We start from the raw sequence: 277,986 nt of genomic DNA, 5'->3' as shown, positions 1-277,986 counted from the left end.
GAAATCAATGTTGTTAAGATAACGATAGTAATGTAAAACTTATGGTAGTAACTAAAAATATTATTAAGTCTTGTGAACACAGTATACACGTTTTATATGTCTTCTAACAGGGATTGATTTTTGACATATAAAACTTTAATTACTGGTGATGTGTTGATGGGAGTAATTCTTCTTGTAAAATTGCTGGCATTGGAACAATTACAATTAAGATGTTTGAAAGAATTGTTAGAACTTTAACTATTGTCAGACATGTTCCTGACCTTATGAGAAATCTTATTTCATTGAGTATGTTGATCCAATTTGCTCATATTAATTAAGTTTTGATGATTAACAAAAATATTTTTATGATATATATAAATATTTTTTTACTCATGCAAAAAGTAAATTTATTTTAAATTAAAAGAGAATTATTTTTAGACATATTTTCTTATTTTAATCATTTATGTCTCAAAAGCTTATATTTGACTTTTCAAATTTTGAATTAAAGGAGAATTATTTTTAGACATGTTTTCTCTTACTCATACAAAAAGTAAATTTATTTTGAATTAAAATAGATTGTTTTTAGACATATTTTCTTGTTTTAATCATTTATGTCTCAAAAACTTATATTTGAATTTTTAAATATTGATTTCTCATGCAAAAAGTAAATTTATTTTGAATTAAAGGTGAAACATGTTTTCTTATTGTTTGAGAAACCCTAACATTTTTTGAATTTCAAACTTCATATTAACCCTTTCTTTAGTGGTTAAAATGCTTATAAATACCCCACCAAACTCATTTTTTTGAGCATTCAAGTACTTTCATTATATATCCAAAGCACTCGAAAGCTCTCAAACGCTCTCAAACAAAGTATCAAAGCAATCCAAGTCTCTCGAAATATTATTGCACATCCATCAAAGAGCCACAAGGCAAGAGGAGAAAAGTTCTTTAAGTCTTCTATGACAAATCCGAACTTCTCCATTTGAGGTTACAAATTTATTTATTTATTTAAATATTATTACCTTGTATAATTTGTTCTTAATTTCTTATTTGTGTCCAAGTATGGACAAATTATTTGTAACATTTAAATTACTATTGTGGATTGTATAGGTTTCCTAGAACCATTAAAATCTAGGTGAATCTAGTTTCCAATGTAAGTTAGGAAGAAAATATTGGTGTAGTAGTTGTCTAGAATCTATTGTAATCTAGGTGTGTATCTAGTTTCCAATGTGAGATAGTGTGGAAACCTTGATGAAATGATTTTAGTGGAACTCAAATGTAGTTAAACCTTGGGAAAGTGGACTAGGTGTGTGTGAAGACATCAAATCACTATAAATTATGTTGCGCCTCATTATATTTGTTTTTGTTATATTTTGTGGGTTACATTTATTATTAATCTCAAATATAATTTATTATATTTATGAAATATATATTTTTCAATAAAATCATTAATCAAAAATATTTATTAAATTTGAGAAAAATTTTAATCACTCAATTCACCTCTCTTCTTGAGTGGCCATGCCTTAAGAGACCAACAGGGTACTCTTAATTTAAATGGGTACAAATTCATTGATGAAGGTGGAGTCATTAATATCAGTAAAAGTGCTCTTGTTATGATGAAATGTAAAAAGCAATATGGTAGCTAGATTATATATTCTGCAGGGTTTTACAGTTACAGATGTTGCTGGTAATACTACTTCTTCTTTGTTAGATTTGTTGCTCATGCATCTTAAACATATGAGTAAAATAGGTATGCTTGAATTAAGCAAAAGAGGACTTCTAGAATGACAGAATATTGAAAAACTGGAGTTATGTGAGCAAGTAAAAAAGAGTCAAATTTAATAAAGGTATTCACAATACAAAATGGACACTAGATTATGTCCATTATGATCTCTAGGGTCTTACCAAATACCCTCTAAACGTGGTGTCAGTATATGTTGACTTTTATTGATGAATTTTTTAGTAAAGTTTGGGTATTCTTCTTGAAACAAAAGACTAATGTTTTTGCTACCTTCAAACAATGAAAGAGTATGATTAAAAAAGCAAACTAAAAGGCAGATTAAGCATATGGGCACTGATAATGATTTAGAATTTTGTTCAAATAAATTTAATGATTTATGTAGGAAATAAGAAATTCTAAAGCATTTAATATCTAGATACACTATAGTAAAATGGTATAGCCAAGTAGGTGAACAGAATCTTGATAGAAAATGTATGTTATATGTTGTTTAATTTTGGTTTACCTAAGTCATTTTGGGTTGAGGCTACAAACATGACATATTTTTTGGTTACTCAATCTCACTCCTTTGTTATTGATAAGAAAACTCCAAAAGAGGTATGATCTGGTGCTCCTGAAAATCATTTTAATTTAAAAAAATTTGGATGTCTTGTATTTTCTCACGTTGATGATGAAAAATTAGAATGAAGGTTTAAACAAATATGTGTCTTCCTTGATTATAAATCTAGCATTAAAGGCTATAAGTTACAAGATCCAGAAGCATCTAAAGTTGTAATTAGCATAAATGTTATTTTTGATGAAATTGTTATATTTTGTGATTTCGTTAAAAAAAAAAAAAAAAAAGATTCTAACCTTACAAGTTAATAGAGTTTTGACATTCAAGTAGAGCTTATAGGTCAACAAAGTTCTGGCGTTCAGGTGGAATTTGAAACTAATAATAATCATACATCTAAGTATTCGTCTCAAATTAAGTCAAACCCCAAGTTAAACCCAAAAGAAAATACTGATCCATCACAATATTATATATATTGCAAAAGACAAAATTAGAAGAAATATCAAATAAATCCCTTCAAAACTATGTTGAAGCTGATCTTGTTGCCTATACTTTGAGTGTAGCTAAAGAAATCCATTGCAATGAGCGTTGTGTAGATTTGGTTGGTATTCTCCGTTGTGTGGATTTGGTTGGTATTCATTGGAGAGATTATTAATTCTCTGTGATTTTGCTGAAATAAAATATTGTAGATAATTCTATATTTAAATTGTGTGTTAAGGTGAAGATTATGATAATTATGACTCAAAATTCAAATTCATCTATGATTGAGACTTTTAATTTGACTGTGATTAAGATTTCTATTTTGATTGTGATATGGATTCATCTCCAATTGAAGACTTATCTTTATAGCTCATATTATGATCAAAATATAATTTCTTGTATACATCTGCAAATGAATGTTTAGGTTTATAAATAGATATTCAATATCTTGAAATTATTATATTAATATCATCATAGTGATATTTTATTCTTTTTTACTACGTTTTTTTTATTTAGATTTTTTATGTTAAAATTCTATGTTTATTTGTGTGTTTGATCGTTTGATTGTGGTTTATTTTCAATCCAAAATCCTAACACTAGTTTTGATCTATATGTAGGTTCTCGTTTGTGATTTATTGTGATTTTCATTGTTTCTTTTCTTCTTATGTTTGTTAATTGAGGTCCGAATGTGGTAGAGTATGTATATTTATTATTAGAAAGACATCTTGTTCATTTGTGTACATTTACTCAATTTTATGTAGCTTTTAGTAGTAATTGTCACCCAAGCATAAATGGCATTAGGGGTGTGCACAATGTGGTTTGGCCAGTTTAGGCAATTTTTAATACGTCAAATCGTGCAGTCTGGTTTGGTGTGCGAAAATCACACCAGATCGTACCACAAAATACGATGCGATCTGGTGCAGTTTCTCATTTCTGGTGCTTAAGATTTTCTATTTCTGCGGTTTGTGATCTTTAGTTCCCTCTTATTTGTCACTTCTTTCACAATGTTATACATATTTTGCATAAAAATCAAAATATTTATTAACAATTATATATTATCTAAGTTATTCCCAAGTTCCAATCTAAGCAACAATATTAAGAGATTTAGAGCATCAATGGAGGGAGTTTCAATCCAAGAAATCAATACGTAAGAAAGGTTGTTAAATAAAATTGGGGACTTTGGATTTGAACCTATCCAGAAAACCAAGAGTGAGTGATTTTTCGATTAGGATTAAGGGTGAAACGAGGGCCCTAAAATGCAGTCAAAATCAAATCAATACGAAATGAATAAAAGATAAGAGAAACATGGCTCAAGAAGTTACCCTTCAGCTCATCTAAGAGCCCAAACCTCTCGAGATCTGCCACTATGGAAGGCGTTTCCGATGAAGCATTGATGAGAGACGACAAACGATCTGGTCGATGTGCTTCGAGGCCTCATTGGACCGCTTGGACCCTTCGAGATGATGTCGAAGAACTAGAGAGTAGAGACTAGAGACTGGAAGAAAAGGGTTGGGGGAAGATGTCGTCAGTCTTAGCGTATTAAGCGCTTTCGATCACAACCGGAGAAGTAGCAGAGGAGTTGCTATGGTGGGGGTTGGGTAGAAAGGAAGAATTAGATTAGGGTTCCAATGTTCTACCCTTTTATATATTTTATAATTTATTTTATAATTTTGTTATTAGTACATTGCTCAAGCTATTCGATTTTTAATTGATCGAGAAATCCTCAAACTCGCACGATTTAAGGATTTCTCAAATTATGCCGAACTACTCCCCCAAAAAAACTACACAGTGCGATATGGTGAACACCCCTAGATGGCATAAGGTATAATTATTTCGTCATTCATACTCTTCTATGGAGCCCTTGACTTGAGCTCAATGCTCACAACATGCCTCGGGGTTGTGGTTAGATTTGAGAGTGCTTTCATTATCTTTTTCTTTATAATTATTATTTTTATTTTAAGTTAAAAAAATATCATAAATAAATACATTGAAACCTAAAAAAAGCAAACACATTGAGATAAGTTCAAGCCAGCTAACCCAAAAATTTAAAGAAGAGAACACTAGAGCCAACAAATCTAACCTAACAAAGCACTAAACATATATATTATCAAGGGAGCATAAAATAATAAAGAAAATGCTATTGGTAGCTCTTGAACTACACCATTGGACTACACAATGCATGTAAAATGACAAAAAATACTCTACATCTAAAGCGGTGAGACGAGGTAGTGAGACACATGACTAAACTATCCCTCACCAAAGCAGTGAGGTAAAGTGGTGAGACGAGGCAGTGAGGCATATGATTAAACTATCCTTCACTAAGGCGGTGAGACAAAGTGACGAGACGCAATGAGTATTTTTGTCATTTTACATGCATTGTGTAGTCCAAGTTGTAGCCCTTAATGTATCAATAGCATGGTCCAAACAATAAAGAGCCAAAGACAAAAACAAACCCTAACTCTCCTGCAACAACAAAAACCAACAAGAAACTACACAACAACAAAACAAATTAAATTAGGCCAAAACCCTAACTAGAAATGTTGTAATGAGAGAAACCAACTAAACTTAACACTCCTGGCAACCCTAAAATAAGAGATAAAACATAAACTCCAAGACTAAAAGTCGAAGCATAAACATCGCTAAAAACTAGATAGGAACTAGATAAAGCTTCAGGAACAAGAATTGGGGCACTCGCTGCTCTAGGAGTACACTTTTAGAGGTTACTTTGAATCACCATCGTTGAGACGTTACTTTCTCTAGCTCGCATATCTTTTTAATTATTTCCCATAACCTAGTGTTGCCCTAAGCCCCTCTTTCCCCAAGCCTTTATTTTCCCCTTTTTTTACATCTCAGTTCTTCTCCTCTTCCATCCCTAAACCCCACTCTTTCTCAAACTTCCCCCATCCAATTTCTCCCTAAACTCCCCTCTAGTATTTTTTTTTTTTTAGTTATTTCTTTGTTGGTTATGTAGCTCTCTATATATAGCTTCTCCCCCAGTGGCCTTTGGGAAAGCGTTTCAGGTGGATTGGATTCCTTTGTACCCTTCAAACTTCGGCCATTCTCGTTTACTTGTTTTGTTGCTTTGTTGGTCGTCTGTTGTATGAGTTTGGCCTCCCTTCTCTATGTTGGTTTGATGGGTCATTGGCATTAATTAATTTTAATATTAACAAAAAATAATAATAACCAAGACACAAATATATATATATATATATTCTCACAAAAAAAAAAAAAAAACCTTCTCAAAAACCACTTTTTCAAATTCAAACTTCAAAATAATGAGAAACAGATGCCATATAAAATTAGGATGTGTGAGGGGAGTAGACAAAGCTCAATTATTTGTTTAACCAGCTGGTTGACACCATATGTATGTACCTACAGAATTACAATCCTAGATCTTTTAAATTACTGCATTTAGTAAAACTTGATTCATAAAGATTCAATTTTTCAATAATTTGATTCATAACTTTCATTTCCATCTGTTCCTATTTTATTGGTTTTGTTCTAAACTGATTTTTTTTTTTTGGTTGGGGATATTTTTGCAGACCAATCATACATATTCCACAAAATTTTAATATACATATATTATATTTCATCAACAGAGCAGCTTCCGTACGATTAGATTCCACAAATTTCTTCATCAACAGAGCAGCTTCCGTATGATTAGATTCCACAAATTTCTGACCTGACTGCCGTTATGCTTGGCCACGTTCAAACCAATGGCACAGAATCGATATATATATTATTCATTCATCGGTTATATATTATTATTATTCATTGATTCATCTCTCTCTGTAACACTGACTGAATTGACTGAAAGCAACGATCAAGCAGTACCTGAGAGTGAGACCATTGGTCACGCCAACTCGGAAAGGGCGCCGCGATAAGACTTGTGGCTGTGAAATTTCTAGCAGGAAAGTTAAGTCCCCGTCTTACTTGTGGCTGTGGAATTAGCCGTGAATGATAAAGCATGCATGCAGTGCTCAGCTTTACAATCTCTCTCTCTCTCTAGAGAGCTCTAGAGTACTCAGCTTTACAATCTCTCTCTCTCTAGAGAGCTCTAGAGAGAGAGAGATTGTAAAGCTGAGTACTAGAGAGAGAGAGAGAGAGAGAACTTTCTCGGAAAAGAGCGTCGTCATCACATATAACTTTCTCGTAAGAATATTCTCTCGGAAAGATGGGGGGTTGTGGGAGGGATATAACTTTCCCACTCACTTACAGACAGACTTTGAATCTGGGTGGGGGTTGTCATCACGTATACATTTCTCGGTAAAGATGTATGAACTCTGCACCAACTTTCTTTCTTTTTCTTTCGGAGAGTTTGATAATAGAGAATATATATAACACCAAGTGGGGACCTGGCGGTTGGCTGTAGTGTCTGCTTTGCATAAATTTGGTCCATCGGGTAAGGGTTGGGGCATCCCGAAGCATTCCCAATATAGTAACTGGTAGCTTTGTGGGTAAGCCAACTAGACCCTCTATATGTCGAAGTCAAAGATAAAAATTATTAATGTACTGAGCCAGCCATCAACTCTTTGATGCCTTCTTTTACACTCTTAACAAAAGCATAAACATAATCATGCATGTTCATGCCTCTCTCTTCACACAATTAATCAATCAATCAATCAGTCATCTTCTGTCAAGATTCCCATCCCTCCTCCAAAATAAAAAAAAAACATATTATTCTCATAACAATTAATATTATCAATCTTTTTTAAAAAAAATATGTTGTGTTGCTCGCATCAGGGTGTCAAGTTAGCAGTGAGGATCACGCCCACCCTCTCATATTTGCCCCAGTGCGGACAAATGTGTTGGGCAACATAATATTTTTCTCTTTTTAAGATAGAGTTTATATTTTATTTTAAATTTTATTAATGAGTTAAAATGTACATTATTCTTCTGTATTCTAACATTATTTATATATATATATAATATCAAATGAAATGTATTTATTAAGCATTTTTAACTCATAAATTAAACAAAAGTGCTTATTCATAACAACTGCACATGTTTCCTTGGGGGCACAATGTAGAAAAACCCTACAGTACTTGTATTAGATATATTTCAATTATGCGTACACTTAATTAGTTAAGATGTATTAACTAAAATATATTAAATACATCTTGTCGTGCGTTGTTATTATTATTATTATTATTATTATTTGCGAGGGTGAATTCTGCTAAAAAGTGTCAAATTACCTTTTGTGAATAAGAAATGACAATGACAATAATATAGATTATTATATGTATCTACAAAAAGTTTAGAGAACAGAAAAAAAAAAAAAAAAAAACCGTCCTCAAAAGATATTAGCCCTTTATTTTGTCCTCTCAACACATACGTTGAGGATTTTTTTTTTTTTTTTTAATTATGCTAAAAAATGTCCTTTAATTATCAAAAGATATTAATGTAAAAAGAAGAACTCCTTATAAATAACTCATTTGGGCACAAAAAAGCGTTCTCAAAAGATAAAAGTATTTCATGATTTTTTATGATGTTTGGATAAAAGTAAAAAAAAAAAAAAAAGCTAATAAGCTGATTTATCCTCAATTTTGAGTCATTTTTTCAATTTCATTACATTTTAAGAATTATTTTAATTTGATCCTCATACTTTAATATTAATGTTAATTTTATCTTCAATTGACACATCAATAAAATGATCTCATTTTACCTTACTCTTGCTACAAATCATAAAAGTAAAACGATGTCATTTTGTTGATGTGTCAATTACGTCACCTCAACGACCACGTTAACAGGATCACATGCCAGATCGATCGAGAATAAAATTGACATCAATATTAAAATACGAGGAATAAATTAAAATAATTCTTGAAATAAAATAAAATTGCAAAAATGGGCATAAGGTGAGAATAAATCAAGGTATTAACCCTAAAATAAAAAATGTAAAAATGATGGGGGCGTGACAATAGAGTGCGGAATCCTCTACTTAAATATATTTAAATTTATTTAATAAATTGTTGTCATAATGCTTTGATAAACTAACTAAAAATGAATTAGTGGAACGCGTAGGATATACATATGGAGGGGGAGAGAGAGAACTTCGTTTTACTTTTTATCTATGTATGTATCTATGTAGTTAGTTTTTTTTTTTTTCTTCGGTTAACGCATCATTACGAGTGCTCTTGTTGTTTGGTCTCACGATATCAGCAAGAGATGTAAATTAGATGACTCAGGGGTCAGTTCGATCCCTAGCCCCGCTACAAATGTGAGGACAAGAAACAATTTCAATTTTCAAGATCTCTCTAACTGTTAAAGTTCTCTCCCGAGTAGAGTTTGAACACTAAGCATGATGATCCAAACAATAATACTTCCGAATGTATTTCCTTTATCAGCAAGAACTATGCACTAGGGGCATCTATGTAGTGAAGTTCAATAGAGGAGTGATGGTGACTATTCGGTGGTGGAAAAGCCAAGCCCATAAGAATTATTCTTTTTTTCCACCATGACAAACACAAACCCTAGCTAGCTACTTCACCACTGACGACGTCCTACCTCCATATTCTCCCCCATCTAATTCTAATTCTAATTCTAATTCTTATTCTCATTCTCTCTCTCTCTCTCTCTCTCATCTCTATTCATATGACTTCTTTCTCTTTTTCATTCCAAAATTATAAATTATATATATATTATTTTTATTTCTATTTATATATATTTAAGTTTTGATGCTTAAAAATTTATTCTTTTGTTCACGTCAATGCAGACATGCTGGGGGGGGGGGGGGGGGGGGAGGCCACGCCCTTGACCCCCTCTCATTTTACTTAGATAAATGATATATTATCTAATGTAAATAATATAATATTTTTATTAATGTATAATGATAAAAAAGTTTAAATAAAATAAAAAAAATCAAAGTGAATAAACCTGTACTCCTAGATATGAAGTCATTGGTGAGTGTGAGTGACATGACATATTGACATTCTCTCTTATGGGCGGTGTTGGATGGCAATATAGGCTCCATCTCAAATATTTGTTAATGGGATTTTTATTTTTATTTTTTGTTAAAATAAATTATAAATTATAAATAAATAAAAGTTGAACATGTTACTTGGTGTGAAAAATAGAATATTAGTTTAGGGATAAATAATAAACAATATATAGCTAAATATTAATGCATGCATATGCATATATCCAAAATAAAATATAATAAACAAGTCGAATTACAGGCTATCATTAATAGTAACAATTTTATAAGGTTTAAAATATTAATTCTAACAACACTATCTTACAAGTTAAAAACACCATGATTTATTTATAAGGTTAATTACATCAATAATCATTCAACTTTATATTTTGTTATTATTTAGTTACTAAATTTTAAAATGTTATCTGTTAATCACTAATATTTTAAAACTGTTACTATTTAGTTACTGAACTTTAAAATGTTACCTATTAGTTATCAATATTTCAAAATCGTTTCTTATCCGTCATTCACTAGTTACTAAACTTTAAGTTCACGAGTGACGGATAATAAACAGTTTTGAAATATTAGTGACTAATAAATAATATTTTAAAATTCAGTGACTAAATAGTAACGATTTAAAATATTAGTAACTAATAGATAACATTTTAAAGTTCAGTGACTAAATAGTAACCGAATGTAAAGTTGAGTGATTATTAATGTAAGTAACCCTTCATTTATATAACTATTTTGTAATCATTATGTGACTTGAAAAGAAAAATTGATCCGGATATAAGTGTAAAAATAAGTAAATAGTGGTTATCGATTATCAATATAAGTGTAAAAATAAAACACTAGAATAAAATTTTTTAAAGTGGAACATCAACGCAAAGTGGGGATTCCAAAAGGCTGATGATTATGGGCGTTGACATTGTTATGTCCAACAAATGTAATGTCTTGAGGGCCACAAAAGAAAACAGAACAGAACAGTACAGTAGTGATTCGTGCGATGGATTTTGTTATGCTTACGGAGGATGCTTTCTGTCTGTCTGTCTTCCAAGTAATTTATTTAGTGACCGACACGCCCCCGCCCACACAGATACACCTCTCCCCTCTCATTCATACTTAAAAAACAAAAAGGATAGATGGATAATTTTAAATTTATTTTTAATTTTATATTTTAAACGTCTATTTTAAAATTATTAAAAATATATTCTTTTTGTTATTTTAAAATTTTATTTTTTTAAATAAAAAATTAAAATACATGTTTATTTTAAAATTTTGACAAAATTTATTTTATAATATTTTATTCAATAAATTTGATTAAAAGTAAATTGTAAATATTTATTAATAAATTATAAATTTAATTTATAAAATTTAAAATATAATACAAGAAATAACTAATAATCTAACTGTATATAATGTATTAAAATTATTAAATATTTTTTAAAGTTATTAATTTTATGATAAATTTATTTTTACCTATAAATTAAAATTTGACATTAATTTTGAAATTTAGATTACCGACAACATAAATATTAAAAAAATTATAAATTATAAAATAACAAAATATTAATTTATCATAGACAATTTAGAATTTTAAAAATATCATTGAAAAGAAAAAATAAAAAAAAATCATATTTCATATTCAATTTGGGTGTGGTGGGCAGTGGCGAATCTGGGAGTGGCAAAAGGGTAAAAGGAAAAAACGATCGATAATGACAGGCATGATGGCAAATCTAGGTGTGACAGGCATGGATGGAGGTGGTGGCGGTGGAGTACGTGGAGGGAGGTGGCAAGCGTGGATAGTGGTGGCGACCGAGCTTAAAAAGAAAAATAAGAAAGAAGAAAGGTAGAAAAAAAGGAAGTGTTTTCCATGTTTTGGATTCAGAGTGTGTGTTTTGGTTGAATATAGTCAAAACGTGATTTCAACGTTTTGGATTTTCTGTATAAATTTGTTTTGTGTCTTGTAAAATACATTTTTGAAAATGAATAAGAAAACACATTTTAAGTGTTTTAAAAAATTAAAAATAGAAAATGAACTAAAAACCTTCAATTTCTTAGCTTTTTTTAGACTTGTGTCCGCCTGTGCCTTTGCTCATTTAACCCTTGCGGGGTGTGGAAATGCAAACTTGTATCTCGTGTTGGGTGGGTTAGCTCCCTCACCTCTCTGGATCCCCAAGGGCGCTACCCTCACCACCCTCTCTCTCTGTGCTACAATTCATGGGATCTGCCTCCCAGTTAAGCCTTTTTGGGGGGTTGGCATGCCTACTCCTACAATTCAAGCCCAATCACAGAGATCACAATTACAAAAAAAAAAAAAAAAGGAAAGAAAAAAGCATTGGTGCCAATGTATCAATACTGAGGTGAGATAGATTCGATATCTAAGGGTGCACTGTGTATGTGAGCTCAATAGCAAGGATGGCTTTTGCCTGCAATTAGGATGTTTCTTGCATATTTAGATTTTGTTGTGTGATAGGTAAAAATTCATTAAAATGTTAAAAAAGCTTAAAAATCCAAAATATCTGTTTGAGTTAAAAGACAAATTCTCCATACGTGGGGGGATCCCGCACAAAAGTCGCAAACACAATAAGTCCAACATTTAAAAATCTTTTCAAATATTCCAAGAAAATGATAGATAATTATCTATAGTGAATTTTAATTCTAAAATAATTATGAAATATTTAGATAAGTATTATCTCTAAGAAATTCTATCACTAAAAGGGGCAAGATAAATGTTATCTATAAGATATACAAGTTATCTGTATCCTAATTTTAATAGATTTTAGAATACTAAGATAGATATTAGGCTTGTTTGTTACAGCTTAAAAACTGTAATGTTTAGCTTCTAGCTTCAAAAAATTTAGGTATGTAGTGTTTGTTTTAGTTTTTAGAATTTTATCTTATAACTTCTACTAGCTTTTAGAAAGAGTAGAAGCTGACTTTTTCAAAGTTGGGGTACCCTAGCTTCTACAACTTCTGATTAAACAGTTACATTTTTTTAACAATTTTGCCCCTATTTTTAACAAAGAATTACTCTTTTGTCCACACAATCAAGGGTCTCTCTTCTCCACCACCATCTCCATTTTCAAATCTCTTCTTCTCTCTCGCCATCTCCTTTTTTTTTTCTATAAATAAGAAGGCATTCATTCTTGAAAAAAAAAAACGCCTTTGATACTATTTTAATACAGTCTTTTTCATCATATTCAATGTCTAACTTAAATATCAGAGTGTTTGCGCAGGACCCTTCCTGCGCCATCTAACTATTTTTTTTATTTTTGCAGACTCAACCAGCTTGAACATCAGAGTGTTTGCTCGAGCCTGATCCTTTCCCAGCCAGTTTTAACTTTCTCTAAATACTGTCTAAGCCTGACAAATACAAGTCACTTAGATCGCATCTTAACAGATTTATTTTTCTTTATTTTTACCCCTTTCTATTAATGAAAAAATGGGGAAAATATAAAAATTCTAATCAAAGCTATTATCTTCATTATCTTTAAAATGTAAACATTTGCAACCAAATGGAGCAAGTAATATAATGTTAGAGGGTGTTTGGCTTATCGATTTCGCCACTTATAAGTTACTGTTTTATAAGTTACATATCTTATTTTATTACCTATTTGTTAAAAATCTAAGATTGTATTCTCTTTGTATTTTAATTTTGAGTTTTGTAATTTAAGTATATGTTTTGAGATTTTTAAAATCGTGTTTTTTTTGTCATTCTAAAAAATTGTTTCTTAAAACAAAAAATTAGAAAACGTGTTTACTTTGAATTTTGAAAAAAAATATTTTATAATATTTTATTTAATAAATTTAATTTAAAATTATAAATACTTATTAATAAATTATAAATTTAATTCAAAAAATATAAGATATAATACGAGAGATAACTAATAATCTAACCATATATAATACATTAAAATTATAAAGTATTTTTTTAAATTATTTTTGATTTAACTCAATTATTAATTTCATGATACATTTATTTTTACTTACAAATTAAAATTTCACATTAATTTTGAGATTTAAATTATCTATAACATAAATATTAAAAAAATTATAAATTATAAAATAGTAAAATATTAATTTATTTAAAATTTTAAAAATATAATTGAAAAAAATTAAAAAAAAAAAACCATTTGAGCGTGGAGAAAGACTATGGTAGAGGGAAGAAAGGGCAAAAGAAAGAAGCAAGAAATGGCAAAAGAGTAGAAGGAAGAGATGACCAGCGGAGGCGGATCTGGGCGTGATGGGCGTGGATGGCGAATCTAGAAAAGAGAACGACGAGGTGCGATGGATCTGGAAGAGATAACGGCGTAGGCGAACAACGTGCGATGCGCAGCAATGGACAGTAGTGATGGCAGTGGCAAGCGTTGTGATGGCCAACAAAGAATAGAAAGAGTAGAAGAAAGGGGGATAGTGGCGAAGAAAATGGTGGGGAGGCAGACATAGGCAAATGATGTGCAGCAACGGCGATGGCGATGGCAGGCGCTGCGACGGATAACAAAAAAAAGGAGTTTGGACGGGAGGAGGGCAGTGACAGAGAAAATAGTGGGGGATGGTAGTTGCGGTGTTTGGCTGAGGCTTGAGAGAGAAAAAAGAAGAGGGAGAAAGAGAGAGAAAGATGCAAGATTGGGTAAGGGTGGGGGTGCATTTTCCGTGTTTTGGGTTTTGAGTGTGTTTTCATTGAAAACACTCAAAACAACAAATGGATTTCCTTTACAAATTTTTTTCATGTTTTTAAAAATATATTTTTGAAAATAATAGAAAAAACACGTTTTAAGTATTTTGAAAACTCAAAAGAATAGACCTTAAGAGTTTAAATGCTGCCAAATTTATAAACTTATTTTATCAACTTTTTCAATAAACTGGTCTCTCAATTTTTCCAAATAAGCTCTTGATAACTTATTTCGTTAACCAAATCAATTACGAATTAAACCTCACACAACTCAAATATTTACAATTTTATCCGTTAAAACATTATACTATCATTCACTCCAATCTCCTCCTCTAGTCACCTCTCCTCCATTACCAACTATCATCACCACCACCTCTAACCAAATGATATCATTGTCGCCTTTATATTCTCCTTCCACGTCCATTGTTACCTCTTACTTCTATATTAGCCGCTACCTCCTACCACCTTTGTCACCCATACCCATTGTCATCACCGTCCACCCTTCACTATATACATGCGCGTGTATATATATATATATATATATTTGACATATATATTTTAATGTATATTATATTAATATATTTAACATTTTTAAAAATTAAACCTAAATTTAAACATAAAATATTATATTAATATATTTTTAATAATTATATATAACTTATCAATATCTAATGATAAAAATTTTATTATCTATTTATAATTTATTTTTATTAAAAAATATATTTTTTATATATGTTTATTAAGTTATGATAACTTATATTTTTTTCAAACTAAACATATAATTATATAAATAATAATTTCAAACGAGTCATCAACTTAACTTTACTCAACTTTTAAGCTTTAAACAATTTATAAGTAAAAAAGCTTATAAATCCTAAAAAAAAAAAAGGGTAAGCCAAACAGCCTCTTAGATGCGATGAAGATCAAAACAAAATTCAGGCTAGAGTTCTGCCCCTCTTAGCAGGTGAGAAACCTTCTTCCAAGATGAACAACCTAATACATCCCTAGGTATTAATTACTATTCATCTTATTTCATCAAACATAACTTACAATGTCTTATTAAAGCATATTCAAAAAACAACAACTATGAGTTTGCTGCCTAGCAATAAAGGACATTATCTTCAGGATGCAGCAAAACTCGACAAAACTTGCAACTCTGACGCCACCCAGAACAGCTACAAAACTCGGATTATAACAAAAAACATAAAGGTATTCAGAGACCTGTTTTGAAAGACCAAAACCTTTACTTACAACCATTCAGAGGATGTTTGAGCAGCCTTTCTGAATGGGCTTGATAAGTACCCTCCACTCCATCTTGGTCAACAAGGTTGGACAAGGAATTCAGAGAGAGAGAGAGGCTGTTGAAATTGTATAATTCACAACACTAGGGAAAATTTGTTCCATAGGCACCCGTACAAATATGTTGACTGCTGCAATATCAATTATTACAAAATTATACAAGTTATACCATGCATTATCACATTACAATGATTATGATATAATGTGACAATTGTATGAAATAATTTCTTTATTGAAGCAAATACCCACTACAAAGTCCAACAAGTCTCACTGGAGCCACTTCCCTCTAGGAGGATCCAATGGGAGTTGCTGGATATTATGTCAAGTCTATAGAGCCCATGCTGTCGGACAACTTAAAACACATTTTAAATAAAAGTGTGTTTCCATATTCTTAATGATATTTGGCCAAGATAAAGATTACTTTTATATGACAGAAGTATCTATTTTTCTGCTACGAAAGAGAAGCACTCTGCAGCAGGCCAGGCGATAGAACATCTTAGAAAAACAATTTATACGGAACAGATCCTATTGACAGTAAAAATTTCACAACGCTAAATGGACACTTAATTCTCCACTAGAGGATCACCAACCACCTGAACACAAGATGATTGTCTAATACCACTTATTCTCCACTAGGAAACAACCTGAACACAAGATGATTGTCTAATACCTTTTATTCTCCACTAGAAAACAACCTAAACACAAGATGATTGTCTAATACCACTTATTCTCCACTAGAAAACAACTCAGTATTTGCAACCCACTAAACAGTACTTGGAAGTGACAGACGACATAACACAACATAAATCAAACCACTTAACATTATCCAATAGATTGTTCAGAGTATAGAACGTAAATTTAATTGAATACATTTTGTTTTGTTAGAAGAAAGTTTGAGATAGTGAATCACAAAATGTAATGTCGCCAGCATGAGTGTTAATTTCATTAACTGACAGAATACAATGTCTCACATCCACAAGCACTCATTCTATTAAATAGAACAAGAGATAAGAAGCATGAAGCATAACTCACTTTGGGAATTAATGCAACCGTCTTAATACATGTGAGTAAATGCGTACCAATTCCATGTCTCACTTCTTGACTAATCTTAATACATCACCCACAAGATGTAAAGAACCAGTGACAAGCACCTGATACATGAACCAGAGGAAAAGATAATGGTCTCAGTACAGCAAAAAGGTGGCAACAACTAAAACAAATCTGCAAGAAACTAACATAAAAAAAGTGTTTAACATATTGGCAGCTGGAAGGGGGATTTGTTTTCCAGCTGTAAACATGAAGAGAAGACAAACTTGAAATGTATCTAAACTTATTGACTATACTTTTCTACAGATTCCTCACCCATCAGAAGCATTTATCCAATTAGAAAGCAGCACTTCTATCCAAGTTGAAAGCAGATTATTGTGCTTTCTTGTCAAATCTCCTACTTATCATAGTATGAAAACAACATTGGTTCTACCCATATCATAAAAATGTCCAGTATAAATGGAAGATTTATTCCTTGAACAGGTTCAACCAATTGAAGTGTTGTTCCTCATCAGTGATGTTAATAAAATGGGTGTCCCCAGTGCACAAGGCTCCTCACCTTATAAGGGGCAGGGGAGGTTCATTGTTCATTTTTGTACACAGCCTTACCTTTTCTTTGCAAAAAGACTGTTCCCAAACCTTGAAGCTGTGACCTTTCAGCCACAAAGGAGCAACTTATAATGGTTACCAAGGCTCATCAAAGATGTTGATGTAGTAAAAATATGTGCTTGAGCACAACAGATGTCATCAAAACTCCATTTTATATTCTCAAGACCTGTTGGGATTTCTAGTATTAAAAAATTATATAAATGAATAATAATTTTTAGATTAACATCTCAGATAGGGTTTGAAGTGATTAAAATCATCATACATGCTTTCAAGAATATTGGGCATAAGTGAAATTATGTTTGGAGTACCTCCAAAGAAAACCAAGGAGTTCAACTTGACATATGTTCAATTTTTGGGCCATGAGTTTCTCGTCCAATATCCAATTGAGCCCAACTCTTTCAGAATTGGAAAGAAGACTCAAGGGACAACTTTAACTCTCATGACGATCTTCAAATTCAAGAGTTTCAAGAGTCAAAAATGATGTCAAAATTAGTGTTTCTTGTGAACATGCTCAAGTTTATTTCAAGCCAATCCAAATCCATTTGAACTTGATCCAAATTTGTTTGAATACAACCCATTTGAATACTCTGGAGATCCAGAGAGCTAAATTTTCAGTTTTCTCAAGGTGTTTGAAAGCCTTTTGAATGTTAAGAGTAGCGACTCAACCTGAAATTTTCCTATTTTCTCACGAAAATGTTGTATTTTAAGCTCCAATGCCTTTATATCTGTATAACCATAAATATTTGCATACAAGACTCCATTCTACAAAATGCTCTATAGGCCATGGAGACGAATCATAGAGAAATAATCTTGAGAACTTTTAGTTCAAGTCTCAAAAAGCCTTAAAAACACATAAAGAGTTTGGTGAGAGCATCAAGATCTAAATATTTAGTTTTGTTTTGTTCCTCATTCTAACTTGAGATGTTCATGGTTTGGGGTTTTAATTTAGTTCGTGATATACTGTGACTCAATACTCAAGCAATCACACAAGAGTGTCATGTCACAGACTTGATATGAAACTGGAAGTACTAGGTTAGCAGAAAAGAACATGCAAGCAAGACCTTGGGCACAGCACCTATGGCACAAAAGGGATTTTTAAGAGTCATTGGCTTTGTATTTTCCTTGGATTTTATGCGTCAAAAATCTCATCTCTTTCCCTCATTTCTTGTGGATAATAGAAGTTAAATAATTAGTTAATTAAATCTAACCAATCCATCAACCCAATAATCGAGTTCTTGGTAGAGCAAATCAAAGACAAAACCTTTTGCCTGTTTTCACATAAATAGGCATTCCACTCATAAGCAAAGCATTACCTGAAAACGAACAGATTTATTCTGCCGAACAGTGTCCTGCAGCCATTTCATAGCCAAGGGAAGCGAAGCAAAAACTATGCTGTTCTCACAATTCTCTACATACTTCTTGTTGTCATCTTCACTTTCTTCACAAATGAAGTCCAAATTTCTGGCATCCCCTCCTATCAAGTCAAAATGTAACATACAGCCACATCATGTAAAAGAAATATTAACAAATCATAGCTGCAGCATTAAAGACAACTGAAACCTCATTCCGCAAAATAAAATGGAAGTACATTAAATCCCAAAGCATTGTGCCAAACTTCACCCACGTCCCATTTAAGAAACAAAAATTTGATTAAATCTGAAAGTTCCCATTTTGTTTTGCATGGCCAGCATTCCTGAAAGCCCCTGGTCATGTTTCTTCTTGTTCAGACTTAAAATGCAATCGTCACTTTCTCACATTACCCCTTTTTTAAGTACTGCCAGCCTCAAATTAATTCAAACAAGACACATAGGGCTAATCATATCATGAAATCTCTCTCTCTCTCTGTGACTGGTCAAACAGGACACTTACAAGAATGGGAAAAGTACCTTTTTCACTAGAAATGATGTTCTCCCATACTTTTTGAAGCGTCAATTGCCATGAGAGGTCAACTTGGGTTTCAATTGTTGATGGTAAGGCACCAGAAGACACTTTATTATAGACAGATATGTTTGGCACGAACAGAGCCTTCTTGAAGTGTACTCCTGAAACATCAAACTAATTAGTTGTCAATACCAATTCTACTTTCTTTTATAAAGAGATAGTTTGAATAGCTTTGCAATGTTAGTAGATAGGACCATAAACCATCAACTCTTAACTCCACCTAACAAAGATGTAATCATAGCAGGTTATGCAGTCAAGTCAATTATAACATGACTCTCATAACCAACACCACCCCCTCCCCCCAAAAAAAGGCAACAATTAAAAATGACATTATCCGTAATAAGTTGGCACCGAATAAAGATAAAATGTGCAGGACATGTTGAAAATGGTTTGACTCTGTGACAAGAATACCGATGGATACACTAGCAAGCAGATTGGGTGGAATGGAAGAAGTTTGTAGCAACAGAGCCAGAGGATGACCCAGAAAAAATACTTGGGAGAAGACTCTTAAGCATGATATGGGTTATAATTACCTTATAGAAGATATGGGCATTGATAGAGATAAATGGCAAACTAGAGTTTATAGGGCTGACCCAACAAATGGGGTTATGTCTTGGTACATTGTTGTTGTTCGACTCCGATCATAAATGATAAACTATCAGAGGTACTACACGTGTCAAGCCCTCATTTAAATACAGAAACTATTCATATTGACCACCCAATGGCTAAGGATATGAGCTCACACATTTGCATATAGGACTCCTTAATTTCTAGACTCTAGTTTTACTAGATTTTTTCAGAAGGATGAACTGCCTATGCTGAATGATTTATTTTACATGAAAATGGAATGAGATCCCAAAGAAATCAACAAATACCCAAAATATATGAAAATTAATTTATATCTTGTTGCTCTTGAGGAAACAAGATGAATGCAATGTCTAGAGGCTAAACCACCCATACCAGCCAGTGGGCCTCAGGCATAAGGTAAAAGAGTTTAAAGATGTTACCACCGAAACACTGGTTCATTCATGTCAGGAACCACCATCAAGAATAACTGCACACATTAAGATTGTACTAAATCCAGCCCTCCCAGTGTGCCCCATGAATTGGGGAATGACCATCAGCATTGGTCCTTTGTATTAAATCTAAAGATATATCCCTCTCAAACAACCACCATGATGGCACATAAGCTAGTTACACTATCATGGCAGTTATTTTAACATCTAATCAAAATAAAAAATAAAAAATAAAATTACCATTATTAGAACATGTTGTACCCAGGCGCGGAAGAAGCAACTGTGGGTCCCTTACTGACATACAATTGAACAATAGAATCTGCACATATTTAGAAGTATAGCTTATCATCCAGTACAAAAATTAACCAGCATAATATTGAGAGACCAGATGTCACAAAAAAGATGTTTCGAATACATTCCAAAACTCCAAATGTATTTTCTCATGTGAACAGATATGACTAGAACTTTACAATACCCAAAAAAAAAAAAAAAATTAGCAAAGGCATTGCTAGTTTAGAAGTTGGAATCACAGTAGAGATACTGCATCATAAAGATTTTTCACCACTTTGCAAATGTCAGCAAATACTGAGTGCGATAATGCAAGTAAAATAATTAATCATATTCCACCACTTTGCAAATGTCAGCAAATGCTGAGTGCGATAATGCAAGTAAGGTAATTAATCATATTCCAAAAGTTGAACAAATTCATGTCTCTTATAAGAGGAACACACAAACAGCAACATTGAGCCAGTATCAATTATTCATAACCCTTTATCGTTATGATAGAACCATTTTCCTGGTGATGAAATCTCAAGTAAGGGTCACTAACTCCAAGCACTCATGCATGAAAATTGACATTGCAAGAACAATTACTGTTTTTCATTCGTTTAGCATAGAAAAAATTAACTCCCTTCAGAGCACCAGGTTGGTGAGTGGAGACTCTCTACAATGGACATCATCAAGACATTGACCCCCTGAAAGAGTTGGGTAAAACACTTGGCGACCACACTTTCTCTCCCTCCTTTCTTCTTTTCTTTTCCCGCCTTTTCCCTAAGCTCATTTTCTCCTTTGCTGCTTCCTTTTTTTTATCGGAAATGGTTATGGAATTGGTCTTCCCAGCTTTTACTCTTAAGGTTTCTTCAAAAATAATTATCTAACAAACTCAAAAAGTTTGGTGCTGTCTTACCTGTGTGGAGTACTGCCAAGGAGTTTCATGGTAGTAATTATCTACTGTGTCATGTGAAACACTGGATCTATCATGCCATACATTTCTCAAACTGTGCTGTTGGTTCTCTTCTCTTATGGCAGAACAAAACCATTTTGCACATACTTCCATGCTTTCAGGACTATGGGCTCCATCCAAATAAAACACCAGACACCCTGGGCTTTCAACATCAATCAACCTATCAGAGACAATCTGAGCCCGTCCTTGTAAAGTAGCAGTTGTAAGTCCTTTAAGGAATTGTTCACGCAGAGAACTCTATTCCAAGAAGAAAGAGAAGTATATTGTTGAATAAGCACAATATTTGACAAATCTTAAAACCATGTGGAATGCAAAACTTAATTTCAAAGAAACTTACAGTTGGATCCAAGTAGTTAACTTCAATGTGACTGGTCCTTTGAAGCCAAGTAGAGCATAAAGCAACAGCAAGACCAGCATTAAGATATTGGTGCTCACCATCAAGCCCAAGATGTAGACCACTCAACAAATTCATATCCAATGGAGATGCTATTTGCAGCTGTACCTGTAATAAGCACAATTTGCTGAAATCTCCACTAAAAAATCCAGCATCTCATAATTTTTTCCAATTATTAAAAATCATATGAAGAAAACAATACACAATCAATACTGTATTGAAGTACTTGATTTCCTAATAGAAAAAAACTGAAAGGGTATGCAGCATGTGCAGGGTAGGATATAGCATAACATGGGTGCATGCACATCTTGCCAGAACAAAAATGAAGGGAACTTTAGTGCTTTTAGTTCAAAAATTAGAATTAATGATTGGTCTTTTGTATTCATGATTCTGGCAGTACATATCACAGCTAACACATGGCATAATAGTATTCTCTAAATCTAGTATTGGAATTCTCCATGTGGCTTTAGCAAGCCTCTTATTTAACCTCAAATATCCTAGTTAAGCTTCATAGGTGATTCATGAGCTAGTATCATTTCACCAAGCACCTCTCTCAGTACTCACATGGCCAAGGAGATCGCACATTGTGCTTTCATTGAGCCAAAACTTCAATTCAATAGAGCCCTATCTCATGTTCAGCTCTGGGGAGATAGCCTCTTTGTCTTACTGCTTGTCTTCTTACAGCTACTCCAACTGTCTAGGTATTTACCACAAGCATGACGTCCTTGTAGCTTGGGAACCATAGGGACTACAGATTGGAGGACAAACACCTTGCCCCTGAACCAGCGAGAGTTACAGCTTTACCAAAAAAACAAGTTTGCCAAAGGCTACAGCGACATACATGAGTGCTACAATACCCATTTGTCTTATCTGACAGCCAAGGCAGAGATGCTATTTTCAAGTGCCACCTCTAGTTAAGGTAACATAATAAGCAAGTCATCTCTGGGCATACAGAAGGGACCTTACCCCTCTGGAACACACGAATAACATATTTATATAGTCAGACCAGATTGGTATTCAATCCACCTCTCAGCTAATTTTGCTTTTTCATATCAGCCAGTCACCAAGGTGTCTGGGCTTGTGTAGAGACCAACATCTTCCATTAAGACCCTGAAAAAGCATAAGACTCTCTAACCAAATCACATGAATATTCTGCCTCCTCTCTCTCATGGCCGATTCTCTCCTTTCCCTTTTACAGGAGGTTATCCCCAGCAGCTAATATGATGCCTCAGATTTATTTAGCTCACATATCTATCCTAAACAGCTTTGTGGAAGTTCACCACTATGACTGAAACTTTTTGCAGTTTGACTTATAGCCTGTGCTACCAAGCAAACCCCACATTATTTAAGAAATTAAGTTTAGTTAGCCAAGTTTCTATAATTGTCTCTGATGCGATCACCAATCAAGACTCGGCCCAAGGCCGACCCAACCAAACCGGAACAGTATCACCAAAATAGTAGCGCCAGAACAGTATTTTAATACTTCATATGTTTTAGGATTCTACTTGATTTAGGATTCTACTTCATATTTCTACTTGATTTAGGATTCTATTTCGTGTTTGATTAGAATTTATTTCTATTAGCATTCTAGTTGGATTTTGTTTACAAATATTAGATGGATTTAGATTAGCCAAACACTATAAATATGCTTAGGATCTAGAGTTTGTAATCAAATTTTTCTCAATCAAATTTCAGCAACCTATTTGGATTTTCTTAGCAAAACAGTCTTGTTTCTGCGTCTTCTTGAAAGCCAAGCTTCGGTCATTGAAGTTTACTCTTTCAATGATTTATTTTGGTGTGTTTTTTTCTCACACGCACTACTCGTTGCATTAGGTGGTATCAGAACGGTTCATCAACCAATCAGATGGCCAATTTTGAAGGTAACGGTAGCAACCAGCCTCGTGACGGTGATTAGGGGTTGCCCGCGGTTTGGAGAGCAATCGAAGAACAACGGGAAATAACTCGTACAATGGAGCAGCAATTGGAACGAATCCGCAACCAATTGGGCATTTTACAACGAGTTAAGGATAATCGAAACCAAACTAATGGCGTGAATCAAGTCAGCTATGTTAAACCGGGAAGACCAGCCATTAATCCTATCCTCATTAATCTTAGAAGACCAATGATGGATGATAGCGATGATGAGGATGATCTTGGTCATATGATAGCCAACCCTAGTTGATGCGGTCACCAATCAATACTCGGCCAAAGGCCAACCCAATCAAACCGAAACATTATCACCAAAATAGTAGTGTCATAATGTTATTTTAATATTTCTTAAGTTTTAAAATTCTACTTGATTTAGGATTCTACTTTATATTTCTACTTGATTTAGGATTATATTTCATGTTTCTACTTGATTTAGGATTCTACTTCATGTTTGGTTAGGGTTTTATTTTTATTAGGATTCTAGTTGACTTTTATTTATGATTTATTTCTATTAGAATTCTAGTTGGATTTTATTTACAAATATTATATGGATTTGGATTAGCCAAATACTATAAATATGCCTAACATCTAGAGTTTGTAATCAAGTTTTAATCAATCAAATTTCAGCAACCTATTTGGGTTTTCTTAACAAAACAGTCTTGTTTTTGCGTCTTCTTGAAAGCCAAGTTTCGGCCATTAAAGTTTGTTCTTTCAAGGGTTTATTTTTGTGTGTTTTTTTCCACACTCGCGCTACACGCTGCGTCAGGTGGTATCAGAGCGGTTCATCAACCAATCAGATGGCTGGCCAATCTTGAAGGTAACGGTAGCAACCAGCCTCGTGACGGTGATTGGGGGCTGCCCGCGGTTTGGAGAGCAATCGAAGAACAACGGGAAATAACTCGTACAATGGAGCAGCAATTGGAGCGAATCCGCAACCAATTGGGTATTTTACAACGAGTTAAGGATAATCGGAATCGGACTAATGGCATGAATCAAGCCAGCTATGTTAAACCGGGAAGACCAGTCATTAATCATGTCCTCATTAATCCTAGAAGACCAATGATGGATGATAGCGACAATGAGGATGATCTTGGTCGTATGATAGCCAACCCTAGTGGTAAAGGGGTTAGGAAGAATGCGCAGCAACACAACTATTGGGGAAACAATGAGTATAAACTAAAGAATGGCTTTTCGATGAGTTTGGAGCTTGATTTCGAAGATTATGTTGTCCCAACAACCTCAACGTCTACAAACTCAGGTCTGATTTACACTGCTAACATGACAGAAACTCCAAGGTTATTGACTCATACTGGGGTATTTTTCAGTCCTGAGAGGTCAGGCATTGCTTCGCAACCCAATGATGGTGGCGTTTCTTCTTATCGACTTGCGACTGTAAAGGAGATGGAGGTCATGGTAGCAAATCCTTTTACAGTGTATTCAAGCTCTGGCATGGTTGAATCGAAAGCAACAAGAACATATTCACCTTCGCAATTGCAAAAGCAAGATGGTCACATGGGTCTCTTTGTGGATAGGGGTGTTGGATCTCCTAGGCCAGTTAACTCAACTCCTGCTATACCTGATCAAGTGCTTAGACCAAAGGAGGATTCAAGCATCAATATTTTAAGCGATGGAAAGATTGCTAGTAGTCATGGAATAAACTTTTATTCGAAACAGTTGCAAAAGAATGCTTCTCCTGGCAAGAAAAATCTACAGATGAATTCGGAAGCTGTTGAGGAGTCAAAATCAAGAAAGCTTATGAAAGGAGAAGAACATGTGATAAGATCTACCAGATTAGAGAAGCGTTCAAAATGGAATGTTCAACGTCCTCAATCTAACAGTAATAATACAATGGAGGCAGAGGGCAACAAACATGGCAATGGCTAGTCCCATGCCAACACAAATATGGCTAAGAAGGGGAGGAATGTCTTTGCTCATGTTCCCTTAGCAGAAAAGTTCAAGCGGTTCAGGAAGATGTCAAGCAAAAATTGCACAAATAAGAAATATAAGGCGACAGCTGACAAGCATAGGAAGCACAAGGTATATGAGATTGGAGATGAAGTTATGATCTTTTTGAAGAAGGAACGAATTTCAACAGGAAAGCAGAACAAATTCAAGCCAAAGAAGTATGGTCCTTACAAGATTCTAAATAAGACCAATGATAATGCTTATGTTGTGGATTTGCCTAATCATATGGGTATTTCCAAACATTCAATGTGGCTAATCTCTCTTCGTACTTACCGGATGTGGATTTGTCCAAACAGGATCAAAATTCGAGATCAATTTTTTTCTCAAGTGAAGATGAATGATGCGGTCACCAATCAAGACTCGGCCCAAGGCCGACCCAACCAAACTGGAACATTATCACCAAAATAGTAGTGTCATAATGTTATTTTAATACTTCTTAAGTTTTAGAATTCTACTTGATTTAGGATTCTACTTTATATTTCTACTTGATTTAGGATTCTACTTCATGTTTGGTTAGGGTTTTATTTTTATTAGGATTCTAGTTGAGTTTTATTTAGGATTTATTTCTATTAGAATTCTAATTGAATTTTGTTTACAAATATTAGATGGATTTGGATTAGCCAAATACTATAAATATGCCTAGAATCTAGAGTTTGTAATCAAGTTTTAATCAATCAAATTTCAGCAACCTATTTGGGTTTTCTTAGCAAAACAGTCTTGTTTTTGCGTCTTCTTGAAAGCCAAACTTTGGCCATTGAAGTTTGTTCTTTCAAGAGTTTATTTTGGTGTGTTTTTTTTCACACTTGCACTACACGCTATGTCACTAGTGGTAAAGGGGTTAGAAGGAATGCGCAACAACACAACCATTAGGGAAACGATGAGTATAAACTAAAGAATGGTTTTTCGTTGAGTTTGGAGCTTGATCTCGAACATTATGTTATCCCAGCAACCTCAACGTTTGCAAACTCAAGTCTGATTTATGTTGCTAACATGACAAAAACTCCAAGGTTATTGACTCATATTGGGGTATTTTCCAATCCCGAGGGCTCAGGCATTGCTTTGCTATCCAAGGATGGTGGTGTTTCTTCTGATCGATGTGCGACTATAAAGGAGATGGAGGCCATGGTAGCAAATCCTTCTATAGTTTATTCAAGCTCTGACATGGTTGAATCGAAAGCAATAAGAACATATTCACCTTTGCGATTACAAAAGCAAGATGGTCACAGGGGTCTTTTTATGGATAGGGGTGTTGGATCTCTCAGGCTAGTTAACTCGGGTAATACAACTGCTTTTGGTATTAATTTGAAATTAGATTCCGAAACTAAGAATGATGTAGCAGCTGCTGTTATAGTTGATCAAGTGTTTAGACCAAATGAGGATTCAAACATCAATATTTTAAGTGATGGAGTGATTGCTGGTAGTCATGGAATAAATCTTTACTCGAAACAGTTGCAAAAGAATGCTTCTCCAGGCAAGAAAAATCTACAGATGAATTTGGAAGCTGTTAAGGAGTCAAAATCAAGAAAGTTGATGAAATGAGAAGAACTTGTGATAAAATTTACCAGATTAGAAAAGCACTCAAGATGGAATGTCCAACTTCCTCAATCTAACAGTAATAATATAGTAGAGGCAGATGGCAACAAACATGGCGATGGTTGGACCCATGCCAACAAAGGTAGGGCTAAGAGGGGGAGGAATGTCTTTGCTCATGTTCCCTTAGTAGAAAAGTTCAAGCGATTCAGGAAGATGCCAAGCAAAAGTTGCACAAATAAGAAGAACACGACGACAGCTGACAAGCATAGGAAGCACAAGGAATTTGAGGTTAGAGATGAAGTCATGATATTCTTGAAGAATGAATGGATTCCAATAGGAAAACAGAACAAGCTCAAACTAAAGAAGAATGATCCTTACAAGATTACAAAGAAGATCAATGATAATGCTTATATTGTGGATTTTCCTAATCATATGGGTATTTCCAAACATTCAATGTGGCTAATCTCTTTTTGTACTTACCAAACGTGGATTTGTCCTACCCAGATCAAAATTCGAGGTCAAATTTTTTCTCAAGTGGAGGTGAATGATGCGGTCACCAATCAAGACTCGGTCCAAGGCCGACCCAACCAAACCGGAACAGTATCACCAAAATAGTAGCGCCAGAACAGTATTTTAATACTTCATATGTTTTAGGATTCTACTTGATTTAGGATTCTACTTCATGTTTATACTTGATTTAGGATTCTATTTTGTGTTTGATTAGGATTTATTTCTATTAGGATTCTAGTTGGATTTTGTTTACAAATATTAGATGGATTTGGATTAGCCAAACATTATAAATATGCCTAGGATCTAGAGTTAGTAATCAAGTTTTTCTCAATCAAATTTCAGCAACCTATTTGGGTTTTCTTAGCAAAACAGTCTTGTTTTTGTGTCTTCTTGAAAGCCAAGTTTCTGCCATTGAAGTTTACTCTTTCAAGGATTTATTTTGGTGTGTTTTTTTCACACATGAGCTACACGCTGCGTCAGTCTCCAACACACAAGAGTCATCTAGTCAGTGAGCAATAAATTAACTCAACCAGGCACGGAAATCTCCAAGTCTATTATTCCATTTGCTGAACAAGTGGAGCATTTTCTCGCAGTGATTTGCTCCAAAGCCAGTGAAGTAATCAAGTTAAATAACATAAATTATTTTTAAAAGTTGGATTTACATATTCTGAGGTACTTTAATTACATCCATTATCAGGTTTAAAGTAAACTAATTAATAAATAAATCAGCAACATACATCTAACTGGGAAGCTTTTTCTTGAAGTACGGACATTGCTTCATCAGGTTGGGGCACAGTAAAGGCTGGAACTCCTTGCTGTGTAAGCAATGATCAAGAGCAATGAGAACCTCCAAAAAACAAAGTAACAAAGATAGAGTGAAGAAGAAAACAAACGAGAATAGATTTTCTTTTGGATGTAAGGCACATTTCCTGTTTCAGTACAATAATGCTCTGAGAGAGAGAGAGAGGGTAATTCTCAAAAAAACCTTAAAAATGCCAGCCTTCTCTCCTGCAATTTCTCCAAGAGTATTACCTGTATACAGCATATTGCAAAGACTAAGAGGATTATGTGATAGGGATGACCTCTAAAAGTATCATTAAACTCAAACATAAATCCGGTGGTCATAAAAAATCAATCAGGATTTATCACACAAACAAGCTGTTGCATACCTTATCAATAACCCTTTCTGGGCTTTCTTTTCCTTGTTCACACAATATGAGCAAGATTCTTTACCAAAAAAGAACATAAAAAGAAAAAAAGCAAGAGAAATGATGAATTGTTAACCATCATCTCATCTAAAATCTTAAATTGTTAAATGGAGAGTTGACTTTATCTTTTGTATTATCATGCTTACTCTCAACATGCCCCCTCACGCGTGGCCAAACTTCACTGCATAACTAGTCCAAACACATGCAACAAGCTAAATATTGAGTTAGCAATGAGGTTTGAACTAGGGACCTTTCCTAATCTGATACCATGTTGAATTATTAGCCACCAGCTCATCAAAAAACTTAGGACCTGTTCTCTTTGCTGTTTTCAACCTGTTTTGAGTTTTCAATTTTTCAAAACACTGAAAAGGCATTCTCTTTACGATTTTCAAAAATGCATTTTCGAAAACAAGGAAAAAATTTGTAAAGAAAACCCAAAACAAGATTTTGTTGTTTTGGGCGTTTTCAGTGAAAACTCATTGAAAACACCAAAACACGGAAAACGCACGCAACACCCCCCCCCCCAAATCTCGACCCCCCAACTCCAGATCACTCCTCTCTCTCTCTCTCATCTATTCTCTTCCATTCCTTCTCTTCTTTCTCCTCATTTCTCTTCTCTCCCTCGTCGGCCATCAACTGCCCCCGCCATCTTCGTCACCGCCATGAACCGCCGTCGACTATGCCCGCCACCGCCATCACCATCACCGCCATTGACTACGCCAACCACTGCCCCCGCCGTTTGATCTTGTTGGTCTTCGTCCTCTCTCCTCTGTTCGCTCCTCTCTCCTCTTCCTTCTCTTGTTTGTTTTTGGGTATGTTGGTCGATGGGCGGTGTAGAGTGGCTACCTCAGATCGCCCGAAACCACCGGCCATGGTGGCCGATGGCAACTGGTAGCACGATAGGCAGGTGGGTCGAACGATTAACTTTAGATCTAAGGAAATTTGGCCGTTGGATCTTCTTGATTTTTGGGTATGTTTTCCCCCTTGGCTTGGAGATTCTAATGGTAGGTTCTGATCGTCTGTATCTCCGGCCGGCGGTGGTCGCCGGTGCCGGAGAAGATGCAAGGCGTTGGAGAAGAAGAAAGGAGAAAAAAGAAAAAAAAGAGAAGGAAGAAAAGAAAAAGAAAAAGAAAAAACATAAAAGAAGAGAAAACAAAATTAAAAATTTATTATTAAATTTTAAAAATAAAATTATATATTTATTTAAAATTTTAAAAATGTAATATATCTATATTATAACTAAAAATATAAGATAACATATGTTATATTATTAAGTGTATAATTTAACATAAATTGTTGTTAAGATGTATGTTAGTAATTTATTAATTAAATTTATTATTTTACTTTAATAGTAAAATTTTATTAAAAAGAATTAATTTTATTATTTAATAATTAAATTTATTAAATAAAATATCATAATAACAAAAAAGAAATAGTTTTTCAAAATTTCAAAGTAAACGCGTTTTCCAATTTTTCGTTTTCAGAAATAGTTTTTTAGAATGACAAAAAGAACACGTTTTCAAAAATTTCAAAATAAACACTCAAAACACAAAACTGAAAATGAATTCAAGACTCAAAACTGAAACACAAAGAGAACACCACCTTAAGTTGTTAGATAGAGAGTTAACTTTATTTTTCATATTATTACTTTTACTCTTAACTAGAAAAAAAAAAAAAAAAAAATCTATCCAATGAGCATGGGAAGCAATAGATTCCACAGCTTAGCAAGGTTTCGGAAAAGTTATTTCAATGTCCAAGTCCACAGCCCTCGTAGGGTAATGCTACCTTATAATAGGCCTACCCTCATGACCCAAAATATCAATGATTCTTGCAAAAATACACTGGCATCAAAACAATTTAATGGGTTCTTCAATGCCATATTACACGCTGGGATGAATCAGCAAAAAGGATGCATACACACATGAAAATTCATTAGGCAGTAATCTTAACTTCACAACAGGAGAACAGGTGCCAATCAATAATTGCATTCTAACAAACAAAATTAAAAATGTTAACAAATCAGCCAATGAATCAAAAAACAAAAAGTTCCATGGTTTATGCCGAGATTCTAAATTACATAATAGCCAAAATATAGCATCCCTGACTATCTAGAAAATCACCGGCCAATCTTTGTCATCAAGAGGAAAGTACCATAAGCATGGAAGCTATATGCCTCTGTTTCACTGATGAGATACGTACAACATATTTACCAGAGCTATGTCAAAATCTGAGACAAAGGGCTATCTATGGAGTCATGGGATAGAAATCTAACCGAGAATTTCCATGTGATCATACCCTAAGGAAGATATACCACATACGATTGGCTTCTGTACCTGAAAAGTAAAACAAGCATGTTAGAAATGTCCAGCCAAAACACTGTTCCTTTGCACAAGACAAAACACATTTGATTGATTGTGTGTTTATTTCTCAAGAAAACTGAAACCATAAAAAAAATATCTTTGGGTGAATATTTAGGTTCAAGCATACCACATTTGTAGCATCAAACTTTCCACCTAACCCAACCTCCAAGATAGCAACATCCACCTGTATCTCACCTCAATTAGAATAAGCTGATGAATAAATATTATGCATTTGGTACAATGTGATTCTTATGGGAAAACAAGGGTTAAAGAAGAAGAGAGAAAAGAAGGGGAAGAATATTGTTAAAGCTACCTGTTCCGCAGCAAATATCTTGAAGGCGAGTAAAGCAAGAAAGCGGAAGTAAGTAGGCATTGGTAAATCATCACCGGTATATTCCTGCATTCAAATGGAGCAACCCATTACAGAAGGAAAAAGGAGGGAGGGAATAAAAAAGAAAAGCAAAATAAAGCAAACACCAGATCAATAGAAACTTCTGGGCCCAATAAATGAGCTGTAGCATATAAACTTGTAGTTGATGCATATACATTGACTTTCCATTGTTGTATTTGTACTTTGACAACTATCAAGGGAGAAAGAGCTTGGGAATGTAGGCCAATGACTTGGAAGAAAAGAAGAAAAAGCTTTGGTGAGAAGCATATGCAGAGCAAATAAACAAAGCAGGCCAAGGTATGAAACAATTGGGCAGTAAGGAGCTCTTGCAGCCAATAATTGATGCCCAACTGTTCAACATGATATACAAAGTACTACTCTACCTCATTGACGCAGTCCATATTTGTGCACTTATCCTCCACAAACTATTAACTCTTGCAGCAAAGGCACCCGTTAAAAAGTCAAACAGTAACCAACCCATTATGGATGAGAAGAGGGTAGCAATAAACTACCAAATTATTGACTGCTATCATTAACATATAATTAATTTTATCAAGGTAATTTCCTCACATCTCGACGAAACAATGAACTATTAGCTCCAACTCCTAAGTAATTTCCCAAAATGTTTCGATTGGATTATTAGAATTATCAAGGTAATTCCCAAAAATGTTTCGATTGGATTATTAGTATTATTTCTTGTGTTATTACTAATGAAAGCAAAGAAAATTGTGAGAAAATCATTGGTTCCCATAGCAAATAGTTCTCAATAAAACTCCAAAGGAGATCAGATATGAAATGATGAAATCAGAAGCCCTAATTTCCAATATCAGAGTAAAAATTAAGAAGAAACACATGTTGGCTCAAGGTTGATGGGGACAGAACCATCTGATTAACACCCTTCAGAATCCATTTGTTTCAGTGTTTGCTGGAAAGTCATGGAACTTAATGTGCTAGGTAAAATCAAAATATCAAGTCCCCAAAACATGAAAACATATATTCCCTTGTATTTCTAGTTTTGGATATGGTTATGTAGCTTTGTATTTGTTATATCTAGGGTTGCTGGAACTAATTTTTTGGATAGAAATTCTACCACACTTACTCTCACACACTCACGGATTTGATCTAAGGAACAGATTTAATAGAATCAACAGAAAATAAAATAGAAAACAAAATTAAACCAAACAAGAAACACAAACCACACATCCACAAGAATATCAAGATTATCCTGGTTCATGCCATGTGAATGGCACTACATCCAACCTCTAAGATCCTCCTGAGAGCAGTTTTTATTTCCAGAAAACGATCAGTACAGTAGCGGCCCTTCTCTCCCTTCTATCCCCGAGCGCCCCAATTGTTTTCCCCCAAGATTACAAAGCTAACAACTCTAGCCTTTCTCTCACGCAAAATTATTGACAGAAGTCAATACTAGCTACAGTAATTATTTTCCAACATGCAAAATTATAAGTAGTTGACAAAAACCAAAAAAAAAAGTCTCTAAAATAATGCAAGAAAAGAACAACAGGCTGAATAGTTAGAGCAAATAATTTCAAAAATAAGTATCACGATACAAAATGGATCCAAATGGTCACACCTTCAATCTGGCCCAACACCACCAGAAATATGCAAGAAATTTCTCTTCACCTATGTCTGCACTGAAATGATCAACCGAAGTGAAAGGTTAACAAACAAAATCAATGTGATGTAGCATGATTTTTGCAAACTCATAAGTCGTAACCAAAAGAAAATTAAAAATGTCTGCCCGACATGATTCACGTGTACTTTCTACCACCATAAGGAAGGTACTTGGACCCAAGGGTCTAGGCAGAACATATTGGGAAGCTTACGAAGTTTCAGGAGATAGAACTGTTGGTTTGAGCCATGACTAAGAACAGAACCAATAAGTTAGTTAAACTAACCCTTGGTCCAAGGTAAACATTAGAAAAGTGAACAATGTTTGATCAGCACTCCTACTTATAGAACATCCAAATAGGAGAAAATAACTTATTACCTACCCATCCAGTCGAAATCTTTCTCGGACATCAATCAGATGAGGAGATGTGAAAAGTCCAGTGTGGAAACCACAATTATGTAATATAGACTCGGCAAATGTACATGTCGATCCCTGTTGTGAATCTCAAAATGAAAGAAACATCATATAGCTGCCCATATATGGAATCCACAAGTAGGTTCCTAACTTATTTATTGTGTGTAATTTGTGAAAAAAGGATGATTTTATTTGATGTGACTGCAGTTCTTGATTACACAGAGATGAAATAAAGGATGTTAAAACTAAGGAACCAATGCAATAAGGTTTCCAGCAACACAAGTGCACAAGCAAACAAAGATTTGAAACTGATAAAAAAGAAATACAAACACAACAAAGCAAGGTGAAAGAAATTCGTTACAGATTAATTACTGTTGGAGCACACAACAATCATGCATACTAGTATGTCATGTATTTCCCATCTCTGCCCCAGGTATTAAGTTCACCATGCGACTCTCCAAGTGTCAAGACCATGAGGTGGCACATAAATGTCCACAAGCTCTTCCCTTTGAAAATCAAGCTTACTTGATTTGATTCTCCAAGTGCCATTCCCATGAGGTGACAGATGGACCTCCGCATCTTTCCTGGAAATAGAGAATTGATTGAGCAAGGTAGTGCACTTGATGCCCGTAAGAACATTCACAGCACCTCCTTGGCTCAGCATATGTACAATCGAAGCCTGTGACCCACAGGACGCATCCCCAAACTCTGCATTAGTACTCTCTGTGGCACTCACTCATGGCAAGTATGCTTACAGTTATGGTACCTCCACTGCACTGCTGATGAAACTTCTAAAGAATGAACCTCTTGTCAACAAAGAGCAACCCCCACCTCAGTAAGTCATAAGGGTGAAGCACCTCCACAGCTGAGCATCCCCCACCATGCAAAGGCAAGTTCACCACTCTGTGGCCTCTGCCATGCTGAGTTGTCACTCAAAAGACAATTGTTGATCTCCAACAACCTATCCTAAGGCAGGGTCTAGGTCTCACTCCAGAAGCCAAGTTCACCACCAACGTATTTTCTATTTTGATTATAGAAATTAGCTTTAGATTAGAATTTATCTTGTTATTTTGTTTTGTTTCCATTTTTATTAGATATTTACAAATAAGGCTGATGATGTATTCTTTTAGTCATTCCTTGATTATTGAATACAGTGATGTTGACGTTTGCACAAATTAAGCCTTAAAATCAGAATAAAGGCATTAAAGAAATCGGAAGTTATGTTTTATTTTTTTAAAGCCATTGTAACGGTAACTAACCATGTAACAGTTAGTACCGACTTTTGTTTTTTCTTTTAAATGTCTCGTAATTGCCACATGTGTGTATGCGTTTGATGTGTGATGGGCATGCTTGATGACACAAGAAGGTTTCTAAAAGAGGGTCCAGAACTTTTTTGGGATAAAATCTACAAATACCACAAGTTTTTAGAATAGAACAACAAAATTGAGCCCAAGTACAACTCTGAGGATTTTTTTTTTTTTTTTTTTTTTGGGGGGGGGGGGGGGGGCGCTGATGGGTTAGTAGTATTTCTTCAATATTTTAAATGCTTTCCAGTTATTATGTTCCTAAGCATTACTAAAAATAATTACCAAAATATATTTTTTTGTTATATCTATGCTGTTCATATATTATTATCTAAAAAAAATACTCTATCATGTTCCCTATTTGTATTCACATCATGCTTCTTAGACCTGCAATGTTGGGAACATTGAGATAATAATAACTTGGTTGAGCCCTATATATGGTGATGTATCAGCTGTTTATAGGACTAGATAAAATCCATTAAAATATAAACTCCACCAAACATCTATGATAGAGCCAACTAATCAAGCTAGCAGATATAGAACTTTGCATGACAGAGAGGGGCCACAATGATCTTCGATATACACAATACACATTCCAAGTAAAGGATGAAGACATGTATATAAATAAACTATAACTAAAAGTACAAAAATATAGACCAGGCTTGTATAAAGATGCATGTCCAGATAATAAAGACATAGGAATACAACTTGGAACATCAAAGATTAGCTCATTTTAATATATATATATATATGTATAGTCATCTAGCATGACCTTTGAGATCTTAAAAAATAATAATAAAATTACGTAAAGAGTCTCGTATTCCTTAAAATTTTCTAGCAGATGGAATAACCATCAAAATTTTAAAACAACAACAATGTATCAAGCCTTAACTCCACTTTGTAGGATCTGCTACATAAATTCTAGCTTGCTACTCAATTCTATCAAAACTTTTAAAACCACTCCTCAAAATTGAGCCAGATTTTTCCATATTGTACGTTGTGGTCAATCTTCCAAGCAATCCAATTTGTCATTTTTTTTTTTTTTCTAGTTTTCATGCATCATATTCGTGACTCAGCTAACAGCAAAAGAGTCCTTGAGGTCCCTAGAATTATGGACATCCTTAACGAATTTAATCTTGGAGATTAGTTTGATATATTCAAGACAACATCAACAACAGCATATCAAGCCTTAATCCCACTCTGAGCAATCGGCTGATATATTCAGGAACAATCAGGAAATAAATATAAAATAATTCAAACACGTCCAATGATAATCAATGGAAAACCAACAACAACAGTACTAAGAAATAAGAAACGACCCGAAGTAATAAAAGGAGAAAATGAATATAGCTAGAATCCATTTCTTATGAGAATGAATTCAGTGGGCCGACTCAAAACAAATATGCGGTCACTTTATCCAGAAAAATTGATCGGTAAGCCTCACCTTTCCTTTGGTGCCTGCCACATGAATAAACTTCATTTTCGAAATTGGGTCCTCCAAGTCCAGTATCTACGGTTTCCATAGTTATCAGCTCAAATCAAGCACAAATATGCGGTGACCAGATAAACCAATAATTAACAACGAATCACCTTGATATAATCAAAAAGAAAATCGAAGCGGTCGCCATCGTTGCTCTTGTCGGCGCGACTGCGTTTAGTAATCAGGGACGACAGGGCGTCCAAAGCTTCATCATACGGCGACGCTGCCGGTCTAGGCGACCCATGCTCACCTTCAGCAACATCATAAGCCAACACATGGTTATCTAATTGAAATGGGAATTAAACTTGTTGAACGAGGGCGCAAATTCATAGGGTTCGTGTTGGTGTCTGCAATATCTGGTCGTTTGGATCCCTGATAGGGTTCGGAAAGGAAGATATAGCGAGCAGAAAGTAGAGAGTACCTTCTGCCATGTTGATTCGAGTCGGAAGCTTGAACCGAGCAGCTGATTGTAAACGCTACGAGCCTCCGAGTCCGAGCAGAAAGTAGGATAGGTCAGGATTCAGATGTGTGTATTTGGGTCTTTTTCCTCGAACTCGAAAACACATACCAGCCGGCCCCGCCATTCATTCCATTTACCCACTTCCTCAACTGGACTCGCATCCCATGTCCCTTCCCTTCCGTTTACCCGTGTTTTCCAAGTTAATTAAATCAATCACCCAATCATCTTGCTGCTGAAGTCTGAAGATATAATTACAATCACATCACCAAAAATATCCCCCAACATTGGAGGTACTTACAATATTGCCACTCCACTTACATCGAGTCCACAATAATCTCTCTCTACCCCCGGGGCGGGTGCAATTGCCTCTGCAACCCGTCGTCGACGGGGAAATGAGAGTGACAGACTGACACGTGTAAGGAAATTATTTTTTTTTTAAAAAAAAAAAACCCAAAAGAGATAGGCCGCCACGGCGACAGTGCTTCTCCACGGTAGCATAGGTGGTGCTAAATCTCTCTCATTTTATCTTCATCTGTTAGGTGGCCACTGCAAGCCAAATGTACATTGAAAAAAATTAATTAATAAATAATAATAAACAAATTGACCCAATGACTAATGATTGCGAGAGATTAGGTGGCCACTGCAAGCCACGGCCCAGTAGAGAAGGCCGCAAAGGGCCTCTTAAGGAAGGCACCCTCGTGGAGGAGCCATGGTGGCTGCGAGAGACTTCTATGGAAGGCAACCCCGCGAGCTTATTGAGAGGGGTAGACCCCTGCCCAACTAGGGCCGCCACAGGCTAACAGTGGCCCAGGACCACCGTGCTCTAGCTGCAGCCCAAGGCTAAACCTGGGGAGGGGCTATTTCACCGCTAAAACGTTTTTCCCAAGTACAAGAGGTCCCCATGCAATATACAAACCATGGTGACTTTAATATCCAAAATTCTCTTTTTGGGGGACATTTTTTAATAAATACATGAGGTAAAAAAAAAGTTAAAATATAGGATGCATCTCGCATTTCTATTATTTCTAATATGTTTGTTAAATTTATTTGACTATTTTTGAAAAAATCATCTCGTGACATGTTATCTTAATTTTTCAATATATGCATATTTTTCATTTCTCTCAACATAAGCATATTTTGATTCCCTATATATAAGAAAAATGACGCTTGTATCCTTTAATGTATTTCAAATAATTTAACAAATAATTTGATAAAAAATTTGGAATGTTTTCTAACTTTATCTTGATCATTCCATATCTAAGTTCGAAAATCATTCCGGACTTATCTTGATACTCCTTTATCTTACTCATTTTAACAAACGTTAGCTAAGAGAATAAACGTCATTTGTAATAATTTTAATTTTGAATTATTTTATAATTACTTTATACTTATTTATAAATAAATAAATACTCATTTCATAAAATGTTCGTCTCTAATATTAGTGTTAATTTTATCCTACAGTTTTTAACATTTTTAGTGTCTGATTTAAGTATTTGAATATTTTCATCTTCTGACTATTTTCTTTCTTGTAAATTCATGCGACCAGATGACGATATTTATAATCAAATGAATTCATTATTATATCTTAATAATAACAACGTGGAATGAGGGTAAGAAAGGGATAGAAAAAAAAAAAACAAGATAATAAATAAACATGTCAGTGCCAAAAAACATGGAATAATTTGCTCCAAGGGAAATATATTTTAGATATTTAAAAATTTTAAAAGCGTAATTTTCTTATAATAAGGGCAAAGTGGCATGCAATTAATAAGGTCGAAAATCCTTCAAGGCATTTCTAATAATTTAGGAGATTTTTATTTTTTTAAAAATTATACCAATTGTTGAGTAAAATTTAGCTACAAACTTAATTTTTTATTTTTTTCTCTGTGAATAAATTATAATTTTATTTTTGGTGAGTAAATATATTAAAGAAAATTTATATGATAATGGGCCTGATGAATGGTGACATGATTGAGAAAGCCCAAGTCAACGCATGTGAATATGCTCTTCAAGGGTCCATCATTTTTACTATATTTTTCTCTATTCGATTAAATATCCACCACGCAATCTTACAGCCAATCATACTCACGTATTGTCCATCTCAATTAAAAATATACATTAATATTGCATTCTCGCACTCACGTAATATCTTGACTTTATATTATTTTATTATATTATTATAACTTATTAAATTTTAAAATATAAATTATTTTCACCCATATTACTTGAACATTTCTCAAATTGGACTCTTTTATTTACTATTTAACGATATTTTCTTACCTATATTTTAGATAATTGTTCGTGTGATAAATTATTTTTCTTGGCAACAAAAATTATATAAATATATTTTGTTAGTCTTATAATTTATATTTTGAAGACAAAATAAAATTAATTCTTAAACAAGATTGCCCTTATCAAAAGTTAAAATTGCATTATTGTTCGCTAAATATCTAGTGGTAGATGTATTTACTTCGTTTTATTTTATTATCAATATATTTATGATTGTTTGTTTTTTAGTTTATTAAAATTATTATTTTTTTAATAATATATATAAATATAGGGTAAGTAAGCGATATTTGGAAAAGTTGCAGTATCAGAAGGCAAAATATAAATTAATAATATTATTATATAATTAGAAATTAGTTTTTGAAAAATATAAGTTTAAAATGGTTAAGCCACAGAAATGAAATCATAACAGGCTCCAACAGTCCAAGTGGGTGGGAAGTGGGAACCATTTAAATGATTGGTAACGAGCCAGCGAGCCTGATTGATCGATCATTGATGGGGCAGCCGATTCCAACTCCGTACGGTAGGGTCCGTGCTGTTACACTGCTCTGCTCTGCCACTCGATCCTACCCAAATCATTGGCCACCCGGAACTATCCAAAAAAAAAAAACCTAGATGGACCCGTCAAATGATTAGCGACGGTTGAGCGGTGTTTGGTGGCGTTCGGGAGAGCGGGTGCAGCGGGCGACACGTCATCAAGCCCAACCAGTGGCTGGCTGAGACGTGGATATATATATATATATTAATATATATGCACACCAACGCAATAATTTTAGGAGAGCAATTTTCTTTATTTTTAACAAGGTGACCATCACCCTCACTTATTTTGTGAGGGTAAAAATAACGGAATGACAATCAAAAAGTATTTTGATTTTGATTTTAATATTCTAGAAGAAAAAAAAAAGGAGAGGAAGAGAATTGAGTTTGAGTTTTAAAAAAAGTTTATGGAGTTTGATTTAAAAAAAGTTTATGGAATGACATATTTAATTTTTTTAAGAATATTATTTTTTTATAAAAAAACAAATAATATATCTTTTATGAGTAAATTTTATTATTTTATTAAATTAAAAAAATTAAATTTTAATAAACTACAAAATAGGATAATCTCTTAACGATATTGAATTTTCAACTAAAATATAATGTCTGGTAGATTAAAAAAAGACAAACAACTTACTATAATAAAAATAAATAAAATTATTTTTTTCTTAAAACTCTAAGAAAATTAGTGCAAATCTAGTAAAAAACTATTCATTATTGATTCTCCTATAAAAGGTAACAAAATAAAATATTAAATTGATAGCATTAGAAAGATAAAACTCATAAATAATGAGTACATTTTTATTTCATAAATATGTGTTGAACTATGTTCAGTTTTATATAAAATTAATTTTTATTATCTCTTGAAATACATGAAATACAAAATTATTAATTAAATATCTATAATCAAGTTTATCTAATAAATCATGTTTAATGAATAATATAACTAATCTTTTAAATATTTCTTACGGCATAGTTAGCCTCAAATATGACTCTAACAACTTCAATTTTTGAAAAACACATTTCTATAGAAACTAATAAAACTATAATTATGAACAATATTCTATAAACAATATATGCATTCAAAAAATAATCGACTATTTTGACGTAATAAATAATTTTCATTGGATTTTTTTTTTTTTGAAAAGTTTATCTTTAACACTCTTAATTTTAAAAATAAATATAAACCATCTATATTAGAAAGTCCATCATATTTAATAACATTTTCAATATTCAAACAATACCTTTTTAAAACATTTTCATCAATTGATTTTAATTTCTTGAAATTGTATAGAAATCTATTTTTTTTTCCATATATTCCAAATTGCTCAAACCTATTTTGAAGTGAAAAATGACTTCATGTAAATAAAATAATAAACTCTAAAGGATTAGCAGATTGTATTTTATCATCGTTGACATTTTTATCAAATTATTTTTTTCCTATAAATCACACAATTTTCACAAAATATGGGTTCTATTTCCATTTTATTTGCAAGTTCTTTGGCATAAATCATAGCATATTGGAATCCATTTTCCCTAAAAGTTTCAAAAATATAAAAAATATCTTTTAATTAATCTATAGCAACACCAATATGCATATTCACTCTGAAAGTTCTTACTAGTTGAATTAACCATAAACAAAATATTATACCAAATAGTCATGTCTAACAAAAATTCAAAATTATGTAATTCATACATTACAAGACATTTAGCTTCACTATTTATTTTAGGATTATCATTACTTTCTGTTAATTCAAACAAAACATCTCGTATTTTTTTAGTTTTAAATCTAATGTCGATGTTCGGATTTGGTCAATCGTGATTCGTTTTGTCCGTTCTGATAAATGAATATGAAAAGGGAAAAGAGGAGACGCACCAGAAAGATTTGGAAAGTTTGGTCAACGCTCCGGCAGCCGGCACCTGCAAGCACTTTGACGCCCAAGTAAGTAAGGGAGTAAGCTGAGTATTAGCCAGTCAAAAAGTAAGAGCGTACCTTGGTTCTAAAGAGAGTCAACTAAATATAAGAGGAAGAGATGTCCCCTCCACATGTCTTGTGCTTTTGTAGATGATGGGATTGTATATCGACGCCGGTGAGGTTTCTCAGGTGGCAGCATGGTGTTGACTGGTTCCTCATTAATGTGGATGGGATATGAGGCGGGCACATGAATACACAGTAGAGGCTGCAATAATGTTGTTGCAGTCTGATATAGGGTCAGGATAGGACCGTCATGGGCCAAGAGATGGGCCGAGAGGGAGGCCAGATTGGGCCTGAACTGTCCAACCAGAATGATGTCTAACCCATCATTATTCCGTGATCTTCTCGCTCATGCGAGCTGAATGGCCGGTCTACGAGCCGATTGGTCTTGCAGTCTGCGAGCTGATTGGTCTTGTGGTCTGCGAACTGAGAGCGTTGCTGAGAGCTCGTTTAAAGCTTGCTTGGTCCTGCGATCTGAGCTTGAAGTTATGCGATGTGCGACCTGGAACTGACGACCTCGACTGTAATATCTCGAAAATTAAGAAACAAATAATGATTAATAATTTAGTGTTTGAAGTCATTACGAAATATTTGAGGAATTAAGAGAAAATGTTTAATTTTGTTATTTTGAGAAAATAGGTAAATAAGGTAATTAGTAATTCTTATATTTATGGGGACTATTGGTTAATTGTGAGGTTAAAGAAAATATTAAATTATTTAGAAATTTAAGGAAAAATAATGATTTATGTTGTTTTGAGGAAATAAGAAATTAAATTAATTAGAAGTATTTATGAAAATAATAATAATAATAATAATAATAATAATAATGAATGTGTAAATTATATTAAATGAATGAATTAATATATAGATATATATGTATTTGTATAGGTGCGCAGGGGGCATCAATTCATAAAACTAGAGGCAGCCCAATTATTATATATATATGTATACATGTAATATAGTGTGTGTGTGTGGGGCGTGTGGCGCGCTGGCAACATGTGCTGCCTTTAATTCTTTTCCCAATTTGTGTTTTCCTTATTTTCATGGAAAATGGTCAATCAAAATGGCTTAAATGCGGCTGAAATTGGTTCAAAAGTCAATAGGCTGTGAGAGAATTAAATGAGATTTGATAGTTTAAATGATGGCCATTGGGGTTGGGGAAAAACTTAGTGGCGAAGGTGTTCTGAGGAGTATAAATAGGGATACAAATTTGCTAAAAAAAACTTGGAAAAGAGGGAGTTCGCGAGCAGAGCTTGGAGAAGAGGGAGACCGCGAGCAGCAAAGGGAAAGGAAGGAGAAAAGAATTGGGGAAGCGCACGGTAGCTACGAAATGGAAGTGAAGTGATAAAATTAAGGAGTCTTCGAGGTTATTCGGTATTTAGAATATTTCGGTAAGTGGGTAAAATTTATATAAGTGTTATATGTTTAAATCATAGATTTTATACGGTTAGATTATACAATTTACGCGTTAGAATTAACCGATTTAAGTCACGGTTGTATTATTTGATAGGAAACGTTTTAATTCGCATCGGGAGCACAAGAGAGGCTGAAATCAACCATTTTCAGGCAAGCTCCTAACCCCCTCTTCGCGATATTTATTTCCCTTGAAAGTCTTTGAGGTTTCTTCTACTCTAAACCCTCCCTCACCTTGACTCGGTTCTACGCATAAATAATAATAATCCGCGTAGTAACCATTTTACGACTTTTATTTTATTAATAAGTTTATTGTTAATGGGATAAGCTAAGTAATGATGTCATGGCGTCTTTTATTTCAACCGTCACGGAGCTTCGTATCGCTCCGCTTCCCTTGGGAATGATGCCGAACCTGTTGGGGTTAGGTTCTTAGAGAAATTGGTTATGGTTAGAATTAGGAAAATGTGTTAAAGAGTTTATTATGTATGTTGAGATGACTTTATGTGAATGAAAAGTAATAAGAATGGTATTACGATGTTATGTGGTTATGTACATGAAGAGTTATGAGTTATGGAGAAATGTTATGTAAAGTTAAGCTGGGAAGATATAAAGTTAATAATGTCAGTAAGTGTGTCTAAGGGTATGGGTACAAAGCCACTGACTGTTGATCGTGGGTCGTGGCAGTTGATGGCTGGATGTATGGGCGCCAGTCATCGGTTGTTACGATAAGCGCTAGACGGCCAGAAGAGCTGGTACTCCAGATTCCCGCCTTGGTTTGTGCATTTCATGATGTGTGTGCTACAAAGGGCTGGGTTGCATTCACGTGGGGACATGCTTTGTGTGTGATGGGATGTATGAGCATTTGCATGACCCGGTTGGTCCAAGAGCCAATTTGGGTACCCTAGATGAGCATATGCATTTAGAGCATGTCGCATGTGTGAATTCTTATGTGTGGGCGTAGCAGGGCCTGATGTTTGGTTTATGGGGGCCTTGTCATCACGTTTATGCTACGGAAGCCCTTGCATTTCTTATGTGTTGCATCGCATGGTTCTAATGTTACTGTTATTCTGGACGGGAGTACCGTGCCAGGTGTCGGGAGTACCGACTCATGTGAGCTTCGGCTCGGCTTAGATATTAGCTCGGGGTTGGCCCGAGGGAAGACCAAGATCGCGGAAATATATGATTATGTGATGTATGACATGATGAACACATGAGAATATGATGGGAATCAGGAAAAGTATGTAACAAGTATCAGGAAAAGACAAAAGTTGAATGTCAGGAAAAGCCGACCATGTCAGGAAAAGGCTGGTCTAAGAGAATGATGATATGGTAGCCTATGTTAGGCTACAACAGGTTTGTATGTGGGACCCGGGTGCCAATGTTTGACTTATGTGGGCCCCTGGTTCCTTATGTGCAGTTTATTTTATGTTATGCATGTAGAAGTAAGGTATGTATAGCTCATGACATGGCGTGATTTCATTGACATGAATTGCATGGGGTGTCATGGGAAGAGTCCTATCCTAAACCCGTAACTTTCTTTCTAGAGCTTGCTGAGTCTCGCGACTCATGTTGTTTTACATCATTCCAGGTCAGCATATCCTGAGATCGCAGGTGTGTTCATCGGGGTTTGGGTCCAGACCGTCATGTCATGGTAGCAAGTGCAGAGCTCTCCCAAACCTAGATCCTGGGTGTCATCGTGTCTTAAAAGGGTAATGTTTATGTTTTCAGAGTTTGTCGCATGCCATGTAAGCCTAGGTGGGCCCAAGTGATGAATGGTTTGTAAAGATTATGATGAGATGTTATAATAAAGAAAAATTATGATTTCAAAAAGGGTTATGTGTGTGTTGTAGGCGCGTCATTGTTCGATATCATTTTTATAATGACCCTCTCACGGATCCTCTATCCACGGTAGGGGTTCCGGGAGGCGGGCCGTTACATCGACCATGGGTCTGTTGGGCTTCGGGTGATTGAGTCGGCTTATAGGGTCGAGTCCAGCCCGTTTCATGCGAGCAGAAAATACATATAACAAATTGCATTGACACTTTCAATACGATTTTTCGAGCAAGTTTGTGACAATGATTTGACAATTAAATTAGATATGTTATCCTTTAATATTTTTCACTTTTGGGGTGAATAAGATAATAACAAATATGTGCATTGTAGAAGTCCAAAAAATGATACAACCCTAACACAAAAGGTAGCAACATCATAAATTACTAAATTAAGATTATGACAACCATATGGTATATATTCTCCCTCTTGCTAAATAGACCTTTTTCATAAGTGCCACCCACTTCTAAAAACCCTACAAAGTATTATTCAATTATTATTAGACCAATTAAAATATTCACACACCTTAATAAGAGAGACATTTGTTCTTCGTGACTTAAATCTGGAGTACAATAAAGTATAATAGAAAAATATCTTGTCTATTTATTTTTTTAAATCATATTATTGACTTCATGTGCTAACATTTGTATCAATTCATTTTGGATAGTATGTCCCAAGTAATGATTATGAATTTGACAATTTTGAATACATTAGACATGTTTTTATAATATTGGATTAAAATCGGCTATCATCTCAATAAGACTTTAAAAAATTTCACAAAATACCAATTTTTTTTTAGTTATAGCTTTTACCACAACAATTATTATTTTTAAAACATTTTCCAGTGTTATTTTTCTTTACTAATTATTACTTGCACATTTCTCTCAATTTCGTTACTCTTATAAAATCTCAATTATAAATCAAATCGAGCATTCATATTAAGTGCTCGTTATTTGTTTCATCGTTTTTCAATTTAGTATTAAGATTTTTCCAATCTTTAGTTCATTCATTGCCAAATTGGCTCTCATTAGGTTTTGTACCAAATAGTTTACAACAAAAGCAATAAACTTTATCAAAATTCTTTGAATATATCAACCATCTTCTATCACAAGTTTTCCCATTTGATAGTCTCATCGTATAATAAAAAGTGAATAAATGTCTAAAAGTTTCATCATTCAATAAATTCATCACTTTATCTAATTTGACTTTTTTCGCCTAACAAGTCTCTTAGTTTAATATCAATATTTTCAATCTTCCCATATCATAAATATTAATAGAAGCATGACTCGAGTTATTGTTAAAATCATGAATTTCCACGTTAATTTCATCTTCTTCTATATTTTCTTAATATTATTCACCAACCATATTATTATTACAATTTTCATTATTATAATTCTCTATAGTTTGTTCTGCCATCATTTCATTATCTCATATTTCATTTAAAGTTGTGTGTTCATATGTTTTATTACTTAGACTATTTAGATCTCTCTTATTACTCATGATAAATTTTTCAAGAGCGTTTTTTTTTTTTTAGATTGAATCAAACTATCTATTCTCCTATTTTTCTTAAATTTCTCATACCCTGATGCATATTTTTTATTTGACATATTAACTTGGCGATAAAAATTAAACAATTGAGTAAAAAGACAAGTATAATCTATAAAATCTTATAGGCTCCAAGTATATAGCAATTCAAGATTTTTCAAATATCCAAATTAGATTCTTCAAATAATTTTCCTTAATGATAATCAAATCAATTGAATCCTAACATGAAACAAAATAAAATTTTGAGTGTTAATTGAGTGAAAATCAATTAAATCATAACATTCAATTTTATAGAAGAATATAAATACAAATTGAAATTAAAAAATAAATATGATTAAAGAACTGATGATTATGAAATTAAAAAAATATTGTTTGAATGGTAACTGATAATAAATAAAGAGGGTTGATGACACCATTATACTCTTCAAAAGTTTATAGATTTAAACCACAATAGTATAATAACTATTTTTTAACAAATATAAAATCTTAGATTTAAACCATAATAGACAAAGTTTTTGTAAAATTAAACTTAAATAATTAATTATTTAAATAAAATTTATTTAAAATTGAGTCCAATTCCTGCATACCCATTATTTAAATTTCATATGCACACTCTTCAATAAAAAATGCACACACGTTGATGAATCCAAAAAGGATGACAAGCACAAGTGCACATTAATTAAACTAATAGAATATAATCATGAATCCTCTATAACACATCTCATTGAGTCTTGAGAAAAATATTAGAAAGATTAAGTGCGAAAACTATTCCACTTCCACATGTTAATAACTTTTAGCTTCAGACGTGGCTCAAAGTGGAATCCAACCACTGATTTAATCTCAATAAATAGACAATAAGAATCGAATTTTGACAAACACAAAAGACCCATAAAAGCAAATATATTATGTGACTAAATTGCGCTGCTACAGGTAGACATAGTCACATAGAAAGCAACTTATGGTTATGGAGGTTACTCAGGTCAATAACACAAATGCTAAAGCGAGAGAGTAAGAAGTGAGAAAAATTGGGATGGGAAATTGGGAATAATGAAAAAAGACAATGGAAAAAATTGGGAAGATAAATAGTTGGATTTTATTTTGGTTTTAATTTTTAAATAAAATATTTATTATTAAAAAATACAAATATATATAAATAACGAAAATTTGGGCCTTCCTAAATTGGGGGCTTTAGGCGGCCGCCTATTTCGCTTAATGGTTGGGCCACCTCTGGTAAAAGTACAATTAAGTACAAACACACACAAATTTATACGAGTTCGTTTTTAAGAGTTTATGTTTTTTTTTTTAACAATAATATTTATTTAAAGAGAAAGGACATACACGAGCCGTTAAAATTTATACAATCACTGCAGGACATATTCCCTTGTCAACAACAATACTTTTTTAACAAGTTAAATCCCTCACAAAAATAAATAATGGGTTTGTTTAACCAAAACAATAAACTTTTGTTTTTCTTCAAAAAATTTACAAAATTATGAGGAAGGTTACATATACGAAATAATGGTATAGTTAAAAAGGGTGAGATATTAATGACATTTAATCACAATTATAGGCAAAAAGTTTAGTGAATATAGAAAAATCAAAAAATAAGATTGCGTTCTCTTTGTTGTTTTCAAGTCATTTTTTGTTTTCAATTTTCTAAAATAATGAAAAAGTGTTCTCTTTACTGTTTTTAAAATTGCATTTTTGAAAATAAAAAAAAATAAAGAAAACTCAAAACAACAAGAAGAACAGGAAGTTGTTTTGAGTGTTTTCATCAAAAACAAACTTAAAACTCAAAACACATTTATTTATTTATTTATTCATATTTTATTATTATAATAAAAAAAATATTACAAAATTCATTAACTTTAAAATGTAAATATTTTTTTAATAGTGTATAAATATTAAATATTTTTAATTTACTGAATAATCAAATTTATTGAATAAAATATCATTGAAAAATTATTTTCAAAATTTCAAAGAGAATGCATTTTCTAATTTTATGTTTTGACAAATAAATTTTTAAAATGACAAAGAGAACGCATTTTTAATTTTCTAAAAATAGACTACCAAAATAGAAAACTAAAAATGAATTCAAAATTTAAAACTGAAAATTGAAAAGTAAAGAAAATACAGCCTAATACTTTTGTGTTGGACATATTTTTGTTGACCAAACTTTGACTTAGTTGATTTAACAAACTCTGATAAAATGTTTTGAGATATATTAGGAGACTTTGGTCAACTAAATTGACTTTTTTGAAAGCTAAAATAAAATATTCTGAAAAAGTTTGAGCAACTAAACATTAATTTTGTTGGCTAAATTTGAGTTGTTCACAAAGGACTACATTAAAACTTTGGCCCTTTTAATTTAGTTGGTCAAATTAACATTTATAGTCAATTAAGTACTTAACTCCCTTAGACAAATTTATTCTTTATTACTTAGCCGTCCACATATTCAACCATGACTTTACAAAAAGAGAAAGAGAGTAAGCCACGACCAAATGTTCAATCATGGTTTTACAAAGAGAAAAATAAAGATAAGGATAAAGATAAAGATAAATAAGAGAAAGATAAAAGGAAATGAAAAGACAAGGTGGAGTTAAATGATTATTAAGTAATGCTAATAATTGTTTTAAGGACACTAGTTAAGGTGTAATAAATATATCTCATTTTCAAATAAGATATATTTATTGTATTTTTTGTTAATCTTTAAACAATTTAATTGATTTATGATAAATGTATCATAAAATATTTAACCAACTAATCATGTTGTTGGGATGTTAAAAATAAGATACAATAAATCTTTATCTTAGTATGCTTAAGACAATAATTATAATTATTCATAATTATTTTATCCTTGATTTTTATGGTGGAGGAAGTTGCTATAATTTCTAAGAAGTCGGGAGATTTTTGTATTTTTTGCTAAATTTTATGAATAATGGATGTTTATTTCGTTCTTATATTTATTTACTAAGTTTTATGCAAAATTTAAAATTTACAAATATAAAGTAAATAAAAAACTATTTATAAACTTTAAATTTTGAGAACCTCTACCATATAGTTGAGGTAGAGTTGTTTTATAGCGCCTGACAAGTCTATCAAGCGGCTCACAGAAAAGGGGCAAAAAGACGATTTTGCCCTGACCACTATCCCCCTCGCATCTCCCATGCCATGGCAGTCGCTCGCCTTTCTGTCGCGTCTCGCGCAATCGCTTGGCCTCGTCTCTTTGCTATCGTCGCCTTACCGACAGTTGATGCAGCGACTGTCAGTGAGGCAAGGCGACGATGGTAGAGAGATGAGATTAAACGATTGTAGCGAGACACGACGGAGAGACGATCGACGATCATGACAAGGAAGACGCACAAAGCAAGGAGGAATCTATAAAAAGAAAAGGAGAGAGCACGACATAGGGGCAAAATGATTTTTTTGTTCTTTTTCAATAAATTCGTCCATAAACCTGTCGGCTACCTCAAGGGTTGGCAAGTGAACTAGGAGAGCTCTAGAGCAGAGGAGCAGGGGTTAAACCAAAATGCCGACCCCTCCCAGGAGACACGTGTCGTGAGATAATAATTGGAATCGAAGGCAGGGCGACACGTGGAGGGAGGACGAAGGGGACACGGCAGCTACCAAGCACGCGTGGTGAGGTGTCTGGAACCTGGGGTTGTGGGCGTGGGGGGCGGGGGGTGAGCTTCCAGAAACTTCTGGCCAACTCCTGGCTACCATTCCTCCTCGGATCTACCGGCCAATATTCGTCCACGTGCCCTTCACGCCACGCCAGCATCCTACGTGGCATCGCTCATTCGCCTGCAAATGATTCGGAAGTCGGAACCCCTCTCTCCCCTTTTATGCACTCGCCTCGATTAGGGCACTTTACCCACACTGCAACCTCTCTCTCTCAATTTACAGCTTCTTGCTCTCTCCGAGGAAGATAGAAGCGAGGCGAAATACATCAGATTTTTGTTGTTTGTTGTTACTTGTTACTTTGATTTTACTCGGGAAATCGACATGAATGGGGATGGGGAAGGAGGGGAAGAAGGTGTGAAAATGGAGGTGGAAGAAGCAGTAGCGGGGATAAAGGAGAGGTTGTTAGTGTACATGTGGGGATACCTTCCCGGAGCTCTGCCTCAGCGCTCGCCGCTTCTGTCTCCAGTGGTGGTTAGGCTTCCGCCGTCTGTTGGAGCCGGTTGCTCATGGAAGGATGTTTGCGGCGGCGGATGCGGCTTCGCTATGGCTGTCTCAGGTTGCTTTCTTTTTTACTGGTTTCGTTTCGTCTTCATCTTTGCTTTCTTTTTCTTCGTTTTTTTTTTTTTTTTGGGGGGGGGGGGGGGGACGTTGGGTCTGGACATGGCTTCGATTCAACTAATTTAAACCGATGTTAATTCCTTTCGTTTGAATGTGCTGTGAATGTGGTGAATTTGTTTCTCGAATGTGTTTCTGTTAATGCTTTTTGAGGGGATTCATTTTGCTTTTCGGCTTGTCTAATCTCTGCTTAATGACAGCAGTTTTTTCGCTCATAACTCCACTAAAAGATGATGATTCTTACCGAAAGTTGTGTTCGTTTGGAAATCCAGTCTCTTGAACTTTATTTTCTATTTCCAATGTTGAACTTCTGTGACCGATGACAGTCTAGTTGATTGAATTGTTCTGTTCTTTGTCTAATCTTTTCTTCAATTGAACTAGTGAAGAGCTTTTTTTGAATTTTTATGTGCTTGAGATTTTATTTGTTGAGTTATTTGTTGCTCAAAGATTAAAAACTTATTTATATTCACTGCGGTTACATTTCTTTCCCACTCAGATTTTGGAAAGCTCATTACATGGGGCTCAACAGATGATCTAGGGCAAAGCTACGTTACATCTGGGAAACATGGGGTAAAGCAGTACTTAATATTTTTTTAATTCGAATTAAATATTTTACTCTTTTCCTCCAAAAATTTACCTACATTGTCTTTCCCATTCTTTGTTAAGGAAATACCAGAGCCTTTTCCTCTTCCTACCGAAGCTTCAATAGTAAAAGCTGCAGCTGGGTGGGCACATTGTGTTGCAGTTACAGGTATTGCCGATTTCCATTTTGGAAGAAACTGAACATTTTCGCCCTTGGTTGCCGGGAAAATGGAGGGAAAGAATAAGGTCACAACTTGTATAAATTAACAGGTACAGCATTTTAAGGAAGTACATAGGTTCAACATTTTAAGTTTCCTTTTTCTTCCTTCCTTTTCTCCCACGACCAAATGGAGCATTAATTTTAGGCATTGGTTTAACAAGGTTAACAACCTGTCATTTGTTCCACCTATAGTCTTGAGTAGTTATCGGTTCTCTCCCTCTTTTTCAGTGTGCATCTACGTTTTCCCATTTTGGTTATTTTTTTGTTAAACTGCTCTCCAAGAGTAATGGAGTAAGTACTCTTTGGATCTAAACACAGAGCATGGAGAAGTATACACGTGGGGATGGAAAGAGTGTGTTCCCACTGGAAAGGTGTTTGGAGATACATCAACAGGGGAGAAGGATGTGTACGAAAGACAGAGTTCTTTTTTGACAGAACAAGGTAATTTGGTTTTGCTCCTTCGCAAAGATGAGCATAGAAGTTGCTCTTCAATTGTTGAAGACTAACATGATACAGGTTATATGCACAACAGTGAGTCCCCGCTCTCGGAGTTCGAGATCTTCCAGTGGAACATTGTCTGGAACGGATAGTACAGGTGGAGAAGAAAGTGCAAAGCGTAGGCGTATGTCATCGTCTAAGCAAGCGGCTGAAAGCTCACTGTCTGGTGACGAAACTCTCTCAGCATTGCCATGTCTTGTGGCACTGAACTCAGGAATTAGGATTGCTACAGTTGCTGCTGGTGGACGCCATACTTTAGCATTGTCAGGTGTTCAGTATATCCTCGATCAACTGCTGTCCATAACCATAGCTTTGATGCATGGCTCACTCTGTATAGCAATGTTACATAGATTAGGTGAAGTAAGATACATGATGTGTTCTTTTTTCCCCCTAAGTTTCAGATGTCGGACAGGTGTGGGGTTGGGGCTATGGAGGTGAGGGACAGCTAGGTTTGGGGTCCAGGGTACGGATGGTTTCCTCTCCACATCCTGTGCCTTGCATTGATTCCTCCTCTATTGGAAAAGATAGATCTTCGCCCCTTTTGCGAGGAAGCTTGCGTTCAGAAGGACAAGGTTTTAGAGTTCCAGGAAGCTATGTAAAAGGAATTTCCTGTGGAGGAAGGCATAGCGCAGTAATTACGGGTAAGAATTTGCAAATTGCTTGTTAACTGAGAGAAAGTGAGGTATGACATCTTAGTTTAATGAGAAATAAGCATACTGTGGTTTGAAACTAAGAATGTTGAGGCAAGAATTACATGTTTCCATATGCACTCATGAAAGAAATGTATTATTAATTGTTTGTAATGTCCTTCAGTTGAATGGCAGGTTATGCTCAATGTTATTTGCATTGAAGCTTTATTTTAATATTTTTCTTTTGCCTTATAGATGCTGGAGCATTACTGACTTTTGGCTGGGGTCTATATGGTCAGGTGAGTTTTATCGTGCAAGACACTTTTTCTATGAGCTTTATCTAAATGACTACCTGTAATCTATCAAAAGCCGATATGGTTAAATTAATGGATGTTCATCACTAGTATGGCGAGCCATCTTTTGACATGTTGTGACCTTTCTCTTCAATTGGCTTTGGCATTTTATCCATCTGAATTATGTGGTTCACCTACACATTAAGAACTGTTAACATTACCTTATGCTTTATCAAATAAGTCAGCTCAGGAAATATTCAGAATCTTTGCTTATTGAGTTGACATGCTCAATGTACTTTAGCTATCATTTATTGAAGCTTGCAAATTAATTATATTTTATGGGGTTGGTCTTTTAGATCGATCTGTTCTAATCAAGTTATTTTTTTTCCTTATTCCATAAGTGAACCTTACTTTTCTGCATCAATCTATGTATCAGTAAGAACAACAGTTATAAATATGGACTTACAAATATTGTTGTACATTTCAAATATGATGATTTAAAGAAAATAGCGATTGGAGACACTAGAGATGCATGTAAAAATCATGTCTTTATTACTTGTCATCCTCAAGCATATTATAAAAAATAACAATGATTCAATTCAATTTATACTTTTAAATAAAATTCTATATACAAATGTGGCACTATTTCATCAAGCATGTGCTATTGTCCCGCAAAGAAAAAAAATGTTTGAAGTCAACAATCAATAAATTATAAATTCACAAGTATAAAAAACAAAAAATTAACATCTCTTATTATTGAAAAAACACAAAAAAGAATTTCGATTCAGTTATTGGCAGTGTCATTGGATACATAAAGGGGTGTTGTTTTATACTCATTTTGATGTATTCAATAAGAATGTTTGCTAAGTATTAGATGTGAGTATGATATCACTTTTGGAATGTTCATGCTCAATAGTTTATTACTTAAGTTTGTGTTCCTTGCATCGGGGTGTACCAAAGCTTAAAAAAGCTTAAGGTTTGACTATTCATTATTAATTTATTTAACAATAAACTTAAGGTTCGACTACTCAAGTTTGTGTTCCTTGAACAAGAACAAACTTATGCTTGTCCTCTTTGATGCATTGATCTTGACATCTTTGATGCATTGATCTTGACATCTTGTAATGTATTTGTCGAATAAGATAGAAAAGAGAGATGTTGAACAAGATAGAAAACCCTTCTTTTACGGTAGAACTCTATGTTAGGTCTAGCCTCCATTTGTTGGAATTTATAGTAAGCTGTACAATAATTAAGGCTTAAATTATAGCTAATCACATCTAATCACATGCTTAATTAACTGCTAATTACATAGGGATTGACAGCTAATCTTTGACTGCTAATTCCATGCTAATTGACAGCTATTCCTTGATTTGTGGCAAATCTTCCTTCCTTGATTTATGGCAACTTTTCTTGATTTTTCTATCTTGATTCACGACACTCCCTCTCAAGCTGGTGAATAAACATTGTCCATTCCCAGTTTGGCTATAATCTTATGGAAGACAGGACTAGGGAGTCCTTTGGTTAGAACATCAGCTAGCTGGGATTCACTTGGTATATAGGGAGTACAAATAAGCCCTCTGTCCAGTTTCTCTTTAATAATGTCGGTCAACCTCAATGTGTTTTGTTCGGTCATGCTGTACAAGATTGTGTGCAATGCTGATAGCAGACTTATTATCACAATAAAGTTTCATAGTGCTGTCTCACTTGAGTCTCAAGTCTTCAACAATAATTTTCAACCATAGCAACTCACAGATGCATTGTGCCATTTCCTGAAATTTCGATTCTACACTCGACCTAGCCATAACAATCTACTTTTTACTCCTCCAAGTAACTAGATTTCCTCCCAAGAAAGTGCAATATCCTGTGGTAGACCTCTTATCAATTGTTAAACTTACATAATTTGTATCAATATAGGCCTCTAGGGTAAGTTTAGCTCCTTTTTTGAACAAAATTCCCTTTTCTAGGGTGCCTTTAAGGTAGTGTAGAATTTTATAGACTGCTTGTAGATGAAGCTCATTAGGTTTGTGCACAAACTGACTTACTATGCTCACTACATAGGCTATGTTTGGCCTTGTGTGAGATAGATAAATCAACCTACCAACTAATCTTTGATAGGCTTCTTTCTCGGTATCCTTGTCTCCCTCTACTTCTCCCGGTTTGTGATTAGAATCAATCGGGATGTTGGCTAGTTTGTAAGCTAATTTCCTTGTGTCCCTCAAAAGGTCAAGAGCATACTTGTGTTGAGATATGAATATCCCATGCTTGGATCATGCCATTTTAATACCTAGGAAATATTTTAAATTCCCTAGTTCCTTGATTTCAAATTCCATAGCCAAACATCTCCCAAAGTCCTGTCTATCATTTTCATTGTTCCCTATCACTATAATATCATCAACATAGACAATAAGAGCTGTAACTGAACTTGAACCTGAGTGTTTTATGAACAAAGTGTGGTCCTCTTGGCTTGGTTTATACCCCATGGTTTGCACTACCTTAGAAAATCTCCCGAACCAAGCTCTAGGTGACTGTTTCAGGCCATATATAGTGCCTTCTTGAATTTGTAGACTTTAGTTCCAAGTTTGTTTTCATTGAATCTTGGAGGTATATCCATGTAGATCTCCTCCTCAAGGTCTTCGTGTAAGAAAGCACTCCACATCGAATTGCTGTAGAGGCCAGTTAAAAAATAGCTGTTAGGGACAAAAAAATTCTTACTGTGTTCATTTTGGCTACTAGAGCAAAAGTTTCCTAGTAGTCAATTCCATATGTTTGGATGTATCCCTTAGTTACCAACTGAGTTTTGTACCTTTCAAGTGACTCATCTGCTTTATATTTGACTGTGAAAACCCATTTGCAGCCCACCAGTTTCTTTCCTTTTGGAAAATCCACAATTTTCCAAGTATTGTTCTTCTTTAGGGCCTGCATTTCAACACTCAGAGCATTCTTCCACTTTTTACACTTTAAAGCCTCTGATAATGTGGTAGGAATGGATATTGTATGAATGTTTGCAAGAAAGCTTTTATGAGTTGGAGAGCACCTTTGAAAGGATAAAAAATGAAATAATGGATATAAGGGATATTTTGTACACTCTTGGGTTCCTTTCCTTAGGGCTACGGGCAGGTCTATTTCTGTCCCAGAATCAGTCTTAGAATGTGAGTCGAGAGACCTTACCTTATTTCCAGAATCTGGTTTTGATGATAGGTGCAGCCTTGGTTTAAGTTCTGGATTAGTCCTTTTTGTGTAAATATGTGAGAAATGGTCGTTGGTAATGGTCTATCCCTTTCCAGGGTCATAGGGTTCAAAGAGGTTTGATATAGGAGATTCTAGTTCAGGTTAAGCAGGCTGAGGCTGAGTTTCTGGTGCATGGGTAAGGGCAGGTTCTGTAATTGTATGGGTAAGTTCTATAATTGTATGTTTAGGAGCAGGGTTTTCAGGATTTGTAGCTTTAGGTAAAGGTTTTGGCATGGGATTGGGTGTAGCTTCAGGTTTCTGCACTTCAAGTGGAAAGGAGGTAAGGAGTGGCATAGGCTCATCCTTATCTTCCATAATTGAAGTCTCCCTTTGAAGTTAAGGTTGAGAAAAATAGGATTCATGCTCAACAAAGGTAACATCGATAGTGATTAGAAACTTTTTAGTGGGAGGGTGATAGCATTTGTATCCTTTTTGGTTAAAAGGATTGCCCACAAAGACGCACTTAGCTGCTCGAGGATCCAATTTCCCTCTATTATGGCTGTGAATATGAACAAAAGAAACACACCCAAAGACTCTAGGGCTGAGGGGAGATGTGGAAGAAAGACCCGGATAGAAGTGAGATAACATGGCCATTGGAATTTGAAAATTTAACATGTAGGATGGCAGGCGATTGATGGTGTAAGTTGCTGTAAGGACTGCTTCCCCCCAAAAGTGTTTATGCACATTATGTTGAAACAATAAGGCCCTAGCGGTATCTAGGAGGTGACCGTTTTTCCTTTTTGCAAGGCCATTTTGTTGTGGGGTAGAAACACAAGATGACTCATGAATAATACCCCTTTGATGGAAATAGGTGGAAAGAGTCTAGTTAAAAATAATTCCGAGCATTGTCAGACCTAAACTGTTTGATTTGAGCCCCAAATTGAGTTTGGATCATAGAGAAAATTTTTTGGAGAATGTCACTCGCATTAGATTTAGATTTAAGGAGAAAAATCCATGTAACCCGTGTACAATTATCGATGAATGTGACAAACCAACGTGCACCAGAAATATTTGGAATAGTTGATGGACCCCAAATATCACTATGAATTAAATCAAAAGGAAAAAGGCTTCTATTATTACTAGGAGGAAAAATAGCACGCTGGTGCTTGGCAAGTTCACAAATGTCACAGTGAAATTTGCTAATATCTAGATTTGTAAACAAAGAAGGGAACATAATCTTGAGTGTGGAGAAAGCAGGATGTTCTAGCCTGTAATGATGCAGCCAAATAGTGTCATTGTGGGGCTGATACTGTTCAAAGAGGTAGGTTAGGGGCTGGTTCCATTTGGGAGCAGTTTGTTTCTCAGATTTGTCAAGGTAGTATAATCCATCCCATTCCTTAGTACGCCTAATCATCAATCCCAAGACCTAGTCTTGAAATAAGCAACAAGAAGGTAGAAAAATAACTTTGCAATTGACATTAGAAGACAATTTAGATACTAAAAGGAGATTGATGGACAATTTAGGCACATGAAGGACATTTTTAAGAGTGAGTAGGGCTGATTGTAATTTCTCCTATGCTAGCTACTGTGATTAATGAACCATCAACAGTAGCTATTTTTCTATGGCTAGAACAGGAGCATATGAGTGAAAGGACTGGGAGAAAAGTGCCATATAATTAGTGGTGCCATAATCAATGATCCAGGAATTTGGAGAATAAGTGTTGAAGGCATTTAAAGCATAAGAAATAGGAGATTTACCTGAATTTATCAAGGAGCAATTACCTGAGATAGATGGTTTGTCTAAGATACTTAGGAATTGCCTTAACCTTTCAATCTCCTTCTGGTTGAATTAGTTTTGTTCTTTTGGTTCATGGATCTGTTCTTCCTCGTGTGAAGTGGCTATATTGGCTTGCTCTTGACTCCGATGCAGTTGTCCACCCTTATTTTCCCATTTTTTACTTAGTTGCTTTCTATTTAACTTCCAGCACATCTCCCTAGTATGCCTGGGTTTCTTGCAGAAAGTACACCATAGGTTGTCACGGCTGTCACTCCCTATATGCTTAGGAATTGTCTTACCATTGTCTCCATTCAGTTGGTCTCTCTTGAATCCACAACCTTTTCCATTAGCCATCAATGCTGAAGCCTCGATTGGTTTAGGGTGCAACATTACACCCTTTTTGCTTTCTTCGGCCAATATAATTGAAATAACTACATTAAGTGAAGGTAAATCAGGTTTGCCAAGGATTTGGATTCTTACCTGATCATACTCCCCATTAAGTCCTCCTAGAAAATCATAAGTTGTCTTTCTCTATGAAGGTTTTCAGTGTGGCTACATCATTATTTGTTTTTCATCTCAATAACCCGGTAGTGATCTATTTCTTGCCAAAGTCCTTTTAGGAGATTGGCATATTCTATGAGAGTCTTGTTCCCTTGTTTTGCAACAGTGATTTTGGTCTTCAATTCATAAATCTTGGCTGCATTGTTAACTTTCAAATATGTTTGTTGAATAGACTCCCAAACTTCCTTGGTTGTGGGTAGAAACATACTGGTGTCACTTATTTCAGGTGCCATGGAACGCCGCAGCCATGTAATGATCATGGAATCCTATTCATCCCATGCTGCATAGGCTGGATTTTCCTTTGTTGGTCCAGTCCCCATGATGTGACTTATTTTTCCTTTCCCTTTCAAAATGGTTTGTATAAGTTGAGACCATTTGAGGTAATTTCTTCCGTCCAATCCGTAGGCTGCATGAATCTGTTGCAATTCTCCAGAAGGTAGAATCCCTGGAGGTGCTGTTGTTTTCTCTTTTATCACAAGAGCTAATCTCACTAGTTTGAGTAGACATCTTGATTGAACGGAGAAACAAGGCTAAAGAAAGACTAAGAAAGAGCTACGGATCAGTGGGTGCGGTTGCAGTAATGAAGGCTGGAGGTTAGGAGGATAATTGGCAATGAAGGTCGGAGAAGGGTTGCCCATGGAGAGTTTCTTAAAGCTCTGATATATGTTGAACAAGATAAAAAAGAGAGATGTTGAACAAGATAGAAAAGAGAGAAAACCCTTCTTTTAGGAGTAGAACTCTATGTTAGGTCTAGCCTCCCTCTACTGAAATTTATAGTAAGTTGCACAATAATTAAGGCTAAAATTAAAGCCTAAATTATAGCTAATTACATCTAATCACATGCTTAATTGACTGCTAATTACATAGAGATTGACAGTTAATCTTTGACTGCTAATTACATTCTAATTGACAGCTATTCCTTGATTTGTGGCAAATTTTCCTTCCTTGATTTGTGACAATTTTTCTTGATTTTTCTGCCTTGATTCACGACAGTATTAAACATCCATCCTTCACAAAACTGAACTTGATGTCCACATATAGGGAAGAAGTAGATCTGAGCTTGTTGAATGGATGTTCAATTTCCTCGTGTACCAAATGTTTTGTTTCCAAAAGCAATTCAGCCAAAAAAAAAGAAAAAAGAGATTCCTTTCTTGATTTCATTCCTTAAGAGTACATAATCAGATACTTTTTTTCATACTTTTGACTTCCTCGTCTAGTAAACTTACAAATTTGAACTGGCATTTGGACCCAAAACTTTTAGAAAGGATGACTGGCTCCTTAAAATTTGACCTTTGGGTACTTTAATCATGGAGCCTTCAGTTCCATATTCAACAATAGCATTTTTCTTTAGTTATTTTATGCCATTTTTAGCAGACCTCCGTGTATATCAGCATATTATATAAACAATGAGTATTATGTACTGTTCTATTGATTGAAAAGTCAGATAGCTTTCAAGTTTTTTCGTGTGTGAAATATGATGCTTTGTTACTTAAAACCTTTTAACTGAATGGAAAATAAAACCAGTAATTAGGTATGGAATAATGGAACTAAGAAGCATAATTGATATGTGACAGTTTACTATTTGGTTTGAATTAGAAAAAGGGATTTAATGATGTTGAAAATGAGTTGTGATAAGAATAGAGTTTCAGTGACACGATCCTTCAAATATTGTGCATGTCCTTTCTTGGGACTACTCTTTGCTTTTTGATATGGAAACTGGAAAGCATGCCTTCTCTCCTCTTTCTGGTTTTGTGCATGCAAACAAATACATAGGATTTGCTTATCAAAGCAAAGGTGGATGTATGAAGGATCAAGTTAGAACTTGCCCCAGTTGAACCTTATTTCTTTTTGTTTTGTTTTATTTTCTTTTCTACTAGGGAGGAGTGGAGTTCAAGCATGAGGGGCTCATTTTTGTTTAGGACAATGGGTATAGGCAATTTCATTGCCTTTGTAATTTAATGTATCTAAGTTTTTTTTCCCTTTTTTTCATAAATACATGCTAAATAGCAGTGTCTTTGTGTATATTTATATTTTTCCCCCTTCTTTACTTTTTAGGTTCTTGTGGTTGAGGTTAGATTTTTCTTTTTCTCTTCCTTTGAATTTTTACCTCCTTTATAAAACTATTTATTGAAGGGTATGGCTTAAGAAAATGGTGCAATTTGGAAACCAATAAATGGCTTCCTAGTGCACGTACATTATTTATAACAAAGGATATGTAGTTGTCTTGTTGGCATTCCATTAAAGAACCAGTTGATGTCTTGGTGTTGCATCCGTGTTTCATCACTTTATTTAACATGATAAACATCTTATTTGTGTATATACACATTGCTGGCACTTGAAAGTCTTCATTATATTAACTGATTTTCATCATGGTTGTGTAGGTAAGGTAGAATTGGTGGAGAAAATAAGCACAGTAGATGTTCAAGATGAGCTTCACTCTAAAAGGGATAATGATCTTTTTCTTTTTTCTGCATGACTTTTGCTTCTGCTTTCTATAGTATTTGGTCTAATTGTTGCACAATTTTGAGTTAAAATGGCAAACACAGAACTGTACTGATTACATGTTTCTGGAATAGTGTGGGCAAGGAAGCACAGATGACGAGCTTAGCCCTGCTTGTGTATCTTCCTTACTAGGCATCCAGATTGACGGCGTGGCTGCAGGACTCTGGCATACAGTCTGCGTTTCTGCTGATGGTGATGTTTATACATTTGGTGGGAATCAATTTGGGCAGTTGGGTACAGGCACCGACCAGGCAGAGGTATGTTTTGATATAATATGTATTCTATTTCTACCTTTTTTGTCATATGTGTTATGACAAATGCACTGGCTGTAAATTTAAGGGAGGCTCATGTTTACTTGGGTTTGGCTTTTACCTCAACCCCCAGCAAAGTTTCAGCTGACCAACCTGGTTTCCAAAATAGTATACCCTCATCCAACTGAAATGCCCTACAGCAGGAACTTAGAACAATCAGGGGACTTCTTACAGTCTTGAAGCTGAGAGGTATAATTGACTTAATGAGAATTTGCTTTAACTTTAGTTTTCTTTACTGTCTGTACCAGACTCTGCCCAGGCTTCTTGATGCTCCTGGTTTGGAGAATATGAATGTGAAAGCAGTATCTTGTGGGGCTCGTCACAGTGCTGTTGTGACAGGTATTATATGCACGATCTTTTATAGATATTTAGGTTTCTGCCTGTCTTTGTGGATTGCCTTTCTGTGACATGAAAAGTCATCCATGAGAAAACTAAATCGAAGATCACTCCTTTATAAACAACAAACTAATGGAAGCTAACTCTGCTACTATGATGTTCCCTTTTCTGCTTATACTCTAGATGGCGAGTAATGCATAACAAACTCAAAATTCAGAGATATAAACGTAGTTGGTGATACCAAAATATATACACAATGTATATAAACGAGTAGATGTATGTCTATGAAGTATGGACACTGACAAGGGGACATGAGACACAAGGACACACCAATTTTTTAAAAAAGTAGGACACGACATAGTTGGGATATGATAACTAATATATTAAAATTTTGTATTTCGGCATAATAAATGTTATAATTATATTCTACTCTCATAAATATGCATTTAAAATTTATAAAATTGATAAATCTACTACAAAATAATATAATAAAAATTAAAATATCTTCACAAGACATCAAGTTAAGAGAACTCCAATAGTGCACAATGCACAACATAATAAAGTAATATATATTATGTATCAAGTAATTATCAAGTATCATAAAAGAATCCACTCAAAACAATAGAGGGTCTTGCTAACCAATAGAAAATGTTTACATGTTGCAAGAGTATATATTACATTTAGATGTTGCTACGGGCACTCATTAGCAAAAACCCATCAATTTAATATATTATACATATACAGAAACCAAAGGCTTTGCAACACACGGAGGATGGCTACAGTAGAAACTGAAAGGCCAAAAGTTGCTAAAAAAGCCAGCAAAGTCTATAGCCCAGTTACTGTGTAGTTGCAATGTTGCCCAAAACTCACTTGCAAGAAACTCATCTGACTTCTATTGCTACTTGCCAACATTGCTGTATGTATTGTCAACAGTACAATCCGTCACTATTGCCAGTCGCTCACAGCCCAGTCTGGAGGCTCCAGTTGTCTTGTCTTTGATCAATCCAGTTGAAAATCACAGATAAAGGGGATAGAAGGGTAAAAAGTCTGGAAATTGAAGAATCATGCAGTCTGAAAACTGAAGAGGCATGCAAAATCCAGGTTTAGAAACAAATCATCCTAAATGTATGTCTCTAATGTATCCACCGAGGGGACACGTGTATCCTACACATGCTCCCTCATGTATCCATTTTACAAATATTTAAAACGTGTTAAGACACACCATGTGGGTGTTCCTGACATGTGTTGCTGGGTCTGATATGCCGATGACATTGGTACGACACCCTCCAATCCGTGTCCTTGCTTCATACATATAAGTTATATGCTGTGTTCCTTGTCATGTCGTCCTGTTATGTATAGAAGAGGTCCTGGCCATCAACATTAGGTAGGATAGCTCATTACATGTTTCAAGACGTGGAATCATGTTAGTATACAGCTATTATGCATGATACATGTTAGGAGAACAGGAAAGTTGGAGCTTCTGATCGAGAGTTAAGAAGGAAAACTAGAGGATATCAATTATATCTTAGGGCATCAATCCAGCCTGAATAGGTATTAGATTGATTGAGTTTGTATTATGTTACTAAGTCTTGAGGACTACTGTCACGCAACCAAGGGTAGCTTGGTCAAGGCCCTTAAAATTCTATATTTCATTTATGTATTTTTGCATGCAATTAGGTGTCAGTAGCCGTTAGAAGGTTGTACTATAGTGGGGCCACCTTCTAGAAGGATCCCAACCACTTATATATATGTAAGGGCCATGCCCATAGTAGGCATGCAATGAGAATATTCTGAATTTCTCTCTCTCTCTCTCTCTCTCCCCGATAACCCAAGAATTCCTCCTAGAGTTTTGCCAAATAGCCTTGTCAATGCCTCCGATACTAACAATTGGTATTAAAGCCACCGATCATTGGTTGAAAAACATGGCGGAAAGAACCCGCATAAAGCAGATGGAGTTGAGGTTGGACGTTATTGAAGTTGGTTTGAGGCATAGCCACGAACAAGTGGACGAGAGGCTGGAGACTGTCGAAGTGGGAGTTCGAAATACCCAGGAGGATGTGAGCCGCATTCGAGCTGACGTATTGGAGGTCGAAAGAAACATTAGGGAGGACTTCTCACATCTGAGAGAGGAATTCTCTGGGCTAAGCCAACAGTTGAATGTTGCACTAACCATCTTCTCTAGGCAACCAAATGCCAGCTTGTCGGTGGATTTCCCACCAAGGGCAGTTGCGGTGCCGATCATTCTTGGAGTGAGAGGAAGACAGGAGAGGGAAGAATGGGTGGAGCTTGCAGTAGAAGCAACACTAAGAGGCAATGTGGTTAATCAACCCAATTCTCCCATGCCAAAGCTAGAGATTCTAGTGTTCAAAGGGGAGAAACCAAGGTGGTGGATTAGAAGATGTGAACGCTTCTTCTATCACTATAGGGTGGCGGAGGAGAACAAGGTGAATATGGTGGCTACTTACCTTAACGACGTAGCGGAATCCTGGTTCCAGAGTTGGAGCAGGAGGAGGAATGAGTGGAGGTGGCCGAAGTTTGTGGAGGAATTTTGTGCCCAATTTGGTTAAAGCAGTTTGACAGATGTGGTGGAGTAGTTTAATAAGCTAAAGCAAGAAGGAATGGTGGAAGAATACCAAACTTGCTTTGAGGAGCTCAAATTGACACTTAGTCATGCTCATCCAACCTTAGATGAGCAATACTTTGTATCGAGCTTCCTCAGCGGATTGAATGATGAGCTTAGGTCAATGGTGAAGATGTTGCAGCTAGCTACGATGAGGCAAGCAACGGAGAAGGCCTGGCTACATGAGTTGTCTTTGGAGGCCTTTGTGAAGAAGCACAAGATCTCTCAAAAGGGGTCGGGAGGGTGCTGGCATAGCTCTACAAGAGGAGGGTACAAAGGAAACAACTTGCAAGTGAATAGAGGAGGTTACGCACCAAGAGCTCTAGTCTAGGCCACCCCAGTAAGGTCCCTCACCCTAGACCAAAAAAGGCAAATGGGACTTTGCTTTAGGTGTGGCGAGAAGTACACCCCAGGACACCAGTGCTAGAAACACCTGATGCAAATGGAAGGGGAAGAGGATGAGGAAAAGGACGAAGCAGAAGAGGACTTAAATGAGAATGAGGCAGAGGGTGAGGCCGATGAAGGAGAGGAAGGGGGCCAAATTTCCCTCCATGCTTTGGAAGGGCAGCCCTTGAAGAAGGTGATCGAGATTAACGGAATTATGAGAAGGAAGAGGCTGGTTGTGCTCATCGATAGTGGGAGCACACTTAGTTTCTTGGATGAAAACACAGCCAAGGAACTTGAATGTGTGTTGCACGCCACTATACCCCTATCAGTGATTGTTGCCAACGGCCACATAATGATCAACAAGTATAGATGCCAAGGATTCAGTTGGAGAATGCAGGGGTATGAGTTTTCTGCAGACCTAAGGATTCTATAGCTTGGGGGGTGTCATATAGTGCTGGGGGTTGACTAGATGAGGACTATGAATCCTCTGATATTTGATTTCAATACGTTAGAGGTGACTTTCGAAAAAGGAGGAAGGAGGTTAATGTTGGCCGGTTGCATGGAAGGAGGGGAGTGCATGGCCATTTCAGGGGTCACTTGCAGAAACTATTTGAACAAGAAGAGGAAGCCATAACTCAATTGCACTCGGTGTATGCGGTGGAGGAGGGGTGCAAGAAGCGAGGAAAATTCAGGGAAGAGGATCACCAGTGGTTCAAGATAGAAGCTCTCACTGATTCTTCAAGCGAGGTAACTTAATGATTCCTTACAAACTCTTTTGGTTGAATTTGAGGACTTGTTCGTTGAACCTTCATCTCTGCCCCTAACCGTCCCCTAGAGCACATCGTCCACCTTAAACCTAATACAAAGCCTGTGAATGCCCGTTCTTATAGATACTCTCCTTTCCAAAAGGCAGAGATTAAACGTTTAGTTTAGTTAAGCACATGCTTTCCAAAAACATCATCCAACCAAGTCAAAGCCCTTTTGCATCCCATGTTCTTCTCGTTAAGAAGAAGGATGAGAGTTGGAGATTTTGTGTAGACTATAGGCAGCTTAATTCCCTCACCATTAAAAACAAATTTCCTATCCCAATTATAGACGATTTATTAGATGAATTAAATGGTGTAACTATATTTTCAAAGTTAGACCTCAGATTCGTATACCATTAGATTTGGATGGGCTACTCAAATATACCTAAAACCGCATTCTGTACCCATCAAGGGTTATACGAATTATTGGTTATGCCGTTCCGTCTAACTAATGCTCTTATGACCTTTCAGGCACTAATGAACCATGTTTTTAGTCCCTACCTCAGAAAATTCATTTTAGTCTTCTTCGATGACATCTTGGTATATAGTCCTACCATGGAACAACACCTAACCCATCTCCAAACAACTTTTCAAGTCCTCAGGTCTAACAAGTTGTTTGTAAAGAAATCTAAGTATTCATTTGCTAAAAGAAAGGTGGAATGCTTAGGGCACATAATAATAGGAGAGGGAGTCACTACAAACCCCAAGAAGATCCTGGCAATGATGGAGTGGCCAACACCCAAAACCATCAAGGAGCTCAGGGGATTTTTTGGTTTGATAGGTTACTATAGGAAATTTGTTAAAGGATATGGGGTGATTAGTAAACCTTTGACAGAGTTACTTAAGAAAAACGGATTTGAATGGAGTGAAAGGGTTGAGATAGCCTTCAATGCTCTCAAGGAGGCAATGACCCAAGCACCCATATTAACCCTACCGGATTTCACCAAGCCTTTCATCTTGGAAACGAACCCTTATGACATAGGTGTGGGGGCAGTCCTAGTCCAGGAGGGGAGATCGATTGCTTTCCTCAACCAAGCCTTAGCTCCCAAACACTTGGGACTAAGCATTTATGACAAGGAGTTGATCGCAGTCTTGGCGATATTATTTGGAGGGAAGTCCGTTTATTATCAGAACTGATCATGAGAGCCTCAAGTTCCTAGGAAAGTAGAGGCTACACACTCAACCACAGAGGAAAGGAGTGACAAAGTTGTTGGGATTGGATTATGCACTGCAAAACAGGAAAGGGAAGGAGAATATCGTGGCTGATGCACTGTCAAGAAGGGAGGAAAAGTGGGAGTGCCAAGCAATATTAGTAATAGGTTCCAGATTGGGTCAAGGAGGTGTCTGGTAGTTATGAACAGACACCATGGGCTAGGGACCTGATGACTCAATTGGCGATTGGACCACCGGAACACAAGGATTATACCTCGAAGGTAGGGCTGTTAAGGTACAATGGGAGATTGGTAATTGGGGAGGACAACCAGCTCAGAACAAGGATCCTACAAGCTCTACACTCATCATCCATTGGAGGACACTCCGGCTTGAACGTTACCTACAACAAGGTCAGAAAACTATTTTATTGTCTAGGAATGAAAAATGATGTTACTTCTTTTGTGTTGGGATGTACTATTTGCCAGAAATGCAAGCATGAACAGGTTCCATACCCTAGCTTGCTTCAACCCCTAGAAATATCGAAGCAAGCCTGGCAACAATTCTCAGTGGACTTTGGGGAGGAGCTTCCAAGGTCTGAAGGGAAGAGCACTATCCTAGTGGTGGTGGACAGGCTGACTAAATTCAGCTACTTCTTAATTCTAGCCCACCGCTTTACAACCCAGGAGGTGGCTCAACTATTGTTGGATTCTGTGATTAGGGTGCATGGTGCATGGTCTATCAATGTCCATCACCTCAGATAGGGATAAGGTGTTCACCAACTTCTTCTGGAGGGAACTATTCAAACAATTGGGGGTAGGGCTGCATATGTCTTCAGCATACCACCCTAAGACGAATGGGCAAACTGAATGTATTAACCAATGTCTTGAGACCTACCTTAGGTGTGTATGTTTCTCCAAACCCAAGTGCTGGAACCAATGGCTGCCCCTAGCCTAGTGGTGCTACAATTCTAATTACCATAGCTCCCTCAAAAGGTCCCCTTTTGAGGCGTTATTCGGTTACAAACCCCCACTGATCCCAGCAGTAATGCACTACTCACATGTGGAGTTATCAGTAGACCAGCACCTAAGGCAAAGACAGGAAGCCCTGCAGATCATAAGGAAGGAGTTGATAGTCGCACAAAATATAATGAAACAGATGGCAGATTGAAAAAGAAGCGAGAGGAGTTTTGAGGAAGGGGATATGGTGTATCTGAAGGCGAGAAGATTCCAACAGCAGCTATTCACTGGACAGACCCCATCCAAACTAGGCCCAAAGTATTTTGGGCCTTTTAAAGTGCTGGCCAAGACAGGGAGGGTTGCTTACAGATTGCAACTCCCAGAATGGGTGGGAATCCACCCTGACTTCCATTTGTTGCTATTGAAACGGTCAGTAGGAGCCCATGACTCAGTTAGCTCAAATCTGCCAGTGTTAAGAGGAAGACCTTCCAGAGGAGACAGAACCCTTGGCTGTGCCAGACAAGATGGTACTTCATCATAATTCTGTGCCAATCACGCATGTATTCGTACAGTGGACCAACTGCCACCCGGACAACACTTAATGGGAATACCTTCCGGAGTTGCTCACTCAATTACCCCAAGTAACCAAGGTACTGTAAATTTCTTGTGGACAAGAAATGTTTCTAAGGGGAGGGGTATTGCCACACAACCAAGGGTAGTTTGGTCAAGGCCCTTAAAATTCTATATTTCATTTTTGTATTTTTGCATGCAATTAGGCGTCAGCAGCCGTTAGAAGGTTGTACCATGGTGGGGCCACCTTCTAGATGGACCACAACCGCTTATATATATGTAAGTGCCACGCCGATAGCAAGCATGCAATGAGAATATTCTGTATTTCTTTCTCTCTTCGTTCTGTTATTCTCTCTCTCTCTCTCTCTTTCTCGTCTTTCTTCGATAACCCAAGAATTCCTCTCGGAATTCTGCCAAATAGGCTTGTCAGTGCCTCCGGACTGACAACATCTTTTAAATTTTTATAAACCAGATTAGCTCTCATAAAAAGAAATTTAGGCCATTTGGAGTGTATGCTATCGTAGTTCATGCAGATGGTGGGCAACACAATGCTCATCAATGGATATGAAATTCTATGTTAGGAGCAGTGAGGTTGGTCTGGGAATTCTAGATAATGAACTAATTGATATGACCCCATTTTTTGAAGATGAAAAGTGATGAAAGCTCAAAAAAGGTGCCCAAAACTGAAAAAAGCGCCACATATATCATAATGTTCCACATAGGTTATTGCACAACTGCTTTCAGCCATTTTGCAGTCTGTCTCATAACTTAAATGTAGTCTTTGATTCTGATTTAACAAAATTCAGTTTGCTGCATGTTTTTCTGTCTTGTCACTGACTGATTTTTGCTTCTTGTTTCTTAAAGATGATGGAAAGGTGTTCTCCTGGGGATGGAACAAGTATGGACAGGTATTTTACGAGGAATTGTACAGTAGATTGTATATGATTCAAAGTTGCCAGAATGTTTATTTCCTTACGTTTTTTAGCCGTCACTTATTTTATATTTTCATGACTGAAATTCCAATGAAGGTACCTTGGCACTCGTTAATAACATGTTTTTCATGTGTCAATTTCTTCCAATGACACAGCTTGGCTTGGGAGATATGATAGACCGCAGTGTTCCTTCTCAAGTTCAAATTGAAGGTTGTGTAGCGAAAAATATTGCATGTGGTTGGTGGCATACCCTTCTGTTGGCTGAATCGTCACCGACTTGAGAGCCTTGAACTGGGAATTCCTGATAGAAGTTTTGCTAGGTTACAGTATCTTTGATTGGTATAAGAGCATTTAATTATATGTATATGTACATACAGTAGCTTGTATACGTATGCACATGCAAGTTACCATTCTTTCCTACTAATTGGCTCTACTCTCTGTCTAGTGCTGCAGCTGCTGGTACGAGAAATATGGTTTTGAGTTTGCATAACACAATAATAATCTGAATAATCATTATTAATGGGAAAATTATTGTCCGTCCAACGTCGTATTCTGGACAATTAGGCGTGGTGTAAGCCTGGAGGCCTTAAATTCGTTCTGGGGAATAATTTTTCCATCCCAGATTCCATTGGTTTTTGTAAGGCTCTTCTCTTCTCTTCTCTGCTTTTGCTGTCAGCAAAGCGATGCTCTCTCTGTTTGTTAGAAGGCAAAACAATATAATTCTGTTGAATTCACTGTATTTGTAGGTAGTCTTAGAGATACTGTGGTTTAAAACTTTTTGACTTTGGGTCGTTTGAGCTTTCCTGTGTTTGTAGTTGGAAAAGGTGCATGCCTTATCATGGGGCAATTTCTCGTTAAGCCCCAACATTGAGTCTCTCAATGCACTCGAATGCTTATGTGCAAAGCAACCTTAGAAGGATGACAAAACACAAAGATAGGGGAAATAAAGGAATGGTTAGGGCTTGACACTTGATGAATCCAAAAGCCTTACCCTTGAGCCACAATGTCAAATATAAGGCAACCAAGGCCTAGCAGTTGACATTCTAAACTGCTAGGCAGGTATCTCGGTTGATACCAACCAACCTCTTGAGGTTTGTCTTTAATCAAGACAATGATCTTGTTTGCACAACTGCTTGTGGGGGTGAGTGGCAGTCGTGTTGGCTTGTGGTAGCCTTGACCTTGAGCAGCAACTGCTTGGCATCCCCCTTGTGGCGGGTAATTTTTAGGTTCAAACCTATTTAGGTTCCATCTCTCTCTCTCTCTCCGTTGATTCTCTAGATAGAGAGTTGTCGGAAACTGAAGCTTCCCACACCATCGTTTCCGGCAATGGCGAACAAGTTAGGGGTTCTTTTGCCTCTTTTTTTTTTTTTTTCAATAATTATGTGGTTTTGACATAAAATAGACAACATTAGGTTTAAAGTTGACAGAAAGGTTTGTAGGGCCAATTTTAAAATATATGAAGTGTCATTGAAAAGAAGTGAAATTACAGGAGATAGTGTATTAAATTTACCTTATAAAATATATGAACAATGTTTACAGTAGAATGCAAATATAGAGTAAATTAGGCGTACACAAATATTTGTATAACTACAGCATTTTAATTACAAAAATTAAGAAAATAGTGATAAATTGAAAAATTATGATTTGACATAAAAAAAAAATTCAGTTGAATTTTGTGATATGCATTGTCTCAAATTGTAGATCCTTTTGATGTGCCCATTACGCATTCAACATAGCTGGCTATTTAACCGGGCACGAATGAATGAGTTGATAATTTATAATGCGGCATATATTGTAATGAATGAATAAATCTTTCCTTTTATGATTGCATATATTACTTTTAATATTGTGGAATGTTTATAATCATCTTTTCTGCACATATATTCATCATCATTATCGTAAGTGCCACCTATCCTAATCAAGATAGAACATCACAATATATCAGTTAATATCTAAAAGTTACATTGACTAATACAAATTCATGCAAAAGAACTTTTTTTTGTTAAAATTTTACACCGAAGCAACCCATCTAGCAAGGGAGTGAAGAGATAAAGTTTTAGCACCATCTTTATATAAAAAGTTTAATGGGATAATTGAAAGACAAAAGACAGGAACTATCAGTGCAAATGGCTGGAAAAGGATTTAAGAGATAGAAAATAAAGATTTTAAGCATATCATTAGAGCAGGGAAAGACAGGAATTTTTTAAGTGTTTAGATGCACGATAAATGCAAAATGTCAAACCTAAGTCAGTTGCGCGCAGATGCATTCATCCCACTTCATTCTTCTTCTTCTTCTTCTTCTTCTTCTACTACTACTACTACTTCAAAATTACATCAATTGCAAAGCAATGTCTCTCGCGTTTCATTGCCGGTTGACGGATTCACCCTAGAAACAAAAACAGCAAAATATCTGCTTCAGAAAGATCAAACCCACAGAGCAAAGGTTTACAAACAGAACAGAAGCATATTTATTACCCATCAGCAACTTTGCAGAGGTACTCCCGCTGATCCTCTCTCAGAGGAACATCTGTAAAGTCTGATCACATAAATCAAGCATCAAAAAGACTAGCTGCTAATAAACTTTGGTAAGATATTTCAGATCTTTGTTAAAAGGTACAGCATGCATGCACACGGTCCCTATTAGCATACCCTCCAAATGAAAGTTCTTTTTGGGTAAAAATAAACTGACCTTCCTTCATGTAGGCTAAATTCAGGGGATCTCTTCTCTATTTTCAAAAATTACAATAACCTCCGCTAAGGTTAAAAAATCGAAACAATCTTGTCTCTGCCATTAATTTTTGAAAAATACCCAAAATGCTCTCTCTCTCTCTCTCTGCGCGCGCGGGGGGTAGCCCACAACATTGACTGGTTTGAACCCAGCCATTGCTGGGCAAGGAACCCGGCTAGCGATCCCTCCCTCCCTCCTCTATCTCCCCCATTCTTTAGAAAAAAAAATTAAAAATAAATAAAAGAAAAAGCTGGTGGTGGTGGTCAGCCACCACCATTTTTTTTAATATTTTTGTAATAAGGACTGGAGAGAGAAAGGAGTAAAATAGTCATTTTATCTTTCTTTTTTTCTTAATGATAGGGAAAACTCAATTGTAATTTCTCAAAATAGAGGAGATGTCCCTTGAATTTAGCCTAACCTCACACCAAGTTAGTGTAATTTACCCAATATTTTTATTTGATTTTCATAGGGTGTCATGCTCAAATTGTTCTCTAGATTGGCATTGTTCAACACATACCAAATCAGATACCGCACTAGGAAAGTTCCCACAAGTGGCAAGGAATAGCATCTTAATTATAGGAAGAAATGTTTTGAATAACTTTTCCAAACGTCTTGAGAAGATGTATGTTTCCAAATTAAGACCAAATTGTTCCCAGATGTCTTAAAAAATTATAATGGAATTATTTCATTTCCGTAAAAAACAGCATCTAGGGCAAAAACAAAAGCTTCTTTCTAGATCGTTATCTACATCACTTTCCTCCATCCTACCAAACAACAATAGTTATGCTGATGAGAAAAGGCAACAAAAGAAGACTACTCCTGAGCTTTTTGAATTATTCCACAAAAATGACCAGCTAGAAAACCTGTGTAACAATCTTACATGTTTCCTGATCCCAAAAATGTTCTCTCTTTCAATTAGACATCCATACTAACTAGATTTTTCTTTGAATTTAGTTGTAAAAAACATAGCCTGCCACTTAAAAGTGTAAAAACCTTCCAAGTTGACAAAAACCATAATTTAGGTGTTGTTTCTACTTACCAGCTCCAGTTATAAGTGATCCCCTGAAAGATGTGTTCCCAGTAGCTAATGCTCCTTCCAAGTTAGCATTGGTCAAGTTTGCCTGGTGGAAAAAGGTATCAAGTAGTTATAAGTAAAATAGGAGACTGACTTCTGCATCCAATCTGCTGAGGCATTAATTGTACAGAATTTAGATAGAATAAGATAGGAAACTATTATATATGAAATGGGATGCAACAACCTTACAGAAGACATGTCCATAGATAGCGATAATTGGAAAGCTAGAATTCTTATGGCTGACCTGATCTAGTGGGATCATGGATTTTTTATGATGATTACCGACCCTGCATGGGGGAATATACAGTAGTTTTTTATTATCTCTTTCTTTTTTGCACCATGAAAGATCTCTCTTTTGTTATCTTCACGTCTTTCATAGAGTATGTAACTGAATATAGTGAATAAACATCAGGGTTCAGCAGGCCGGTAAAGGAAATTTATGAGCATGGTTGTGGCGGAAAGAGAGAGAGTGCATCTTCTTTGTTTCTTGTTTAGGGGATGGAGAGGGAATAAGTCTGTGATGGCCTAACATGAGCTGTATCAATTACATATGGGAATTGGTTCAGTTTCATCTCTCGCTAAGCCCCTTCTAATGACAAGATAATGCAGTAAGGCACCCAATGGCATCAGTTCAACGCAGCTTACAAGTAGAGAACTATACAACTACATCCTAATTGCTATGCTGTTGGGTTGTACATATATTCTCTTTTTCTCAAAACTAATTATTGTATCAGATTGAGATCTGCACACTGGAGCAATGCATCAGCTCACATGCCTATTGCTAATGTACAGCATCTCATGGTGATCCTAGTCAGCAATTCCAACAAGTCAAACCCTGTCCATCTCTGATTCTATGTAATTCCAATTAGTTGGACTCCTGCACATCTGGTTAATGTAGGCTATGTGCAATTCATTTACAGAGGTAATTGTCAACAAATTAGATTATAATAGGGCTCAACCCACTGCCTCCAGCTTGCAATGTCCACCACATTTAATTCACATGGTTATAACAGGGATGATTCCTGTTAAGGACAATGCTCAGATACTTAACCGCATGGCATATTATAACGGATATAGTTGCTACCATAAATTCACAGGAAACACATCATATGTCAAATCTTCATATATTGTCTAGAAAACAAGTATATAATGCTGAACAAAACAGAAAAAACAGGTGATTGAAGCAACTTAGGATGAAAACTCAATTAGAGAGGAAAAAAAAGGTTTACTTGATTAAATGAAAAACTGCTTCAATACATTATTGAACTTACAAATGGCATATATATACAAGAATTCTTTTGCAACATCTCCTAAAAAACAGGAAAAACAATTGAATATTTTTAAAGGATAAACTTTATCACTAAAGCTGGAATTATCACTTGTAATCAACTACCACCTTTTTCTTAGGAACCTTATCTCCTTATCAATTTAATCTTTTGTAATCTTTCCTGATCTCCAACCAACCTTATCTCTTAGTCTCATCCAAATTAGAATTTTGATTTCCCAACTCTTATCACTTTTTCTTGATATTCCAGGAAGTCCATAGAAAATGAATTTCATGATATCTTCATAACCTGGACTGAAAATCACCTTTGTCACATTAGCCAAAGAAAAGTCTGCACCTCTAAGATCAGCATCAGAAAGATCAGCTCCTAATCATGCATAAGAAACATAAAGAAAGAAAAATAAGGTTTTTAGTAAAATGAATAAGAACCGTTTTAGAAGAATAGATTGTGAATATGTAAAGAATCTAAGTTTAGGCAAACACACACTGCATTCTTCAACAATATGCACATTATTTATTTATTTATTTGTTTGTTTTTTCTAGATACACTGGCTCTCACATTCTAAAGAAGCCATGCCAAGAATAAATTAGGTAGATAATAGCATGGTCATAAGCAATTTATTAATATTTTTCCACAGAACAAGAGAATGAGAACTATGTACAAATGCCTTAGGAGCTTTTCATCAAGTTCAGTCAAGAACAAATCAGAAGAAATGACTATATAGATAGCCACTACCAACCCACCATTTCTCTTTAACATACATAATGAAGCAGAAGCAAATTTTCCCATAAACCAACTGTACAAAAGAAAAAATAAAGACAGCAACACCACCCCCCCCCCCCCCCCAAAAAAAAAAAAAAAGGGAAAACAAGAAAAAGAATTTCCGGATTCTTTGTGTGCGTGTGTGTTGGTGCCTGTGGTGGGGGGAGGGGGGGGGGGGGGGGGGTGCACTACTGCTTGAAATTGATGCAAACCAAAATTGCTAAAGCTCCATATCTAGTCACTCTATCAATTAGATGCAATATGATCCTTCATTTTCGTAATTGTAATTCTGTTGAAAAAACCAGAGGACATGCTGACTAATTCACTGAATTAAATATTGAAGCACAAAACAATTTTTCACCTTCTATTACATCAGCTACAGGCATATTCTTACAACATGTGTCATCAATAACATATATGTCAGTAAACAGAGTCATAATAGGTCTCCCTTTCTTCTTTTCTCCCACTCTTGTTCTAAAGAAGCATACAAGAGTCCTTCACCCAGGAAAGTCTCAGATAATTCCAAATTCAAAGGTATAATGCCATCTTTTTCCACATTGTTGATGATAAATTCATTGAAAATTCAGTTCAGTTTCTGCTTAGAGTTATTTTAGGTAAAAGAACATACAAGAGTCCTTCCCTCAGGAAAAGCTCACAGACAATTCCAAACTTCCAAGGTAGATACATAATTTTTCTTTCACGTCAATGTTAAGTAGGTTCAAAATTCAATTCAGTTTCTGTTTAAGAGTTATTTTAGGTTTGTTATGTTATTTGGTAGATAGTTCAAGCTACAAACAAGTATATTAAAAAATAAGGTACAAATGATTGGAGCAATAACAACAACAACGAGTACTATGATCATTATTATTATATAGAGTACATATCCATTAGGTTGAGGCATAATGAATCTGCCTGAGGAGGTTTGGCATGAGACTGAAAAGAGGTATATTTTCAAGAGAATAGGGATCCAATACTCAATTATCAATTCATAGACAATCTCCAGCATTTTAGAATTTATTCTCAATAGAACTTAAGCTCTATTTAAACAGCTCCATGCAACAAGAATCAATGATGAAGAACTCTTACAAGTAGTAAAAAACCTGTTAAATCAGCATCGAAGAAGCTAGCACCTAGTAACTTTGCACCTTTGAAATTGGCTTGTCTCAGTATTGACTGAAACAAATTCAACAAAAAGTTAAATAAAAAGGCAAAGAATAAAAGGAAATAAAAACATACATATATCTCAATGAGACATAGAACATGATTACTATAATATTAATGCATAAGAATAGTCTGTTGTTCCCTTCAAATCAAATTATCTACAAGATAAACGTAGAATTAAATATATAACATTTGCATTTTAATTCTTTTCACAATTATCCAAACCATTTAGAATCTATCGGGGTCTTCACTCTTCACATTCTTTCAACCCGAAAAGCTAAAAATTAAAAAAGACTGATAGAATCAAGGATTCAAAAGAATAATTTGAATGTATTCTGTCTTTAATTACAAGACATTGTTGCATAAATACACAAACAATCCTAAAATCAAGTTATAATCACACGAACAATCCTAGAATTACGATTGTCACAGTACAAGGAGGTGGCAGAAGGACTAGAAACACCCACGTCTTCAAGAAGCCAACGAAACCATAAGATTCAAAAGTTGTGTCAGCAAGAACATGATATTCGACTTTAATACTCAAATGAGCAGTGAGAATTTGTTTCTTACTGCACCAAGAAATGAGAGAGTCACCGAGGAAGTAACAATAGCCTGTAGTAGAACGATGATCCATAGGGTCACCAACCCAATCATCATCAGAGTAAGCATGCAGCTCAAGAGATGAAGAGGTAGAGAAGTGAAGCCTATGAAATCAAGTGCCTTTGACATAGCAGAGAATAATAGCGCAGCAACATAATGAACAGAGAGAGGGGCAGTTATAAACTGACTAAAAATGTGAACCGCATAAGCAATGTCAAGGCAGGTAACAGTCAACTAAACTGGACTCCCAACAAGTTGGCAATAAAGGGTGAAATCAACAAGGGGGAGTGTCGTGCAAAGGATAAGGCACACATTAGGGTCTAAAGGAGTGGAAGCAACTTTGCTGTTAGTGAAACCGGCTAGAGAGATCAGATAAGAGGCATATTCAGCTTGAGAGAGAGAATAACTATCTAAATAGAAACAACCTCTAGCCCCAAGAAGTAGCTAAGATGGCCAAGATCTTTCATCTCAAAATGTTTGTAAAGAAAGTGCTTGAGATCACCAATTCCTAAAAGATCATCACCAGTAATAATCATGTCATCAACATACAAAAGGAGGAGAATGATACCATAAGGAGATTTATGAATAAAGAGCACAAAGTCATGAGGACTCAAAGAGAATTCAAAAGCACCAAGCATAGAGCTAAATTTGGAAAACCATAAAGAGCACGACAAAGACGACAAACTTTGGCAGGTGGATGAGAATAACCAGTAGGAGGGTGCATAGATCACCATTTAAGAAGGCATTTTTAACATCCATATGAAAAAGGCTCCATTGATGAGCTGCAACAATAGCTAACAAGATACGGACTGAAGTAAGCCAGACAAAAGGGGCAAACATCTCCATATAATCGATGCCATACTCTTGATTGAAGCCATTTGCAACCAGGCAAGCCTTATAACGCTCCATAGACCCATCAAAACGAGCCTTAATTTTTTAGACTCACTTACAACCAATAGGAGTTTTACCAAGAGGAAGATCAACCAAATCCCAAGTGTGGGTTATCTCCAAGGCATGTAATTCCTCATGCATAGCTTGCTGCCAAAAAGGGTCAGAACTAGCCTCACGATAAGGATGAGACTCATGCAAAGAAAGAATGCAGAAAAACAGTGATAATCAAGAAGATGGGTGGGGCTAGTACCAACTCTGGTAGAGTGACATAAAGGCGAAGATGCAATAGGAATAGAAGGGGAAGAAGAAGAAGATACCTCAGGTGGTAACGTGGGAGCACTAGCAGAAGCAGGAGCAGTAGGAGAGGTCAAGGGAGGATTGCCACTAAGCTTGTACCAGAATCAGAAGAGGGATCATGCAAAGAGATAGGTGAAGGAGTATCAATAAATCAACATCGGGATTTGTGAAGTATGGAGGGGAAGAGAACTTGGATATGGTAAAAAGGAGAAAGATCAAAGAACATCTTATGTTCCCAAAAAGTAACATGGCAAGACACACGAAGCCGGTTGGCTATGGGATCCCAACATTTGTATCCCTTATGTTCAATGCCATATCCAAGAAAACAACATAAACGAGCATGGGGTTCAAGTTTGGTGTGTTCTGGAGGAAGAAGAATGGCAAAGCACACACACCAAAAAAACACGAAGGAGATTATAATTTGGTGCTGAGCCATACAAACATTCATAAAGGGATACATTACCAAGGACAGATGAAGGGACAAGATTGATAGTTGTAGACAACAGTAAGTGTGCCTTCCCCCAAAATCTCTCAGGAAAAGAACTGGATATGTGTAAAGCACAAGTAGAATCAAGAATGTGACAGTGCTTACGTTCAACTCAACCATTCTGTTGGGAAGTGTGAGGACACGAACACCATAGAAGCAGGGGCAGATCCATTCATGAGCTGGCCCGGGGCAGCCCACTATCAGATTTAAATTTTTAGTGTAATTTTTTTATTAACTTAAATCTAAAATAAATTACAGCTCACCCAAAGTTTATGATGTGTAACTCTTCACTCCTAACTATAACTTATTTATAAGTAAAAATTGTAAGTTCAAGATCAAATTCACTTAAATTTTATCATTAATTTCAAATAAACTTAAATAATAACTTCTAATTTGAAGTTTGAATTGGTTGAAAAGTCAAAATAAATTGAAAAAGCAAAATTGAAGTAACATGAGGGGATGGGTGGCCAAGGAGCATCATTGCAATTCATCTCAATCTGGCCTTCCCTTTATCAATCCCATTTCCAAGCGCAAAGATGTGCCTGTGCACCCATCCCCTCACGTCTATTCAATTTTGCTTTTTCAAACTTTGACTTTTCAATTTCAGTTCATCTCAATTTCAATTTTAATTTCAATCAATATTACAGAGAAGTTGTCGATTAATATATTATAATATATTATATAGAAATTGAACCCAATTCACTGTGACTCCCTCATCTTCCTCCTCTTCAATTTGCTACATGTTGTCACTGGCATCTATTTGCATATGTTCCTTCTCAGTCCAACCTACTTGAAAACTACTCCACTTGCCTTCTCTTCAATGGTGCCATTTTCCTCCTCATCCTCCCCTTGTGTGATCTAAGAGGTATGTTTCATGTTTTTTTCATATGATATTTTTTTAAATTTTCTGTATGAATGAATGATTGATAAATGGTGGCTCTAAATTTTTCTTGTTTACCCCTAAACTATCAATTGATTTTGGGTATATATTTCAATATTTGTGATCCCCTCTATTATTATTATTATTATTATTATTATTTTGGAAATAGCCTCTCTATTTTTCTTGTGTTTCCCTAAATTATCAATTGATTTTGTGTATATTTCAATATTTATGAAGTCTTTGGTGATCTTAAGGGAATTGTGTTTAATAGGTTATGAGATTCTTTTGATTTCTTTTTTGGTCAATTGCAATTAGACATAGGTGCCTGTTTGCTATTTTGATTATAATGTGTTCATGAATTACGTTTTTTAGTTACTTGAGGATTTCAATATGTATTTTAAGAATAAAAATTATGTAAGAATGTTTTTCAGAAGTTAACCTTAATTTATATTAAAAAGCACTTATCTTAATCTTGAATTGAATATTTCAATTGTTCGATTATTGAATTGTGCTATTTTTTTGTTTGTGTATCTTAGAATTTAGAATGGAAAAATAACTTTATGCAAAAAAAGGAAAAACATTGTTATCCTTTTTTAGAAAGAGAGATCATCAAACTAGTGAAAGTACTTCAATTTCTAATGGGAAAAATCAATCTAGTGAATCTACACCGATTACTATTGTGCAACTTTTTGGTTACATAAGGATTTTACTACATTAACTTTTTAAAATTTCAGCTTCCCCAACATAAATTCCCGGATGAAGGATACCTTACTGAGTAGTAGAGTTCAAGAGGGTGGTACCACCATATTCCATGGCATTATCAACACAAAAAACTTTGATTTTAGAGAATTGAGTCTAAACCATGGCAACAAAGTTAGAAAAAAATTGAGACAACTCAGAACAAGATTTCATGAGATAAAACCACGTGTAACGTGTATAATCATCAACAAAAATGACAGAATACTGTGATCCACCCATAGAAGGAACAGGTGAAGGCCCCCAAATGCCCGAGTGGACTAAGTCAAAAGGTGCAAGAGAGATAGTCATTCAGGTTTGAAGGGTAAAGCATGATGCTTCGCAAATTGACAAGAAGTGCAATCAAAATGTTCGATTTTGACAGAATCTAATATACCTCAAGAGATTAAAGGGCGTAATTTGGAGAGAGAGAGAGAGAGATGACCAAGGCGGAAATGCCATAAAGCAGAAGACAACAGGGGCACACTGAGGAAAGCACATGGAAGAAATTTGGAGGGAAACAAGCTCAAGCAAGCGACCAATTCTGTGACCTGTCCCAATGACCTATCCAGTCTGAGGATCCTGTACAGAACAACCAGAGGAAAAAAAACGAACATCAAGACCAAGTTCATACAGTTGTTCAACAGAAATAAGATTGAGGGTAAATTGTGGAACATTTAAATTGTCAGATAATGGTAAATGACAATAGAAATAGTGCCAGCGTGAGAAACATGGAATGGTGAACCATCAGCAGTATAAATGACAGGACTAGAAGAAGGAATGAGCTGAGATAGAAAAATACCAGAGTCAGATGATTTGAGCGACAAGAGTCAAAAAAACGAAGAAGTAGATTTACTTGGTCTGGTAGAAAAAGAAGAAGAAGCTATCCCAGATTTAATAAGAAGCTGATATAAAAGAGTTTGAACATTGCGTGTAGAAGCAGAGCAAACTCTTGAAGTAGGGACAGAAGAATGACCAGAGGCTGCAATATGGGTGTTCATAATGATTGTACCGCGGGAAGGAGAAAATTAATGATCCTTGAGAAGCAATTGAAATCTGTTCCTGGCAGTAATGTTCAAAATGAAGTCTTTTTAATAATAACACCAATTGGGACCTTTTGTAATTGATAACAACAGAGCCTTACGAGACATGTGGGAATATTATATTCCATGTCAGCCATCTTGTCACAAGCATCATTGCTTGCATCATGCCATCAATTGTTCCATGGGAAACATAATTAAAGAAAGACCAAATCTGGTACTTCAAAGGCAATGACCAAATTGAGAACTACTCCAACCAGCCCCGGATAAAACAACTAAAAGAAAAAAAAATATAGATCTTAGATGGAACAAGCGGTTGTATGACGGCGAACCAAGTGGACAGCAGTTGAATTTCACAATCCCTAGTCGGTGAAATCTCCAGAAAACACCGGAGAAGTTGGCAGTTTTCATGATTTCTGGTCGGTGGAACCACAGCAAACAGAGAGCTGCAACAGAGGTCCTTAATAGTGGCTAGTTGTGCCTCTGTCCAGCACCGGTGGCGAGAAGACAGCGAACAGATGGGGAAGGAGGGAGGGAGGGAGGGAGGTGGTGGCTTGATGGTCTTCAGCGTTGAGACCAATTTCTGGGGTGGTGAGGCTATGAAGGAACCCTTGAGTGGTAGCCCACTGCCCACTAATCTGAAAAGAAGAGAGATCAGAGAACCTTGTGCGCTGATACCAAGATAGAATCAAGGATTCAAAAGAAATAATTTGAATGTATTCTGTCTTTGATTACAAGAGGTTAGTTGCATACATACACAAACAATCCTAGCATCAGTTCATCTACGTATCAATTACACCACCAGAATTACAACAATGACGCTAATCCAGCTATAATGTGCTAACTGTGCCAACAAAGACAAAGAGAACATTTTTACACATATTCTTGGAAGCACAGAAAGGGCGCACCGTTTTGAAGTCTTGCTTGATCAAGCTCTTGCCGCTGAAATCTTTCCCGGTGAGATCCTGACCCCTAGTGACTTCGGCCCCGTACGGGCCTCCACCCTTGCCACATTACCAAAGCCCATCAATCCTCCAAAGTTCAAAATGGAACAGCAAAGAGGAAATTCAAAAGAAGAAGAAACAGGGTATTCAAGAAAGAAAAGTGGAAATTGATGGGTTACCTTGAATGCGAGCGCAGGATCGACGAAGAAGAGGGAAGAAGAGAGAAGAGCCAGAAAGGCGGCTTTTCCCGCCGATTCGGGCAAGGAGAAGGAAAGGGTTTGAGCAGTGACGAATTGCAGTTGTGGGATCGTACGCTGGAGGGCCTTGCGGAGAGAAAGCGGTGGGTTTGGGTTTGGAGGGAGTTTGAAGCACAAGGAGACGTTGAGAAGCGCCATTGCCTGCCTGAATCAAAACCACCACTCTCTCTCCCTCTCTTGCTGTGACTGCACCTTTCTGGATAACGAAAATGATACCTTCTCAAATTTAATTACAAGGTATATTCATAATTCTAAATTTTGAGTTTTTGGTTTAATTATTTTTTAAATTTTATTTTTATCAAGTTGGTTATTAAATTTTTTTAAAATAATTACGACACCTTTTTCATTACTAATTGTGTTAGTCAAATTTATTTTTAAATTTTAAAATAAATTTTATTTTGTTGTTAAATTAATCTTTTAATTTTTTTTAAAATGGTCAAGATATCAATATTAATTAAACATAATATTGTACAATTCAATTAATTTTAGTTTAATTAACATCATTTATTATAGATGGTGTAGCATAGCCATTTTATAAAAGTTCAGACATCGATTTGATAAAAAAATAAAATCAAGAACTGTTCGATTCAAAGATTTAAATTTTTGTATAATTAATTTATTTACATTATCAATAACAAATAAGTGTTACAATTATTTTGAAAAAGTTTATGGATTAATTTGATAAAAAAAAATAAAAGTTAAAAGAGGTATCTAAATCAAAAGAATTAAAATTTGATAGGTATTTGGACCAAAAAAAAAATAAAGTTAAAGTGATGTTTGATTAATTTATCTTTTAATTATACTTACATTTGTTCTATTATATAAATAGATGTCACATTTTAATGTTATAAAACCTTATTAATAAAGTAAATTTTCAAAATGTCATTTATATAGTTTTTTCAAAAAAAATTGTCGTGAAAACAAAATTTAAACTCATAACCTCTTAACTGTTAGAAATTATGATCTGATCATATATAGCGAAAAAATAAAATTTGATTTTATTGATATCACATTTTTCTAATCTTACGGTTAAATCGAAGACACAAAACGAAAATTACCTTGAAACGAAATCTGATTTCGTAGTCGATAACTCGTCTGAAATCTCTCACGCGTGAGTTGCTGAGTTGGTCACTCGAAACTGTTAAGACTTCAAAAGACTTGGAAGAAAAAGGGATACGAAATTTTTTTCTAAAATTTTCGTTTTTGATTCAACTGATTGATCTATGGATTCTAGGTTTAATGGCCTATTTATAGGTAGAAACCCTAAAATCCAAGTGTTGTTGGATCGAGCTTTAGATACTAGCAAAAAAACTCAATCCAACTTGATAATTAAATAAGTAATCATATTAATTATTTAATTATCTTTATTTATCTAATAAATAATTACACTTATAATTTAGTAATTCAATAATTACTAAATTTGTCATTTTCATTTTAAAACGATTTCTATTTGGGTGAGACTTTCTGGGTTCACAATTAAATTGGTAACAAAAATTAATCAATTATTAATTCTCGTATATCATGAGTGATATTTAGCAATATGTCATGATTACCCAATTTAATGTGAAGCGGATAATGTGAACCTTATACTACGGTGCCCTACAATATAGTCCATCTATCATACTATATTCCGACAAGATATAAGATTACGGTTAGCAGGTCAAATCTCCCGGTCTCGTTGTATGATCAAATCCAATAATCACGCTTGACTAATATGACACAACCTCTATGGAATCAAAATTCTGTCGTCATATTACCTTGGTCAATGATTTATCGTCAAGTGATCACTGGATTGCATAGGATATCCTTCTCATATATCTCGAGGTGATAGATTTTATATCTGATGCACACATACCTCGTGTGTCACTGAACCAGGCATATAGATACGTGCGGTTATCCCTAATTAGGACAACCATATATATATAATATCGCTGATATCATAATCCACCGACACACATATATTCATGTCATCTCAGTCTAAGGACTAATGTAAATCCATAATTAATATTGAATCATTGACCCGTGAGATAAAACTTATGTGATTCAATATTAACAGTCCTATTTAGTGAACTCGTTCCTATAACGAGCACCCATTCGTCTTTTTTCTGTATCTCATACAAAGTGGTATGAGACCCACTAATCTTATTTTTCGGTATTTTATACCGAACAAAGAGGAAGACGATGTGTCGGCCTTTGCGAGTTACTAATTATTCGGATTAGGAACTCTATGATTAGGAACATATTTATAGTATAACGTATTGTGGATTATCCGTCTCGATTATTCTTAACAATTAAGAATGGTATCCACTCCTTATTATACTAAAGAATATTTGTATGTTCAATTCAAACCATATTGCAATTTAAATTAAACACGAAACTTGTCATTAAATAGTGTTTAAAGAATTACAAAATCAAGCCATATTGTGTCATTAGAATTGATCTTAAGGGCTTATATCTAACATTAACATCTAACAAAATAATAAATTTGAAACTAATTCTCAAACTCATATTGACTTAAAATTTGCCTAAAAAAAAAAACCTCAAAAGATAAATTTTAAGTATCAAATACACATTTTTACTTGTATACGCATAACATAAGTTATACCTTTACTATATAATTATATAAAGGATTTGTTTGATGTAGTTTAAATTAAAAAAAAAAATCTCTATATAATTTATTTAAAAAATTACTTCTTCACTTCTAACCACCCCCCCCCCCCCCCAAAAAAAAAAATACTTCCAGACTCAAACTTATAATCTTCAAATTATAATAAACTTAAGGGCGACATTATATTATTATAGTAAAATTTATCTTAATTTAAATTTGGTTAAAAAAAAAACAAAAACTAAAACTAAATTTATAGTGTATAATGTCTCTCATTTGTTTATTTGAAATATTTTACTTTTTACTTTACACACGCATAAAACATAACTCACCCTTATACTTATTTTAAGCAAACACAATATTTTGTGTTTGAAATCTTAAATTTAAAAAAATGTCTTTTATATATTTTACTTAAAAAATTAAAAACACACACACGCACACACAACAAATAAAAAGTTACTTTATCTTTTGACCTTCAAAATATAATGGACTTAATAACAATAAAACTTATATTTATTTAATGTTTAACTAAATAAAAATAAAAATTAAATTGCAATACCAATTATTACTCTTAAAGTGATATTTTATTTTTTCACCTAGACGAATAGGGGTGGAGTCAGAATTTTAATTTAATGGGGCCAATTTAAATATAAAAAATATAATTTTAAAAATAAGATAATAATGATAGTATTAAAATGTAATTGATTTTTTACAATTATTTCTTATGCTTTTTCATACTTTAATAATGTTATATAATGACTTCATTATTAATTTTATTAAATACATCATTTTCAATATATACAACTGTTATATGTATTTTTCGCATGACTCCGCATGGGCTAGACTCGGTCTGATAGACCGGCCCAATCACCCAAGGCCAAGAAGGCCCGGACGACCTCGTCAAGGAAAGCCTAGTCTCCACCAAAAATTCGGAACTCGTAAAGCGAGCATATAGCGAGCTCACGATAATCCCCCAACGAGCTCCAAGCAATCGACTAACGAGCTCCTGAAATATCCTCCAGATCACTGGACCATCCAGGTCGCCAGCTTAAAACCTTCAGCTTGCATGAGCGGCAAAGCTGCTGAGAAGTCAGAGGTAGGGTCCGATCACTTTATCTGTAACAGCCCATGCCCCTCGTAATGAGGATCCCACTCTCGGTCTTGTGAAGGCGATAAGAACTGTTTGTCCCCCATTATACAATCACTGTATTTTTATATGTTATCTGAATTGTAAAAGCCTCTCAGTATAAATGAGAATCAAAGAGACCATGAGGGGCAGGGACGAAAAGAATAATCAGATACCGCCACTCTGAGAGAATAATCAGACGGCGGCTGTGGACTAGGCATCGTTCTGGCCGAACCACGTAAAAGATTCTGGTGTACATGCTTGGAATTCTGGGGGGGGTTTTCCTTCTTCTCGGTATTTTTGGATTGACTCACCGAGGCCCAAAACGAATCACGGTCGGCCGAAATTGAACGTCGACAACAACTAAATTATCATTCATCTATTGATCTTCACAATGTTCATTGCAAAAAGTACTATTCCAACTATAGTAGTAGCCATGGAAAAAAAGAAAATTAGATAGGAATTGAGAAAGAAAGCAAGAAATGGGATAAATTTGAAAATGAAATGGATTAGGACTTAAAAGTTAGTGAAATTGAGCCATTTAGCCTATTTGGGCTAAGATTTAATATAATAATTTTAGATTGATTTTTAGAGTTGAATTTTAATTAAAAATAATATAAAATAAAATAAAAATTTAGATGGCCTCACTTGACTCCATTTTTGTAGATGTACATAATATGCTTTGGTATAAAATTAGGCTTCACGAGTAGAGAATTTGTTGACAAACTTGATTTTTTTTTTGGTAATTGGCCATTTCTTAACAAGTCTAAGCCTAGCAACGTTTTGCTCAACTTGACTTGTCTGTAGTTCTAAAAATGGTTGATTGGTAGAGTTTCTTATAGTCAAGAGGGATTTGTGTCATTTTTTAAAATACAAGGATGATTTGGGCAATTTAGGCAAAAGTTAGGATGGTAGTGAAATTTACTCTATTTTACATTTATGGAAATCTTTTGAAGGAAGACAACAATTATTTGGTTTGAAGGCTCACAAAGCAACAGCAGATACTTTTTCTATTTAAATAAATTTGTTTACATTCATAAACAATACAAATTCTTTTGAATTTATTTTAAAAACACAACCAATTCATTTGAATAATGACAAAAATAAGAAAAAATAATTCATTTTAATTATCTTAATATAATTTATTGGAGTTATTAATGTGAATGAATGTGATTTTATGTTCATATGAATGCTATTAAAATCTATCGAGGAAATGTATAAAATTTTCAAAACCATTTTATTTATTTATTTAAATAATTTTTAAAATTTTGGAAACTTTATGAATTCCTTTAAATTTGTTCAAACAATTTCCTTTAACAAAAATGGGAAAGTAAAATAACACTCCTCTAAATTAGTTTAATGTAATTTAATACATTTAAATTTAATGTGATTTATATTACATTGAAATTTTTTGTTTGTAAATAATGTAATTTAAATTTATTGTAATTTAATTGATATAAATAATCTAGATTGAATTATATATATATATATATGTGTGTGTAGAAAATTATACTAGTTCGAGCTATAATTTTGTAAATAATCTCAAAAGTTTGATTTATATGTGACAAAAAATTTAGAATTCCATCGGCAGCCACGATAAAATCACGTGCGATAAATTTTTATTGCCAATATGAATCGTACACGGCTACTACTCTTTCTATCATCATACATATAACACCTTATTTTCGTCTTATTTTCTGCGAAAGTCTCAAGTTAAACACTCCAAAACTCGAGAACAAAACCCTAGTTCGTATAAAATTTCCTCTTCAACAAAGGTAAAATACTTTCTTCTTCATTGTTTGTCTTGCCTCAAATGCTCAATTAATCATGCATTTTGTTCAATTTGGGTACAAAGTAAGTTGATTTGCATTCTCTAGATGTAATTTGCTTTGGGTAACTTATTTATGGTTTTAAGGGTTTTCAAGTTGAATTTGGGTTTTCTTGTTTTTGGAAATTTTTTGAAGAATTAGAAATGGCAGAGGGGTGGTGGGTCGGGAATGTGGCGATGGACCCGATGCCTTCGTCTTCAATGTCGTCCCTTCAACTTATAAGCACCTATGGTGATGACTACATTAGCGGAAGCAACAACGATCCTAACCCTAAAACCAAAAATGTTGACCCCAAAAATGAAGAAGGACAAGAGAAAGATCAGGATCAGAGCGTGCTTGAAGTTTCTGAACCAACCACTATCGCACGCCGACCTAGAGGCCGACCGCCGAGTTCAAAGAATAAGTCGAAGCCACCAACAATCATCACCAAGGAAATGCCCAACACCCTATTCAGCAGCATACTAGAAATTGGCAATGGCGCTGACATTGTGAAAAGCATTTCCACCTTTGCTGAACGCCGCCACTGTGGAGTGGCAGTGCTCAGTGGTAGTGGCATAATCACTGATGTGACTCTCCAGCAACCAGGTGGTTTTGGTGGAGTGATTGTGCTCCAAGGAAGGTTCGAGATACTGTCTTTATCAGGTGTGTTCTTACCAGTGCCATCACCAGTGAAGGCCAATGGGTTAACGGTGTACTTAGCTAGTGGACAAGGGCAGGTGGTGGGAGGAGTTGTGGCAGGTCCGTTGGTGACATCAGGGCCGGTGATAGTGGTGGCAGGGACTTTCGCAAACGCGGAATATGAGCGACTGCCGATGAAAAAAGATGAGGAAACGATGAAGGTGACTATAGAAACATCTCAAGCTCATGGTTTAGCTTATCAATCCCCATCTTTGCTTGTACACAATGTTCCTGCCAATGTCCTACGCAATGCTCAAATGTCCAATCATCAACCAATGTGGGCTTAACCACCATTGCACTCGAATGCTCAAAGAGAGAACTCTAAAGCCTGGGTAGTTGTGGTGTTTTGCTGAGTATGTAGTTGTGTTTTCTATATATTTGTTTTTGTTATTATAAACTTTATCAAACTTAAGAATATTTTATTTTTATATAAATTTGTCTGTTCTAGTGATAATAGATTTTTGTTTGGTTTGTTAAAAATGGTGTGCTTTAGATCAAATGCTTTTTAAAAATGGTCTGATCGCAGACAAGAGAAAGCTTGACTGAGAAGTCTTGAGTAATTCATTTCTTGACGCTATTGCAAATTGCCTAGTTATAATGGTGGTCCAAATAGAGCTTCTAGTGACACCACGACCATGGGATCCTAGGAAGACACATCAGAGACTCAACCCTCTTCAATACATTAAAGGACAAAGATCATGGCCAAACCTTGTTTATGTATAGGTATTGCTCATTCGATAGTGCTGTTGCCAAAGGGTATGATTTATTGTTTTTGCTCAAGCTCCCATGGCATGGCATATATATGGTTGAGATCAGATCTATAATTTTAGGGCTTTTATACTTATCTTTGTTATTGTTAGTGTCTTGGGATCAGTACTGGTTTGTTGGGCTCTTTTTTGTGTATTTGTTGTTTATGCAACTATCTATGGTTTCTCCCCAAATTGCCTTTGAGAATATGTACAACAACAACAATATATCCAGCCGTTATCCTACTATGTGAGGTTGACTACATGAATTTTAGACTTTTATGTGGGTTACATCGCAACATATAGTTTGTTTAGAATTCATATTTGGATCTGATTAGGTTTTACGCTGGCTGTCGGTTACCTAACGCAACCCTCATCCTTTATCCGATCTTGGGACCGGCAGTGAATAATATCCCCTGACGGAGTAATGATCCTTTGGGAATATGTATCGCGGGATTTTTCCTTGGCATGTGGACATTGCCCTTAACTAGGCTATGGACTAGGTCATTTTTTGTGCCCCCCAACCGGGCCTCCAAGCTACCCCTAGGTAGCTCCATATCCATGCCAAGAATCCTTTGATTGCTTGTTTCACCCAAACCTGTGGTCCCTCAACCATTGAAGCTGCTTCTTTTTATGTATATACTCCGCTCTCTATGTTGGGTTCTCTTTCTATATGGGACTAGTATCCCCGCTTAGTGTTCTAAAATGCAGTTACCTAGGCGTTAGGCGATCGTCGGGCCCAATTGGTGCCTAGCCGCTTGGGTCGTCGCCTAGCTTGGGTCGCGCAGGGTCTGGGCTGATTATCATTCTCTCTCTCTCTCTCGTCATTACTCTCTCTCACCGCTTTCCTGTTCTCTTTCTTTCCCATTTACTCTCTCTCACTGCCAATCTCGTTCTCTCTCTCTCTCTCGCCGTCAATTGGGCCATTCTCTCCCTACCAGTTCTCGCTCTTCTTCCTCCGATACGTATGACCATCTTCTTTCTTGCTACTTGTTGCTTGCAGGCAGGCAACATTTTTCTTAAGTGTCGCCCAGGCACTTAGACCCTCGTCTGCCACCCAAGTAGCGCCTAACACATTTTAAAACACTGCTCCTGCACTTGTTGTTTTTGTTGGTCTCGTGCCTTAGTCTTATTATTAGCAAAAAAAATAAAAAAAATCTTCAACCTGCTGCATTAATCCATTAATTAATCTCTCAAACCTTAATTGCCTTAAAAGAAAGATAGAGAGAGAGTTTCAGGTTTTATTCATCTGCAGCCTGTGTTTGTCATTATATTTTGAGTCCAAATTGAGTTAATGAATGCTTTATTATCTTCATTTCCAATCTAATAAATTCACATTTGCTTCGTAAACATGTATTTAATATATAGATGGAATCATCCGTTTGAAAAAATAAAGAGAAAAAAAAAAAACATTAATATACTAAAAATACCCGAAGAGGTAACAAACATGAATGGGCACTTAGAATTTATGTAATATTTAAAGGTTTTAAACTCGATATACATGTGTATACATTATTATGTTTGCCAAAGAGGAAACCCAAGATGTGCTGCCATTGGAGGACCGACCAATTGCTGCAATCCATGCCTAAAGAAAAAAACAACAGTAGTTTTTTCAAAAAGAGAGATCACTGACAAGAAATCTGTCATTATCATTGTTATTCATGAAGTTGAAAGAAGGATTAGTTATCAAAGCAGATTCAATTTCTTTGTTCTTCTTTTCATTCTCTCGAACGGTGATTGTTTTTCCCTTTTAATGTTTTATAATTAGATAAGTTCTTTTATTTTAATTAAAGAACAGAGTATATAGGCAATGGAGGTAAATCGATTTACCAATAACAAATTTATATATAAATTTCCAAAGATTATATTTAAAATTGAACCCAAATAATTATTTACATATTAAAACTAAACCTAACCACCGTTGCTTAAAAATTAAACTAAATTTACTGAAATCTATTCAAAGATTAAGTTTTAACTAAATGATACCAATAATTATTTAGACTATAAATTATGAAAAACATGAAATTATGAATTGGAGGCATTTGATGTGCATATTTATAGAGGTTTTGAACGTTAATTGAAAATTGGATGGTTCCACCAGTTGTGTATGTGCATGTGGGCAGTAGACTGAATATAGTGTTCATATAAATCTATAGCAATAGCTTCTTCATCTTTATTATCTTCAAATTTTTTATGAATTATTTGAAAAATCATACGGATGGTATTAGAATATGACTGTTGTTGGAATTTTAATTTTAATATATTAAAATTTTAAATTTATTATTATACAATTATTTCAAATAATTTTGTTAAATAATTATATTTAAAAAATATTAGTAAATTGATTTTAAAATATATTAAATATTATTAAAATTTAACATCATAATATTTATTATTAAATTATAAAATAAATAATAAAATTTTATATTTATAAAAATTATAAATAAAATAAAATAAGTAGAATTAAAATTTATCAATAAATAAATAAAATAGGAAGCAAAATACAAGGAAAACAGGTTAGAGTAATAATAATTTTTAAGATAAAATAATAAAGAATAAATTATTTATAATATATAATAAAAAATAAAATAAGGAATGGATTAAAGATGGCGCGAGCATATTAATAATCAACCGTGTGACGTAGGAATTGGATTCAAGTGTCCTGCCAGCCTCCACTAACTTCCCATTCTACTGATAATGGGAAGTGGCATTTGTTAGTGGTGGTGGTGGTGGCAACTATTCGGTTTCGGTAATGGCCACATCTCATTATCAGGTCGCCGTCGGCCACCGCCTGACGTCCCGGCCGTCGGTTGCCAACGGAGGCGGGAGTGGTCCTAAAATCTCCATATCCGGACCAAAGCCTCCCCAATTTTTCAATTTCAGGTCCGGAGGGTCTCATCCATCTTGTCGTATTAGGTAATCCAAACAGGTTACTCCTTAGCCTTCTAATTTTGTGGGTATACGTGCTATGTGTGTGATGTATTGCCAATTTGGTTGTGGGAGTTGGAATACGGTCGAAGATTGGATTCGGTTGTTGTTAACCCGGTTGGTCTTTTGTGAGTTTTAAGTTTCGTTCTGCTTACAGCAAAGTTTGGTGTATGAAACTTATGATAACTGGATGAGTACAGTGTATTTGTCTTCTGCTAATTAAGTTAAAAGGAAATAGCATATGCTATTGTTTATCATTATTATTGGTATGATCTGCTGGGGCAATGAAAGGATTCTTGAAGCGACTGCTAACTATTGTTTATAAATGGTCCTGGTACTTAACTACGTGGATTGGTTGACAAATTTTGATATGGTAGCACAAAGCCTATCACTCAGTTTTCAGAAGATTTCGTTAGTTTGCTTGAGGAAATACTTTTTGGGGATGATATACCAAGTCACCTGTGTTGACTTCTAACTTAAAACATTTTCTGTTTCATCTGCATTGAAGTTCCATGGTCCATGTGCCCTGGTCTTAAAGGGTTGCATTATACGGGCTGGCTGCAACGGCATGTTTTTAACTGGTTGTAAAGTTGAAATGATTGTAAGGATATGGATTAATCATACATTACATTCCAGTGCAACTAAGGTGGACAAGCCTTGGCAACAATTTTAAGATTGCTTCTTTGTGACTAGGAGGTCACGTGTTCGAGTTGTGGAAACAATCTCTTTGCAAATCAAGTGTAAGATCATATATGACCTTCCCCCAACCCTCCCAGAGTAGGGAGCCTTGTGGGTTGGAGATGCCCTTTTACATTCCAGTGTTGGTAAGAATTACATGCACAGGCTGTAGGTCTGGTTCTTTTGAATACAAAACACAAATGATAGGATGGCCTTTTGCTTGGAATCTAAAATAGGTTGTACATATGCTTTTGTTCCTTTGATGTTACTTTTAGTTTCTTTTTTTTCATACTCCTTGGTTCTTTTGCATGTCTATTTGTCGTTTGATCAGGGAAAGCCCCCTAGATCTTGTAATTACTGATATGCAACAAGGTAAGTTGCTTTCACATAAACAATATAGAAATTAAGGTAAAGAAATGTAACAGGAATGGCACAACATTATCAAATTTGCATGAGATAAATTGTGTACAACGCAGTATGTGTCTTCATAGTTTGTGTAAATCGAGAAAAGAAATATAGGATGTTAATATAAATGGACCAGAAGAGAATATAGAGAGACAGGGGTTGGAACCCTACTAGGTCAACATATAACCCTACTTAACCCAAAACTGTGTAACATTCCGCATCGAGCGATAGGAATGACTGAAACAACTTACCCTGATGGGCCTACGCGAACTTTCCAAGGGGTCATCCATCTGTGAGCTTCCTTAGTTCAAACACGCTTAACCCAAGAGTTTTTTGCCTACATTCAGCCTAAAAAGTTTCTAGTTGGTGTTGTTTCCTTTCTTACTTATCCTCGATATATACTACTATTCTCTGGGCTCTTGGAGTATTATATTCTCCCCCCCTTGAGCATATGACGTTCTCGTCGTGCGACCTTACAACTGGTCCCAGATCTTCTCTCCTTTGGAGGCTGTCATCCTAGAAGCCTGCCAGGAGCCGCTCCTTGCTCAGGCCCTAGCGCCCCGGCGCCACTCCCCACTCTCATCGGACTGCCTTCTCCAAGGGTCGACTCTGATACCACCTGTAACATTCCGCATCGAACGATAGGAAGAATCGAGACAACTTATCCTGATGGCCCTACGCGAACTTCCCACGGGGTCACCCATCCCTGAGCTTCCTCAGCTCAAGCACGCTTAATCCGGGAGTTCTTTGTCTACATTCAGTTGAAAAAGTATCTAGCTGGTGTTGTTTCCTTTCTTACTTATTCTCGATATATACTACCTTTCTCTAGGCTCTTGGGGTATTACATACTGCCAGTCTAAGACATATTAGGGTTGAATAGGCAATTTGAAGTCATACTAGATTTGGATTTGTTCACCCAATGCATAACAGAGCACAAATTGTAGAGATGAGAAGGAGATAATTAACCAAAGAAAAGATATCTTGGGTTATGTCTATTTCCACAGCTCAACCAACTAGTTAATTATAGCAACTTCTATGAAATAGGTTAATGTGAATAGAAGTGCATGCCATATCTTTTCTGTCGTGGGAAAAATTATGTATCCTTTGGTGAATAAATATCTAGTCAAAGAAAAATGGGGGAGCTTCAAGTCATTATTGGCATCCACTTTTGCTATTGGTTTCACCTCGATTTCCTTCATGCTGCCTACTTCTCCATCTTGTTGCACTTGATTCTCTCTATACAAAACCACTGTGGATTTAGTACCATAGTTGCCAAGAATGTGGTACAAGGTGCGTTAGTATGCTAATTTTGTGGTATGCAGAAGGTAGGCGTAATTGGTTCGTTATTTTGGGTTGTAGACATTTTACAGCTGTACTTGAATCGAAATTAGTTGGATTGATACTTTGCTCTTATAGAAGTTGGTTTGTTTTGTTTTGTTTTGAAGTCTTTTCTATGTTCTTGTACAACTTACGAAATGAAGAATCCCATGCAAATGAAGTTAGGTTTGAATATAACTCAAAATGCAATAGAATATACAAGAAAGTGAGGTAGACAAACTTTCTTCTCTAATCTTCTTTGAAAATTATTCTAACTTTAAGGCTCCATTTGTTTTGATGTAAAACATTTTACATTGAAAATTATTTTTCAATGGAAAATGTTTCCCACAAAAAAAATTATCATATTGTGTTTGGTTGCCATGATAAAAGATTTTTAAAAAATTAGCTATAGATATGTAAATATACATGCATACATATTGTATGTATATTTGTATGTGTGTATGTTTATATGTGTATTTATATATGCATATATATAGTATGTACGTGTGTGTATTTATATCTGGATATACATATATGCATATACATATACATATATGTAAAGGTGTTTTGGTGAAGGAAAAAGTAATTTATTAGTTTTGGTGTTTTGGTCATGCTCGTTTTATACAACAAGGGAGAAGGATAAGCTATTCTATGTTGACTTCTCTATCTTACCTTTAGTGCAACTGTGGGATACCATTTCTTGAACTCCATATTCTTGTACATAGAATATATATTTACACAAGGGTGTCAAGATGATAAAATTCTCTTTAGGATAAGCAACACATATTATCATAGATGTCACTTGATGACCAATATACACTCGGGTATATATGTATGTATGTATGTATTTATGTATGTACATTGTATATGTGAGAATAATTATGTTATTGTCTGTATATTTTGGTGTTCAATATTGTACTTACAGTATCGTGATCAATATTATTTGGGTCATGGGCCTTTATGGCATACATCATTGATATGGGTATGCAATATGATATTTTTTGGCATGTACAAGTAGGGTAAGCTTAGGTAGGGTGATATTTTAAGTTTCTGTTTGTTTAGAAACGGGACTTACACATACACATTTTACTTTAAAGATAATTGCAATAGTAATTAGAATGTGAATAATAGTGAAGGAAACATAATCCTGTAAATCATAATAGAATCTAAATAACAAACCAAAATTGTGGAAGTATTGGCCAGGTATAGAGATGTTTGGAAAGCTAAAACTCATGTAGCCAACTCCACCTAGTGGTATTAAGACTTGTAATTACTGTTGTTGTTGTATTTACCTAAAAAAATTATTTAACTTGATAAATTTTGCCTTGAATTTGGTGCCTTGTCCTCTTCAGATGTCAATCAACTAGTACTGATGGACCCAAAACAAGGAATCTACTAGACAATGCAAGCAATCTCCTCACTAATTTTCTAAGCGGTGGAAGTTTAGGATCTATGCCAGTAGCTGAAGGAGCAGTTTCTGATCTATTTGGTCGTCCTCTTTTCTTAGCACTCTATGATTGGTTCTTAGAGGTACTTTATTCCTCCTTTTTGGCAAACCTACTAGTAGATGTTTTTGTAACTTTATGTGCATTACTTAGGTCAACAATGTGAATTTTTTTCTTATGCATAGCATATTAGTTTCTTATTTGTCTTTTATGTCCTTATTTTTACGTGAACTTGCATATACTTTGTATTATCCTGATATTATTTCTGACTTGTTTTTAATGTACTTTATGGGAAAATGGTTTGATTGGCAGCATGGCTCAGTGTATAAACTTGCTTTTGGACCAAAAGCATTTGTTGTTGTATCAGATCCTATAGTTGCAAGACACATCCTTCGTGAAAATGCATTTTCATATGACAAGGTAAATAATATGGTGCAATGCTTCCTTATCTCTCTTTGTTTATCTCACTACACCAATTTTTTAATGCATCTTCATTTATGTTTACCCTATGTTACATGGAGTGGGGAATAAGTATTAGGTGTGTCTGTCCATGATTCAAACCTTCATAAACCCTTAAATGTAGATTATTGGGTTATGTATTTGGAAGTTGGATGCTAGTACCTAGACAAGTTATAAACAGGCCTCCCTAGGTAGGGTCAACTATATGAATGCTAAATATTCAACTATCTTTATCCATGGCCATGACTTCCTAAGTCCATTATATCCCATGTTATGTTTAAGGGTTTTCCACTAAGTTTTTGTTGGTCTTTCCTCTACCTCTTTTGCTCCAAACCTCTTCTATTCCTTTCTCTCATCATGCAGGTGCATCTACTCCATGACCATCTTAAAGTATATCATCATGTTTAATAATGTCTTTTCTTGTATAGGCACATGTTTACTGTAACATTCTCATATCTATTACACTTATATCTTGTATATATTAATACTTAATTGCTCAACATTTCAGCTACACTACAAAATGGTCTATAGCTATGTGATAAAATGGTATATGTAGGTATGCTAATATGCATGTAACTTCAAACATGTAGAGACCTTGCCATCCCATTTGCATGCCTAGCCTCAACTACCGTAATGTACAATTTGTCTTTTTGGCCATCCAATAGCATTACAAGGGTGTTGGAGATGTGGAGCTTGATTCAATTTATGACACCTATGCAAAGCTAGCACAGGGGTCTTGCAGACCGGTTAAAGAGTGGAGGTAAAGGGGGCAACGCCCCCGAAACCTAAACAAATTAGGAATTCTATTCGACTTAGGAGTTCATTTTGCCCTAATTTATTCTATAAATATGTGGGCATAATTCTTGTGATCAAAACCTTCAAAATAGTGAAAAACACCTAGTGCGGCTGTGTATGTAGGCATTATTTGCTGAATCACATAAATTTTGTCTTGTGTGTGTGCACAATTTTGTTCTAGTTTTTTTCATCGCTTGATTCGTTCCCTAACAAAGGGTCCTTATCCCTTCTCTGCAGTTCATTCTATGCATGTATCCCATGCACAATTACATTTATATTTGCTTCTTAAAAGCCAATTGCATTTCCCCACTTAGTACAATCTCTATAGTTGCATTTCTCCACTTAGTACAATCTATCACTGAATTATTTGATAGTGTTGCATTCTTATAGATTTTAGTTTGCCTACCTTCATGCTATTAAAGCTTTTCACTAGATTTACAGGGAGAGAAAATTTTAACTTAAGCATAGATTAACCATTACTTTCAGATATCATAATAAATTACATATTGTTTTTCCTTTCTCAACCAGGGAGTCCTTGCTGATATTCTAGAACCAATAATGGGAAAAGGACTTATACCTGCTGATCTTAATACCTGGAAGCAAAGGAGACGAGGTGAGCAAGCTCATGCTACCTATTTAGGTTATGCACTCCCTACCAGCCAATACACCAAAATTTCACATGATGCTCTGAATGGAATGAGTTTTTTTGGATGCAAAAAATCTGTGTTTAGCTGATATATCTCCAATATTTTATAAAATTTTGAATGACACCATGAAGATATGGCTGTGCTTGAATTGTTTATTGCAATGTTAAAACATGTACTGGAATGAAGAAGAGGTCTTGTATCTTATCACAACTTCAAATGTTTGACATAATTAAACTAAAATTTATATTTGATTTTATGCCCCATAAAAATCTATAGTTGGTAGCATTTTGTTGGCCCTACTTTCATTAGACCTCTTTCTTCCCTTTTGTCATTATGTGCACTAACTACTGTGAAGTTGATCTTTTCTTTATAAATCTATTTATTCTCAAGAAACTTATAAGTTTAACCAGCAGAATTCACAATTCCTAAGAACTTTTGCCCCTTTATCAGTTTATATGCATGTGTACACATGCATATATATATATCCTGATAAATGCATACACACACACACACACACACCATTTGGCCAGTAGTGTGCTCAATGGACGCTGCCCATTCCATATTTTTATGCCAATGTTATTTATTATTTTCTTCTGATTAAGGTTCTTTCTTCTCTTTAGAATGATATTCTGAAATTCTTTTAGCAAGGCTTTGCTAATTGTGCTAAATTTCAAAACCCTTTAATTGTCGCTCCTTGTATCATGATTTATGTGCTGGTGACTTCCAGTAGTGGATAGTCAAGAGTTTGATTGCAGTTCTCCTCTTAGTCAGAAAAGACAATAAAAGAAGTTTTGGTTTTGTTTTTTGTTTTGTTTTTTTGGTTGCTTTTTCTACCTGTTGGAGCTTTTCTTTCTCAAGATTGTAATTTTCAATGGTTATCAAGCTGTTCGCAGTTATTGCTCCTGGATTCCATGCCTTGTATTTGGAATCTATGGTTAAAATATTTACAGACTGTTGCGAAAGAACAATAATGAAATTTGAGGAGCTTCTGGAAAGTGAGGACTTGCATCCTGGGAAGGAAATTGAATTAGATCTTGAAGCAGAATTTTCAAGTTTGGCACTTGATATTATCGGCCTTGGTGTTTTCAACTATGACTTTGGTTCCGTCTCAAAAGAGTCCCCTATTATCAAGGTTTGATTAGATATGCTGCATTCTTGGACGTTATATTTGGTGCATGTTGACATGTTACCTCAGTTATACAGTTGCTCACATGCTATTTTATGTGCCTGCATCTCATGAATGCTAATGCTTGTCGTTGTATAAGCTAACTTTCAAATTGATAAGAAAATTCCATTTCATGTTGATGGATTTGTAAGTATGAGCTCCAATTTGCATGCAATGAGTTCTTATTGTTCATTTTATGTGTCAGACCCTGCCCTTCCAGACCTGATCCTGCAACCCCTTCTATGAGAAATCACAGGAAATTAAAACATTAATTTTCATGGCTAAAATTCTGAGTCTTATTAATGTCAGATCTATCTGTGTGCTGAATCTACACCTAGTTATTAAGTAATCCCCGCAAAAGATGGACCCACTCAATGTTGGTTCATCTCATAACTGACCTCCCAGTATTCATTTCATTGGATTATTTCTTTTATAGAACTTCCTTAATGATGTTGAGGCTTATTAACTGAACTAATACCTCCTTGGCATCACTAGGTCAATCAGTCCATTTGTATTTTGGGGTCTTGGTTGTACCTGGTACATATTTATTAATTAACTCAACAACTACAGAGGCGTGATTGCTCCTATGTACTTAAAATCTGTCACTTGTTTCATTCCATATGCCTTCCAATAACTAAGTTAATAGTTTCTTAACATCATGTAAGGCATTCCAGTCACAAATTTCGAATTCTCTATCTTAATGTACATACTGGACTTCCGTTCTCTATCTTAGAGTAATTCCTGCTATCAGTTAAACACATTATTGCAGGGGTATTTCACAACCTAGTGAGCCATCAATCCTTCTATCTGAGTTCTTAGGCCATATCTTGTATTCCTACCCTATTCCTAAATCATTCCAACACAAGTTGTAACCTCATCTGACAATCAATCACTCTTGCATAAGATATAGAATATCCATTTCCATAAGAACTGTTCACCGACAGAAGGCAGTCTTACAGTCATATAATCTTCTTGGGAGTTGAGCATTTTTAAGTAGCTCTAATATTACTTAACTGATCCGTTCTATTATGCCTTTTCAAGTATACAGCAAACTTAAGATTCATATTCAAATCAACAGTAGATATATATTACATTTATCCCGCAGCTTTGGGAACGACCATAGTTACCGGGAAAGCAGTATGTTCCGGGTGGTGGTTTGGGAACAGGTATGGAGTATGCTAACATGCTAATTTTGTGGTACGGTGATAAAACCATAGGATTTTATTGGGAAAATTGTGAAAAGTTTGAAAAGAGAACAGGGAAAGGAGAAAGGGATTTTGATTTCTTTGAGGGGATCAACCTCCAAATTAGCCAAGGCTTTGAATTGTATTTGAGTTAATTAACTAGGATCTCTAATGAAAAAAAAAAAAAAAAAATCAAGTACCTAATCTAATCTAATCCCTAAATTTAAGGAATCATAATCAAAGAAAATCAAGTAATTAAAGATAACTAATATAATCTAATCTCTAAAATTAAGGAACTTTATCATAATTAACTAGGATTTGTAATTTAAAATCAAAATCAAGGAAAATAATCAAAACCCTAAAATTTTGGAATCCTACATACAGAGGGGCAGGCTTAGTTGGTTTTCTTTTTCAAGTCACAGTACGTTTTATAGTTGCATTTAGGTCGAAGTTAGTTGGATTGATACTTTGCTACTATATAAGTTGGTTTGTTTTGTTTTGAATTTTTTTCTTTTGTCATGTACTTATGCATGGAACATTTAGTTGCCATTCTATAGTCATATAGACTTCATGAAATTCATATTTCATACATGGGAACTAGCTCTGGAAGTTATTATATTATAGGAACTAGCTCTGAAATTTATATATATTTATTTTTTATGTTCAACTTATGCATTGAACTAGCTCAATAAAATTATTTATTATGTCTTTAGTTGGCATTATAGGGTCAAAGAACATTTAGCTGGCATTGAACATTTATTATGCATTTTATATTGTTATCAAATTAATTTCTGTATGTTAAAATAAATAATTTAAGAATTTTAAGAAAAGGTAAAAGTAAAGGAAATATCAACAATGCTCTTTTAGTCTTCTTCAGCTTTCTGTATCAACAGCTATTATTATATATTATCATTGAATTAATGTTTGTAACTTAAAATAAAGAATTTAAGGGCCTGTTCAGTTATAGAAAACATTTTCTAATTTTCCAACTCCAATTTTCTATTTCTCCAATAAGAAAACAGAAAACTCAATTTGCTAATTTTTTAACTTTATACTATGAATTGGAAAACATCAAAAAGATGTTTTCCAATTTTTTTAGAAATGAATGCTATTAGTTTTTGAAACATAAAATGTTATGTTTAGTCATAAAGTTGAAGTTGAAAATTAGAAGATGTTTTCCACAACTGTACAGGCCCCGAAATTTCTAAGGAAAAATAAAAGTAAAGCAAATATCAACAGTGGCTGTTACTCTCCTCCAGGTTTCTTCTCTTGGAAATGTCAACAGTTATTATATATAATTATTATTGAATTATTTTCTGTAACTTAAAAACAAAGAATTTTAAAATTTTAAGAGAAGATAAAGTAAAGAAAATACCAGCAGGACTTTTAACCTTCTACAGCTTTCTTCTGTTGCCCCTTCAAAGAATGTGCCAAATAAAGAAAATATCAACAATGGACTTTTAATCTACAACAGCTTTCTTCTCTTTGAAATATTAATGGACTTTTCAAACCTTTCTATATTCCTTTTCCTCTTTGGTCAAAAGTATCTCAAATATTAAAGTGAATTCCTATTAATTCTCTCTATGGAAAACTAAAGTATATGAAAAGGTTATCTATTTATCTACCCTCTTTTTAGATATCAAAGAAAACTCCTATTAGTTCTCTTTATTTATTCCTCTACCCTCTCTCAAACTTTCTTCATTCCCTTTCCCGTCCATTCTTTGAAGTTTAAAACGAAGAGAGAGAGAGAGAGACATAGAGAGAGAGAGATTTAGCATTATTCCTTAAAATAGAGACCCATACCAGAATATACAAAATGCAAGAAAGTGAGGGAGGCTAGGTTTCTTTTCTCTAGTTTTCTTTGAAACTTATTCTTAAAGTTTTTTTTCCTAGTTTTAAATTGTTTTAACTAAATTCATACACAGCTTGGAATCCCTATTTTTGTGGATCTGGATCACAATGATCCAGGGCCGCAAAAGGGATTGCGGTTGTAGCTCTACAGGGAATGAGCGAACCTGGTAACTATGGTCATAACAGTGCACTGAACTCAGCAGTCACATTTCTGTAATTGTGAATCTCCATAAAAGCACTTCAAGTTCATTGCATAAACATTCCCCCGCCCCTGCTTACATGCTGCTCAACTCATGCAGCATGCTATTACATTCATCAACCTTACATCGCTTTCCAGAAAATCACATGTAACAGTCAATTACATGTTGAACTATACTGTATATGTACTGAAAGTGAATTTCCTCGCATGCTGAACTGAGCATTTAAATATAACCTCAAGTTCATTATAAAAGATATGCCAACATTACTAAACTGAACATGGAAGTCTTCATAATCACCCACCTGACAGCTCTTATCAATCTGAATGAAGAGGAACACATGTGCTATGAAACTCAATAACAATCCCATGCTTTGTGACACAAACACACATGCAAACAATATCATGATCAGGATCATGCCAATGCATGGAAAACATGCAAGCCCAATATTAGGCTAGTCCCTTTTTGCCCCAACAACCACCTGAATGGATCACTTGCAGAGGGGACTCTCAGTACAAGAAATCAAAAGAAGGGATTATGCAGGCTATGCAAGCCCAACAACGAAGGCAAGATGCCACTGAAGATATGATATTGCAGTTTTAGGTTCAGTTTCAGGTTCAGGTTTCAGGCAAGATGTCCCTCCTTTTCAGTTGTATTAACACCCTTACACTAGAAAGGAGCCATTCTAGAAATACTGAATTTGACTCCCCTGTTGGAGGCCCTAATTCTCTGCCCACTACCAAACTCAATCCATTAAGAAGTATCAACTCTAACCATATGATTTGCAACTCAATTTCAAATCACTCAGCAATTGATCATCCTCCTCATTATTAACCATTAAGGCTTGACTTCCCTAGATTTGATGGACAGGAACCAACTAAGTAGCTTTTTAAAACTAGGCAATATTTCAAATTCTGTAACATACAGGAGTGCCATAAGATCAGCTTAGCTTCCTTTCATAGCAGTGGACTTGCTGCTGGCTGGTTTCATTGGATGAAGGTAAGCAAACAGCTTTGCCTATGGACTGAATTTGAGGCTGCATTGCTAGTGAGGTTTGGCCCATTAGGGAGCCTTAATTAAACTCACACAACTCAAAAATGTGAGGGAATACCAAACACAATTTGAGGCACTCTCTGCTAAAGTCATGGGCTTGTTTGAATCATTCTGAAGAGTTGTTTCATGTCAGGCTTAAAGCTTGAAATTCAGAGAGGTACTAGTTGATGGACCCTACAAATCTTATTCACGATGGTATTTGCTACAATTGTGATGAGAGATATATACAAGGGCACAAAAATATGAGCAAATATTTGCTCTTGATGTCTAAGGAATGCAATGAAGAAGACGAAGTGTTGGCATGGGAAGATGATGAATTAAAAAGTGATGAATATCTACAGGAACCAACATTAGGGATCAGCTACCATGCTTTGGCAGGGCAAATCAATTTCTCCATCGGGCATAGCTCTGTATGCACCTCCTATTACATTTCAAGCCCTTTTTGGTAGGGTTACGCCTTGTTTAGTGGACCATGTAAACCCATATAATCTCAACCTTCCAAAATAAAGTTAAACTAATAAACTAAAGGGCAAAGTAACCTGCTTGTTTTTCTACCTTAAACTTGAATGGGGTATTCTTTTTTTCTATTAACTTGTGGTTAAATTTTGTTTTCTTCCTTATTGTATTCAAGTACTTCTTTATTATTATATAATGTATAAACTTGTTGGTATGCTCTTTAACTGTTCAATTATTATGCTGCAGGCAGTATATGGTACACTTTTTGAAGCTGAGCATCGCTCAACTTTCTACATCCCTTATTGGAAACTTCCTTTGGCAAGATGGTTAGTTCCCAGGCAGCGCAAGTTCCAAAAGGATCTTAAGTTCATCAACGATTGTCTTGATGGTCTCATTAGAAACGCAAAAGAAACAAGACAGGTAAGGTGATAGAATGCTGGGTAAGGTTAGGAGCTGAGAATTAGAAATCTGATAAAACAATTATAAGTCAGCAGATAGTGAATTGAAATCATTGAAGCAGATAGTATTGGTGCTTCACTTAGAAATATGTCTTCCTGTTTAAGGAGAAGAGAAGAATACATAGGACCTCTTTAGTTACAAAAATATTTTCCAGTTTTACGGCTCTAGTTTTCCACTTCATCTAATTTTCCTTTTCCATAGAAAATTTGGAAAATACATTCAATTTTTAAATGAAGAAATTATTTTCTTATATTAAAAGCTGAAAAATATTTGAAATAATTATGCTATTAATAATATTATCAGTACAATATTCACAAATTGCTAATAATATAATTTAAATGTAATAATTCATTAGCAATATTATTATTATATTAAAATTATTCACAATTAATAATGTTATAAGATTAGTACCAGTATAATGTCCATGATATTGCTAACATTAATGATAATGATTATAAATTTTAATTTTTCCTAAAATTTTAGAATTAAATTATATTAATATTGTTGTTAGAAATATCTTTCCTATTTATTAGTAATTTTATGTTTATAATGTTATAATATTTTTATTATTATCTAATTTAAATATTATTTATTGATATTTTTACAATTTACAATATTATGATATTATTTTTTATTTGTAAATTTTGATATTCATTAATATTTTTTATAATACTAATATTGTTAACATTCTAATGTTATAATATTTTATATTTTTAGGCAATTTTAAAATTTATATTTTTCCTATTTAAATTGATATTAATATAAGTGCAATTAACATTGATTTTGTTTGGACTGGAAACGTGCATGTTTCATCGACACCTCTTTACCTTTTCCTTAAAGGAAATAGTAAAAAGAACATCCTAAAGAATTTTTACTACAATTAGTATAAATTCAAGACACTGGAAAGCATAGTTTTCTACTTTCTTCTTGAAAATTTTCTCATTTGAATATGATTTCCTTTTTGCAGAGAACAATACATGGTTTCCATAATTAAACAGCCCTATAGTGTTCTTTTAGGATTCTCCAATATCTTTACTCTATGGTGTGTGTGGTTTGCATCTAAAGTAGTTTTGTTTGCTTCATATCCATTTGCAATTTTTTTCTTTTTCTGAACTATGGGTTCAGAAATTATATGAACATTTTTTTATCTTTTATGCTTGTAATATTTTGGAACTTTTTAATTATTCTAATTAAGAAGAAAACTAGACATTTTGAAGTCCTGATACAAGAAGAACAGTTTTTTGGCCCTCTTCAATTGATCTTATAGACGGAAGCCTAATACTTTGCTTGGCTTTATGTACAATCATGTCGAGAACATTTATTATCTTAATATAGAAAACTCCAGTTTGTGGAACAGAAATCAGACAAGGTATGCCACAAGATCTAGTATGTCCTATGACTATGCTTGTACAGGTTACTATGAGAATATAGGGTAGTTTTGGAGCAATTTTCTTTCAGCAATTAGCTATCCATAAAATAGTACAAGATTGTCCACTTTTTGTCAAATGAGTCATCTGCACCACATTTCTCAATGCATGATAATCAATTTTTTTATATTTTGTCTGGCTAAAACTTCATTCTCCCTAGATTTAAATTTATTATCTTTGTTTTACTTTCCCTCCTAACAACACTTTTAGCAAGACAAATATTAAAAAGTTTGGGTGATCTTGTATCAATTACTGTTAAAATATAAGCCACTATCCGAATAATTTTCTTTTAACAACTCTACATCCAACAGAATAATAAAAATAGCCTACTGTTTGTTCGATCACATAAAAACACATTACTTGATACATGGTGGTCGGTTATTCTGCTAATGCTACACTCTGCCAAGATTTAAGTTTATTATATTTGATTTCTTTGCCTGCTAAGAGAACTTTTAAGAAAATGCATATGAATGGGATCATCTTGGATCACTAAATAACTGTTTTGGATGGGAAATGTACAATGTTTCAACATGATCATACAATCTTGCAAATTGCTAAGTTGTTAGTGTTTTCTAGTAACATTGTTAGGAAACAAAACCAGAAACTCTCTCACTAACCTTCAAATGCTTTTCCTGCTGACTCATGATACGGGGAGGGAGAACATGAGAATATAACCTAACTTTTAGCTTTTAAATATGCTAAGTGGCTATTCTTCGATAGCGCTATTCTAATTGATTTCATTAATATTACTTTTGTTGAGAATCTCACATCGCCTCCACAAGGGAGACCTGGGCTATATATAAGGAAGAGGATCCCTCCACCTGTTAAGCTAGCTTTTCAGGTTGAAGTTCTACCTCTAACTTCTCACATGGTATCAGAGCTAACCCTTGGTTGTCGTGGTCATAGACCAATACCCTGTACGATCACTTGGGCATGTATCAGTTACTGGAGAAGTTTCGACATGGGGGGGAGTGTTGAGAATCCCACATTGCCTCCACAAGGGAGACCTGAGCTATATATAAGGAAGAGGATCCCTCCACCTGTTAAGCTAGCTTTTCAGGTTGGAGTTCTACCTCTAACTTCTCACAACTTTTATGTCAAGTATTGTTCTTGGTATGCCCCTGGACATGAGTTCAAGAGTGCACACGTGCACACCAGGAATTGATGAAAGTACTCCTGTACTTTCTGCATTGTTTATAACTGAAGCTTGATTATTGACAAGTATTCATGTAATGTCTGTAAAGCAGAGATAGGTATGTCATGGAGGATTACGTCATTCCTCTCCTATCGTTGTGCGATTATCTTTGCTATTTTGTACATGTTGGCAAGTAGAGGAAGTGCACTAATATCCAGAGTATTGAGCTTGATTATATCATACCTTATGGCAGGAAACTGATGTTGAGAAACTGCAGCAAAGAGACTACTTAAACCTTAAGGCCGGTATTTATCCTCCATTAGGAGCAATTTTTTAAATTCATTTTGGCTCCTACTAGAGTTGTTACTGATAATGATTTGTGATACACCTTGAAACTAGATATTGAACTTGACATTCTAACCATAAATGTTTGCAGGATGCAAGTCTCTTGCGATTTCTAGTTGATATGAGAGGGGCTGATGTTGATGATCGCCAGGTAAGTATAGCATTTTTTGGCCACTTTCATGATGATTGCTTTCAAACAACTGATGTCCAAAGTGAGGGCAGCCTCAACAAAGGCAGCAAGGTTGCCTCGTTATGATTTGGGCATCATGGGTTCGTAGTCTAGATACAGCATCCATGCAACCCCACAGTCAGAACCCTGTGTAGTAGTTCTGCCCCAATTGATTCCCCAAGCAAACACCTGACTGATTCTGCTGGTGCTCACTTTAAATCAGTACAATAGATTCCTTCTTAACTTAATGGGAATATGCATATAATTGTTTGCTAACTTTTCTATTGGTCAATAGTAAATTAAAATCCTTATGTGTGTCCATCTGGGTCACATGGAAAATCAGTAAGGATTCTCAGCCAATTATTCTTCTTTGGGCTTCTGAAAATTATTTGTGACCAAATTTCTGGTTGAGAATTATGATTTTGTATAGCACTCATACATGATCTCTTAATTTTGATAGCTAAGAGATGACCTAATGACAATGCTTATTGCTGGCCATGAAACTACAGCAGCTGTGCTTACTTGGACTGTTTTCCTTCTTGCACAGGTATGAATTATCTAAAAGAAAATTGAATTTCAATCATGTCAAATTCAGATCAGAGTTGATGGATTAGATTTGCTTAATTTTTGCGCAAGAGAATATTCAGCTAGTGTTTCATGCTAATATATAATTAGTTATTGTGCAGAATCCTTCTAAAATGAAGAAGGCTCAAGCAGAGGTCGATTCAGTTCTTGGTCATGGAAGACCAACTTTTGAATCAATTAAGAACCTAGAGTAAGTTTCAGAACCTGTGTCCATGTTCCCTTAATAATTAATGTTAAATAATAACTGTTTTCCAGAGCCTATTCTATGTATTTCTGATTGCAATCAGCTGGAACATTTCTTTTAGATAGTTAGGTTTCCATGGTCATGATCCTCCATTTTTACAGGATTCACCCAGTTTTGGCATCTTTCTTCTATAAAATTACAAATAGAAAAAAAAAATCACATATTTGTATTCGCTATGGCTTATAAACATAAAAATGGTTATACTGCTTTTTTCCATGTTTTTTGTGCTGAGGTGGGTCTCCTTGGTGAAATTGCATCATTGACATGTTGTGAGATATAATTGAACATGGCTGTTGAAAGCAAAAAATGATCATATGAAGATGAAGTTAGCCCTCTATCCAACAACTTAAACTTTTAGATGAGATATTGTTTAACATTCAACATAGTATCAGAGTAGACAAAGGCCCTTAGTTAAAACCTCACCACTAACCTAATATTTAAATTGTTGCACACGTTTGGACTAGTTATGTAGTGAAGCTTGGTCACACTTGAGGGGGCGTATCGCTTATTGAGAGTAAAAGTGATAATATAAAAGATAAAGTTAGCCCTCTATCTAACAGTTTAAGTTTTTAGATTAGATAGTGATTAACAATTTAACAATGACATTAACATGTAATGTTAATTTGATATGATCTTACAGATACATGGAAGGAAACTTCATTTTTGATCTAGAAGTATACCCGTGGATTTAAAAAATGGGATGCAATACATAATGTTTTCAGCCTTGCCAATTCTGTTACAAACCATTTTAACACTTCTAACAAAATTCACTTGCATTAGCCTGTATGCTTACTGCAATAGCCATAACGGTACCATGACATTCATACCAAGCCATTGTGAACTGTTGCAACCAATGGGGCATGCGTAGTAGCTGTATGTTTGTTAAGAAGATAGAGAAACTTAAAATTACATGCTTCTAACCATTTTTCCTTGTATTATTAACCAAATATTCCTAGCTTTGAACACCTTTGGTGTCTTAAATTTCAACGTGAATCTTCCCGGCAAAATAATGAAATGCTTTGGAGTTATTAATCTCCAGCATGAATAATTTTAGAGAAGATATGGAACACTTTTGAATCTTCTAAGCAACGCAATTTGTTTTTTATTAATTTTTTCTTTTTTTAGTTGAGTAGTGTCAGATTTCTGAACAATAGTTCAGATCTACTAGGTTTTATCTAAATTTATGGAAGGTTTAATTTTGCTTGGACACTACTTACCTTGGAATGTACAGGAGAAGTCTATACTAAGTTTTTATTTTTTATTTTTTTTATACACCATTAGCATGTGAAGGAATCAAAGTGTACACTTTATCTTTCTATATCAGAATGTCTGTGATGATGATTAATATATCTGTGAAATCATTCAAGTAAAACATGTAAAAACTCCATCGACACCCAAAAGTCCCATAAAATTCACTTGAGCCCAATATAAGTGATTTTAAAACAAGAAGGCCATGTATAACATCTAAAATGCAAAGGACGAGAAAATTTGTAGTTCTAGGTTTCATTCTCATTCTTATATGCTTGTTAAAATCTAAAATACTCCCTGACCACTGACACTGTTGCGAAGGCTGAAATCTTGTTACAATCCAAATTTGTTTATGTGTTCATACAGTTATTTCAAACTTTGGATAAAGCTATAGATGATAAGAAAACATGAACTCTGCATTGCTTTGGATTTCTCAAAATGTGTCGCATATTATAGTAAGGAGATGGAACCATAACTTTGTAAAATAAATGATATGACATACTAGGTGCCAAATGTTGTTTTCAACTACAAATGCCCACCAGATTTATGGATGATCTGATAATGGGAAGCCAAGATATTCATTTCATCTATTTTAAGAATCTGAAGATTTTTATAACTAACATCTTCTGTTGATTCATATTTATTCCTTATATACTGAAATTCAGCGTAGGAATTTCAAACAGCACATAGAAGAATTAAGTGATCAAATAAGAAAATTGTCAAACAATTTAATACTGTAGAGGACGAAATAAGGAGACAAGACACTGTGAAGCAGCTAAAATAAAGATGAGAGCACCAAGTTGTAGAATTTTAGAAAATTGTTTAGCATAATTTTTCCTTATGTTCCATAATTAGAGAAGCTGTATGTGCAAGACATGTAAAATTTTTCAAGATAACTGTACTTATAAACCCTGCACACAAAATTAAGATCTCGTAGCTGAAAATTTCAAGTTGCATGTTTTTGTAACGTATGCACATATGCATGCATCCATACACTTCCAAAATTTATGAGCACATGTATAATAGTTTAGGAACATCTGGCCTGTTTTTTTTAACATAATCCTCTCAGGAGTTTGATATTCCAAAATTCTTTGTATATTTACTGGCTTTATGCAAAGGAAAATGGAGGATTTGAGAGACTTATTACGATTTTCTCTCTCAACATCAGATTGTATTTTGATCCTTTTTGTTGTGATCTTGTATATTATTCATAATGTAGACCAGCTACCAGTGGATTTTACTTATCTGATTGAGTAACATTGCCAATGCTTTGATTGGGATTCTTTGTGCACCAAACTAAAATTTCCGTGCCAACTGTTCCTGATTCTACTTTTTCTTGGGAATTCTACTAGTTAAGTATCAAGTTTAACAGTGTAATTATCATTATTTCATTCTCAGGTTCATCAGACTTATTGTTGTAGAAGCTCTACGTTTGTTTCCTCAGCCGCCGCTTCTTATCAGACGCACTCTGAAGTCAGATTCTCTACCAGGTATTAATTCATATTGATGGAGCAGAAATTAAATATGTTGTTATATGATTTGCTACAATAGAAAATCTGTTCGCAATGCTACAAAATATGGCCTCAGGCATGTACTCACTTTTCCTTGAGATTTAATTTGCCCCCACCATAAACTGAATTGGCGTGCATTGAGGTATTCCCAAATAGCCTTTAGGATACAAAGATTCAAAGAAACTTTTAAGAGTGAAAGATTGTTTCTATAGCAAGCAGGCCTTAAGAATAATTTAGAAGTATGGACAATTCATATGAAAATTAACTTTGAACCAAATTAGCGCCCTATTTATTGAGTTGTTCATACCCTTTCTGAAAAGTTATGACTATTCTAAATAGTCACAATCTTAACTACCATGAGTAGTTAATTTTCTACCATGATACCTTTTCGTGAAAAAGTGTTATTATTCGAATAGTCACCAATATAACTAACCCTTCTTTGAAGAATTGTATCCTTTCATGTTACAATTGTGACTATTAAATACATAGTCACCAACTAACTACTCTTTGATAAAGAGCTGTAACTTTTAAGAGTAGCCGCCAAGATAGTTAATAGTTGTTAGTCAATTGCCAATCTGATTACCCCTTTATGAAGAGTTGTGACTATTTGAATAGTCACTCATGTAGTTAGTATTTAATTAACCATCATTTGTATCTTCTCATTAAGATATGTAACTCTTATGAAAGTGTTTTAAATTTTCTTTAATTTTGAAAATGTTCCAACAATATCCCACCATTTTCAAAATTTTCCTAACTTCCGAATCTAAATCGTCCTGGAATGTTGTGCTTAAATGAATGTATCTATTTAATTTGAACTACAACTTAGTGACACCAGGCTCTTGTTAGTCAAAATTAATTGGTAGACCAACCACCCTCCGATTAACATCTGGGTGCCATGCACTTTTGCTGATAAATTGATATCAGTGACCTTGGTTTTGGCCCAAGAAATTTCATGGAGCAAATCCTTAAGCCATCCCACTTCTTTACTTGTTGAAGCCAATGCTCCAACTTCTACACTCATAGAGGAATCTGTTATACATGTTTATTTCTTGGATCCCTAAGACAAAACTCCTCCACCAAACATGAAGATCCATTTGCTTGTCGAAGCATAATTTTCACTATCAATAATCCGACTAGCATCTATAAATTCTTCTAAAACCAAAAGATATCCATTATAGACAAACCAAACCATGTTATCTGCAAGAACATTAATCTCTGAAATCATTGTCACACGGTGTTCCCTTCTTGTTGGTGTTTGTTCTTCTTTTTGTTAAAAAGATGACACTTTCTTTGGAAGTGTCTGGCCGGTCTTTCCACAATGGAAACAGACACCATTCTTCTTTTCCTCGGATTTATTCTTCCTGAACCACTTGGCTTTTCCTTTCTGTGCCTTTGTGATGTGGCTAGATTAACCTTCTTCCTCTGCCACATGAACCTTGGAAACATTATCTTCTTTATGTTCATCCTAAATAGGATAATCCTCCTCAATTCAGAGGTAGTTAGCCATCTCTTCAAGGGACAGAAAAAGACAGAAAAAGTCTTCCCATAATGGAGGCAATTTATCAATCCAATAATAGATGAGACTATGTGATGTAGGACAAAAAAGTATATTTTAGGAATTAATATTTGTTCATTTTATTTCCTTGGTTCATTTCATATTTTTCTTAGTTTTCTAATTTTGTTTGATTTCTTTTGTTTTTGTTACTGGAATCCCAATTAGATTGGGATTATGAAATCCTAGTTAGCTGCTTATATATAGTGTTTAGGCGGTGTCACAGGCCTAGCATGTGCCCCCTTGTGGCAGCCCACTTGCCCATGCAAGGCCAACCTTTTTCCTTGGGTGACAAGCATCTGACTCTATAAAAAGGCATCTAGATAGAGGCACACCTGCACACACAACCATTTGATCAGTAAACCCAAGGGAATATAGAGAACACCTATGGCATACGGCTGACCCTTGGGACTAGGGAGTCACAGGTTGTGACATTCTCCCTCACCTAATTCCACAATGCCCTCTTTGCGTAGTGACCCTTGCCTACTCCATTCCCCCAAAGCGCTTGGCACATCACCATATCCTAAGTGGACCCCTGCCTACTCCTTTCCCACTAAGCTTGCTGTGTCAATGCCTCCAGTCTGCCATGTTGTCTCCTACACAGCTATCCAGTGCACCCTCGCGTAATTGTTGACACATTGACACAAGATCTCTTGATGTGCACCTCCGCTCTGTCACCGAGCACTGCTCTAATACCACACTATCACGGGCCTGGTGCATGCCTCCATGCAGCACCCTGCTTGCCCATGTGAGGCCAGCCTTTTTCCATGGCAACAAGCATCTGACTCTATTAACAAGGCATATGGATGGAAGCGAATCTACATACACAGCTTTTTGATCAATAAACCCAGAGGAAACTAGAGAACATAGCGTATGGCTGGTCCTTGGCACTAGGGAGTCAGATTGTGACAATTGTAACTGAAAATAGCTTTTGATTATTGAGTTGATTTGAGTTTTTGAGTTTGTTCTTGTGTTCTTTCTTTTGGGTTCGGAATCAATTGATACATCTAATTCTGTACTGGTATCTTTAAGATCTCTGAGAGAATGAAACTGGTTAGTGTTTGACGGACTTCAAAAAGGGCTTTCTAGTTTGATGGAATAACAACACAATAACAATGCAAGCACTAATCCCATTATGCGGGAAGAGGAGGAACAAGAGAAATGGAGGAAATATATAAACATAGCAGGAATTTCATCTTAAATTCCCTATGTCGTTTAATTTTGGTTCCTATAATATTGGTTAAAAATTGAACATATATTCAATTTTGCAGGAGGATATAAGGGTAACAAAGATGGATATGCAATTCCTGCTGGAACTGATATTTTTGTTTCTGTGAGTGGTTCAATTTGTTGCTTGCATCCTTGGTTTATTTTAGTATATGCAAATACATGACACATGCACCAAGAAGCCTTTCCCTTAGATCTTTCTATAAATGGAAAAATGAAATAGTTGAAACTTGATTTTGCAAGAATTACCCACACAGAATGTGTGTTTTTAGGCTCTTTTCCTGGTTTTTTGGCATTTGTGGATTCCTTGGTCTGTTTCTTAGAAAATTCCGGTCAACTATGAATCAATTTCATTTGTTTTAATTGATTCTCCTACTAAGGTTTATAATCTCCACCGATCTCCATACTTCTGGGACAACCCCCACGAATTTGAACCAGAGAGGTTTCTAGCACAAAAAAACAGTGACGGCATTGAAGGCTGGGCTGGTTTTGATCCAGGTAGGAGCCCTGGAGCATTATACCCAAATGAGGTCAGTCCTACTTCACTATTGCTACCTTTTAGCATCTTTCATGCTTCACATTTTTAGTAAAATTTAATCGTGCATCTATTATCAGGTCATATCAGATTTTGCCTTCTTGCCTTTCGGTGGAGGGCCAAGAAAATGCGTAGGGGACCAATTTGCTCTCATGGAATCAACAGTCGCATTGGCAATGGTGCTACGGAAATTTGATGTGGAACTGAAAGGATCTCCAGAATCTGTGGAACTTGTGACTGGCGCGACAATTCATACAAAGAATGGATTGTGGTGCAAACTTAAGAAGAGGTCTGATGTTCCTTGCAACAGAACAGAGTTGTCCCAAGAGGTTCAACAAATGGATCTTAGTCCAAGCTAGCTTGTCCTTGTCTTTCTTTCTCCCTAGGGAAAAAACAGAACAACAGACAAATATATATGTGTTATATTGCATAAATAGCACTTATTGATAAGATAAATCAAATGAAAAAAATTAAGGCATGATAACATAATTTCAATTGGTGGAATAGGCTGTTGTCCTTGGAACTTCTTGTTTGTAAATGTTCTTGTGTTGTACATATGTGGAGTGAGTGCTACTTTGGGTAGGTCCAAAGGCCACATAGACAAGTTAGAGGAGGAATAGAGGGGATATAATGGAGAAAGTGGCATATTAGCCCTCCTAAACTCCAAAGGATGTTAACAGAAGTTTCTGAAGTTGGGTGGATATTATTAGTGAGTTTAGGCTCAGTGCAGTTATCCCTTCAAAAATCAAATTGCTAAAGTTTAACTTGATTCTTTGGAGCTTTTGCATTGATTAATAATGACAATAACAAACACAGAGTTTGGTTAGTTAGTGTTTGTTTCTCATATCACTCCAAACTAGAAAATGCAATGCTCATTTCTTGCTTTTCAAATTAGACTTGTTATTGGGAGCCACTCTTTGTAAACGCCCAATTTAAGGGCTAAGACTTGTTTACTTATAGAAGATATTTTATTGGGTCGTTAGAAACTTCTTTAGTTATAAAAAAATAATTTATTACATGGCTAGAAAATAATTCTATGGAATGAGCAATATTTAAAAAAAAATATTGCAAGCAATTTCTAATTAGGAAACAGAGAATTGATTTTTTTTGACTTTTCTCTTTTATACCATGAATTGAAAAACATAAAAAAACATATGTTTTTTTTTTGTAAGTTCTTTAGAAATGAATATTACCAGTTTCTGAAATACAAAGAGTATGTTTTCTTTGTTGTTCCATTTTTAATTTTCAGTTTTCTAAAATAGTGAAAATATGTTTATTTTATTATTTTTAAAAATATATTTTCAAAAATAATAAAATAAATTATAAAAAAAAATTAAAATAACAAAATATTATTTTGAGTGTTTTGTCAAAATATACTAAAAATTCAAAACACGAAAAAAGGAAACCCCCCATCTCTCTGCACTCATTGCCTACTTCATCTCTTTTTCCTCTCCATTCTCCAGGCCAACCGTCGTCGTTGCTATCGATGGCCAAGCCCTTTGGTCATCACATCTACATCACCATCGCCACCTAATAGCCACCGTTGAGGCCTGACTAGTGCCTCTTTCGCCACTACGCTTGACCACTATGAAGCGCCACAACCATTACATCTTTGCCTCTTCTGCAATTTTAGGCCACTGCTTCTTCAATTTCTTTCCCATTTCTATCCAGATCAGCTCTTTCTGTTCATTCTTGCCACCGTCGCTCGCCGTCTCCCCTACCAACACCACTCGCACCCGCTCCATAGGCCACAGAAACCCGTCCCATTGCTTGCACTATCGTCACTCGCCGTCTCCCCTACCAACACCACTCGCACCCGCTCCATAGGCCACAGAAACCCGTCCCATTGCTCGCACTGTCATCACTCCCGCCACATCTCTCTCTCTCTCTCTCTCTCTCTCCACTTTGCCTACCCAAAAATTAAGTTTGGACAAAAATTTAAACTTAAATCTATGAAAATTTAGTCATTTGATCTTGCTAGTTTTTTGGTATGTTGGTCAATAGGGATGATGTGTCAGATGATTGCCTTTGATTGCCAGAAATCACCGACCACGATAGTTGGTGGTGACTAACAGTGCATTTTTCAATTTTGACCAAAAATTAAAAATTAAATCTATAAAAATTCAACTGTTAAATTTAACTTATTTTTGTGTATGTTAACCCTCTTAACTTGATATTTCTAATGATACGCTCTGATTGTAAAAATCTTTGACTAACTGTGGTCATTGGCGATCGCTAGTGGTGGCAATTGTGATTGATTTTGGAATAAAATATTATAAAATAATTTTTTTTCAAAATTCTAAAGTAAACGCATTTTTCAATTTTTTGTTTTAAGAAATAATTTTTCAAAGTGACAAAAAAATGCGTTTTTAAAAATTTCAAAATAAAGACTCAACACAAATGAAAATAAATTCAAAAATTAAAGTTAAAAACTGAAATACGAAAAAAAAACAACACCAAAATGCTTAAACATCTTCAGTTATAAAACTAAAATTAAAAAATAATTTCTAGCAAATGTTTTGGAGATCTAATGAATGCCTTTTGGAAGATCCTATGTTGAGATTTGATCAGCAAGCCATGATCAAAACCCATGGCCATAGATGTACTGTTACTTTGGTGACTGGTGGCCTAAGCTTCATAAAGTGATGCAGTTGAATTTAATGTCAAAAGTTGATAATGTTCTTACACAATTTGTGCACATGAATTACCAATAATGATTTTTTTTTTAGTTATAAACTATAAAAAATTTATTTTAATGCCTAAAAGAGAATGAAAAAGAACACAGGCAATCCATATTTTGCCACATCCATAGGCAGAAGGAACCTGTAGCGTAATGTAAGCATGGTACTGTATTTCACCAAGTCCTTTAATGAAAATAACTTGTAGTTTTAATCACGTTTTGAACACTTCCTAACATCAAAAAGTTTCCACAAGACTGCAATAACATCGACATTAAACTGAAGAAAAAGCCTTCCCAATCTGACTGACGAATGGGAGACCCAGTTATGCATATTGGTCTTCAAGACAGCTGACTGTCCCCAAGGAGACTGACAAAGGATTCATATTAAAAGGAAATCTACCATTATCAAAAAAATATATACTTGGTTGGCGGCTTGACATAGAAAATCAGCCTTAAGGTTAGAAGACATATTACCAGCCTCAGAAACAGAATAATGAAGCTGACTCTTCCAACCAAATCCCAATGGCAAGTAACAAATACAAGAAACACGGTGTGCGGCTTCCCCTTGTGTCCACTCTTTAAGGAATTCTTCCTCAAGGTTGGTGATCGATTTGTCAATAAGTTACTGTACATAAACCAGTTAACATGGACAAACTACTTGAAAGCCCAAGTCAAGGGTCTCGGTCACTTGAGCAACACTTTCCATATCTTCCTCATATACACCACTAGAGACCACAGAGAAAGCCATGCTGAGATATAAAGCAAAGCAACACCAGAAGCAACAAGAGTCCCAGACCCTGAGAGACTGCACAATAGATTGACGGGGAATATTAACTTCTTCTTTTTTTTTTTCAAAAAAGGACAGATTGATGAAGAAAATGAAGAGGCGTAAGTTTAAAAAAGCTTTCCATTCCCTTAATCACAATGGATAACAAGTCTCGTGGATCGAAGAAGATAAAGACAAACCTGCTGTTTCTGGTTGCCAGGAGGATTGTTAGTGCAGTCATCTGTGTGGCTGTTTTCCACTTCCCCAAATTATTTACAGCAACAGCCTGAAAATGACTTAATTGACAAGCTAGAAGCTATTATTATCTGCAAGGAGATGGAGGTGGTGGTAGAGAGGTTTAGGAGAGAACACAAACCTCTGAGAGTTTACCATTCTGAGAAGCAGCCCATTCTCTAACAGCAGACATAGTTATCTGCAATTGAGTCACAAATTCCATAGCAAGGCTTCTAATCAGCACACACAATGACCCAAAAGGCAATATGGCAGAAAGAAGAACACAAGTAATATGGAGTTACACAGATAACCTCACAAAGTAGCACCCCCAGAACTAAAATATATGGAGGTAATTTTTCAGCGCAACTTTATAAAATAGACAACCACACGAGACAGAACAAAAATATATGGGTGTAATTTTTCAGCACAACTTTATTAATCCAAGACTAGAGCCATGACAAGGAGATGAGGTATGAGAAACAAAGGAATGCTTATAAGCAGACATAATCATTCCTCCTCTACAAATTAGTGTTTCCATTTATAGTGCAATGTGCACCTGTCACACTATTGCCAAGTCTGCTGGCAAAACCCAAGACGCCAAGCATGAGTAATAACAAACAGAGCAAGCCACTTTAATGTCAATGATTTCTTTCCAAGCTAACTATTTTCCATTTTCAATCATTTAGCTTTTCACTTTACAGAGAGCAGGCTGTGCTGCACACACTCAATTGTTATCTCATATCAGCAAATCAATGGTGCAAACATGTTTTCTCCCCTATATTTGTGTAAACAACCAACTATATAGCTGGCTACTCAATTCACCATATAGTTTTCGACAAAATACTGCAAAATGAATAAAATACTCTAAATTTGAGACAAAATGAAATAAACAACATAGATTGTCACAACTTCCTAACACTCTTGAAACGATTTTATACCAAACTGCAGACCTTGTGGGTATAAAAGCAACACTCTAAAAATGCCAAACTAAAAAAGAAAAAAATGCAGTTCCCTATAAACATTCTAGTTTTATGCCAAACATAGATTTTATATCATACTACTTGGGAATACTTGCCCGACTTGTTGAAGCAGTTCCCTCAGGCAACTAATCTATTGTAGATTCTTGAGGACAAGAATTTTCTCATCGGGAGGAGAATGTTACGAACCTGAGGGTAGTGTGGTCATTTTTTTTTTTTTTTTTTTGGGGGGGGGGGGGGGGGGGGGGTGTGGGGTGGGGGGAGGGGAGTCTACAACTGTTTGTAACTAACAAAGGTGGGGAAACCCGTATACTGTTAGCGGGTAGTTAAATTCCCCCCAAAGGGCAGTTACATAACAACAGAAAAGTAGTAGCCTATAAGAAGACTGTTGTAGAAGTGTCAGATCTGGGATCTGTCAGGGGGAATTCTCAGAATGGGGTACAGGGAAAAGAATTTGAGAATTGGGAGGAAGGATCGAGAGAGAGAGAATTGTAGGAAGGAAAATGAGATCATTCAAATTGTACTTGACGATTTCAATTGGGGCTGGGTCAGCTCTTATATACTGATCCTCAGCTATAATTGGCGCAAAAAACAGTTACCAATTCCGAGTACAACTTGTAATGCATACATGAAGTACAACTCCTTATAGCTATAACTACCCTCAATGTAATAGCCTCAATCTAGGTACATGACAACTTTCCCCCACTTTAAAATATTTCTTGTCCTCAAGAAATGCTAAGCAAACTGAGAGCTGGGAAATTGTTTGAGGAGGTCAAGTAGGTACTCCCAGGTATTATTGTCAGGGTGAAGGGAAGACCACTAGATCATCACTTGTTTTATAGGAGCTCCGTGCTTGTGGATGATTCTTTTATCTAAAGTAGCCGCCAGTGCAACTGCTTGTACTTCTTCACTGACCGGGGGGGGGGGGGGGGGGGAGGTGCTTGACTGGCCACATTATTCCCGACAAACTTCTTAAGTAGGGAGACATAAAACACCAGGTGGATGCAAGCTCCCTCGGCCTCGAGTAATTTCAACTTGTAGGCTACCTTCCCAATCTTTGTAAGGATGGGGTACAAACCATAGAATTTTAGGCTTAGCGTAGAGATTGGTTGACAGAATAGGGCTTTCATGTGGGGATGGCTAAGCCTTAAGAATACTTCATTGCCAACTTCAAACTCCCTCTCACCCCCCTTCTTGTTTGCAATATGTTTCATCCTATCCTGGGCATTGGCTAATTCCTTCTTCAATGTTTGCAAGGTCTGTTGTCTTTGATGTAAGTAGGCATCAACTACTGCCACTGTAGTGGATTCCCCAATGGCTGTTAATAAACCTAGCTTATAGCCATATAGAGCTTCAAATGGTGTTATGTTGATAAAACTATGATGGCTGGAAGTATACCACCGCTGGGCTAATGACAACCATTTCTCTATCCCTTAGGTTGCAAGAAACAAAAGCACCTTAGGTATGTCTCAAGACATTGATTAACCCGCTTGGATTGGCCAACCGTCTCCAAGTGGTAGGCAGTAGACATGTGTAGTTTAGAGCTCAAAGATCATAATAAGTCTTGCCAAAATAAGCTAGTAAACACCTTGTCTTTGTCTAATATTATTAACCGAGGTACCCCGTGCAACTTAACCCCGTTGTCCAAGAAAAGCTTGGCCACTTCACGGGCTGTGAAAGGGTGGGATATGCTTAGGAAGAGGCTAAATTTGGTAAATCGATCCACAACCACTAGAATGCAATCTTTCCCTTCTGACCTGGGCAATCCTTCTATAAGATCCATGGTGATGTTGGCCCATGCTTGTTCAAGAATGGTGAGGGGCTATAGGAGGTTTGGTCGTGCCACTATCTCATGTTTGCATCTCTTACATGTGTCACAAGTCAAGACAAACTCCATCATTGATCTCTTTAAGTTTGGCCGGTAGAATATTTGCTTCACTTTCCTGTAAGTGTTTTGAATACCCGAATGCCCTCCAAGGGGGGACCCATGCAAGGTTCGGAGGATCTTACTCCTTAATGCTTCACAATCCTCAATCACTAACCTCCCTTGATACCTTATTAGCCCTTTGAGTAAGGTATACCCTAGACTACTATTAGCATCAATTCTCACTTGCTCCAATAATTCCTTTGTCCATTCCCCTGTTTCATAGCTAGATGTGACCACTTGGTACCAATATAACACCAATACGGTGATGGCTTCACTTGTGTCCTCTTCATGGCAGTGTGATGGGGCATCTGCTGCCACATTTTCTCTTCCCTTCTTGAATTGTATTACGTAATTTAGCCCCATCAATTTAGCCATGCCCTTCTTTTGGAGGTGAGTGTGCAATCTCTATTGTAGTAGAAACTTAAGACTCTCATGATCTGTTTTAATAATAAATTGTCCTCCTTCCAAGTAGTGTCTCCATCTATCCATAGCCATTAATATTGCCAATAACTTTTTTTTGTAATGCTAAGCCCTTGGTGCCTTGGGGCTAAGGCCTAGCTCATGAAAGCCAATGGTCGGCCATCTTGTGCCAAGACTGCCCCTATTCCGGTGTTGCTGGCATCTGTCTCTAATGTAAAAGGCTTGTTGAAATCTGGTAACCCCAACAAAGGGACTTCACTCATTGCCCTCTTAAGTCGTCCAAATGCCTCATCAGCCCTTTCATCCCACCCGAACCCATCTTTTTTCAATAACTTAGTCAGGGGTTCGCTGATCACCCATAATCTTTCACAAACCTTCTGAAATAGCCAATTAGCCCCAAAAATCCCCTCAAGGCCTTAACATTGGTATGTTTAGGCCATGCCGCCATGGCAACTATCTTCTTAGGGTTTGTGCTAACTCCAACACTTGAGATAACATGTCCCAAATATTCCACTTGTTTATGTGCAAACTCGCATTTGGACCTTTTGATATACAACCAGTTGAATCTAAGGACTTTGAATGTAGTCTTGAGATGGTCTAGGTGTTGGGGGAATGAAGGGCTACAGATCAAAATGTCATCAAAGAATACTAGCACAAATTTTCTAAGGTAGGGTTCAAAGATGTGATTCATTAGGGCTTGAAATGTGGCCGGTGCGTTGGTTAGTCCGAATGGCATTACTATGAACTCGTAATGACCATGGTGGGTCTTGAAGATGACTGTCTTTGGTATATCATTAGGGTTCATCCAAATTTGGTGATATCTGAATCTTAGGTCTAATTTGGAGAATACAGAGACATGTTTGAGTTCATCTAAGAGGTCTTTGATGATTGGGATGAGGAATTTATCTTTGATAGTTATGGTATTGAGTTGGCGGTAGTCAAGGCAAAAACGTCATGTTCCATCCTTCTTTTTAACCAACGAAACAGGTGAGGCAAATGGGCTTCAATTGGGCCGAATCATGGAATGGTTCAGCATATCCTTCACTAGTTTCTCAATTTCAAATTTGAGTTTAGGAGGATATCTATATGATCGGGTGTTTACGGGTTCAACATTTGGTTGGAGGGGTATATAATGATCAAAGGGTCTTTTGGGTGGTAGTGATTTAGGTTTTGCAAATAAGTCCTGAAATTCAACCAATGGTGTATCGAATAAGGCCATTTCGCGTACCTACCATAAGGGTTGATCCTGATTACTGGTTGCCATCATGCACTTCCCATCTTGTTCCTCCTGACCATCTATTCCTTCCCTCACATTAATTGAAAATAGTTGGGCCACCAGTGAGATTTTATTTTTGAGTAACTTTTGCAATCTCTTTCCCTCGATCATCTTGCAAATTCCCGCTTCCACATTTCCTTGTAGGGTCACCCTTCTCCCATCTTTTTCTAAGGTTACTTCCATTTTGTTGAAGTTGAAACTAATTGGACTCACCCCTCTCATCCAGTCAACCCCAAGTACTATGTGACATCCCCCAAGTTTCAACAGCCTTAGGTCAGCCTTAAAAGTCTCCCCCTACATTTCCCAGCAAAACCCCAAGCAAGCCGACTTCCTTGCTACCATTAGCAACAGTCACTGACAGTGGTTGAGTGCTAGATAACTCACACTTCATCTTCTTGGTCATGCCCTCATCAATGAAACTATGGGTGCTCCCACTATCTATTAGCACCATGAGTGTGTTGTTCTGTACTCTCATTTCTACTTTAATGATTTTACTATCGACCATCCCCTTGATTGTGTGTAGTGATATAGCCCCATTGTCCTTATCCTCCAATTTATTCATAGCAACCACCATTTCTTCCCCGGTATCTTCTTCTACTTCACCCCCTTCCAGTAAGAGCAATGGTCCCCTGCACTGATGCCTTGGAGAATACTTGTCTCCACATCTATAGCACAAACCAGCTTGTCTTCTTTGCTCCATGAGCCTCCCTCGATGCATCAATGATACAGACAATGGAGTCGCTTGGTACTTGGATCTTGCCCCTGATTTATTTGACTCCTTTCCTCGCACCTTTCCTCCTACCTGCATCACACCATAGTTTCCCCCTTTGTTCTACATCCTCTGTTTTCAAATTAATGCCTCCACCGTTAACTCCTACAGGAAAGCATTTTTAGTTGCTTCTTGCACCGTTTTAGGCTTCACCATGGGCTTGAGGTCGTCGCTTAGACCACTAATAAAGCTCGACATGAAATACTCCTCAGTCATGTGAGAATTTTTGCTTAGCATAAGTGATTTTAACTCCTCAAACTTGAGTTGATATTATTGTACCATCCCACTCTATTTCAACTTGTTGAACTCTTCTACTATATCCACTGTCCTTCGTTCTCCAAACCTTTCACACAATCCCTTAACAAATTCCTCCCAACTGTGATCATCCCTCACCCTAGACCATCCCTGGAACCACACATCCCCCACATCATTTAGAAAGGTTGCTGCCAGAGTAACTCTCTAGCTATCAACCACCTAATGAATGCTAAACAGTTTCTCACATCTCCTTATCCACCATCGGGGTTTTTGCTCATCAAACAAGGGTAACTTCAACTTTGGCACCGGGAAATTGGAATAATTGGGAGTCACCTGTGTCTCCTATCTCCTTTCCATTACATACCCTCCAATTTTGAGGATCCGACCATTCTGTGATTGGATCCAGCCTATCTTTACAGGGAAAATCAGGACAAGAGAGATCCTTACCTAATTCTAGCGGGAGAACATGAGCATGAACTGCATTTGATCTCGCACTATATTGCTCTGCTCCTACATCTCTTCTTGGATCTGATTGCGCATGTCTCCTCACAATCGGTCCGAGACATCCTCCAACTTCTTATCCACCACTACTCCGATCGCCTCCTCCATAGATCCCACTCGGGCCTGTATCTCCATCGACGTTGTTGTCACCTGTTGTAGTTGCAATTCCATCTGCTTCATGTGAGTACCATCTGCCATTGGAATTGGATCACCTAAGTATTCGTCAGCTAAGAGTTTGCTTTAAAACCAGAATGTCAAATCTAGAATTTGTCAAGGGGAATTTTCAATTGTTTATAAGAGAATTTTTTCAATAGTTTAGAAGAGAATTAGGCGGGAAAATGGGGTAGAAGGAAGAGAATTTGAGAATTGGAAGGAAGGATCAAGAGAGAGAGAGAGAATTGTAGAAGGGAAAATGAGATCATTCAAATTGTATTCAATGATTTCAATTTGGGTTGGGTCAGCTCTTATATACTGATCCTCAGCTAGAATTGGCGCCAAAAACGATTACCAATTCCAAGTACAACTTGTAATGCATACATGAAGTACAACTCCTTACAGCCATAACTACCCTCAATGTAATAGCCTTGGTTTAGGTACATGACAGTAAGTTGAGGACAACTTTTGGAATAACAACACTTCATTCTCTCCCTCTCAAACTCTCTCTCTCTCTCTCCATCTCTTTCTCTCTCGTCCTATCTGTTTCTTCCCATTTCTATTCTTTTCTCTAGAAATTCTTTCAAAATTTCCTTAATTGCTCGACCCTTTATTCGAGGGTGTGACATAATATTTAATAGATTTAGACAAAGCTTGTAACAATTTCTAGAGAATCTTACTTAAGAGTTTTACAGAAGAAACAAGTTTGAAATATTTATATACAGATTGTTAAAGAGGTGTTAAAACTTATAGAGGAGATATTGAGATTTTTCCAGTTAAAATTGAGTTACATTAAGGATGATTTGTATTGAACCCTTGTCCATTTGCTCTAGTAATGGATGAGCTCACTGTACACATCTAAAAAGAGATGTCTTGGTGTATGTTATGGTAGACATGGGACTATATAAGAAATGATGGAATTAGAAATGAGATTATCCATCATAATATCGGAGTTGCTCCTATTGAAGATGTGCAAGACATAATTAAGATAGTTAGGTCATATGAGAAGAAGATAGCTTTCAAAGCAATTTTTGGTATGCATCCCATGAAGTATAATCTTTAAAAATTAATCCTCCCTCCATGCTAATATATGAAACAAATAAATATGACAGAACCTAAAGTAGACGAGTGCATAGTACTAAACTATTTGAAACAAAATTGGCTACACAAAGAAAGTATACATGAGTTGACGCAAATAAACTTATTATTTCTAACTATCAGGGAGAAAGAACAGGAAATAGAAAAAAGGACAAATTGAATTTATATTTATGCAATAATAATTGGCGGTGAAAATCAAAAGAAGGATGAAGGATGGCAAATAGAGAAAAGACACACAGATATATTTAAGCACTTGCAAAGAAAAATGCACATATTAGCCTGGCTCCATTAAATATATATATATATAGAGAGAGAGAGAGAGAGAAAATGGGTCCTCACCTCTCTACCAATTATCAGAATTGCAGGTACAGTCAGTAGCCATTGCATTTGAGCAAACATAGGAACCTCCAAGGGTCTGCTACACAACAAGATTAAGGTGGCAGCAACCATGAGCTGCATTCAGTAGTAAGCATGATAATCAAATATAAAAAGCTCTTAAATGATTCATATAGTGCTGAAAATTCAAAAAAATTCAAAAGCACTCCACCAAAGCAAACCAACAGATAACAAGACATGTCATATTGAAGAAGAGAGCATTTACCTTATCAGCTACTGGATCAAGAAATGCACCAAATGCAGTTCCTAACCTCATCTGAAAATAATTAAGGCATGAAAAACTATTAAATGCATATAAAAGGTCCATCATATTCTTATCCATAATTTTGAAAGCCAAAGGCATTGCATACTTTGCGAGCAAGATACCCATCAAGCCAATCTGTAATTGCAGCAGCAATGAAAATACTTGTTGTAGCAGTTGATCCCCAACAACTATCCATGTAAAAGGCTGTTTCAAAAGTGAACTGTATGTTAATAATCTTGTCAAATGTGTCCATGCAGCAAGCAAGACATGAAATATTTTTTTAAGGAGCCTAGTTCAGGTACAAAGCAGAAAAGAATTAAACTTGTCAAGACATCACTCTACTTTCACATATAGGCAAAAGTTGTTTATAAATAATAGCTTGTGGTGATACATGTAGAACAGAATTTTGAATCTATCCATGATCTAGCAGATTTGCATTGAATACATCTGTGCTCAAAAGCAGCTTTATCTTTCCCTTCATCGTAACATTGCCACATTGTCGATTGTCAAAACCACATAAAACCTAAATACGATCATGAAGTTCAATCCAGCGTCCAAATAAGAGATTTCGAGAAAATCAAACGCAACCAAAAGCCGAAACTTTTATCTGAATCGCTAACCTCTCTGCTCGTGCACATCTCCAGTTCCGGTGGACCAAATCCACAGAAATCGGCAGAGGAATGCTAAGATTTTACTTATCAAAATAGGAACTTTCAATAACCAGGGAATTGTTTAAATCAATTTCTAAGCTTTGTTCAATCAGCTTCGTCATCTTTTTCTAAGAAAAGAATTTTTCCAGGGAAACAAAGGGAGCAAAAGGAAAAATAAATAAGCAAACAAAGAGTCGGCCGTACTTCCAACTAGAAGCGGAACGGCGACGACGCGACCAATGGTCAAGATAGTGGGCAAGGTGAGCAGCTTCTGTTCGGACGAAGGCGGAGACGACGGAGGTTGGCGGAGGCGGAAATTAAGGTTGTCAGGCGGAGAGGAGGCATTGTCCTCCGGCGGCCAGCGATCGGCTCTGTTCTCGGAACCCATGCGAGTGAGTCCTCCTCCACCGTGTTGAGAAGAAAACGAAGATCTGTGGCCGCGAAACCCTAGCTTGCAAAAGGAGGACCTATCGTGCGCCGGGAAGCAGGGGGTTAGCCTCCACCCGGGCGGCAATCTATGCGGGTGGGAATTTGGGGCGAAAGGGAAAGAGGAGATGGGTCGGGCTATTATAATGGCGGTGGAGGTGAGTATTGGGCGCGCCCATTCATGGGGCAGGGCGTAAACGGAGGCGAAGAGCGTTGGGTGCTTGAGAAGGAGCGGCAGCGCTGACATGGTGATAATTGCACGCGGCTCTCTCTCTCTCTCTCTCTCTCTCTGTGATCGCTCTGTACCAGAGTAGCCGTTCAAATGTCTTCCTCCTGTGGTTATTAAATCTAATTTAACATTTTATGTTATAAAAATCAAAATTTTCCAATTTATAATATAAGTTTGAAAAATTAAAAAAAAAATTGAGTTTAAAATTAAAAATAAGACAAAAATTAAATAGAGTAGTAACAATTTTTAGGTGATCCAAATTGATAATAATTTTATTATTATTATGAAAAATAACAATAATGAATGCTTAAAATTAATTAATATAAAGATATATCAAAACAATTTTGTTTACTGAAAAATAAGAACCCTAAAGTTGAATTTAGGCGAGAATTGTAGAAGAAGCATTATTATTATTATTATTATATGTAATCACCCTCTGCTTGCTTTGCTTTTCTTTGCTGGTAGCGGAAGCGCAGATCTCTGCTTGCTTCTCACAATCTGTTTCCAGCAGCCGAGCTGTAAGAAAGAAAGAAAGGTAAGAAAGAGGCCGAACACAAAGAAGAGGAGCATGGACGATTACACGAGGGAGATGATGGACCTCAAGACGATGGTCACTCGAACCTTAGAAAAGAAGGGCGTTCTCTCCAAGATCCGAGTATTATTCCCTCACCCTCTCTCTCTCTCTCTCTCTCTCTCTCTCTCTCTTGAATAGCAGTTTTTTTGGTTTTTTGCATTTATCTGTACGTCTACTAGCAATGTCAAAGAGTTCATAAATCGAATTTTGATACGTGCTTCCGTGGGTAGTGTGGCGCCCAATATGTACCTTTGTGTAATTTTTTGTCTTCGGTAAGGTTTGGTCTTGGTCGAGAGTAGCAAGAATAGCTAATAGCACTTTTGATGCTGTACTTGTTCCTGAGGGGAAAATGGCGAACCGTTGGGGTTCAATTTATTTTGGTTTCAATGACAAAGGAATGCGTTTTGGAGAAAATTTTAAAAAATGCCTTCATATAATTGTCCATACCATAGTAGCTTGACATGAGGATTTAAAATCGATCCATTTAACATCAGTCAACAATTTCTGTTCTGGGAAAGTTTGTCTAATTGAAATTGGCTTGTGTGTGTGTGTGTGTGTGTGTGTGTGTGTTTATTTTTTTTTTCTTGTTTTCAGGCTGAGCTTAGAGCAACTGTTTTTGAGGCAATTGAAGAAGAAGATAGAGCAACTGGAGAGGATGAAGGTTTACCTCCCGCACTATTGGGAAGCTGCAACGACCGTGCAAAACAGCTTCATGCTTCTCCTTCTGGTTGCTCTTTGAATTTTTTACTTTCTTCTCTTTTTCTCAGACTTCAAGATGTTGGTCTGCTAAAGTTTTATAGGAGTAACACTCTCAAAACCACATTTCTCTTGCATTTGTACAATTTAAATGTCATATGCTTTTAAAAATTTGTCTACTTTGTTATCCGGTTCGGTGTTCATCTCTTAATATTCTTAACACATTCAATATTTATGGCTGGCATAATGTCCTTCCTGGGGCTAGCTCGTATTTGACATGTATATCTTGTCAGGAAGTGCTAAATAGATTCCTTTGGTTGTCTGTACGATCAGTCCTGACTCACAACTGGATCTTTTAAACTAACCCCCTAGGGCCCTAGACTATACCAAAATCAAAAGGTAAAACAAATAAAACAAACAGAAACCAGTGCTTAATTAACACGGACAAGATATCCTTTAAATGAAAATAGAGAAGGGGACTATCATTAACTACTTATTTGAACCTTTCTCTCCCCATTAAAGGGTCATATGTGTTTGTTGATAAAATTTCAACTACTGCTATACCTAAATGGGTAAAAACAGAGCTGTATGATACTTTTCTGGAAAGGTCATTTTGGTATTGTGAGCATACTGGCTTATTTTACTTTTATATTTGAACATAGATAAAAAATTGTTGGCAATGCTTATTCATATCCACATTTGGATTTACAACTTTCTTATCCTGCACTTTATGTGCTAAATGCAGGAAGACTGTTAACTGCATTGGTGTGTGAATACTTAGATTGGGCACAACTGAGCCACACACTGAAAGTTTATTTGCCAGAATCTAATTTGGTATTCTCATACTTTTGACAATATTGCCAATTTTTTTGCATAATGTTGTTCATTTCATCTTTTATTCACCAATTAATATTTCTAATATTGGATTAGTATTCTTTTAAATATTACAGCAAAAGGATTTATGGAAAGCTGAGTTAAAGGAATTTAGTAGCAACAATGGGTATGACCTGAACAGGAATGGAGATAGTGGTCCTTTGCTTTTGGATGTTTTTGAAGGATTCTTGAAGTATGAGGTTTGTTATATTTTATTAAAAAAAACTCCTCAGTCTGTATAGAGTTTTCTCTATGTTAATGAACTAAGTACATTGTTTTGGTCATCTCATCTTCTAATTTAGTCGATGTCATCTGTTGAAATTGTTCGCTCTTTGGTATATGATAGCTTTTCAGCTTCATTACTACCCAACTTGTATTTTAACTTTTGCTGAAGTTACACTCCGCAACTGCCCCATGCCTTATTTGTATTAGACATTCTTTATTCTCAAGCTTCTGTCCAACTCTGTAGCTAAACCACCCATTCTTTTTCTCATTTATTACAGAATGTTATCAGCACTATAAGATTTCTGGACATTATGTTTGAAAACATATTTTCCTTTTTACTCATCTGAAAATATTGAGTATGGAATTTTTTGTGATGTAGTTCTTAGAATAGATAGCTACAGAAAGTAAAAGTAAATACTTGGTGAAAGTAAGGAATATGTCATGTCCCTAGGAGGATTCGAAGGGTAATATTGAGATAGAGATATAATAAAGGGGTAGTATTGTAATAGGCTTATATTAGTTTGTTATGAGATATTTGGTTGTTTGTTAAGAGCACATGGGTGCTGTTAGAAATTAGTTAAGGGGCTACCTATGCCTATAAAAAGGCCATTGTAAGAGGAGATGAGGAGGCTTGAATTGATAATTGAAATCTGATTCTCTCTCTACAATCTCCTTCTCATTTTCTCTCTACTTCCCTCCCTCATTTCTCTCTACATTCTTTCCCCATTTCTGTCCATTTCTTCCTCTCAAATATTTTGTTCTTATTCTATTCATCAGCTCTCAAAATCAAAACTAAAAACAAAATCAAAACCAAAACCAAAACCAAAAACAAAATCAAATTCAAAGTCAAAGCCAAAAACAAAATCATAGATTAAGGATTGGGTCATGGAACATAGGAACATTAACAGGCAAATCTATGGAAGTGGTAGATGTGATGATTAGGAGAAAGATTAATATTATGTGCCTTCAAGAGACGAGATGGGTAGGGAAAAAAGCAAAAACTTTGTCAGAAAATGGATATAAAATATGGTACACAGGAAATGATCGAGCAAAAAATGGAGTGGGGATCATTATGGATAAAAGCTTAGTAGATGAGGTAGTGGATGTAAAGAGAATAGGGGAATAGGATTATTATGGTGAAGGTTATTCTAGGAAGAATGACTATGAATATCTTTAGTACATATGTATCACAAAGGGGGTTAGGTGAGGAGATAAAAGCAAAATTCTGGGAGGACCTAGAGGGACTCATACAAATGATACCAAGAGGAGAGAAAGTGATTATAGGAGGTGACTTAAATGGTCACGTGGGTAGAGACGGAAACGGCTATAGAGAGGTACATGGAGAATATGGATTCGGGAAAATTAATAATGAGGGTAAGTCTATTCTAGATTTTGCAATGGCATATGGGCTCATCATAACTAATACTAGGTTCAAAAAACGGGACGAACACTTAATCACATATAAAAATGTCACATCAAACACCCAAATAGATTACTTCCTCATGAGACAAGAGGACCGGGTATGTTGTAGGGATTGTAAGGTGATACCGGGAGAGTGTTTGACTACTCAACATAGACTTCTAGTACTTGACGTCTAAGTAAGAAATTGGAAGAGAAAAAATCACATAAAACAAAATCCAAGAATCAGGTAGTGGGATTTAAAAGGAGAGAAACAACTAATCTTCAAAGAAAAATTAAGGGGTAGAAGAGAACGGAATGGAGAAGGACAGACAAATCAAATGTGGAGAGAAATGGCTAATGTCCTGAGAAACACAGCAAAGGTAGTGCTTGGAGAGACAAATGGTAGAGCCCCTAACCTTAAGGAGTCTTGGTGGTGGAATGAAGAAGTGCAATTGAAAATTAAAAATAAGAAAAATTGCTATAAGGCTGCATATCAGTGCAACAATGAAGAAAATCAAAAAAATTATAAAGAATCAAAAAAGGCAGCAAAACAAATCTGTTAGTGAAGCAAGGTCAAAAGCATACGAGAATCTATATAAACGACTTGATACAAAAGATGGAGAAAGGGATATATATAAATTAGGTAAAGCAAGAGAAAGAAAAATAAGGGATTTAAATCAAGTGAAATGCATAAAAGATGAAAATCAAAATGTATTAGTGAATGAGGGAGCGATTAAGGAGAGATGGAATAAGTATTTCACAAAATTATTCAATGATGATGACAACACAAGAGTTAGGTTGGGACATCTTAGTAACTCCGAAGGGAACGTAAGCTATACATTTTATCGACGCATAAGTCCAAATGAAATAAGGCAAGTATTAAAAAAGATGAAAAATCATAAGGCGGTGGGACCGAATAATATACCAATAGAAGCATGGAAATGCATGGGAGAAGAGGGTATCTCCTGGCTAACGAAATTATTTAACGCGATTCTTAAATCAAAAAATATGCCAGATGAGTGGAGGAAGAGTACTTTGGTCCTTATATATAAGAACAAAGGAGATGTTCAAAATTGTGAAAATTACAGAGGAATTAAGTTAATAAGCCATACCATGAAACTCTGGGAGAGAGTAATAGAGCAGAGGCTCAGAAAAGAAACAGGGGTCTCAGAAAATCGATTTGTTTTCATTCCCGATAGGTCAACAATGGAAGCTATATACCTACTGAGCCGCCTAATGGAAAGGTATCGGGATCATCAGAAGGACCTACATATGGTGTTTATAGATCTAGAAAATGCCTATGATAGGGTCCCTAGAGAAGTATTATGGAGGGTTTTAGAGAAGAAATGAGTCCAAATAGCCTATATACAAGCCCTTAAGGACATATATCATGGTGCAGAGACAAGGGTCAGAACATGCAGAGGGGATACTGAACCGTTTAAAATTACAATAGGATTGCATCAAGGTTCTGCACTAAGTCCATACTTATTTGCTTTAGTAATGGATGAACTCACTAAAGATATTCAGACAGAGGTGCCATGGTGTATGCTATTTGCAGACGACATAGTGTTGGTGGATGAAACAAAAGAAGGAGTGAACACTAAGCTTGAGTTTTGGAGAAACAATTTAGAATCTAAGGGATTTAAATTAAGCAGAAAGAAAACAGAATATATGAAATGTAAATTTAGTAAGAATGCAAGAGTGGAGGATGTTATAATAAAATTGGAAGACCAAATCTTACAAAGAAAAGACCATTTTCGATATTTGGGATCAGTGATTCAAAAAGATGGAGAAATTCACGAGGATGTCACACATAGAATTAAGGCAGGTTGGCTAAAATGGAGAAATGCATCGGGGCTGTTATGTGATGGTAAAATCCCATTAAAATTGAAAGGAAAATTCTATAGGACAGCTATAAGACCAGTTTTGTTGTACAGCTCAGAATGTTGGGTAGTCAAATACCAACATGAGCAAAAGACGAGTGTAGCGGAGATGAGGATGTTAAGATGGATGTGCGGCCATACAAGAAAAGATAAAATTAGAAATGAAGTTATTCATAATAAGATAAGAGTAGTGCCAATAGAGGAGAAGATGAGGGAGACTAGACTAAGATGGTTTGGTCATGTGAGAAGGAGACCAAGAGACGCTCCTGTAAGGAGAGTTGATGAAATGGAACAATTAATCAAAAAAAGAGATAGAGGCAGACCTAAGAAAACTTTGAGGGAGACATTAAAGTTTGATATGAAGTGTATGGATCTCAATGAAGATATGACAAAAGATAGAAATACATGGAAGTTTAGAACTCATGTAGCCGACCCCACATAGTGCGATAAAGGCTGTATATGTTGTTGTTGTTGTTTTTCTATTCATCAGCTCCTTCCGATTGTCATTCCAACCCTAGGCTAAACCCTAGGTCCATGACAAATGGTATCAAAGCAATCAATCCTTGGTTGTGGATTTGATTCTAGTTAAGGCGACTACTGTGAGGTGAGCGGTTTCCCTTGGCGATTGTGGTAAGGTGGATCTCGGCAACGAGCTAGCCAGACAAATTTTGATTGGGACGGGGTTACTGCTTTTGGACGCAGGTAATTTCCAACGAAGGACTCTCGGTGATGAAATCTGGTGAGACGGTTCAAAAGGGAAAGGTGAAGCAATTCCGACGATATGGGCCGCGATTGTCAGCGATCTAGGAGGGAAGCAACATCCGACCCCTCAAGGAGTTACGTGATTGAGGCAGCGGGGCTTGAGGCGATTTTAGTGATCCGGTGAATTCAACAGAATTGGTAGTCCTAACCGTCCAGGAACGAATCAGGCTGAGCGCTTGAATTCTGGAAGCAATAGCCAAAGGTGAGATACAGCCACAATTCTCGGCAACCCAAGCGAATTCAAGGAGCTACCATCTGCTAGTGGTCCTCGGCCCAGAAGGTCGTGACTAAAGTGGGTGACACGAGTTAGTCGGACGACTGGAGTGGGTGGCCAGAGGTTGACGTGAACGGCCAAGAGGTCGCGACTGGCACAGGAGTTCCAAGCTATCACGGTTGTGCAGCGGGTTTCGGGTGATCGTGGTTTGGTCGGTGATTGGGCAGAACCTGAGGAAGGAAGCGTTGATGCATCACTGGTTGGGTTATCATTGGCAAGAGATTCGCGACTGGAGGTGACCGCAGGTAGAGCAAAACCGGAGGAAGGAGACGAGAGGCTAAGCAAAATTTGCCGACTGATTGGGTGCGAAGCTTTCCATTAGAGAGCACAAGTCTGATCGAACCTAAGGAACAATTGCTAAACATCGACCAGTGCGATTCAATCCAAAGAAATTTCCAACTGAGTTAATCGAGTAGAGTCTTGGCCGCCAACTCCTTCTGCTTGATTTAATTGAGTGCAGAATTGAAGGCAAGGTAGACCCAGCTCTTGGCGAGTTCCGTTTGAGGCGGATTAAGTCTGGGCGACTTCTTGAAGTAGTGGGGGAGGTGGCCTTCATTAGCCGTAAGGCGCAGATTCTATGTGAGAAGTGGATGCTCGTTATTGTTGGTGCTTAAGGCTGTGAGCAAAGGGAAACAAGGGTTAATTTCGACTTTGAATTTTGGTTAGCTTGTTTGAAGAAGAGCGGTATGTATAGAACCCCTATCCCTTGGTCTTCCAAGTGTCATGTTCATGAGATGTCGGCCATGGGGTCTCAATTGCAGTCGAAGGATGCTGCATTTTCAATGTGATGTCCTGCTCGTGAAGCCTTGGGAAGCAGTGCACGTAGAAGACCATTGGAGCCTCAATTGCAGCAGATGAATGTCTCATTTTCAGTTGGAATGGAGCTTCAATGGCAGCCAAAGAAGGCCGCATTTTCAGTGGACAGCAACAAGGATAAGCAGCAGTGTAGCCGGAAGAATCAAACATGGGGAGAGAAGTTTGAGAATGAGTCTAAAGAGAAGGAACAAAGGATTGCATCAGGCACCTTGCTTGGAACATCCCGCATGTATGTCATTGGCACGGGCACGCAAGACAAAGCAAAGTTAACATTGCAACCCAAAGAGTTGGAGGATGGGGTTGTAGGATTGACGGCGCATCTAGAGCAATGGAGGATGCAGAAGGATAAAGCAAAACAAGATGAAAGGAAGAAAAGGAAGGACTTCTTTGTTGAAGGGACCGAGGCCCTTGATGTTTTGCTCATTCATGTTTCCATTGGTGTGGCAACAAGCCATAATGTTGTTGCTGCTAAGGAGAAAAAAAGAAAAGGCAAAAGAAAAGTGAAAAACAAGATAAGAAGAAGGAAAAGCGAAGAAGAAACCATTGAGTGAGGATGGGCATTGGATAAAGAAGTAACGGTTAGGCGGTAATAAGTTTCTTGGGGACAAGAAATATTTCAAGGGGGGGAAATTGTCATGTCCCTAGGAGGATTAGAAGGGTAATATTGAGATAGAGATATAATAAAGGGGTAGTATTGTAATAGGTTTATATTAGTTTGTTAGGAGATATTTGGTTGTTTTTTAGGAGCACATGGGTGCTGTTAGAAATTAGTTAAGGGGCTACTTATGCCTATAAAAAGGCCATTGTAAGAGGAGATGAGGAGGCTTGAATTGATAATTGAAATCTGATTCTCTCTCTACAATCTCCCTCTCATTTTCTCTCTACTTCCCTCCCTCATTTCTCTCTACATTCTTTCCCCATTTCTGTCCATTTCTTCCTCTCAAATATTTTGTTCTTATTCTATTCATCAGCTCCTTCTGATTGTCATTCCAACCCTAGGCTAAACCCTAGGTTCATGACAGAATAGTGCTGCATATTCAATTTTTTACTGCTGTAAAGTGCTCCTGATCTGGTTTACTTCTGAATAGGGGCTGAGAAAACAAAGGGTGAATGAAAGAAAAATATTTGATAGGACTCTTCTTGGCAGGAGATACAACCTACATAAAATGTTGGAAGATTGTGTAACATATTGAAGAAAGTTTGTTTTCCATAGTGTAATGTTGGCCTAAAAATGCTGAAAAGATGTAGTAGACACTTTAGTGTTTGAGTTTGTTTGACATTGTCAGAATCTGATAAGGGAATTCTCCCTTGATCAATGGAGAATTGATAATTCTCAGAGAGAAGAGAAGAAATAGAGAGGGAAGAACATAGAGAATAGAGAGAGCGAGAACAAGAGAGGTAGGAATGATTCAATTGTATTCACCAATGCCTCAATTAACCGAGGGGTTCGGCTTATATATACTGATGTGAGAGGATTGGTGCCAAGATTCAAATTATACACCTTCTACACACTACTACATAACTGTCTCTTTTTCCCTTATTACAATAAGTCCCCCGATTCAATTCATATTGCCCCTTCCTGCCTATTGGCTTTCCTGCCTTTTACCCGGTTACATGACAGGCATCTGTAAATAGTCTGGTCCATACTAGTTAATCCTCTAAGTTCTTTGTTGTTTTCTGGCAGACTCTTTACTGATGGGATCTGTATATGTTTGTTTCTAATATCTACAAATAGATAAATCACGGAGCCACTTGTTTTCCATGATTTTCTTTATTCACTCATGCCTGGTCATTACATCTTGTCCTAATTTTAGTTGATGTAGAAGGAACAAAGAAAATTATGTGCCAAGTAGTTGCTATATGGTGCATTCTCTGGATGATTATGAAATGGTTTTTCTAGTTTCTCACTTGATGTAAATATTCTTCCTAATATTTATTAGCTCACTTAAGTGGGCTGGATTCACTCTGATTTATGAGCCCATGATTAACATGATATTTTGTTTCTGATGTTGTGTTTAACTTTTCAATCACAGGCCTGAACCTATATTTGCCTTTGATAAGTAGTTATGGTTTTACAGAATTTGCCCCAAACAAGGGGTACTGGAAGGAGATTAACCACCCTAGAAAATGAACATTTGTCCAATTTAGAACCGCGGCACGTTAGAAGACCTTCTTCATCATCTGTTGCTGGTGGCTTACCTCCACTTGGAAGGTGGTTACGGAACTTAGTTCTTAATTTTTTTTCTTTTTTTCTCTTGCCCCTTTTTTTCTATTTAATTTCTTGGTCATCCTTTTAATTGGCATGCTTAAATTTTTGTTCATTTAGGCCACTTCCTGCTTCTCAAGCTGGTAAGTAGTCAAACCTTTTGGCATTTTCTATTCAATATATATTGGCTTCCAGTATAAAATAATGTCTTGTGATTTCAGATAGAAGAGGAAGGTCCTCCATGTCTGCCTACAGGAAAGATGAATACAGTTGGAGACATGACAGCAATGAACTTCCAGACGATTTAATCCATGCTTCGGCTGCTCTTGAAAACCTTCAGTTGGATAGGAAATCTTGGAATCTAACCAGTTCTTGGAGGTTTGTTTCTCTAATGAAATTTCCGTTTAGTTTCCATATTATTGCCAACTGAAGTAAATCTGGGAGAAAAAGATTGCCAATCACTAGAAAAAGATATTACTATTTTGGACCAACCTTTTATTTGTTTCCTAGTGTGCTTGTTCATACACATATGCTAGTTTTAGGCCCATGCATTGCTTGGAAATGTTTAATTTATTTAGATTAATGGTCTTTTGTATTGATTTATAGTTGTTTTCAGTTATATTTTCAACTCTCTAGAGTGATTTTACAAAATGTAAGCAATTGTTTCCTTCATATTTAAGAAGATAGTTATTTGTTTTGGCTCTTAAGATCCCTATTTTTTTGATAACCAACAATATGCTATATATGACAAAAGACAAAAATACATGGAAGTCTAGAATTCATGTAGCCAACCCCACATAGTAGGATAAAGGCTGGATATGTTGTTGTTGTTATATATATATATATATATACATATATATATAAAGAGAACTGTCGTAAAAGGCCAAACCCTGAATAATAAGATCCCTATTAAATTAGAGATATCAATGTGGAGCGATTTAAAGATTAGCAATTGTTTTAGTAATAGGTTACATTCCTTCAAAAATTATTACAAACATGGGGAGAATTTCATCAAATTAAGAACCAGAAAATTGAGAAAATAGAGAAAAAATAAAAGCAAGACTGACATATGCCATAAACATAATAAGAAAAGCCAATGCATGATTTTTTCTTAAACTTTTTAGTATTTCCTGTAAATATTGTATAAAAAACTAATGACTTCAATTATAATCTTTAATTTTCTATGCATTTTCACTGAACGTGCCGTTTGTCTAGTCATATATTTGTAATCTTTGTTAAATATTGATTAAATACTTTGTGTTCTCAATTATTAACTTAATACATTCTTTATATTAACAATGCTCTACATGCATATTATGCCATCATATGCTGCAGTTTTTATTATCTTATCTTGTATTCCAATTGTTAATTTGAATATCCTAGTTGGGGATTTATACAACTTGTAGCAAATCATAGATACAATTTTCTATTCCTCACATTGAGTTTGGTGTGGACCCCACCAGTGGGATTGAGGCTTGTGATTTTTGTTATTGTTGTTGAGTTTGGTGTGTCTTGCTCAAACTCAATCTCAAAGGCTATATGCCTAGTAATGAATAATGATTCACCTTCTTAGAAAATCAAGAGAAAGAGAGACTAGAGAAACCCATTGAAAGTGATCTATATAACTTATGTTGAAGTCAAAGCATTTCGTTCAAATTATTGTCTTCGCAATACTATATATAAAGGACCCAGAGACTGAATAGATAAAGAGAGGAAAACAGAAGGATTAAAATTTGTGCTGTCCATATGTCAAACACAACTAAGGTTGTGTGTCTTGTTTGGTTTTACTATTTTGTACTGTATTTGTGTTTCTTTATTTGTTTCTTCATTGGATATATGACTAAGATGGTTTAAATATGTGAGGAGATCAATAGAAGCGATTGTGAGGCAAGTGAATGAAATGAGGGAAATTTGTAGGAAAGAACGGAGAAGAAGACTAAAGAAAACTTTGCAGGAAACTCTTAGGCATGACATGTAGGATATGGCTAATAATTGAGATCTATGAAGGTCTAGAATTCGTGTAGTGTACCTTGTCTAGTGGGATTAAAACTTGTGATTTTTATTGTTGTATTTGTTTCTTCATGGTCCATTTAAATGGACCATTCATGTAGCCGACCTCACATAGTGGGATAAAGGCTAGATATGTTGTTGTTGTTGTATGGTCCATTTAAGCTTTATCCTTTGGTAAGAATATTTAGTAATTAATAAAGTAACTAATAATAATATGTAAGATGCTCAAAAGAAAAGAAATTAGGGGAGCGAGTGAATAAAAAGTAATATATTTTTTGAGAGAAAAAAGAAAAATACAAGTTTGAGTAGGCCATGTGTCGCAAGCACAGAAACATAGGCCTGCTTTTTATTTTCCATATTGTATATTGTATGTAGATATTTGATATTTGGATTTTGGAGTGAAGAAAGCAATAACACATCTTCCTCCAACTGAAACTTATTATTTTATACTATCTTCCCATTAAGCACTAGTCAATTCCAATACTGCTTGAAGCATTAGGATTATTGGATTTAATTGCTCTTTTCTACCCTCTATTCATGGATAAACTGCAGTCCCAATTCCACGTTCCCTTAGAGAACTCATTATTCGCTGTTGAAGGTTCTGGTGAGAAGAATAAATCTCATTATAGTGACAGCTAACCAGTCTGCTTTGTTTTGTTGGTTTTGAGACCTATGCCTTCTCTGACTGTTGGGAGAGGATAGGATGGAAATCATATTTCCTGTGCTGTTGAAGATGAAATTTTGTTATATTTGGCTCGCTATATCTGTTACCCTTTACATATGTTTGGGGACTTTTGGTTGAGGAAGAACTAGTTGAGTTGATGCATTGTTTTTAGGTGATGAAGTGACTTCTTACAGGAAAATGTAGCATAATTGTTGAACTTTATCTCTTTTGTCCATAAGCAAAGCTGAAAACTCCAAAACTCCATAGCTACAAGCTAGTGTTCTGAAATTGTTTTGGGGATCAAAAGCAGACACTAGTGGGATCATATTGCTCATATTTAGGCAATCTGTTGCTTTTTAAGTAGCTGGACCTGGGCTTTTTTGGTCTATTTTAGAAGCCTGGCCTTTGGGATACAATCTTGGTAAGTAATGAAATGTCTTGGGGGATATGTCAGTTTTGCCTTGATCCTGTTCACCCTTTATTTATAATATTGTCAGTATTCTCCATGCACTTCAAATTGCATTTGGTGTCAAAGAAGCATGAGAAAGTTTACAGGCAATGCACACCTTTTCTTGCACTGGGTTATAAAGATGGAGTTGCTGTGGAAGTTGTGGCTCTTTGAGTTTCATGAAATGGAGGTTCTTTTAAACTGTTTCATGTGATCTCTGGAAATTTATCATTGCAACCTTAATGATCTATGGAGATTTGTTGGAGGCCCACTGTGGAAGAATGTGATACGGAATAATGAATTGAGCTATCTTTTTGTTCCCCTAACTTAGTACATAGAAATGCCCACCAAGCTGGAGAGATCAATGAGAGAAGAAAACAAATTAAGGTGGAAGCCTTTGATCATTCAGTCTACTTTGAAGGAAGAGCATTGTATCACCAAAAGATGATGGTGTTAGAAGGAAGATTGTTTAATGGGCGTGAGGAGTAGAGATGGCTAGCTGATACATCATCACTGAACTCTCTCCACCTTACGTCCAGGAGTTGTCTGGGTTGCTTCAAGTATGGACTGAGGTATGTTGAAGGCAGGCTATTGAGTAATGGAACAGGTTTTTGTGTTAGAGGTTAGAGTTTTGAGCCCTAATTTTTCTGGAGTGTTTAAGATTGCCAAGAATTGGCAATGGTCAGGCTGTGATGTTAAGGGACCTTCTTCTTGGGAGGAGACTACCAAGAAGCGATGCCTTCATGGTGGATCATTTCTTCAGCTTCACTACTCCCTGAGGGCAGTTATGAATCTATATTGGAGGTATATTTGTCAAACATGTGACGCTAGATTGTCTTAAAGGGATGCCTAGTTAGTTGGTTAGAAGTATTTTAGATGGAGGTTCTAAATACCTCGGTAGTTCAGTTCATCAGTTGGGTCCGACCGTAGTGGAATAAGCCATCAGGAACAGAGCTATTTATCTTTTCCTCGTGCGTTAGCAGCAGGATTCTAAGCTTCACTGATCTTTTGCAGACCATTAGCTACATTTCATTTGGTGGTGCTCTGCCATAAATTGCAGGAAAGTCATTCAGTTCTTCAGGAGGCTCGGATCAGGAATGCAGTCTCTATCATCTCCTTCATTATGGGTTTTCCATGCTCCATTAGTATAAATATAACCACAACAGGTCTAAGATAGTTGTCCAACACCCTACCTTTGTGTAAAGTTTAGATGGTATTGAAGCGTTTTCCTTCATGGTTGTGTAAGTAGGCTCACTTGGAACTTGACAACACCATCGATGAAGTCCCATTGCTGGCCCATCACTCATTTGGCTTATGTGCAGCTAGTCTGTTTACGTGTACAGAAGTGCTAACTGCATTTGGGGCTCTTCTTTGGTTGTTTCAGGTCTTCCATGGAGAATTTTGTCTTATTCTTGCCTCAATTTGGATCTGTTCCGCTTTTATGGTCCTCTGTTTCTCTCACGTGCTGTGATCTGTTAGTTTTCCTGACATGGGGTAAGGTCCAGTCCATTGATAATTAGAAATAAGAAATACACAACTCTTGTAACCAACCCCACCTAGTGAGACCAAGGCTTTTGATCGATATTGTCGTACAAGTGTCACAAGAAGCTCAAATGCCGAACAAAATCACAACAGAATCCAGTCAGGCCGACAACGGCAAGGAGGTCAAACTCAAGACCTCAACAACTGAGCTACTCGAGATAGATAGAATCCATACGGATATTGACATAGTATCGGAAGCTTATTGGCACTGCTTTTGTGTAGAGTTAATTTTGTTTTGTCAAAACAAAAGGTGACAAAATTTGAGTAATGTTAGCATCATTTACTCTCTTCGGATGAGTGTCTTTTTTTGCTTTGGAGCTACTGCCATGTTCTTGACTTTCAACTGTTGTTGCATTTTGTTGAGAACGTCTGACTTATTTCCAAACCATGGACGCAGGCATGCCGGTGACGGGACTGACGAGGACGACGGCAGGTTAGACCATCTGTAGTTGAGTGAGATTTAGGTTATGGTTTGCGTAAATTAGTCTGTATTTTGTTCACAATCCATCATCAGTGGTCATTCTCATCAAATGGGGTGGCGATATTATGGAAGATTCCAGAAACATCATGCATTTTTTTTTTTTTTCTTTTTGTTCTGGCAAGCTTTTCTTTTCCATTCTTCTCATCTGAAATTTCAATGTAGAATTTTTTTTAATTCTTGTTAAGTTGTGGAAAGAAAACAACTCTTGTTCTAAGGTAATCTGTTTCACAGAAAACAAGGATGGCAATTATATTAGCTTACTCTCTTCAAGACTTCAAGTGAGAAAAATGTTCTATTAGAAAATATTTTCTATTTCATACCCCAAATTGTAAAAAAATAAGGGTGTGTTTGATTAGAGGGTGAAAAATGGGATGGAATTTCAATTCTCACCCCATCCCTTAGGAATTGCAATTCTTTGATTTCAAGGAAAATTTTCACTTTTTGAAAAAGAAAAAAATATTTAATAGAATTTTTTGGAATTTGGGTGAAAATGAATTTCATCTTCATTTTTTCACCCCATCAAACGTATCGTAAGTGTAAAGTGTAATTCAGATTGAAAGTAGTTTTATTCGTAGATAATAATTAAAAATATGATATAAAATTTTTAAAAATAAAATCCATTATGTAATACTTAATTTTTTTTTCAAAAATAAGTCAAGTAATAACACAAATTTATGATAAAATTCTTTAAAACCAAAAGGAGGAAGAAACAATATTCCTAGTCATCCAAATTTTCCCTCAAATATGAAGAAATAAATCTTAATATAGACCACATTATTCAAAAGATCCCAAATTTGTTGAGCCAACTCTCCTGTGATATTTGCAAAAAGGCTCAAAATTTAGCTTTATTAACCACATTAAGTTCATTTATATAGTTAAATGAAAGAGTTTTAATTTAAATTTTAAGTTCATTTAATAAGCGAATTGAGTTTAAATTTAACATATTTTGACTCATTTGAACTTGTGAACAAACTCATTTGTAAGCTTTGTTAACATTTTTATAGATTTATTTAAAATATCTTTAAAATAATGTGTATTTTTTATAATTAATAATTTTATATCATATTATTCATATTGGTCAAGATTTAAATATATATTGAAATACACTAATTTTATATATTCTACAAAGCTTGAAACAAAGTTGTAATAATCTTTAAATTTATAACTTATGAGAAGATTCTTATGAAATTCACTCAAAAATCATTTAAAGTTATTTAATATAAATGAGTTGAGCTTAAACTCAACAAATTTTTAAATAAATAAATTCAAATCTCAATTTTTAACTCAATTCAAATTTGAGCTCAATAAAATTCTAAATAAACAAAAAAAAATTACAAATTTGACTTAACTCGTTAATATGATATAAAATAATATAGCATTGCTCAATTAAAATTATTCATCTCTTAATTTAATAAATTTAATAATTACTTATAATATAATATAAGAAAATATTGAATTACTCAATAAAATAAAAAAGAGTTTATCCCGTTGAGTGTCCGTCTTGAATTCACTATTACTTGTTAATATGGATAAATCATAATAATAACACTTCTCCATAATTGAAAAATGGCAAATTGATCTTTTGTAGAAAGCAAAAGTAAACCTAAGACCAAAAAATGAAACTACTAGAAGTGCAACATCGGTGGTGACTTTTGTTAAGGTGGCACTAAGTCACTTGGTCCATGCTGCAATACAACATAAATCACGAGGCTTCAACTAGAAGAAACGAAGCATCAAAGCAGTCTAAGGGATTTGCACTGAAGAGTTGCAAACCACAAAGGAATAAACATCAAACCATCATCAATCAGTAGAAACAGTTTCAGCAGTCAGACAAACATGCTCAATCATTTGTTCTTGCTCTTGAGGTTTAATATCCGAAACAATACCCTAATACAGTGCAACTGCATTGATAATGTGTCTGTTCTAAATGGTAGCCAGTTGCCTGTGCCAGTCAAGGGAGTGAGCATTTCTGCAAGGCATCCCCCTAGCTCAACTCTCACCGGGCTGCTGGTGGTTATAGAAAATTTCCTATCTAAGAAGCATCGGCTATAAGCGAGAGCAGCCTTCTAGGTCCTCTATGTCCTTTTTTCTCGTACAAAAAATGTATGCCCAAAATACAAATCGAGAATGAAGTCCAGAATCTCATTTAGAATATGCGTAAAGGAACCTTTCAAACTAAGCACTGGCAGCTGCAGAGAAACCGACACCCACACCTCAACTTTCTCTGGTTGTAAATACAGGTCCTTGGTAGGAACTGCGACTAGTCAATTGGCAGTCTAGAAACAGAACTATAACCGTGATATCATCATGAAAATGTCTTCTCACACCTCGATCAATCTTTTTCAGGTCTGAGTACCTCATCTCCCTCTTCTTTGCTGCTTCCTTTAGTGCTGCTTCGATGAGCCTCCTTGCAATCCCCTGTGCCCATAATGAAATATTAGTGCATGCTCAAGTAAACTCCAAGTAGTTGGTCCAGAATTCTTTCGTTGCCATACAAATGGATAATAGTAGAGGCCTAAGCATTGTAATAGTAGGGCCACAAGCATCATAAGCTAAAAAGTATTGGTGGAGTCGTGGAATCCTACATTACGCGGGCAGTTGTGAACAATGTCAACTGCTTCTTGATTGCTGAGTTGCTCCCACAGACCATCTGATGCAAATATAAGAAATTGGTCTTCAGGGTAGACTCTCTGTACAAGTATTGATGGTTCAGCTGTCAAGATTGGCTTGTCAAAGGGCTCAGGCAGTAAAAACTTGGGCAGTAGAGGTTCTTGGTTGAACTCTGCCTTCTTCAAATAGGCATCGCCAATGGATCTCGAAACCTGCAGAAAAAAAGTGACGGGTCTGTCAATAGAATAAAAGAACTCACAATTTCCTAAACTTTCTTTTGTATTTTCTGAAAGAAGCATCCAATCAAACTCCACTCTTCCAACAATATTCATGAATGAACCAAATATAAAAAAATATATATGTACTACTACACAAACGGTTCAAATATTATCACAGCGCTCTGTAGAAATTAATGCTCGGGTTTGTCTGTCCTTACTAGTGCTATTTATGATTAAAGCTCAAGATTTAAAATTTTTAAGGAATTGAAGTGTATAATCCAACTCTTGCCCTGTAGAAACTATGGCCATTCATAGAGTCCCATGGATTCTATTTCTCCCAATTCAATGCAGTGCCAGTGAAGTACACACTTTTCACGCTTAAGATTATTAAGAATGAATAGATTTTATTCAATAATCAAGAAACTTATGCTAGAAAAATGGAGGATGTCTAATCGTAGAGGCTTGAATAGAGATGTGAAATGAATATGAAATAAAAAACATCATGCTTATCAATATTGCAAAAAGTTGCAATATTGCTTATCAAACTGTTTTTTGACATTAACTGATAAATTGCAAAAAGTTCAGGGGCCAAATTGAGCTTTTTATTAATTATCAACATTTTTATACTATGCAAAAACTGTAAAAAGACTCATTCTCTACATTGTACAGGAGTAGAAAAGAAGGATTAACAAAGAACCTAGTTATCTATTTTAGAGAGTTCCAATTATAAACAAATTGACAGTTTTGATTCCCATCATCATCATTAAAGAACCTAGTTATCTATTTTAGAGAGTTCCAATTATAAACAAATTGACAGTTTTGATTCTCGTCATCATCACAAGTCTTAAACCCATTAGGAGCAGTCAAATAGTTGGATTCTATCTCACCAATCACCTCTATCAATGACAGCTTTGGTCTATAATTTTTAAAGTTGAAAAGCCTGAAGGAAGAAAGAATTAATAGGTACCAAACCATATTTACTTATCAATAGATCTTAAGTAGTCGTCTTTAAATTTGGGTGTGTTTCATGTGTGCAATAAGTGATGTACAGACCCCTCATTACATGATTGGCATGCATGTTTTTCAAGTATTTTACTAGGTACTAAAAATTAAACTAACAAGACGTGCCCAGATAGATGTTAGTCACTAGTCACAAAGCATCCAAAAAATTTTGTGCATCGGAAATGAATTTGACAATTCTTATAAACAAATGAAAGAAGGTAGGATGGTCAAAGTGAACAGCACCTTCAACATTTTATACTATTGTAAAATCACTTTAAAGCTAAAATAGAAGTTTTATCGAACAACTATAAAACCACTTTTGCTCTATGGTAATGTGTGCAAAAAATAAATATAACTGGGATAAGGATTTTATGATGGATTTGCAGCCACATAAGAAAAAAACAAAAAATTAAAATGAGATTGTCTGTAATAATTTAAAGTAACACCTACTAAAGATAAGATGTGTATGATGCGATTAAGATAGTTTGGATGTGTGAGAAGGAGGCAATAAACGCGCCTATGAGGACAGTGAAAGAATAGAAGAAGTTTTGTAGTAAAAGAGGTTGAAAAAGACCAAGGAAAAATCCTTAAGTATCCCATAGAATATAATGGCCCTACAAAATATTTGGCCATAGATAGAGATGACCAGAGAGTTTGAATCCATGTAGTAGACCCAGAAGCTTGTGATAATAGAACAACAACAATCATGAGACTTAATTCCACTAGTTGGGATTGGCAACATGAATCCATGAATCTTTATCCTTGCTCTGTCATATCAAATGTAAGGCCATTATATCTTATGTGATGTCTAAGGGTTTCCCACCAAGTACTTTGGTTTTCCTCTACTTTTACTACAAATTTCCTCCATTTTATCTACTCGTCTCACAGATGCTCTCTCATATGTTGAAATCATCTTAATCATGACTCCTACATCTTATATTTAATATGCGCCACTCCAACCTTATTATTTATGATCCTAATGCTTATTTTGTGACACCTTGTGTGTTGGTAGAAATAAAATAGAGGGAACTGAGTGATGGGAGGCTTGGGACTTAACTTGGTGGTGGACTGTGAGGGTCGAGTGCACAAAGCTGACAGTTGTTGAGGAAAGTGACTGATGGGTCGACTGCTGCAAGCAAGTTAGAACTCTGGTAAGTAACTAAATTTGAACTCGATTTTGGATGACTAAATGAAGAGATAATTAGCTGCATTTTAGAGATCTTATTAGTGCTTAAAGAGAGGATCCCAATGGTATAAAGATTATTACTTTTGGATAAAATTGTGAGAGTAGTATTAAGGGCTTAATAAAGGTAATTAGGATTAATTAAGCAAGATTAGGAAAGTTCCAGTTGTAGGAACAAAGGAGAGACATGGAGAAGGGTGTAGAGGCTTCTAGAAGAGGGGGTGACTCCCCTCCTCATGGTGAAGAAGTTGAGGTGGCTGAATGAGAAAAGGGTGAGAAGGATGGGTGGCAGCCAAGGAAGTTGTAATCTATCCAGTTGCTTCTTTTAGAATATAAATAGGACATCCCACTTCCACTTCTAACACAAATCATCTTAGAGTGAGTAGCTCTCCAAGAGAGAGTTTAGAGTGAGAAAATTACTAGAGAAGAAAGGAAAGGGTGAAAGAAAGCTAAGGAAAGGGGGTAAATCCTGTTGAAAGGCTAGAGAAGCTAAAGCTTAGAGGAGGCATGGAATGATTTTAAGGTAGCTTGTTACGCATTAAAGCATGATTATGTGAATGATATGCTTGGTGCATCATGAGCATGCTGCATAATGTGAGTCAAGCATGTATGCAAAAGGTTCGTTTCCATATAACCATGCGGGTGTGCGGGTGCACCATTAGAAAGAGAAGATTGGAAACATGAGTCTGCCAACAAGGAATGCGTGACTGATGAGCATCGTGAGTCATCATTGCATTGCACTATGACATGCCTTACTAAGATTGTATTCTCAGGAATTGCATTTTACATTCTAGACCATGTAAGGGATGAGGAGGAAGGCCAGCTTGGGGGTAGGCGAGAGAGGAAGATTTTCCCTGCACTGTATGTGTATTTTTGAACCATGTTACTATTTGTAAAATGCTTATATGTTGATGTATTGAGATGATCATGAAGATATAAAATGAAGTAAAGTTATGTTTTGATTAGATATAAGTTATTTTATTTTATTTCTTATGATTAAGCTCGTCTAGAGTCTGAAATAAAATGCATGCGAGGCAGCCAAAGGACCAGTTAGAAAGGAAGTTGACTAATGATCGACTGGTAAATCGATTGTGAAAAAACAGAAACTAAGAAAGGTAGGCTGGTGGCTGGGGCAGTCAACTTTCATGGTCGACTACCATCTAAAGGATCAACTACGAGGATGGGACAGTGCAAGTGTAGGTCGCTAAAAGCTGAGTGTCTAAGGATGGAAAGTCAGCAGTTACATTGACCGCCGACCATGAAGAACTGAAAATGAGATGAAAGACACTTACAAGACACAGGTTCTGTACAAATAAAAAAAGGATAAGTCTTAAGAATAAAGACTCTTTATGTCACAAGTGGTCACAAGCCTTGGGCCTGGTGACTCAGGTTGATCCATGGGACATGGCAGCTCACAACCACACTAACCCATACCAAGGTAAGTTAACAAAATGACATACCTTATGCTGGAGATGAGAAGCCACATATTCTGTCTTTTCTTGTATAGTAGCACATTTACTGTAATATTCTCATTTCAACTATACTAATAATTTGCATATGTTGGCCTTTAGTTGCCTAACATTTGGGCCATACAACAAAGATAGTCTCGTAGTAGTCCAATAAAACTTCCCTTTTTGCCTTAGAGAGATTTTATTATTGCATAAAATGCTACACATTTCTCCTCTTTAACGATCCTAGCTTGATTTTTTGAGTAACACCCTCCATAATTTTCCCTTCTCTTTGAGTAATTGATCCAAGATATTGAAATTCATCTTTTTTGGAATAACTTGATCTCTAAGTTTCACAATTTTATCATCCATATTTCTATTTTTACTGAACTCACATTCCACATACTCAGTTTTCAACCTTTTTTAAATTACTTTGAATCCTAAAGTGTTTTTCCATAATTCAACTTTATTATTCATACTTTCTTTTGTCTCATATATCAAGATAATATCATTTGCAAATAACCAACAAGCTTGTGATGACGATGCTAAAATTCAAAAGATATATGGGAAAAGTATGTTGCACATCCTTGGTGGAATGTCACCTGAATAAGTAAATAAGAGGAGAAGGGGGGGAGGGGGTGGGGAGATGGAGAGAGATTAAATGACAGAAATAAAGCAAAGGCTAAGCAATCACCTGTATAAGACCCTTTACACGCCAAACATTGTGCTTTAACACCACAACCTGCGGGTCATCCGGATGCAACAAGTGCAATTCCTCTCTCACAGATTCCAAATTTGCATTGTGTTCTGATGATAATTGAACAGCTTTGATCTCTTTGACTGCCTTCTCCAATCTTCCTAACACCACTCGAGAATCTCCTGCATTTGCAATATACAAGAATCCACTACAAATTATACCCACCAAGCAACATGCCCCCACAGAAGCAATTTGTGGCCTACTCTGCCACATCTTTGTTACAATTGAAAGGAACTCCTCTTCAGTTGCCAAAAATGCTCTGATTATAACATCCTCGGACAGTCCCTGATTCTCTGATGTGAATTCTGCACCACGAATAGCTGTCAAGTCAGTTAAAAATCCATTAGCTATCTTCAAGATTATAACTTTTTTTCCTCTTTTTTATTTTGGTTTTGGGAAGGGGGGTAGGAATTAATAGTTTGTTCAAATTTTCAGTTAATCACCCACAAAGAAAGATAGTTGAAGTGACTTGGTTTCATACATCAGCTAACAGTTTAAGCTCAAACCTGAACAGTCTAGCAGGCAGGTTACTTTTTATTTCCAATGCAACCATATTGAGAAACTCCAAAATTCCTGAAACCCTGAGCTGTGAACTCAACTTCCCCATCAAGTAAGAAGGCATGATTCATGAAACAATTAAACAAATAATTTGCAACTAAACGGCAAACTCTGATTTCTTTTTTCTTTTCCCAAGTGGAACTAATACGAAGCCGAAATTTTATATTATGGGGACAATATCGTTGCAATAACAATATACTTGCATTTGAGAAACTTCAGATTTGATGTGAGCACACATCTAAATTTCCTTCACTTGAAAACCAAGGGTACGGATATCTGCTCCTGATACTCACGCCTACTGTCCCAGGAAAAGCAGCTCCGGTTCAAATGAGTGGTACACAGTGATTGCATTGCACAAAGACAACTAAACATTTGCTAATGAATTCTACTACAGCAGTCACTCGTAACATTTAACACGCTGCATGCACAGTGAGTTCTGGTTATGTGTCGTGATACAACTGACCAGAGTGCCATGACGGGAACTAATTAAAAGCCCAAGAAAAATCATGAAGGGAAATAAGAAAACATTTCATGAGAATAATTGATTCAAAGAAAAATGGCAAGTAAAATAGTAAGTGAAGTAGAAACATACTCTTGATATTTTCGAAAAGGTGATTGTTAACGAACTGAGCAGCTTCTGCACCTCCATGGCCATCATATATTCCAACGAATGTCCCTTGAGGACCGGACTCGATCAAGCTCATTGACCCCGACTCAACTTGGCTTTGATCTTCCAATACGTTGTTAGCTTGTATTACTGCCATTGAAAATTCCCCATTAACATGGTGTCCCCAGTCTCTGTACCACCACAACCCATCAATCCTGCCGCTGGCGTCCCCGGCTTTACCGCTATTTCTGCCTTCAATTTGGAAGGAAGGCTTCCAGCAGGGGGTTACAAATTTCTTCAATGTGTTTCTCATCACATGTTACCCCCCAAATCATCCAGCAATCGAAATATTCATCAACTCTATGTAACAAATTAATATCCAAACCTAGTTTGACTTCATTTTAGCTCAGCTTCCAAACCCACATCACAATTCCAAAACATAAATCTCAAATTTTTATCTCCAGACAACATTAATCTATAAAAATCGAAAACAAAAACCCAATCAACAAATATGAGTATAATTCCATTATCATTGCATTGCAATGCATGAAATGGTGAATCAGTTAATGGGTGCGTACAAAAATTGCATTTCACCAATATTTTGAGACCAACAAAACAAAAAATTAAATACAACGGGCAAAGCTGAAAGAATTCATGTACAACATAAAGGCAGATGCATATATTTGGAAGAATTGAAAACTTCGGATAAACCTCGGGTAGGGAAATTGGTACTTTGACAGCCTTTGGACGAACCTCTGAATTGTCTTGGTAGCCGAAATCCCCATCTTGATTATTTAGACATGTCGCGTTTCTTGTCCACAGAGAGAGAGAGAGAGAGAGAGCGCTGCTTGGATCTTTGCCTTCTCTATGGTTATTGCTCATCAGTTTTTGTTGTGTTCTAAATTTGTACGCAAAGCAACAACAAACCACCATTTTAGGCAACTTTTGCTCATCTGCCACCCTGTCTTTGGAGCTTTCCCTCTGCATTACATTTACACCCTGTTGATCAATTTTACAAAATTTTTGTTTGGGAATTTAGTTTTAGTTTTAATTTTTTATATTTAGGATGAAAACGAAAATTTTCATTTTTATTCTAACAATTTAATTTTATAGAATTAAAGAGAACAAATTACATTGTTCCTCCTTAAATTTTGAAGTCAATAATAATTAATTAATTGATATATTTTAACTTTTGGCAAAGTTACTATTTTCAATTTTTGTTCAAATTCATTCTCTCTTTTAATTTTTTGTCAAATTTTATTAATAAAGACTCACGCGGCATAATTAAGTTAATTTAAATGACATAATTAAGTGATTTTTGAGGTTATATTAACGTTTATTGTAATAATTTTTATTAATAGAATTTAAAAAAAATCAAAAGAATGATTGAAATTAAAAGAAATTAAAATTTAATAATTGTAATGATAAAAATTAAAATATAAGGAGCAATTTTTTATACAAAGTGCAAAGTTTAAGAGCTAATAATGTAATTTACCCAAATTGAAGATAACTAAACTGTATAGGCAAAACTTGCAAATATATTTTGTATTTTATCTATAGATAAATTTTGTTAATAAGACATTTATTTTCTCAAAATTAGATTATTATATAGACGGTATTTAAGAAACTGAGATAACTTCAATTCTCGATTTATTCTAAAAATAATTTGTGAAATCGAATAAAATTTTATATTTTAAGTTGTGTTATACCAAATAAGGGAATTTATTTACAATTATACTTTAGATAGATTCATTTATTACTAATCTAGTAATACATTGGTGCCATACGAAGAGATTAATTATATAAAGTGCTACAAAAAATTAAATAATTTTCATATTAAAAAGATAATTACCTAAACTAGATACCCTCGTTTGGCATTTTAAGAAATTACATGGCCTCCCTAAACTAGCAGCTTGTATTACATTATCTCCCTTATCCCCAGAATTTTACAATTGGCCCCTTATTTCACCCAATAAGACCACTATACCCTTTAATTAACATCTATGACAATATCAAAGAAGTTTTATAGACAATATTAAATAAGTGGATTTGAATGTTTATGTACGTGTTACTAAGACATGTTTTATGAAAAAAAAAAAAAATTGTCACAACATAATACATAAACGAGATATTGAGACTTTTTTAATCACAATATTATATTAAAGATATATTCATATCAAAAAAATGCATTATCTCTATATTCTAATAACATATGAAAATAAATATATTATTTAAAAGTGACATTGAGTTGGTGAATGAGACAAATTAAGGTATGAAAATGAAATTCAAAATATGGAGAATGCTTTAAAATTTAGAATTTTTAAAGTTAAATATATTTAAAATTAACATATGAAATGTAAGTTTAGTAAAACTATAAATGTGAATTAAGGATAGGGTGAAGAAAAGATTTATCTGAAAAGATGAAAAAATTATTAAGAATATTACCCATATATTTAAGACATTATAATTAAACTAAAAAACAGTGTCAAATCATTTTATACAAAAATAAGATTTTATTAAAAGTAAAAGGAAAATCTTATAAGACTAGCTTTACCATATGATGAAAAATAGTGCAACAAAACAATAAAAATGTGTTTGATTGCACACAATTATCATAAAAAATGTATAATTATTACATATATTTTCTATAGAAACAATCAAACACTCTTAACTTTTCTATAAAAAATATATGTATAGTATAAATATTTAAAGATTATTTTCATGAAATTCATTTTTCAATAGAATGGGGTGATTTCTATTTAGATCATTACCTAAAATTAAATTCTAAGTAATACAATCAAACACACTTTAAAATGTGTAAGATATAAGCATGACAAAAATTAAGATGTTATAATAGAAGTAATACCGTAAAAATATTAAAATTAGAAATAAGATCAATAATATGTAACTTTTAGAGAAAATAAGATGTGACAAATACGTAAAAATACCATGAGAGAACAGGGTAGATAGATTGAAATAAATCTTTAACAAAAATGATAGAGAAAGACTATAAAAAAGAAAGAAAAAAAAAAACACCCTGAAAGCATGACTCGTGATTGTAAAAGATAAGAAATTATCGACCCTACCTACTGATATAAGGGTTCAGGGCCGTGTTGGTGGCAGTGGTACTTGCTTACGGGTGTAGCGGGGATGCCAATTATAGCTAAATCACTAAAACCTTTGGGCAAAAACAACGTACATGCACTGCATTGATCGTCTTCTGCAACTGCATGCAACAATGGGAGGAAGGTGAGCTCTAAATAGGGGCACTAAAGCACAACACAATGGCAAGAGACGCGAGATCAGACTATTCATAATGATGAGGCCCTCTTCCCCTGGCCATAGCATTCATTCCAAACAGACTCTCACACCTCATAATACATCAAACTCCAATCAGTCATTGCAGTGCAGAGCATAATTCTAAACAAAAATTTCAATTAAGATGTAACATCAGAGGTATTATCAATATGATATAAACCATAAAAGAGCATATCCTGGACAGTTTCCAGATAGAATGTTGTTGAGCCAGTCACTACTAAGCAGATTCACTGCCCGCCCTTGGAGAACCATGGTTATCATCGTCATCAACAGGGCTCCTATCATCTGCAGGTAGTGGGCTGGGTCTGCGATTCCGTCCGTTCTCTTCAATGGAGCTCATAGCCCTTGGACTGTCTCTTGCAGCATCACCGATAGGGCTCCTGCTACCGGCCTTGGGGCTGTCGCCATATTCAGACCCATTCCTGCTCCCGGCCTTGGGGCTGTCACCATAGTCAGACCCATTCGCATGCCTACGGTCGTCCCTTGGTGATAGGCTACCTCTCTCTCGTGGGCTTCTATCATCAGGCGTTGGACTGCGCTTCCTCCCTTTGGTTGCCGGTGGCGACACTTTATTCTGCTTTGGGCTCCTGCTGTGACGAGGGCTCCTAGATCTTCTATCCACGCGCTCGACACTCCTCTCCCTCTTTACAGGTGACCTAGATCGGCTGGAGAGAGAGTTTTTAGATCAAAGGCAAACGTGTCCATTAAAAAAGAAAAAAGCATGACAATGATGCAGCAAGTAAGAAATTTATATAAAAAATGGTATTGGGTTAACTGCATGTACATACGCGAAAATACTATCAATAAAGATAAGAATATAAAAATAAAACAATATGCCTCTCTGTCTCCCTTTTTTTCATAATTACACAACCCCACTGAATACAGTTACAGCTATTGTCTAGCAAGAGGTCAAAGTATGCAAAGAATTAATAAGAAACCAGCATGTGTGCTTCCAGCCCATAATAAAAATAAAAAAAATATTTTGCCTCTCTGTCTCCTTTTTTTTGTTGCTTGAAGAAAAGAAACGATAGTTGCAACACTAGGGGGGGATGATTGGAACTACATGTTACAGAACTTGTATGAAAGCCAATTCCACTCAGATGGCCAGGTGAAACACCAGGAAGCAAAATAAATTTGAGTAAGGATTCGGGCAAGCAGGGAAATGGATTTTCTTTTTTTCTTTTGCTGTGGAAAGGGGGAGAGGCAGGTGACACCAGATCTCACAGGCATCTCCTGTTTAAGAGTATAGGGTACTAATGCAGAACCACTATTTGAGCAAAATGGAAGAAAAACTTTACTTGTGTGGCATCCGGATTCATTCTTAAATGAAAAAACCACCAGAATTGAAATGCACAAAAATGTTGAGTGAAGCCAAAATGAAACATCTTAAATAACTAATTATCACTTCAAAAGTTTAAACAAAAAGAAAAATTAACACTTCGAAGAAAATGTCATTGGTGGTAGTGAGGACGGTCAGCTAAGCAATAACTAGTTGTCAAGATCACCTATCAACTTTACTTTCCGAAAGTTATTGGCATATATTTCATGTTTGGTTAATTATTGATGAATCCTCAATGTGGTACTTAAAAGTGACACCTAAATACAATTGTATCTGGAGTCCTAAGATTATAGATTCGCAAGACCATAAATCTAGAAGAACATATCAAAACTCACAAGAACACCGGTTTCCTGGTGATTAAAATAAAATCAAGCCCAAGGAAGAATGAGAAAAATGAAATACCTATAGCTGCGACTCCTGCTGAAGCTACGGCTACGGCTTCGGCTTCGGCTACGGCTTCTCCCACGTCGAGGAGATGGTGACCGAGAGTGGTTCCGCCCCCGTCTGCACCCAAAACCAATATTCGAGGCCAAAACAATGAAGAATGTCAGCAAGAATTATGTTTTCCAAAAAAGAAAGAACAAGAGAAAGTGGTTAACAAGGTGCCTCAGTTTCTTGGGACTGTTTTGACAATTCCTTTCTATATGGCCTCGTTCCCCACAGCGATAACACTTATTCTTCCAGTCCCCGGCCTTGCAATCTCGAGCCCAATGGCCATCAAGCCCACAATTAAAGCAGCGTCCAGTTCCTGGAGGAGGACCTCTGCCTAGATATTCACGAGATCCACCTGGACCACGTGGCACCTATATTGCAAGTCAAAAAATATTTGCAATTAAAAACACTAAATTCTTTCAATCATTGGAAATCAAGGTGGTTGTTAGAGCAGAAAGCTCACCAGTCCTATCATATTTGATACTCAATGGAAGAGCCTTAGTCATTAAAGCACAAAAAGATAAACTAAATGAAACAAGAGTGTACGATAACTTTGATATAGTTCAAAAAAAAAAAAAGAACATACTCAGCTTGGTTTATAGCCTCATAAAATAAATTTATGGTGAGAAGTACTCTAACATGTGCCAACAGTCTAACAAGTCATATTGTTTGCAAGTCAGTGACATGCCCAGACAAAGAACAAACCATACACAAAACACACCAGTTTATACCATATATAAAGACACAAAAATGGATCGGTTAAACAGTTCATCAAAATGTACAAAAGCAACAGAAGCGGCACATGACACAAATAAAATTTGACATACCCCCTTTGCAAATTCCACTACAATGCGACTCCCATCTACTTCTCGACCATTTAAGCTATATCTTGCATCATCAGCATCTCGAGAATCACTAAATTCCTATTGCAAGATGAAAAAAATACCAAGGGGAAACTCATGTTTGAATTTCAATATGATATCAGAACGAGCATACACCATAGACCACATTTTATACCAATACCAATAATGGAAAAGAAAAGGTAAGAATTACGTACAACGAAGGCAAACTCGCGCTTCATATCCACATCACGTACTCTGCGTAAATGGGTGCCAGAAACAGTAAGGCCATCATGTCAAAAGTACCGAAGGGTTGATACTTCGCCATTCAAAGATCAACTAAACACCACTTTTTGAGAGTGTTGCCATTTCCATCAAAAAAACACGCAATAACATTATAGAAAGAATCGCCAAAGTCCCCTATACACTGCAAGAATAGCGACCAATTCCACCAAGGGCACCCTCTCACCATAGACCTCCAATTTGGGCAAAAACCCAGAAACCTTCAGAAAGATCATCAAGTTAAATGACTGAGAGATGTGGAAGGGTGCAATTTTCTCTTACAGATGTTATAACGAAAAGTGAATCACAAGAAAGGCTTGGATAAGGCTTCACAGTCCCCTACACATCTCCATGTTGATAGAGCCACGACCAACACTCCCCGTCACAAACAAAAAAGTGGCATTCCAAATTGACTGATGTTACTGTCAATTGCATGAAATATATAGTGACTAAAGTTTGTCTGCAAGCATCTGCCCATATAGGCTCAGACAAGTGAGCATATGCTAATTATATTCAAATGGTGATTTTGGTATCATAAAGCCCATATGATAAACAATACCCAGATAATACTAACTATCAAAATTTATTGGTAGCAGGAAAGAAATCATATCAAAACATGGGTTTCAAAAATGTAAACCAGTACTGCAATACAAGCTTCTAATGTTAAATTGCAAACATTTTGATTACCTTCCATATCTGCTGAAGAGGTCCTCCAGATCACGTGATCTTGTCCGTGGAGCCAAGTGGCCGACATAGAGCCTTGTACCACCATAGCGGTCATCATAACGAGGCATCTTTCCTGAAAAAAACTTGGCTTCCGTTAGCAAGTGCTACCTTTACTGTTGAACATGAAAGCCTTGGCTTCACCAGAAAGCAGTTCATTAATTATTCTTCCAAACAATGACTTAATGGTAAATGCCAGCACATTAATTATAGTATTGTACTTTACTGACAGGATAGCGAAATTTCTTAAAAGACACCATCATGTAATGGATATAATATCAAATTAGCGTTTATAAAGCCTCTTCACCTTAATATATTTTACAAAACCACCATATCCATTTCTTGCATACAAGCACCTCGTAGAGCATCACGGAATAAACCAATTATAAGGACCCATAACTTATCGGACAACTAAGAATTGCTAGGATTTATTTGATACACTACAACACTTAGAAGGTAAACCAGATACATGGGTAAGTATTGCATGTGTACTGTTGAACTCCTGGACCATTGAACTATATCATTCCCGTTCATCTACGGGGTCATGCCGAAAAGTTCCCCCCCCCCCCCCCCCCCCCCCGGCGAAGGAAGACATAAAGTAAATGCAAGATCTTTGGGAATCATTTCAATGATCATCTTCCCAAACTGACCAATATTCTCGTCACCCGAAACTAACTTTATTTTTAGTCAGCGAGAAGTCATTCTCTTCCAGCCAAAGCCACTGGAATCTTGACTACTGAATTATCAAAACCAGAAGCCAACAAAAAGAGACAATTTCACGACAAATGCAATTGGGTTCTTCAAGAAATGACCTTTAGCCCAACCCAATCGTAGCAATCCATAGTGAATATTACTCAGAGAGAGTTATTGCTTTAGTCTGTGAATCATAAATAAATAAATAAAACAAAAACCAGCGCTGGCTTTTGACGAGGGAAAAGGAGCGAGAAAACGAAGAAAATTAATTGATTCCAGTCAGAAACAGCAAGGAAAACAAGATGTGGTGAAACATGTGAGGAAAAGTTTCTGGTCCCGACATCACTTCTCGTAATTCCTCGGCGCTTGTCAAAATTTTCTTGTAACTGAAAACAATTTTCCTCCTCACTCTCTTCCTAGTCTTTTCCTCTTAGCAGTTCCATGTGCCAGACAAAACTTATAAAACAAACAAAAAAACTAAAAAAAATGGCTAAAACGCCAGACAGAACACAATAATGAAAAGAAACAGGCAAAGATAGATATATAGTCGGCAGAGAAGGAGCGTACAAACCTCTCCTATAATCGATGGCAACAAACCCTAGAAAATCCAGTACCAACGGGAAAGATAAATCGGCGTCGAGAGAGAGAGAGGGAGAGAGACGTTACCTGGAGTGCGAAAGCTTGTGAGAAAATGGAAACCCTAGATCTGGTTCGAAGAGCAAGAGGGACAACTCTGTCTACCTTGGTTCCTTTATATGGGCGGGCGATTAATAATTTAGCCCTACGCAAGAGAACGAGAGTCGAGAAATCCAACAACGTGGGGCTGCGATGGGCTTGCAAGGCTACGACTACGAGGCCCATAACCATTCTATGATTTTACCAGTCCAATAATAATTCTATTATTTCATTTATTAAAATGAATATGGACGATTTTTTTTTTTTAATTATAGAGTATCGTGTTATTTGTACATAAGCTCATTTACAAGTAAGTTTATAAGTAAGGTGAAAAAACTATTTTGTCCCCTTTCTCTTATCTTAATGACCATTTTAACCATTTTAACGATGGAAATGAATACCTCGGAACGTAAATATCTAAGGAGAAAAGTATGTCATTGACGAGTGTTTTGAAACAGGATTTCTGACACTCAAAACAGTCGGAACATAGTCAATTTTTCAATACAGCTAATTTCAGCCTGAAAAATCGAATGATCATAAATAATGTAATACTCGAGATTTTTAGACTCAGATACTTGAGAAAATATGATATTTCAAGAGATTGTGGAAATTTGAAGATAAAGTTTTGTTTCTAAGACAGGGGCAAATTTGTAAATATTAAAATTCAGGTAAAAGTGTAATTTATTTTAAAATTATGGATATCAACGTAATTAAACATTTATTCAGGGACTAAATTGCAATTAAAAATTGACCCCGTTACCAAGTTGAAAATAGTCTAAATACAATTACTTGAAAAGTTTGGGTCAAAATATAATTATTGAAATTTCATGACTGGATCATTATAGTAACGAATTGAGCCAACTAACTATTAGAAGTCATAATGAGGCACGCAAATCAAAGCATGAGATGGCAGGGCAAATGTGTAAATAACTAAGAAGGTGTGTACGTAAGTTTACATTTCAATCCAACTTTGAATTTCAAACATCATTAAATCCACATTTGAATCACTTTGAAGTTTAAGACTTAGCCTCCAAGTTTGCTTATCTTTTAAGCTAAGGACATGTGGCAAGCACTCGTGATAATACATAATGACTTCCTTGAGGTGGTGGATAAGACTCATAATGATCTCGCAAGGTGGCAACGCGTAATTAGCTATAGAAGTTTGCTTAGCTTCCAAGTTTGTTTAGTTTTAAAGTTTGAGACATGTATCAAGCACTCATTTTGGCACTTGGAGATAGGAGATGAAACCTCGTGATGACTTTAAGGATGATATTTGATTTGGATAAGAGTTGGCAATGTTTGATATGATTATTACATAATCCTAACACTATAAATAGGGTGTTCATGGCTAAGGGTTTTCTCATTCAAAGTTGTGATAAATTTATGCTGGACGAGAGTGATTCAAGCTTAGTGAATAGAGGGCTTTTGTTCCCAGAGAAGAATAAGGGCATGTGAAGAGGTGGTTTGGTCAAATGATTTTAAGATTTGTACGAATTTCGAGGAATCCTGAATTAAGTTAAAGTTGAGACTCATATGCTCCAAATCATGTTTTTGTTTCTCTTATGTGAGACTCCAATACTTAAACTTCTATTTTTGTGTAAAGCGCCTATTATATGAAACGTGTTTTGTATAACATTCATATACGCAAAATCTTATTGTTCTTTTACGTGGAATCATGTTGTATATATGAAATGTGTTTTCTTATAAATATATGCCATTGGTTTTCAATTGTTGCATTTATAAAATTCGTGTAGCCATACTATTGTACATATCTATTGTTGTTCGAGGGCAAAAGTCAATATATCCATCAAGAGGCATTGTGTATGCACTATCGAGAAAGCTCTAATGGGGAAAGACCGTGAGCTTAAGGGACAACGGATGTGGTATTTGCATGAGTTTTATGAGGTTAGACCGAGGTGACATGGTTAGGGACCTCTCAATAGGCGTTATACGTACGCCATTGAAAAAGTTCTCGTTGGAATAGGCTAACGTGTTCACGAGGTTCTTCAAAATAGTTCTTGTTGTTTCCTCGTACGTTTTATACCTGTTCATGCATTGTTATAAACTGTTTTTGAGTTCTCATTAGAAGGTTCATATTTTAATTGAACTATGTCCCTTAAATATTTAAACGTTTAAAGTTCGGCAAACGGCTCTAAAGAAAAGTATATGGCTAAATGATAAGCTCGTGTTGCTGTTGATAGCATGTTTAGAATGTCTCTATGTATGTATGAGAAATTCAAATTATGCGAACCTCAGTATGTTTTCGATCTTGTTTAAGACGCTCAATTATTACTTCAAAAGATGATGTCCATGTAATATATATTATAGACGTCTTGAACAGTTTATTACATGATCAATAAAAACATTATGGTTGTGTTCTATATCAGGTTTAATATAGTTTTTGTATTCGTAATTATATCACTTGTCTTGACTATTTGTTTATTGAGTTTGCTAGGTTAAGAATGTGAAATTGAGATTTATGAGAATTGTATGTCGTATATTGATGGTTGCGATGTGAAAAAAAAAAAGATTTCCTGAAATTTTGAGTTATGACACATCAAAAAAATTTGGGATGTTGCATTTATCCATTCCAAATTATTGTTGAATACATGTCCATGTGTCTGTTGCTGGTAAAAGTATCTAGTTTTTTATGAACTTATTTCATGATTATACTTTAAATAAATTATTCATATTTACCATGACTTAATTAATGACTTATTTATTAATTATTTCATATTATTAAACTTTGAGATATTGTTATACCCATTATTTTGCTTTATCGTTAAGGATTTAACTATAATGGATTTCAGGTTTAGTCATTTATGTAAAGATTTCTTATAATTTAAAAACATTTTTAGAGATTATTCTTATTTATTGGATATTTTTTATGCGAGTTATGATGTTAATTAAATTTTAATTGACTCAACTAATTATTATTTTAATTACATAAATACAATTTTAAATTTCAAAATATTTTAATTAAAAAGTATATTTATAAAATAAAATGTAGTTTTCTTTTAGTGTGTGTATATATCGATATAATACACAAAGTATGTCTTATTTGAATTATATATTGCATAAATCTATATACATATAACATATTATGCGCGTGCGTGTGTGTGTGTGTGACCGCACGTGTATTTATAAATAAAAAAAATAGGGCCGAGTTTATATATGTATTTATAAATAAAAGAATAGGGCGAATAAGAATAGGCCCAATCCGACGGTCATAAGTCACAAACCCACCAACAAAGACTTCTCGGTTGGATCTTCTTCTTCTTCTTCTTCAATCTCCCAAAAGGAAAACACCATCCAAGCCCATATCCATCGCTGTTCCTTCCTGCGTTGTTGTTTTCTCACCTTCTTCACCTCTATCTCTCTCTTGATCGACCGATAGATTGGACTGCACTTGTTTGCGATTTCTGCTTTCTTGTATTCAGAACACATATACGCACGCTGTTTTTGTTTTTCTTTTCTTTTTGCATACTATTTTGTTTTGGTTCTTTGTGATCTCAAATTGTTGTGTTTCGATTTGTTGATTCCGCGGCAAGTAATTGGTTGGTTTTCTGAGCATTCGGCCGTTCCGATTTGGGGGTTTCGAAGGTTAGAACGATTCCTACAGAGTCAATCGGGGTGTACGTTGTTTATTTCAATATCCCAAAATCGGAGAAAATCGTGGCTTTGTATTACTGCGTCATTAGGTTTTATTTGGGGGAGGGGGGGATGGATTAGGATGTTCCGTATTTTTGTACTGAATTTTTTCTCTTCCGATGAATTAGGATGCCAGTGAAACGATGAATCAAGGAGGTAGTACTAATACCGTAACTACACTAGAGCAAAATTCAGTTGAGGTAATTTCCTTAATCTGTGTGTGTATTCGTTTATGTAGGCAGCCGTCTGTCTATTTTTGACTGTATATGTCTTGCCCCCCTTTTTTACCTTCATGTATATGTCTACTGTGCTTTCTCAGTCGATATATGTATCTTTGATTGCTTTCAATAATATCTGATGTCGTATGCCCGTCTATCTCTGCTCCCATCGAATTTAACACTGGGACGCAGCATTAGATGCTGATTCTATGTTTCCCTTAAACAAACTCTCTCTCTCTATACATATATCATAGTTGTTAAAGGTGCACCTAGGCGCCAATTCAGCGCCTCGCTTTGCACGGTGAGGCGCCGAGGCGAGAGGCGCGCCATGAAACTTGGGTTTTAATTAAAACCTGGGCAGCCCAATTCCTCCTCTCTTCTCGATTCCAACATGTATACATTACAACATATTTACATTTCTTTAGTTTAAGTAAATGTCCACATTTTCTCTTTTATTTATATTTTATCTTTCATTTACTTTAATACATAAATGTAAATAAGAAAGTATCCCTCATTTGGATTCCATAAAAATATCTAAAAAATCAAAATCCATAACAATAAGAAAATAGAATTTTGGTTTTAGTACAAACTCGGGTTTTAGCGGTTTTACCACCCCCAAAATACATACCTACTATTTCTTGAAAAATTTATTAAAAATAATTTTAACAATAATGAATATTAACTATTAAAATATCGGGAGATAATTTTTCAAAATGAAAACATTTTCTTATATGTCTCCTTATAATGCGCTAATCTTCCAGACTTAAAAAAATAACATTTTTCAAAATGAAAACATTTTCTTGATTGTGGACTTGTAGTATTTATATGTTTGTTTAGAACTTTGCATGACGATTGGTACTTGTTTGAGTTTAAGACTTTAAGTTTGAATTTTGATGATGTTTATAGTTTAGAATTTGCATGATGAATGAATCAACTTTGATGTTGTTAGTTTAGAATTTGAAGATAATGAATCATTAATGATATGCATGTATTATTATTGATAATTTGATAGTTTTTTATGATTTTACAAGATTTTGGGTTTTTTTTTTTTTTCTAAAAGGTGCGCCTCGCTTCGCAAAGGCGCGTCTCGCCTTGCAAAGGTGCGCCTCGCGCCTCAGGCTCCAAGACCCTTTGCGCCTTGCACTTTTAAGAACTATGACATATATATATCTATCTACATATATATCTATTGTGATTGGGAGTGTCCTTTTAATGTATTTGAAATTCATACTTGTTAAACTAGGAGAACTGAGAGTCCAATTTCAATTGCCAAAACTCACACAAGCAGTCACCAAATACATACACAACAAAAATTGTAAAAGACAGAATTGAAAAGATGAGTTAAGAAAGATCAAACCACACAAGAAACATGCGGTATATCTTGGTTCAGACTGACGGAAATCGGCCCTACATCCAACTTTCTCCAATCCAGAGAGCAGTCCACTAGAATAAGAAATCAATACACAAGAGTCCCTCTCTTCTCGCATTCGTTTGTACAATCCTCTTACACGAGATTACAAAAGTTCTATTCACAGCCTTTCCTCTCTTTCACTGCAATCGTTTAACAACATGAAAATAGAATGATTGATCCCAAGCAATTGCCCTGTGCCCTCATAGTTATAGACATTTTGGGCGGACTAACTTAGGAGTACATAAGACATCACAGTCTCCAATATACCCCTACTACATTAGTTACTGTTAGACAAAACCCTAATTAACTAATTTGCCACTTGCATATCATAATCGACTCCATTGATTTCTTCCAAGTCTCCAAAGCTAAACTCGGGGAAAAGCGTAACAATTCTCCACCATTTTGCCTTGAGTGGAGAATAGACAAACAAAGGCTTGTCAACTGCTGTATGTGGGGGAAAATGAGGGCTAGAACCTGTTATCTCATTCTTAGAGTCAAGAGAGGAATTAGAAGCATGAGAATCATAGGAATTAGAGGCAATAGGTTCAATAGGTTATGCTAGTGTGTTGTCACAAGGTGATGCTGAGGATGCTCCCCCTTGAGAGCATACTAGTAGTGTAGGATCAAGAGGAAAGGCGTAAAGAAGAGGATCATTAGTTACTTCACGAGAAGCATGAGAGGGATAAAATGGGAGATTCTCATAGAAAGTGATATCGGTAGACAAAGAATTTGCGGTTGGTAGGGCTATGGCACTTGTATTCCTTTTGGGAGGGAGAATATCCAATAAAGATACACTTGTGAGCCTTGGGGTCTAATTTGGTCCGAGAGAGAGCATTATTGTGAACATACACAATGCATCCAAATACCTTAGGATCAATTGAAGATATATAGGGAGCATTTGGATATAGAGTACAAAGGGTGCTAAGGGGAGTTTGGAATTGCAAGGTTTTAGAAGGAAGATGGTTGATCGAATAAGCTGCTGTAAGGACCACTTCTCCCTAATAGAAATAAGGAAGATTGGTAGTAAACATCATAGCTCTAGCCACTTCTAGGAGATGTCTATTTTTCCTTTTAGACACCCCATTTTGTTAGGGTGTATATGGACAAGAGCTTTGATGAAAAATACCATATTTGGCCGAGCAGTTTGTGAAATCTCGAGAAAAATACTCTCGGCTATTGTTAGTTCGAGGGATTTGAATAGAAGTTTGGAACATATTCAAAATGAATTTGTGAAATCTTTGGAAAATGCTACTAGCTTCTGATTTTTCCTTCATTAGATACACCCAACAAGCTCTATAATGATTATCAATAAAGGTTATAAACCATCTAGAACTAGTGATATTAGGACATTTAGAAGGACCCCAAATATCACTATGTATAAAATGAAATGATTTTGAGGGCTTATATTGTTGATTAGAATGGTGTGATCTAGGCTATTTTGCAAGAGTGCTCTGTTCACATGAAAAAACTTGCTTTTATTGATGAAAATTTCAGAATACAAGGATTTTATATAAGGAAAGCTAAACGTATATGCCATAACAAGACTTTGGCATTGGTTGTCACATTTAGGAAAACTTTATTTGAAGAGGTATTTGGGAGATCCCCTGCCATATAGTAAAGGTCGTCCATTGCCTTAGTTACCAATCATTCTCCCCAATGCTTGATCCTAAAATAAGCAATAGGATAGGTAAAAGATTACACTATAGTTCATATCCTTGGTAATTGTACTAACTGATAGTAAATTGTGTTGTAAACCAGGAACATGTAGTACAAATTTGAGCCTTAGTTTCGAGATACATACTGTTCCAATTCCCAAGGCAGGGGAGGTTGTGCCATCAACCATAGATATATCAATATAGGAGTTACAAGGTGTATACTTAGTCATTAAACATTTAGAATTTGACATATAATCCAATGCACCAGTATCAACTATCCCCACATTTTTAGGAAGCCTCTTTGAAAATTGAAATTAAGGAATAGTGTTAAGAGTTACCTTGCAAGGCTATAGATGCTGTGGACTGAGGATTAGGTGAACTTGATTGGGTTGTACCTTGATTGAGCAGCCTGCATAAGGCTTGGATCTGATATTTGGATAGATTCAAACTTGGGCTGTTTTTGGTTTCATTGGACACATCTGCAACATAGGCTGATCTTATGGCTTCCTTACGGATTCGTGGCTTCCAATTTGCTGGTTTGCCATGGATCTTCTAGCAAGTCTCGTTTGTGTGGTAGGGTTGCTTTTCTTACAATGGTCACACCACATTTTTTCCCTCCCTTGATTTTTAGATAGAAAATCTTCCTATTTGATAGAGGCAAGGGTCGAATTTTGATGATTTAAAACAGGATCATTTAGGTGCTGGAGCATTACTTTACTTTATGCCTGCTTTCCTCCCTCCTTACTTATGCAAACACTTCTCTAAGGGATGGTAAGGGCTTTGTGCCCAATACCCTTCCCCTAACTTCATCCAAATCGGGGTTAAGGCCATGTAGAAAATTAAAGATACAATCCTTTTTGTTAGAATTTGCATTAGTTAAGTTGTTAAGTCTCGGTAGAGGGCTTTGTATGTAGTGGGAATAAATTTTGTATGTTTATATTTTATGTGTTTGAGATATAACGAAAATAACTTGCTGTAAGTTATTTTCGATAGTCCTTTATTTCCTTCTATTTGCAACTAAGTCCTTAGTTTGTAACCGCCTTTATCCCTTTTATAAATAGAGACGGATAGGTTCTCGGGTTTTTACACATCTTGTTTTAGCATTAATTTTTATTGTTTCATCTTGCACGGTCTCTAAAGAAGATTAAGAGAAAGCATTGCTTGGTCCTTGTATTCTCGGGAGGGGAGGCTATTGTTCATAGCCAAGAGTGTGTGAGAGGGAGTGCTGTATCCTATTGCTTTCTAGTGGATTCATCGGCAGTTTGGATGTAGGGCATTTTCATGCCTGAACCAGGATAAGTTCTCGCCTCTTTTAGTTTCTGTTATTGATCTTTTGATTTACTCTATTAATCTGTTTGTCTATTCCTGTCTTTATTGGGTAAGAGTTGGCTGTCAGGAGTGAGATTTCTTGTGTGTAATTGATCCAAGACTCAACAATTTGGTATCAGAGCTTAGGATTACTCACAATCACTTTGAAGATTCATCCAAGAACCTTAGAACAGGCTTAGAAACCCAAGAAAATGGCCCTGTTTGAATCTGCATCTAGATACGACATAGAAAAGTTTAATGGCTCAAATGATTTTTCTTTATGGAAAATAAAGATGTAGGACCTCCTCGGTAATCTTGGATTAAAGGAGGCGCTAAAAGAGGAATCAAGGGATAAAGAGAAAGTTGGGGATGGGGCTAAGATTCTCTTGGCAGAACAGAGAGCTGATATAGAAGAGAAGGCATTTAATACCCTGATTCTCAGTTTAGGAGATAAGGTATTAAGGGAAGTGTGTAAGATGACTACAACCTTAGAAATTTGAAAAAAATTGGATAGTCTCTACCTAACAAAAACTCTATCAAGTTGGTTATACCTAAAGACAAAATTCTTTACATTTAGAATGAAAGAAAATCAAAAGTTGCAAGATCATATAGATGAGTTTAATAAACTTTGCCTAGACTTAAAAAACATCAATGTTAAATATGATGATGAAGATAGGGCATTAGTTTTATTACACTCTTTGCCTTGGTCGTATGAGCACTTTGTTGATATTTTGCAACATGACAGGGATAAATAGTCTTTAGAAGATATAATAGGAGCCCCTAAATTCAAGAGACTTGAGGCATAACCAGGAAGAGAAATCTTCTAGTGGTGATGTTTCGACTGCTAGATCTAGGAGTTTTAAAAAGGATTCCAAAGAGAAAAATAAATCTAGATCTAAGTCAAGAAATGGAAGGAATCCTGTTAAGTGTTATCATTGCCAAAAAGAAGGGCATTTTAAAAGAAACTGTCCAAAGAGAAAGAAATATTTCAAGGAGAAAAATGTCTTGGATGGTGGAGCATTAGTTTGGGTATAATAGTTTTGATGCACTAACAGTGTGTGAGAACTCGGTAAAGGAAATGTGAATTATGGATTCTGGTTGCTCATTCCACATGACACCAAATAAACAATGGTTTGTTTATTTGGGGGCAAGGTTTTTCTAGGAAATGATCATGAGTGTAAGGTCCTAGGAGTAGGAGATGTAAGGCTTGAAATGCATGACAATACCTATAGGACCCTTCAAGCTGTAAGACACATCCCAGAATTAAAAAGAAACTTATCTCTCTTGGTTAAGTAACTAAGAATGGCTATAGTTTTAAGAGAGAGATACACTTAAGGTATCCAAAGGATCCCTAGTGTGTATGAAGGCTAGCCAGCAAAATGGGATATATGTTATGCAAGCTGCTGAGTTAAATGGGGAAGCAACAGTGGCAGGTGATAAGGTAGCCACAACTTCAAGATTGTGGCACCTTAAGATGGCTCACATTAGTGAGCTTGGCCTTAAAGAATTAGCCAAACAAGGGATGTTAAAAGGGGACCAAGTGGCTGGTTTAGGTAAGTGTGAATCCTGCATATATGGAAAGGCCACTAAGATAAAATTTAATAAAACAGCTATACACTCATCAAAGGGACCCCTAGACTATATTCATAGCGATTTATGGGGACCTGCCCAAACTGTCACTTATGGTGGAGCTAGGTATTCTTTTGTTCATAATTGATGATTTCTCAAGGATGGTATGGATTTATGTTTTGAAAACAAAAGAACATACTTTTGAGGCATTCAAAACATAGAAAACCATGATAGAGAACCAAAGGGGGAGGAAGATAAAGACCATTAGGACTGACAATGGCCTTGAATTCTATAACAAGGAGTTCACAAACCTATGTAAAGACAGTGGGATAGTTAGGTATTTGATTGCCTTAGGAAACGCTAGACAAAATGGCCTTGCTGAAATGATGAATAGGACACTCCTAGAGAGAGTTAGGTGTATGTTATTTCATGCAAATCTATCAAAGGCATTTTGGGGAGAGGTTGTAAACACTGCAACTTATGTCTTAAATAGGTCTCCTTCAGCAGCTATCGAATTTAAGACCCCTTATGAAAAATGGATAGGTCATAAACCTAACCTAAAACACCTAAGGGTATTTGGGTGTATTGCATATGCCCGTGTAAAACAAGAAAAGCTGGAACCTAGGGCATAGAAATGTATTTTCATAGGATATCTAGCCGGGGTAAAAGGGTATAAACTATGGAGTCTAGAACTTGAAAACCAAAGGATTATAGTTACAAGAGATGTCATCTTTGATGAGAAATCAATAGCTAAGGGACTGCATGAAAAGGGTAGTGAGGAGCCAAAATCTACATTAGAAAATGTAGAAATAGAATGGCAGGAAAATATACCTAGTGCAGAAGCATTTGGCTTTCAAGCTAGGATTTGGGACATCAAGAAGATCTAGAGGAGCCCATAGCTGACCAAGACTTTGAGCCTCATGAAGAAAGAAAGGAGGGATCGGATGTAGAAGATGTTCCAGACCAGCATAGGTATAATGTTGCTCGGGACAAGCAGAAAAGGCAGCCTAAATGTCACGACCCCAAGGAACCCTAAGGATATATTAGTAATACATGTCATGTGTTTTCCTTATTAGTTGCATTAGTTGCATTTTATGTTGTTGTTGTTAGCATCTTCAATTGTAAGCCTATAAATAGGCTTGAGTAGTTAGAGAAAGGGAGCTTAATGAATGATTTGAATCTCAATTCCCTCTCTTAATACTCTCCCATGGCTATTCTCTCTCTCCCTCATTTCTGTTATGTTCTTCCTTGCCTCTTCTTTGCTCTATCTTCTTCGAACTCTTATCCAAATTCCTTCCTAGACCCTAGCTAAACCCTAGGGTCATGACAATTGGTATCAGAGCCAATTGTTCCTCGGCTGTGATTGTGGAGACTTTAATAGTTGAATTCAGATTCCGAGCAGCAAATTCCGACGGAGGTTGATTTTCGGAATTTGAAGCCTATTACAGAATCCAGAGCCAATCGTTCCTCGGCTGTGATTGTGGAGACTTTAATAGTTGAATTCAGATTCGAAGCAGCAAATTCCGATGGAGGTTGATTTTCGGAATTTGAAGCCTATTACAGAATCCGGTAGTAGCATGCGAGTTAGATGCTAGGCTGCGGAATCTAATCGAGGCTGCTTCGTGAGTTTCAGTGCCGAAACTAGGGTGAAGTTGGAAGAGGAAGTAACGATCGCTGATCATCGGAGTGCGGTTCAGTCTAGGGAAATTTTCAGCTGACTTGACTTGATTAAGTTAATCAAGTCCAAAATTGGAGGCGAAGCGGATCTAGATCTCGGTGGATCTAAGTGAAGTCGAGTTCAGCAATTGTGAGCCAAGGCAGAGATAAGTGAAATTTCGGTGATTACGGAGCAAGTGGACGATGATTGGGCGAGTAGTTAAGACATGGCGTGGAAGTAGGTCTAGCGGTCTTAAGTTTGTAGTGATGACAAGCAGACGCAAGTGAGTCTGACAATCGGCAAAACCGTAGCGTTAGGTTCGGAAATTGAAGGCTATCTTGGCTACGAACGCAAAGCCAGAGGGCGACTGTGAGAAACAAGTTCTTGCGGACTGTAGGATCTAATTGATAATTCAATTGCGGATTAAAGGTACTGAATTCGGAAGAATCGGAAGCAGAGCTGATTAAGCTTTGGCTGTCGCAATTTCGAAGGAAATAGATTGGTAATTTCAATTGAAATTCAGATCTAGGTCACTGCATGTGATCGAGTTGTGAAGGAAGGCGCGATTGGAAACGGTCCAGAGGAGAATTCTGCGAGCGATTTTATGGGCTGTAGCAGAATCGACCAGCATAGGAGGCAAATTTGTAGTTGAACCAGGTTCGAAAATAGTAGACGAAGCAGATTTTTAGAAGGCGAAATTGTAGTAGCTAATTCTCAGCTACTGCATCGTTACTCAAGCTTCGTGGCTCGGAATTGGGATGGTCAAACCACCGCAAGTGACGATATGGATTGAGCAATGATTCTTGAAATTCTGGCAAATTCAATAAGTACAACGAAGAAGAATCAGACCTGAAGATTGTTCTTGGTGGAGATTAAGGTGGTTATTAGCAGTGTACGATTCAATTTTTGAAGGAGACTCTGGAAGCCGATCGATTCTTGATTGTTGCATTTCAGATCAAGTGATTATCGAAGGCAACAACAACAGCTGAATTTTGGAGGTTGTGTCTGAATCAGAGATTAAGGAAGATTGTACAGAACACAACAACCTATGGAAAATCAATTTTATGAGGCTGTTGATCATTTGAAGCTAGGGAATATAAGGTAACGCAGAACGCAATGACCCACAGTTGGGAGGATAATGCGGCCAGCAAAGCAAACATGTGTTGGGGACTAGCTGCCTCTCAAAAAAGAGTGTAGAGAGACTTGGAGAGGCATCGGAAGATGATGGAGCAACATGGCCAGCGGATCAACAACATGTTCAACATGCTGTCACCGGATTTTCCTCCTCGGGCAGTTGCTGATCCAATTCTGCCCAAACATGGCACCCTCCCTATGACCTATGGCTTGCAAGAGACAGAGGAACTGCCAGCCTTGAAACCGGAAATTTAGGTAAGAGGTTCATCTTCCCTCACTCCTCATCATGCCCCAATGCCTAGAGAAGGGAAGGTCAGGGAGACTAATCTTGCTGAAAATTTACAAGACCAATTTGGGAAGAAGAAGAACATGATTAAGGTGACTGAGGAGTTCAACAAATTAAGTCAGGAGGGATCAGTGACAGATTATTGGGATAGATTTGAGGAGTTAAGGTCCCTATTGTGGAGTGATAAGCTAGCTCTGACGGAGCACTATTTTGTATCAAGATTTGTTAGTGGGTTGAAAGACAAACTGAGGTTAATGGTCAAAATGATGATGCAACCGTGAAAGAGGTGGTCGAAAAAGCAAGGTTGTAGGAACTCACCTTGGAAGCCATCTTTAGGAAGCATGGGCTGTAGCCTAATGAATCTACGGAGAGCAGCAAATAGATTGAAGGAGCTTGCCTCTAAGGCTGGAAATTATGACTAGCAAGAATCTAAGGCAAATTTGGAGCTGGACTGGCCAATTATAACTGAAAACTCCAGCAATAGAAAGAGATCGGACAAGGATATTAGCGAAAATCACAGCTTATATTTGCAGGAAGCTGATGGAGTAGCTTCGGAAGATGAGGATGACATTGCTGATCGGTTCCATGCCAATGATGAAAGACAGCCACGCAATGAGGACTTGGACCAAAGGAAGAAGCAGGAGGCTGAGGACTTGCATAATCTTGTAGCTGTTGTGAGTGGTAGTCTTGCTGTTACTTCGAGGGTGCTTTAATTAAAGTGAATGGGCATTGGAGTACAATTCAAGGTTGGTTAGAGATTAACGGAGGCTGCTTGTGCTTGGAAGGAATTTTTGTTGAGGGGAACAAAACTCTTGCTGTTTTGTTTATTCCTCTTTCAGTTGGAGAGTTGCAACGCCGAATCAGATTTTGGCCTGCAACGAAGTTGGAATTCCTTTCTATGATTGGAAATGATATGGTTGCAGCTATAATGGATCAATTGGAACCATTCTCATTGGGAATCAGAATGAGGGGGATTGCTGGACTTGCTGTTGCAGCAAGTCATAGTATTGATGTTTTTGAAGAAAAAGACACAAAAAGGCAAAAGAAAAGGAAGATATGAGATAAGCACAAGAAAATGTGAAGAAGAAATCAGATTGCTAAGGCTGGAATCGGCTGAGGAATGGGGTCAACAACTATCAATTCTTGGGGACAAGAATTGTTTGAAGGGGTGGGGATTGTCACGACCCCAAGGAACCCAAGGATATATTAGTAATACATGTCATGTGTTTTCCTTATTAGTTGCATTTTATGTTGTTGTTAGCATCTTCAATTGTAAGCCTATAAATAGGCTTGAGTAGTTAGAGAAAGGGAGCTTAATGAATGATTTGAATCTCAATTCCCTCTTTCAATACTCTGCCACGGCTATTCTCTCTCTCCCTCAATTCTGTTATGTTTTTCCTTGCCTCTTCTTTGCTCTATCTTCCTCAAACTCTTATCCAAATTCCTTCCTAGACCCTAGCTAAACCCTAGAGTCATGACACTAAACCCCCTAAGAGATATGGTTTTTCAAACTGGGTTTCCTATGCACTTACAAGTGCATCGGAGGTTGTGGGGGAGGAACCTCAAACGTATGAGAAAGCTATAGCCTCTAAGGATTCAAGGAAGTGGATTGAGGCTATGAAATCTGAAATCAATTCATTAAGGAAGAATGAGACATGGACCTTAGTTGAAAGGCCTAAGGGACAAAGAGTAGTGGGCTGTAAATGGCTCTATAAAATAAAGGAAGGAGCTGGGAAGGATTCTAGGCCTAGATATAAAGCTAGGCTAGTTGCTAGAGTATTCACATAGGTTGTAGGAGTAGATTATAATGAGGTCTTTTCCTCGGTGGTTAGGCACACCTCAATTAGAATACTCCTTGCAATGACAACCCATATGGATTTAGTGTTGGAACAAATGGATGTCACAATTGCCTTCTTACATGGAGAATTAGATGAAAAGATTCTCATGGAGTAGCTAAGGGGTTCGAATCTAAAAGAAAAATAGAACAAGTATGCCTTCTTAGGAAATCTCTATATGGACTAAAACAATCCCCACGCCAATGGTATAAAAGATTTGACACTTTTATGATTGAACATGGGTTTGGTAGGAGTTCATATGATTGTTGTGTATACTTTAAACAAGTATCAAACAACATATCCTTGTACCTTCTATTGTATGTTGACAATATGTTGATTGCAAGTCAATCAAGGGAGGAAATCTAGCAGTTAAAGCTGGACTTAAAGTCAACATTTGAAATGAAAGATTTAGGAGAAGCAAGTAAGATATTGGGAATTGAAATTAAGAGGGATAATAAGATAAGAACCCTAAGACTGTCACAAGAAAATTATCTAAGGAAATTAATCCAAAGATTTGGGATGACCGAAGTAAAGGCTGTCAGCACACCGTTTGCCCAACATTTCTATTGGAATAAAAGCACAACTCTCTCTATGACATATGCACTTAGGATCTTAGACTACCAAACCAAGAACCACTCAATATACAAGTCTCACAACCTCACACGATAAGAACAGAATCCGGAAACACACAATACAAAAGATTAAGAACCGAAACAGTAAGCAACCATACACAAGACACCAGATTTTATCCTGGTTCAGTCTTCTAATGAAAACCTACATCCAGACTGTCTTGAGGCGCCATTTCCCACTATCTTGAATGAAGAACAAGAGGATTACATGCACTAAAACTCTCCCACTGCCTTATACCCAGAAATGTATAGAGTTTCCCTACCCAAGATTACAAAGATATCTCCTCTTTACTCTCAAGTATAACTTTGCGCATACTCCTCTCTCTTTCTCGACACAAGACAGAACAATAGAATCGCTCTTAATGCCTCTCTCCCAACCTCTATTTATAAACCATAGAGGCGGTAACCTGAAAATAGACTAAGCCGGTAGTTACAACCAACTAATTGAACTTAACCACTAACTAACCCTTCTAGAAACAAGCCTTCTAGAATAACACAAGTGATACTCAAATGCAACAAACTAATTTACAACAAAAAGCCCTCCCGAGATAATCTAAGAGCTAATGGAATACAAGTGATTACAACAATTTCAAGCTATCGGCAAGTCAATCTCCCATAAATGAGGAAGATAAGGTATAAATGAGAGATGTTCCATACTCTAGTGCAGTAGGAAGTTTGATGTACAACATGGTCTGTACTCGGCCAGATCTTGCACATGCCATGAGTGTGGTTAGCCGGTTTATGGCAAACCCAGGGAAATCTCATTGGAGTGCAGTTAGATGGATGTTCAAATACATAAGAGGATCATTAGGCACTAGTTTGGTTTATGGTGGAGTAGAAAAGGGAATAGAAGCCAAAATTCTAGGATACTCCGATGCAGACTATGCAGTGGATCAGGATAGGAGAAGATCAACTACATGCTATGTCTTCAAGATTTGGGATGCCACATTGAGTTGGAAGGCAAGTTTACAGCATGTTGTAGCCTTATCAACTACTGAGGTAGAATATATTGCCATAGTAGAGAGGCAATAAAGGAGGCTATGTGGTTAAAAGGGCTTCTAGGAGAATTGTTAGGAAGGGAGGTAGATACAACCCTAAAATGTGATAGCCAAAGTGCCATTTATCCAGCTAGAAATCAAGCACACCATGAACACACAAAACATATTGATGTATGATTGCATTTTATTAGGGAAATTCTTGACAGAAGAGAGATGAGGCTGGAAAAGGTGGCAGGAGAAGAAAATGCAGCAGACATGTTCACCAAGGCTGTTCCAGCAACCAAGATGAAACACTGCATGAAGCTACTCAACATAGCTTGAGGAAGTCTAAGCAATTAAGCTTAGAGGGAAGCTGGAAGATGGAAGAAAGGAAGCTGAAGAAGAACCTGGAAGACTGATGACTTAAGGCTAAACTAAGCAAATTGGTGGAGAAATTTTTAGAATTTGCATTAGTTAAGTTGTTAAGTCTCGGTAGAGGGCTTTGTATGTAGTGGGAATAAATTTTGTATGTTTATATTTTATATGTTTGAGATATAACGGAAATAACTTGCTGTAAGTTATTTCTGATAGTCCTTTATTTCCTTCTATTTGCAACTAAGTCCTTGGTTTTTAACCGCCTTTATCCCTTTTATAAATAGAGACGGATAGGTCTCGGGTTTCTACACACCTTGTTTCAGCATTAATTTTTATTGTTTCATCTTGCACGGTCTCTAGAGAAGATTAAGAGAAAGCATTGCTCGGTCCTTGTATTCTCGGGAGGGGAGGCTATTGTTCATAGCCAAGAGTGTGTGTGAGAGGGAGTGCTGTATCCTATTGCTTTTTAGTGGATTCTGTCTCGATCACGGGCAGTCTGGATGTAGGGTATTTTCATGCTTGAACCAGGATAAGTTCTTACCTCATTTACTTTTTATTATTGATCTTTTGATTTACTCTATTGATCTGTTTGTCTATTCCTGTCTCTATCGGGTAAGAGTTGGTTGTGAGGGAGTGAGATTTCTTGTGTGTAATTGATCCAAGACTCAACACTTTTCTACCATCTTGTTGTATTTGTTACTATCAGCTGGACATTCCCAACTAACAGTATATATCCATTTCATGCCATAATTTCACCAAAATATTAAAATATTCAGTCACACTGATCATACCTTGTTTTGTTGTTCTAATGGCTAACCTGAGTTTAAAGCATTGAGAGGAGTTTTCCAAGTCAGAATACATCTCTTGGACTGAATCCCAGATCTCTTTTGCTATCTTGTAGAATAGGTATGTTCTTCCAATTTTCGGCTCTATAGAGTTGATTAACCATGCCATGATAGTAGAATTTTTTGCCTCCCAAATGCCATAGGTGGTTGTCGTAGTTGGTGGAGTGGGGACTAAACTGGTTAGATACCCTACTTTGCCCTTGCCTTTAATCACCAGCATCACCAATTGAAACCACTCTCTAAAATTACTCCCATTTAATTTGTGTTGAGTAATTTGTTGAGGGTGATTATCAATAGGGGTTGTGGAAAAATTTGATGGAGAAGGAGATGGAGGAAGGGTGCTCAGAGAGGTTGTGGCTGAGGCTTTTGTTAGGGTAGGGTTTTGGTGTGTTTTAGCCATGATCGAAACAACTAACATGTTACTGTTGTTTATGATCTAAATAGTAGCTTTGATACCATGAAACAAGCTTAGGAGAACATGAATGCTTGCCTAATTTCTATTGAATGTGTGTGAGAATAAATACAGGTTACATTCTAGTTTTTCTCTTATAAAGTAGGAGAAAATTTAGGTAATCTATCCCCTAAAAACTAGGGTGAGTCATCTCCTAAAACTTAGGAGATATACAACACTTTACAACAAACTTTACAACTTAAAATATAACTCAAAAAAAGTTTAGGATTATCTATCTAATTTAAACTATACTTGTGTGTTGATTCTTCCTTTATCCTCAACCTCTATCACACTCCTTTTTAACTTTGAATCCTTCTTCATTTGGATCTTCTAATCTAGTCCAACAGTCTTAAACAAGCTCATCGAGCTTGGTGCACAAAATTGAGATCAACCTTGCAGAATTGGGGGTTTATAAGGGCTGTTTTTGATGCATCTATGTTCATTAAAAGTACTGCTAAGTATGTGCTACTCATTTTGGTGTATGTTGATGATATCCTTGTCACGGGTTTTGACCTTATAGCTCTTCAAGCTTGCATTTAGGATTTGAACTCTCATTTTGCTCTCAAGACTTTAGGATATGTCAACTATTTTCTAGGGTTTGAAGCCTATAGAGATGCTAGTGGTATATATCTCACTCAATCCAAATATACCTTAGATCTGTTGAAAAAGGCAGCAATGCAAGATTGCAAGCCCTGTGTTACACCTATGAACTTGGGAGTATCATTGATTGATGAGAGTGACTCTTTTGTGATCCATCTCTCTATAGAACCATCATTGGTTTTCTTCAATATTTGACCTACACTCGGTCAAATATAGCTTTCGTGGTGAATAAATTGAGTCAGTTTTTGTTCTCTCCAAAATTGCCACATTGGATAGCTTGCAAAAGATTGCTTGGGTATGTTAAGGGAACCATTGGAATGGGTTTGTTGTTTGCTCCTACTCCTAGAGACTTGTCCCTAACTGTTTACATAGATGTAGACATGCTGGCTACAAAGTCACGAGGCGGTCTACAAGTGGGTTGTGTGTTTTTCTTGGTTAGAATTTGTTGGTTTGGAGCTCAAGAAAACAGTCTGTAGTGGCTAGGTCTGTTGGAGAGGCTGATTATCGCGTAGTGGCACAAGGTGTGACCAAGGTCTTGTGGCTTAAGTCTTTGTTTTATGAGTTGGGATATTCTTGTGCTCATGTTCTAGTTTTGTGGTGTGATAATCTAGTAGCAAAGAGCATAGTTGAGAATCCGGTTTTTCATTCTCGCACCAAGCACATTGAGATTGATGTGCATTTTGTTCAGGAGAAGGTAGAAAATGGAGAGGTTGAAATCAGATATGTTCCTACACTTCGCTAGGTGGTTGATATTTTTACCAAGGGATTGTCGAGGGGCAAGTTCTTGTGCTCGTGCAATAAGCTTGGACTCAAGTTGTCACCTATGCATTCTAATCCTACTGCTGCCTTAGGAAAACCAAGACTCAAGCCTAGTGCTACTGCGCTTCAGATAAGCCAAAGCTCAAGTCTTCTACTTTTGTCGGGTGGTCTGATTTGAGGGGAAATGTAGAAGAGATTAATATTGAGTAGCTTGATGTACATGTTATAGTTTAGATGTAATTAGTTATGCAGTTATAATTGTATTAGTTAAGTTGTTGAGGCTGCTGTTGCAAATCTCAACAGGTTGTTATTAGGGATAGCTGGTTCGTATATATATCTAGCTTCTGTTGAGATTGATTAATTCATTTTCTCTGAATTTGTTCGATGACTTCTTCTTATCGTTTCTTTGTTTCTTTTCTGTTCACACCTTGAAGCTCTTGCTTCACTAGGCATGCCTGGGCTTGCCTGGGACCATTTCAAGCGCCAAAGGTGAGTCTTGAGCCTATGCGTGCACCTAGGCATGCCTTTAATAACACTGGGTAGAGTTGTATAATACTAAAACTTTTATTAGAGAGCTTCTCTAAGTTGGAGGTATCCATGTTTATGACATCAGTTTTAGGAGATAATTGAATTATTACAAAATGGTGTTGTTAGCCCGCTTAGAAAATTTTTATGCTAGGAGAGGGTGGGGATTTGTTGGGATGAAGGATATTGCATAGATAAGAAAGCTTCTTTAAGATGGAGATAACCATGCCTATGAAATCAGTTTTAGGAATGAATTGAATTATTGCGAAATGGAGGAGTTAGTTTGCTCATAAGTTCTTTATTCTAGTAGAGGATGTGGATGTCTTCAGCTGGAGGGGGATCAAGTGATGGAGCTTTTGAGCTTTTCTTTTTATAATCCTTTTGTGGGTAATCTAGGGTCTTCCGTTCTTTGGAAAAGGGTGTGGTTTTTTCATGTCTATAGATCTAACTTTTATTTGAGTTCAATTAGTTTAGGACCATATAATATGTGTCTTGATAAGTAAGGACTAATTTCGTCAAGGAGCCAAAAACAAATTGTAACTTTGATGTATATAGAGAGTAGACAATAATACCCAATGCCTATGTAGGTACAAAGATAAACAAGTCTGACAAATAATCTTCAAATTTAAAAATGGACATATGTACATGCTTTGCATATTGTAATTGTATAAATTTTTTTCATATATTTGAAAAATGATACTTCAAATGTTGATAAATAATATTTAGATAATTTCTTAAGTGTCATATAACTTAAGCACTTTTAAGAAAGTCATATAATAGCAAAGGTAATGCCGAACCCCTAAGTTTATCTTCTCCTAGATTGGAATCTCTTTTGGGTTTTTGGATATATATATATTTGTAGCATTGTGTTTTTTGATATTTAGGGAATTTGTGCTCATATAAAATTATATGGCCATTTGGGATTTGTTAGTACTGATTTATTTACTGTATAGAAACTTAGTAGGTGTTACGCAATGCTGTTGGATGTAACAGGCTTACCTCTAAAAAAAGGAAAACAAATAGAGAAACAGCTTGATATTTTAGATTAGCATAAGCTTTGGTGACTGCCATTTGTTCCCTTTTCTTTTTCTTTTACTTCTTAATATGGAAAATTTACATGTCCATTAGAGGGACACAACAAGCTATAAGTTCCATTTGGGAGAGAACTATATGATCAAGAAGTCTTAAATCTTAGTTGGCCTGTCCTCTTGCTAAGCCTTCGGCTATTACTTGCATCTCTTTTCACTTTTTTCTTTTTCCTGTTTCATGTATGGACTTTCATGTGGCTTTGCTAATTGCTTTCCTTCAACTACTTGACATGTCATCTATGTATCTTTTTAAATGATGTATTATCAAACAACAAAATTAATTACAATCTCCTTCACCTTATATTTGATTCAGAAACATCAGGTTGTCTGCCCAAGCCAAGAGTACATACCTTCTTATTATGCCCCCTCCAAGGAGAATTTGATTAATTCTAATTCTAGCTACCAACAGGATCAGCACACAGAGCCTCCCATAAGGAATGTTCAGGATGGGTGCAGTGGCACACCCCTTGCCTCTACTTCAAGTTCAGGAGCAGTAAATGTACCACAAGAATATAATAGCTATGCAACATACCCAAATACTGATTCGTATGGATACAGCAACACTGGATATGCAGGTTACTATAGCGGCTATCAGCAGCAGCCTAATCAACCATACCCTCAGCCTGTAGGAGCATATCAAAACACAGGTGCTCCTTATCAGCCCCTTTCCTCATTTCAGAATACAGGGTCTTATGCTGGTCCTGCAAGTTATTCAAGCACTTACTACAATCCTGGTGATTATCAGACATCTGGAGGTTATGCAAGTGGTGGTTACACTAATCAGACCAACTTGTGGAATGAAGGAAACTATACAAGTTATGCTTCTCATCAATATCCAAACTACAATTCAGACCCCAATGGTGCTTATAATGCTAGTGCTTCTACTGCACCTTCACTGCAGTATCAGCAACATTATAAGCAATGGGCAGACTATTACAGTCAAACAGAAGTTAGCTGTGCTCCTGGGACAGAAAAGGTTTCAGTTACCAGTACATCTAATCCAGTGAATCCTACTTCTCTTACCGGCGGATATCCAACTTCATTTAGCCAGCCACCTGCGCCTCATGTTCCACCTTGGAGGCCAGATTCTATTTCCTCTGAATTGGCATCAGTGCAGGTTTGGCGCTTCCTCCTCTAGCAGATTTATACAAGTTGCATTCTCATTTTCACATTTTAGGTATTTTCAGTTGACTGTTAAGGAAACACAATTGTGCTTGGACAAGTTCAGAGATCATAGATAGCAAGATCTAGATCTCTACTTTCGCATGGTTTCTCCCACCATTCCTTTTTCCAATTCATCATGTCTATGCTCAAAGACATGTAGCTTCCCTTGAGCTTGCTGAAGAATTCTCAGTTTAACTAAATCTACCTATGCTGAAATTACTAGCCAGAGTTCTATTGTTGAAATTGCTGTTGTTATATCTAGGGTTGCTGGAACTAATTTCTTGGATAGAAATTCTACCACACTTACTCTCACACACTCACGGATTTGATCTAAGGAACAGATTTAATAGAATCAACAGAAAATAAAATAGAAAACAGAATTAAACCAAACAAGAAACACAAACCACACATCCACAAGAACATCAAGATTATCCTGGTTCATGCCATGTGAATGGCACTACATCCAGCCTCTAAGATCCTCTTGAGAGCAGTCTTTATTTCCAGAAAATGATCAGTACAGTAGCGGCCCTTCTCTCCCTTCTATTCCCAAGCACCTCAATTGTTTTCCCCCAAGATTACAAAGCTAACAGCCCTAGCCTTTCTCTCAGAAACAATCAGCACTCGTTACAAACAGAAAAAATGAGAACTCTCTCTCCATTTGTTACCCCTTGCCCTCTATTTATAATAGTGGGTGGATGTCCCAATGAATATTATAGATATTTACAGTTTAACCCCCAAACTATAACTAATTACAATTTAGGTTACAACTTCTATCTAAAATCTTCAAAAGGAACTCTAGCAAACTGACATCATTCACTGCTACTGCCATCATCTTCTTCTTATACCATATACTCGAGACAACCTTTAACAGCTGTAATTCAGAATCCATGCCTAAAGAAAAGTGGTTTTGGGGGTGCCGGCGGATGGTAGCAAAGATAAAAGAATGTGTAGTAGAGGATATTCTTCATAATAAAGCAATGGGTAGTTCTAGAAAAAGTATCTTTGTCTCCCAAAAAGCACTTGCTGGAAATGCAATAGAGAAACATTTTTCTTTGATCATGGAATTTTTGTTCTCAGTTATTAGAGTTCAGATGTGTTGTGTTTGCATGCTGTACAGGTCAGTTTTATAATATCAATTATGTGGTGGAACATGTGACCATATCAGTTATCTTCATTCACTTCCACCTCATGAAACTTTTTCTATATAAAGATGGTGTTGAAATTTTATCTCGTCATTCTCTTGCTAGAGGGTTGCGTTATGGAGGGCATCTGGCATAAATTTTTTGCCTCATTGTTCTTTTGCATGGATTTTTATTATCAATGTGATATATATAGAAGTCAATTGACATTATAAATGTTGTGCCACTGACCTGAACTTTGTCAGGATAAGGTGTAGTTGATGATAACGATGACATTATAGTTCATATAGGTGTTATTTAGGAGTGTCCTGCATGAGCTTTTGGTGGCAAATGCTTGCATATTTACCTTTCATTTGTTCATGTTTTTTGTAAGTAAATATTATCATGTATTATTATCAACTTGTTTTCTAATTGTGAAGTATGTACTTGTCCTGGTTGGGTTGGGGTAATCTTTTACTTTAATTTATCTATCGTGTAGAGGCAATTGTACTTGTTTTGGCTAGTAACGCCTAGAGAGTCCTGTTTTCTTGTGCTGCTGATATCCATCAAAAACTTTTAAGGTGAGATTGTTGGAATATTCTGTGTTTGATTCTGTTGGTTCTTTATTTTTATCCAGTAACAAGCCTCAGCATAAAAAACTGCCACTGCCAGCTTTTCCATTGACACCTTAAGACTCCAAATTTGTATTACAACAAAACACCAATTCCACCCCTTCTTAATTAATTGATAAGCATGTATGGGGATGTGGTATGCTTTTGTTCCAAACTAGTGAATTTTAATGGTCCCAATACAAAACATGGTTATTCTTTTAAATGTTTTCCTTGGAGAAGAAAAATACATATAACTGGTGAAAATTTATGAATATTACAGTTGGCTTGAAAAAATGGAAAAATTTGGTAGTCACATGTCTTAAGAAACGTGTTCTTGTATAGCTAATTTGAAAAAATGATAGGTTGTTATTTCATTGCACGGCTTATTGTTAAAAGGAAAATAGCCTTGACAGTATCTTTAATTCTGTTAACATGTATAATTTACCCCTCTTTTTTACTACATCTTAAACATGCCATGAAGATGCTCCAATTCTACATGCTAGAATGATTTACAATCGAGGACACAACGCATGACCTTTTGCATCAGATGTTACTTGATATTGATTCCATAGACATTCATGCTTTTTTGTTATCTGAAAAGAAATGGTTCATACTTATTCATGTTGCTAACACACAAATATGTGAAAATCTTATTATTATAAATGTAGTTGCATTTATCATATACATTCTGAGTTTACAAAATGTTCTCGGGAGAATGAAATCTGTACTTATAGTTTTGGGTTAGTATTATTGGGGACCAAACCTGAACCACAATTATTAAATTTGGAAGCATTAGCCAGTCAATGTTTCACTGCAACCTTATATTCCTCACCTCTAGCAACATGGAATGCATGTGTGATTCATTGTGCGGTCTACCTTCATGATGACCATCAAGAAAACTGCAATTGATTTGAACAAGGACCAGACATATAATTCTTAGGTAAGTATAAAGAGGTAGACATTACTGTAATTGGCGACTTTGGAGTCAAACTTGTAATAAATGCGTTCTTTAATTTCAAATTCATCCTGGTGTCTCCTAGTGGCTTACGTGTATTGCCATGTGTCTGCACAAATCTTGTGATGGCTTAGCTCTCCCATTGGTATTAATCTCAGTTATGGAAAAGTTGAGTCTACAATCCATAGATTGTGTCAGAATGTAATTGAACACAGTTTGGTTGTCTCTATACACCTCTGTGAGTTTCCACTTAAGCAAAATGTCATCCTCAAGTCAGCAAAGAGACCACTATAGCTTTCTGAAACACAAAAAGACCATGAGCAATGCCAAAAAATATTGACTGGGATTTTCATTTATAATGCTGTAGTCAATCCAGTACCTGCACCCATCCCAAAATCCTTTGCTCTCAAGCATATCCAATAAAAAGTCCCAATGCAGATGATCATATGCTTTCTCTATATAAAACATTTTTTTTCAACCTCTATATCTTCATTTGCTATCAAAACTACATTATGAGACTTCAGAAACAACCGCATTCTTATTTTTCAAAATCAAAACAGCGTTAGCTGTGGTCTTATATGTGGTAAAATCTAATTTTTGAAACTCCTTTTAACTCAATCGCCACTCTTTTCCTCAGTACTAAAGGAGTGGGTGAGGCATTTTAAGCATTCTCTAATACTTCTACCATGTAGAAGCACTGTAGCCATAACTTCATGTCTGACCAGGCACTGGAAAATGATGATTGGAGTAATGCATTTATTACTTGGTCTTTAATTATGATATATTGGAATTTGTCTTACATTAACTTGGAAAAATGATCAGACTAATGCATTTATTAGAAAAAGGATCAAAATGTCTTGGATGTACAGTACTGTCTCAAATCAGTTGTTCTAATGGAAGGCACTACTTTTTTTTGCTTGATAATGGAAGACACTATTTGCTTTGCTCATATTTATTATTGGTCTTGTTGGATGGTACAAGTTTTGTCATCAGATATTGCAGTGATATGCCTTTTATTTTGTCAGTTACTGGGTACATCCAGTAAGCTTTTACAATTTCCTTGCCAGGCTGGTGCAGTAATCACTGGTGGCCATGACAGTTACTGGACAAGTATAGCTCCTGGTTTCCAAAATCACAATGCTAGCGCTCAGCAACCTCAGTTTCAAAAACCTTTGGATTTGAATCCTACTTATCAAAGCTTTCAGGATCAGCAGATGACTGTAGGTCCTCAAGGACCTAACATGCAATATCCTGCTACGCATCAGGTAACCCAGAGTTATCAATCGTCCTTGCAAACTGTTCCAAAAACCGTTCCACCTTTAGATTCGCGCAGGGTTAGCAAAGTGCAGATTCCAACAAATCCTAGAATTGCTTCCAATTTGGCATTGGGAATAACGAAAACCAATAAGGATAGCTCTGCTACAAGTGCAGCAGCAAAACCTGCCTATGTTGCTGTTACTATGCCGACTATAAATGACAAAATTTTATCTCATGATGGAGCTGAATCTATACTTAAGGTAAAACACTGGATTTTTATGACATTGATAATGTGTAACGTATACTTTGTGGTAGTTGGAAACATTGTTTTATTGAGAATTGAAAAGCAGATTTAGAAATTGGCTAATGCATTGAAAAAGAAATTCTGCACGATAAGCCTAAAGCACTGTTAATCACTTTAGAGCTATTTCTGAAGTGGTTTTATTATCAAATTGATTTTTATTTTGTCCTTTCTCCATGCATGACACATAATTGGTTTTGTTTTTTTTTGAATTTTACGTAAAGTACTCAATGTTTTATTATTGTGGCATGATAGGTAGAATTTACCATAATGTAATTGCTTTTGGATCTAGTTATTGTAGGATGAATGGGCTGTGTGTGTTTAGGTTTAGGATGAAGTTGTAAGACTGGAGAAGGCTGAGATATAGAAGGAAAATCACAGAGTGATATCTGAGAATTCTGTGGCTGTTGAGAAGAAACAATAGGCTTAGTTAGCTTTATTTTTCAGTTGTGTTTGTTTTGTGAGAAACTGATTGCTGCAACTTGCAGCAAGTTTGTTACTGCCAGCTGTCAAGGATAGTTTGTTAGAGCTTTTGTCCACAAAGCTGGTTGTAATCTTTTGGTGCTTCGTTTTTGTCAACTGAAAAATCAATAGTCTTTTAATCTTATTCAATCAAGAAGCACACGAGTACAATAAATAACAATCATCTTCCTGCTAATTTTAGGAAGATTCTAACTGCTATACAAGAACCTATTTTAGAAACTTTAAATAAAGAAACAAAAGGCTATATACAGATTTACATTCCTACTTTAGATGATCCTATCCTAGGCACAAAATCAACTAAGAATAGAAAGATATAAGAGACTAATTGATTGACTAAAAGAACAGCCAATCATAATCCTTAGATATCGGCTGAATTAGGAAGCTTCCATTCCTTGCTGCTGCCTTGCATTAAATACTTGCTAACACTCCCCCTCAAGATTGGAATGGATATCATCCATCCTAATCTTGCTAGAAAGTCTTCGAAATACCATTGGAGGTAATCCCTTTGTAAGAACATCCGCTACTTGATCACCAGAGGAGACATAAGGAGTGCAAATCAAACCATTGTCCAATTTTTCTTTGATAAAATGTCTGTCCACTTCAATATGCTTGGTTCTGTCGTGTTGAACTGGGTTGTGGGCTATATTGATCGCAGATTTGTTATCACAATAGAGTTTCATAGGACCTTGCCATTGAATTTTTAAGTCCTCCAAAATAATTTTTAGCCATAACAGCTCACAAATACCCAAAGCCATAGATCGGAATTCTGCCTCAGCGCTAGATCTGGTTACAACATTCTGTTTTTTACTCCTCCATGTCACAATATTTCCTCTTAGGAAAGTGCAATAACCTGAAGTTGATCTCCTATCCACCATTGAACCTGCATAGTCTGCATCAGTATAAGCTTCAAGAGTCAAATCATCACCTTTTTTAAACAGAATTCCCTTGCCAGGCGCTCCTTTAAGATATTGAAGTATCCTATAGACTGCTTTCAAATGAGGTTCTCTCGGACTGTGCATAAATTGACTGACTACTCCAACCGCATAGGCGATGTCCGACCTAGTGTGAGCTAAGTAGATGAGTTTCCCAACCAGCCTTTGATAAGACCCTATATCCACTGCATTTTCTCCTAGAGCTTCTCCTAACTTGTGATTTGGATCAATTGGGGTGTCCACAGCTTTGCATCCCAGCATCCCTGTTTCATTTAATAAGTCGATGATATATTTTTGCTGAGAAATAAAGATACATTTTTTCGAATGAGCCACTTCTATACCCAAGAAATACTTTAGTCTCCCTAGGTCTTTAATTTCAAACTCTCGAATTAGGCATTTTCGTAGCCGTTGCATTTCGGTTTCATCACTCCCTGTAACCACAATATCATCAACATAAACAATAAGTATAGTGACTTCCCCTGAAACCGAATGCTTCACAAATAGAGTATGATCTCCCTAGGGGGCTTTGCTTGAACCCTTGAGCAACCATTGCTTTTGTAAAATGACCAAACCATGCACGTGGTGATTGTTTTAAGCCATATAGGGCTTTATTCAACTTACACACCTTTTTTTCCTGATTAGGAAGCTCATATCCCGGAGGAATGTCCATGTACACTTCCTCTTTAAGGTTCCCATGTAAAAAGACATTTTTGACATCATATTGGTGTAATTTCCAGCCAAGGTTAATTGCTAAGGATAGAAGGACCCGAACTGTATTTAATTTCGCAACAGGAGCAAATGTGTCTAAATAATCAATACCATATACCTGAGTATACCCTTTGGCCACTAATCTGGCCTTATAGCGGTCTAGGGAGCCATCAGCTTTGTACTTGACAGTATAAATCCACCGGCAGCCTACAGGGTGCTTTCCTTCAGGTAGATCAACAATTTTCCAGGTCTGGTTTTTCTGTAGGGCTGCCATCTATGCTTCCATGGCTTCTCTCCATTGCTTATGTCCTATTGCTTTAGAAAACGTCTTTGGAACAAAGGTAGTATGCAGGGTAGTGAGAAAAGCTTTGTGAGGAGAGGATAATTTTGAATAGGACAGAAACAAATGTAATGGATGTTTGGTGCAGGCTCTAGTTCCCTTGCGAAGAGCAATAGGCCAATCCAAATCATTAGGGAGATCGGCAGATTCAAGGGTCACAAGATTGGGACTTTCAGGGCTGTTGTTAACAGCAGTTGGAGGTTCCGTGAGGATGTTACCTGAGGTTGAGTTGATAGAATCAGTAGCTCGGTCATCTGCAAGAGTAGGCTTTGTGGAGGAGGATGCTAGATCTGGTATAGGAATTTCAGCACCTTTTCTTCTTGAGTAAACTTGTAATGGTCGAGGGGAGTTTGGGAATGATTCTGTCACTCCTATTTTTTGGGTGCTCTCTGGCTTAGCAGCCGGTAAAGGAAACAAAGGTTGATTCGGGCAAGTAGGAGTAGGAACCATAGATTTATTTGGGTTAAGAGATGAATGATCGGATTGATGGAAATAGGACTCTTCTTCTGTAAAGGTGACATCGGCTGACACAAAGAATTTTTTTGTAGGAGGGTGATAACACTTGTAACCTTTTTGAGTGGCTGAGTACCCAATAAATATACATTTTACAGCTCTTGGGTCTAGCTTACCCCTGCTAACGAAAGGAATATGAACAAAGGCACTACACCCGAACACCCTAGGCTGCAGACTTGGACTGATCATACGAAAATCAGGGAATGACTTAGTGAGCAATTGGATTGGACTACAAAACCCCAGAAGCTGAGATGGTAAGCGGTTGATAAGGAATGTGGCTGTTAGAGCAGCTTCTCCCCAATAATGTTTGGGACATTATGATGAAAGAGAAGTGCCCGAGTAACATTTAGAATGTGCCCAATTTTCCTTTCAGCCACCCCATTTTGTTGGGGAGTGTAGGGACAAGATGATTCATGTATGACTCCCTGTTTTAGGAAAAAATCAGATAGGGAATGATTGAAAAAATCTCTAGCATTATCTGATCTAATCCTCTTAATGCTCACTCCAAACTGATTTTTAATCATGTTGAAGAATGTGGGAATCACATTACTTACATCAGCCTTAGTTTTTAAAAGATATAGCCATAAGGTTCGAGTATAATCATCAATAAACACTACAAACCACTTTGCTCCAGAGATATTAGACATAAATGAGGGACCCCAGATGTCACTATGAATAAGGGAAAAAGGTGAACAAGACCTTTTATTTGAGAAAGTAAACGTGGATCTTCGATGCTTAGCCATTTCACATACAGAACAATGAAAGACAGTAGTACTTAGACCCTTGAATAAATATGGAAACATGTTTTTGAGAAGGAAAAAAGATGGATGACCTAATCTGTAGTGATGTAACCACAGTTGGTTTTTATTAGACTGAGCTAAACATGATATGATCTGATCTTTCCCTTGTCCTCCCTGCTCTCTAGGTTCCTCAAAAAGAAATAGGCCTGTTTTCTCTTTAGCAAGTCCAATCCTCCTCCTCGTGCCTTGCTCCTGCATCTCGCAATGGGTTGCACAAAATATGATATTGCAATTAGAGTCTGAAACAAGTTTATGAACAGATATTAGGTTAGCAAAAAGTTTGGGGACGTGCAACACATTTTTAAGGGTGAGGTGCCGACTAAGAATCACATCACCTTGGCCTGCCACAGTGGTTGAAGAACCATCTGCTAAGGTGATTTTTCTGGAACTAGGACAAGGAATATAAGAACTGAAATGGGTTGAAATTGGTGTCATGTGATCAGTGGCACCAGAATCTAAGATCCATGAGGTAGGGGAATTATTTTCTGAAGCATATAGGCTATAAGATATGGTAGAGATACCTGTGAGAGCAAGAGAGGCTACACCCTCAGTTTCTGTACCTTTTCCGAGGGATTCCAATAGTTTTCTCAGCTTGTCAATTTCCATTTGATTCAGCTCTAGAACATTTTCTTGCTCGGGTTCCTTTTGATTTTGAGGCTGTGGGTTATTGCTGGCTGCCATATACACCTGGCCAGAATTCTTCCCTGAAGATCCTCCCTTATTAGGCCGCCCATGAAGTTTCCAACATTTCTCTATGGTGTGCCTAGGCTTTTTGCAATAGGTGCACCATAGGTTATCTCTATCAAAGGGCTTCTTCTCATCCTTTCCTTTGTTTTGGGCCTGACCTTTTAGAGACAATAGAGCCGAAGTTTCTATTGGATTGGTTTCTAACATAACACCTCTCCTTCCTTCTTTTGCCCGAACTATAGAAATAACTTCATTGAGGGATGGTAAATCTTCTTTTCCAAGAATCTGAATTCTCACAGCATCAAAATCAGTATTTAGCCCAGCTAGAAGATCATATATCCTTTCCTTTTCAACAAATCTCTTGTGTAATGCAGCATCTTTGCTGCATGTCATCTTTAGACACTGGTAATGGTCTAATTCCTACCACATAGTTTGCAGAAGATTGGCATATTCTGTGATTGATCTAGTACCTTGCTTTGTTGCTGCCACTTTAGTTCGGATCTCATAGATCTAGGCAGCATCTTTGATCTTGGAATATGTCAACTTGATAGCCTCCCAAATCTCCCTTGACGTCGATAGGAACATCACCGTGTCGCTGATTTCAGGGACCATAAAATTCTATAACCATGACATTATTAACGAGTCTTCTTCGTCCCATGTAACAAACTGTCATAGCCCAAGGGTATAATTGTAATGGGAGGTATAAGGGTAGATGGGTATAATTGTAAGGGGTAGTATAGTGGCAGAATTGTAATACTTTCTGGTTGCCAATTCAATTGGCGCGCGCTTGGGCAGTTGCCTAACTGCCGCGCCCCACTTGTAAGTCCTATAAATGGAGATAAGCTGAGGATGGGGAACTCATGTGAGGATTATTCCACTGACTTCCTTTCCCTCTCATTCTCATTCACACGTCTCTCGTTCTCTCTATATTCTGCTATTCTCTTTCCCTCCCAAACTCTTCCCGCCTAATCGTCCCTTATAGAATTCCGGAAGGAACCTCTTTTACAAGGATCGAGCGTGACACAAACCTTGGGTCATCGGTCTTAGGGACAATCCCTTCTAGGTGACTAAGCCTCCCTTTGCCCTTAAGAATGGTCCGAACCAATTGAGACCACTTCAAATAATTCTTACCATTTAAACGGTAAGCTATCTGAAGGCTTGACAGATCCCCACTGGTATTTTCGCCATTGTTGCTGGTTATTGAAGGTTCAGCCACTCTCGTATTGCTGAAATCGATAGTCTCAAGGGTTTGAGTATTAGACATGATTCAAGTTGGACTGAAGAAAGGAGGAAGGGATCAAGTTGAACCAAGGAGGAAACGGCCACAATAGTTTCACAGATCGGAAAGCTATTGTCTTGGCTCTGATACCATGTCAACTGAAAAATCAATAGTCTTTTAATCTTATTCAATCAAGAAGCACACGAGTACAATAAATAACAATCATCTTCTTGCTAATTTTAGGAAGATTCTAACTGCTATACAAGAACCTATTTTAGAAACTATAAATAAAGAAACAAAAGGCTATATACAGATTTACATTCCTACTTTAGATGATCCTATTCTAGGCACAAGATCAATTAAGAATAGAAAGATATAAGAGACTAATTGATTGACTAAAAGAACAGCCAATCATAATCCTTAGATATTGGCTGAATTAGGAAGCTTCCATTCCTTGCTGCTGCCTTGCATTAAATGCTAACAATTTTTCAGGATGAAGCTGGTCTTAGAAATAAGGTAAAAATTTTTACTGTAGCTTTGACAGAATCTTAGTATCACATAAAACACCAAATGCACTTTTCCATTTTAACCATCTTCCTTAATTCTATGACTCACATCTCAATCTCTCCTCCTTTTTGGATAATTGATCCACGATATCTAGATTGATCTTTTTTTTGGGGATGATTTGATCTTCAATTTTCACTATAACATCATCCACACTTGTATTTTTACTAAATCTGCGTCCTATATATTCAGTTTTTAATATGCTCAACCTAAAACTTCTAGGTTTTGTTTCTCCACATCTCAAGCTTAGTATTCACACATTCTTTTCTCATCTAGCAAGACCACACCATTTGCAACTTAAATACATTAAGGCACCTCTGGCTGGATATGTTTAGTGAGTTCATCTATTACTGGGGCAAAGAGATAAGGGCTTAATGCAAATACTTGATGTAGCCCAACTGTAACTGGATAAGGCTCCATTTCTTCTTATGTTCTGACTAGGGCTGGCAATAGGCCGAGCTGAGCCGAGCTACACCTAGCTTGAGCTCAGCTCGATTGATTTTAACTTGACTCATAGCTTGGCTCGAGCTCGATATGAGTAGATTTTTTTAGCTCGAGCTCGGCTCGATGATGACTACGAGTTGGGTCAGTTCAGCTCGAAATTGACTATCACCTTACTTTTATGTATATATATATATATATATATTCAAAAAATGTAATGCAAATAAATCTACAAGCACACATAACATATTCTGCAATTGTATTATGTATACTTGAAAAAAAGTGCAATATGCAAATGCACAACAACAAAAGTATAACAAATTATGCACAGAAAATAGACCCAAAAAGAAGGATAGCAACATAGAAAACAAATCCAGTTGCAGGAACTGGAGGTCGCATGCTAGCCGACTATCGGAGAAGTCGTTGGTCGTCTCGTCGGAAGCTGGAGGAGAAAAAGAAGAAGATGTGCTGCAGCCGGAGAAGGATTCGCCAAAAGTTAGAGGAGAAGAAAAAAAAGAAGATACGTTGGAACCTGCTGGAAGAAGAAGAAGACAATGCGAGGAAGAAAAAGATAACGTAAAAAAGAAGTGTGCTGGAGAAGAATTGAAGACCCCCCCCCGGGAGACAGAGCCTCTTCGTCCCTGTCAAATCCACTGAGTCATCCCTTCAAATCAATCAATGGCTTTTTGGAGTTTCCCCCCTCCCTCCAAATCTATTTATGTGTATATATTTAAATAATATGTGATATATATTATATATTTATTTATATTTAAATAATATATTTATAAAATTATTAAGTATATATTTATATTATTGAGTATTAAGTAATAAATATTTTTTTATTTAATAAATTTATAAAATTAATATATATATTCGTGAGCCAAATGAATCGAGCCGATGGTAGCTCAAGCTCGGCTCATTTACTAAATGAGCCAAATATTTGAGCTCAAACTTGGCTCATTTGTATCACGAGTTATCTTATTGAGCCAATTATCGAGTCGAGTTTTGAGCCAGGTCACGAGTAGCTCGACTTATTGCCAGCCCTAGTTCTGACGTGTGTTTTTGCTCCACAATACCTGTCTCTAGTAATCTGAATATAAGTAGTCCAAACTTCTTTCTTGTCACACCCTAGGGTTGGGCTAGGGTTTAGAAAAGGAATTGAGAAGGTTAAGAGAGCGAGAGAGCAGAATTTGTAGGGAGAGCTAAGATGAAAAGGAGGGAGACAGCAAGAAAGGAAAAGGACGTTCGAGAGAAAGGGAGAGAGATAACAGAAATTGAGAGAGAGAGAGCAGAAAATATTCACTTCATTTCTCAACATAAATTCCCCTCCTCTAGCTGTGGCTTATTTATAGTCTCGATGCACCCATGTGCAGTACAACCATATGGCTCACAGCCCATGCACCCATGTGCAGTACAATCGGAAATAATAACTGCCTATAGCTAAGGACGAATATCTATAACAGAAAGGAAAAGAAAATTACAATTACTGCCCTTGGAATGTGACATTTCTTCTCTAATACCCTACACAAGACTCTCCTAGGGACTATCATAACCTTTTTCTAAATTAATAAGCAACAGATGTAAATCCTTTTGTGCATCTCTATATCTTTCCTTTAGGCACCTCTACAAGTATATAACTTCCGTTGTTGACCTACCAAGCATGAAATTGGTTATTGGGTACCTTGGTTTCCCTTCTTAACCTTTTGTTCTGTTGCTCTGTCCCAAAGTTTCATAATGCGGCTCATTATCTTGATTCCTCTATACTTTTGACCACTGTGAACATCTCCTTAGTTCTTTCATGTCTCATGTCAAAGCAGTGTGGTACCATCACCAGTAAGGGTGGAGGCACTAACACTGCATGGTGCCATCTAAGCCTGCCGCCTGCTGCTTGGCCCAAGCAATCGATGCCGCTACAACCCCCACCTCCCCACCTCCTCTCATTGATTTTGATACTAAATTATATATGTGCCATAATACAGCAAAGTCAAAACTATTTCCCTGCAAGTGATTGATGTGCACTCAACCCACATAGGATTTAATTTCAGAGATGAAAGAGTGGTTGTGTGGGGATTGTGAAAAATAGCATGCACCTATTGTTTGGCTGTTAGGTTTACTCATGACGGATAGAGAAGATTGTGTCATCCAAGTAAGGAGTGTTGAAGTTGGAAAAATGAAAGAATAATTGGCATGGATCTTGTTGCAGGAATATTACTATCACGAATGTAACTGCATTTATGTGGACAGTCTTCAGTTCTCAAAAACATGAGTTTATTTGATGGTGCTGTCTAGGTTCTTCTTCTGTATTAGAGATCTCAATAATTGTGTTTAATGTTTAGTTTGCTAAGATACTACTTGTACCACTAAAGGCTATATGATCCAATATGTGACCTGACTCAAACCGTGACCAACAAACCTCTGCTAAAGGCTATTGCAAGCCATTTTTCTATTACTAAGACACTTCACTTGAATCTGTGGTAATTGAATCCAACTTCCAAACAATAGGACTGGTGTCACTAGCATCGATATTTTGCTTTGTGAAAGTGTTTTTCCTATTGGTCCTGCCTATAATAGCTATTCAGGCTCCAAAGCCTATTCTTTTTGTTTATTAAAAAAAAAAAATTAGAGAAATTTATCAGAGATATAAGTGAATGACTGGTTGAGTTAACTTTATACAACTAGTTGAGAATATCATATGGATGCAACAATCTCATTTGTGAAGGTCAGTTGGGTGCTTCTCTGGGTTAATCACAGAAACTGATTCAGTTTGTGTTCAATTATTATGCCAAATTGTTTGCACTGATCACTTGCATGCCTGAAGGTCTTTCCGCTGAATATTTAGTTTATACATGCTTTACATTTTAATTTGCTTCTGTTGCCCATTAAGTCAGGCTTGGAATTTGTTTAGTTCTTTTGTCTTGATTTTAGTGTTGCATGTTGTAATTAGGCGATACAAGGCATGATAAAGTGTGGAGATGAAACCTCAATTTTTTTGTTTCTTTTTTTAAAGCACTAGCAGTACCAAAAACTCACTGATTGACTTGTTTTTATCTGTCTTATTTCACATTTTAGTCTTTGTAATGGTTTCTAGTTGTCATGATGTCATCTTAAGATAATGTCTTAAAAAATATTGACTTTATGTTGGTGTTAATGCAAAGAAATCTGAGAATTTTATCAATGAAGGAACTGTTGGCCACAATAATAAAAAAAATTTGGAGGTTTCCCATTATTTTTTTGATAAGTGAAAGTAGAGGTATCCCAACAGAAGAGAAATATGAGAAAATATTTTTTGCTATCATTCAGCCATATTGCTGACTAACATATGCTACTGTTTGCTTACATATGGCATTATAACTCACATCTCAAGAACAAGTTAGATAACGCAAATATCAGTTTTAGCTGCTAAAAATTAGAAATATAATGAATTCAAAAACCAAAGGACGGTCTTTGTAGTGGTGTTAGATCTTATATCATTACAAATATTTTCAATCATCGTACCAGACATATAAACTACTTTGACGACTAAATAAATTTTGAAGGATAAATAAAAAAGAGTTAGATTGTTGCTAAGCTGTTGAGGGCTATCACCATTATGCAAGTGTTATGGCAGTGGCTACGCATGCTTTCTTGTTTGCTCCAATGATTAAAGGCATAATTGATTATGTAGTCCTAAAATCTATTATGTTGGCCAGATTTCTACTATATATCTCTGTTGGTTGTACTGCTAATAACAGAACCAGTGCCAAATTTGCTTTGTTATGTCATTGGGCTTGACAATGAAATGCAAATTATTGCTTTATGCACCAAAAGAAAAAGAAATATAAGAAAAAATGAAAAAGTTTTAGATGCATTTGTTTAGCAAATTTGGTTGAATCCTGATAAGCTATAACTCCAGACACTTGGGAGTTCTGCTATAGAGTTACTCAGTAAACTATAATAATAAAATTCATTCAATGTTGTATTGTTATGGTTGCAGCCCGGTATGTTTCCCAAGTCACTGCGTGGTTATGTGGAAAGGGCTCTTGCTCGTTGCAAAGATGATAAACAAAAGGAAGCTAGCCAAGCTGTCATGAAAGAGGTACGTGGTAGTGATGTAGTTTGAAGGATCCGCATTTGTTGTTTCCAACAAATGTGTTAAAAGATATGGACAGAAATTTCTTGTTCTAATGCAAATGTATCATGCAAAACACACACACACACACACACAACATAAGTCAGATTTTTTTTTTTAAATGTTGAATTGAATTTGTGTTCAATTCACTTTTTTCATTTGTGGGTGTACATAGAGATGGCTTTGATCTGTACATTCAGTGGTCTAGTCTAGCTGCTCATCCAACATTAGGGGTCCACAAGGGACACATTTTGTTTCTTGTCCATTGAAGCTGTCAAACTGTCTGTCTCACACAAAACTGAGAGAACATAAGCGGAGAAACAGAATTCTAATGTTTCCATGGGGACCTGGTGGATGCTCAGTAAATCATTGAAATACAATGAAGCAATGATAGCAAGACCGAGAAACAAAATTGTTTCTCTTTTCCTCTTTTTGTCACTAACATTAATAGATTTTTTTTTCTTTTTGGCTATAATTAATAGGTTTTGTTTGTTTGTTTTTTTAAGCTACGAGTATTAGATTTTGTTAAAATTGTTATAAACCTATTAAAAAATCCATAGAAATTGTTTATACAAACTGTTGGGGGGTGTCTTTTGATTGCTTTCCTTTACTAACAGAGTGGAGCCCTTCTTTGTTTTTTTTTTCTTTTTCCTCTCATTCCAAGTTGAACATGTTTTGTAAAAGATAAAACATAGTCTTAACAATCTGTCTTACTTAATAATTTCTGGTTCATTGACAGTTAGTTCCAAATGTCACACTTGTGCACTTATTGTGAATCAACTAGCAGTCCTCAAACATATAAGCAGTCTATTTTTAAGGTTGCACATAATGTTCTCTTGTTTATCTGTAAAATCTTCGGTGTCTTTACAAATTGTTTGTTGTTTCCCTCATCTTTTGCAGGTGCCAAGCCCTTTTATTGTTCCCTGAATGTTACGGTAGACTTTGTATTCGTCAGTCACCACAAAACATTAATCAGTAGATATGAACTCAATCATTTTTCATTTTTTTCTTATTATACAACTGCTCCCTGACTTCTGCTCCCACTCACCCTTCTTTTTGACAAATTGGTGACTTTAAGTCCCTGCATATGGATATGGTCCTTGGGAAGAAGAGTAGCTTTATTTGCATTGTCTGAGCCTGTTGTCGTTGCTTCTGCTGCTGTTTTTTTGCCTCTTCAAAATGTTGATCTTAAAATTCTTGCTCCCTGCCCTCCCAAAACACAAACACACACACAGGGAAGGAAACAAACTCCGGATAAGGAATGGTTTAATTACCATAGCATTCAATGTTAATGGGAATTGCAGCTTCTAGTTGTGGTATAATTGTGTTTCACACTTTTGCTATTTGTGTTTTTTTGTTTCTTACACTTTGTGGTATCAATAGCTATTTTCATTAAAATTTGTTTATGGTAAATGGTTCTTAAGTTATTTCTTTTGGGGTTGTATGATTCTAGGGTTCATTTCATTTTGATGATTGTTATGGGTATGGGCATTTTGTGCTACTTGTTTTCTAGTGACTTCTGCTGTGGCAAGCAATGGAAAGGCTGTTGTTAGCGAGTGCTTCCTGCTCCTGTCTGGCTCGTTGGTTGGATTCTGTGACAGTTCATTTTGGGTGTTATATTGCTTGGTTATGCTGGGGGAGGATAGATATTTTGAGCTTCTGTCAAGTACAGTAGTCTTTTCTGTTAATACTGCTTTGAGGTTTTCTGTGACAATGATAGAAATGTTCCTTGGAAAATTTTTGGTTGTCTGGTGCTCCTAGGGTGACCTTTGTTGTCTGAGTCATGCTACATGTACATCATTTTTGTACATCTTGGGCTACACAAGGTGTATCAATGACAAAAATACCCTGCGCCTCTCCATGCGCCTCACGCGCCTCTATGCGCCTCAGAGGGATATTTTTGTCATTGATAGACCTTTGTGTAGCCCAAGGTGTACACAAAGGTGTACCAATAGCATTTTCCTTGTTGTCTGAACTGCTTTTTTTTGAGTTCATTCTTACATTTGATAATGTGAGGCAAAAGGGGTCAGGTAATAGTTGAATAGTCCTATCTGTACATATGGGATTGGCAGTTAGTGGATTGTTTACTTTTACATTTTTGTTGTGGCTGGGGAAATTTGAACTTGCTTTTTCGGTGTAACTGAGTCATGCCAACCTCAGCGGCTATGCTTTTAGATGCTTGGAGTAGAACTTGGTCTCAGAAGAGCTTGTTTGGTTTTTGGAGGCTAATTCCTTTTCCTGTCATGTGGCATATATTCATGGAAGGTGTTTGGGAGATTGTAAGGGTATGGAGAGTCTCTATAGTTGTGTGGAGTCTTCTTGGTACTTATGGAATTATGTTTCTTCTCATAGTTTCTCTTTTCTTTAGTTGTTGTGTCTCTCTTGTAGTTAGACTTAGTTTTCTTCTCTTCTTTTTCTTTTTAGATTCATCCTTTTTTTGGTGGTCTCATTTTTGATAGAAAAACCAACCCATTTATGTCTTTAATGAGCTTCTAACTGTGTCCTAGGCATTATTGTGCCAGACGTGACTACAGTAGGTTAAAGCTATTGTCAGGCTTATCGAAACCATAACAAGTCAGATGTGTAACATTGATAGGCATTTGCTAATCTTTTGTTTTATTTGCTATAATAGACTATATAGTTTGAGTTCAATTTGTTACTTAAGCATCATTTTATCATTAGAAAGGGAATGATGAAACTAGTATCAAGAAATTAGAGAGTTCAAAGTGGTGGCATTCTTAAGTGCAATGTAAGGATGACCGAGTTGTGATAAGCACAGAATGTACTACTTAAGGAATGTAGCCTGATTAAATATAGGGCAAGTTGACCTCTTATACCTTGTGCCTTTAGCTGGACACCTCCTGCATTTTATTTTTTGTCAAATTTCCCAAAATAACCATAACATCCCCTCGTTACTAACAACGTTAAGTAAATTGATTGTGTACCCTCTACACTTTAGTTTTTGTCAACTTAGTCCCTAAAGTTTCTTGAAATGGCCATGTGTCGCCGTCCATTTAATTAAGTTAAACTAAGTCAAAATTTTAATAAAAAAATAAAATAAAAAAAATACTGGCATAGAGGGGCACCATCAACTCCATCGTTGGCCAATGGGTTCCATTGGAACCCATCCTTGATGAGTTCTAGCAAGCCCATTGACCAACAATATTGATGGGTCTGCTGGAACCCATTGTCGATGGTGTAAGTGAAGGGTTCTAGTGAACCCATTGCCATCTCCAATTGATGGTATGGGAGCTAGTGAACCAATTGCTATCAAGGATGGTACGGGTTTCATGAGAGAGAGAGAGAGCGAGTACAACTATTGGGGATGGGTTTTAGTGAACCCATTGGTTGATGACTTTTTTTTTTGAATTTTTTTTTTTATTTTGTATCAGATTTGATGGGTTCCAGGTTGGCTGGTAACTTGTGTTTCTAATTTTTTGAATTTTATTTTTATTTTGTATTAAATTTGCCTTAATTTAACTTAATTAAATAGAGATAGGATAATTTTAACTTAATTTTAGTTTAATTAACATCATTTGTAATGGAGGGGGTGTTGTGGCATTTTGAGAAAGTTCAGGGACTGATTTGGTGAAAAATAAAGTATAAGAGGTGTCGGGGCCAAAGGCCTAAAGTACAGGGGGTGTGCAATTAATTTACTTAACATTGTTACTAATGGAGGGAGTGTCATGGCAATTTTGAGAAAGTGTAGGGACCGATTTGATGAAAAGTAGAGTAGAAATATTGTTTGGGCCAAAAACCCAAAGCATAGAGAGTGTATAGTCAATTTACCCTTAAATTTATCATACTTGCATTATATGTTAGATCTTGTTTTTTTTTCTATAAATATTGGAAACTGATATCAAAATTGGATTTCATTTTTTTGGTTTGAATATCCATTTTTCTTTTATCTTTTGGAGGTGGGGGATTGGGGAAGTTCATTTAGCTGACATTTCCCCCCTTAGGTAGGTGTGATTGGTAGGCACATCATTGGCATGCTTACAAGGACTTTTACTTATTTAATTTTTTTCCCTTTCCTATTTTGTTCTCTAATATGCAATTTTTTTAGTCTATTATTAGGTGTACATCTTGATTTACAAATGCATGGTTAACTAGTGCTTTTATCAATGTCCCATAGGGGTGTGCAGATGACCCACAGAAACCGAGAAACTGAATCAAACTGAGGTTTTGGTTAATAGTGTTAATAAATTGAACAGGACCGAAGTGACATTATATGCTTATTGCTGAATGATCTTTGACTTATTGAAGCTGACCTTTTATTTGTTTGTTTGCATGTACATGTGCACATACCCCTCTTTTTAAGATAAGAATAAAGGCCTTCACCATTTGAATATCATGGGATGGGACACTTCTCCAGCTAGCTGTCTTACACTGTGCATGTAATTTTTTTGCTCAGGCTATAGGAAGCGTAGCTTATAACAAAAATATTGCGAATGCTTTTTATTGTAACAACTAATAGTGTTGTACTTTTATGGAGCTTGAGGATATTGGGCTCTCTTTCTCCTTTAAATGATATAATGTTTTGCAGGGATCTGGAGCTTTATCATTTTATGTTGACCTGATAATGTAGTCACCTCTTGCGTACAAGATTGGACTCAGAATGTTCAAATTTTGTTTTCAAGAATTTTAGGTTTCATCCATTTTGGAATTGGATTTGAACCTCATCTTTTCCGGCAAATGTTGCCGCTCTCACTCCATATATATAATTAATAATATTATATTGGCTCATTGAGAATCCCTTTTCTTTATTTACTTACTAAGCCATGCCTTTTGAACTTAATCATATATATATATATGTGTGTGTGTGTATATATATATATATTCTTTTCTACAAGGGTCCAGAAATTCCTCCACACTTGGTGGACTACTCCACTTCTGACCTCTGTAATGAGCTCTCTCCATCTATTTTGACTAATCAGTTCTTATTGTTGTATTGGTTATCATTATTGGCAATGACTGCAACCACTGTCATTTGTAGTATTCTCATTGTCCTTGTTTAAAAACTCGAGTTCCATGTCCATCATAGTGTCCGCTGAAAGTTTGAACATTGGAGTACATTCGGTTGGCTAATTTTTAGTGTTTGTAGCTATTATCAGCATTTAGCTTCCATGATATTTTAACCCCATTTGATATTATATAATCAGAATTAGATTTGTGGTCGTCTACCTGGTGCACAGATGTCTACCTATTGATTCAGATAGGTTAGGGTTATTAGAATTTTATTCATAATGGGATTTGGAATTTGAGAATTTTAATGGGAATTTTATTTATGCTTTGCCTCTAGATTTGATAATATTATACAGGTGTTTAAATGCCTGGATACTGTCAAGATTGTAGGACCTTTTGATTTGATTATTGGTTGATTGAATTGTGGTATCTAATTCCTCTTGGTTTCTTCTCTCTCTCTCTCTCTGATTCTTTCCCTTTTTCCCCTCTTGTTCTTTATGAAAGTTATCTTCTTATTCTTTTTCCTTTCTGTCCTTTTCTTCTCCCGTCTAGCGTTGCATTAATTTGGTTAACACTGTAGCCCAGGGCAATACTTGTTATTCTCTCTAGCTAGCCCATTGTTTTCTCTTATTATTCCCATTTGATTCTCTTCTCTCTTCTGGTCTCATGTCACCTGACATAAAAAATTTCTTTGCTGAGATTCATAATATGATAGATTGATGGTTGTTGTCTTATTTGATATTGTGGTTGCCGGTGCTGATTATTTCAAATTTATCATCTCACTTTAGGTCATCACCAAGGCAACTGCTGATGGCACACTTTATACACGGAACTGGGATACTGAGCCTCTTTTTCCGCTACCTGGTCCAGATGTGTCCAATAAGGGGTAAATTCCACCCTCTTTCTCTCCCTCAACCATGCACATACATGTCAGCGTCTTTATGCCTTAGTCTAGTCTACCCACTAGGTTTTGCTGCCTGATGCATTAAATTACGCTAGTTGAGATAATGGAGCCTGCATATGAAATAGCATACTAAGTAGATCATCTGTACCATGTAATCACCTCTATTTTCTTACTTTTGATTGCCTGATCTCAGTTTGATGGTGCTGATCATTAAACACTAAGGACTGTTTGAAAATGCTGTCAGTTTTCTTGTGTTCTTTTCAGTGTTGGTTTTGATATTCTTGTGTTGTTTCCAATTGATTTGGAAAAAATGGAAATTGAATCTGTCGTTTAATTTTGCTGTTAGTTGTCTGAAAAGAAAAACTGAACTTAAAGCTGTGAAAGAAAATATTACATGAAGCTGCCTTTCTAGCTGTTAATTGTGTATTTGATGTGTTGTTTTTTAATTATGTTGTATTTGTTGCTGTATGATGTAGTAGTTAGTCTTAGACTTGTGCTTATGTTAGCGCCTCTGTTATGTCGGTGGTTTAGGCTCTTGCTGATTAGACATAATCTGCATAGCGTCTACCCTATCTTGTTCATTATATGGGTATCAGAGTCACGACCAAAGTTAATGGCATCCAATACAGATCATGGTGCCTCTTCTTTCCTTCCACCTCATTCATCTTCGTCTTTGTCCTTTGCCTCGCAGTCAGATTTTGCTGCGATGACGAAAGTTTTCAGCTACATACCTATCAAACTTGATTCGAACAATTAGGCCCTGTTCTCTTTTTTGTTTTCAGGTCGTTTTCAATTTTCAGTTTTTCAAAATAGTGAAAACGTTTTTACTTTCATATTTTCAAAAACTCATTTTCGAAAACAAGGAAAATTTTTGTAAAGGAAACTCAAAACAACAAAAATTCATTTTGGCTGTTTTCGTTACAAACACGCTCAAAATTTTCAAAACACGAAAAACGTTACAAACAAAAAGAACGCGTTTTCAATAATCTCAAAATAAACACTCAAAACACAAAATTAAAAATGAATTCAAAATTCAAAAGTAAAAATTGAAACACGAAGAGAACAACATCTTACGTTTTCTGGAAGGTGCAGATTTTAGCAACAATCTGAGCATTTGATCTTCGGTCCTTTCTCAATAAATCACCGCCTCCAGCTAAGTATGTAACAAATCCTACAGCTGGCGAAGATAGAGCACCTATGATGAATCCAAAATTTTTGAGTTGGATGCAATCGGATCTACTGCTTGGGTGGCTTTTCTCGACAATTGATAAGGAAGTCTTGGCGTAGGTGATTCACTACGAATCATCTGTCGAGGTATGGTCGGCACTTGAAAACTTATACTCTCGTCAAAATATTGCCAAGTCTTTTCAATTATAGCAACAACTTAGGTCAGTTAAGAAAGATTCCTTGTCTATAAATGACTACATTCATAAGATCAAGACTATAGTCTATAGGCCACTCACTTGTAGCTATAGGAGAGTCTCTCAATGATAAGGATTTGCTTCTTGCAATCCTCAATGGACTGGATTATGAATATGAGACGGTAGTTAGTCTTATTACCTACCAAATGGACGATATAGATCTTGAGAACGTCTAGTACTTATTACTGATGCATGAGAAAAAGATTAAATTCTAAGAATTTGACACATATTTCATTTTTCAATGTTGAGTCAGTTATGCCATCTTCTATGCATGTAAATATGACTACATACACACCGAGGAGTTTTGAAAATTCGGTGCATAACAGATGAGGTTTTACTCAAAATAGAGGTGGTTTTGTAAATCGAAGAGGAAGAGGTAGAGGTAGAGGCAAACAATCAGGAAAGAGGATATACTGTCAGCTTTGTGGCAAGCCATGGCACTTTGTTGATAGGTGTTTTCATCAGTTTGATAGAAACTTTCAGCGAAATTCTCCTATGTCTAGTTCAAATTTTGGAAGGCCTCCAATGGTTTCCCAATCAGATTCATGAGCGTTTCTAGCCTCCCTTAGTGATTCTAACGAGGCCTACACGAGCGATCTAGGTTATGTCCAAGGAACTCGTTATAATCATTTTTCTCAGCTTGTTGATTCCAGAGCTACAAATCACATATCCTCAAACCTTAGCATTCTCTCTCTTTATGCTCCTTGCAACGGTAATGACAAAGTCTCCGTTGGTAATGGTAAGCAACTCACTATTTCTAATGTTGGTCTTGGACATTTGTGTACTCAAACCAAACCTATTTCCACTATTTCTTTGCCAAATGTTTTGCATGTTCCTACCATGAAAAAGAATCTAATTAGTGTCTCACAACTTACAAGAGACCATGAACTTGTTGCTGAATTTAACTCTAGCTCTTGTTTGATTATTAAGGACAAGAGTACCGGGGAAGTGCTACTCAAAGGATGTCTTAAGGATGGGCTATATCAACTAAGTTCAACACTTGATTCTGCTGTTCCAGTCCTCCAACCCAGTCTATCGAGTCTAATTCTGTTGCTAGCAGTACATCTTTGTTAGAATGTAATGTTTTTCCTTCAAATAAATGTAAGGGATAACTTCCATTTTGTCATGGATTGTCACCTAGTGTTCATATAACACAAAATGAAGGAATGTATCGTCAATGGCATGTCAAGCTAGGGCATCCGTCATCTAATGTATTGCATTTGATTCTTAATAAAATTCATCTTCCTTGTTCTTATTCAAGCGTCTCCTTTTGTGATTTGTGTAAGATTGGAAAACTTAGTCAACTTCCTTTTGTTGATTGTCCAATTACAACAAAGAAACCTCTTGAATTGATTTACTCAGATTTATGGAGTCCTTCTCCTACTTTGTCTATTGAAGGACATCAGTATTATATCATCTTCGTGGATGCCTTTACAAGATATACATGGCTATACCCCTTGAAATTTAAATCAAATGCCCTGTCCACATTTGTAACCTTTCATAAACTTGCTAAAATTCAATTCCAAACCAAACTAAAGGCCTTACAAATAGGCAATGGGGGAGAGTTTAAGGTGTTTTTACCCTATCTTCATAGTTGTGACATACAACCACGTTTTACTTGTCCTTATACTCACCAGCAAAATGGTGTTGTCGAGAGGAAACATAGGCATATAGCAAAAATGGGCTTACTTTGTTATCTCATGCCAATATGCCATTAAAATTTTGGGTTGAAGTTTTCCAAACAACTGTTCATATTATCAATTTGCTTCCCTCCTCTTCTCTCGAATTTAAAATACCTTTTGAACTTATTTATCACAAGCAACCTAATTATCTGCAACTTTTTGGTTGTGCTTGCTTTTCTTACCTACGCCCTTATAACAAGCACAAATTTGCCTTCCATTCAACCAAGTGCATTTTCATTGGGTATAGTCATGTACAAGCAGGTTATAAATGTTTACATCCTTCTAGTCAAATTTATATCACTCAACATGTGCAATTTAATCCATATGAGTTTCCATTCGATCGGTTATTCTCTTCTCCTGCTGCTTCTCAGCCTTGTACAAATGGATTTTCAACTCTCTTTTTGCTCCTGCTTCCTCTACAGTAGCACAACCCGTGTCATCTTCCTTATCAAACATTGCTATTCCCTCAAAATCCACAGATTCTTCCTCTATTAATTCTCCTACTATTGTTGTCTTCGCTTCACCCTTGTTCTAAACCTGCAGCCCGTAACACTAAACATACAACTGCACCTCTTCCTTCTGTTCATCCTATGCTTACTAGGTCCAAGGCCAAGCAGCTTCAGTTTACCTCTCCTCATGCCCTAATCAGTTCCCTAGTGCCTAGTTTTGTTTATGAGGCCTTTTTAGACTCACGATGGGTTAAGGCTATGAAGGAAGAATTCACAGCTTTGCAGCATAATCACACTTGAGATTTAGTTCCATTTTCTGAGGATATGAACCTCATTGGCTGCAAGTGAGTGTATCGGATTAAGTATAATCCTAATGGAATAGTGCTTAAGCACAAGGCTAGGTTGGTAGCCAAGGGTTTTCTTCAAACACCAGGGGTTGATTATGCTGAAACTTTCAATCCGGTTGTTAAGGCTCCAACTATTCGAGTTTTATTCATCTTAGCTGTTATTTTTTGTTGGGACATACAACAGGTAGATGTTAATAATGCCTTTTTGAATGGAGATTTAACTGAGGAAGTATGCATGTCCCAACCTGAGTGGTTTATTGATGCTCGGTATCCCTCCCATGTGTGTAAGCTAAGGAAATCACTCTATGGCCTTAAGCATGTGCCTTGAGCTTGTTACACTAAGTTGAGAGTTGCTTTGTAGTCATGGGAATTTGTAAGGGCTGTGTCTGATACCTCACTGTTTATTAAATGCACTTCTCTGTTGGTGCTGTTTGTATTGGTGTATGTTGATGATATATTGATCACCGGTTCTAATTCTGCAGCTCTTGGCGATTTTATTCATGATTTGGACACAAACTTTGCTCTAAAAGCTCTAGGATCTGTTCATTATTCCTAGGGTTTGAATCTCACAGAAATCACACTAGGATTTATCTTACATAGTCTAAATATGCTTTGGATTTATTGAAGAAGGCAGGTATGCAAGACTGTAAATCATGTGATACCCATATGGATTCTGCTGTGTCATTAACTGATGAGGGTGATTCCTTTGACAATCCATCTCTATATCGTACCATTATTGGCTCCTTACAATATTTGACCTACACTAGGCCAGATATATCTTTTGCAGTCAGTAAGCTCAGTCAATTTTTATCCTCTCCAAAACAGTAGCATTGGATAGCTTGTAAGAGGCTGCTTAGGTATCTCAAGGGTACCCTTGGTTTGGGCCTATTTTTCTCCCCAGCACCTATTGACTTACCACTAATTGTATATGTTGATGCGAATCATGTTGGCTGTAAAGTTAGCAAGTGGTCTACTAGTGGTGTTTGTGCGTTTATTGGGCACAATTTGATAGTTTGGAGTTCAAGGAAGCAAACAGTACTTGCTCAGTCAGTTGGAGAGGCTAAATATAGGGCTATTGCTCAAGGGGTGACTGAAATATTATGGCTGAAATCTTTGTTTTCAGAGCTAGGGTATAAGTGTGGTCAAACACCAATAGTGTGAAGTGATAATATGGCTGCTAAAAATATTGCTGAAAATCTGGTGTTTCATTTTTGCATTAAACATATTGAGATTGATGTACACTTTGTACGAGAAGAGGTTGAAAATGGTGAGGTTGAAATTCGGTATGTGCCTACTTTACATCAGTTAGATGAGATCTTCACTAAGGGTTTGCCAAGGAGCAGGTTTCGGTATTTGTGTGACAGAATTAATCTAAAGGAATCACCTATTTAAGCAGCCTTAGTTTTTCTAGCTTTTACAGAAAAGCAGCTGATCAGAAGGGAGTCTCAATTGAGGGGGAATGTGAGAGAAAATATTACATGAAGCTGCCTTTCTAGCTGTTAATTGTGTATTTGATGTGTTGTTTTTTAATTACGTTGTATTTGTTGCTGTATGATGTAGTAGTTAGTCTTAGACTTGCGCTTATGTTAGTGCCTCTGTCATGTCGGTGGTTTAGGCTCTTGCTGATTATATATAATCAACATAGCCTTATTTTACCTTGTCTTTTGATCATTCTTTCATTTGAGTAATATTCAGAGCTTTTCTTCCTCTTCGTTTGTGCCCTAGTGTCTGCCCTATCTTGTTCATTACAAAAGCAGCATCTGATTTTTGTGTTTTTGTACAAATTTTTAATATAATTATATTATTACTATAACATTAATAATAGTTAATAATAATATTATTTATAATTATAGTAATATGGATAATAATATTATATAATATATTATATGCAGTATGATATCTAATATTATATGTATATATTATATTATATGTTTATATACCGTGCAATATTATACATGTGTGTGTATAGAGAGAGTGGAATGAACTCAACATGGAAAGAGGTTTTTGGGTGTTTCTTTTTTTTGCAGTTTTTTATTTTTTTTATTTGGTTTTTTCATTATTTTTAACACCAAAAACAAAATAAAACATGATTTTCAGTTTTCTTTTCAAAAATTTTAGAAATTAACTCAAATTCAAACTGGCCATATAAATTGTTGTGGAAATATCATATTTTGATATTTTATGGACAATGTAAATACTGAACAAGCCTTCTTTATTCCACCTAATAAAATGTGTTTCTGTTTACCTTTACCAGAATTTTTATGGGTTATTGTTGTGATTTTCTATTTATCAGTCAACGTTGAATTTATTATTCACCATAAAATGATGATAAAAAAACACCAGCATATTGATTCTTTCTGAACTCATTACTCTCTCTCTCTCTCTCTCTCTCACGCGCACACATTTTTCTTAAGATCTTGCCTTCTGAATAATCACACCCTACCATTGCAGGGGAAGTCTACTGACAGTCTATCTTGATGATGGATTGTCAGATTGCCCCCATTACAGACTATTCGATATGTATGTAAACTGAGACTGCAAGAGCATCTTGTGTGCATTTTTTTTTTCATTTTTTTGTTTTGTGTGAAAAAGATTCTGTTTTGTGAAGGATCTTTATCAATTTCATTGCCAAAGAGAAAATGTGTTCTATAATGTTGATCAATGCTCCCGTGTTCATGTTATTCTGCAGCAGTGTACAGTTCTCAACTCCTATTACTCCAGTGTCAAAGAACAAAAGAAGTCCAAGTAGGCGACCCAAAAGTAGGTGGGAGCCTGTGTCAGAGGAGAAACCAGTTGACAAGCCAGCATCTGTTACTCTTGGTGCTGTAAAATATGGTGCCTGGGTACCTTTCAGCGAAACTAACAAAAAAGTATCCTTTTCCTTGCATTGTAGCGTGCCAATTTTTTCACTCTCTACTTTGATTTCTTCTTCATGCTCTTTCTTTTTTTTTTTTTTAAACTTGCTTTGCTTTGCTTTTTTTTTTCTTCTTCAGTCTGGTTTTAGCTATCTTCACATTCTTATTATGTTGGTTCTTTACTATGTGACCTTACTTAGATCTGTTCCTATCATCATTTTGCCTTCATATTGAATGATAATATGCCTTCTGTAAAGAGTGGTAGCTGGGTACACCTTGTAATGTGTTTTGGTCGTGCATGTGTCTAACATGTGCATAGCACTTGGACTTATTGCATGAGTCGATGAGGGTTGTGTTGTCAGACGCATTTACGTATGTTTTTTTTTTTTTTCCTTTTTTACTTTTAAAGCCCTCATCACATTTTTTTACTTAAACACACGTGCAAGTTTAAAAAATAAAATATGGTTTGAAGATTAAAATAAGAAAAGAAGTGTTAATTTGCTAATTTATTCTTCTTAACACTAGAACCCCTAAACCTCTAATGTTTCGGAATAGATGTTCATTCTTTCTATTCCTAGATATTATCTATTTATATGAGCATATAGAATAGCTTTCCCAAGTGTATTAAAAAGATTGATTAAATTTTTTATCTTCACGTGTATATTCACTTATTAAAAGAAATATATCTAAACAAATGTGCTATTTGGATTCCTCATTACGTCTATAATCTTCGAAAGTACGAACACTTCATTTGGATATGGATATATTGGACCTGGTAATACAATACTGAACTTTATTATTTAATAGTATTGTTTTTGGACATTTCTAGAACTAAGGAAGGATTATCTTGTCCATGGATCTACATGCCAAAGTTTGGATAGAGACTGTAGAGCTTAGTTTGGGGGTAAAATATGCAAATACAATAAGTTATTTCCTAAAGGTGAACCTAATGCATGAGGCTCCCGCATTGTAACTTTCTTAGCGAAGAGGCTATTTCCTGACTTAAACTTATGACCTCCTGGTTGTAATGGTACCATTTTCCCAAGGCTCACCTTCACAATAAGTTATTGCCCAAGGAATAAAAATCACAAATATGAGTGCTAGTTATAACTTTGACAAAAATAGTTATTTGTTTATCTGTTGAATGATGTTTATGTTACCATTATGATAGATGTGAATTGTATGTTCATATTGGATTAATGGTTTTCTTAATATTTTTATATTATTACATGTTATTTTTATATTGTTTTATGTTACCACTATGATAGGTATGGATATCATGTTCATATTGGATTAATGGTTTTCTTACTATTTTTATATTATTACATGGTATTTTTATATTGAATTAGTGGTACTTATTCAATATTTTAGTGCTTTTTGGTTATTATGCTCATAAGCATTGCTAATTAAAAATATTAAGATTTGTATATATATATATATGTATATATCCTTTTCTTTATATAAAATTTCAAATTGCTGTATCCCTTGGTTTAAATTGGATTTGTAATTATGATATCTTGTGTCTATATCAGTGTCAGTGTCTCCTAGTTTAGAATTCTAACTTAAGGAGTATGCACCTATTGTAGATATTTAAACCATCCATCTCATCTCCTGCAGGTTTCAGGTGGAAAATTGGAGAACAAGGATGGTGGTTTGAGCAGTATAAGATTTTCTTTCTCTGAACAGAGAACTACAAACAGAAATATCTTGAATTCAGTTAAGAGGCAGCGTCTTGGTGACGCTCCAGATGCATCTAATAACAGTGACACATCCAGTGACAGTGATAAGGAACAAAGTTTAACTGCATACTATTCAAGTGCCATAGCACTTGCAAATACACCAGAGGAAAGGAAGAGGCGGGAAAGTCGGTCAAGGAGATTTGAAAAGGGACAAGGAAATCGAGCAGAAAATAATCATTTTAGATCAAAAAATGTTGGAGTTGGAAATTTGTATGCTAGAAGAGCTAATGCATTGGTACTTAGTAAAAACTTTGAAGATGGTGGCAACAGGGCTGTTGAAGATATTGATTGGGATGCCCTCACTGTCAAAGGGACCTGCCAAGATATTGAGAAACGCTATTTGCGCCTCACTTCTGCACCTGATCCTGCTACCGTAATATTCATTCTATTTCATTATTTTTTAAAGTTAAAATAGAATATAAATTATTAGCTAGTGGGTTTTGTTGCATGACTTACGCACTGTTCAGTTGTGGAAGAGAGCCTCTGTTTTCTGAATTTTTTTTCATAGAAAACAGAAAATTTGAAAACATGTTCAAATGACAAGGTTTTGCAATTAGAGAAAAGAAAATTAATTCTCTTTAATTCCAACTTTACACTATGAAATGAACAGTAAAAAGTTGTTTGTCCAAAATTCCATTACAAACTTAGACTCTGCAGTTTTCCTCAACCAGTCTTCTCCTCCCTCATGTTGTGACAGCCCCCTGCTTCCTTGTCCTTCCCTCTTCTCAATTGGATCCAAAATTTCCTTCACAGCTTCTGTTGTTGAATTGAGTCATCTCTCTCTCTCTCTCCACATGCACACAAAGACACTTTTTTCTAAGGTACTCGTCTTCTGAGCTATTCACATTTACACAGACACTTTGTTTCTGATTATTAATATTTTGCAGTATCTGATCATTCTCAAAACTGGTAAATCTAAAATAATTTTTGTTGTTTGGCTGATTTATTGATGTTTCTTGTTTGATTGCCACAATCGTTCTTCTTGAACATGTTTCCTAATTTTCTGAAGTAGAAAAAAAAAAATTCTGTATTTCACATTTGAACATGATTTCCAAATTTTTTGTGGAAGAGGAAAATTAGGGACGAAGTAGAAATCTGGAGAATGTTCCCTACAACTAAACAGCCACTTAGAGTTTCCTACGAAAACATACTTTTCTTGCAGGTGAGACCTGAAGAAGTGTTGGAAAAAGCATTGCTTCTGGTTCAAAATTCTCAAAAGAACTATCTTTACAAATGTGATCAGTTGAAATCCATTCGTCAAGATCTAACAGTGCAGCGAATTCGCAACGAGCTGACGGCAAAGGTATGTTTTTTTTATGATATTGGTATCTGGCTGCATTGTCAGGACCAACTAGCCTGGTAGGGCTGGGTACTTGTGACCAGGCCCTCAGGTGGTCTTTACTTCTTGTGATATATATATTTGACAAAAATGACCCACCAAGCCTTATTCCCACTAGGTGAAGGCAGCCATGTCGTCTTGATTTTGTTTTTGTTTGCATAAATAAATAAAATATGGCAATCTTGTGCATATGTAGGATTTGAGCTACATTATAGTTGTAATGCCAAACAATAGTTACCATTGAAAACAAATTAGTATTAGACTTCTTTGAAACTAAATTTAGTCGTCAGAGCCAGTGGACAGTTGAACAGATTGAACCTTCAGCTGGCTTTTTGAAATGGGTTGAGTCCCAAACAGTTTGGGTAGCCTGCTACTCTGTGCTCTAATATTCATGCAAAGGTAGTGGGTTTGTGTTTCACATTTATGTGCACGATCCTTTTTAGCCTTAAAGAAAAATGATCTTTACGTTATATTGCTAGTTAAGTTGTTAATTCTTTGATGAATGGGACCTTAAAAATATTTCAGGTTTATGAAACTCATGCTCGTTTGGCAATAGAAGTTGGAGACTTAGCAGAATACAACCAAGTTAGTACCTATTTCAATTTTTTTTTCCAGTTTCTCCTTCATGTTGGGAATTTTCATTTGAATGGAGTGATTGTGGAAGTGGGCCAGGACAACCTTTAGATCATGTTATGAGATTGTTTTACCTGCCCTTTCAGAAGCTTATTATGTAGCTCTCTTGTGAAGATGCAACTATTGTTCTGAAGTTTGCTTGTGCAGGAAACTTGATTAGTCAGTAGTCATCCTTTGGACATTTTCTTTACAAATTACATTTATTTACCTCTGTCTGTGATCAAAATTAATTGAGTCTGGAAATCTGATGTCTTATTACATGCTAGATTGGAAATACTTTCTTTTAAAATACAATGCAGAATATCTTGTTCCACATTGAAAAAGAGAAAGCTGAAGGACATTTCAATTTAGAGTTGGTTAGCTTGTCCTGTTGAAATTTGTTGGAGAGCTATTTTTTGTTGACTTGATTACTCAAAGCGGTATGCAGTAGTGGCATGAGCTTCAAATTTGGTTGGAAAAGTAATATAAAACTTTTGAGATTACTATGGCTTGCTGTTTTTGGAAAACCATAGTTCTCAAACTGTTTCAAAGTTGTAAAATATAAGGCTATTCACCATCCTTGCTAAAGTTGTGAATTTTCATCCTACTCCTCGTGTCTTGGCTTAAGCTCTCGGCCTTCATGCCACCTTTCGTATAACCTACTTTGCTCTTTTTGATTATTTTATAGTTTTTGGCTGAAAACATCTTTATAGCATTCACCCAAACCGTAAACGAGGGAAATGGGAAGTGTTTCCTTCAAAAAGATGTTTCATTTTTCAACGAAAACTTCTCTCCCCTCATTACCATCATCACAAGCCTTAATCCCACTGGTAGTGTTGGCTACATAATTTCTCTCTCTCCATACATATCTCCTCCCCTGCAAATAGCCTCCTCCAGGAAGCTGTTAGGTCTCCCATTTCTAAACACATTGTAAGAGGACCGCAAGAAAAAGTTCTACTCTTTTGATGGGCACTGTGCAATCAATTTCTTGTCTCAACTTGTTCACTTTTCCTTTCTATTTTATATGTTCTTTGAAACTGAATATGTGCATTATTAATTCTATTTAGATGTCCATACTAGTTAGAGGCACTAATTAACTTTCTCCCATCTTTTTTGCAGTGTCAATCACAATTAACAACTCTTTACTCGGAGGGAATTAAGGGGTGCCATATGGAATTTTCTGCTTATAATTTGCTTTGTGTGATCTTGCACTCTAGTAATAACAAAGATCTGTTATCAGCCATGTCCAGGTTTGTAACAAATATAGAAGGATAACTTTATCTGCGTTAATTTTGTTTCTCCTTATTCTTGTTTCAAACTCCTGTTGTGTAATTGCTGTTTCTGAAGTTGTTATGCTGTATTGGAATATGCCTAAATCCATTCAGAATGATTTTTTAAGTTCCGCTGCAGAGTTTATGGGGTAACATAAGTTCCACGTATGTTAAAATTTTGTTTTGATTTGTTAAATTACCAAATTTAAAATTTTGAAACTTGTTTGTTTAATTGGCATTTTCATTTAATGCCTTTTCTGTATATAAAAGCAGATGTATTAATAATTAAATTAGATGTGTGTATACTGTTGTGGACCTTGTCCAGAAATAATGGTATATGCCATAAGTTAACTCTCCGAAAATGAACCTCCACATATAGCCAACATACAAGATGTACATGCGTTATCTGTCATGTCAAGTGTTAGGAATCTGAATGAGTTGTGCCTGACCAAGCCAAAAACTTGGTTAGTGACTGGTTCAAGTCCTCTCTAACCAGATTGTGGGTTAAAGGATAAGGAGAGTACTTAAAAATGTTAAGAAAAACGAACAGTTTCTCACCATGCCCTAGAGGCTGGGTAGATTTGCGGAGGTCATTTGGTACACAGTGCAGAAATATTGGGTTCTTGTGGAATATGATGCATATTTCGTCTTGGTGCCATCTATGAACTGGTGTTGACTGCATTCAGCCCGTTCTACTTGGATGGTGAGCCTTCTTTCATTGCACTATACTTGTCTACCTTGATTCCTTCTCCTTGATTCTGAAATCCTACTTCGTGGTTTTACCTTATTAGAGGTTTGGTCCTTCATGTTTTTTATGTGAACAGTCAACCCATCTGAGAAAGCAATTTTAATATCCATCAGTTTTAATGTTTGTCACGTTGACATTTTCTGTATAGTTATTAGTTAATGGTTTGATTTTCTCCCAGAAGAATCGTCTATGAGTAACAAAGGTTCAAGGAGGGAATAGAAGTCATCCTCGCAATCTCTTTAAGAAACTATATGAAACAGCCAAACAGGAGATCCTAAAGTGAACCCATCTCTCCAGGGCCTAGTTTCCATAATCCTTGGTGTCTTAAGCTTGTTTCATTGTTTCTTCTACTTGATCCTGTAATATTTCTTTGTGGGCTGTTCCTCCTTAATTGTTATAAGTTTGGTATAAGAGCCAACAGTGCAAATATTTCCTGTTTTGAGCTTTCTAGAACTCCACCCTTGTCGTCAATTATAGTCTTTTTAGAAAGCATGCCATATGGTTATCACCATCTATGGATACTTAATATATAGGTCAAACTGCGTATGTATCACATGCTACAAAAGTATTTGCATCCACTCTATTCAAGCCTGTAAGTACAGAGTCTATTCTATGGCCAACTGTGGTGGATCGTTTTTAGGTCAAATTCAAAAGATTAATAATATTACACTGGCCACCTTTAAGATAAGATTTAAATATAAAAGATACCCCACACGTTTTACAAATTACATTGACCATAGTAAGCATTTGTCTCTTGACAGATGTTACTGACTAAATTAAATTACCATTTGTGCAATATTGAAAATACCTTAATTTATTTAAAAGGCAATAGATATTCTGTCTTGGTTACAAGGAAATGATTTCCCTCTGACCATTACGGTCTATTTCTATCTCATTTTCCTCAGGCCTAAGCCCATTTTTTTACAAAAAATTGATATAAGCAAACCTTGACAAGTTTTTATGAATTTTTGTACAAAAAATTTGATATAGGAACTTTTGTAGAAAAAGATTTATGTAAGCAGATTTTGACGAAGTTATAGAAAAGTTTTTATACAGGAAATTAAGCATGCTGACTTTGATAAAACAAATTTCATACATGTAAAACTTTTAAAGAAAAATTAATTTAAACAATTTTTTATTTGAATTTTATAGAAGAAAACATTGAGAAAAAATATGATAAGAAAAAATTTTACATAAAAATATTGAGCGTTTATACAATCAATTTTTTTACAACTTTGTGTAAAAATTTTGTATAAAGAATTTTATACAATGAAATTTGGATAAAGCTGTATATATATATTTTTTTTTTTTCAGAAAATTTCACTCGAACAAATTTTGAGAAAGATATATAATTTTTTTTACATAAAATCGTAAAGTTTTTATATTTATATGATTTTCTACGTTAAACTTTGAGGAAGATGTATAAATTTTTTAACACAAAAATTATTATTAAAAAAAATTGATTCTATAGAATTTACATGCATATTTTCCTATATTAATATTTTTATATGAGTCTATTTTCTAAAGTAAATTTTTTTTTTTGATAAATTTATTTTTATAAGAGTTTTTGGATAAGGTTTTTATATAAATTTATCGTAAACTATTTACTTGTGTAAATATTTTGCATGTCTAAATTTGCTTTTTCAATGTTTTATTTGTATGAATTTTTTTTTGTAGAAATTTTTATATATATAACCTTTTGTAGAAAATTTTATAAATGTATAACGTTTTTATATAAATGTTGTACAAGTTGGTTTCATTTCAAATATGTGATGGAAGATGACTATAACAATTATCTTCATTCATTGCCACCTCATTAAACTTTTTCATATGAAGATGGTTTTAGAACTTTATCTCATCATTCTCTTGCTAGAGGGTTGTGTCAAGAAGGGTATTCGACGTAAAATTTTGCCACATTTGTGCTTTTGCATAGTCTGTCTTGTTTCCACATATATGTTAGTTTCACTATATCAACTATGTGATCTAACATGACCATACAATTATCCTCATTCATCATCATCTCAAGAATTTTTTTTATTTGAAGATGGTGTTGGAATTTTATCTCATCATTCCATCGCCATAAGGTTTTGGCATCCGGTGTAAATTTTGCCACATTGTTCCTTTGCATGGTTTTGTGTTGTCAATGTGATTTTTAGAAGTCAATTGACATTATGAATGTTGTGTCACCGACCCTAACTTTGTTGTGATAGCATGAAGTTAATGAAAATGATGATGTTTTTCATAGATTTGTATTGTCAATGTGATTTTTAGAAGTCAATTGACATTATGAATGCTGTGCTACTGACCCTTACCTTGTCAGGACAAGGTGCAGTTGATGATGATGAAGCTTTTTATATAAAAATTAAGTAGAATTGTGATGGCATAAATAAAAATATAATAAGAGTTGTTTGGTTTTGTTCTCATAATTTCATGGTTATACTGGTCAACTTATGCGTTTGAAGAGCAGTTTTGGCACTGCATCTTTTATTTTTCTTATTCCTTTAAATTTCGATGAAGTCAATAATGGCTCTTTAACAAACAAAGGAGAATCTGATGTAACTTTTGATTGGTGCGGGCAACCAGTGTATTCTTCAAAACATGGGACTATTATTTGCTTAATAAAATGTATATCCCATGGTATAGGTGTAAGGTGTGTGAGACAATTAAAATGGTTTGGTCACATGAGAAAAAAGACAAATAAGAGAGTGGATTCAATGGAAGAAATTTTGTATTAAAAGAGATGAAGGAAAACCAAGAAAAAGTTGATGGGAAATTCTTAGGCATGCTATGAGTTGTAATAACCTTATAGAAGATAGTCATAGATAGAGATGGTTGGTGAGTTAGCATACATGTAGCTGCCAACACCTAGTGGGATTAATGCTTGGTTTAATGTTATTTAGGTACAAGTATTTATGCACAAGCTAGACAAGCCTATAACTATGGACCACATGTCTACCACATCTCAGCAAGCTAAAAAGTCAGAATCATCATGCATTATGACCTAGTATAGCATTCTAGTTGGTCTTCAGAGATAAGCAACTTGAGATCTGTATTCTACAAGTCATCAAATTGAAGGATGTGGGTTTGGATATTTTGGGTGTTATTGTTGGATAAACATCCAGATTGTGGCATTTGGATGCTTCAAGATCAAGTTCTGTTGGGCCCTGTGCATTTGCAATTTTTCCTATTAAAAGATGTCCTTGAAGGAGATATGCGTTTGAGTTGGAAATTCACACTGGTTAGTTTAATGACACGAACTCAATTGCCATCAGGGTGTGATTTTTCTTCCAGATGATAAAAGGATCATGTTTAAATGGAAAGTGATTAGTTGCTTATCCAAATGGTAATCAATGCAAAAGGATTTTCTTTTGCATGTATTGATTGTGCATTGAGCCAGGATCTAAGAAGTGGTTAGTTTAAAATGGATGCATTGTGATTCATGCCCATTAGGTACCAAAAAAGTAAGAAAGCATTAGTTTCATATAAATGAGTGAAATTGGATATAAAATTGGAGATGTTGAGAAAGGGATATACATGATGCCCAAGTGAGGTAGGATGAATTTTATCTGAAAATATAGATTTTTCCAAAAGCAAAGTGCTGATTGATTTGGGGTAGAAGATGGAATAGGAATTCCAGCAACTCCATATAACAAAAATTGAGAAAATTGAAGATATTGTTTTATGGTTCTAGAATGGTGATGAGCAAGAAAATGTGTTTTCCTTTGATATGTTTGACATCAAACTTTGATTGTGAAGTCCAATTTGCCAATACAGTGGAAGCATCTTTTACTTGAGTAGTTTTTGGGTAGGGAGATATGTTGACAATAAGAAAATGGCGGCCTGGGAGCAGTGTTTTCAAAAGTGCTATATGCACTTAAGCGAAGAATACCTACTATGGGGCTTAAGCGCAAAGTGAAGTGAAGGACACATGAATGAAATAAAGAGTATAAACTTTTAGAAGCATAAAAAATATAAACTATTAAAGAAATCATTAAAAAAGAAAACTAAATAAGAATGAGGCTGCAAATTTAACAAAACATAAGATGCAATTTTTCATTTATTTTGTACTTGTTTACAAGTTCATACAATCATAGAGAAAAAGCTTTGGGGAAAAAAATCATCCCTAATTTATGACAATCCCCAATCAATCAAAACCCTATTTTGCAACAATCTCCAATCAATCAATCCTTAATTTACAATCAATCAAAAATCTCTAATTTATAGAAATCAAGAATAAATTAGCATTTGCTAATTTATACCTAATTACATGTTCCTTCAATATTTATTTCTCATTAAATATTGCTGAGTCTTTTTATTTTAAATGTATATGTGATTTTTTTTTGTATCTTTTTAAGATCTGATAACTTTTTTTGGATAAGGATTCCATGCAAGCAGCCACACCATTGCAAAAATTCAAACAAATCCAACTATTCATATTGTATGATCAAAAACAAAAAAAAAAACAAGCATATTTTTGAAGTGTGCTTTTTTGTGCGTCAAAGCTCAGGTAAAGGCATAACTTAAGCATGCTTTAATCATGCTTCGTTAAAGGACTAAGCATGCTGCACTTAGCGCTTGAAGCGGGTATTTTTAAACATTGCCTAGGAGATGAAATTAAAATTTTTCAACTCCCTACATTGATTGTAAATATCAAGCATTAGATCATATAAAAATATATCAAAAATCAAGAGGTTATCTCTCTTTCTCACCCTAATATAATTCTTGATGTGTTAAACTTGTATTAACGTAATTTGTCCTTGTTACTGACAATCTGGTTATCTGTTTCCTATATTATTGCTTCAAATAATAATCAATTCTCTCCTATTTTGGTATTAAAGTCATGACAATGTAGGTATTTTTTCCCCAATTTTTCTGCTTCAAACAATAATCAGTTCTCTTCTTCTTTAGTGATAGTGGGGCAGATGCTGGACGGAAGCCTTGGGGGGGGGGGGGGGGGGGGATTTCAGCAGGATAATTATGCTTTAGATAGTTTCTTAATATGTCCGTATGGTCAATTTTGTCCTTCACAATCCAATTGATGTCTATAGAGCTAGAGAATATAAGTGAGAAGGGTATGAAAACTGAAATATCATGCAATCAAAACATGGAAAAACAAAAGAATCACGCAATTGCCAAGTCGGAAAACTGAAGAGGCAAAAGGAACATTCTTTATTTTTTAGTCTTTGAAAGTATCCTTCTAAACAATTTTAAGGAAGTGTTGGACATGCCTGACATGTATCGCAGCTGTGTCAGGTTGTCCGACACGGTGGTGACACTGATATGGGTGGCAGCCCCTAGGAAGTGTCCGTGCTCAAGGGTGGAGGGTGACATTCATTGTTGAGTGGTCAAAGAGTAAATTTATAAATAGGGGTGTTGGGGGCATGTGTGAATATTCTAATATATGTCTATAAATATGCATTTTATATCCAATTACATTGTAATTACCATTTTTAGCTCATGCGCAAACAAGATATAAGTAATTCAGTGCACACTGAATTTTATTATGCCACATTCTATACAGGAACATTTTAGAAGTTTTAGGGGTATATAGAAAAATTTTAGAAGTTTGGGGGTATATAAGAAAATTTTAGAAGTTTGGGGGGAGGGGGAGTGGGGTGGCACTCTGTCAATGCTTTATGGACTGATAGGAATTTTAGAAAGTTTGCTCCTGTAATTGCAAATTCTCTAATCGCATTCGAGATCTAGGATTAAGACATCTACTTCAGATTAAATGTATCTGAGCTAGGTTAGTACCTTGTACGTCTGTCAGGTCTACTTGGTTTAGAACGGGGTTCTGTAAGATTTTTACGGGATTGGGATTCCACTATCAGATTATATTTTATGTCATCCTTAATAGTTTTCCATCAAGTTTATGTTTTCCATCAAGTTTATTTGGCTTTTCCTCTTTATCTCTTTTGCTATTAAATTTTTCCATTCCATTCACTCTTCTCACAGGTGCATATATTAGTTTTTATTGCGTGTCTAAACTATCTTAAATTTGTCTTGCGCCTTTTTACTTGAATAATTTGTAATTTTGTTTTTATTGTATGGCCATAAGTCCACTGTGATATCTACAGCTTTGTTATGCTCATACTGTGAACATGTTGGTGGGCTTTAAAGCTATTTTACATTTTCATAAAATGCTAGATGTGCAGTTTCATTATGTGAGTAATATCCTCAATACTCTCCTTGTAATCTTTAAACAATTGATTTGAGATATTTGAACTGATCTTTTCTTAAAGAACTTGATTTTCAAGTCTCATCACAATGTCATCCACACCATCACTCACTATAATTGTGCATCACCAAAATCTGTTGAATCTGTTTGTAACTCTATGTTCTTGTGATACTATTACTTAAAAAAATTAGTGATAAGATAATTATATCATAATGTAATTTTTCCCTCTATTTGCCGCAAGACAACAGATTTCAGCTCTTTGATGGTTCCATGGAACTGTTTGAAAATTTGAAAGCAGATTTTGTTGCATGCTTAGGTAAGGACTTTAGTAGTTTGTCTGCTCTATATATAAGCAAACTCCCCATTGCGGTGCTTGAAGTCCTGTCAATAAAATAATGTCCCAGAATACACTTGATATATTTTGCTTAAAAAACTAAAATTTGCTATTTTAACAAGGTTTGAACTCATGATCTCCAAATTACAATATAATAAAAATAAAAATTAACTGCAATTATCAAGCATCACACAATGAGCCTTCATTTGAAATCTTCATTTTTTTATTTTAACTTGTGGCCACCCCTTTAGTTTTTATTATGTTTTGCGTCATTATGGCTAGTGATGTCAGTAATACTATTTTTTATAATATATAGGTAGAGTCGATATTTTGTACCTGTTTCACATTTGAATGAAATAAAATCCCTAGAGGGCTGTTATGATTGGTATCCACTCAGTGTTAATATGATTTGGATGACTGCTTACAAATTAATGTTACCTGCCTGCTATACTTTGATGCAGAAATTGGCAATATACTTGTCCTAACTGGAATATATATATTTGGTTTTATTGACCATAGTAAGACATGTATTAGGTTCAACCGTTCGAGTCAATATGTGCCATGGAGAATTTGGCCAACTTTTATATGAACTTTTATGGTTTTCTAGGCTTACTTTACAAATCAGGGTCCCTTGCACTGGTCAATACCCTCCAGGGATTTCATGGAGTTTGTGTGTGGTTTTTTTGGGAATGTTTCCCTTTCTCTTATTGATGTGTTTATTTACAATGTTAAACTGACATTTAATTTGTATGGCTCCCTAGATTGTCGGTTGATTCCAAAAAGGATGAAGCTGTAAAACATGCTCTTGCAGTTCGTGCAGCTGTCTCTTCAGGAAATTATGTCCTTTTTTTCAGGCTATACAAGACAGCTCCTAATTTGAACACCTGCCTTATGGGTGAGTATGCATTTTTATCTCCAAGTCTGTCACTTTGAACATAAAAAGTAAATGTGTTTCTTGCTGCAGATCTCTATGTTGAGAAGATGCGGTACAGAGCTGTGAAATGTATGTCTCGTTCATATCGCCCGGCAGTCCCTGTTTCATACATTGCTCAGATATTGGGCTTCACCAGTTCCTTGCCTACAAGAGAAACAAGCGAGGAGAAGGATGCAGATGGATTGGAGGAGTGTGTGGAGTGGTTGAAGGCTCATGGCTCATGCCTGGTTGTAGATAACAATGGAGAGATGCAGCTTGACACAAAGGTATTTTCTGCCCCTGCATCATGATAGACCCCAAATTTTGTCAAATTTGTGTTTGGTCAGAGAGAGTATATATTCAGGACTTCATGGTAGTGCAAGTCCTTGATTGAATTTCTCAATTATAGCAGTCTGCTTGGTTATGGCATGGCGTGTGGCTTATGCGCTAAAACTGAATCAGCTGCTCCCCGGAAATGATATTGTTCAAATTATTCTGAATAATGTCCGGCTGTGCCAGTAACGAGTTTATTATTTTTGAAAATGTTTTCTTTTGTCTGATCAACCATGCTGCTTGATTGGGACCGCTTTTTTTTTTTTTAGGTTTTGCATCCATAATGCCAGTGTATCTCTAGTTCATTAATCTAAACCCAATAATGTATACATCCGTGCTACTTTTAGTGGGTTTTGCATCCATGCTACTTTTAGTAACATGTAGAACGAACAATATATTGTTTTCTATTTTGATGTACTAAATTATAATTGTACTTGGGATGTATAGAATAAAAAGTAAAGAAATGCTTATTGTTTAATTGTATGCATTAGAAATATATTTAAACTTAACTGATGTACTCCTGTTGGCTGTTGTGTTGAAGATTTGCGTATTCGGCACATTTCATTTTATGCCTGCTTCTTGAATCCGTGTATTGGGATGGCTTTTTGGCTGGTTTGTTGTTTTTATGTATATTATATTATATTACACACTGACTGGAGTCTGGACGTGCAGGCCTCTCCTCCACTCTATATGTGCCTGAACCCGAAGATGCTGTGGCCCATGGCGACGCCAGTCTTGCTGTTGACGACTTTTTGGCAAGGAATATCTCGTAGCGAAGTTCATTGTGTCAAAAATCGTATGCAGTGAAGTAATATGAATATTGTGTAACTTGTGCCACTCTCCCACCAACCTAAACCTATGCGCAAAAAGAACAACCGATCCTTACAGGCGGATAGACTTGGGGGTTTGGGAGGGGTATTTCTGTAGGGCATTTTTTTTAGGGTATTCACGATCACAGATGAACGAACTTATGTATCCCTCCCTTTGGAAAATATGCTTCTATAGGTGGGCTGAGGAGGGCCCTTTAATATTAGTGTGGCGGTAAACAGTGTTTAGTTTGTTTAATTAGTGAAACATTCGTTGTTGGCGAACAACACCAAAATATATACGAGAGGGGAACTTTTCGGGGGAAAATATCAGCTGTTTGTAGGCTTGCCGGCCGGCCAGGAATTGTAACGCTTCTTATCAAATCCAACCTTAATTTTTCTGTTTTCGGGCTTGCTAGCTGGCTGGATGCAACTGGGAGCTTCTTCTTCTACTTTATATATGTACGTACTTACTCCCACAGTCACAGATGGTATGCCGTTTCCATTGATGACAATTCACTTTCCATTCCACTCGTTAGGAGCAAATTGAGAGTCTCAGTTGTCGTGGACCATTATTTTATTTTTATTTTCTCTGGATCAAAATGCAGGAAACATGCTATGGTCCAAACCTCATGTTCCATTTCTAATTTTAGCGGCTATTTTCATGGCCCAAGCCCAATAGTGCCCAATCCAATATCAACGTGCTCGCATTCCCATTAATATTTTTCCTTGTTAAGTGCTGCTGCAGTAGCAACAGCAGCTAACCTTTTTTTTTTTTTATTAGCAAAAATGAAAAAAAAGGGGGCAAGTCTTATTAATAATTAATGAATGATGTATTTTTTTTGGTTATTTAACTTGTATTTTAATAATATATACAAGGTGATTGTATTGATGAATCTAAAATATAGATATCAATAGTATTAGTAGTATAATTTTGGTTTTAAACCTCATCCTCAGTTACTTATTAAATGTCAAACAGTGTAATCTTATTTGTTATATAATAATAAGATAAGATTATTTATAATTTTTTGATAAAAATAATAAAACCTACAACAAAATGGCACTCCAACAGAGAGGCTTAAGCTGTGGGTGCCTGCTGCCTGCTGCCTGCTGCCTATAATAATAAATAAATATAAATATATAAAAGTAAAAGGTGTGGACTTGCAGATAGATGTATATATGTTAGGCAAATCTCGGAAAAGGACAGACAGGGCTTCCATCCCATTCCTGGGAAAGAGAAACGACACCGTGTTAGGGCTCCAATGAATCTTCCGAGTCATTAATAATCGGCAGTAGTTTCCATCGTCCCGGTCCCCCTGACACTCAGAGAGAAATTAGGATTGGGAGGTTGAAGTTTTGAGTGCAATGTCGTCGTGGTTCCGATCTGCCGTCAGCAAAGCGGTTGAGGTTGGGAACAAGAACAACCTCACTCGCACTGTCAAGAATTATGCCGACTCCGTCGTCCACCAAGCCGGTCAAGCCGTTGCCGGCGGCGCCAAAATTCTCCAAAATCGCATGGTATTGGCCCCCCCAGCCCCTTTAGTTTTCCTTTCTAGTTTCATTTTTTTTTTTTTTTTTTTGTCTTGCTCCAACCCTTGCGTTTCCCTCTAGCATCGGAAACTGATTTTTAGTTGTTACGCTTAATTTGCCTAAATCACCAGCAATTCTCGCACTTTCAGCCTGCAGCAGAAACTGGGGGCCAATTATGTATTGATTGAAACAAGAAGACCTGGAAATAGCTAGGCGTCCAGTTTCTACTTATAAATAGTTTTTAAGTATATGTTTTTGGAGGACCTTTTAGGAGGTACAGAAAGTCAACCGGCTGCCTTGTTTGCCAGCGAGGAGTTTTTTCGGAAATGGGGAGTGGTGGTTGTGCTTCTGTGTTTGGAACTTAAACTCAGGTTGTAAATTTGCTTGTTGCCGAAAGAACCCCCACCAAAGAGAAGACAAAAATAAAATAAATTTGCTTCAGTGTTTTGTTAGATAATATGAAGTGTTAAAAGTTAATTGCATCAGTGCTATCAATTTATTATTATCTTCCTTTCGAAATATTTACCTCCCGGGGTCAATCTTTTTTTCCTCTAATATGTTTGTATTACTCGATTCAATACTTTAGGCCTTCTCCTTTATTTGTGGGGCACCTTTGTTTTACCAGATACTTTACATTCCTAATTTCCATGCATGTGCAGGGATCTCGGAGTTACAAAAGCTTTAGGCAGACTGTTAAAAGATTAGAGGAAGCGTCTGTTTCTTTTAGTGGCCATGAAAGAGCTGAGTTGATAAAAAGATGGCTGGCTGTGCTTAAAGAAATAGAGAAATCATCTGGGGTTTCCTCAGAGGATAAAGAAAGGAATCCTGAGCAGAATCATCCTTCCGAGGAACAAAAAGATAATGTTAAAAAGACTTCTTTGGTTAGTCTTCAATCCTATTTATGTTGAATTATAAAAATATTCCTCTCTTCTTGTCAAATTTGTGTACCAATTGTGGCTATTTTAGAGCCACAATACAGTAATTCCATCTATATTCCAGGTGGGGCATTCCTTTTTGTTACTAATGATATCATGACATTTAGTTTCTTGGCTTAAGGCATCAAATACTGCCAGTTTTAGTTTTGATCAGAGCTTTTCTCTTATCACCATTATTCTGTCCTGACCACTTTATTTTTTGAGGAAATGGATTTGGAAAAGTAAAATTTTTAAGGCTTTGTACTGAGGTAACCATGTAAAATTTGTATGAGTCTGTCCCCTTTTCCATGACAAGGCAGGCATAGACAGGGTTAATATTGATGCATGTTGGGTTTGTTGATCTAGTTCTATTGAAAACCATCCCTCCATTGATATGCTGGGAATAGAGCAACTTTTATTATCTATTTGTACTATTTATTGATTTTAATGATCCAGAAACGAGATGAGTTCTCTGTCTTTTAAATGATTGAAGAGTTTTTACTTTGACTGAAAGTTGCCTTTCTTTTGCTTGCTGAGCCTTAATTTGCCTTTTAACAGTGAAGTGCTGGAGGAAACATTATCCAAGAGTGTCATGTACCTTGTTTGTAGTTTAGTTGTATCACTGTGAAAGAAACATTCCCGTTTGATGCTGTAAGTCATATTTAGGATGCAGCAATTTCATATACCTGAACATCTGCAAGTGCTATTTTATTTGCAAAGGAGTATTTTTGAGTCATGAGATTACATATCATTGTCTAGTAATTTGTTTGTTGATACTGGTGAAATATTGGCCTATGATATTAAGAACATAGACTCATGCCATCCCTTGATAAGGTTCTTGTTTCTAACCCTTGCTAATCATGGTTAGGTTCTGTACTATGATCCGGATTTGGGTGGCGAACCGATGAATTTTATGGATGTTTTTCTATATAGCCAAGCCTTGGAGGGCATCACAATGTCCATGGTATGTAAAATTAGTTATTGTCATTTCTACTTATTATTTGCTAAAGAGAAGCATTGCCCCCTTTACATGCTTTTTAATTTTATGCTTTTATTTATTTGCATATATTACTCTAGATTTCATGCACATGCTTTCTGCTTTTTGTTTCTAGTGTTTTACATGGTATAAGCACATAAATGTGGCATTTTCTAGACCATTGAGCCAGAGCCTTATGCATGAGTCATAATTCTTATGAATATTAGCTTTCTTTTCTTTAGTCAAGTTGTCTAAATTACTTACATAAGTCTTAACACAATTGGAGTTGTTTTGGTTTGTTAGAATCTATTTGTAGTTTGGTTATTGTTCTTGGGGCCTATCATAATAGACATGTTATTAAGAATGAGTTTTACGTTGAGCTTTTTATTCCTTATTGTGGAGGTTAATGCAGATTATCTTTATCTGTGGCGCAGATTCTTGAAGCACCAAATGAAGAGGAAGTTACTCTGCTCCTGGAATTGTTTAGGTGGTTATTGTTCACAACTTAACTTTTGGCTAATGTGTCTTTGGGTCGACCTAACTATGAAGAAAGTATATTTTCTTTGTGAAGGCCTGTATTTGAGCATCTTATTCTTGGGGTGTGTGTTGAATCTTTGCTTTATGTTTGATATGCAGGCTTTGTCTTACTGAAGGGAAAGAAATTCATAATGCTATAGTGAGCTGTATACAGGATCTAGCAAAAGCTTTTTCAGGCTACCAAGATGAAGTATTGGTGAGTTCCTGCAATGTTTTGGCAGACACGGAGATTTTATTACTAACTGTGCAAATTTGAGAAAACCCTGTGCATGTAAAAGTTCCTTCTTTTTTGGTGGTTTGTTTTAGCTGAGTTGGGTGGGTGTTTGGGTAAATTTTATTCAGTTCTTTCTAGGGAAGAATGCATGTAGATGTAATCAATGCATATATGCTAACTTTGTGGTTGTGAATTGCCGTGTGAGTAAACAAATTCCACTGTGTTTGGGAACCAAAAGGCATTGATTATATGCTAATTGCTATGTGAAAAGCCAGCCTTGGGTTTGCTATGGGATTGGTGTTGGGATTGGATGACCAAGGGGCACAAGGAAGAGTAGCTCGTTGAACTCTTGAGGGATAAAACAATGATAACAAGCTTCTGAAACCAACCTAATCAACCCCTACCATTTGTGATAAATGGAGAAAGGAAGGGCTTGAGAATAAAATCTTTGAGTTCATCAGTTACCAGGTTAAACAAATTGGAACTCCATGAACTCAAATGAAAAGCATAATTTGCTCCAAGTTTGAGTGCCAAAATCCCCTCTTCCATCTAGCAATGCGTTCATATAAGCAACATCCTTAAAAAGTAATATCGTGTACTCCTGAGTTTGTATACCTTATTTATTGTTTTTGTTAAGTTTGTATGCGTTATTTGGGTTTTTTTCCTGCATGATTACTGGTCCATTCTAAGTTTTATCTAATTCAGATCAATTAAAACCCTTCAAGATGTTTCCAGTGTGCCACCTGTTTTCAGGATGTTTTTTAAACTTGATCAGCTCCAAATATCTAGCCACCTGCTGGTTCTTGTTCTTTGTCCCAAGCTCGACTTTTCTAGCTTTCTCAGATGAAGTTCCAGAAACTGATGTATATGGATAGTTCAAGGGACCACCAGGGTGATCTCGCATTGTCAATGTTAGATATTGCATCAATGGTTCCTACTACAGACCTGTTTTCTTATTTTTATTTTTATTTTTTATTTTGAGGTAATGCCTAAGCAATTATAACCTATTCTAGTTATCTAGGAAGCACATAGGTGATGGCACCATGAATGAATTCTTTTAGGTGGGAATCTTACCTTCTACTTTTATACTGCTAGACATTGCTTCTTTGATGATTCAGCCTGTGTATTCATTGTGGGGAGGATGTTTGCTGTCATAAAGATTAAGAGAGATCGAGGTCATTTAGATGATTGCCTTCATATATGTCAAAGCAGCTCTAGATATGGTGGAATGCTAGAATAGGATCTTTGCACATGACTTGAAATAGTTCAATTAAGTTGTGGTTTTGATGCTGAGCATGTTACTGAGTGCAGAGCTTAATCCTCAAATAAATAAGCATGGATTTTGGTAGCTGTTGGTGGAGCTCTGGAAAATAAGATGATTAATAATCATGAGAATGCTCTTCTTTTTCCCTTTTTTGTAAGTCTAATAATAACTCCAGTTTTACTGAAACAGACCTTACATCTTCCTTTGCTCAAAGGATTGAGCTCGACTCTGACATAAACAAATTATAACTGTATAGCTGGAAGGGTACAATTCTTGGTGTTGTTTTCTGTTTCAGAATTTACAGGTATTGTTGGTAGTTATCTAAGAATGTATCCATATGAGCCCTGTTTCATAATATTTCTTGAAAGTAATGTGTTCTCCCCTTATCTGGTTGCATAACAAGAGCGAGATTGCTTCAATTTGTGTAAAATTTTAATTTGATAGAACCATGTTGAGGGTCTTGTGTTGAGGGTGCATTTCAAATCACTAGCTGTCTTGCTATAACCTTTATTCTTGAGTTATGAATGCTTGGCATGCACATTTTTTAACTGTATAGATTGAGTTCTGGAGTCATTTTGAACCCTCTGCTATTTTAATAGTTGATGGCTTTGCATGCCTGCTCCCATTCCTAGATATGCTTCTCCAAATTGTAGTTTCCATTTTTATACAAATTCCTTTGTTCATATATTAAAGCATAGAATGTTGGCTTGCAAATTTACTGGCAGCGTTATTTGACAGGTGAAGCGGGAGGAACTGCTTCAATTTGCTCAAGGTGCCATAGCAGGTTTGAAGATTAATGCTGATCTTGGAAGGTAATTAAGTAACCCCATTTTCCTATTTCTCCCTATATGTGCAGCTTGCTTTAAAAACCTTTTTCCTTTTTTTTTTTTCTTTTTCCAATAAGAGTTCTGCATATAATTTTTGAAGTTTGTGATGTTTAATTTTGGGAAAATTGAATGACTACCCTTTAGGTATTGTAAAGAACAAAAAATTACATTGCTTTCCCTCGAAGAAATGGAAAATTACATTTGCCTCCCCGCTCTAAATTTGTCAACTAATGGAACTAAGACAATTGAATTACTACTTTACTCATGTTATGAAAATGTGTTTCAGTTGCAAATTTTTTTATTTATTTCCAGAAAGGCAACAAATAAGTTACCACCACCACCACCACCACAAGCCCTTATTCCACTAAGTAAGGTCAACTAGTAATAAATAAAAAAATCTAATAGCAACAAATAAAAAAATTGAGAACTTTGTTCTAGTAGTTTAAACCTCTCAACTGGTCCATTAATTACTAGGATACCAATCTAAACCAGGATCTGGAGTAGAGAGCTTTGACCGTATAAGGGGAGCTCGAGCCAGTAATCAAACAATAACCACAGTTATAGCAGAGAGGATTTTGAAATTGAAAAAGAAATAGCAGATAAGAATCTTGCAAAATAATACAATGTTTTTTTATTGATGAGAGGGAGAAATAGCAGTGAAATCCAGAGTTACTTGGGCACGGTTTGCTATTCCACCCCCACCCCCTATTGGCATAAGATGCTCCCTTTTATATGCATAAGGGCACATTACAGGACAGGGCACAATATGCCATTGCTTACATTACACCTTAATAATTACAGACACGGAATAAAGTAAAGCTGTTTTGCTAGTCTTTCAAATGCAGATGGCCTAAAGCCATTTTTTCTGATGAGAGAGGATATAATGGAGGGGAGAGAAAAAGCTGATATGGACTTCTTTTGTTGCTTTGCTGATTATTGGGGCTTCTTTTGCTCAGACTGGAGAGATTACTGGAGTGGAGAAAAGACTCCGAAACAATCATCTTCATTTTGGTTCTTGTGGAGGTTCTTCAGTATCAGAGGCTGACTGGGTAGATGTAGCTTGATCTGCAATCTGTTTTGAGTAATTCTGCAAATTCTTCAGGAGTTTTTGCTTCAGTTTCACTAACATTTAGTTGGTGCCTGAGCAGACTCATTTGCTGATCTGTTTCTGATTGCCTCCCTTTCTTCCAAAGAGAAGGATTTTGCTGGAACCATGAAATAACTGATTCTTTATTGACTCGAGATATATCATAGTTGTCCCACCACTTAATTTTGATCTGATGAATGAGGGCCATGTGATCACGTTCAGTAATCTGGTATTCAAGGAGTAATATCTATGACACATTAAATTGTTGGAAATAACAAAATAATGTTGGATAATTATTCCATGAATCTAATAATTTTGCTTTTGCTCTGAAGAATTCATAGGCTTCTTTTACTGGTGAAGGAAGGATATCTGGTGTTGGTCCAAACTAATTCCAACATTCAAAGAACCATACTAGGAATGGAGGGGTGCAATTCTTGTCATAGTAGAAAAACCCTGAGAGATTGCAATTCTGATTCTGTCTCTTGAGCATTTTTGACTATGTGTCAATATAATCCCAATATGTATATTTTGACAGCTGGAATGGTTGGGAAAGCTTCCATGGTGCTAAGGGATTTTTTTTTTTCAGTCGGTCATGGTTAAAACCCTGCAAATCTTAACTTTCATGAAGGCGACTTCTGCAGGATTATTTTTGTCTGTGACTGGAATGAGTTCCACTGATTTAGTAACTATGAGGATAAACTCATAATGCTGCTGTGACGGGACTATTGGTGAAAGGCTGCAGGTTTGAGGGTGAATAATGGTTTTAACTAGCTTGATTGGGTTGTTAAGGTAGACTTTGGAGAGCAAGGGTGGTCTAAGGTAGTGATTGGAATTATGGTAGATTTATCAACATCGGCTGATTTTTGGGAAATTATAGTTTTGGGTTGTGGTGAGGAGGTTGAAGAGGTGGCCAGAAGGGCTGCTTTAAGGTAGGTTGGGTGCAGATGGTTTAATTGAAGAAGAGGTGATTAGCAGAGGAAAATCTGCTGATGGGATAAACTGGTTGATTTAGGTACTGGTTTAACTGATGGGGAAGACACCTGCTTTGATGGGGTTTTAGGGAGCGGAGTAACTGATACTTTACCTATAATATAGTTGTGGGCATAATCTGATGCTGTTAACTTCTTCTTGTTTTTGTCAGTACTCATGTTGGTAGTCTTGGTCCTGTAAGAAGAAGAGTTACATTCACATGTTGGATAAAATTTGATTGCATGGAGTTGTTCAGAGAGGGTTTCCATTTGGATGGTTATATGGGCAATATGGTTGGCAAGATCAGCTGAGAGGTTTAAACTACTAGGACAAAGTTCTCTGATAATTTGTATTCTTCTTTCCTCAATGATGGAATAATGGAAACTGGGAAATGTAGTGGTAACTTCTTTGTAAAGAAATTTAGGATCTGTTTGGGGACCATAGGTGACCAGAAATTCATAATGGCTTTAATCTGATAAAGGTCCAACTGTTGGATCACCTAACCTGTATCTTTCCCATAGGGATCTTGGGATCACCATTTTATGGGTTTTTGAGCTTTTTGGCAAAGCCTCCAGCCATAACGGATTTGAGAAGTCTTTTTCACAAGCCATTTGCTGTGGACTAGCCAGATCATTTCCCTGGACCTGGTCAATTACCTGATTGGTAGTAGACTGTTTGTCTGATAACGTAAGTTCATACGAACTCGTTTTAGGCATAGTTTATTAAGTAGAAGGGTAAACTGATAGGGGTGAGGTTTCTGAAAGAAGATATTCTTTGTCCTGAAACCGTTTGCCCTGCAGGAATTCGTGGGTCAAAAAGTCAGGCAAAGAATTGGCTTCTCCTTTAATATATTCAATGTCAAAATAAAAAATTGCTAATAATGCTTGCCACCTAGTGGAAATCTGTTTAGCGGCATGATTTTTAACATCTTTTTGCAAAACTTGTTTGGCTTGATTTACAATCTACTCAAAGAAGAAACTTTTGGTTTAAAAGATCATCTTGGAATTTTGTAATGCATAAGACATAGCTAAAATTTCTTTCTTGATAGCAGAATAATTAGCTTATGTCTTGTTTCAAAAACCAAAATAGAATCTAATAATATAATCTTGAGGATTGCTATGTTGTTTGAGGATGCCCCCAAATCCTATGTCAGAGGCATCTGTTTCTACAATCTTTTGGGCTGTAGGAGGACAGAGGTGGAGAGGAAGTGACTTAACATGAGACTTGATAGTTCGGACAATTTTAGTATTTTGTTCTGTCCAAGGGCTAGGATTTCCTTTTAGTCGATCAAATAACTTTTTACACTGGGGTTTGAGATTCTGATAGAAATCTGCAACGTAATTTAATGATCTGAGAAACCTTTGTAACTGATTCTTATCTAAGATTTGGTCAAGAAACTTATCTGCAAATTCTTCAGGAGTCTTTGCTTCAGTTAGACAAACATTGAGAATGTCATTGTTGTTTATGGAAACAACACAAAGGTTCTAGAAATAGAATGCTCATAAAGTAGGTTAAAGTCTAAGAGATGTCCCCCAGAACTAAAGAGAAACTCTTATGAGCAGTGACACACCTGTTAGTGGCTTTATGAAAAAGATTGGGAGAGGATTCACAGAGGGTCTATGGCCATTACCAATAGCCTGAGAGATTTCCCTACATGGTTGGGAGTGTCAACCGACAATAACCATGTCATGTCCCGAAAAGGGGCCCATGAACGAAGGCCCAGTAGGATCAAGCAAGCCTCTGCATGTATCATATCATGACAACAACAACAATAGCCAATTACTGAATTATAACAATACCAATTCCATAAATAAACTTAATAATTATCTATTGAATCCATGCCTGTAATATCTAGAATCAACACTAAGAAAATAACTAATGGCCACAAGAACAAACGTGAGACCTACCAAAGGGAAATAGCAAAGCTAATCTGAAATTCTTAATCGAATTGGACTTGACCGAATTGCTCAAACTATTTGATACATCAATTCCACAGCTTAACTAAAAGTATGTTTATAACTATAACGAGTTAAAACTTAGTGAATAGATAACATATATTATGGGAGAATCAGGACAAGCAATACAAATGAGTTTTTTAATACAAGAAAGCTTTTCTTATGCGTATGCAAGAAAGGTTTATTTTTCTTATTAAAAAAATAATTTTTTTCCCAGGAAAATCCTTTTCTTTTAAAATCATTTAAATTTTCTTTTTGTATCTAATCAAAAAGCCATAACTTTCAGTTACATGGGAGTAAACTACAGAATGCATCCATATAACATTTTACCTAGCAAAAAGAAAAAAATCCATATAACATTTTAGTCATTGGCCAGACCCATGCCAAAGTAAATAACCGATCGTGTGTGTTGGTCGACACATGGGGTTAAGAATGCCCCTATGAAATTCTCTGCATACTCATTCCGTGAAATTCCTCCTCTCAACGTGCATTTATATGCACAGGCTATCCACAATCTGTGTTGATTGTTTTGTCCATATCCTAATGAGATATGGTTTGTTTATTTATTTATTTTTAGCAAGTGATTATTATCTTTGCCCTTTGTTCAAATTGTTCTATCAAATCCATGTTCAACAAGGAACTGTTTTTTTTTTTCCCAAAATTTGGTGAACACAATTTCATATTTTATTACTATGATTATTATTATTGTAATTATCCTAATTTTTGTATTTATTATCATCATATATTTTTATTTATGTATATATTCTCTTATATTTTGCATTATTATCCTTTCTAAACTTTTCAAGTGTTTACAGACCACCTGTGGTAATTAGGGATGTCAACTGCAAGGCACTTGGTTGGCATGTGACCGCTGCCTATTTATAAATGATTGTGGATAATGTGTTAGCCCAAGTCAAACCTTTTGTAATTATGATTAATTAATAAAGGTTAAGAAAGTTTTTCAGCAATAGCTGTGCCTTTCTGTTGCACTGGGCCTGGTAGTCTGCTACTTGTCTCTCGAATTGCCACAAGGTGACATTCCTTTCTCAGTTTATCTTCCTGTCTGGGCACCTTTCTACTTCACCAAGTAGTTGACCTTACTACTGATCTTATTATGGCCTAGATGTTTGGGAGATGAGAATCTATGTGTGGGTAACCACCAAAAATCAATCTCAGCCAACTGCTGGTGTGTGCCAGCTGTCTTGTGCTCGCAATGCACTGGGTTTTGTTTTGTCTCATCCAAATTATAACATACAATGCATAATGTAATTCAAAGGCACGACCAGATAACTTTCTCAACCTTGATTAATAAGCTGTGATTACCATGGCTTGGGGCTAATGCACTATTCACGTGCCTTGTTGTTGACATCATCAACTGTCATAGGGCTCATTGTCGATTGACCCCAACTGCCTAGGGGCATATCCCAAATGTTTGGAGGTAGAATCTATGCCTGGTAATTCAAATGCTTGGTTTGAATCTATGCAAAACATGTTTCTGCACACAGCGAGCACTCTTCCCAAAATTGCCCCCACAATCATGAACCGTCTATATATTAGCACAGGCCACATGTCATCCACGTGCCTTGCATTTAACATCCTGAACTGCCATTTGTAGTTATTATCAGTTGGCACTCCCAATTGCATAGGGACGTCTCCCAGATGTCTGGAAGACAATTAATTTCTTGTTTCCAGCAGAGTACTCCACTTGCTTGCGCCCTTGGTCTGCATGCTTTTCATTCGATGTGCTACCTTCTTATGGTTTCTTGGGTGATTGGAGAATGTACTCTTAATAAGCATAGCATGGCATAAGTGGGTAGAATGGCTTAGTACTCTAACTGCCTCCCCACCAGGGATAATCTCACTTTTAGATAATATGCAAAGTGAAATGGCCTCAAAAAGCAGCCCCAAGGGATAGCTCAACTGGTTTTGGAGTGAAAAGAACTTTGAGTTGAACCAAGATTCAAACCATGGAAGCTTCAAGGGAGGCTATTTCTTGGGGCCACAACCACCATCCTTTTGAGCGGAGTCTTACTGGGTCCATGTGTGTGGATTAATGTGCATGGATCTGTAGGGGCCTAGTTGAGTGAAGCTTGAAACCCCTACTTTACCACACACACAAAAAAAAAAAAAAAACAGAAAAGAAAAATGGCCTCAAAGCACAATAGAACACACCTCAAGGCTCAGCAGTTTCACTTATGTGCCACAAATAGCGTAGTATGTCAGAAAATTGAAATGAGACACATAAACAAGTGTACCTTCCTCTCTCTACACAATAAAACATCTTCTCCAACATTATGTATGCACCTTCTGCAACCAAATGGTTTGGTGCCTCCATGACCAGGATGAAAATAAAATGTGAAAGGGTATTGCCTTGCCTTAAGTCGCTTGAACCATCCATAAAACCTTTAGGCACCCTGTTTTAGCCTATCCATCTTATCCATCACAGGCAGGGTTACTTACCATCACAAAATTTCTTCATGGTTTTTCTATCTCCTGCCCAAGGATGACCTGTCCAAGGATACCTATGGCAAACAATTTAAGGTAAATAACAACAGCAGCATATGAAGCCTTAATCTCACTAGTTGGGGTAGACTATAGCAAATTAATTAAAGAAATGAAGAAAAAAATCCTACAAAAATTGTGTTAATGAAGCAGTTGCTCTTCAATATGACCTTGGGCTTGTTTGGTTCCCACTTACCATTTCCAGAGATTGTTCTGTAAAATATATTTTCTGTAAAAATTTTGAGAAATGAATATGTTTTTGGTCATGTTAGCTTATTTGACTTGAAGAGAGAAACGTAGAATGTATATGTTTTATATATATATATTTTTTTCCCTCTTCAGTTCAGTTTGTTGAAAACAACTCCCATTAAAGAAACCAGTGCTTTATGTAACTTTGTAAAAAAAGCAGTTTATTTCAATAAAGATAAATTGGGGGAAGAAACTTAAGGTCCTGTTTAGTTCTGGAAAACATTTTCTAATTTTCAGCTCCAATTTTATAAGTAAATATGCTTTAACATTTTATACTTCAAAAAGAAAGCATTCATTTTTAGAAAATTTAGAGAACATCTTTTTTGTTGTTTTCCAATCCATATAAAGTTGAAAAATTAGAAAATTGAGTTTTCTATCTTCCTTTTGGAGATTCAATCATTCAATAGAAAACTGGAGTTGAAAAACTAGAAAATGTTTTCTGAAACTGAACATGGCCTTTGAATTTTCTGAGATCTGCCACCCAGAAAACTGTGAATTGCCTTTTGTAAGTTTTTGGTTTACTCACTGTTCTCATTGAGGAATTCAGAGCTAATAAGTTCTTTTTCCTCTTTATGTCTTGTTATGTATTCTTTCTGCTAACAGGATAGATGCTGAAGCCTCATCTCTAAGGAGAAAACTTGATGAGATCAGAGCATCCAATCTTATAGGTGAAGGTCACGAGACAGTCTCCAATGAAACAACTGTGGCAACAATGGAGGTAATTCTGGTTGCTGCAATCTGGTTGTTTTTCTCTGTATAAACTTTCTGTTTTGTTAGGGCTGGCATGATTATGGCTAAGGATGATGCAGATGTTATCCTTGAAAATATCAATGACCTAGGTTTTTTGATTAATAATTGCTTCTATGCAAAACAAGAAAACATTTAGGGCAAACATATTTCCACTTTGCCCCTATGGAATTGGATGATGATACTTGTCCACACTCTTCAACTTTGCTAATTTATTTTTCTTTGGTAGATTACCATTTCCAAAACTTAATTAGAGCATTCATATGCTTTATAACACTTGTGGAAGTGCATAGTTTTCCTTCTCACTGAGGTAAAACCAGTAGCTATATTATGTAGGTCAGGTGTTTATAACATTTCTGGTTTCTTTTCCTTCCTACCTAAACTTCTTCTCTTCCTTTTGGTCAAAGTTACATTTTCTTTTTGTTATGAATGTTCAATTTTCATTAACTGAAGTATTATCCATGCTTCGAGGTGGTAAAGTTTGTAAAGCAGAAATATTTAATTAGAATTTAAATTTGTTTACTTGCTCTGTGGATACTTTCTCCATGGACTTGTCACATGCTACTAGTTTTAGACTGGTATCCAGCTCTTGAATCAGTGCAATTTATGATCTCAATTGCAACGGCTTAGGTATGTTCTCATTGGTGGCCTAGTTCTATTGATGCAGTGTGGGAGGGAAAAACTGGCAAAAAGAAGTGGAAAATTTTGGTGAAAACAGAAAAAGATTGAATTTGGAATGACGATCTTAAAATTAGGGTTTAAGAAAACCTCAAAAGTTGAATTAGAGTAAAGCAGCTGTGTACAAAATTTATTAAAACGCTATTTATGCCAGGGTTACAACAATAATTAGATCCTCATCCTTTATCAATTAGTCTAATATTTGTACTCCATCTATTTTAAAAGTCACATGCTAGTCACATGACTACTATTAAAGCTAACATAATAAAAAAAAGTTTCAAAAACCCAATAACTTAAATACTAACCATAATTAAACAAATAAAAATAAAATAAAGACACTAATAAACAAAGAGTTTTCTCCTGCATCATCTAGGCTATGTTACATGAACACTTCTAAATTGCTGAAGTATCTGTGTCAGACACTTGACATTTTAATAGCACCTGGGATATGTTTTCAGCACAGTAATTTGGAGATGGGCTCAATAAGGATGTTAACAAAAAGAAAAGAAAAATCTGTGGAACTATGCCTAACTCTCATTCTATGAGTAACATTGTCCATTCTCCCATGTTTTTGAGCAATTGATTCAAGATATAACTGATCTTTTCTTGAGATAGAAATGACAACTTATTAATTTTGTAGAAAAATTTCTTCTTGTTTCATGTTTTGAATCATAAGAAGTTTGAGTTAATTAAAAGATAATTTAATGCCCTGGTGAGAATTTTCAAAAGTTTGTATCTAGTTTTGACTACTGTTATTAGAATTGTACGATTCACAAGTCGAATCTATAGGGTGAATCAAAAATCCCTTAGAATTGACTGTGAATCGCATGATTCGTCCGATTCGTGCGACTTCGTCTGCATGTGCGCTTTAATCAAATATTCGTCTAATTTGGGCTATTTTTGAAGACAAAGAAGATGATGAAAATGATGAAGATGGTGATGCTCTTGAACTTGAAGATGAAAATGATTGATAAGTAGTGAAGATTACGGACAATGGAGTTTATTAGTAACATAATAGTTGTAGTTTTTTTTGTGTTTTTTTTCTAGCTTGTTATTTTGAAAGTAGTTTGGTTTGGTGCAATTTGAATATAAAGGCAACATGAATATACTTTTTCCCTTTGGTATAATTTTAAACTTAGCAAATATATTTAGAAGTATTATTTATCTATTTATATTTAAAAGAATTGATCATGGCGGATACATTATTTATTTTCTATGGATATATATTATTTATAGTTAAAATTGAGAATGTGTACCAAATTTTACGATTCAATTTGATTCTCAATTCACGATTCATAGAATAAGTATTTCGATTTTCGATTCGAATCTCGATTTAACAACTATGATTTTAACTATATCATTGGTGTAGATTTATGGCTGGAGAACTGATCACCATATTCTTCTAGTAGGCACTGAAAGAAGCTCTTGTGCATATTCGAGTTTGTTCCAGATTAGAAGGGCTTCTACTGAAGAAGAAATCTCTCAGTCTTGGTGAATCACCAGAGGTTCATGCTCAAAAGGTACATATCTTTCTTGCTGTGGGATTTCTCTGAAAGTGTACGTCAATGTTGGCATTGCCTAGTCACGTATCTCTCTTACCTCATTCTGTAGTTAAATGTTGTACATTGTGTTATGAGAAAACATTGATACTTTTCTGTTGGAATAAACGCTCAGCTCTCTCTATGACATACGCACTTAAGATCTTAGACTACCAAACCAGGAACCACTCAAGATACAAGTCTCACAACCTCACACGATAAGAGCAGAAATCGGAAACACACAATACAAAAATTAAGAACCGAAAACAGTAAGCAACCACACACACAAGACACCAGATTTTATCTTGGTTCAGTCTTCTAATGAAGACCTACATCCAGACTGCCTTGAGGCACCATTTTCCACTATCTTGAAATGAAGAACAACAGGATTACATGCACTAAAATTCTCCCACAGCCTTATACCCAGAACTGTATAGAGTTTCCCTACCCAAGATTACAAAAATATCCCCTCTTTACTCTCAAGTATAACCTTGCACATACTCCTCTCTCTTTCTCGACACAAGACAGAACAATAGAATCCCTCTAAATGCCTCTCTCCCGACCTCTATTTATAAACCATAGAGGCAGTAACCTGAAAACAGACTAAGCCGGTAGTTACAACCAACTAACCGGACTAAACCACTAACTAACCTTTCTAGAAGCAAGCCTTCTAGAATAACACAAGTGATACTTAAATGCAACAAACTAATTTACAACAGAAAACCCTCCCGAGATAATCTAAGAGCTAATTTAATACAAGTGATTACAACATTTTCTGATCTCCATATTGCAAGTATGTTCTGGATTTTTTTTTTCCATATTTATTATTTACTTTCTTAAATTTTTCCTGAAGTGGAGAAAAAGTATACATAATAGACTGAAGTTTTAGTGATGTTTTGAACAAAAAATTGTTAAAATTGGCCATCAGGCTCGAAGAAATGGGCTTTACAATATTATGAAGAAAAAATCAACTACATATATTAATAATTATCTTTTTCAAATAAGATTATGTTAAAAATATCTTACACGGTAGTAGTGTCCTTAATATAATTATCTCCCTTTAGTACTGCATTTAGAATGTGGCACACCCCATTCCACATATTGAAGGTCTGTATTCTAGTAAAATACTGGTAGGCTCATTCAATTAGGGTGATTACCGTGACGCATTCTAATCTTGTGATTAACACTTATATTCAATGTATCTGTGAGATGCTATTTCAATGTTGCAAAGTACAGTAACTAGGGCATATAATTTGGTTTGATCTTGTTTGTATCTGATCTAATACCTAAACACAAGCAGGAATCGTAGTTGTCCAAGGCACACATTGGCTTGAGGAGCATAGAGGCCTAGTTTTGTGCGCCTCAACAAGCGGAAGTCATGAGGTGTTGGAATAATCACACAGCTCCCTCTATCTCAATGACAGTCTCACTCACAACAAATCTCTTTCAGAATCACTTACCACCTTGCCGCAAACAAGAATTAATCAAAACACAGAAAATACGATCATAACATGAACACAAGAACACCAACACATTTATCCTGGTTTGGTCCTTTAACACGACCTACATCCAGACTGCCCAAGTCACTTCTCTTCACTACCTTGAATGAAACCCAAGGATTACATGCACTATAACTCTCACCAACCTTGGATCCAGGACTGTCGAGAGCACACCTACTCAAGAATACAAAGATATACTCTCTTAGATTTCAAGTAAAACCCTGCGCATACTCCTCTCACCTTCTCATCCCAAGACAGTACAATGCTCTACTGAAAGCCTCACACCCGACCTCTATTTGTACAACATAGAGGCGGTAAAAATAGAAAGCTAACTAAACTGGTAGTTACAACCAACTAACCAGACTTAAAACCGCTAGCTAACCCTTCTAGAAACAAGCCTCCTAGAATAACACAAGTGATATACAAATGCTAACAGCATAAGACCCTCCCGAGATAACCCAAAGCTAATCTAATACAAGTGATTACCACATGAGGCCTTTCAAGATGTGCTGCATAGGTGCATGAGGTGCGCTTCTCTTGCAAAGGCACGCACACAGATCACGTGCTTAAGGTTGGTTTCATTTGAAACCTAAAAAATAGGGTGAAAAAGGCGACAAAATCTCTCTGTTGTCTTAGCGGGAAGTCAAAAATGGTTTTTTCCATTTTAGTGAAAGTCTAACTTTGAAAGAAAACAAATGAAAAGACAAGTTGAAAGATTCAAACTGTAATATCACCGATTGAAACAAGAATAAATAGTAGATGTCCAATGAATGAGGCTTCTGGAGGGAGCATCAATTTTAGTTCTGCAGTAGCTTTTACATTTTTTGAGCCTCAAGTTGTTATTTTTTTTCTTGTTTCTTGTGGATTTGAATGCATAATCATGTATATCGGTGAGTGTGACCCTGCCTGCCTGAGGTTCACCAGAGTGACACAACCTGGCAGCCTTTTGCACATGAAGTTTACACACTATCGAAGGAGCCATGTGTGGAGGTGTGTGAATTTGACCTTCAACAGCCCGTGTTGACCAGTGTTGTTGGAGGTCGGCGAACCTCCTCCGACGAATATTCTGGATGTTGAAGTGAATTGCTTCCTCCTTTTTCACCGTGCTTGGCCGGCTGCATGTGCCGGTGGTTCTTTTCACTTTGTACAGCTGTTGCTAAGTTTTCTTTTCCTATCTATATATGTTCAATTAGTTATATTATATTATCTGATATGATAAAAATAATGTTCTATTTGTTCTTTGTTGCATGTTCCATGTTTCATCAAACCAATAATATTTGTTATTCATACGTGTTACTGTTCCATTTTCCCGTGTGCTGCTGTTAAATGATATAATATTAGTTTTATTGATTCTTTAAGATAATTTAATATAGACTAATGTCTTAATATTATTTGTTAATTAAATCATTAGTCTATTTGTACAGATATGGTAGAGGGGCCCATATTATATTATTTTTTTGGTTTACTTCTTTTGTTTATTGATGTTTTTTCTTTCACCATTTTTGCTATTTTGTTAATTCGTTTTCCTTTTGTAATGATTCTATGGATCGTGATTGTGAGTTTGGTTTTTAAATGATTTTATTTTTCGTGATTTTGTCAATGTGTTCTATTTCTATTCTTTGCTAAGTAATATGCTATGTTTATTCTTTTTTGTCAGATTAAATCAATTTTATGTTTGTGTTTAATTGTTTATTTATTTTTTATAACCTTTAGGCTTGAATTAAATAGCTAGTGCTGAAAATTCTGGGATCTCCTCTTGAAAAGATCAGGCTTGGAAATATTGTCATTTGCTAGATCCAAACAATAGAAACAAGGTTGCTTGTAATTTTTGTGAAAAAGTCACCAATGGGGGAGTACATCGATCTAAACAACACATTGTTGGTGGCTTTAGAAATACGACAGGATGCTAAAAATGTCTAGCTCATGTGCATGAAAAGATAAAAAATTCATGTTGAAAAAGGTCGAAGAAAGTAACACAACAAGAATAGACCATATGGAAATTAGTGCTTTTGACATTATTGGAGATGAGGAGGAAATTGGTGCACAAATACAATCTAAAGGGAAAATGGTTACTTCATAATCTCAGAGTTGCTGTAAATTTCAAGTTCTCAAGATATATGGAGGAGCACTTTTCAGTCTAGAGGCTTTAAGTTGAGCAAATTGAAAATCGAATATGGAACTTAAATTTAGTAAAAATATAAGTGTGGATGATGTTATGATAAAACTTGAAGATTAAAACATACCAAGAAGAGATAAGTTTGATACCTTGGATCAATCATCCAAAAAGATGGGGGGGATTAAGGCCACTCCCACTCTTTTTGACGCTTTTTAGAAGCCTGTCCAAAGAATTCAATGCTGACCTTAGAAAAACAACTGTCGATAGGGTTAAAAAACCCCATCCTTAACAGGAAAAGGCTCTACCATGGCTAAAGGACAACAATCTACACATCTCACATTCTCACTCTGTGTTTGGGGAGAGCGAACTCAGAAGGAACCAACAAAAAACTGGATTCCTATCTGAGCAGTCTGACATGATTCTGCCAGCTGAACCCTGATTGACCAACTTCCTACTTCGCTCATCTCTATTCCTCGTCACATGAGCACCTTCACTTGTAATACTCTCATTTTCAGAAAGATCAACACCAGTTTCATAAGCAACCTATTCTGGGTCATCAGAATGCCAACCATCACCTCAACTAAGAAATACCAAGACCTCAGAGCTGTTTGAGCAGAATCAACCACAGCTTACCCTTGGATATACCACAAGAGAAGACACCACCAGACTCCTTGAGTCAGGAAAGGTGGAAGGAGAAGAAATAGGCAAATACCAAAATTTGATTTCCATTCTACCTGCAGAAGGATACAGTTGGGGAGCACTTGCCTTGCTAATTTTCTTAGATAGCACAGAAGCTCCAACTGATGAAATAGGTATAGACGAGAAGCAGTCATCAAGGAACTCCTCCTAGTTCCTAAGAGACCTAACCTAACATGACTTAGTGAACCCAACACCCCCCCACCCCCCAACAAAATCACTTCCTTATGCAGGTGCCCAGAAATAGCATGAAACCTCACCTTGAGGAGGCAAATACTCACTTTGTTAATTACATAGCGCATGTTTGTGCTGCAGTAAAATTAGTTATCAGCAGTAGAGTTTGTCTCTATTTATGGTTGGTTCTCTGGGAGGGTTGGTATGTTGACCATCCGATCCTGAATTGAATCAGTAGAAGATCAGACCCAGAACTGAACAAGAATTGTCAGGATCATTTCTAGGTTTGATCAAAATGCATGCATTTCCTTCCTTGTTCACTATTTCACTCATGAGAATATCACACTCGTAAGCTGCAGTCCAACTTCAAAAATAAGCTTTCCTAATTCTTCTTTTTCTTAATGGCACTCATTAAGTCCCCTTTAAGCTGTAAAAGTTAAAATGACTACTTATTTCTTAATAACATTGAGCAGATTGATAAGTTGAAAGTGTTATCTGAATCTCTTGCCAGCTCTACCACAAAAGCTGAGAAACGCATATCAGATCACAGGTATGGCTATAAGAATTGTGTTTGCTTTTGTGTTTTTTTGTCAGAAATTCTTTTAAGTGTTTTGGGGTATACTGTCTGAACTCAAAGCTCCGTTCCATGCATTACAGTATAAAGCTTGTTACTTGTACAGTTTATACTTATCCCAGATACATTATACCTTATCTTTTTCCCCTTTTCAATTGCTGACATCATATGATAGTATCAGCTATACAAACTTGTCATCCTTAACTATCTAAACTTTCTCTTTCATTTTAGAAGTATCTTAGGCTCTGTTTGCTTCAGTGTAAAATATTTTATTGAAAAATAATTACATATGAAATTATTTGACACAAAAAAAGTTCATCTTACTTTTCAGTGTTTGGGTTGCATGTGAAGGCATTGTCGAAAGGAATATTATCTATTGTATGGCATAAAGAAAATATTTTTTGAAAATTAGCTATAGTATATGTGTATGCATATATATGTATGTGTATATCTGTGTACATATATGTATGTATATACCTATATATACATGTACATGTACATGCATATGGATGTATATATATGTATAGATATTAAAATATTATATCTGTATGTATATGTATATGTATATGTATATTTGTGTTATAATGGAAGGAAAAAGAATTTGATGGAAGAAAGGGAAACGACTTATGGAAACTGGAAAGTCATTTTCCCAATTTTGAAGTAAAATATTTGCCATATCTTTCGTTAACAAAACACCAAAAAATAGGTAAAAACAAACGGAGTCTTAGTTAAAATTGTAATCTGGTGTCAGCTTCTCCTTCAAAAAATATGTGGTTTTTCTATGGTGAGAATAACTGGGGAGGCCACATTAATTTATTTACCTTTTGGACCTTACCAGTTTTCTTTCCATAGTTAGATATGAGAGACTCAGAATAGTCAGCTCTCCATGAACTTCCTTTCTCTCGTCCATTGGTAAAACTGCATGTGCTTAATCATAATTGACGAGCAAATCATTGACACTGTTTCAAAAATACCAGATGACCAAAAATTGGCATTTATATTTTATGCATAAGAAATATTATCTTCACAAAAAAGGATGAGAAATCTTCAAGCCAACACAGAGAAATCAGACCTAACCAAAAAGCAACCATCAAACAAAGATTAAACTAACGGCATGCTGTTAGTCTTCCACCCTGCAGGATTCAAGTACTCGGGCCTTGTAGTATGCACTGGATGCTTGTTCATTGATTTTTCATGTCTTCTAAAGTAGGATTTCCCCATTTCTGGCAGATCTCAGAAAGAAGAGGCTTTGAAATTTCGGGTGGCCAAAGGCAAGCGAAGCCAATGAAATAGAGAAGGTATTATTATTTCATCGAATATTCTCCTTGATTGTAAGTTGCTGCAAGATTGCAAGGAAAATATAACCACAGGATCATTCAACCATGGATTATAATGAAATTAGTAAAGGTACTTCCATGTAGGAGCTCTACTTATGAGGTACTTGCATGCTAATACTTTATATAGCCTGAAATGCATAAAATTGTCCTTGACAGACCCATTGATAGTGTGGAAATGAAAGGAAAATGCTAGAGGAAGAGAGAGAAGCTTGGAGCATAAGCCTAGATTTTTTCAACACACCTCTGACGTTAGGATTCATTAATGTTAAAGGTGGAATATATAAATTATAAGCTAAAAATACTTCAACAGACAGAAAAATATGGAATTTCTTTCACCTTGACTATGTATTTATCCAGAATCCACATGCACATACCTTTTTGCTCAATGTTCACATTTTTGTACTTTTTTCGAAATTACTGTGTCTTATCCATGCAAATAAATACTGTATATGCTGTGTAAGATAAAAAATGTGTTAGTGTATTTCATAAATGAAATGTACAGCAACTTATATGCAGGCATTCTATTCTAATGTAAGGAAACAATATGTTCTAAGGACTTACACAAAATACATACAAATCATCTAAGTGTATATCGTTACTTAATATAAAGATCATTGTCAAATGTCATGATCCTCTTAACACTCCCCCTTAAGTTGGAGCATAAATGTTGATTATGCCGCTTGGTGTGTATGTAGCTCACATGAAGACCTTTGAGTGATTTAGTGAACAAGTCAACTAGATGATCATTAGAACCCATAAATGATGTGAGTAAATTGCCAGAGAACTTCTCTCTAACAAAATAACAGTTAATTTCGATATATTTATTACTTAATTCTCTCATGTAACATGGGATTAGAAGCAATATGCTTTGCAACCTAGTTGTCACAAACCAACTTCATAGACTTGTTTTGAGTGACTCCTAACTCAACTAATTGTTTCAACTCGTATGTTATTAAGGCCATTGCCCTATATTCTGCCTCTACATCGGATTAGGGCAACAACACTTTGTTTCTTACTTTTTCAAGAGACTAAGTTGTCACTAACAGACACACAATAACAAGAAGTGGACCACCTACCACTGGCAGATCTTGCCAATCAATATCTATATTTCCCACAATTTGACTATGGCTATGATCCTGATATAATACACCTCAGCCAAGGGCACCCTTAATGTACCGAAGGATGTGAATCACTGCATCCCAATGACAATCACAAAGTGAATCTAGACATTGACTTACCACACTCACAACGAATGAAATATCTAGACAGGTGACTGTGAGGCAATTAAGTTTACCAATCAATTGTCGATAGTGCCTAGAGTTGGAAATAGGCTCCCCCTGTCCTGATAACAGTTTGATGTTTGGATCCGTAGGGGTATATACTAGCTTGTATCCAAGCATCCTCATCTCTTCTAGCATAACCAAATACTTTTTTTGAGAAATGTAAATGTCTTGCTTCAGACATGCCACCTCAATACCTATAAAATATTTCAATTGATCCAAATCCTTAGTCTAAAATTGTTGATGGAGATTTGTGTCTTCAATTTAGTAATACCAACATCATCATCCTTATAATAACTATATCATCAACATATACCATCGGGGGAATGTGACGACCTAATTTTGAGTGATAAAAAATTGAATGATCAACCCTACTTCAAGTTAACCCAAACCTCGAACTAAATCTAGTAAACCAAGCCCAAGGAGATTGTTTTAGGCCATATAAGGATTTTCTAAGGCAACACACCATCCCGGACCCTCCCCGCTCTCCCCTCAAGTAACAAAACTAGGAGATTGCTCTATATAAACTTCCTCCTATAAGTTACCATGAAGAAAGACATTCTTGGTATGAAGTTGATGAAGAGGCCAATGGAACTTGGAAGCTAGAGACAATAATACTTGAATATAGGATATCTTTGTAATAGTAGAAAAAGTGTCCCTATAATCAAGGCCAAAAATCTAAGTGTACACTTTAGCAACAAGGCAGGCCTTGATTTGATCAACATGGCCATATGAACCAATCTTAACTGTATACACCCAACAACATAGAATAGTAAACTTACATGAAGGGAGAGATGCCAAGTCCCAATACCCATTGGAATGTAAGGCATGCATTTTGTCAACCATAGTAGCTTGCCACCCCAGATGAGAAAGGGCTTCTGTAATAGTCTTAGGAATAGATAAAGAACAATAATTGACAAAGTTTGAAATGGGATGTTTAGTAGTGCATTGACTAGTATTTTTACGAAGAGCTATAGGCAAATCAAGATCAAGAGGTGAAGGAGACGAACCATAGGGAGGAAGCTCAACTATCATGGAGGATGGATCAGCGAGTTGCCCCATTGGCTTGTTTACTCTTGGCTCCACAAGTGGGTTCACATGATGTGGATGGCACTAATTAGTCTTAGGATTAGGGCAATCAAGGTAAGGGTGAGACATGGGTGGAGTAGAAGATGGAAGATCAAGAAAGGGAACAACCTAATAGGCAAAGTAAACAAGCCAACATCGACTCCAACAACTTTGATGATGGGGAAAAATAGGAGGATGACTCGAAAAAGGTAACGTTAGTAGAGGCAAAATATCGAGTGAACTTGGGAAAATAGCATCAATGCCCCTTTTGAAAACGAGAAATAACAAAGGAAAACACATTTTAGAGACCGAGCATACAACTTATTGTGACCAAGAGCAAGCTAATGGACAAAGCATGTACATCATGAGGAGGAAGAGAGTATATGCCAAGTTGAGGAAAAAGACTAGAGTAAGGGACTTGGTTGTTAAGGATAGATGGATGCATTTGATTAATCAAATAAAACATAATTAAAGCAACATCATCCCAATATTGGGAGGGACATGCATCTGAAGAAGTAGTGTGCATGCAGTTTCAATTAAATGACGATCCTTCCTTTTACCGACCACATTTGTTGTGGGGTGCCTGGACAAGAAGTTTAGTGAAGAATCCCTTTGGATACAATGTAAAATTTAAAAGGTCCAAACAAGTATTCAAGTGCATTATCACTTCAAAGAACCCAAATTGGCACATTGAATTGATTGTGAATTTCAATACAAAAGGTGGTAAAGATGAAAAATAATTCAGAACGATATTTCAGTAAACATACTGAGGTAGTACGTGAAAAATCATCAATAGATCTGACGAAATAATGGAACTCTTGTTTTGAAGGAACACAACTAGGACCCCTCAAACAACTGGAAAACACACTTATTGACTCTATTTGGGAATGAGCTACGACTATGTTTCCCAAGTTTACATGACTCAACACTCTAATATAGGAAGATTGGACAAATTGTGAACCATCTTCTTTAGACTGGACATAGATAGGTGTCCTAATTGATAGTGTACCTATAAGGGGTGAAGCATTAGTAGTGCAAGCCACAAATGGAGCATATGAAGAGAGAGAGTTTAAATCCTTGAGATTTATTCCCCATGCCCCATGCCAATCGTCTATCCAACCCTCTAATCCTAAACACAGACAAAATCAAACAAAAAGGCTATGGCACAATTAAGAGTCACAATTGAGTTGATTGATAAAAAGTAAATTAAAGGGACACTGCAGTAAATGTAAAACAGATGAGATTTATTCCCCATGCCCCATGCCAATCGTCTATCCAACCCTCTAATCCTAAACATAGACAAAATCAAACAAAAAGGCTATGGCACAATTAAGAGTCACAATTGAGTTGATTGATAAAAAGTAAATTAAAGGGACACTGCAATAAATGTAAAACAGATGACGAAGGCAAAGTAAAAAGGGGTTTGGCACTCTCGATGCCCTTGATTGATGCTTGAGAGCCATTAGCCAATGTAAGAGGAGATAAAGACCCCAAGTTAGAAATCCATGGATTGAAAGAAAAGGACTGGGTGTCAGGGTCCTAGGGTTTGCCTAGGGTTTAGGAGAGAATTAGGGCAGAATTAGAGTATGAGAGGGGAAAGACAGAAGGAGGCAGAAGAAACAGGGAGATTGAGAGGGAGAATCAGAGAGAATTGGGAGGGAGAAAGAGAGGAAGAGAAGCTGAGGGAGAGGAAGAGACAGATATGAGTGGGGAGAGAGAGTTTGGAGAGAGAAAATTAGTAGATTCAATTGATATTTTCTGGATGATGCATATCTAAAATAGCCCTAGCAGCTTTATATAGCTACTTCAACAGCTTAATAGAAAATACAAGAAGCAAAATAACTACCGCTAACAACTTAACAGAGTTAAGTACTCCTAAGGGATAATCTGCTACACTCAACCCTACTATGAGCTATTATACATCCAAGGGATCCTGACACTGGGTAAGACAAGTAGAGGGGTTTCTGGTGTGAGCAAAAGATGTTATAGATGATGGGTCATGTCTTGTTGCTCGTATCTAAAGGAATTGAGCATACTCTTCCTTTGAGATAGTCATTGAAGAAGATCTAGTAGGGACTGTATTAGTTACTTAAGGATGACCACGTCCAATACCACAATGACCACCACTACCTCTAGAGTTGTGAGACATCTCAACTCACCTGCCATGCTTACCATTCAGTTCACAAATTGCACCGTGTGCATCTCTATGGTCATCAAAGTTAATAAAAGCATAACCTGGTGGCCTTTTTTCAACCCAAATATGTGTAACTCCAAACAAGTGAATTCCTGTTCAAGCTCTTGCTTAGTGATGCATGGGTCTAAGTTTCCAGTGTAGACATGAGACATCTTCTAGTGTTCCTGAAACCCTAAACCAAAACAGCAATATCACTAGAACAACCACAATGCAATGCAACCAAAAAAGAACGATGTCAGATCTGAGTTTTCAGAAGGATGTGAAGGCAATTATATGCAACTGCAATGTTGCTGAGTTGCGCAAGAAGACAGAATCACAAAGTTGCGCAATCAGATTGAGATGCACGGAGGAAAGGTCAGATATGATGAAGTTCTTGTTGGATCTGGTAGATCTAGGGCTGTTGTTGCTGGATATGACTAGTCAGTACCAGAGATGAGTGCTGAAATGATGGCAAGAGGGCAACAAGCACAGATCTGTTGATGAGACATGATCTGGGTTGCCTCACCTTGTGTCGCATCACATCGGAGGCATCACAAGGACACGAGAAAGACACGCTGTGGTTGCGATGGTGACTGAAGGTAACAGTTTAAGAAGCTAGGGTTAGGGTTTTGGCTTTGATACCATGTAAAATAAAAGAATGTGAAAGTGTATTTCATAAATGAGGTGTGCAATGAATGCATCCTATTCTGATGTAAGGAAACAGTATACTCTACACAATATACATACAAATCATCTAAGTATATATGGTTACTTAATATAATGGTCATAATCTAATATCATGACCCTCTTGACATGCTGAAATGCCAGAGCTGGTATCATGAATATCATTGGTAATAAACAATAAAGATCATAGAATTCTTTTGTCAAGGAGTGCGGATTTCCTATATTATTTTGACTATGTGCTTATAACTCTCTATTGCTGTATGAAACTATACAGTTCTGCTTCATTCTGACTTTTTTTCTCAATTGGGCCATCTTCTATATCTAAGTGTCCACGGTGCTAGCAACCAGAACAGCTTCATTATGTGCATGCATATATTCTTACATGCAACAAACTTTGTTAACATGAAGCTTCTTGTGTGATAGCTTTTAACTGATTTGACCTGTACAAGGAACATTTTAGGAAATCTTTTTTTCTCATGATTTTTCTGCATTCTGTGGTATAAATCTGGTAAATGATCCTTGCTTCATGTATGCTAGATGTATCTAGTCAGTGTTCCATTTGTTTATGGGGTGAATGTGAAACTTTGGTTTCTGTCACTTCCCAGGAATTAGCAGCTGAGATTTCAGGACTTGAGAAACAAAGAGATGAACTTGAAGCTGAATTGAAAAAGGTTGACCATGATCTCTCTCTTCTCTCTCTCTCTCTCTCTCACACACACACACACACACATCAAATACCATCTCTCTCAAATCTGTCCTTTCTTCTCCTCATCTTAATGTGTTCTCAGCATGCTTATCTAATTATTGCGCCACTGGCCAATGCCTCCCTGAAACCCATTTGGTGTAATAAATTTTTGCAATGCCTATGCCATGCAGTACTCATTGATTTCATTGCACAATTTTGATACTGAGGGAATCTGATATTATCATAGCAATTGGCTATGGTTGCTCTTATTTTCTCTAACAGTTGGTCTAATCTTTTTCCTGTTATGGTAAGAGAAGAGGGGTGGTAAGTTTCCCTGGAATTTTACAAAGTTTTGGGGCTTTATTACATATAACAAACAAGAAGGATTTTATATAGTGTTCCACTCATGAAATTTTAATGAAAGGCTGGTAATGGATCAATGTTTGGGGTAGCTTCAAACAATGGAGTGGAAAAGAATTAGTTTTATAATAAAAAGAACACAAAGTATGGTAATTAGTTTGTTTTGAGTGTTTGACCGCGAATCAGACTATTATCATGTTACACGTATTTCCTTTGTGGCTGATGGTTTTTAGCTTTTTGCTTGACTGGTTCTAACAATGTGCTTTGTAGATTAGGCAAAGGCTTTACTGGGCTCCAATTTATAATGTTGGATTGTAGAAATATAAACTGGGATTTAGTTCTAGACTTATAGTAAGGTACATCAAAATAGAACTCTTTCATACTTTAATTTCGTAAGGACAAATTACTCTATAGATCAAAGATACCTTATAAAAAGTTTTAAGATTAAAAAAGACAACTTAATCATGGGTCTCTTACTTTATAGGCTAGACAGTGAAATAATATTTAGATGAATTAAAAACTGTAGAGATGAAATTTAGATTATTTCCAAAGAAGAAGAGATGAAAATCAAAAGGTCTTTGGGCAAGTAAGAATTTAGATATTAAGAAGTGCTATTTATTGAGACATTTCATATATGTAATGGAAAAAGTTATCCTAAAACCAATGGATTTAATCTTCTACCTCGATGATATGCTAGATAAAACAATTGTTTTCTTTTCTTTTATTCTTACTCTAAAAGATGATGTGATTATTTGTATTGATGATTTACTTACAAGAAATGAAAAAGAAAGGAAAAACAAGTAACCTGCAAGGCAAACCATTGGAAAGTGGGGGCAATTGTGGGAGAAAATCCACCCAGGTTGCATAACAAGTTGTATGTCTAGATTTGATACATAAGCAGAGACTCTGAATTCAAATGCCAGGGCTTTGGCTAACTCTCTTAAGTGATTTCATCATCTTCTTGTTTGTGGTTATTTGCCTGCTCAAGTGCAGTAATAATGCAACAAGGAAGAAGTTTCACCATGTGTGTGTGATCAACATACTTGCCTTTTTCTTTCTGTCTGATTCTATCTCTGTTATTAGTATTTGTGTGAGTATGTGTGTGCACACTTTCTTTCTTTCTTTTTTCTTTCTTTTTTATGGGGGTGATTTTTTTTTTTTTTTTTTTTTTTTTTGGGGGGGGGGGGGGGGGTGTGGAGCAGAGGGGTGGTTTCAACTTAATTGTATGGCTGCCAGACTGTATTGCCACCAATTAATGGGTTCCAAAAATTTTCAAACTTGCAACATTTTTCTTTTGTTTTGGCCTGAGAAAAATATGTATTTCTGACCAATAGAAACTCAGCTATAAGACAGATATCCAATTTGTAACTTATACTTTGGCCTTTATATTATCTCGTGAGTACATGAGTAATGGATTATGTAATCTGAAGCAGTAATCTTGAAAAATATTTACCTATTCAACAGAAATATCTCATTAATAATCTCCAATAGGCCTGAAATATGAGGAAGGACCGTCACTTGATGTCCAAACTATAAACTTCATGGCTTGGACGACCAACATTGTATTGCCTTCTGAATACTGGAACAATAGCAGTGACCCCTATATGCTGACAGTCAAGATAAATATGGCCATCAGATTCATGCCTTCTGCTAATTTTCTTACTCTAGAAAATTAAAATGCAATATGTTCATTTTAGCACTGAGCTATTTAACCCTTTTTGTAATGGTTAAGATTGATTAGGTAGGATGCATGGTATACCTTGTCTGGTCTTCTTTGGACGACCATTGACTAAACTGGTGGTGGAAAAGTTGTGCTATTCATACATTCCGAACACAAGTGACAATTGGTTATGATGTTGAGGATACAATTACACTTTCAACAAAGGGTGGTTGATTTTGATTGTACTGAAAGAAATCCTTGGTTCAATAGCACCTTCTTTTAGCAGCTCAGCTCCTTTATGGGACTAGTTTTTTCTAGGGCTGTGTGCTGTAGTGATTTGCTTATTCTCTGATGTCCAAAATGAACAGAAGATACAAGAAACATTTCCTGGAGGCTCAGGCTTATGCTAGATGTGTTTTGTACGCATTGATATGACCTGGCAGATCTGAGCACTTATGGTTGGCATCACTTAATACTCTAATTTAATATTCCTATTCTTGTTATTTTATTGCTTCTATTTTTATTTCTTACCAAAATAGAAGGTACCATTTGCAATGGGGGTGTGGACTCTTGAATTGATGAAGTACTACTAATGTTGGATGCTTGACATTTAAGATAGGATATGAGATGTGTCTGATAGTTTGGATATAGGCTCAATAAATATGATATACTGAAATTTTCTGTAGAACTATGTATAAAAGCCATATACTAATTTATAATTGTAATTTTACATTAAATAAATGAAGTACTTAAAATATGAATTTTATGGTTACTTGGAAATGGGTACCAGACACGTGCTTTCAATTGACACTCATTTGCAATGCTCGTGCATAAGTATTTTATTAGTGTTATGCGAGTTATATTTCTAAACCGAAACCAACATATGTATCATGTATCCTATTTATCTATTTCCTGCATTTGGTGACTTTGTTCCTTGTCAGTTCAAATTATACCACTGGAAGGATCAATGAGTTTTTTTTTTTTTTTTTAAATTTCATCTTATTCATTGTGTTCCATGTATGTACTTTTCAATTGCAAACACGTGCATGACTTGTTTGTCTTGTTTAGGTTAATATCTCTTTGGCTGCTGCTCAAGCACGCCTTCATAATGCTAGAGAAGAGAGCGATCAGTTTTATGAAGCTAATGATCAGATTGTTGGACACCTGAAAGCTAAGGTTTCTTTTTGAGCTTGTTTCATAAACATGTTTGGAATTTCTACTCTTTTGTCTTCAACTAGCAAGGCAATTATGATTCCAATATGTCCTTGTCAACATATATGTAGGAGGATGAGGTTTTGAGATCCATTTCCTCTGGTAGAATAGAAGCAGATGTTCTCAAAACTTGGATCAACTTTTTGGAAGATACCTGGGTTCTCCAACGCACATATGCAGAGACCAAGGAAAAGCAGGTCAAGTATGTATCTTAAGAAGTTGCTTATCCCTATTAGTTCTTGCTCTACCATATTTTCTTCAATAGCTTTAACAAATAATCTCCTCGTTATTTCTGATGTACTGTCTTTTTGCTTGGATCTGCATTATAACTGAAAGACCTGTAGGCTCGTTTTATTACTTATTTCTGCTTTCATTTTAGCTTTTTCCTGTCAGCTCTTATGTTAGCATGTTTTGTTCTCTTAATACTAACGTGTGTGTGGGTGTCGGGAGATAGCTTTAACAAATCATGTTCTTGTTATTTCTGGTGCACTGCCATTTCCTATGTGTTTGTATCATAACTGAAATGCATGTAGGCTGTTGTCCTTACTTCTGCTTTCTTTTATCAAGAGATGAATTGGAGAGACATGAGAGCTATTATGTATCCATGGCTATTAATCTCCTGTCTGCTTATGAGGTATTTATTAATTCCCTTCTTTAGATATTGCACTTTTTTGGTTATATCCAATGCTATGGGTTAAAGTTATCCTTTAGTCAATTGGTCATGCAATCTTATATGTATTTCACAGAAAGAGTTGAAGCCTTCAATTGAGTATCTTAGAAAATGTGTGGAAAACTTGAAGAGTTTGAGGGAAGGGTAATGTTTGTCTCTCAGATATAATTCTGATCTATTTTGAGTCATTTCTGGAGTTTTTTTTATGAAGATCTCTGAAGTCCTTAATGTGATTGAACAGGTCAGGAATCAGATCTGCGGTCGATAAAGAGGATTCTGAAGAGCTAAACCCTAGGAAAAGTCTTGAGGAGGAATATTTGAACTATGAAGCAAAGGTAAAATGTACTATCCTCACAAATACGAGTTAATATTATTGCTTGAAGATCTATTTTGTTTTTCAATATTATTACAATTGACCTTTGATTCTCCTTTATCATAAATAAAAGTTCAGATTAAGTTAGCTTTCATTTTTTTTTTTCTTCCTTTTATATCCTTCCTAGCTTGTTGCTCATTTTAAAATGCACAAATTTTTATTTAACATCACTTATTATATTTTTAATTAAAATATTCTAATGTGTTTGGGTTGCTATATATATAATGTAGAAGAATATTTGTTTTTGTGTTGTCAAATTCCACGCAAGTCTTGAACATAGCTACTCTTGTTGCAGATTATGCTGCTTTCAAATTATTGTCATATTTTCTTACATGATGACATTTGTATTTGGGAAGCATTCTCTGCTCTGTTTTTCTAACCCAAGGTTGTTCATACATTAGCTACACTTGGCTCTTCAACATTTTCTCCACTCTCAACTTTCCTACTAGCAATTCAACCGACTTATTCTGTTATCCTGTTCTGATGTCTAATAACTATTGGCCCTTTATTTGTCACTCTCTTGCTCAGTAAATTTTATTATCCATTTATTTGTGGAAAGCTATTCATACTGATATAGAAAGAAGCAATGCCTCAGCCAGTTTCTTGTTTTTTGTCTGATCAACTTGGTATTGCTAACTTTTTTTCCTTTCGATGTCTTTACTCTTCCACAACTTTCATTGTGGGCCATCCACCTACTTCACCCTTTTCTTTGTACCACATTCAATGGACAAGAAATTGAGCTCGTCTACAATGACAATTATTTTATCTTCTAGAACAAATCAATAACATTATCCCCAACAAGTGATGAGAATTTGAAGCTATGGCCAAACCTACCCTTCTGTAGAAAGTTTGAACAACGGCAAGAAGCCTTGTGGCCATTTGAAAGTTGTCATATTCTCCTAAATTTTCCTTCCCTTCAATTGGCCTAAAAAATCTTGCCAATCTATTTTGCATAAATTTATAAATACATATATTCTAATATAAAAAGAAAACACTAGATTTGGTGATACCATCTGGTGAAGATCTGTCAATGTTCTTAATTCTTAAAATTCCCTTCAATTCATTAATTAATTACTCCACTTTATCCATGAACACACACAGAACTGCCTACAATAACCAACCCAAACTGTCAATAACCACTCAACACTGCCTGCAACTATTTGTATTACCAAAAAGAAAAAAAAAAAGAAGAAAAAAGAAACACCCAGAAATTTATTTGTATAACCATTTTTTTTCCTTGCAAGTGCACAGCATGTGCCACCCTGTTAGTTATATCTCACACACTCGTGCGCGTGCACGCCTAATGGAAGGATTTTGTATATTTTGTCAACAAATTAGACATTTAATCGTATAAAGAAAATGATAAGATGGTAAAACAACAATTAAATCTGAAAAATCAGAAATCAAACGTTCAGCACAAACCGTCTGATTTAAATCTTTTGAGAAAATATTTTCTATTTCTTACGATTTTACTATTAATGGTGGTATATCTAGAGGAGAAAGACTGATCCTGGAAAATAAAATAACAAATATAAATGAGTGCAGTAATTCATTGTTACAACTTGTATGGATCAAATATTATACTCACTGTGAATTATACAACTTACTTTTCCTTTTAGAGGGTCCATGACCAACACCAGATGGTCAGGAAAAGATTTTGTTTACTCCAATGGATTTTAATTATCAGTCGGTTAATTTCATCAAATAAACTTGAGACCATTTTGTTTCAATTTTCTTTTTGTCTGTCAGTTTCTTTTTAGAAATTGTAAGAAATAACAATATCCTCTCTTCTCTTAGATTTTATAACAATCTCCCTCTTAAATCAGTTCCACTTTCATGAAAATTTATATTGATGATTTTCATGTCTTAAAGTTTGATTGCATTTTATGATTTTAACTGGGAAGGTGAATCTTCGAGTTCGGTTGGAGTTATAACTTTTATTTTAGATATTCTGTTTGCATTTTTTTTAAAACATTCATAATGTCATCAGTGAAGTACTCTTCATTTATCCAAATGTGATATTAATTTTAAACTATAATCAACAAAATTCAAATTCTTGTTATAGAATAAAGTTTTTTAAAAAAGAAAAAACTAATATTGCTTAGCACTAAATGGAGGCAATGTCTTGGTTTTGCTTTAACAGATTATAACCACTTTCAGTGTGGTTGATAACATGAAAGAGCTGTTCTATGCTTCTTCACAAGGGAAAATTTCAAGGTACTTAATGCTTTTCTAATTGCGTACTTCTTTCAAGCATGTGCTGTGGAAATTAATTGCTTCGTCTGCCTTCATCCAGGAAGAATGATGCTACGGTCAAAGAGCTGCTTGATAGTATTGAAAAATTAAGAGAAGAATTTGAATCTTTTGAAAGACCAGATCTAGAGATGGAGAATCCCTCTGCAGTCAGCCCTCGGGAGAAAGGACCGGACAGTCCTCTGCAACCTCCATTGCAGACAATGGAATCACCAAAAGCATTGCAGGATGAGCAGCCCAAGTCACCTGAAGCCAAGGCTGAACAGGTTCTGGACCATGAGGCAGAATTGGCAAAGCTGGAATCTGAATTTGGAAATGTTAGTCAAGATTACTCAGCAAAGGAGATTGGTGATTGGGAATTTGATGAGCTTGAAAGGGAATTAAGATCCGGTGACTGAGTAACCACCAAGTAGATGAAAGCAGTTCCTCAGATGATGACAACTGTTGTATTCCATCATAGCGAGGAACCCAATACTTAGAAAAACAAAAGAGAAAAAATAAACCTAGAATTGTGTATGGTTTCACATAAATGTGTCTGCGCTGAAGGAAGCTGCATTTTACTGCGGAGCTGCTCTTTGTAATCAATCTTGGGCTCTATTTCTTTCATTCTTGTGTATATTCTCAAAACTTGTATGATGTTACATGAATTAAATTAAATGTAAGAAGAGTGCAACTAAAGTACAATGTAAATTTGTACCCGTCGTCATATTTTGTTTTGGAAATCTCTGAAGTGATAATGGTTCACCCAAAACAGAATATGACAAAGGGTACAGATTACTTCAGAGATTGGCAACATTAATATTAATTGGATGGCATGTTAAATAAGATGTAACAATTTTGTGCTTTGGTTCACACATAATTAGATTTGCCATTTTAATACTTATCTATGCACTCTGCCAATTGCAGCAGCACATCAATGTTATCACAATGAATAAATATTGGTGGTAGTGGTACAAGTTTATCCAGCATGGAGACCTTGATTATGGCTTCACCTCTCTATCTGACCACTAATAGAAAGAGAATCCCATATTAAGAGCTTCAATTTGCGTGGCTTTATAACCCTACCTTGGAAAAGTGCACGATAAAGTGTTACAATAATTAATTAGGATCATTTTTATTTTTTTTTTGTATTTTAGAAAATAATTGTATTTATAACTCAAATTAGTGTTTTTTCTAATCATAAGGAATAAGGCAGCGTTACTGTTGCTACACCTTTCAAGAACTATAGAGTAATCTTTTTATCAGAATCACTGCGATAGTTCTTTTTCTAAGTTTCTCATTACATGACTAATGTGCAATGTGCTGTTCAACACAAAAGTTTGCCAATATATCAACAAAAGTATACCCGCAACACTAGGCAATATCATACCATCTAAAATGCCTCAATCTATCAAAATTACTTGTATGAAATTTGTGATTACATTGGCATCTTTTTCAATTAGATACCAAGAACAAGAAATGAATACATATGTTTGCTTGCATGTAATAGTGATTTTTTACATGGTACCCTACTCATGACATTGTTAAAAATTTAGCAATGAAACTTTTAAAATGTTATGGTATTTCTTTCTTCTATTATATGTTGATAGAATAATAACAATCACAAAATTTAATCTCATTACGTGAATCATCTTTTTTGCCACATGTTAATGCACCTTTAAATTCACAAATGTCTATATACAACTCTGATAATTTTATACTTCAAATTTCTTATTTAGTAATTTTGAGCATACCATAATGTTCATGTTTCTCTCAAGTCATTTTCAAATCAGAAGCAAATCAATATACTGCTCATAGTTTTCAAATATCAAATATATCAACAGAACCCAATACCTCATTGTCTTCAACATTCAACATAAACAAGGATCGCTTCCAACAAACACATCATTTCTCAAGATGAGATATCAGTTTGGCTTTAAGGTTTGTTTAATCTGGTTTTACTAGGAAGAAAAATCAGAAACCAAATTCTTTTTAAGCATGAGTCTCTCCGTGTATATACATACAATTTCTATAATGACAGCCATGCTTAGAGGCCCTAACCCTACCAAACTCCCTGATTTCAGAGTCAATATGACCACAAGTAATATTTTTGTTCCTCCTCTTAGTATATATTTCAAGTTCAGAAGTACTGAAACAACTGCAACAGATGCTCCCCTCTTGCATGTTTATCAGTGCTTTCTTCCTCATTTGTAGTGAGACACTTCTAACTAGACTGCACCATAGAGAGCATGATGTCATTCAGTTTCTAGGAAAGCAACCGCACAAGGCTTGATCCAGCTCATCATTTTCTCAAGCAAAAAGCTTATTGAGTAAATGATATAAAAATACAAACTCTACATAATATTCCCATACAAAATGATATGCTTAATTGGAAGAGAACTACAGTGAAGTAGCTGATAATTGCAAAAATGCTACTGTCACATCATTCTAGTGGTATTTTTCATATATGCAAGTGTATCATTACATTTTACAAAGGTATTCTCAAGACAGTAGTAATAATCTTCTCGTGGAGCTGGACAGTTGAGGTAGTATCTTTTCCTATACTCTTGCTCCGTGAAGTAGAAAGAACAAATGAGAACAAAGAGAAACCAATAATTAGGGTCAAAACAGAATTCTTATGGCATGATGGAAACTGCGCAAAACAGGGACAAAGCTTCAGATCTGAGTGGCTCTTTCTTAGCTAAACTAACATGCAGGATGTGGGCTGGGTGGCTGCAGCCTTAGCAGAATCTGCAACAATAAATCAAGAATAGTGTGAGGTCTTGCTAAATGGATAGACACTACAGGCTACAAAAATGAAGTGTACCTTTGTTTTCTCATTTTTGCCAATATAATCACAAAGTTGTTTGCCCCTGTGGAGTTCTTTTCCTGCCCAAAGTAGCTCGACAGTGTCCTCCTGAAGCAGCTCCAAATCTGAATATTCCAAATTGTAGATAAGCATTTGTATGCAATAGTTTTCACTTTCCATTTTCCTTTAATTTTTTCTGATGCACCATGGAACAGAAATTTGTAAGAAAATTTAGACAAAGTATAAAACAAACCATAAGACGGAATAGAAGATGATAAAAGATACAATAGATTTACGGTGCAGTTCGATAACAGTTGGAGTGTAGTTGAGATGTTTGGTTGATACCATGTTTGTTACAATTGCACTCCAAAGTGTGCGGTCCAGTGATCCAATTTTGAGGAATTAATCTACATTGCACAAAAAGCTTTGTGCAGGAACCCGTAGGACCATGTAGGATTGTAATCCTGCCAATCCCACCCAAACTCATGGGACTAAATCTACCCCTTTCCATCACTTTCATTTAGTTTGTAAGTTTTGGGCCTCACAGACCAGTAGCCGATTGTCTCTGCCTGGCAGCAATTCTTAGTCCTCTTCTACCTGAGAGCAGCAGGACTTCTGTTGCCGCAGTGCTCTCTGCTGCCTGCAGCAGCAGCAATTCTGTTGAGCAACATCCTTTCCGTTGTTGATGCAGTTACAAAAGCAGGCTACTACAAGTAATTCTGTTGAGCAATTATTGTTTCTATATTAATGCATTTGTCATATTATACAAAACTACTAAAGTATTTTTCCACTTTTAGTAGGATCTCATGATCCTCAATAGTTCCTTTCATTCAATCCAGAAGACCCTTCCACTAATTCTATGTGGGACCCCAATTTTGATATCCATGGTCGATACCAAAAAGGTCCATATTTAGCAACTGAAGCATGGAAGTAAGTGAGAATGTCTCAAATAAAAAGCCACAATGTGCATTGAGTTCCAAATCCCACATCAGATAACAAAGGAGATTTGGGGTCATAAAGAGGGATAGGAAACACCCCTTAAAAGATTAAGATTTGGGATCAGAAGACAAGAATTTGGGCTGTGACCGGTGATATCAGAGTGGCCAGCCCATTTTTGACCTGATTTCGAATCAAGAACTCCAAGAGGGCAGAGCAAATTCAGGTAGGAAAGTGTCTTGCAGATTCCACGTTGAAGAAGGAAAAAGAGATATTGGGTTGTACATGGGCAGCAAAAAGAACCAATAACAGCTTAAACTTCAGTGTTTGACGGCAAACATTCGGCCATAACACAAGATGGTTGCTTAGTGCAAATATTCAACTACATTTTGCTACCACCAGAGCAATACATAGTATAATTACAAGTAAAAAGTCAGAGAGACACTACCAAGAGTTTGTCCGAATATTTATCAAACTTTTTAGCCCAAAGTACCTTGCACCAGCAGATGACAAGTTCATAATACAGATACGAATAGATTAAAAGTTCACATCTTCTTTTGACAATGATTAGTTAAGAACACACACACACACAGTTGAAAGTGAGTTATCCCCTTGGTTCCAAACTGAATCAGATAAACAGAACTAAAGGAAAAGGTATAAAGATCACGTGGGTTAGCATCAAAACTCAGATGCTCTATCACAGAGCATCCATAATAGCAGCCACATTATTTGTAACGAGAACAGAAAAGTCACAGTGGATTGGTGGTGACAATTCAAATACCTGTTAATAGCTGCTGCAAGTTGGAATCCGGAAAACCCAAAGTACGATAGTTGGCACTGAATTCCCGTTCTATGCTTTTCAGATGGTCCCTCAGAACATAAAGAGACAAGGGTTTATTACGTAGAACCAGGTCCTGCCATAACAAAACCAACACCTCAGAACAGCTCCATCAAGTAATAGACATCAATCAAACCGTCACTTCATTTCATTTTGGTTGTTACAGAATAATTTGACTACATCTATTGAACAGGGATTCCTGAATTTACTGCATCAGAATGTAGTCTTTTAGACTCAATTAAGTATACTCCTTTTTAGTATTATTAAAGCGATCAAACAGTCGGACTGATACAACAGTTATTACCAATTCTACAATTATTGTGAAATATCGGTACTGCAGAACTGAAAATGTTGGATTTTATAAAAGATGAAATTAAGTGGACAAACTCGGAAATGCATGGAAAATCAAGAAATTTAATCAGGAAGCATGGACATTAATACGAGAAACCTTTTCAGGTAACAGAGGGCAGAGTAAAATGCAAATCAAAATACAATCATAGATTTCCTCATTAACATAAAATATACATGTATTTATACAAGTAGAGAGAGAGAGAGAGGAGGGGGGGACCTTGGAAGCATAAGAATTAGATTCTGATAAAGCTCTGATCAAAGTCATAACTGCATTGAACATGGAATCATAGGATGAGCTAGAGGGAGAGAGACAAGTAACAACAGGGACTGATTTGTGGAGGAGGAGAAAGAACCTTTGGAGTCGCGGCGATGGAGAGAGAGACGAGGTTGGAGCTGGTGGAAGATGCGCAGAATCTTGGTCTGAAGATTGGAGATTTGTGATAGGTCACTGGCGATGTCGTCGACGGTGGAAGTGCTTTGGCAGTCGTAGAGGAATTCCACCTCCTCGCCCTCGCCCTCGCCGCCGCCGCTGTGCTTCACCTGAACTTGAACCATGTCGAACCGAAATGACGGACAAATCACAAGCACTTGAATTTAAACTCAAATAAAATAAATTTAAATGAGTTTAGATTAAGTGAAAGGGTTAATTACACCAATAATAACTTAATTTTGCATTCTATTACTGTTTGATCACTGAATTTTGAAATGTTACCTGTTAGTCACTGATATTTCAAAACGGTTACTATTTAGTCACTGAACTTTGAAATGTTACCTATTAGTCACTAATATTTCAAAACGGTTACTGTTTAGTCACTGAACTTTAAAATGTTACCTATTAGTCACTGATATTTCAAAACAGTTACTGCTTAGTCACTGAACTTTGAAATATTACCTATTAGTCACTGATATTTTAAAATTGTTACTACTTAGTTACTGAATTTTAAAATATTACCTATTAGTCATTAATATTTCAAAACTGTTACTGTTTAGTCACTGATATTTCAAAATCGTTTTTCACCCGTCACTTGATAGTCACTAAACTTTAAGCTCACGAGTGACGAATGAGGAACAGTTTTGAAATATTAGTGACTAACAGGTAATATTTTAAAGTTCAGTTTAACAGTTTTGAAATATCAGTGACTAATAGGTAACATTTTAAAATTTAATAACTAAGCAATAACAGTGTTGAAATATCAGTGACAAACAGGTAACATTTCAAAATTCAGTAACTAAACAATAACCGTTTTGAAATATCAGTGATTAACAAGTAATATTTTAAAGTTCAGTGATCAAATAGTAATAGAATACAAAGTTAGGTTATTATCGTTATAATTAACCTTTAAGTCAAACCAATAGGTGGGCATTAATTAAATTAAATTAGAGTTGGCAAAGAGCACGTGGGAGGGAGGGTGTGTTTTTGATTGATTTGCATTGGTGGCCCATAGATTATATGAAATTGAGCACCAAGGTTTAACAAAAAAAAAAAAAAATTTGCCTCACAATTAGAATATTACTTTCAATTCAATTTTTATTACCAAAATTCATATTTTTACCATTGTATTTTCACGTTTATTTTTTCTTTCGTGTGATCACTTAAATTTTTTATTATTTATATTTTTGAGTCAATTTAATCTATATATTATGATCTTTTTTTGTGTAATAACTCAATCTTTTTGTTATTTTGATTATACCCATGTATTTATATATATATATTTTAGTCAATTTAATTCTAATATTTTGACATGTAAAAAAAAAGAGGGTTAAATCTCACTTTACTTTTTTTTATACATCAAAATATAAGGGTTAAATTAATTCGAAAATATAAGTATAGAGGTATAATCGAAAATAATAAAAAATTCATATTAATACACGAAAAAAAAGATCAAAATACAATGGATTAAATTGACTTAAAAATATAGCTACATGAATATAATCGAAATAACGAAAAGTTTGAATGAGCCACGCAAAAAAAAAACATAAAAGTATAGGGATAAAAATATGAATTTAGCCATTTTAAATTTATTCGATTGTATTTAAATTGATTCAAATCAACATAGGTCTCATAATAAAAATTAGGGATAAATGGTTAAATAACCAGTTTTTTAGATGGCATCAGAGCTCATGTCATTTTCGAAAACATAATGATATTGTCTATAATTTCACCAAATCTTAGAAATGGTGACTATACTTTACCTTATATATTATTGATGATGTGAAGAATCATGTTGTTTAGAAATTAAGTCAAATTGTTGCGAAAGGTATCTGACCTAATCACTTTTATCCAAATAACCTCATATATACTAGCCTTTGCTGGGCTCTGGATTTAATAGTCTATTTGTGTATCTTCATAAAGAAACAGGGGGTTTGGTTTGCTGTTAGGACAAAAAGGATTAAACTAAATTCAGGGATGTTTTGCATAATCATTTCTCTATAAACTACAACACTTCCTCGAGGGTATGGACTGTCACTTTGATGTTCTCTCTTTTCATTATTTCATATGATGATTGTCATTTAGACAACTAGGGCGTCTTTGAAGGGCATTCAATTAAGCACGTAATGGTGAGTTTGATGACTTTTGAGTGCGTTATCATATACTAATATTTTTAGATCGTGCTACATATATCGATAAGATATAGAAGTTTGATAATCGAATTAAATCGAACTTCATCATAATCATCCGGTTTCATCAATCGTGACCGAGCTTCATCATGGAATGAAGCCTGACTATTTATCCAGAGACAGCAGCAGGTAAATTAGATGAGAACATTTTTGAATTTTGGTGTCAAGAATCATTTTTCAATAATTCATTTATTTGTGCAAGTAGTATTTTTTTAATATTTTTTTAGAGTCATTGCAATGCTGATTCCAGGCATGACTAACTTAGTGATGACTAGGCAAACTCCATCTTTCATTCTAGTTCTAGATTATTTTAAAGACACCTAACATTTCTTATTAACAAGTCTACTATGTTGTCTATTGGCGAGCAACATAGCATTTGCTCGCCAGTGAGAGGGGCGCAGACTCCATGCACGTGGGACCATGTGCATGGGGCCCCCTAGTGCTATGTTGCCCAGCAGTGGACAACATAGCAGGCCTGTTTCTATTAATTATTTACCCTAGTGGTACAATTTAATTTTGATAGTAACAAAACAAGTGGAGGTACTAATTAATGATTCTACTTGAGTAATTGGATTACCTAAACTAGAGCAAACTTTCAGACCATGTGGGCATAAACTCGAGTGGAAGAATACAAATGGAGGGGCAAAATTGAAATATCAGAAGTGTAGTCCAAAAGGTTTTGTTTATGAGGTGTTGGAGCTTAATTAATTAAAATCATAAATTTCTAAATCTTTTCAAAGGCTTTCTTCTATGAAGATATTGATTTTAAGTAGATTTTTGCAATTAGCTCGGGCAGTATTTGCTAATTAACATATAGATATAAAAAAAATATTTTAAATAAAAATATTTTTTATTATGTTTATTAAATTTATTTAATAACAGTTGCAGCTGAATATCGATTTCTACGGTTGTTGGTTACTGGGGTTGAAGATTGCATTTACAACAAAATCTCTAAGAAAATCTTTTGCATTCTCAACTCTTACTTGAATTTGAAAAATAAATTTTCATGTTAATTAATATAAATTAAGTTTGGATAGAACGATCTTGATACTGTTAATCAAACAAGCCAAGCCATCTAGTGGTCTCTAATCAATCGACAAGTCAATCATCAACTAGCTAGTTATCGTTTAACAAAGTGCTATATTATACATATATATTATTAAGAGAGTTTTGGACAACTATATGTTAAAGATACAATAAATTTTATTCGAAATTCAAAGTTAAAAAGTCTTCAATCATTCTTAATAAACACAATTAATACAACTTCAATTATATATATATATATAATATGCGTCTCTATTTTCACTTGTAAATGAATAGTAGTGAAAGGAAACACATTATTATTATTATTATTAGATTTTTTAGAAACGAAAAGGAAAATAAGAAATTTGATATTTTATGTATGTATATATATGCATAAATAAATTGGTTTTATTTCCTTCCCTTAGAATGCTCCTAGCTAGCTAGCCAGTCTTAGTCTGGAATATATATGTATGTATAACTTGGGCGCAGATGAGGAAAGCAAAAGCAGCAGTGAGCAGTTGCCGCCGGCCAGTTGGGATTGGGAAGATGAATTAGAAGTAGTGTCTAACGAAGCTGACGCTTTCGTCGTTGATCCATCCATACTTCTCCGTGAACGGGTTGAGTTGTTTTTTGGGTGGGTAGCTGTCGATGCAATCTTCCCACACATTCGGATCTTTCAAATCCCTCATCACTTCCCACACGCAGTTGTTGCATTTGAACCCCGCACCTAGGCTGATCATTAGAATTTTGTCGCCCTTCTTCAGCCTCTTCTTAGCCTCCATGTATCCCAGAACATACCAGAGGCCGCCGGCCGACGTGTTGCCGAAGCGGTGGAGCGCCATTCTTGCCGGCTCGATGTCGTGTTCGCTCAGCCCCAAACTTTTCCCCACCCCCTCGATCACCGCCCTTCCTCCCGGGTGTATGCAGAAGTGCTGGATCCCTTTGTTCAAATTCAGGCCTGCTGCACCATCGATCGTTAACGATTCAACAATATTTAACGCGAATATATATATATATATATATATATATTAGATAAGTCGGCATCCCCATGCATGTTGTTATGTATTTTATAATTATTTTGGAGGGAGTAGTGAAGTTAATTAATTGGAACCTGATGATGCAATCCCTCTGTACCAACAACGAATCAAGTCCCAGAATGGCAGCACCTTGGGCAGCAAGACCATGAGGTTCTTGGTGAGAGCCTTGGCAGCTGCTTTCTTGAGGCCTTTGGTGAGCCGAAAGCCTCGGTACCCAAGCTCATCTTCAACTTGCATGCAACATTCGTAGGCTTCCTGGTCCGACCCCATATGCGTTCGCACCATGCACTTGAGCTTCAGAATGGCTCGATGCCGCATCCCCCTGTCGTTGGTCAGAAGCATGGCGCAGCCACCAGACCGAAATAGGCAATTCGACAGCATCATCGACCTCTCCTTCCCACAGTACCAGTTCGGCCCCATCGACTCCGTGCTCACAACTACTGCAAATGCCTTCTTATGGGACTTGAACAGATGCTGCACCAAATCAATCGCCACCACGCTGGCGCTGCAACCCATCCCGGACAGATTGAACGACTTCACGTCTGACTTGAGTCGATACCTGTATGTTGAGTTGAGAGAGAGAGAGAGAGTAAAAATAATAATAATAATATATCTGCCATAATTATTTTAAATTTTTAGATGGTTAAAAATTATATATAATCAACAGTACGTACCGGTTGGCGATCCGGGAGGTGAGCGACGGCACAGTGGAGAGCAACGAGACGTTGACGACGAGAATGTCGATGTCGGCAGGGTTGATGCCGGTACGGGCGAAGAGCTTGTCGAGTGTATCGAACAAGATGTCGTCCATCTCTTGGAGGGCATCGGAGAGGAGGGGCCGTTCTTCGCGGCCCATGATTACGTTTGTGGGGGCGTAGGTTTCCTCGCCGATGCCGGAGCTGACGATGGTCTGCAAGAGGAACTTGTACTCTTCGAGGCCGAGGTTCTTGTTGCGGAGGATGATGTTTGCGCAGAGCTCGGTGTCGAGCTTGCGATCTTCGGTGGCCTTGTAGCACTCGTAGTCCAGCATGAAGCAGCATTGGTCTCGCCGGCGGAGGAGCAGCTTGCAGAGGCGAAAGAGGGCGAAGAGCACAGCGAAGAGGGGAAGGAGATGGATGGGTGTCGCCTCCATGGGAGTTGATGAAGTTCAAATTAAGAAGAGGATGATGAAAGTGAGGGAATAATTAATTAAGGAGATGATCGATCATGGATTGAGCAGCTCCATTATATATCAGCTGGATCACTCTCACAGTACAGCTTAATTTCATAATATATAATAATAATAATATGGCGGAATGTTGGCAAGAATAATATTGCAATGTTGCAGCCGGCCGCTGTGTGTTGCTATATATATATACACACACACACACAGAGACACATACATCCTTCCTTGCCAACAACCAGTGGCTATTGTCCAGTTATTTCTTATCTGACCCCATTGATCCCTAAAAGCTACGCACATGCCTAATTCTTTGGAGCTGAGATCTGCGGTCTTCTCCCTCCTCTTTTTTCTCTCTCTCCAATTAAATTAAATTATGTAACCTCGTTAAATTAATACACATGGTCAAATAATAATATATATTAATAAAGATAAAAAAAATTAAATTTATTTTATAATTGATAAAAAAAACTCGTCTCTTTCAGATAAAGGAATATATTTTTTCCCAAAGATATTGAAAAACTCATAGCAATCATAATCCTTTTTCAATGGAATAATAATATTGTATAGACCATTACGCCCCCCCCCCCCCCCGGCCCCCCAAAGGAGGATGGTATGTACATACATACATACATACATATATATATATTGGATAATGAAAAATACGAAATTAAGAAAATCTTACAGAAACCCATTGGCATTGATTAATTGGTACTTTTTTTTTTTTTTTCTGGCTTGAATTTAATTGATACAATTTGGTTTCTGAATTTGAAGTATTTCTAGAGACATGAAGTTAAGTCGGTCTCAACTACCATGCCACTGCAGCATCTCAAAGGAAATAAAGGTCTGCAACTACACGACAGTGCCTGCTCCTCCTGCCCCTACAGTCGTACTACTATATATACATATATTATATGCCAACCAAGAATTTATACCCTTCGGGAAGGTAATATGTATGTATATATATATATATACACGAGGCTTGTTATGTTGCTCAAATGACAAGCAACATAATAGGTGCCCACTTGAGAGGGGGTGCGGGCCCCATATACGTATGATTTTAACAAAAGATCGATCAAAATATATACAAATTTGAAGGAAATTGAAAGTTTGGTGCTAGCTAGTTAGCTAATATATATATTAAAAGAAAATAAAAAAGTTTAATATTGTCGACGTTCAATTTCAGCTGACCCTGATTCGTTTTGGGCCACGATAAATAAGTCTAAAGTGTCAAGAAGAAAAATACCAAGGTTTTAGACGTGAGTCAACATAAATTTTTTTACGTGGTTCAGCCAGAACGATGTCTACTCTACGATCACACTCTGATTATTTTCTCAAAATAGCGGTGTCTGATTATTCTCTTTGTCCCTCATGATATTTCTGATTCTTATTTATACTAAGGGGCCTTTACAATTTAGATAACATATAAAAATACAATGATTACATAATAGGGGACAAACAGCCTTTATCATTCACACAAAATCGGGAGTAAAATCCTCATTACGAGGGGCATGGACTGTTGCAGATAAAGTGAATAGTCTCTACCTCTGACTTCTCAACAGCTTTACCACTTATGCGAGCTAACGGTTTTAGGCCAGCGACCTGGGCGGTCCAACGAACTGAGGGTTTTGCTACGAGCTCGTCAGACGATCATTGAGATCTCACTAGGGGCCTAACGGGGAGCTCGTAGAATGCTTGATTTATGAGCTTCGAATTTTGGTGGTTTATGAACTTTATTTGACGAGATCGCATGCGTTATTTTGGGTTCCGAGAGACTAGGTCGGCCCATTGGACTGAGTTTGACCCATAAGGAGTGATGCGAGAATAGCGTGTAACAAATACATAATAATTGAAAGCGAAGTAAAAGTTGAGTCTTTATTGGTAATTATTAATCCTATATATATATATTATTAGGTTAATTATAAAAATATAATATATATATATAACCAACAAACACACTAATATAACACAATATATATATATATAGGATCAAGCTAGCTAGCTAGAGACAATATATATATATAGCTTCAATGGACAAGAAACCAATGGCTAATAAGAAATAAGCAATCATACGTACGAATCCTACCTACCTACCATATATGGACTAGCTAGGGGGATATAGCAAAAAGTTTAACTTTAAATGCTTAGTTAAGGGTAATGAAATCACCCAAAAATGTCCTAATTAACTTGATGAAAGGTATCATGAAAATAGCTCGAAATAGCCGATCTATACAAATACTTTAATCACTAAATTTCCTTAAGAACATATTTATTGCTTCCAACCATATATAAATATATATAGTTACAAATTAATATTAAACGCCTCAAAATCATCAACATATATATATAACATGTTTCCAGTCATTCATATTCCTTCATTCAAGTAATTATTAATTAATCCAAGTCCTAAATAAAACCATTTTAATAAATGAATGGATTGAGCTCGAAATGCAACATATATATATATATATAAATCAAATTAAACCATTATGAACACTGATATGATATCTGAAACCAGCTCATTGTGATGGCTACAGTTGGCCACACCAGTCCCCAGCAATAGATTTGAATGAATACTATTGCTACGGATGGAAAAATCAAAGCTTCTTTAATGTTTATGGTTGGAAGACGTTGAAACTCAAGTTGCAGACTTCAATCCATCGAGATATGGAGCCGTGGAGGGCCCCTTCTCCCATCCCTAGCTAGCTAGCGACTTAATGCACCTACTGACTATACATATATCCGAATATCCAAATAATTCATTGTAATATTTCGAGAGCCCAAAAAAATTAGTATATATTGAGGATAGTGTAAGAAAGAAAACAACACCAGCTGGATATCTTTTGGGCTGAATGTTGGCAAAGAACTCCCAAGTTAAGCGTGCTTGACCTGGGACAATCTAATTATAGGTGACCCCCCTGGAAAGTTCGTGTAGGCCCATTAGGGTAAGTTGTTCCGATTCTTCCTATCACTCGATGCGGGATGTTACATTCATACATATGGCCGGCCTACATATATATGTATATGGGGGGTTAATTCTTATTGAGTATTGATCATATATTAAAAAGAAAAACACTAACTCACAACTATATAATTTACAAAATTACTATGTTGCTCGCGTTAGACAATATAACGTTTGCGTGATGCGAGTTTAAACTTAGAGGTTAGAGCATAGGCCCCCACCTCTTTCCCCTGCGTGCTCGCATCTGCAACAGAAAAAATCTTACCAAGTTTAATTGTAAAAACAAGAGTCAGTTTGAATAATTTCTTATTAAGATCAAATTTTGAAGGAATTTAGTTATTACATGTGCTGGGTACGTAGGGTAGGTCTTGGATTTTTAAAATATTAGGTTTGAAATTAATTGGTGATGCTATATCAACCAACAAAATAGCCTTTTGTAGTTGCAATAGTAACTTACGAAACAACAATTAATTGTTACCACTGTGTTAGTGTCGCTCTTTGCCACGTTGTCAGTACTTATAGCTAATAATAATACATTAAAATTAACTTCCAAGACAGTTTTTAATTTTTTTTTTTGTGTGTGTGTGTGCTCATCTTTCATTTTTATTTAAAAGAATAAAAATTAATGTCTTGCTTCAAAAATTTTATTTGTGTTTATTTATTTTACTTTTTTTATATATATTAAGAATAACAGGAAGTCTCAATACTTAAACCTTTTGCAAAGATCATCACTTTTTTTCCTATAACCTACTGGTTGCGACTGCTCAGGCAACAACTGCACACCGAGTAAGCTCAAGTCAAAGACATGTGCCCGTGACCCCAAAGATAGACACAATTAATATATTATCAGCACAAATTCAGTTTCAAACTCACAACCTCCCAATACCCAATCTCTTGGAACGTGTAAGAGAATCAACTTTTTTACCTTATCCTCCATGTTGGCAATATAGTTGCCAAACTCTTGATGGCCCTTTCAATGAGTTATTACAACACTAGCAACTCTAACATTAACCTAATTAAAGTCTAGTTGAAGTGTGTTAGGAGTCGAAGAGATGACTCCCATAGTTAATTTTAGGAGTCATTAGCAACACGCTAGAGATGTCAAAACGAACAATGGAAAAAAAATATAATTTTAGGTAACTAATTAATGACTTAAGGAGGGAAAATAATGAAAAAAAAAAAGCAATGACTCCTAAACTTTGAAAACAATGAGAAAAAAAGATGAAAATGAATACTCCTTTTGCAATTGTTATGGGCCAAATGGCAAAAAAACTCAAATTTTTTCATAAATTTATAAATTTATTTAATTATTTTAATTTTGACAATTATATTTCAATTATCTCAATTGGATGTAATTTTATCTAACACTTTGAAATCAATTTGTGAGAGTTATGTCATTGTTAACGTAGCACGTCACGTGTAATAAAAATAAAAATATGAGTGAAACTTACACACATATATATATATAAATTATTTTTATTTTTTCTTATATATACACTTGACTCTCACTCATATTTTTAGTTTTTATAATTCATCAGCAATGACATATACCTCGCGAATCAATTCTAATTAAATGTTGAATAAAATTATACTCAATTGAGTTATTTTAGATATAATTGCTAAAATAAAAATAATTGAATAAAATTGTAAGTTCACTAAAAGGTTTGGGTTTTCCTTCCTGTTTGCCATTTGTCATGTCTGAAGATTTTAGGAAAGAAAAGTAGCCAAATAAAGTTGCTATCGACCTCTCAAATCACCAACTTATAATTTGATGGCTTTAAATGCGAGATGTGTTAGAAGACTTCTTTCGTGTGATTGATGTGCAATGATTTAATTCATAAAATGAACACTGTTACGTTACTCGACACGTACGTTACGTATATGGATCCCATCCCACCCACTTTCACAAGGCCCACGCTCTCCCTCTCAATCTCTCCACGTCGGGGGAAAAGTTTCCTTCCTTCGTAGAGAACACGTCTCAATCCACCACGGCGGGCAAACCCCAGTCGAAGCTGATGTGTAATGATGAGGTAGTTTACTAAAAGGCCCACAAGTGGCTGACAAATTTTGAGCGGGAGATGTAATAACATGCATCAGAGGGACTTACGAGCAATATTTGTTAGGGGTGTGTGTATTATAATTTGGTTTAATCATAAGCTTAAATTAGATTGGTTAATTTGATTTGGTTTAAGGTTTTTAATTAATTGACTTATTTAGATTGATTCTCGTTTCGCTTAACTACAAATTAAATTATATCTAATTATTTGTTCTTGATCAAGGTCGCTTAATTAGGCTATTATTACACAAATAACTAACTTAGATGCTTACTCTATTTGGAATTGTTCCAAACACTTGCCAAATTCTTTCCCACTACCAAGAACTATTTGGAAGCTAAAATATATATTTTTTTTTTTAGAAAAGAGAAAATGCTATTTGTACTTTTTAAGTTACATAATATAGTTAAAATGATAAAAATATCCCTCATTTAAAGCGATGAGATGGCGTAAGACGCATGACTAAAATACCCCTCACCCAAGACAGCGCGAAGAGATGAGGCGCAAAGAATATTTTAGTCATTTGTACGTGTATGTATAGTGCAAGATATAATCCTTGATGTACAAATAACAAGGTCCATGTATGTATGTATGTGATCGATTGTGTTATGTTGTCCGATTCATAGTTTAAACCAAATTAAATTATAATGTTATGATAAGATTTAGTTTCACGCCTTAAATATTTACGTACGATTTGATTTTTATGTACATTATTCATTGAAATCAAACCAAGCTAGATTATTATGCATATCCCTTCATATTTATGTATATTTTGTTCATGTCACCATCTGACTAATTAATCTCATACTAAGATCTATTTAACGGTCCTGATCTCCTTTAAACTTGTAACTCTTAATACACAATGCTGAAGATGGCCATGATCAACTGGATTTTGATGGAGTTTGTCCCCATCCCTCATCCTACTTTCTTCCCCATCCTTGTCCTTATCTTCATTGCATAATGGACATAAAGATTGATTATATATTTCTTGTTATTTGATTAATTTATATAAAAATTAAAAATAATCATTTATTTCTGAAAGTTATTGGCCTTTCTTCCCACCACATATTAGCATCTCACATTTATACTAAAACAATGACTTAAACCCACAAAATAATATTTTGAAATTCTCTTTTTAACACAAAACTATTATCTTAAATAATATATGTGTATATATATTGCTTGTGAACTATCATGGACGAAATTTATATTTTTACCTAGATACTTTCACGTTTTTTTTTTTTTTTTTTTCATGCGACCAATCGAACTTTTCGTTGTTTCGATCGCATCACCGAACCTAACTTTTAACTCAATTTAATTTTTGTACTTTGATATTTTTTTGTGCAACAACCTAAAGTTTTTGTCGTTTCGATTACACCCGTGAATTTGTATTTTTTAGTCAATTTAATCCATATATTTTCATATATAAACAAAAAAGATAAAATAAGAAAATAAAATACACGCCACGCTCTGTTCACATCAAAATATAAGAATTAAATTGACTCGAAAATGTATATCTTGGAGTATAATTGAAATAATAAAAATTTCAAGTTGACACAAAAAAAATTAAAATATAAAGATTAAATTGATTTAAAAATATAGATCTATAAATATAATTGAAATAACGAAAATTTTAAATGATTATATAAAAAAAATAAAAATATAAGAACAAGAATATAGATTTTCGAGTGAGTGGGTTGTTAGGATGTCACAAAAACCAAGTTAATAAATGTAAATGCAGCCAACCAGAAGTAGTTGTTATGTTGATCATGAGCATAACAACTACTCCCGTGGCAATCAAGGCATTAGCGATGGCAAATGGTCACAGGTATGGATGTTACACTTAACAAAGTAGTCCCACATCATCATCCATATCTGTGGTGTTGAGTCCAAATTGGTCCCATGAGCATTTACAAAAATGAAGATGATGCGCCTAAAGACATCTATAATTTTATTTTATTTTTTTTATTTTTTTTGATTTACGCATTATCATGAGCATTTTTGCTGTTCGGCCCCATAATTAGAGGTGTACACGGTTCGATCTGGCCAATTTTGGGCCAAGAAAATTTGCCGAACCGCACATGCGGTTTGCACCTATAAGCAAACCAACTGATCTGACTTGGTGAGGAGAAACTGCACCACAAATTGCGGTGTGGTGCGATTCGATTTCTACAGTTTGCTGGAAATGCAACAACTCTCAATTTAGTTCATCATCACCAAACTTCCACACACGCTCATCGACTAAGATTTACTCCAAATAATAAAAGCTTCGAACCCATCTTATTTTAGTTAGGATATTGCAGTACCTTGATCGAAATGGCGTCGTGAGTCGGTTTGGTGCAACGGGCGGTGGGGGTCGGTTCGTCACTCTCGCTTCGGTCGGTGTCTTGGTGCGACAGATGGGTCAGGTCCATGTGGGTGGCAGCGGCGACCGGCGAGGGGATGGGTTGGTTCGTCGCAAGCTTCGTTGCTCTCGCCTCGGTCGTGTCTGGGTGCGACGAATGGGTTAGGGCCAAGTGCGTGGCAGCGGCAGCCGGTGAGGGCATGGGTCTATCAGTGAGAGACTTGGTGCAGCGGGGGGTGCGTCAACGACGCCGACAGACGAAGAGGGGGAGAGAGAAGTGATTTGGGGATTTAGGGTTAGTGGGTTAAACAACCATTCCCCCCGGCGCAGCCGCATTTCTATTTTTCATTTTATATTTGATATTATATATATTTTAAATATAATTAAAATATATTATATCGGGTGATTTGGTTTCAAACCAAATAGCCAACCTCAAAACCGCAGAATCGCGGTTTGAAGGTTTTTCAAACCACACCGAACCACCTCTTTAAAAAAATTGCACGATTTGGTGCGATCTGGTTTGGTGAGGCCGGTTTCCGTGGTCCACCGATTTTTTTGAACACCCCTACTCATGATATCAACAGAAGAGGTAAATTAGGAATTCAGCAGCCAAGTTTCGATCCCGGACACACCCGCTAAAGTGAGGGTAAAGGGCATCCATAACTTTGGTGATATGAAAAGTTGCCTTGGAGTAAGCCGCCTTGTGTGGGATTGTTGTGTTGTGAAAATGTGTTAATAAAATTAATTTTTAGTAATTGAGTATAGTGCTTGTGTTTATTTTTCTTTTGGTCCTAGCTTCGCCTTCTTGCTTGAAACGCATCCATAAATGTTCGACAATTTTAAAGTGTTCAGCATCTCAAGTTTGACGAGCTTGAGCTCGATTAGCATAGCCTGAGCTTGAGCTTGAGCTCGGCTCATTAATTTGATTGACAAACTGAGCTCAGGCTGAAATATATCAAAATTTTATTTAAAAAAATCTAATAAATTGATCTACAATAAAAATAAATATCAATCTGATAATCAACAAATATAACATCGACATAATAATTAAGTAATAATAATTTCATAAATTATAATAAGCATAATATTATTTACCACAAAAAAATATTATCAAATTACTTATTTAGTTATTTTCAAAATACAAACATAATCAAAATTATAGCACAATAAATATATTTTCAATTCAACTTCAAATTATCTACTCTAAATATCAACATGCAATTTAAATTTGTAATATCAATCAGTAATCGTAATTATATATCAAATCACATATATCAATCTACAAAATACCAACATATCAAAAGCTTCTAAGAATCACATACCTTGTTTTATTTCATGTGGCAGAAGAATTTCAGTGATGTTATCATATATATAAAAATTAATAATTATTGTTAATATCAACTAACAAGGTGCTCACTAGTTTATAAGCGAGTTAACTCGCGAACCTCTATTCGAGATAGTTCACGAGCTTATAATCGATCTAGCTCATGAGCCTCTATTCAAGTTAACTCGCGAGCTAACAAGTTGAACTTTACTGAATTGAACTTTACTAAGCTCAAACTCAACTCGTTTATAAATTGAGTTTCAAAATTAGGCTCAAGTTTGTCTCGTTTACCTTAACGAACAAACTCGAACGAATTTTTATCGAGTCGAATATCAAACCGAGCCTGAACGGCTTGGCTCATTTTCACCTCTAACCCCTAATAGACTTGCGACATACAAATTCAAGTCATATCTCGCTAAACAAAATTGGGCCTTTAAGACAATTGTTGCATCTTTGTAAGTGTTCCTACCAACAATTGGAGAGAGACATATTATTACAATCCAATCTCATATTGATAATCTTAGGGGGGGGGGGGGTGTCGGTCTTGGTATATTGCTTCTTCTCATTAGTAAAAATACATTACCTTCACTTAACACTTTTGTGTGACAACCCATGGTGTTATTAGCCGGCCACTAATGCATGTGCAAGCTAGGAAAGTACTTTAAATCTAACTTGGTAGGCCGGGCACTAATGCATGTGCAAGCTAGGAAAGTACTTTAAATCTAACTTGGGTCAGA

The 277,986-nt window shown here is 35.8% G+C and overlaps 12 protein-coding genes and 1 pseudogene across 29 annotated transcripts; 6 read left to right on the top strand and 7 right to left on the bottom strand.

Annotated features, from left to right (window-relative positions):
* Positions 1-15,253: 15,253 nt before the first annotated feature.
* On the bottom strand, positions 15,254-37,290 carry LOC127797117 (folylpolyglutamate synthase-like). Of its 6 annotated transcripts, none has more exons than XR_008022129.1 (17): positions 37,036-37,287; positions 36,725-36,864; positions 36,579-36,644; positions 33,799-33,908; positions 33,378-33,438; positions 31,709-31,792; positions 31,523-31,579; positions 31,308-31,368; positions 28,813-28,859; positions 28,565-28,642; positions 21,834-21,998; positions 21,440-21,733; positions 20,494-20,572; positions 19,183-19,338; positions 18,610-18,770; positions 16,673-16,791; positions 15,254-15,768 (listed from the first exon to the last, which is right to left on the bottom strand). XR_008022129.1 is itself a non-coding variant. In XM_052329680.1 (17 exons), exons 1-16 carry the CDS (start codon positions 37,043-37,045, stop codon positions 16,732-16,734), a joined length of 1,629 nt encoding a protein of 542 aa, XP_052185640.1. In that variant the 5' UTR covers positions 37,046-37,290; the 3' UTR covers positions 15,254-15,768; positions 16,720-16,731. The 6 variants fall into 6 exon arrangements, 3 of the variants coding, with proteins under 3 accessions (XP_052185640.1, XP_052185638.1, XP_052185639.1); XR_008022128.1 differs by having other exon boundaries at positions 15,254-15,771; positions 37,036-37,286; XM_052329680.1 differs by having other exon boundaries at positions 16,720-16,791; positions 37,036-37,290.
* Positions 37,291-50,458: 13,168 nt separating this feature from the next.
* LOC127796211 (ultraviolet-B receptor UVR8) lies at positions 50,459-69,683 on the top strand. 3 transcript variants are annotated; one of them, XM_052328236.1, is made up of 11 exons: positions 50,459-50,900; positions 51,456-51,529; positions 51,626-51,710; positions 52,080-52,202; positions 52,294-52,527; positions 52,655-52,900; positions 53,144-53,187; positions 61,264-61,446; positions 61,749-61,839; positions 69,192-69,235; positions 69,356-69,481. In XM_052328236.1, exons 1-11 carry the CDS (start codon positions 50,666-50,668, stop codon positions 69,407-69,409), a joined length of 1,413 nt encoding a protein of 470 aa, XP_052184196.1. In that variant the 5' UTR covers positions 50,459-50,665; the 3' UTR covers positions 69,410-69,481. The 3 variants fall into 3 exon arrangements, with proteins under 3 accessions (XP_052184196.1, XP_052184194.1, XP_052184195.1); XM_052328234.1 differs by having other exon boundaries at positions 50,477-50,900; positions 69,415-69,683; XM_052328235.1 differs by having other exon boundaries at positions 50,480-50,900; positions 52,661-52,900; positions 69,415-69,683.
* Positions 69,684-71,308: 1,625 nt separating this feature from the next.
* Positions 71,309-82,610, bottom strand: LOC127796212 (thylakoid lumenal 15 kDa protein 1, chloroplastic). 4 transcript variants are annotated; one of them, XM_052328237.1, is made up of 7 exons: positions 82,325-82,610; positions 82,110-82,205; positions 76,211-76,283; positions 74,653-74,714; positions 73,027-73,108; positions 71,735-71,795; positions 71,309-71,645 (listed from the first exon to the last, which is right to left on the bottom strand). In XM_052328237.1, the coding sequence occupies exons 1-7, from the start codon at positions 82,538-82,540 to the stop codon at positions 71,594-71,596; spliced, it is 642 nt and encodes a 213-aa protein (XP_052184197.1). In that variant the 5' UTR covers positions 82,541-82,610; the 3' UTR covers positions 71,309-71,593. The 4 variants fall into 4 exon arrangements, with proteins under 4 accessions (XP_052184197.1, XP_052184198.1, XP_052184199.1 ...); XM_052328238.1 differs by having other exon boundaries at positions 71,735-71,786; XM_052328239.1 differs by lacking the exon at positions 74,653-74,714 and having other exon boundaries at positions 76,197-76,283.
* Positions 82,611-88,074: 5,464 nt separating this feature from the next.
* LOC127797490 (AT-hook motif nuclear-localized protein 15-like) lies at positions 88,075-89,024 on the top strand. Its single transcript, XM_052330435.1, has one exon. The coding sequence runs from the start codon at positions 88,106-88,108 to the stop codon at positions 88,925-88,927; it is 822 nt and encodes a 273-aa protein (XP_052186395.1). The 5' UTR covers positions 88,075-88,105; the 3' UTR covers positions 88,928-89,024.
* Positions 89,025-92,036: 3,012 nt separating this feature from the next.
* Positions 92,037-114,941, top strand: LOC127797489 (cytochrome P450 97B2, chloroplastic). Of its 2 annotated transcripts, XM_052330433.1 has the most exons (14): positions 92,037-92,302; positions 96,067-96,244; positions 96,472-96,579; positions 97,942-98,026; positions 98,954-99,192; positions 104,213-104,386; positions 107,241-107,288; positions 107,424-107,483; positions 107,962-108,048; positions 108,188-108,276; positions 110,977-111,068; positions 113,913-113,974; positions 114,249-114,398; positions 114,484-114,941. In XM_052330433.1, exons 1-14 carry the CDS (start codon positions 92,139-92,141, stop codon positions 114,760-114,762), a joined length of 1,815 nt encoding a protein of 604 aa, XP_052186393.1. In that variant the 5' UTR covers positions 92,037-92,138; the 3' UTR covers positions 114,763-114,941. The 2 variants fall into 2 exon arrangements, with proteins under 2 accessions (XP_052186393.1, XP_052186394.1); XM_052330434.1 differs by lacking the exon at positions 107,241-107,288.
* A 2,524-nt stretch (positions 114,942-117,465) lies between these two features.
* On the bottom strand, positions 117,466-127,498 carry LOC127796210 (CDP-diacylglycerol--glycerol-3-phosphate 3-phosphatidyltransferase 2-like). The gene is made up of 7 exons (XM_052328232.1): positions 126,954-127,498; positions 126,206-126,303; positions 126,061-126,111; positions 125,799-125,912; positions 118,226-118,282; positions 118,050-118,135; positions 117,466-117,888 (listed from the first exon to the last, which is right to left on the bottom strand). Exons 1-7 carry the CDS (start codon positions 127,420-127,422, stop codon positions 117,768-117,770), a joined length of 996 nt encoding a protein of 331 aa, XP_052184192.1. The 5' UTR covers positions 127,423-127,498; the 3' UTR covers positions 117,466-117,767.
* A 312-nt stretch (positions 127,499-127,810) lies between these two features.
* LOC127798209 (protein TONNEAU 1a-like) lies at positions 127,811-142,529 on the top strand. The gene is made up of 8 exons (XM_052331599.1): positions 127,811-128,059; positions 128,573-128,705; positions 129,420-129,508; positions 129,625-129,747; positions 136,987-137,120; positions 137,235-137,257; positions 137,336-137,492; positions 142,176-142,529. The coding sequence occupies exons 1-8, from the start codon at positions 127,973-127,975 to the stop codon at positions 142,225-142,227; spliced, it is 798 nt and encodes a 265-aa protein (XP_052187559.1). The 5' UTR covers positions 127,811-127,972; the 3' UTR covers positions 142,228-142,529.
* A 1,495-nt stretch (positions 142,530-144,024) lies between these two features.
* On the bottom strand, positions 144,025-151,590 carry LOC127798421 (probable protein phosphatase 2C 38). 4 transcript variants are annotated; one of them, XM_052331975.1, is made up of 5 exons: positions 151,354-151,590; positions 150,628-151,117; positions 149,415-149,797; positions 144,845-145,081; positions 144,025-144,677 (listed from the first exon to the last, which is right to left on the bottom strand). In XM_052331975.1, the coding sequence occupies exons 2-5, from the start codon at positions 150,953-150,955 to the stop codon at positions 144,474-144,476; spliced, it is 1,152 nt and encodes a 383-aa protein (XP_052187935.1). In that variant the 5' UTR covers positions 150,956-151,117; positions 151,354-151,590; the 3' UTR covers positions 144,025-144,473. The 4 variants fall into 4 exon arrangements, with proteins under 4 accessions (XP_052187935.1, XP_052187936.1, XP_052187934.1 ...); XM_052331976.1 differs by having other exon boundaries at positions 151,396-151,590; XM_052331974.1 differs by having other exon boundaries at positions 150,628-151,590.
* A 2,357-nt stretch (positions 151,591-153,947) lies between these two features.
* On the bottom strand, positions 153,948-159,047 carry LOC127798368 (serine/arginine-rich splicing factor RS2Z32-like). The gene is made up of 7 exons (XM_052331892.1): positions 158,935-159,047; positions 157,540-157,651; positions 156,789-156,828; positions 156,559-156,654; positions 155,906-156,102; positions 155,702-155,803; positions 153,948-154,625 (listed from the first exon to the last, which is right to left on the bottom strand). Exons 2-7 carry the CDS (start codon positions 157,644-157,646, stop codon positions 154,178-154,180), a joined length of 990 nt encoding a protein of 329 aa, XP_052187852.1. The 5' UTR covers positions 157,647-157,651; positions 158,935-159,047; the 3' UTR covers positions 153,948-154,177.
* Positions 159,048-162,155: 3,108 nt separating this feature from the next.
* On the top strand, positions 162,156-223,420 carry LOC127798366 (SAC3 family protein A). 3 transcript variants are annotated; one of them, XM_052331891.1, is made up of 13 exons: positions 162,156-162,546; positions 162,723-162,794; positions 180,326-181,033; positions 184,832-185,281; positions 195,983-196,084; positions 201,871-201,968; positions 208,575-208,755; positions 210,358-210,852; positions 211,642-211,782; positions 212,344-212,403; positions 213,550-213,680; positions 221,723-221,856; positions 221,926-223,420. In XM_052331891.1, exons 2-13 carry the CDS (start codon positions 162,738-162,740, stop codon positions 222,183-222,185), a joined length of 2,817 nt encoding a protein of 938 aa, XP_052187851.1. In that variant the 5' UTR covers positions 162,156-162,546; positions 162,723-162,737; the 3' UTR covers positions 222,186-223,420. The 3 variants fall into 3 exon arrangements, with proteins under 3 accessions (XP_052187851.1, XP_052187850.1, XP_052187849.1); XM_052331890.1 differs by having other exon boundaries at positions 180,230-181,033; positions 208,578-208,755; XM_052331889.1 differs by having other exon boundaries at positions 180,230-181,033.
* An 815-nt stretch (positions 223,421-224,235) lies between these two features.
* LOC127798367 (uncharacterized) lies at positions 224,236-258,639 on the top strand (annotated as a pseudogene).
* A 1,468-nt stretch (positions 258,640-260,107) lies between these two features.
* LOC127798365 (uncharacterized) lies at positions 260,108-263,287 on the bottom strand. The gene is made up of 5 exons (XM_052331888.1): positions 263,081-263,287; positions 262,945-262,994; positions 262,320-262,452; positions 260,621-260,727; positions 260,108-260,544 (listed from the first exon to the last, which is right to left on the bottom strand). Exons 1-5 carry the CDS (start codon positions 263,280-263,282, stop codon positions 260,500-260,502), a joined length of 537 nt encoding a protein of 178 aa, XP_052187848.1. The 5' UTR covers positions 263,283-263,287; the 3' UTR covers positions 260,108-260,499.
* Positions 263,288-266,669: 3,382 nt separating this feature from the next.
* On the bottom strand, positions 266,670-268,750 carry LOC127798364 (3-ketoacyl-CoA synthase 19). Of its 2 annotated transcripts, none has more exons than XM_052331887.1 (3): positions 268,081-268,750; positions 267,481-267,965; positions 266,670-267,327 (listed from the first exon to the last, which is right to left on the bottom strand). In XM_052331887.1, exons 1-3 carry the CDS (start codon positions 268,536-268,538, stop codon positions 266,921-266,923), a joined length of 1,350 nt encoding a protein of 449 aa, XP_052187847.1. In that variant the 5' UTR covers positions 268,539-268,750; the 3' UTR covers positions 266,670-266,920. The 2 variants fall into 2 exon arrangements, with proteins under 2 accessions (XP_052187847.1, XP_052187846.1); XM_052331886.1 differs by having other exon boundaries at positions 266,670-267,330; positions 268,081-268,749.
* Positions 268,751-277,986: the final 9,236 nt, after the last annotated feature.

This window comes from Diospyros lotus, chromosome 3, assembly GCF_014633365.1.
Source record: "Diospyros lotus cultivar Yz01 chromosome 3, ASM1463336v1, whole genome shotgun sequence".
NCBI lineage: Eukaryota > Viridiplantae > Streptophyta > Magnoliopsida > Ericales > Ebenaceae > Diospyros > Diospyros lotus.
Note: the sequence above shows the minus strand (reverse complement) of the source record. Positions and strands in the feature narration are given on the sequence as shown.

What these genes read in the sequence shown, in the direction of transcription:
- LOC127797117 (XM_052329680.1), bottom strand. An exon ending in GGTGTTGGGCCAGATTGAAG is followed by an intron (nt 31,793 to 33,377) that starts GTGTGACCATTT and finishes ATTTGAATGCAG; the next exon opens with GAATATACCGGTGATGATTT. An exon ending in CATCATTTCTAGTGAAAAAG is followed by an intron (nt 18,771 to 19,182) that starts GTACTTTTCCCA and finishes TTGACTTGATAG; the next exon opens with GAGGGGATGCCAGAAATTTG.
- LOC127796211 (XM_052328234.1), top strand. Translation starts at nt 50,666, where the DNA reads ATGAATGGGGATGGGGAAGGAGGGGAAGAAGGTGTGAAAATGGAGGTG. An exon ending in ACATTGTGTTGCAGTTACAG is followed by an intron (nt 51,711 to 52,079) that starts GTATTGCCGATT and finishes ATCTAAACACAG; the next exon opens with AGCATGGAGAAGTATACACG. An exon ending in CCATACTTTAGCATTGTCAG is followed by an intron (nt 52,528 to 52,654) that starts GTGTTCAGTATA and finishes TTTCCCCCTAAG; the next exon opens with TTTCAGATGTCGGACAGGTG.
- LOC127796212 (XM_052328237.1), bottom strand. Translation starts at nt 82,540, where the DNA reads ATGGCGCTTCTCAACGTCTCCTTGTGCTTCAAACTCCCTCCAAACCCA. An exon ending in CTTCGATGCTGATTTAACAG is followed by an intron (nt 74,715 to 76,210) that starts GTTTTTTACTAC and finishes ATGCATGATTAG; the next exon opens with GAGCTGATCTTTCTGATGCT. An exon ending in CTCTGCAAAGTTGCTGATGG is followed by an intron (nt 71,646 to 71,734) that starts GTAATAAATATG and finishes TTTTGTTTCTAG; the next exon opens with GGTGAATCCGTCAACCGGCA.
- LOC127797490 (XM_052330435.1), top strand. Translation starts at nt 88,106, where the DNA reads ATGGCAGAGGGGTGGTGGGTCGGGAATGTGGCGATGGACCCGATGCCT.
- LOC127797489 (XM_052330433.1), top strand. Translation starts at nt 92,139, where the DNA reads ATGGCCACATCTCATTATCAGGTCGCCGTCGGCCACCGCCTGACGTCC. An exon ending in CTGGAAGCAAAGGAGACGAG is followed by an intron (nt 98,027 to 98,953) that starts GTGAGCAAGCTC and finishes AGCTGTTCGCAG; the next exon opens with TTATTGCTCCTGGATTCCAT. An exon ending in GAAGTCAGATTCTCTACCAG is followed by an intron (nt 111,069 to 113,912) that starts GTATTAATTCAT and finishes TCAATTTTGCAG; the next exon opens with GAGGATATAAGGGTAACAAA.
- LOC127796210 (XM_052328232.1), bottom strand. Translation starts at nt 127,422, where the DNA reads ATGTCAGCGCTGCCGCTCCTTCTCAAGCACCCAACGCTCTTCGCCTCC. An exon ending in AGAATGGTAAACTCTCAGAG is followed by an intron (nt 118,136 to 118,225) that starts GTTTGTGTTCTC and finishes AGTCATTTTCAG; the next exon opens with GCTGTTGCTGTAAATAATTT. An exon ending in CTGGCAACCAGAAACAGCAG is followed by an intron (nt 117,889 to 118,049) that starts GTTTGTCTTTAT and finishes TCTATTGTGCAG; the next exon opens with TCTCTCAGGGTCTGGGACTC.
- LOC127798209 (XM_052331599.1), top strand. Translation starts at nt 127,973, where the DNA reads ATGGACGATTACACGAGGGAGATGATGGACCTCAAGACGATGGTCACT. An exon ending in ACTTCCTGCTTCTCAAGCTG is followed by an intron (nt 137,258 to 137,335) that starts GTAAGTAGTCAA and finishes TTGTGATTTCAG; the next exon opens with ATAGAAGAGGAAGGTCCTCC. An exon ending in AATCTAACCAGTTCTTGGAG is followed by an intron (nt 137,493 to 142,175) that starts GTTTGTTTCTCT and finishes CCATGGACGCAG; the next exon opens with GCATGCCGGTGACGGGACTG.
- LOC127798421 (XM_052331974.1), bottom strand. Translation starts at nt 150,955, where the DNA reads ATGAGAAACACATTGAAGAAATTTGTAACCCCCTGCTGGAAGCCTTCC. An exon ending in GTGTAAAGGGTCTTATACAG is followed by an intron (nt 145,082 to 149,414) that starts GTGATTGCTTAG and finishes TTTTTTCTGCAG; the next exon opens with GTTTCGAGATCCATTGGCGA. An exon ending in TTCACAACTGCCCGCGTAAT is followed by an intron (nt 144,678 to 144,844) that starts GTAGGATTCCAC and finishes TTATGGGCACAG; the next exon opens with GGGATTGCAAGGAGGCTCAT.
- LOC127798368 (XM_052331892.1), bottom strand. Translation starts at nt 157,646, where the DNA reads ATGCCTCGTTATGATGACCGCTATGGTGGTACAAGGCTCTATGTCGGC. An exon ending in CTCTTCAGCAGATATGGAAG is followed by an intron (nt 156,829 to 157,539) that starts GTAATCAAAATG and finishes CCATTTACGCAG; the next exon opens with AGTACGTGATGTGGATATGA. An exon ending in AACAGTCCCAAGAAACTGAG is followed by an intron (nt 155,804 to 155,905) that starts GCACCTTGTTAA and finishes TTTTGGGTGCAG; the next exon opens with ACGGGGGCGGAACCACTCTC.
- LOC127798366 (XM_052331889.1), top strand. Translation starts at nt 162,738, where the DNA reads ATGAATCAAGGAGGTAGTACTAATACCGTAACTACACTAGAGCAAAAT. An exon ending in CCAGATGTGTCCAATAAGGG is followed by an intron (nt 201,969 to 208,574) that starts GTAAATTCCACC and finishes GTTATTCTGCAG; the next exon opens with CAGTGTACAGTTCTCAACTC. An exon ending in CTGTTATCAGCCATGTCCAG is followed by an intron (nt 213,681 to 221,722) that starts GTTTGTAACAAA and finishes ATGGCTCCCTAG; the next exon opens with ATTGTCGGTTGATTCCAAAA.
- LOC127798365 (XM_052331888.1), bottom strand. Translation starts at nt 263,282, where the DNA reads ATGGTTCAAGTTCAGGTGAAGCACAGCGGCGGCGGCGAGGGCGAGGGC. An exon ending in CTAATTCTTATGCTTCCAAG is followed by an intron (nt 262,453 to 262,944) that starts GTCCCCCCCTCC and finishes TTGTTATGGCAG; the next exon opens with GACCTGGTTCTACGTAATAA. An exon ending in GCAAAAATGAGAAAACAAAG is followed by an intron (nt 260,545 to 260,620) that starts GTACACTTCATT and finishes TTATTGTTGCAG; the next exon opens with ATTCTGCTAAGGCTGCAGCC.
- LOC127798364 (XM_052331886.1), bottom strand. Translation starts at nt 268,538, where the DNA reads ATGGAGGCGACACCCATCCATCTCCTTCCCCTCTTCGCTGTGCTCTTC. An exon ending in ACCTCCCGGATCGCCAACCG is followed by an intron (nt 267,966 to 268,080) that starts GTACGTACTGTT and finishes CTCAACATACAG; the next exon opens with GTATCGACTCAAGTCAGACG. An exon ending in CAGAGGGATTGCATCATCAG is followed by an intron (nt 267,331 to 267,480) that starts GTTCCAATTAAT and finishes TCGATGGTGCAG; the next exon opens with CAGGCCTGAATTTGAACAAA.